The 288358-nt window shown below is 44.3% G+C and overlaps 4 protein-coding genes across 4 annotated transcripts; 2 read left to right on the forward strand and 2 right to left on the reverse strand.

Annotated features, from left to right (window-relative positions):
• Positions 1-9555: 9555 nt before the first annotated feature.
• IK (IK cytokine) lies at positions 9556-83879 on the reverse strand. Its single transcript, XM_082255004.1, has 19 exons — positions 83792-83879; positions 80715-80778; positions 79267-79359; positions 79075-79134; positions 78157-78324; positions 77032-77146; positions 65651-65721; positions 51003-51049; positions 50736-50899; positions 49464-49572; positions 44149-44188; positions 36219-36628; positions 34955-35053; positions 29293-29371; positions 28781-28838; positions 26810-26898; positions 24807-24915; positions 23110-23144; positions 9556-9662 (listed from the first exon to the last, which is right to left on the reverse strand). Exons 1-19 carry the CDS (start codon positions 83805-83807, stop codon positions 9635-9637), a joined length of 1854 nt encoding a protein of 617 aa, XP_082111130.1. The 5' UTR covers positions 83808-83879; the 3' UTR covers positions 9556-9634.
• Positions 83880-83971: 92 nt separating this feature from the next.
• NDUFA2 (NADH:ubiquinone oxidoreductase subunit A2) lies at positions 83972-100061 on the forward strand. The gene is made up of 3 exons (XM_082255003.1): positions 83972-84141; positions 94896-95002; positions 99770-100061. Exons 1-3 carry the CDS (start codon positions 84038-84040, stop codon positions 99859-99861), a joined length of 303 nt encoding a protein of 100 aa, XP_082111129.1. The 5' UTR covers positions 83972-84037; the 3' UTR covers positions 99862-100061.
• Positions 99989-193016, reverse strand: TMCO6 (transmembrane and coiled-coil domains 6). Its single transcript, XM_082255002.1, has 14 exons — positions 192900-193016; positions 188707-188839; positions 173277-173395; positions 170315-170424; positions 138207-138390; positions 126080-126184; positions 125897-125982; positions 124148-124264; positions 120749-120860; positions 119976-120159; positions 109463-109557; positions 106599-106766; positions 104474-104584; positions 99989-100121 (listed from the first exon to the last, which is right to left on the reverse strand). Exons 2-14 carry the CDS (start codon positions 188786-188788, stop codon positions 100080-100082), a joined length of 1515 nt encoding a protein of 504 aa, XP_082111128.1. The 5' UTR covers positions 188789-188839; positions 192900-193016; the 3' UTR covers positions 99989-100079.
• A 30690-nt stretch (positions 193017-223706) lies between these two features.
• On the forward strand, positions 223707-241060 carry CD14 (CD14 molecule). The gene is made up of 2 exons (XM_082255922.1): positions 223707-223922; positions 239579-241060. Exon 2 carries the CDS (start codon positions 239592-239594, stop codon positions 240984-240986), a length of 1395 nt encoding a protein of 464 aa, XP_082112048.1. The 5' UTR covers positions 223707-223922; positions 239579-239591; the 3' UTR covers positions 240987-241060.
• Positions 241061-288358: the final 47298 nt, after the last annotated feature.

Below are 288358 nucleotides of genomic sequence, written 5' to 3' on the forward strand. Positions count from 1 at the left end.
TCCTCCTTATACACTTCATTCATGACTTCGGTTTCCACAGCTATGACCTTTAAGTGTAGAGATGGGTGGATGGAGGATTTAGGCCCTATTACAGCAGAGGAATGGGCGGGTATCCTGGATAATGTCCTGAAGGTATCTTTGTCCGCATCCCAAAAACTCACTCAACTGTTTATCCTTCACCGCACGTATCGTACCCCGCAGAAATTGCATAGCTGGCACAGGAGGGATTCTCATCTGTGTCCTCGATGCAAAGTGCACACAGGAATGTTAATGCACATGCTTTGGAAATACCCCAAACTGACCCGTTACTGGATGGCTATTATGCAGTCTGTGAATACTATTTGGAACCTTGCTCTTCCGCTGGATCCGAAGCTCTGGTCTCTTGGGCTGGTTGGATGAGGAATTATATGCTCCTGGTGTGCACACTGCTATACTCAGTTTTGTTCCTTGCCAGGAAATTACTGGCGAGGAAATGGATATCATCAATGGCCCCTACCCATGCGGAGTGGGCGAATGAGGTGAACCTGATGCTGACTAGAGAAAATCTTACTTATAAACATAGAGGTACGGCCTAAAAATTTGAACGTATTTGGGCTCCGTGGCTGGATGTCCCTGGGTTAGCTCCTCTAACTTTAGTGATGAACAGAATCTTAGGTGGGGTGGTGACCGCCTCTTAGATGCTGAGAGAGTAGACAGGCAGTGCTGATCTATCTATGCTTAGACGGGCAGGTGTGGGGGAAAGGCATTGTGATTCCGTTATTTCTGATACTAGCTACAATACTTTTGCAGCGTTTAGCCTTAGTGCCCATACACACCACCGCGACTTGTCAGGCAACTGGTCAGCCTGACAAGTCATGGTCCATGCAGTGCTACGGGAACCATTCTAATAGGAGCGACTCAAGTCGCTCCGACTTAGAAAGTAGTTCCTGTACTACTTCGGGGCGACATCGGAGTGACTTGCATTGACATTCATTATATGAAGTCCGTGCAAGTCGCGCCGATGTCGCGGTGCACGCGACTTCACAGGTCGCCCCCGAAGTCGTGCCGCGGTAGTGTGAACCGGCACTTAGACAGTACATTTTTGTTTTTGTTCTAGTTTTGTTTTCTCTTTTTGGTGTTGTTTGTTTTTGGTTTGAGCCACAATACCACATGCTGTATGTATTTATTCTTGCTGTGCCCTGACGCTTTTCTGAAGTCCCTACAGATTTTGTGGGTTACCCCCGTGATATTACTCTTTTGTCTTCTCCTGAGGTTGGTCAACATATTACTATTGTGGGGGGACACTGTAGGTGTAAGGTTTCATGTAATTATGATTGCATTGCAAGGCCTTATATGTCATTACAGTGCTCTTGGATACAGCATTTTATGATATTGAAGCTTTAGCTTTTCCTTTCTTTTATTTCTTATTGCGCCTATTTTTCTCCTGCACTATAGCATTGAACTGAAGGATGTTAAACTGCACATTGAATCTGTAGTGTTACCTTGACTATGAATGCTTTGTGCACTGTATCGCTGGGCTTCGTCCAGTAATCTGTAACGGCTCTGTTTTGCTGTGTATACACGTGTTATAGTTTTGTTTTTGTACTTAATAAAAACTATCGGATAAAAAAAAAAAAAATAATAACGGAATTTTTGTAAAATCTTACCTGTAAAATTCCTTTCTCTGAGTCCTCCGACAGTCGCCGCCTCTTCATATTCGTCACATATGGGGTATTAGACTTTGCTCCGAAGGAGTAGCTAGGCAACAGAATATGTTAACATTAAAGCTTTTAACATATCCCACCCTCAAGGGGTGGTCCCCTCAGTCAATACCCTCCTACTTCCTGCAACCATATCTCAGTTTTAGTGGAATAGCAGTAGAGTATACAACCAAACCCCAAAAGAGGGGCGGGGGCGGCGACTGTCGGAGGACTCAGAGAAAGGAATTTTACAGGTAAGATTTTACAAAAATTCCGTTTTCTCTTACGTCCTCCGACAGTCGCCGCCTCTTCATATTCGTCACATATGGGGACGTCCCAAAGCAGTGCAAACATGAGGGGTGGGAAACGCATCTGCGCCGAAAAGGCAACGCAGTCTCCGCATCAAAGAAAGGAACCTTACCAAAGGAAGGAAACCAGCTGGGCAACAGGAAAAACAAGTGCTCAACAGGAGCAACAACCCAGGAAAAGACAAATAACCAGGGGATAAAAAACTTATCCCAACCGCCAGTGGTCCCCACAAGGGACCCTAGGGCAACGCCGCACTAAGAACCTTGCGGCCAAAGGAAGCATCCGCAGATGCCTGAACATCTACTTTGTAGAATTTTGTGAAAGTGTGCACGGTCAACCAAGTCGCCGCCTTACACACCTGGGCTACAGAAGCCCCATGACGACAGGCCCAAGACGTACTCAGAGATCTAGTAGAGTGCGCCTTCACAGGCACAGGGGGAACCTTCCCCTGCAAAGCATAGGCCTGTTCAATGGTCTGCCTGATCCATTTTGCGATGGTAGAGGCCGACGCCGCCATGCCCTTCCGAGGACCCTCTGGAAGAACAAACAAGGAATCCGTCTTTCGAAAAGACTCAGTCGATTTAAGGTAAACCCTTATCGCCCGAACAACATCCAGAGAATGTAATCTCACCTCCTTTGGATGTTTAGGCTTCGCGCACAGCGAAGGCAAGACAATATCCTCATTAAGATGGAATTCCGAAACTCGTTTCGGAAGAAAAGAAGGATTAGGTCGCAAGACCACCTTATCCAAATGAACAACCAGATACGGAGACTTGCAGGACAAAGCTGCCAGCTCCGACACTCTGCGAGCCGAAGTGATCGCCACCAGAAAGGCGACCTTTTTGGACAACATAGACAACGAGATCTCCCTGATCTGTTCAAAAGGAGCACGTTGCAACACAGACAGAACGAGATTCAAGTCCCAAGGGGGCAAAGGATCCCTCCTAGGAGGAACCAGATGCCGCACACCCTGAACAAAAGTGCCAACCAAGGAGTTGGAAGCCACGGGACGTTGAAACAGAACGGCCAGCGCAGACACCTGACCCTTTATCGTAGCCAGCGCCAAACGCTGATCGACACCCGTTTGAAGGAAGGACAGCACTCGGGAAACCGAGTACGTGCGGGGTGAAAACCCCCTGGACTCACACCAGGCAAAATAGGCCTTCCAAGTACGGTAATAAACCTTCCCCGAGGAAGACTTCCTCGCGTTGATCAAAGTATGAACGACCTCTGGGGAGAGACCCTTCTCCTTCAGGACCTCGGTCTCAACAGCGAGGCCGTCAAAGCCAGCGACTGTAAAGCAGGATGGTATATCGGTCCTTGAGACAGGAGATCGTCTCGAAGAGGCAGACGCCACGGGGCGTCGACTGCCAGATTCACGAGGTCTGCGTACCAGGACCGGCGAGGCCAGTCCGGTGCCACAAGAATCACCGTGCTGCGTTCCGAGTGTAACCTGCGAAGGAACCTGGACAGCAACTGAATCGGTGGAAACGCGTACATCAGCCTGTACTGATGCCACGGGGCCACTAACGCGTCCGACGCGTCTGCCCGAGGGTCGCGCGTCCTTGCCACGAACCTTCTCACCTTGTTGTTGAGACGAGACGCGAACAGGTCCACATCTGGAAGACCCCACTTTGCGCACAACATCTGGAAGACAGCCGGGTGGAGAGACCATTCCCCCTGATCCAGGGTCTGGCGACTCAGATAGTCCGCCTGCCAGTTCTCCACCCCCGGAATGTGAACCGCCGTTATCGCCGGGACATGAGTCTCGGCCCAAGACAGAATGTCGGCCACTTCTCGAGCCGCTCGGGCACTCCTGGTGCCCCCTTGGTGGTTGATGTAGGCCACCGCCGTGGCATTGTCCATCTGCACCCGAACCGGGCAGCCCTGCAGCCGGTCCGTCCAGCGATGAAGACAGAGATTTATCGCACGCAATTCCAGAATGTTGATCGGAAGGGAAGACTCCCCCTCCGACCAAGTTCCCTGGGTGGACAGAACGCCCAGAACACCACCCCAGCCCGACAGGCTGGCATCCGTGGTGATCACCGTCCACGAGATAGGACGAAACGACTTGCCCCCGGACACCATCGGGGACTGGAGCCACCACAGAAGATCTCTTCTGGTGCGATGACTCAACGAGATTTGAAGATCCAGAGATTGAGGTCGCCCGTCCCACATGGACAGGATCTCCGCTTGGAGACCCCGCGTGTGAAACTGGGCGAAGGGAATCGCCTCGAAGGCCGAGACCATCAATCCCAGACATCTCATGCACGTCCGCAGAGACGAGTGCGGAACGTCCCTGAGGGACCCGACTTCCTCCTGAAGAGTTCTGAGTTTGTCTTCCGGCAGGAAGACCTTCGCCTGCACCGAGTCCAGAATCATTCCCAGGTAGGGAAGACGAACCGACGGACTCAGTGTCGACTTTGGAAAATTTATCGTCCAACCAAACTCCTGCAGAGTTTGCATCGTGACAGACAGGTCCTTCTCCAGACCCTGGCTGGTCGCAGACCGAACCAGAATGTCGTCCAGATACCCCAGGACAGAAATGCCCTGGGCCCTCAATAATGCCAGAACCGGTGCAAGCACCTTGGTGAAGACCCGCGGAGCCGAGGCGAGACCAAAAGGCAACGCCACGAACTGGTAGTGATCCTCCGCAATGGCAAATCGAAGGAACCTCTGGTGACCCTCGAAAATGGGGATGTGAAGATACGCATCCTTCAAATCGATGGAGGCCATGAATTCCCCCGAAACCAGGGCAGCCACCACCGACCGCAGGGATTCCATGCGGAACTTGCGAACCCGCACAGAGCGGTTCAGAGCCTTCAAGTCCAGAATTGGACGAACCTTGCCCTCCTTTCTGGGCACGGTGAACAGATTGGAATAAAACCCCCGAAATCTGTCCCGATGAGGCACCGGAACTACCACTCCCTGAGCCCTCAGGTCCCGCACCGCCAGGTGCAGGTCCCGTAAACGCTCTGGAGACAGTTGAAGATTTGAGGGAAAAAATCTGCTCTCCGGCCGAGAGAGAAACTCGATCTTGTAACCAGATCGAACGATCTCCTGAACCCATCTGTCCCGCACGCGGGTCAACCAGGGCTGAAGAAAACCGAGCAAGCGTCCCCCCACCCCAAAACTGGGTGAGGGCGCCCCTTCAGGCCGCACTGTTATGGGCTGCGGATCCGGATTGACCGGACTTGTGTTTTCCGGACCAGGGCTTCTTCTGAGAGCCTTGACCTTTGAACGGTTTGCCCTTGTAGTGCGACCGAAAGGCACGAAAGGACCCCTGAGGGGGCCGAAAATTAGCATGCTTCTTCCCAGAAGCCCCCTTAGCCTTGGGGAAATGGGGCAAGAGAGTGCTCTTACCTCCGGTGATCCCCTTAATCAACACATCCAAGGACTCCCCAAAAAGGCGAGACCCATCATAAGGCAGATTGGCTAAGGTCTTACGTGAAGACTGGTCCACCGACCAACATTTCAACCAAACTAGGCGGCGAGACAACACCGCCACGCTGTGCACACGTGCAGCCAACGGGACTAGGTCCAAGTCCGCATCACACAGATACATGACACCCTGGTGGATTTGATCCACCATATCCAGGGTCGCCGGCGAGGCCGAATCGGCCACTAGGACGCGCCTAAGCATCTGCGTCCAACTTGCGACCGCCTGGGCCGCCATGAGAGAGGCAAACAGAGCCTTAAGCATAGAACCCGTAACAGAATAAGTATGACGGGCAAGAGACTCCAATCTCCTATCCGTGGCATCACGGAACACAGGGGAATCCTCTGCAGGAATCGCAGTGGATTTGTTTAAAACCGCAATTGCGTGATCCACTGGGGGTGGCACACACCACCTTTCATCAGTGGAAGGCGAGAAAGGATAACGCAGCTTGAACCTACTTGGTACAGCAAAAGGTTTGCGTAGATTGCGCCATTGTTCCTTAACAGTGCGCTGAAAATCATCATTGCAGGGAAAAACCTGCGGCGTCCTGCGTTTTCTCTGCATCCCATAAGCCGCCAAGGCAGCGGGGGGACACACTTCATCCTGCAAACGCAGCGTTTGTTTTATGGAAGCAATCAATTCATCCATGATTGCAAGCTCTTCAGGCGAGCCAGGGGGAGAATTATCAACCCCTTCAACTTCAGCCTCCACCTCGGACCCCACTAGATCCAGGGAGGAGCGGGACCCCGATAAGGAGGCCCCCGCCATAACAACCCCATCACCTTCACCCTCAGAATCAGAGGAAAGAGCAACTCTGGGTCTTTTAGTAGATTGAGCAGCCACCAGCATCTGCACCTGAGCAGCAAGGCCAGCCACAATAGTGGCTAAATCCCCCCTGGGGGGGAAACAGCGGTCCCCTGGCTTTCCACCAAGGTGGTAGGAAATTTGCCCTCCTGAGAATCCATTGCCCCTATAACAAATGCCGGATAATAAAGGGTTAACTGCCCCTTTAACACGCGCGGCGAGCGCAGCCCACCGCACCACACACAAGCACAATGAGACCCCCACAGGGACAATAAAACTGACACAGGCAATGGATAGGAAGGATATAACCTGAGGAGACCCTCGCCGCTGCTGCTGCCTCGATCGGTGTTCCTGGAGAAGAGGAAGTGATGCTGCCAGGGCGCTCTATGAAAGCCTATGGGAGGCTACAAGAAAATGGCCGCCATGCATGTAGAACATGCGGCCGGAGCGAGTGTAGGCAAAATGGCGCCGTTTGGCGCCGAAACCGCCGCTCCACAGTACAGTAATGCACACATGTCTGTATATAAAAAAACATGTCAGATCGCCGCAGCGATCGCTGTATAATGCCCAAACATGCCACAAAACATGCCCCACAGCACACAGCTTCTCACACTGATAAGGCTGACACACACAGTGTCACACAGCTCCCCCCCCCCCCTTGCAGCCCACAGCATGCAGCCGAGAGATAGGGAGACAAACAGTGTGAATAGAGGCAGGTTACACAGTCCCAGACTGACACCCCCCCAGACAGACAGGTCCCCACATAAATACACTTACCTCACAGTGGCGTGGGGGACCCGCACAGGCGAACAAGCCGCTGCACATGAGGCAGGGAGAGTCGCATACAAGACGCACAGAATGGGGGTTAAGAAACCGCACAGCGTCCAGTGAGGTAGCCACCTCACCAATCATCCCTGCACCGAACAGGGATGGGTCGTTCACTGTGCCAGCAGCGTTACCTGGCTGAACGCTCGATGGCAGGCTGGGAAGCCACTAACCCACGACCTGCGACCAGGGGGATCAGCCCGAGACCCAGCCCGCATGATCCTCTTCATCCGAAGAACTAACTAATGCTGACAAAAAGAACAGCTAAGTAAAGGTAGAGAGAAAACTCAAACAAAAAATCAAAAAAGAAGAAAGAGTCTGGGGCACAAAGCCCCAGCACAGAGAGAGCCAGCCACTCCTGACAAGCTAGACATTAAAACTGAGATATGGTTGCAGGAAGTAGGAGGGTATTGACTGAGGGGACCACCCCTTGAGGGTGGGATATGTTAAAAGCTTTAATGTTAACATATTCTGTTGCCTAGCTACTCCTTCGGAGCAAAGTCTAATACCCCATATGTGACGAATATGAAGAGGCGGCGACTGTCGGAGGACGTAAGAGAAATGTCCTTTTTCTGTTTGTACGGTCATTATTTCAGAAGTTAAGTGTATTTCTTAAGTTCTTGATTCTACCAGAAAAAAGAGACAGCAATGTGTATTGCTATTGACTGCAGCTAAGGTATTTACAATGGGTGGGGTGATCTGACAGGATATCTGGTTGCTTCCTGATTGCTCAAGCTTGACTGTTTTATGAGGACACCTAGACTGAAATGTGGATTCAGGTAACCGGCGTAAGAGGGGTCTGCGTGTGTCCTCTCAAGGAACTGATAAGAATATTCTGGCATGCAGCCTAAAGTTTGTGGCGTGTATCAAATGCCTTCCTGGGAGGATGTACAGGGAATCACTTCTGTTATGTCTCCGTGTTGTTAGAAACTGTCATGGCTATTTAGGACCTCTGAACGACATAGTCGCCCGTTTGGGATGCTCAGTACATTTTACCACTACACACTCTACCTGTGGACTGTTATCAGTTAGCATTATTCCCTGCTATCGTCGGAACTACAAAACACCCCTCCCTGTTTTTCCATCACAGAGTCCACATTAAAATAGATGAACTTATGGTTAAGGAACTCGCTGTTTATTCCCCCCAACACCCACAATAAATTTCCCTGTGCATGAGTATCTCACCAAACCCTTCTAGATTGTAAGCTAACGAGCAGGGCCCTCTGATTTCTGCTGTATTGAATTGTACTGTAACTGTATTGTCTTCCCCCACATTGTAAAGTGCTGCGCAAACTGCTGGCACTATATAAATCCTGTATAATAATAATAATAATAATAAAAAACATGAGATTTGTGTTCCAGGGGATGGCAGAAATCTGACTTGTATCTTAGTGCAGACTTCTGGGAAAATTGGTGAGCCAATCACACAAGCAGGAAATTATGTTACTGGGGTGTGGTCAGTACACATTCTGTGTACAGAACAGCTCCAGGTAGCCATATTGCATTTCATTTTCAGAAAATTACAGTGCTGCAGATTGAAAAGGAAAGGTAATGTTTGATAACATTTATTTAGAGCATGACTTCGGTCCCAATTGTATACACTATAATATTTTTTCTTTACCCCCCCGCCCCCCCCCCCCCCACGAAAGTGGAGTTACCATTTAAATATTTCTAAAGGTAACATTATTGCAAAGATTTAAAAGAAAAACGACACAAGAGACAAACACTGTTGTTTAATATTTAATACAACAGAAAGTTGCTAATAATATAACACTTACAATCAATTTACAGCTCAGGGAATTTTTATGAGTATTTGTGATAATTCTGCAGGGTACGAGGCCACATATAGGATTTTTAGATAACATGTAGCAAGCAGACTTATGAAATCACCCATTAGACAAATATATACAAATTACTTGCTGAAGGTGGCCATTAGGTAGACATACATATATTAAACCAATTATTTTCTAGTCATTCACTAAAAGGTTGCGGTATACACACATGCGACCTTCTGGACCTGCCACCCCAGCTAATCAAAATGGCTAATTAGGCTGTGTATTAGATATTTTGGACTAAATTATTTAGAATTTATTTACATGGTGTTGGATGCAGAAGAGCATCCGAGTGCAGGGATTTTTATGGTCACCATTCTGTCTGCAGCTTTGGTCTGCTAGAAGAAGCTATAAGAACAAAAAAAAGATGTTGTGCTCCAAATGATGCAAACAGTGTTAAGCTTGCAACAACAACCCCATACTGTGATGTGTAAATCAAGTTATTCAGCTTAGTTTTTACTTTTAGGCTTGGAATTTGCAGAGCAGACACTTATCAAATGCCTGTAAACTCGCTTTGAACAAACCCTCATAGTACCTGAAGGGAAAAAACAACCCTGTAGGTTTTCTAAAACAACCATGACGAAGCATTCATTTTCTAAAGAGTTTGTAAAAAGAAAGGCAGAAGCCATCTATTTTGTTTCCTAAGATCAATCAGGTTCAGTTAATGTTTGTCAGCTGTGCACAATGGAGTAATACAAAATAAAGCAAAAACAAAATTATATAAAACAAATGGTACATGTATATTTTCAGTATTTAGGCCTCTTCACTTCAACCCTGTAAATAAAAAGAGAAAATTAGTAAAATTCAAGCAGGTGCATTACCATCTACTCTATATGTGCATGTGGGTGTCCTAAATGAAGGGTAGTGAAATGTAGCACACATATACACTTTGTCAATTTGTGTGTGCTGTGGTAAAAAGCCTGTTACAGCGGGTATAGAAAATAATTTCCCCCTTTAGAATAATCACATTTTGTTGCTTTTCAGCCTGAAATTAAGTTTTTGTTTTTAAAGATGTATTTACTTATCACATCCAAGTGAAAGATATAACCGCAACATGTCAGAAAACCAATTCAAAAACAGAATCACTGATTTTGAAAAAGGACCCGCCCCTCCTAAAAATGACTTGTAAACTCACTCAGGTGTAGCTAATCACCTTCTCAATGACACACAAAGCCATTTGACTTTCAACTGTGATCAGCTGTGGTTATTTTGATTAGCTCAACATGAAAAGAGCTTTCCTGGAGCACTTCATTTCCGGTAGTGCAACTGAAGTAAACAATCAACTATGGGTGGCAAGGCACTATCAAAAGATCTCCAGGATAAAGTTGGACAGGCACAAGTCAGGAAAGAAATCAATACAAAAAAAAAAATCAAAAGGCTTTATCAATGCCTAGAAGCACAGTGAAGTCTATTATTAAGAAGTGAAAGGTATTTGGTACAACACAACCCCTCCCTGGATCAGGACAGCGCTCCAAACTGAAAGAAAGAGCCAGGGGGAAACTGGTCAGAGAGGCTACCAAGAGGCCTACAGCAATTCAGAAGCAGTTGCAGGAATTTATGACAAAGAGTGGTCATTGTGTGCATATGACAGCAATATCACAAATTCTCCACAAATGTGGCTAGTATGGGAGGGCTGCAAGAAAAAAGCCACTCCTCAAGAAAAGTCCACATGCAGTCATGACTGAGCTTTGCCAATATGCTCCTTGAAGACTCTAAGGCCACATGGACAAAGGAGAAATCCAATACAGCTCACCATCCAAATCACACCATTCCTACAGTAAAGCATGGAGCTAGTAAAATCCTGTTATGGGGGTGTTTCTCTGCAGCAGGGACTAGAGCACTTGTCAGGATAGAAGGAAAATGGACATGGGCAAAATACCATCAAATTCTTGAGTAAAATCTTCTGCCCTCTAACCAGAAAGCTTTCAATGGGAAGAATGTTTATCTTCCAACATAACAATGACCCAAAGCGCACAGCAAAAATGACCACACAGTGGTTGAAGGAGAAAAAAGGTGAATGTCCTTGCATGGGCTAATCAGAGCCCAGACTTAAACCACATTGAAATTCTGTGGAACGACTTGAAGACACAAACGGTCACCATCAAATTTAACTGAACTTGAGCAGTTCTGCAAAATAAAGTGGGCAAATATTGCAAAGTCAAGATGTGCAAGGTTAGTAGAGACATATTCCAACAGACTAAAGGCTATAAATAAAGCAAAAGGTGGTTCAACAAAATACTGACACAAGGAGGTGATTCTTTTTTCAACTCAGTGATTCTGTTTTTGATTTCGTTTTTTTTCTGACATATTGGTGTTTCACTTGGAAGTTCTAAGTTGCACTTAGTAAATACATCTGGATAAAAAAAAATGTGTGTCTTTATTTCAGGCTGCTAAAGCAATACAATATGATTGATTCTTTTCTATACCCACTGTATCAAAGAAAAATTGTGAAGCCAGCCTAAATAATGGTTGTTTATGTCAATATTATTTTAGTTTTATAAAGTTGAGTTTTTAAATTACTGTGTAGTGCCTTTCTTCATATACACCCCAAGCTCTGTTAAATAAAACATACTACTTGGCAAGGGGGGTTATTTACTAAGGGCAAATCTACTGTGCACTACAAGTGCACTTTGAAGTGCAGTTGCTGTAGATCTGAGGGGGACATGCAAGGAAAATAAAACAGTTTTGCTTGCACATGATTGGATGATAGAAATCAGCAGAGCTTCCCCTCATTTCAGCTCTTCCACCTCAGATCTACAGCGACTGCACTTCCAAGTGCACCTACAGTGCAAAGTGGATTTGCCTTTAGTAAATCAACCCCAAAGGCTTCCCAAAACACATGCATTATTTAAAAAGATGATCTTATGATAACCGCATACTGAGCTGTCTCATAATGGATAAGTCACTGCTGTGATCACACAAAAAGGATTACATATTTATTAAAGGCATTCACTTTTTTTTAATAAATATTTTTAGATGCATGTTATAGTTATACTTACTTGCCCTGTGCAATAGTTTTGCACAGAGCAACCCCAATTCTCTTCTTCTGGGGTCCTCAGCCAGCGCTCCCCTCCCCTCCCCCCCCAGTAGCTGTCACAATTTGTGGTCAAGTTGGGTTCTGGCCGCGTCACTCATTTACAGTGTCCTGTGAAAAAAACAGCCTTTGCAGCTGTTGGCTTGTAGTTTTCAATAAACTACCACGGTGCTGTGGATTCTATCTTCCTGTCAGATTGTATCTGCTTTTCCATACGGGATGTATGGGCAAGCAGATACACTGATAGATCTGCTGGAGACCTGCATGGCAACATCGATCTACTGATCGCTGGTGCAATGCTTTACAGGTTTAAAAAATAAATAAATAAATCAATAAATGCACATTTTTTTTACCTGCAAAAAAATGTGCATTTATAATTTTTCTCTAAAAAGTTAGCTTATCCTTTAAGTTGGAGGAAGCACAGTTACAGTTTACGGACATAGTAGTAAATAAAATGAAGTTACCTTCACTCTAATCATTCAGCCAATCATATGCTATCCAAAAAAATATGATTGGGTAATTAAAATGAGCACAGTTTCACTTCATTGTACTGAACATTACCTTTGCAATGTGAACTACCTCTACCCCGCTATCAACCTTACTGAGTAAACAGCCTTCTTGGGTTAAATAACCATTGGGTTATACTGCTCCCTTACAGGAGTAGGACACTAGGCAGAAAAATAACTGGACTATGCCTACGGCCAGTCCCAGGATGTATAAACCCCTCTCTGCTATAGATACTCAGTTTTGTTACAAGCAGTGTCAGAAGTATTACAACTCCATAGAGGGGCGGGTGCTGTGTCCGTCAATGAACACAGAGAAATGGATTTTACGGTAAGTCAAAAATCCCATTTTTTTCTTTCAATCATTAACGGACACAGCTCCTTAAGATTATGGACCATTGGGACATCCCAAAGCAGTGTCAAACATAAGGGGTGGGAACAGCAAAAAATTCCCAAGGCTAAACCTTAGCCAACCATGTAACAGGAGCTCAACAAAAAAAACAACTGGAGCCCACCTGAACACTACTCCCCCAAGTAGGGAACCGACCCTCGCAACAGCAACCTGCAAAACCTTGCAGCCAAAGGAAGCACCCACAGATGTCATGACATTCACTTTACAGAATTTTGTGAAAGTGTGCACTGGCGACCAGGTGGCTATCTTGCAAACCTGCGTCACTGATGCCCGATGACGGAAGGCCCAAGAAGCACTAAGCGCCCGAGTAGAGTGCGCCTTTACAGGGAAAAGAGGAACCTGAACCCGAAACTAATAGGCCTAAGTCATCGTCTGTCTGATCCATCTTGAAATGGATCTCAGAAAAAGCGGACAGTCCTTTTCTTGGCCCATCCGGGAGCACAAATAGTGAATCTGACTTTCGAAAAGACTCCATAGCTGCCAGGTACACCCTAATCGCCGAGCCACATCCAGGGTATGCAATGCAATTTTCTTAGGATGTTTAGACCTAGGACACAGGGAAGGCAACACAATGTCTTAATTCAAATCAAAAACAGAGACTACTTTAGGAAGAAACGACAGACAGGCAAAGAACCACCTTATCTTAGTGGACAACCAAGTAAGGGGTGCGACAAGATAACGCCGCCAATTCTGACACTCTGCGAGCAGAGGTGATCGCCACCAAAAAGGCCACCTTCTGGGACAGTGTAAGCAGTGGAATCTCCCAAATATTTTCAAAGGGAGGCCTCTGGAGGACTGAAAGCACCAAGTTCAGATCCCAAGGCGGTAAAGGAGATTGCACCGGTGGAGTCAAATGTCCAACCCCCTGAAAAAAGGTACGCACCAGGAAGTGCGTGGCCAGGAGTTGTTGAAAGAAGACCGCCAAGGCTGACACCTGGCCCTCGATGGTACTCAAGGAATATTTCTGCTGAACCCCCCATTGAAGGAAAGTCAAGACCCGAGCCACCGAGAAAGAGCGAGGGTGACACCAAGCGACTCACACCACGAAACGTACAATTTCAACGTACGATTGTAGACTTCCTAGCTTTCAGCAGTGTTGGAATCACTGACAAAGGCAAACCTCTATCCTTCAGTACCTGGTTTTCAACAGCCAAGCTGTCAAAGCCAGCGACTGTAAAGCAGGATGGAAGATTGGCCCTTGGGACAACAGATCCTCCCTGAGAGGTAGTCTCCAAGGAACGTCGGCGACCAGCCGCTCCAGGTCAGCATACCAAGAACGGCGAGGCCAGTCAGGGGACACTAGAATGACCGGAGTCCCTTCTGCCTCGATCCTGCGCAAGAGCCTCAGCAGAAGCTTGAGAGGAGGGAAAGCGTAGATCAGACTATACTGGCCCCACGGGGCCACCAGCGCGTCAGCCAGAGGATCCCGTGGCTGTGCCACAAACCTCTGAACCTTTCTGTTGAGCCTGGACGTCAACAGATCCTCCTCAGAAGTGCCCCACCGAACAAAATTTAATGAAACACGTCCGGGTGAAGGACCACTCCTCTTGGTCCAACGTCTGGCTGAGATAATCCGCCTGCCAGTTTTCCACCCCTGGAATGTGTATGGCAGAGAGGGCCTGAAACAAATCGCTCTGCCCACCGCTTAATGCCGGCTACCTCCAGAGCTGCCAACGAGCTTCCGGTGCCCCACTGGTGATTGACTTAAGCCACAGCCGTGGCGTTGTCCAAATTAATCCACGCTGGAAACGCCAGGAACCACACTGGTTTGATTCTCTTTTATTGATTGTGTTTTACACATTTTAAACATTTGCCTTTCCAATAAAATATGTTCCATAGCGATGGGCTGTTTTTACAGTACTTTTATAATACCAACACCTGGATAGCGCTAACTCCTTTTCTTTTGGCAATGGTGAAGACCGGCCTAAGCGCCAAACCCGCAACAGTGAATATATTGCGGGACACAGCCTCTGCTTTTCTGTCAGCTGGATCCTTAAAGGCAGGCGATTCCTTAACCGGGATCATGGTCGCTTATTCAACCTGGAAACCAGGGGTCCACCACCGGGACTCTTCAAAGGGGTACCTCATCGCAAAGCGTTTAGGAACCACAAAGGGACATTTTGGAAGTTTATACTCTTTTGCGACAAATCTGTCAAAATAGGAGGGAAAAGGAAACACCTACATCGCTCTAGACGGCCTGTGTCAAAGGGGACCGGCGCCACTGCCGCAGCTTCATCCTCCATTTTTTAAAGTTTCACACAAAGACACAATCAGTGCATCCACCAGTGTGTCTTCGTGCACAGCTACAGGAGTGGAGGAATTATCCTCACTATCTGAAAAGTCAGGGCCGGTGGCCGAGAACCCGTAGGGTGGGCCAAGTCCACAATGACCGAATCAGATTCAGGATCGGAGGGGACAGATGAAGCAGGGGGCGCTTTTTGCTAGTCCACTGCCCAAAAGCCACCTTCACCCAGGACACAAAAGGACTCCAGGTCCGCCATCAGTGCATCAATGGATGGTTGGGACCCCGAGGGCCCCACAGCCTCTAAAGGGGATCAGGTGGGGAAACGTGCTCCAAAGACTCCATTAGTAAATAGGGAGCCCCCCACAAAAAGGGTCAAACACTGCTAAGGGACATCCCAACCGCGCTGGCAACACCACAAGTTTGCCCCACCATCCTGCAGCAGAGAGACAGAGGACCCCACCACACTCACCAAACCACCAGACAGGCACTGGCAGCACAAGGATAAACTTTGCTCCACGTGCGGTGTCCAGGGAAAGGAGAGACCCAGGAGTCCGCACCAGGCGACAAGGAGGGGCTCTCACAGCCGAAGTCGCCGTCCATACGCTCTTCTGCAATAGCCCTGGGTATTAGTATGCCTGACTAACCAAAAATGGCTGTCAGACTACACAAACATGGCCGTCTGCCATAGACGATACAAGCTACAACAAAATGGCCGCCTTGTGCGGGATCCCTGGGGCCCAAGAACAGCACCAGAGGGAAGGGAGGAACATAGGCATAGAGCCCCCACCAGATACAGTCCCCCCCCCTTAGCTGATAGTCTAGTCGCCGGTGGCGTACCCCCCTCCCCCCACCACCACCATTACAGCCTGAACCCATACTACCCCAGATTGGGGGGAATGGATGGGGGGGCTAGACGACCCACAGGGACCACCAGAATACAGGTGGGCATAACGGGAAGAAGGGAAACCCAGGGGTCCGCCTGTCCCAGGGAGGGGCCCGCGTCCACCCCAAAACCCTCCAGGGGAGAGGGGGGACAGCTACTCACCATACCGGGAACCAGGCGGGCACCGCTCCAGACAGAACCCCTCACAATCAAAATGGGGGGCTGTCAGCCAGGAGAAACGCTGCGATTCAGGCTGAGGCCTGGTCGTATGCGACCTCTTGAGGCGTTTAACTCGCAGGCCAGCCCCCGTCCAGTGGGGCTAAGTTGCGGTCGACCTAGTGCAGGGCTGTGGTCTGCATGCATGTGCTGGTCAGACTGGGGTGACCACTGGATCTAGATTATCCAGCCCGTTGCCTAGTCCGGCACTTGATTGCAGATTTTGCAGGAAAAAAACACATGGAGAAAGATATATAATAGATAGATACTCAGCAATATCCCTATATATATATAGTAGCGCAAACTTGTCAAGAAGCAAGTGCCAAAAAAATACTGTGCCCACTGCACAAAAGTCCGAAATGCAATAGATGTCACATAGGCAGCAGGAAAAAGTTCAGAAATGACTCAAACAGTCCATAATCCTTCACTCTATCCCCTGGGATGATAATGTACAAAGACGTGTTTCTCAAAAGGATCACCACCACCACCGTGCTCCAAGGGGGGAGGAGAATTGCCCACTCACCAGATGCTGTGGCCCAACCCACTTTCGTGTTTGAGCATTCAGGCTTATAATGATGGTCACTGGTCCAGAGTATCCACAACAGGAATCGCACCAGCGCAGTCAAAAAAAGCTCAGCAGCATATGGGGAGGAGAGAACATAATCCCAATAGCGTGATACCATTTGAAAGGGTTTTATTAAATAAAATAAAACATAAGGTAACACACTCACATGTCTTGTATGTCATCCAACGCAAAAAAACAGTCACGAATAGGGGAGGGATGCCCTTCGGGAGATGATGTCCAGGCTCCACGCCGTGGACGCCGCGCCTTCTGGGTAATCCGAACTCCTCTTACACAGCCTGGTTACATCGCCTGGTCACGCCCCGACGCGTTTCGTGATTTCCACTTCTTCCCCGGGAGCGTGACCACGGCGGCTTGGCGGTAACCTTAAATACCCATGCCCATCAACCCACAGGGCGGGGCCAGGGTTGACATCATCGGCCATTGGTGGTTGCTCAGGTGTGTCGACCAATCACAGACTAGATTTACAGGATCACTTCCTCTCAATTCACTAATCTCTATGGTACATTACCCTATAACCCGGAAGTAGGGTGGTGCCGAGGTTCACACCATCGGTTATTGGTGGATGCCTGTAGAATACTGGCCAATAGCAGGCTAAGACAGCACAGTAACCCTCCATCTCGCCACTATTCACTACAATGGGCCGTCCTACGACCCGGAAGTATAGCACACAGGAAGTTAATTGCACCCTTATGCTGAAAGCAAAAAGACACCAACCACTCAACCACCAATAGACCGATAGTATCCATACAAAATCGCTAGTGTATATACATACTTAAAACGCTGTAAATTACATCACTTTCCATTGGTAGCGACGATCGTGTTCTGACCAATCATAGTGATTCAGCTTTACGCCCAATCAGCTAAAACTTCCTCCTTAATTAACATATGACCCGGAACAATAATAGCACGGATTCCCGGCCGGATGTAAGGTCTCCATGACCCGGAAGAATAATAACATAGAGTCCCGGCCGGATGTATGGGCTCCACCCACCAGGAAGACCAAGAAGTTATTTATGTGTACTCAGTACACTATGCACAACAGCAGCTCCAGCATTCCAGGTGGCTCAGCAAGCAGAGTCATTGGCAAACACACTGGAGGTCACAGGTTCAAGTCTGGGTCCTGACATTGTGAAAATACACCTGTTAATTATATGCACATTTAAAGAGACTATGCACAACAGTGCCATCTACCAATGGAAGTGTAACAATGTAAGGAAAATTTGTATGGAAGTATAATCCATATACCAAAAATATCATAATAATAAACAAAAACATGTCACACCAGAAAAAAGAACACGAATCTATTGGAAACTAATAGGCAAAACTAAATATAAATAAGTAAAATCATTAAAATATTTAAAATAACCCTAAGCCCATAACCAACGCTAGACAGCATGAGTCACAAGCCTAGGGACATTTGTGTGTGCGGACACTTTGGGGGATCACGGTCCTCCCAACGCACATCATCCAAAGATGAAAGATCAAAAAACAAAAAAGATCAAGTATAAAATAATATAATATAGAGTTGGAAACTAAAATCAATGATCACTAATAAAACAATTTAAATCCAACTCTATATTTAATCCTACAGGGCTCAAAGATTGGGTCTGGAATATCCATTTTGTTTCGCACTTTGATAATTCCCTAACCCAATTGGCACCCCTCCACGGGGGTGTCACCCGCTCGACACCCCAGAATTGTAAACAACTGGGGTCCCGTTGGTGATGTGAACGGAAATGGGCTGGGACACTGTGCTCTGTTTTGCCCTTAATAATATTGCTGATGTGCTCCCCAACTCTAATTGTCAAAGTGCGTTTAGTTCGTCCTATATAAATGATTTTGCAGGGACACATTAAAGCATACACCACATGCGTGGTATCACATGTGATGAAATGCCTAATGTCGAAACTCTTGTCAATTGCTGCAACATAAAAGGACTCACGTCTCCTCTGATTTTGGGGGGTATACGAACATGACTTACATCTCCCACATTTGTGAAACCCTCGTCTACCCGGAAAGAAGGAAGTATCCGGGGGATTAAGGATCTTCTTCACCACCCTGTCCCCAAAGCTCGGGGCCCTACGGTAAATGAAGGATGGAACATCGGGCAACACAGGTCCCAATACTGCATCCATCTGCAAGATGTTCCAATGGGTTTTGAAGATGGCTTCTACTTTTTTGTGGTCCTCACAGTAATCAGACAAAAAACTCCATTGTTTATCGTCAGATCCATTTGTGGGTCTCGTCACGTTCTGCAAGCATGCAGCTCGAGGGATATCCAGAATATTTTCAATCTCTTTCTCAAGACATTGTTCGTCATATCCCTTTTGGATAAACCTCTCCTTAAGAACATTGGTTTGGGCGATATAGTCTTCTTCAAATGTACAGTTCCGTCGTACTCGCATGAACTGGCCACGCGGTATATTACGCAGCCAGTTCGGGTGATGTCCACTTTGAATAGACAGGTAACTGTTTCTATCTGTAGACTTGAAGAAGACAGACGTAGTTAGTCTGCCCGAACCCTTCTTTATATTTACGTCCAAGAAGTGGATATCCGTTAAACTCCAATTGAACTCGAGTTTGATGTTATTTGTATTAGTATTCAAATAACTCATGAAGTTCAATAATGAGGACTCTGTGTCGTTCCATACAAAAATAATATCGTCTATGAATCGACGATAGAAAAGGAGTTCTGGTCTCTCCCTACAAAATACATGTTTGTCCTCCCACTCTGCCATAAAAAGGTTGGCGAGACTGGGAGCGAATTTCGCTCCCATTGCCACACCTTTCTTCTGGCTGTAGAAGGACTGATTATACCAGAAATAGTTATGCCCTAGACAAAAGTCCAGGGCATTCCGGATAAACAACTTCTGGTTATGTGGTAAATCATCCCTCTTACTCAGGGCCCAATTAAGGGCCAATAGAGCATCATCATGTTGGATGATGGTGTAGAGGGATGACACGTCCGCCGTCACTAAGAAAGCGGACGAGTCATCCCCCAAGACCACATCATCCAACGATATAAGCAGGTCCTTAGTGTCTTTAAGGTAAGCCCTTGTAGTTACGACACTGGGTTGGAGGAAGGTGTCCAAATATTGGCCCAACCTAGCACACACCGACCCTATCCCGTTAACTATCGGGCGGGGCGGTGGGCAGTTCGGATCCTTGTGGACCTTAGGTAGCGTGTACACTATCGGTATTCTGCACGCACTCGGGACCAGGTATTGTTTCTCTTTTTTTGTTAGCACATGGTTTTTGTACCCCTGGTCTACCAAAACTCTGAGGTCACTTTCAAAATCACTAGTTGGATCCTTTGACAACAGTACATACGTGGTTTCATCTGCCAACATACCCTGTATTTGTTGGTGATAAAACTCTGGATCCATTATCACCACTCCCCCACCCTTGTCGGCGGGTCGGATGATAATGTCTATCCTTTGTTCAAGGGATTCCAGCCCCTCCTGTATGTGTCTACTTTTGTTCTTAACAGAATGATCAATCGGTAGGTGCTGGAGGTCTTTCAAAACTAAACTTTTGAATATTTCAACTGCCTGGTTGTTTCTAACCGGGGGATTCCATATGGACTTGTTTCTCAAACCACTATTCACCGCCATACCAGAATAAGTATTACTCACGGAATTAATGGGGTTACTAATAAGGTATTTCTTGATGTTAAGTTTGCGTATGTACTTATGTGTGTCAATATAAGTACTAAATTTGTTAAGGGTCCGTTTAGGGGCACACTTCAGGCCCTGGTCCAGTATATGGAGTTCTTTGTCTGTTAGAGTGACAGAGCTAATATTATAAATACCCTGTCCTCTCATTCCCTCCTTCTTTTTCTGGCGTTGTATTCGCCGTCCCGCTCTGACTCCTCGTTGTTGCTTGGATACTGATTTGGGTTGGGGTTTGGGTTTCCCCAATGTTCCCCTTGACGTCCCTGGGGTTGGGGTCGACTCTTCCCCCTCCCCCTGCCCCTGCCTCTCCCTAAAAAAGGTTGTCGGCGTGGGGTCCCATCTCCGGTTGCATCCTGTCCCACTAATGGTTGATAGTAATTGTGTGTATTCACATAATTAGGCTGGGGATAGCCTCTAGTGCCTCCCCTTTGGTTTCCACGGGACCTACCACGTTGTTTATGGTGTCCCTTCCTTGGGGGTCCCGTCCACTGGGGTATTTCAAACGGGGTTTGGGGTCTAGTTGGAAACCTATTCACCACATTCGGTGTCCTGGGTTCATCTCCCTGTTCCATTGTTCCCGATGGAGCTCCGGATGCTCCCACTTCGGGGACTACGGGAACTGGCGGAACTGTTCCATATAAAGAGGGTTCAGCCTGCCAACAATAAACCTGATTTGTTTTGAAATCTTTAAGATCCCTGTTGAATTTTTTAACTTTCTTTAATTGTGTCTCCTTATCAATCTTGTCCAGTTTCGCTTTAGTTTTCTCATTAAAATCCTTAATTGCCGTAGTTTCCTGAATATTTTCTATCTTTTTCTGTAGTTCCTTAATCTTGTCATTAATTAATTCCATCTTGCGTTTTTTTCTTTTGAGTATAAGAGACTGTAATTCTATGCCTGCTCTATGGAAGAATGAATACCACTCATTCGTGGATTCATCATCTGTCAGGCCATCCTGGGGTGCCATATCCCATCTGAGACCCCTACTGATAAGTCCTTCAGATAGGTAGATCTCAATGGTATTGATATCCCACCAGGCTCTCACTTGCTTTTCTAAGGTGAAGGCCAAAATCTTTAAAGTGGCGGTGATATCCTCATCAGGTGTAATAACCTGATTGGAGCTAAAAATATTCTTGAGATCAACCTGTCTCGATCCCAAAAATTTGATAGCATCCATAGCAGCTCGGTAATGTAGAGAAGTATATAATATGACAGCTTAAATGCCCAACGAAAACCAAATAAAGGTATAAGCTATCCCAAGCGCTTCAAATGAGGACCACTCACCAATAAATAAATTGGCTATGCAGCTACTTAACTAAAACATATGGAGAAAGATATATAATAGATAGATACTCAGCAATATCCCTATATATATATAGTAGCGCAAACTTGTCAAGAAGCAAGTGCCAAAAAAATATACTGTGCCCACTGCACAAAAGTCCGAAATGCAATAGATGTCACATAGGCAGCAGGAAAAAGTTCAGAAATGACTCAAACAGTCCATAATCCTTCACTCTATCTCCTGGGATGATAATGTACAAAGACGTGTTTCTCAAAAGGATCACCACCACCACCGTGCTCCAAGGGGGGAGGAGAATTGCCCACTCACCAGATGCTGTGGCCCAACCCACTTTCGTGTTTGAGCATTCAGGCTTATAATGATGGTCACTGGTCCAGAGTATCCACAACAGGAATCGCACCAGCGCAGTCAAAAAAAGCTCAGCAGCATATGGGGAGGAGAGAACATAATCCCAATAGCGTGATACCATTTGAAAGGGTTTTATTAAATAAAATAAAACATAAGGTAACACACTCACATGGGGGGAATGGATGGGGGGGCTAGACGACCCACAGGGACCACCAGAATACAGGTGGGCATAACGGGAAGAAGGGAAACCCAGGGGTCCGCCTGTCCCAGGGAGGGGCCCGCGTCCACCCCAAAACCCTCCAGGGGAGAGGGGGGACAGCTACTCACCATACCGGGAACCAGGCGGGCACCGCTCCAGACAGAACCCCTCACAATCAAAATGGGGGGCTGTCAGCCAGGAGAAACGCTGCGATTCAGGCTGAGGCCTGGTCGTATGCGACCTCTTGAGGCGTTTAACTCGCAGGCCAGCCCCCGTCCAGTGGGGCTAAGTTGCGGTCGACCTAGTGCAGGGCTGTGGTCTGCATGCATGTGCTGGTCAGACTGGGGTGACCACTGGATCTAGATTATCCAGCCCGTTGCCCAGTCCGGCACTTGATTGCAGATTTTGCAGGAAAAAAACACAGTAGAAAAAAGCCATTTAAAAATAAAAAATTGCCAGGACCAGCGATCGCAGCAAGGAACTAAGTCCCTACTCCTGATTAGGTGGAAAAAAAAAACTGAGTACCTGTAGCAGAGAGGGAGAGTATACCTCCTGGGACTGCCCATAGGCATAGTTAAGTTATTTTTCTGCCTAATGTTCTACTCCTGTAGGGAGCAGTATAACCCAATGGTCAAGAATCCTAAAGGAGCTGTGTCCATCAATGAACGAAAGAGAAATATTATTTTAGCTCTGACTATAATAAAATAAATAAATCACCAACTGTTTTTAGTTAAGTTTTCTAGAAAAATTTGGAAAGAAAGGCTTAATTACATAAAGCAGAGGAAAGCCTGTAATATATATTTTGTATACTGGATTAACTTACCCATCAGCCTCCAGCTTCTTCCGTTTTTCAATGATCTAAAGAACATAAAAATGTAAAAAGTGTGTAAATGTTTAAGAATACAGTTAAGTGAAACTCTTAGGCTGGATTCACATTTGTACTTGCAAATAAACACTCATAGCCTGTGTCTTCAGGACTGTGTTCCACTGGTCCCTAATGTCCCCCTCATCATTAGTAAAAGCTGATCAAGGACAGAGAGCCCCAATCTGCTTGTACACCAGGCATCAGAGCTGGAAGTTTAACAGCTTTGAGCCCAGAAGTGCTGAAAGCTCAGCACTTCTGGGTTAATTCCCAGCAGGAATGGACATTTCTGATCTGCTCCCCTTTGGCCATAGTGGATGGTTCCACAGCTGCCCCAAGTTTATTAAGGAACAAGGTGAACCCAAGGACAAGGAAGCCCACACAGCTGCCCTGCCATGATCACTTCTACGTACAGCCACGGCCAAAAGTTTTAAGAATCACACAAATATTAGTTTTCACAAAGTCTTCTGCCTCCGTTTTTATGATGGCAGTTTGCATATACCCCGGAATGTTATGAAAAGTAATCAGATGAATTGCAATTAATCACAAAGTCTCTCTTTGCCATGGAAATGAACCTTATCTCATAAAAAAAAAACATTTCCACTGCATTTGTGAATAAGGCTTCAGGGGGCCCAAGAAAGTCCAGCAAGCGCCAGGACAGTCTCCTATAGTTAATTCAGCTGTGGGATCAGGGTACCACCAGTGCAGAGCTTACTCAAGAATGGCAGCATGCAGGTGTTAGGGATCGACCTATTATCGGGAGGGCCGATATGTACTTTTCTCGACATATCGGAATCGGCCCCAGAGGTTACCGATATTTCGGAAAGTGCTTGTACCGGAGTGATGCCTGCAGCTAGAGGCATCACCCCGGTACCGGCACTCATAGCCGACGGTCGGCTGTCTTGTAATGACAACAGATGCAGCTGAGAAGCCGCTCGGCTGTCATTACAAGGAGCGGGAGGGAACCTTCCCCCCACCCCGCCTCCAACGGCCTTCCGCCGCTCACCCGGGTCTCCCGTCCCGACTCTGGTCAGGTCTCCATGCAAAAGTCCGGAAGTGATGTCATGAGTGACATCACGTCCGGGTACTGTCTGGCGCCAGATTAAAAAAGACAGCATTCAAAACAGCCAAACTTGGCGTTTTGAATGCTTTTAAGTGCAGAGAAGGGGTTTGGGGTTTTTTTTAGACCCCCAGATCCCTCCACAAAAGTACCTGTCAAAAAATAAAATAAAATAAATAAATAAAATTTTTCTATAAAAATAAAATGTCGGCCAATACCGATAAGAATTGGCCAAAATATCGGTACTGGCAACGGTACCGATATTGGTCGCTCACTAGCAGGTGTGAGTGCATCTGCACACACAGTGAGAAGACTTTTGGAGGATAGCCTGGTGTCAAGAAGGGCAGCAAAGAAGCCACTTCTCTCCAGGAAAATCATTAGGAACAGACTGATGCTTTTGATAATTATACAATTCTAATTATACTTCAGCATACCATAGGAACATCTGACAAAGATCTGAAAAAAACAGAAGCAGCAGACTTTGTGAAACTTATTATTTGTGTAATTCTCAAAACTTTTAGCCACGGCTGTAGTATGTCTGTGCTTTTACTGACAAATATTTGCAAGTATTCAGAATAGGAATAAGCATTATTCTTACCGCACTGATCTTTTTCCACTGTCTGTCAAGCTCTGCTTTCTCATTAGTCTCCTTGAATCGTCGTGTTTTACGCCCCTCTGACATTTTAATACCGTACTGAAATGCAGCTCTGTGTAAAACAAGGTGCAAAATGTAAAATCTTTGATAGTAGCAAACTTTAGTACCAAATCCCTCTGCAAATATTCAGTGGTACTCCTCTTCAAGACCATATATTTGAACAGTTGGCTGAATATGCTTTTAAGGGGACAGAAGCTCTAAATTATGAGTTGCCCGCTGTATACATGCTCCAGGTCAAAGATTCAGAAAGTAATAAAGCCAGAGACAGCCAGGCAACCAGCATATTCTAGCAATGCTGCAAACAGGCCAAGCTCTGGCTTTCCTTACCATTCCAATGTTACCTGCTTAGTATACAGTATTTTCCTATTAAGAGTCCACTAGATAGACCAGGGCATTGACCTCTATAGTGCAGGCATGTCAAATGCCTTTTCAGCATTCCGCCTTTAACCACTTAAGGACCAAGCCTTTTTCTGACACATGTTGTTTACAAGTTAAAATCAGTATTTTTTGCTAGAATATTACTTAAAACCCCCAAACATTATATATATATATTTTTTTAGCAAAGACTCTGGAGAAACAAATGGCAGTCGCTTCAATATTTTTTGTCACGTAGTATTTGCGCAGTGGTCTTTCAAACGTAATTTATTTGGAAAAAAATACATTTTACTGCATTTTAAAAAAACTAAACAGTAAAGTTAGCCCAATTTTTTTGTATATTGTGTAAGATGATGTCACGACAAGTAAATACATACCTAACATGTTACGGTTTAAAATTGCGCACACTCGTGGAATGGCGACAAACGCTACTTAAAAATCTCCATAGGCGACGCCAACATTTTTTTTTTTTTTACGGTTACCGGTTTTGAGTTAGAGGACGTATTTTTCTAGAATTATTGCTCTGGCGATCGCTGCAATACCTCACATGTGTGGTTGAAACACCGTTTTCATTTGCAGGCGCGACTTATGTATGCGTTTTCTTTCCTGCGCGAGCTCACGGCAACGGGGGCGCTCTAAAATGTTTTTTTTCCTATTTTTATTTAATTTTTTATTTTTAGCACTCTTTTTTAAAAAAATAAAGATAAATAAAATCTGATCACTTTTATTGCTGTCACAAGGAATGTAAACATCCCTTGTGACAGTAATAGGCAATGACAGATACTCTTTATGGAGGGATCAGGGGTCTAGACCCCAGACCCCTCCACTGCACTTCAAAGTATTCAAAATGCTGAAATCAGCATTTTTGAATACTGAGAGTTTTTAAAATGGGCGCCGCTAGCAGCCAAGTAAACTGGAAGGGACGTTGTGACGTTGCTTCCGGGTTACTACATTGGAGACCCGATCAAAGCCGAAAACGGCTTGTTTGGGACTCCAACCAGCCAGCGGATGTGCCGGCAGGTTGCTCGGGTCTCGGTGGGACGGGAAACCCGGGCAGAGCCGCAGGGGGGGGGGGTCGCTGGGATAATGGCTCAGCGGCTGCTGAGCTGCATTGACGGTTATCTCCTGAAAACTGACCGTTGAATAAAGCCAATTTTTAGGTAGCCATCAAATGATGTACATTTTTGGGTGTAGTGGGTGACGGTTGGAGTTTTGCCAAGAAGATCCTCCACTCCATCTTTCACAGCTCCTACTTCAATATTCTGCTTTACTTCGCTATGAACTAAGAGAATTATACTTTCCTAAAAGAGAATCTACTAAGCATACATAATGAATCTGACTGGGACAGAGCACTGAATGCAATAGCATAACTCTAAGTCACCCCTATATTTTGTTATACTAAATTTCAACAATTTCTGAATGCGATTTTTTATGAAAGATGTTAAAAGCTACACCATTTTGAAATGCATCTTTCATCAGATTCAGCCACACAACTTGTCTACAAAATTGTAGAAAAAAACCTTGAGTGCAGCTATTCAACACATTTACAGTTTTATGACTTCTATACTTACTTGGGAAGAGCTTCTTTGTTGTTCATGTATTCGCTGTATTCTTCTTGTGTATCAAAGTCCCACCGTCCCAAAGGACCCTTCTTATTACCCTGCACAAAGGATATAATGAGAGTTTGAGTACAGTGTCATACCATATGCACCACTGTATCCAACACAATATTAAACAACTGAACAGATGATATACTGTCCAAAAGGTTTAGATATAGTTAACATTCGCTGATCTTTTATATCCTCTGGTTATCAAAACACACAATGACAATTGCATTTATCCATTTCAGAAAATCACTTAGAACCCTCAAACACATTATAATATATATATATATATATATATATATATATATATATATATATATATATATATATATATATATATATATATATAGAGAGAGAGAGAGAGAGAGAGAGAGAGAGAGATAGATATATAGAGAGAGAGAGATTTTAGCAGAGAACTCAGAGACTAGAACAGAGATCTTTGCAATTTTTTGTCACTGTATTTGCGCAGCAGTTTTTCAGACGCAATTGTTTTGGAAAAAATACACTTTAATGAATTTCAAAGCAAAAAAAAAAAAAGGACCAAACACAATACATAACCTAATTTTTTTTGAAAATGTAAAAGCTGAAATGGATACCCAACATGACACGCTTTAAAATTGTGCACGCTCGTGGAATGGCTACAAACTGCAAAACTTAAAAATCTCCATAGGCGAAACTCTCAAATTTTTTACAGGTTACAGGTTTAGAGTTAGAGGAATTTAGCGCTAGAATTATTGCTCTCACTCTAACGTTTGCAGCGATACCACACGTGTGTGATGCGAACACCGTTTATATATGGGTGTGCAACTTATGTATGTGAGCATGGAGGGATAGGGCGCTTACATTTTTTTTTACTTATTTTATTTTTTAATTTTTACACTGTCCCTTTAATTTTTTTTTTCTTTATCGTTCACTTTTATTTCCTATTACAAGGAATGTTTACATTCATTGTAATAGAGATAAGGGATGACAGGTCCTCTTTATGGAGAGATCTGGGGTCTATAAGATCTCGACCCTTCCCTTTGCTTGTACGTGTGATCCAACAGCTGATCAGCCACTAGGATCACTTTTATGAGAAACAGAATCGCGGGTTGAAAATAAATAAAATACTGGGGTTAGGGCTGACAGCTACAGCCATAACCCTGGTAAACCACTTGAAAGCCGCAATGTATATATACGTATTGCGGTCAGCAAGTGGTTAATGGAAGTCCGGACATAATAGCACTCACTGGCTGCTTACTTAATTCCAGGACTCCAGCAACTGGGGTGCATTTGGTAAACTATCATGCTGGTAGCCATCTTCCCCTTTTCCTATGGACAGTCCACTAGCCAGCAAGTGACAGAACATTTCTATTTACTGTGCCTGTTAGTGGTGACACATACACAATCCACTCCTTTGAAAACAAAATTTAGACGGATTGAAAGCTGACTGGTTCAGCAGGAACTGGCAGAATTTGTCCATCTATGGGGAGGCTGGTTGTACTGAAGTTGATCTTTCGATTAACTCTATTACAACAAGCCTGTCTTTTTTTTTTTTTCCGAACACTGCTGGTGGCTATAGCCACCACCAGTGATCATTGCATTCTGATGGCTGGGAAACCTCCCCCTGTCAGAATACAATAGCGCAGCAGGAGGGATTCCTTCATCAACACTGACAATGTTGATGGGGTAATCTAGCAATTTTCTTTCCTTCAACCTGTGGTTGAAGGAAAGAAAACTGCATAATGTATGACCTCCCCTACCCTTTGATTTGATTACAGAATAGGCATAACATAATAAAGTTTATCAATTATACTCTGCAAATCACTCATTTTTAGAACTTTAGTGAAAAATCTTCTGCTCTTACTCTCTAGATTTGTCATTCAGCATACTATCATCATAACATGAAACAATATGTGGCAAATATGCCTAATGTTACACAAAACAGTTAAAGCACACCTGGTCCATTTTACTGTAATCCACTTCTTCATCACTGTCAACTGCCATATCATCCATGCTAAGGAGATACAAAATTAAAGCATGTTGTTAACCATTTTATTTAAAAGAACACAAAACACAGGTGCAAATTACCTTCAGAAGCTTAGCATGCAACAGGTTATTGGGGAAAGAAACATATTGCTGTAGTCTAGGAGAAGACTTCCAATGTAATTCCTAAGCCTAATATTTCCGTTTATTCAGCAGCTTTTATTTTATAGAAAACAATCCCTTGTATTTATGCAGTGTCAGGAACAAAAGATGATGTGGATACAATTGGGATGTGATTCCAACAAGAAAAGATCTCCGTTCTTGGTGAGAGAACATCCCATGTCAGCAGTCCAAATATCTACAGACCTTGTAATCACTAACAAACATTGTATGTGTTGTCTGAGCAGCATTAAAAAAGGCTGTGATGAATTACAGTAACAATGACCAAATCACCAGGATCCTATGATGAAATAAGCAGTACTTACGTTGCAGGATAGCACTCTGCATAGCTGTTCCACATGCCGAAGAAATCTCCAACCTGCTTCTTATCTTCAGGTTTCTTTACTGTTTTCAGCCGTTAAAGTAATTTTTGTAAAATAATCTCTCACTTTCCCCATAGGAAAAACCTTACTGCATCACATAACATCTAATAGCAACTGGCGACTTCTTAAAAAAAATTACAACTATTCAAAAACCTTATGTACTTATCAAGTCAGGCAATAAAAGCATTTTAAATTCAGCTTGTAAATAAAAAGTGCCTAATTATACCTTTGGATTTGTTTTCTGTAATCCCTTGCACACCAGGACTCAGACAGAGAAAATGGAGCAGCACAGGGTGCCAAGCTGTGAGTTTGTTCCAACCGAAAAGCTTGGGACAGGAGGAGCTCCCTCTCATTAACATAAAAAGAAGGAAAGCTTATTTTGCCCTTTGTTAGGACAGACCTGTAAATCTAGTTCACAACTAGAAAACAGATCTGCCAGCACAGCACAGACAGACAGACTCATTAAAATGGTCAAAACCCTAAAAAAGGAGAGATCCTGTTCCTTTCTAGCAGATTAAACGGCACAGTATTTGTGCTGTCTAATCTGCCCCTTTCTAAACTGTAAAAAACCTGGCTGATCCAGCCTTTTCCTGTTTCTCCCTCTGTGTGCTGACCATGGTAATCGTGGCTGCTGATCCCCGATTACCGTGGTCAGGTTACGTGCCTCCGTCATCCCACTGCTCTCCTCTCTCCCTGCCTGTCAGCTCCTGTGTGCATCTCCCCCCCCCCCCCCTCTCCTGACGCTATTAGTAGCTGGCAGCAAAAGTAAAGAACAATTACAGCCAGCTCCTTTCCTACATTGTGTAAATGTTCTTGTAAAACAAATACTGCAAATACCTTATCTTTGATCTCTTCTGGCCGGTCATGTGACCTCCCAGGCTGATGTCAGAGGGGGAACTCGCCCCTCCCTCTGTAGCCCATAGATCAGAGGAATACAGCAGCCGAAGGTCACATGAACGGCCATAAAAGTTCAAAGACAAGGTTTTTACAGGCATTGTTTTAAAAAATAATTACACAGTGTAGGAGAGATTAATAGAACAGAGGAGCTAGCTGTAATTGTTCTTTACCTCATCAATAAAGAGAACTAAACAAGATTTCAGTGCTAGAATTAAAAAAAAAAAAAAAAATATCTTTGCAAGTTGCAATTTTTAAATATTTCAAGTTGTGCTATGTGAATGGGAATACATACCCAAATATAAAAGTAAGATTAATCCCAATTTGGCTGTAAAAGTGGAAAAATACTTTAAAGCAGAATACTTTAAAGCAGGCTGAGTGAAAAAAAAAAAAAACTGGAGCAGCTTGCTGTACTAACTATGCAATGTTAGTACAGCGGTCTACCCACTGAGCTATTATGTCCTAACAGGTGGACTGCCACCCCGCCAGGACACACCAGTCAGCCATTGGCTGCCAGCGCTAATCGGATGCTGGTTTTGCAGCATGCCTGTTTGGAAGCTGGACGTAAGGGTGACTCCCGTCGGACAGGCTGCTGTACACACTGGCGGAATATGGTTTCTGCTGAGCCAGCCAAGAATGGCGAATGTGCCAGCCTTAATATGCAACATGTTGATCATCCCCTCCTCCCCTTCTTCCCAGTGACAGTGGGTGGGGATTCTTCTCCCCACAACCAGCTATCACATTTTAAAATCGGCATGGCTGTGCGGGGCTTGGTTTGCACAGCCGCGTCATTTATGAATAAATTACCTACAAGTCCCTTCTGTCACCACTTGTAGTCCATTTACACTTCCTTCAACTTGTTAACAAAAATGCAATATACAGTATGTCCTTTTACAGGTTTATTTCCTCCTTTATTTTCGCCTGATGAATAACATACTTCCAGCACTATCAGAACAGGACAACTGGAAACTCCCTCTGTCCTCTTGACCATAACATAGATGGGTGGGACCCTGTAGTCCTCAGAACAAAAAAACTTTTTGGACTAATTAAACGGATATACTAAAATGCAGACCAAAAGGAAGCAAATATGAGAAGTTTATTAGGGTTTATAAAACTTTACAGGTTTGCATAAATGTAAGTTCCCTGGCACTTACAGCCTAATAGTTTTTTTTATCAAAACAATGGGAATAGGTACATTTTCTAAATGGTCAGCTGTCCCTGTGACAACTGTCATTGAGGGGGATTTCTAATAGTTACATGGTTTGTTTGACTTGTGTCCTTTTTCAACCAGACAATCTAGTTCAACCAATAAAAGGGGGAGGGGAAAAATTATACAATCCTATATACCAGGGCTCAAAATTTCATGTCCTGAGCTACTAGCCAGGCCTTAAGAGTTACTCGCCACTTGTTGCCCCACCCAAACTCTACCCTGCTCTGCCCCTAAACACGCCCTCATAAAATATCTCATAAAATTACACTGTTACATGTTTTATTCAGAAGTTACAAAAATAAATATTAACAAAAACAACCGAGAGAAAGAGGGTTCGACAGAGAGAGAGGGGGTTTGACAGAGAGAGAGACAAGGGGGGGGGGGGGTTGACAGAGAGAGGAGGTGACAGAGAGAGAGAGGGGGCTGACACGGAGAGAGGGAAAGGGGGTGCCAGGGAAAGAGAGGGGGCTGACATGGAGAGAGGCAAAGGGGCTGATATGGAGAGAGGTAAAGGGGCAGACACAAAGAGAGGGAGAGAGGGGGGTGACACGGAGAGAGAGGGGGGTGACACGGAGGGAGAGAGAGAGAGGGGGGTGACACGGAGGGAGAGAGAGAGAGGGGGGGGGCTGACAGGGAGAGAGAGGAGGGAGCTGACAGGGAGAGAGAGGGGTGACAGGGAGAGAGGGGGGGTGACAAGGAGAGAGAGAGGGGGGGGGGTGACAGGGAGAGGGAGGGTTGACAGGGAGAGAGAGAGGGGGGCTGACAGGGAGAGAGGGGGGGCTGACAGGGAGAGAGGGGGGGGCTGACAGGGAGAGAGAGAGGGGTGACAGGGAGAGAGGGGGGGGGTGACAGGGAGAGAGGGGGTTGACAGGGAGAGACAGAGAGAGAGAGAGAGAGGGTGACAAGGAGGGAGAGAGAGAAGGAAGGGGTGAAACGGAGAGAGAGAGAAGGAAGGGGTGACACAGCGAGAAAGAGAGGGGGGATGAGAGTGAGAGGGGGTGACAGGGAGAGACAGGAAAGGACAGGGACAGATGGGGATGACAGGGACAGAGGGGGGGACGGGGATGATAGGGACAGGGACGGGGGATGATAGGGACAGGGACGGGGGATGACAGGGACAGAGGGGGGAAATGACAGGAACAGAGGGGGGGATGACAGGGAAAGAGGGGGGGGTGACAGGGACAGAGGGGGGGGGGGATGACAGGGACAGAAGGGGGGGGGGATGACAGGGACAGAAGGGGGGGGGGATGACAGGGACAGAAGGGGGGGGGGATGACAGGGACAGAAGGGGGGGGATGACAGGGACAGAGGGGGGGGGATGACAGGGACAGAGGGGGGGGGATGACAGGGACAGAGGGGGGGGGGATGACAGGGACAGGGGGGGGGGATGACAGGGACAGAGGGGGGGGGGATGACAGGGACAGAGGGGGCGGGATGACAGGGACAGAGGGGGGGGATGACAGGGACAGAGGGGGGGGATGACAGGGACAGAGGGGGGGGTGACAGCAGGGACAGAGGGGGGGTGAATGGGACAGGGGAAGGTGAAAGGGATAGACAGGGGGGTGTGACAGGGACAGAGGGGTGGGGAGGGACAGAGGGGTGGGGAGTGACAGAGGGGTGGGGAGTGACAGAGGGGTGGGGAGTGACAGGGACAGAAGGGGGGTTGACAGGGACAGAAGGGGGAGTGACAGGGACAGAAGGGGGGTTGACAGGGACAGAAGGGGGAGTGACAGGGACAGAAGGGGGGGGTGACAGGGACAGAAGGGGGGGTGACAGGGACAGAAGGGGGGGTGACAGGGACAGAAGGGGGGGTGACAGGGACAGAAGGGGGGGTGACAGGGACAGGGGGGGGGGGGGGTGACAGGGACAGAGGGGGGGGGTGACAGGGACAGAGGGGGGGGGTGACAGGGACAGAGGGGGGGGTGATGACAGGGACAGAGGGAGGGTGATGGCAGGGGGGGGTGAAAGGGGCAGGGGGGGGGTGACAGGGTAGGGAGGAGTAAGTCCGGTCACAGTGCTCATCTTACTCAGTTCACCATGTAGCTGCTTCAATGAAACTTTCCCGCCCACACATCTCCTTCACACACAGCACGCACGGCTGTACTGAGTGTGTGGGCGGGCACAGGGGGAGAGAGAGAGAGAGAGAGAGAGGGGGGCGGGAGAAGGCAGAGCAGATGCAGCCTCTCCCATTCCTGGAGGGGGGGGGGATCTGCTCACTGGGCTATGTAACAATGAAACACACACACAGCCTTGTGACAGGGGGGGGGGGGGGGCAGGCTGAACCGAGGAGAAACACACATTCCCCCTACAGTACAGCCCTGTTCTTACTCGCCCTCCTCATCATTCCACTCGCAGAATGCGAGCAGAATTTTTGAGGGCTGCTATATACACAATCCTAAACCTACAGTTGATCCAGAGGAAGACAAACAATACCCCAGCATCCCAAGAGGCAATCAGATATTCCCTGGATCAACTTCACCTATAAATGTTAGTATCCAGTTATATTATGTACATATAGGAAAGAATACAGGCCTTTTTTATTCTACTTCGCTGGACAGAACCAGTTCTTATGCCCCATACACACGTGCAGATTATCTGCAGACTTTTGTCTGCAGACTTACCAAAACCATATAATATGAGGTCAAACCTAAACACTTTCAATTTGTATGCAATCCGGCAGGCCCTTGCACTACATAGAAAAGGTAAGTCTGCAGACAAAAGTCTGCAGATAATCTGCACGTGTGTATGGGGCATTATAAGAAGTCTATTCCACGTTTGCACAGCCCTTACTGTGAAGAAACCTTTCAGTATTTGGAGATTAAATCTCTTTTCCTCCAGACGTAAAGATTGCTCCTTTGTCCTCTGTGATGACTGTGATGACCTTAAAGTCAACGCCAAGTTAACTATATGGAACACTTCTGTATTTATATAAGTTGATCACATTTCCCCCCTTAATCTCCAAGAGAGAATAAATTAATTTCCTCTAATCTTTCCTCATAGCTGAGCTCCTCCATGACTCTTACCAGTTTGGTTGCCCTTCGCTGCACTTTCTCCAGTTCCCCAATATCCTTTTTGTGAACTGGTGCCCAAAACTGAACTGCATATTCAAGATGAGAGCTCACTTATGATTTGTACAGGGGTAAAGTGATCTCTCTCTCTCTCTGCCTCAGCTTTAAGCAGTACTCCCATTATACAGTCATTGATTACATAGTGTAATCAAATACAGAAGTCAAGTTTACTCATTTGTAATTTTTCAGAAAGTCATTAACATATTTTTTTTTTGTATGCAACCAATACCACTAAGTTTCCCCTTTGAATTTCTTTTTGTGGAACCTTTACTGCATTACCTGTCTGTGGACTATCCACTAAAGTCACAGCAAGGCTCCAGAATAAAGAACAGTCTATATACAACATCTCCCCAATCCATTCCCATTCAATTTTTGTTTTAGAAATGTTGCTTTTGTGTGCATCCCTGTACGCCTATGTATTAAGAAAAAGGATATTCCATGCCATCCCATCCTTGTGTTCCAGCAAAGTTATCGTTGATCGATTTCAGCAAGTCCTTGGTGGATCCTGGACCTAGGAAAGAATATACAGAATCTAAATTCACAGAGAATACAAATAAACTGATTTGTAACCATGATCAACAGTATTCAAAGACATATGACAGTGTGAGTGAAAAAGATAATTACATATAAGATCTGCACACGCATGGCAGTACGACCAGATTTCCTAAGTCTGTTATTTTTTCACAGTGCATTTGTTGCGTCCTACTCTAAAATACGCCTAAACCTGTACAGTGCTAAAACGTGGTTGTAGGCCCTCACATATACCCATTGAAGTGAATAGCCTCAGATGATACACAGATGAAACAAATCCTCCACCATAAGTTTTATTTGTTTACCTGCAGTCTTCTGCTCTCTATCTACAACCTTTCAGAAGTGAAGATCATGCTAAAAATCTCTCTTCATCTGTCAGCAGCACAGAGGAGGGGGTGGAGAGACTGCAGTTACTACTTTAATCGTCATCCCCATTTCAATACTGTCCAATATCATACATTCACAGCATTTTATTTTTTCTTTTAACTTTTGTAGCAGAAGTATGAAGACAGAAGGGGGAATTCAGGCCTGAGCACTGCATGCTGAGGAGGTCAGACACAACCTCCATACTGGAAAGCACTATGTGTTTGAGGAGGGCTATAATTTGGTGTAGGATTTCAAGAGGCTTAACATATGCCATGCACAGTGATATTTCAAATGCCATAATGGGGATATCTGCACTTTTCATACTATATATACACACCATCACATATTGGGGTGCACGTGCATAATCTTGTAGTAGGCAGAAAATGAATGTCAGGATGAGGCAAGGACAAGGCAAACCAAACCAGAATAAATAAAATCATTTTGTGATCAGAAAAATAAAAAGATCTTACAACAGTGTGGAGGGTTCAATGACCGAAAAAGAATAAAAAGTGGCAATTACACATGTTTTGAGTTAAAACAGACTACTTTAAGACACTCAAATAAAAAAAAAAAAGGAATTACCTTTTTCGGTATCAGCCTGAAAGAAAATTAAAAAGAATATAAATACTTTTTTTTTTTTAATTTCCAACTTGACAAAATAACCTTCACGTGGAAGGACACATTCAAGGAGCATACAAACTATTTCTCTACCTTTCTTGCAGTACAGAAGTATTTTGTTGTCAATTATAAACCAAGTTTGAAAATGAACAGCATAATACAAAATTTAGAGAATACAGTACTCACCTCATCATCAGCCTTTGGTTTCTCAAAATAGCTGTGCCTCCTCTTCTCCTCCTCCCTGTCCCTTTCTCTATCCCGTTGCCTGTCTCTTTCCCTCTCTCTTTCTCGGTCATGATCTCGGTCATGATCATGGTCATGATCTCGGTCATGATCTCGGTCATGATCTCTGTCATGATCACGATCTCGGTCATGGTCACGGTCACGGTCTCGGTCATGATCTCGGTCATGGTCTCGGTCATGATCTCGGTCATGATCTCGGTCATGATCTCGGTCATGATCTCGGTCCCGCTCTCTCTCCCGCGGACGTTCTCTATCTCTGTCCCGCTCCTTTTCCCTGTGTTTTTCTCTCTCCTTCTCACGAGGTGCTTTAGCGGCGGTTGGAACATAGTCTCCAATATCATCAAAGATGCTGCACGAGAAAAAAAAAAACAAAAAAACAAAAATTCAAATCTGGTAGGCCTCTGCTGAAACCTAAATTACCAACATTACTCTGTATGAAAACACATCTGGAAACAGTTTATTTTTAAACCGTTGTGAACAATAGGGCCTTATTTACAAATATGTCTGTAAAAAAAAAAAAAAAAAAAAAAAAAAAAAATTTGCTCAGAGTAAACTTATATTTCTTTAATTTTGTACACAAATTAGAAGAAATTTTATGATTATTGCAACTATTTTTTTTATCCATTTTCTTACTTTGTACATGACAAATCCAGTTACACATAAGATAACTGGATTTTTGTAAGAACTTACCGCAAAATCCTTTTCTCTGAAATCCATTGACAGACGCAGATCTTATGCTTCTTCACTATTGGGTTATGCGCCATCTACAGGAGTAGACTAGGCAGTGAAAAGCTTTCACTCGACACGCCTATAGGGGTTGTCCCTCACGACATAACCCCAGACACACTGTGCTCCGATATTAGTTTTGTAGCAAGCAGTGAAAAGAAGACACAACCATCCCCATAATAGAGGGGCGGGTACTGCGTTTGGCAATGGCCTTCAGAGAAAAGGATTTTACGGTAGGTTCTTAGAAAAATGCAGTTTTCTCTATTGTCCATTGACAGATGCAGATCTTATGCTTCTTTACTATTGGGACGTCCCAAAGCAGTATAGGCATGAGGGGTGGGAAGAAAGCAACCAAAACCGTTAACGTATTTCCAAGGCTAAAAACGTAGCCAACTGGGTAGCAAAAGGTCAACCCGTACCAACAGGCGCTTACCCCCAAAACAAAAATTCAACCCCGTAAAGAGAAAAAAACCAAGTCTCTTTTAAACAGCAGCCTGCAAAACCTTGCAGCCAAAGGAGGCATCCGAGGATGCCAATAAATTTAATTTGTAGAAATGTGTAAAAGTATGTACGGACGACCAAGTCGCCTCTTGACACACTTGAGTAACAAATGCCTGATGGCGAAAAAGACAAGAGGCACTCAGCGCTCCAGTAGAACGCCTTCACAGGGAAAGGAGGAACCTGACCCTTCAATGAACAACTGTCTGCCTGATCCATTTGGATATGGTTGTAGCAGATGCAGCCGAACCCTTACGAGATCCTTCAGTAAGGACAGAGAACCAGATGTCCTAAAGGGCTCTGTGGCCGACATGTAAACCCTGATCGCCAAAATTACATCCAGAGAATGTAAGGCAAATTCCTTGGAATGCTTAGTCTTAGAACAGAGCGAGGTAAAACAATATTTATGTTGAATTGGAAGAAGACACCACCTTCCCTAATATTTTCAAAAGGAGGCTGTTGAAGAACAGACAAAACCAAATTCAGATCCCACGCCACGGAGTCAAAGGGGATCATTTTGGAGGGACCAGATGACGCACCTCTTGAAAAAAGGTGCGGATCAAGTAATTAGTCGCCAACGGGCATTGGAAGTAAATGGCTAAGGCCGACACTTGTCCTTTAAGCGTGCCTAAAGCCAAAACATTGCTCAACTCCTTTTTGCAAGAAAATCAAGACCCTCGCCACCAAAAACGAGCGAGGAAGCAATCTCTGCGATTCACACCAGGCAATATACATCTTCCAAGTACGATGATAATTCTACCTGTAAGTTGCCCTTCTAGCCCTCAACAGGGTAGGAACCACAGAATCAGGGAGAACTCTGTCTATTAACACCTGGCCTGCAACAGCTATGCCGGTAAATCCAGCGACCATAAAGCAGGATGGAAGATCGGCCCTGAGACAGCAGATCATCTCTCAGAGGCAGCCGCCAAGGAGGCTCGACGACCAACTTTACCAGGTCCGCGTACCAAGACCAGCAAGGCCAGTCTGGGGCTACCAGAATCACCTGCACCTTGTCCACCGCCAATCTGCGGAGGAACCTCGACAAGAGCTGTATTGGAGGAAAGGCATAAAACAGCCGATATCAGCTCCAGGGCACCACCAATGCGTCTGTGGCGTCGGCCAGAGGGTCTCAAGCCCAGGCCACAAACCTCTGTATCTTTTTGTGCAGATGAGACGCAAACAGATCCACCTCCCGAGTTCCCCATCGGGCAAACAGGAGATGAAAAAAACGCCGGATGCAGGGACCATCCCCCCTGATCCGGAACCTGACGACTCAGGTAATCCACCTGCCAATTCTCCTTACCGGGAATGTGAACTGCGGAGAGAGCCGGGACATGTTCCTCGGCCCAAGTCAGAATCTCGGCTACCTCCCTGGCCGCCCCCTTGATTGATGTAAGCCACAGCCGTGGCATTGTCGGAGAGTACCCATCGGTAAAGAGGATTTCTCCGTTGGTCAGCGTCCCTGGGCACAGAGATTTCCAGTACTCCACCCCAGCCCGACAGGCTGGCAGCCGTGGTGACCACTGTCCACAACAGTGGTTGAAAAGACCTGCCCTGGCTCAGAGCGGGCGACTAGAAGCCGACACGAGAGCTCCGGCCTCATGAAAAGGCTGAGACATATCATCCTGTCAAAGGACTGCAGATCCTTGTTCCACTTGACAAGAAGCTCTTGTTGTAGAGGTCTTATGTGAAATTGAGCAAACAGGACCGTCTCGAAGTTTGACATCATCAGCCCCAGAGACCTCATACAAGTCCGCAGAGAGAACAGACCGGTGTCCATCAGCAACCTGATCTCGCTCTGCAAAGTCTGAAGTTTTCTCCCTGAGGAGAAAGCCCCTTGCCAGAGAGAAAAGTCTAAAATCATACCCAGGTAATTCAAGTGCACTGACGGAGTCAGCGCAGACTTCTTGAAGTTGATGGTCCACCCAAACTCCTAAAGGGTCTCGCCCAACAGAGTCAGATGAGAACTTGCATAGCAAAGCCAACACCAAGGCCAAAACCTTGGCGAAGACTCTGTGTTTCTAGGCACTGTGAACAGGTTTGAATAAAAAACCTACAATACAATCAATCAAAAACAATCAATCCCTGTGCAAGAAGATCCTGCACTGACTCCCTGGGATCCTTCAATCGATCCGGAGATGAACGGAGATTTGTGAGACCGAAATTCGATCTTGTACCCTGAACAAATTAGTTTGTGAAACCCATGTGTCCTGAATCAGAGACGTCCAGGGTTCTTGAAGCAACGCAGACGTCCCCCCACCCCCAAATCAGGTGAGGGTGTCCCTTCATGCAGAGGAGGATTTGTTCGCCGAACCGGACTGGCTAGTCTCGGGCTCACCCGACCAAGCCTTTTTACCTCCAGAGGCTCTGAACGGTTTACCTTTTTCTTGCGCCCCTGAGGCACGAAAAAACCTGCCTGTGACCCGTGAAAGAAGGCCCCCACTGACTGCGAGGTGTCTTGCGATTTGAGGATTGGGGGGAGAAGAGTACTCTTACCCCCCGTTAGACCCTTGATTCACTCATCCAAGGAGTCACCAAACACCCAAAAATGGGAGATCAGTTAAGGCCTTCTTAGAGGTCTGGTCCGCCGACCAGCATTTCAGCCACACCATGGGGCGTATGGCAATCCCCACTGCAGACACTCTGGCAACCAGAGGAGCCACGTCCAGGGCCGCATCACACAGGTACCCCATGGCCTGGGCCATCTGGTCTGTGAGCTCAAGCAGAGTCGGGTGAACGATTTCAGAGTCCAAGTTACCCCCCTAAGTACCTTAGCCCATTCAGTAACCGTCTGAGAAACCAGGACGGACGCGAAAAAAGGGTTTAAGTATCGAGCCGGCCAACAAATGTAGGTGGCGGGAAAGGGATTCCACCGGGTCCGTAAACACCGGGAGTCTTCCACAGGAACCACTGTAGATTTGTTCAACCTGGAAACCGGGTGATCCACCTTAGGCGACACTGTCCAAGGATTTAAGACTGAGTCAGTAAATGGATAACGGCATTTAAAGCGCTTTGGCACCAGCACATGCTTAATGCGCTGCCATTGCTCATTCACAATATCGTGAAAGTCTCCGGGACAAGGGAACACCTGACCCGACTTCTGAGCTTTTCGGGAGCCAAAAACAACCCGCTTTCCTGACTGCGTGAGCTCATCATCGATTTGCAATGTTTCCCTTACTAAACAAGTGCTTTCACCATAGCGCGTTCACGCACTGCAACTGAAGAGGACATATCCTCCTCACCATCTGACTGCGAGGACAGAGATCCCCCGTGATGGGATTGTCCGTGGCGACCATATCAGGCTCTGAATCAGAAGACAGAGGGCATAGGCAGTTTTTGGGTAGCAACTTGTTTCATGACAAGGTCCACCTTTGACGCCAGAGTTTCTAAAGCTGCAGACAGAGACATGATAAATTGCGATCCGGATGGTCTGGCATGCCCACAAATAAAGTCTGAGGGGGATATTTTACTTTGGGACTCCATTTTGCAATTGCAGAAAAAAAAGGAGTGAAGTGTGGAAGGTGCGCTGATTATGGACTGTGTGAAGCTGCAACTATAGATCCAAGTGGAATAATATGTGAGAAAAATAAATCAAGTGCGCTAAACACATGAAAAAGTGTTCTACATTTGAGAGACACTGTATAATGCTAAATACACCAGCAAAGAAATGGTGAAATATACAATAAGGTGAAAACCAAACAATAAATCTGCTAACATTATTGGGACAGTGCACAAATTTGGTACAAGTGAGCAATGAATACAAAGTGGAAAAAGATCCACGTGTAATAACCAAAGTCCGTGACAAATGTGGCACAAAGGTGCACAAAAATGCAAAAGTAAGTAACAAAGTTCAAGTGAAAACGGCAAATGTCCGTGAAAAATAAACCAAACGAAGCAGGTGATATTGCCGGTGACAAACAAAAACACTATGATGTGCCTGATGTCCCACCACCAGTGTCGTTTAACTTCTTACCAGAAATCTGTGAAAAAGGGCATATGTGCGACCGGATCCAATACACAAACCACGTGCTGGGGAGAGGGACAGATGAGAATCCTCCCACACCCTCCTATGCACAGGAAGTAAGTGAGCCTCTTACCAGATATTCAAACTGTAAGAACCTTAAGGAATTCATAGACAAAGTATATTCCTTCCTCTTATCCAGATGCCATAATGGACCGGTGTTCCCTGGTAGTCTTGACTACTCTTGATCCCCAGTATGCAGCAAGAGAGACAAAAGTAGCCAATAGTGCATTACCCTTAAACCATTTATTGATCAAAAGATAGGATACACTTACATGGACATCATGAATAAACACCATGAATGACTGCCGAGTGGTTCCTGTGGTCCGCGTCTACCTGCAGTGCAGACCGCGGCGATGTATGTGACGATGGGACGGCGCCTCCTCTCTGACGCGTTTCCTCCCTAATTGGACATCAACTGAGATAGGAGGAAGCACGCATCGTCACTTCCGCCCTTTTATGTGAGGTTGAAAGAGTACTTCCGGTGTCTGCACAGGATGTCCCGGTGTAAGTGCAGCATTCCCTGCCGCAATATTCTTAATATTTGAACAATGATAACTTCATTGGATGCGCAATACTTTTAATATGCATCCTCTGAAATAAAATACAAATTAAAACGAATATAATAAAAAGGAATAAAATCCATATGTGGTCCAATATTACGTGTTATTAAGTGAGTACCCCTCCCACATCTGATATATAATCTTTTTATTTTACATGCTTATTTAAAATGCAGGAATAGAATCAAAAGTTTACATCAATTCTAAAATCAATGCTCAAATATATCTGTTAATGCAAAAAGGAGGGACACCAGAATCCCATTTTATTTTCTTCCCCACCATAGGCCACTATAATGGTTGCCAGTTGGTAAGGGTGCCTTCTACTGATGCAAAACAGAAAATACCTGAACCTGGAGAATATTGGCATTAACACTTTATACAGTCAATAAACTGCATGTGAAATGTGAATATTCCTTTATCCCTTTGCTACTGCATAATAAGGGCCCATGCTTGGGAAATGCAGATCCAAATGGGGCAAATGGCATTTAAAATGGAGGAAAATAAAATTCAAACACTTAAATGAGAGATGAATGGAATTGAATAGTACACATGCACTATGGAGGGTAAATTAGCTGTTATTCACATAGGAATTGATGTTCCATTCAATGTTGTGTCCTGAGGGACGAAAACATTTGAGTTCATATATCCAGAAGGTCTCCCTTCTGGATATAGTTCTCTTCATGTTACTTCCAAACTTATTGTTTGGTTTTCACCTTATTGTATATTGCACATTTGTTTGCTGGTGTGTTCAGCATTCCACAGTGTCTCTCAAATGTAGAACTCTTTTTCATGTGTTTAGCGCACTGGATTTATTTTTCTCAGAAAAAAAAGGAGTGCACTGCACCTGTAAATACCGCGATCGCGGTCCGCACTGCTATACCGTGCTATATCCGGAGTTCCCCCTTAAGGATGGCAGGAGCAAAGTGTGCCAGAGGAATGCCCAAAGGAACAAAACCCCTTAACTTTACCACCGCTGAGAAGCAGCTGCTCTGTAGTCAATCTCCTGCATGAAAAACGTTTGACAGGAAGTGACATATCATCACTAGAGGCCGAACACTGCCTGTGTAGAGTCAGGCTACAATAAAATGGTGCCAAAAGTAAAGTATAGGAAGCTAATGGAAAATGGCCGCCGATCTCACACAGAGAGAGCCTATGCCCACACTTAAAATGACGTCCGAAACCGTTGCCATGCACTCAGGACCCAGGCATGAGGCCACCGCGGGAATCCACCTAAAGGGACCCCCCAGGACAAGGTAACATCTGTAATAACCCCCCCCAGACGTCAGACGCAGACTACAGCACCCCCAGCGGGAGCAGGGAGGGCAGGGCCTGTCCTGATAGGCCTGGGGGATCTTTCAGAGAAAACACAGGCCTGTTATCCCCAGGAGTGGGCCCATATCTCCCCCTCAGAGGTCTGCTTCAGGGACACGGGGGGCGTTGCATCACTCACCATACCATGGACCGAAAAAGCTCGCCTCCCACCCTGAGTGGGGGTGCTGCCAGCCAAAAGAGGTACGCTGCAACTTAGGGCGTTCAAGTCGATACGTCCCAGCGAGGAATCCGCTCGCCGGCTCATCCCCATCCACCGGGGCTCCGTTGTGGCGAGGCCTGGGCGGACCACAACCTGCTCACGCTCATTGGCCAGGCTGGGAGACCGTAAGGATCTACAATATCCAGTGCGAAACCGCAGCCGGCTGTCGCTTGTAGTTCACCAGGAGGATCTACCTGACACTAGCTAGGGATAGTGAGTAAAGATAAATAAACATTCTGAAAATAATATAAAAACTGAGATCGAAGTCCCAGCCGGAAACCTAGGTCCTACTCCTTCACTAGGCAGCAAGAAACTGACATGAGAGCACAGTGTGTCTGGGGTTATGTTGTGAGGGACAGCCCCTATAGACGTGTCGAGTGAAAACTTTTCACTGCCTAGTCTACTCCTGTAGATGGCGCATAAGAAGCATAAGATCTGCATCTGTCAATGGACGATAGAGAAATTAGTCTATTTCAGAAAAGGCAGTCACAATCAACTCATGGATAAATGATACATAAGGCATTTTAACTTACTTCAAATCTGCCTCTGGAGGCTTCTTTTCATCCAGTTTGCCTGCAAAGATTAAAATGCAAATGAGGTTTAGAGCAGAGGAATATGGTCTAACCCAAGGAGGGTGCCAAACAAGAGTTTTTAGAGTCCAAAGCAGTATTATTGCAAATCTGCAAATGACAACAGCAGAAAAAGCAACCAACATGCTTTGGGGGCTCAACACTCCATCCCTGATGATGGTAGTTGGGAGGAGATGGTTGGGGTGCTGGATGGGGAGACGGGGACTCTAAGAACTCTGGTTTGGTTGAAATGCATTATGACCTCTCAAATTATGTGAACTCTGTCTTTTGCGAGGGGGTTCCTGTGTTGATGAGAGCTGCTGAACACAAATTACTTGGCTTTATTAGGAGTTCTCTCATTATATATTGGGGATCCTTATGCTGTCCACAGTCTTTTTCAGATTAATTCTGTTTTTATTACTGGCAAAGGGACATCTCTTGGGGTCACGGTGCGGGAGATTTCAGAAGGGTGTAAATGTTAAAAATGTGGCTGGGGGATGCATTGCTAGCTCTTTATATCTGACAATTTATGGGTCTTTTAACTGTCCATTGAAATATAGTATAATCTTATTCTATTTCACATACCCTTTCGCTACATTTTTTTGTGAAAGGGTATGTGAAATAAACATGTATGTAAAATATGACTCCAATCTTCGCTTTCTTGCAGAGCTTCACCTGCTGCAAGGATGTTTTGTACCTAACACTTTCTGGTTTAACTTGCTGGCTCCTACATCATTGCGTGTGGCCTTGCAGTCTTTTAAGCAAAGAGTTGGTACATATTGCAGTAACTGCAGTTCATCCTTTATACTGTCTGTAGTCATGTGTTGCAGCCATACATACATTTAGGCTGCAACACATAGGACGGCCCATTCAAGTCTGCGTTAAAAAAAAGAAAAACCCGCCAAAGTAGCTCCTGTTCTTTTTTGGAGCCAATTTTGGCGCCTTTTTTTGCTTGCTCCTTTAGCGTGTCTGGGGTGCCATTAAAGTGTTTGGAGCAGCTCCTGCTGTTGTCCACCAAACACTACGAGGGGAGAGCAGGGTAGTGGGGCCGAGGTGTGTGTGTGTATGGATGCAAACAGCCCAACTCCAGAGCAAGGCTGCAGGTGCTCCCCCTAGGAAGTGGCTTCCTATGGTGGCCCACAAAAAAAAAAAAGAGAAGGAGCAGAGAAAGCTAGCGGGGGGGGGGGGGGGGGGGGGTCAAGAAGAGGAGGTTTAGGGCCACTCTGTGCAGTACTATTGGACAGAGCAAGTAAGTATAACATGTTGATTATTAAAAAAACAAATATGGTTTACAACCGCTTTAACAATTAATGGAACCCAATTGTGCGATTCTGATGCGCTCAGGCGTAAACTGTCACAAATTATTTAAATCCATTCAAAATTCAACCAACAATAAAATTTATCTAGGGAACAAAATACGGATTTTTCCTACAGCTTACCTGTAAAATCCATTTCTTGGAGTACATCACGGGACACAGAGCCACATTTATTAACATATGGGTTATACACCACCTATAGGTGAATGGACACTGGCAACCCCCTATATAACCCCTCCCACAAATGAAGTACCTCTGTTTTGTAGCAAGCAATAAGCACCCCATACAATAGGGGAGGGACCTCTGTGTCCTGTGATGTACTCCAAGAAATGGATTTTACAGGTAAGCTGTAGGAAAAATCTTTATTTCTTTATCGTACATCACGGGACACAGAGCCATATTCATTACTATATGGGACGTCCCATAGCAATGCACTGGAGGGGAAGGGGACACCATAAATACCGCCACCAGACTACAAAAAATCTACATAGCTGCCTGCAGAACACTGCGGCCAAATGCAGACTCCTTCTGGGTCCTAACATCCACTTGATAGAATTTAGTGAACGTATGCACCGATGACCAAGTTGCAGCCTTGCAAATCTGACCCATAGAGGCTTGATGGCGAACTGTCCAAGAGGCATCTACTCTTCTGGTAGAGTGTGCCTTTACCGGAAAAGGTGGAACCTTCCCTTTCAAACCATACGCTTGGATAATAACCTGGCGAATCCATTGAGAAATCGTAGACTTAGATGCTGCCTGCCCTTTCCTGGGCCCTTCTGGCAGCATGAACAAAAAGTTTGGTCTTTCGAATCTGAGTTGACATTTTCAAGTAAATCTTAAATGCACGTACTACTTTAAGCAAATGTAATAACTTTTCCTCCGCGGTTTAAAGATTTGGAAAAAAAAGGAAGGCAGTAAAATGTTCTGATTCAAAAGAAAAGCGGATACCACCTTGGTCAAAAAAACCTGGGTGTGGACGTAGAATCCCCCTTGATGCAAAATCAAGAATGGCTCTTTACAAGAAAGAGCTGCTAGTTCTGATACTCTTCTGGCTTAAGTTAGCGCAATCAAAAAGACCAGTTTTCTGGTCAAAAGAACCAGGGGAATATGCCCCATGGGCTGAAAAGGCTGTTTCTGTTAAACTGCCAGCACCAAATTTAGATTGCAAGGATGGAATAGTGGCTTCCTTCGGTGGAAGCATACGTAACACCCCTTAAACGAAGGTTTGAACCAAGGAATGTGAAGCGATCAGTCTCCGGAAAAAAAACGACAAGGCTGAAATTTGACCCTGAATGGTGCCTAAGGCTAATTTCATATCTACCCCTACTTGCAAGGAGGATAGAATTCTCCCGATGAAAGGGCAGAGCAACAAACTGAAAATGACGGTTCTCTACTGCAAAGTGTAAAAACCTTTGATGGGCCTGAAAGATAGGCACCTGAAGGTAATGCATCTTTGATGTCTATGGATGCTAGAAACGATTCTCCCTGCAGGGAGGCAATGACTGAGCGAACTTGACTCCATTTGGAAAAGTATGAATGTTTAGAAACTGGTTCAGAGCTTTGAGATCCAGAATAGGTCTCACATCTCCGTTTGGCTTGGGGACTACGAAAAGGTTTGAGTAAAAACCCCTAAATATTTGGTCCTCCGGAACCTCTGTAATCACTCTTTGGGACCTTAAATGGTCCAGAGCCAGAGAGATCTTCTTTTTAGGGGATCTGCAGGTATGTTTTACTTTACAAACCAAGGATACGGGAACACCAGAAATTCCAGTTTGTATCCCTGCGAGATAGTGGAAATAACAGTTGTCTTGAGTTATATCCACCCAGACCTCCGAGAACCGTAGCAGCCCTCCCCCCACCCAACTGAGTGGGGGCATCCCTTTACAAGGTAGGCTTAGAGCTAGATTTGGTAGGTCTCTGGGCCCAGGGTTTCTTCTGCCCCTGCCCCAAAGGCTTTGTTCTAGATACAGGTGGCTGGGGCCGTCGTAACTGCCTGGGATTAGAAGCACTGGCAGTCTAAGTGCTGGGAATCCTAAAAGGAGGACGTTTGCTTTTCCTCTTAGCGGGTAGCAACGCACTCTTCCCCCCAAAATCTTTTTGATATATTTATCCAGATCATCACCAAATAGGCGTTCTCAATGAAAGGGAAAGACAGCCAGCAAGTTTTTACACGGCAATTCAGCAGACCAGCTTTTTAGCCATAGGATTCTACACATATTATGCACTGCCAAAAGAGCAAACCGTGACATTTTCTGTATGGAGTCTTTAAGAGCATCTACTGCAAAACAAAGTGCGAGGCAGATGTGTCAAATCTTTCACAGACTGTCCTTGGGAAGGAACAGTCCTGGAAACTCGTTTAATATGGTCTTTTAAAGACTGACAAACTCCTATAGCTGCCAGTGCTGGTTGTATCGCAGAGCCTGCAACAGCAAAGGAAGCTTTTAGCAAAGATTCCAACTTTTTATCAGCTGGAGCTTTCTTTAAAAACCCGGGCATTATCCACAGGACAGGTTACACTTATAACAGAAGAAATAGCAGCACCCACAGTAGGTATACTCCATTTTCTTTTGAACTTTTCCCCCATAGAATACAATAGAGAAAACCTTTTGGGAGGAACAAAAATCCTGTCAGGATGATTCCAATCAGCACACATTACCTGCTCCAAGAGCGGATATAAGTTAAAAGCCTGAGGACTATGAGGAGGGCACAATTAGCCTAGAGAGAAAAAAAGAGACTTCAGACATTTCTAAGGGAGGTAGTTTGTATCCAGACTTGACCATTTCAGCGGGAGATTGAACTAAATCTCTGGGAATGAGAGGCCGAGTATGACTCCCCAGAAGTGGAAACCTCAGCTTGACCTTCTATAGGGTCATTTACGGATACTTCTTCCACATCCTCAGCCCAATCCTGAACTAGATCAGGGGATGACTCAGGTAAGGGGGATCTATCACATTTCCTCCATCCTTGTGATGCTGCAATCATGCCAGCAATCTTACCCTCAAGGCCGGCCAATGCCAAATCGTCCTTATAGACGCAGGCTGAGACAAACACTGGATGCACCTACTGTTTTGCACAGGGAGAGCAAATACGTTTAAACAAAAAACAAGGTGTGCTTTGACACAGCTAATACACCTGTCTCCTGTAGAGACCGCCATGGCACTCGGTAGCTGTGATATTTAAAAGGAACAGTGCAAAAAAATATCTTTACAAATATTTTTAAAGTGGACTTAGCAGTCCCGCCGCAGGATTCTGTCTTGTAACAAGAATCCAATCTTCCCCCATCACGGTGAGTTTCTGTCACTTGCAGACCTTCAAGGACTGGGTCCCCTTGTTTTTGAGGGGCCACTCCCTTGGACCTGTATAGCACCCTGCCAAAGCACCTTTGGGGTTTGGTTTTACCAAGGGTTCGGATCCCAGGGTCCAGTGCTTAAAAAGGACAACATTACAGGCAAAACCTTGTATCTCCTTTCCTGCAGCTCAGGTACCATCCTTTTAGTTCTTAAGACTTTTTTGGATGGATCAGATTGCTAATCCCCTTAGATTCAGAGATCTTTGATCGGGCTTTGTAGCATAAACTCCTTTCTTCTTCTTTGAGAAAACAAAAAATGTGGAGAGCCTCTCCACCATGACCATCACCTTTAAGACACTGGTGAAAAAAACGGAGGTACTTCCTGTGTAGGAGGGGTTATTATAGGAGGACTTCCTGTCTGATTGGTTGCCAGTGTCCATTCACCTATAGGTGGCGTATAACCCATATGGTAATGAATATGGCTGTGTCCCGTGATGTACGATAAGGAAAATACTGTAAATGTGTATATTTTAAAGATGTAAAATATGAAAATAGATGTCTGACATAAAGGAAGCAAAATAACGATAAAGGGAGCAAAATAACGAAATCCCCTTGAGAATGATACTATGGAGCATAACTGTAGAGGGGCAGCCAAACCGTAAACAAGTAACTACCTTTGTCCTTCTTCTTAAGTTTCTTGTTACGAGTTCCTTGCCTCAGGTAAGACAAAATCTGAGTCAATTTGCTGATGACAATGTCATTAGTTGTGAGAGTTGTTTGAGCCTGAAAAAAATGAGAATGATTGTAAAAAGTCTTTAACTTATACTGTTAAACAAGTATAATGAAACCACAGAAATCAGTAACAATCCATAACACAACTAGAACACTTACAAGTTCATTTACTGTAGTCCCCTTTGGACATAAAACACTAGTCTCAAAACAGGTGAACCTAGGTCATCCTTTCCATTGCCTATATACTACAGCTAGGAAACTGCCTAGAGTGGGGATTTAATCTGTTACATAGAGATTTAACTACTTGTTGCCCATCTTTTTTAGCAGCAAATTGATTTAAATGTATTCCGACTGGGGATACTACCAATGAATAGTTACATTTTGAACTATAAAAATTCACACCAATATTTCCAATGACATATACAGTACATAGGGGGAGATTCACTAAAACTGCTCCACCCAGAATCTGTCAGCTTAAAGATTTTATTGTCAACGCTTAATTGAACACGCTGAAGTTAAAAGATGTTTGGTTACTATGCACAGCTCCACCAGATTCTGGGTGCACCAGTTTTAGTAAATCTCCCCCTTAGCCTTCCTTCACTTTCCTTCCACTTCATTCAGTGCCAAGGGCAAAAGGCTATCCCCAGTACCTCAAGGTATGAAGGAGGATGTGATTCAGTAAATGGAGCAGCAGGGGAGCAAAAAGGAAGGTTAGTACACTGGCTTGCAATGAAGTGAGCCTGCTGCATTGCCCTGTGTAGTCAAAGCACGGTTTCACTTTAACCTCCCTATGGCTGATTCTGTGTGGAGGCTAGCTGTAAGAAATGCCCTTTGTTCCATTTTCCAGGAAACATTACTATTATTTCCTAGTTGTCAGGTCAGAAGAGATTTTAAAGAATTGCATAGTAGAGTCATTACCTAATTTAATTAGCAATCAAGAGAGAGGATCTAATAAAGGTTCATTCAGCTAAATGGTGTCAACATTCAGCTGGATAGCTGGCCCGCCATTTTAGTGTAAAATGTACAAAAAAGTAATTTTCTTACAATATGTACAAGTGTAAAACTGCTTTATATCTGCCCTAGGCTCAGACAATGTGCAGGCATTTACTTCCATGTCAAACATGCTCATGAATGATTCACACCGAATACATATGGGACATAATACTTTCATAACCCACCCATAGGACTGCCAAATTTTAGCTAAAACATCTTACCTCCATGGTTGGGCAGTCAGCCTTGCTTCGAATGAGTGTGGTTGGAATATCGGTGTCCGCATACTCATCATCTAAATCAACCACATATGCCATTCGACCTGGCAGAAACAGTTCATTGCGCTCATATGCCTTGCTTTTAAATAGGTTACGGTACACATTTCGACCTGTTGGCAGAAAAATATGTTTAGCTCAAATAAATACATTTTATTATTATTTTTTTTTTTTTTAATATAATAAGCCTTAAATAAGGCCTTATAAAAAACTTACCAAGCCGGGTTTTAAATTCAATTTTATGCTCGGGATCCTCATCTTTCCTAGTGGTAAAAAACATAAATGTTAGGATATGAAGATCTTATATACAGCACATTGTAACTATAATGTGTGGAAATGAAAGACCATAGGGGTGGAGTAATTTCCATCTAGTACAACTTTTATTCTTTAACGGAATAATGGAAAGACTGTTTCAGTATTCAGTGTATCACATGACCTAAAGTGCGATCCAATCTGTTTTCAGGATGTTTTGAAATCATAACTCGCTGTGTAAAGTTTTTTTGAACAAATCTTTGAATCCTTTGCAAGTTTCTCACTTGTAGCAGACTGATAACCCTGTCACGATCTTGCAATTAGTAACAGTGTTGTCTTCCTTGCCACCCTTGGACTGCCTAATAAATAATCCAACAGCAAGCTAAAGAAGCACACCGTGGGGGCATGGCATGAAGCTTCATGTGGTAGGACGCGTGTGAGCCGAGCCCTCCCGGGGGCGTTCTTTTTCATTGATCCTGTATCTCCAATATCGTGCCAAATCGCCTTCAATAAGACACAGGTATCCCAGCATGACCTGTCGACATGTCCCCGCCACGCAAAGCTACAGAGACCACCGCAAAACTTGAGAAGTTTCGAGGGCAGGACAGAGACAAGCAGTTCAAAGATGGTGGCTTACCATCTTCTTCCCCAGCTCCAGCTGCTGACCAGTGAAGAATCCTGGAGGCTATCTCACAGTGTCAGACGACGCTCACTACGAAGCTGGAGGAGGTAAAGGTGGATATATCCCTCATGCGCCAGGACCTCCAGAAACTCAGAGGCCCAATTACAGAGGCAGAGGACCACCTGAGCTGCGTGGAGGACGAGATCCCCCCTATTGGGAATGCAGTGGAACAGGCATCCTGCGACATCGTTCAGTTATACCAGAAACAAGATGACCTCGAGAACTGGGTGAGGCGCAACAACTTGCGATTCATTGGACTCCCTGAGGGTGCAGAGGGCACCAATCCGGCTACCTTTCACTACCTATGACCGCGCTGCCTTCTCCCAGGCCTTTGTCGTGGATCGTGCCCAGCGGATGCCAGCAAAAAAAAAAAAAAACACCCCAGGGAGCACTACCGAGAGTCTTCATTGCAAAGTTTCTCAATTATAGAGACTGTGATGCTGTACTTCGTCTGTCTAAAGAGAAAGGCAACATACCCCTGGATAATCATCAAGTTCTGGCTTTTCCCGACTTCTCTGCAGAGGTGCAGAGACAACGCAGCCAGTTTACAGAGATCAAGAGGCGCTTACGCACCCGCAATCTGAAATATTTCATGCTCTTTCCCGCACGCCTGCGGGTAGCGGGAGAGGACCATGTCCATTTTCTTGAGGACCCAGATGCTGCGGTCGCCTGGCTTGACAACTACCCGGATGCCCGAAAACACCACCACCTACTCTGGATCCACCTCGCATCTTTTTATGGAGCTTACTATTAGACATCTATTTCACTTCTTCTTCGTTTTGCAGAATACCACCAATTACAATTATACCCTGAAACTCAGTCGCTGGATGGGATGGACCACTCTTTATTTCCTCAGGTTTCCCCCCCCCCCATTTTATGTTCTTGACTATACCCCCGTTCTGTTGGATGACGGAAAACAAGCCGAGATCGTGTCCCGCATATAATGATGCCATGACTTATATACTCCTCCCGCCGGGAGACAAACTGGCTCATTCTAGGTGGCATGGTACTGTTCCCGCTAGCCGTTGAGTCCTATTACTGGGACTACCCTTCGGTGAACATTCGCCCCCATTTTGCCAATCCTCAGGGTTAACTACTTTTACAAGTACTGTGCCCCAGCTGATGTCTGGGAAGTACTGGGCCTGCAACACCACGCTGGACATCATTTTCTGCGTTTCAGTTATTGTTTGTTCTGGGACACATGGGGTTAGTGTAGAGCTGGGTGGGCTAGGGATTTATTTACTATTGAGTTTTGTGACACACTTCTACTAATTGGGTATACTGAGAAACGAATGAGGTTTATGCTTTACTTCTCAATTTTATGTCTTGCATACAAATGTGCAGATGTGGCGGTGCTGCTTGCTCTGGGGATCTTTGAACTCATCCTAATGTGCCAGATCTATCCATTCACATTATGGCAAAGTTAACCACTTAAGTCCCAGAGGATTTGGCTGCTCAATGACCAGGCCCTATTTTGCGATTCGGCACTGCGTGATTTTAACAGACAATTGCGCGGTCATGCGATGCTGTACCCAAATGAAATTGACGCTCTTTTTTTCCCACAAACAGAGCTTTCTTTTGGCGGTATTTGATCACCTGTGCGATTTTTATTTTTTGCGCTATAACAAAAAAAAAAAAAAAAGCAACAATTTTGAAAAAATAACAATATTTTTCCAATTTTTTATCTGAAATTCTCAAAAAAAAAAAATGTAAAAATCAAAATTTTTTAACATTTTAGGACAATTTGTTTTCTGCTACATATTTTTGGTATAAAAAAAAAAAAAAAAAAAAGGGTATTTTGATTGGTTTCCACAAAAGTTATTGCGTTTACTAACTACGGGAAAGATTTATGCCATTTTTATTGTTTTTTTTTTTTTTTTTAACTACTGTAGTAATGGCGGCGATCTGCGATTTTTTTTTTGCGGGACTGCAACATTTTGGCAGACAGATCGGACCCGACTGACATTTTTGACACTTTTGGGGTTACCAGTGACATTACTACAGTAATCAGTGCTATAAATATGCACTGTTACAGTAAAAATGACACTGGCAGGGAAGGGGTTAACTTTATTGGTGATCAGGGGGTTAAGTGTGTCCCTTGGGGCGTGATTCTGTTAGGGGGCGTGGCTAGTGTAGTAATCACAGAGACATACGATCCTACATAGCAGGATGGCATAGCCTCTGTCATTACTTCAGGGAGAATGACAGGCGGCTGTGTTTACATCAGCCGTCTTGTCTTTCTCCCTCTCCTGAGGGAGATCGCGAGTGGCCGGCGGACATCGGAGCTGCCGGTCACACGCGCTGGCTAGGCCGGGAACGAGCGGGGGAGGGAGCACGCCGCCGGCGCGCGCTCACCCCTTACAGGCTCGTGGGCGAGCGACGTACCCCTACGTCACTTTGCCTGTAGGGGGCTGACTGCCACAGTAAATAGTCGTGCGGCGGTCGGCAAGTGGTTAAAAAAGGTACTTACCTGGAATGTGCGGGGCTTACGTGACAAAATAAAAACGCACAGTTATTTTTTCCTACCTAAAAGGAACAGGGGGTGGATATTGTGGCCCTGGTAGAAACCCATGCAGAAGGCTCCATGCGGGGGGCACCAAGACGACCCTGGTTGGGTGGTCTTTTCATGTGTTACATACTCCGTATTCCAGGAGTGTCTCACTGCTCATTTCTAAGTCGGTACCGTTTGAGACCCAGGAGGTAGTGTTGGATCCCCAGGGCAGTAGGTCTTTGTTTTTGGTAAAATCAGGGGTAATGGTGTGATGATACTGGCTTGGTACATGCCTCCGCCATATAATGCCACTGTCCCTAGCAAGGACTTGGTATTCCATGTCCAGATTTCCTACGGTCCCGGCAAAATTGCTTGGTGACTTCAATATGGTGTCGAACCCACATGTGGATAGAAATTGAATGGGCCTACCCTCGGTGGCGGAGGCTCCTAATCATGAAACTAGATTCAGCAGACTCATGCATAGCTTTGCTCTAATTGATACGTGGAGATACCTGTACCCCACCAAACGGCCTACTCTTGTTTTTCGGCCACTCGCTCCACTATGTCTCGAATCGACTCCATTTGGGTCTCCCAAACCCTGACCCCAATGTTGCAGGTGTCTGGTTTTGACCCCAGGTCACTATCAGACCATGCCACCTACTGGGTTATACTGACCCCTTTTAGTGATCCTCCGGTGGTGCACTGGAGGCTGAATCCAGACATTAACCACCTGGATAGGGAAAGGGAATTCTATTTTGACTCTAATGCACAATCTGCCTCCCCATTGGTCGTTTGGGACGCATTTAAAAAACACACGCATCTACTTTTAACAGAACGTATCTCTAGATTTAAGAGGGCTTCATAAGCCGGGTACCTTCAGGCGGAGACGCAGCTGGCTGCCCTGGAGAGCCAGTATGTGCATTCTCCATCTCCAGACCTACTAGCACAAAAACTAGAGCGGTAGAGCAAATATGTTGAGAAAAAGCTAATCACAAACTGTTCTTTTGCAAACAGAGGGCCTTTGAACACAGCGAAAAAACGGGCAAGATTTTAGCTTACTTAGCACATTTAGATACCAGACCCCTAAAGGTTATTACACTCCATCAAGTGGCGTCGGAAGACCCCACAGATCCAGCGGCTATTGCTAGAGAATTTGATTCCTTCTATAGAGAAGTTTATACCGCTAAGAGCCCCTCAAGACTTATCACAATTATTAGACTCTGCCAATTTCCCCACATTGACATCCGAGCAGGTAGCAATGTTGGAAGCCCTATCTCCATCTACGACATTGTCCTGCGATCTCCCACTTCGCAAAGGCCAAGGCCCCGGTGGGCTTCTGGTTGAATTTTATGCCCCGTTGTCCGGTACTTTGCGGCCAAGACTTTTAGCAGTATACGCTATGTTTGAGGCGGCTGTACTGTCGGATTCCATGAGCGAAGCGCTGATAGGGTTTATCAAAATGGAGGAAAGATCCTCAATACCCTGAATCGTATAGACCCATCTCGTTGCTTCAAAGCTACTTTAAAATATTAGCATAAATCCTAGCTCTAAGACTTAAAGTAATTTTGACAATCATACATTCAGACCAAAGAGGCTTTATGCCAACCAAAAACGCAGCCTTTAAGACGAGATGACTGTTTATGAATATTCAAGCCCCTCATGACCAAGTGGGTTCCAGAGTAATCGTGACTAGACGCTGCCAAAGCCTTCGACTCGGTAGAGTGGCAGTATCTATGGCAGTGGTTCTGGAGGTTTGGCCTTGGACCTAATTTTGTTAAGTGGCTTACGACCCTCTATCACCGGCCTCGGGCTAGAGTGGTAGCCAATGGTTGGACTTCTGAGCCGTTCCCCCTATCAAGGGGGACGCGACAGGGATGCCCAATATCAACCCTACTATAAGCCATAGCTGTAGAACCCCTGGCAATAGCTCCAAGAAACCACCCTGACATACATGGACTGAGATCCGGAAGTCTTGAGGAAAAAATAGGACTTTATGCAGATGACATGATTCTCTATCTAGCAGACTCAGGCCCTTCCCTGTTGACAGCTTTGTTCACTATTGAAAACTTTGGTAAATTCTCAGGTCTAAAAATAACTCCCCAACTTACATCCCCCTACAGGTATTTCAAGATTTTAGACAGACTGCTAAAAACCTTCATGTGGTGTGTGGGCAGGCAAAAATTGGCCTGGCCGCACACACAGCAGCTTATGAATCTAGGCGGGCTGGCCGTACCGGATTTTGGGGCTTATTACATTGTGGCCAATTTGTCACACATTTACCATGTTGGGGGGGGGGGGGGTCGCACCACGGAATGGGTGGCTAATGGACTCTGGGAAAAAAAAAAAAAAAAAATCGGCAAGGCCGAAACCTCACCCTCGATAGTACTCAAGGCCAACTTTTGATCAACTGCCCGTTGAAGGAAAGCCAAAATCTGCGCCACCTAGTATAAACAAGGGTGAACCGCAAGAGACTCACACCCCGCAATGTACGACTTCCACGTACGATAATAGATTTTCCTAGAAGTTAGTTACTTCTCTCGCTTTAAAGCGGTAGTATACTAATTTTTCATTTTTGTGACTTTTACCTACAGGTAAGCCTATAATAAGGCTTACCTGTAGGTACAATTAATATCTCCTAAACCTGCACAGTTTAGGAGATATTTGCCCTGCATGCAGCCGCTGACGCTAGCGGCGCATGCGCTCTGAAGGTCTGGCAGACCTTCAGAGTTCCATGCCGGGCACTTGCCGAAAAATGACTCCCGCATGCATTTTTATTATTTTTTTTAGTATACAACCGCTTTAAGCAGAGTGGGAATCACTGAAGCAGGCAACCCCCTGTCCTTCAGCACCTGGCTTTCAACAGCCAAGCAGTCAAAGCCAGCGACCGTAAAGCAGGATGGAAGATTGGTCCTTGAGACAGTAGATCCTCCCTTAGAAGAAAGGCCCCAAGGAGCGTCTGTGACTAGCCTGACCAGGTAGGCGTACCAAGCTCGGGAGCCACAAGAATGATCGGAATCCCTTCCGACCCGATCCTGCGAAGAGTCTCGGCAGCAACTTGAGAGAAGGAAAGGCGTACATCAGCCGATACTGACCCCACGGGGCCACCAGCGCATCTGCGGCGTCTGCCAGAGGGTCCCGGGAGCGGGCCACAAACCTCTGCACTTTTCTGTTGATCCAAGATGCCAACAGATCTATGTCTGGACTGCCCCAACGAAGACATAACTGCCGGAACACATCCGGATGGAGGCACCATTCCCCTGTATCCAAGGCCTGTCGACTGAGGTAATCCGCCTGCCAATTTTCCACTCCTGGAATGTGAACAGCGGAGAGAGCTGGAACAAAGCGCTCAGCCCAACGAAGAATGCCTGCCACTTCCAAGGCCGCAAAGACACTCTTGGTGCCCCCTTGGTGATTGACATAAGCCATGGGCGGTGGCATTGTCCGATTGAATGCGCACTGGACAACCCCGCAGGTGCTCGGTCCAGTGGACTAGGCAAAGCCGGATCGCTCTCAGCTCCAGGACATTGATCGATAACCTGGATTCCTCCAGGGCCCAGACTCCCTGCGCAGATAACCTGCCGAGAACCCCCACCCAGACTGGCTTGCATACGTGGTGACAATTGTCCAATACATAGGGAGGAAGAATTTCCCTTCCCTGAGCATTGGGGACCCAAGCCACCAGATCAGGGACTCCCTGGTAACCTGGCTCATTTGGATCCGATTGTCCAGGGATTCTTGTTCCATTTGAGAAGGGTTTCCTTCCGGAGGATCTTCGCGTGGAGTTGAGCGAAGGGGACCGCCTTGAAGGAGGACACCACCAGTCCCAGTACTCTCATACAGATCCGAAGGGACGACCATTTGCTGGACAGCAACAACTGAACCGCGATCTGGAGTTTTTCCGGAGGAAGAAACACCCTGGCTGAGGAGGAGTCCAGAGTCAGGCCCAGGTAGTCCAGTCTCATAGCAGGGACCAAGGACAACTTCTGAAGATTTAGAATCCACCCAAACTCCTCCAGAGTTCCCATGGTGATTTTCAAATTTGTTTCCGGCACCGTAGGGGACTCCGTCCGGAGTAGCAGATCATCAAGGTAACCCAGGACCGATATCCCCCGCTGCCGTAGCAGTGCCAGGATCGGAGCCAACACCTTTGTGAAAACCCGAGGAGCAGAGGCGAGACCAAAGGGCAATGCCACAAACTGATAGTGATCCTACCCCACGGCAAAACTGAGAAACCGTTGGTGTCCTGCACAGATTGGGATGTGTAGGTAGGCATCTTGGATGTCTATGGAGGCCAGGAAATCCCCCTGATGTAGGGAAGCCACCACCGCGTGAACAGATTCCATCTTGAATTTTTGAACTCGCACAAAATCATTCAGTGCCCTCAGATCCAGGATTGGACACACCTTGCCTTTCTTCTTGGGAACTGTGAACAGATTTGAATAAAAGCCCTGAAAACGTTCCATACATGGAACCGGAACTATTACTCCGGAGGAACCAGGTGCCTCACCCCCTGGATGAAATTTCGCACCAGGGAATGAGTGGCCAGTGGCCTCTGGAGAAAATCGCCAAGGCCGAAACCTGACCCTTGATAGTACTCAAAGCCAGCTTCTGCTCAACCCCCCGTTGAAGGAAGGCCAAGACCCAAGCCACCGAGTAAGAACGTGGAGGAACCCCGAGGGACTCACTCACACCACGCAATATAAGACTTCCACATATGAGGATAGATCTTTCTAGAAGTCGCTTTCCTCGCTTTAAGCAGGAGTAGTAATTACTGAAGCAGACACTCCCCTGTCCTTCAGCACCTGGCTCTCAACAGCCAAGCCGTCAAAGCCTGCGACTGTAAAGCAGGATGGAAGATCGGCCCCTGAGACAGCAGATCCTCCCTGAGAGGAAGCCTCCATGGAGCGTCTGCGACCAGCCTGACCAAGTCGGTGTACCAGGCGCTACGAGGCCAGTCCGAAACCACAAGAATTACCGGAATCCCTTCTGCCTCTATCCTGCAAAGAAGTCTCAGCAGCAACTTGAGAGGAGGAAAGGCATACAGCAGCTGATACTGCCCCCATGGGGCCACCAGCGCGTCTGTGGCGTCTGCCAGAGGATCTCGGGATCGGGCTACAAACCTCTTTCCTGTTGATCCGGGACGCCAACAGATCCACATCCGGGTTGCCCCAACGAAGGCACAACTGGTGAAACACCTCCGGATGAAGAGACCATACCCCTTGATTTAAGGTGTGTCGGCTGAGAAAATCCCCCTGCCAATTTTCCACGCCAGGAATGTGAACAGCGGAGAGAGCTGGAACAAAGCGTTCCGCCCAACAAAGGATGCCGGCCACTTCCAAGGCCACAAGGACACTCTTGGTGCCCCCTTAGTGATTGACCTAAGCCACGGCCGTGGCGTTGTCTGACTGAATCCGCACTGGACAGCCCGAAGATGCTTGGTCCATTGAACCAGGCAAAGCCTGATCGCTCTCAGTTCCAATACATTTTTCAGCAACCTGGATTCTTCCAGGGACCAGATTCCCCGAGAAGAAAACCTGCCGAGAACCCCTCCCCACCCGGATAGACTGGCATCCGTGGTGACAATCGTCCAATAGATCGGAAGAAAGGATCTTCCTTGACCGAGCATCGGAGACCGAAGCCACCATACCAGGGACTCCGTGGTCCGCTCGCTCAGCCGGATCCGATTGTCCAGAGAATCGGGATTCCTGTTCCATTTGAGATGGATCTCCTTTTGGAGGGTCCTCGTATGAAATTGAGTAAAAGGTACCGCCTCGAAAGACGCCACCATCAGTCCCAGAACTCTCACGCAGGTCCGAAGGGAAGACCATTTGGTGGACAGCAACAGCTGAGTCGCTGTTTGGATTTTCTGAAGTTTGTCCGCAGGGAGAAACACCTTGGCCAAGGACGCATCCAAAGTCAGGTCCAGATAGTCCAGTCTCCTGGAGGGGACCAAGGATGACTTCTGCAGGTTCACAAGCCACTCGAACTCTTCCAGAGAGGTCATGGTGATCTCCAAATTCGCCATCAGAGCCTGCGGAGACTCCGCACGGAGGAGGAGATCGTCCAGGTAGCCCAGGACCGATATCCCCCGTTGCCGCAACAGCGCCTGAACCGGAGCCAAAACCTTTGTGAAGACCCGGGGAGCAGAGGCGAGACCAAAAGGTAACACCACAAACTGATAATGGTCCTCTCCCACTGCAAAGCGCAGAAAACGTTGGTGTCCTGCGTAAATGGGAATGTGAAGGTAGGCATCTTTGATGTCTATGGAGGCCAAGAAGTCCCCCTGATGCAGGGAGGCCACCACCGTGCGAATGGACTCCATCTTGAATTTTTGCACCCGGACAAAACAATTCAGCGCCTTTAAGTCCAGGATTGGACGCACCTTGCCCTCCTTTCTGGGCACTGTGAACAGATTTGAGTAAAAGCCCGAAAACATTCCCCACACGGAACCGGAACTATTAATCTCTGTTGTACCAAGTCCTGTACTGCCCCTAACAGAGCCCTTAAGCGATCTGGGGACAGCCTCACGTTGGAAGGGAAGAACCTTACCGGTGGAACTGATCAGAACTCGATCTTGTACCCCGAACGTATGCCCTCGTGAACCCATTTGTCTTGTCTGCGACGAGGGTCATTACCCTTGGCAGCCTGTGGGAGAAAGGTGCTCTTACCCCCAGTGAGAGCCTTGATAAAATCATCCAAGGTTGCACCAAACCGGTGATCCCCCTGAAAAGGGAGGTCAAGGCTTTTTTAGAAGCCTGATCGGCAGACCAGCACTTCAGCCACAGCATGCGCAGGAGGACCACCAATGAAAACGACAAACGCCTCAGCATTGGAGCAGTATCCAGTGCGGCGTCGCAAACAAATTGCAGCCCCTGCACCATCTGGTCTAGCAACTCCGACACGGCAGGGGGGAGGTTTCTCCCCTCTAGGTCACAGCTTAATACCTTGGTCCATTCCGTTAATGTTTGTGAAACGAGGGCAATGGTAAACACTTGTCTTAAGGCAGACCCCGCCAGGGTGAACATAGTGCGGGACACAGACTCCGCCCTACGATCAACCGGATCCCTAAAGGACGGGGGAATCCTCCACAGGGATCACAGTAGCTTTATTTAGCCTGGAGATCGGCGGATCCACCGTAGGCGGCACCATCCACTTTTTAATGAGGGACTCCTCAAACGGGTAGCACCTAGCAATCCGCTTAGGCATCCCAGGGGAGTTTTTCGTACGGTCCCACTCTTTCTTAATGATATCGTCAAAGCATGTGGGAAAAGAAAATACCTTTGTCACCCTGAAGGGCTTGCGAGTGCCAAAGGCAACCTGCGTATCAGGCACAGCCGCAGCTGCGTCCTCCAGCTTTAATGTATCACGGATAGACACAATCAGTGTGTCCACCAGCGCCTTGTCTTGCACGACAGCGGAGGCAGAAAGGTCATCCTCACTATCAGAGGAGACGGGCGCGAGGCAGCAGCCCCAGAAGGGAGACCTGTGTCAGCAGTGACTGGTTCAGATTCGGAATCTGAGGCATCACACGAGGCAGGGATAGGCGGGGGACGTTTTTTAGCACCTCGCCCCTGAAAGGCCACCTCCACCCGGGACACAAACAACTCCAGGACCGCCAAAAGTGCATCTATAGTGAAATGGGAACTGGAAAGGCCCTGCAGTCACCTCGAGGGGATCAGGTGGGGACACGTGTTCAGCAGGGTCCATGGTACACCAAAGAGACCAGTTAGCAAAGTTTGACAAAACGGAAAAACGTTTTTTTTTTTGTGGAAAATGTCTCCAAGAGCTACAGCGCCCCCCAGTGGTCAGGTAGCGTGCCTAGAAACCCCCGCAGAGAGAGAGAGAGAGAGAGAGAGCGCGAGAGACCCCCCAAGGCTCACCACCCACAGTAAGATGCACCAGAAGTCCCAGGATGTCTGAGATCGTCCTCTCAAAAGGAAGGCCTGCAGAGCGGTGTTCCCGGGTCTAGGGAGGGGCTTCACCCCCTTACACGCCTCCAGGAACTACCACAGTATCCCAGATCTGAGGAAAAACCCGAGCCGGGTGTAGCAAGATGGCCGCCGCCATGCAGAGCACATGGAGGCTTCAAGAAAATGGCTGCCCCGCCTGCGGCGGTAAAGGGGGCCCCCCTCCTGACTGACAGACGAGCGACCAGCAGGTGGGCCCTGGGGAGCCAGGTAGGACCCCACCCCCGCACAACGTCCGTCCGGCACCGGAGGGACCTCCGACCCCTTAGCGGCCTGCAATGCAGATCCAGTCTCCCCACATCCCCATTAGCGACAGAGACCCCCCAGGAGGGGGGGGAAGGGGGGGCATATTAGGTGGGGGTGCACAGTGGAACAGAGGGGAACCTGGGAAACGGGGGTCCGACCATCCCAGGAAGGGGCCCGCATCCACCCCAGAACCCGACATGAGGAAAAGGGGGAAAATAAAACTCACCATACCGGAACAGGCGGGCGCCAACTCCTGACAGAACCCCTCGCTGCCGTAGTGGGGGGGGGGGGGGGTATGTTGGCCAATAGGAACGCAGACCGGTCGTATGCGACCTGGCGAGACGTTTAACTCCAGTGGGACTATGTCGCGGCCGACCCAGCGCAGAGCTAGGGCCTGCACACGCTCGTAGGCCGCCTGGGGTGACCACTGGATCTCAACATCCAGCCCGTCGCCCAGATCCGGCATAATTGCTTGTAGATCTCACAGGAACAATCCGGAGAAAAAAAGCTAGCTAAAAAAAAAAAAAAAAAAAAAAAAGAAGAATAATCTAAAAAGCTTGCCAGGACCAGAGATCCCAGCAAGGAACTTAGGTCCTTACTCCTGACTAGGCAGAAAAAAACTGACATCCTATAGCAGGAAGAGAGAGGGTATACCCCCGGGGGACTGCCCATAGGTGTAGCCAGAACTCTTTTTCTGCCTAGTGTCCTACTCCTGTAGGGGGCAGCAATACCCTACGGATATCAAGATATGAGTCCTTCGCCTTTCAATGAGCGACAGAGAAATGGTAGCCTTATTCAGTCTTGAGACCGGGGGATCCACCTTAGGTGGCACAGTCCACTTCTTTACCAGAGACTCCTCAAATAGGGTTTAGCAATCCCCTTAGGCACCCCAGGGGAACGTTTTGGACGGTCCCATTATTTTGTGAGCATGTTGGCAAAATATGCGGGAAAAGGAAAAATCTTTGCCGCTCTGGATGGCTTGTGAGTGCCAAACGTAACCTGCGACCCAGGCACAGCCGCAGCTGCGTCCTCCAATTTCAGCGTCTCACGCATTGAAACTAGTGCGTCCACCAGCGCCTTATCTTGCGCGGCGGTGAAAGTAGAAACGTTATCCTCACTATCAGAGGAGACAGAGGGCGTGAGGTAGCAGACCCCGCAGGGAGACCCACGTCTGCGGTGGCTGAGCCAGACTCAGAATCTGAGACATTAGATGAGGCAGGGGTATGCAGAGGGCATTTCTTAGCACCTCACCCTTTAAAGACCACCTCCACCCGGGACACAAACGCTTCCAGGACCGCTGAAATTGCATGGGTAGATAGCTGGGATTCGGAGGGCCCTGCGGCCTCCCCGAGGGGGTCAGGTGGGGACACATGACCTGTAGGGTCCATGTTGCACCAGGGGACCCCATCAGCAAAAGCTGAAAAAAAAAAAAGTAGGAAAATTTTTATTTATTTTTTGCCCAAAAAGTCCCACTGCGCTACAGCACCCCCCGAAGGTCAGGCAGCGCACTGGAGACCCCCAGGAGAGAGAGAGAGACCGACCCCCAGACTCACTGTACCAAGATGCAGCAGGAGGCCCAGGACGTCTGCACGTGTCAGCAGTAAGCTCTCCAAAAAGGAAATGTGTTGAGAAATCGCCCAGGGTATAGGGAGGGGCTCCACCCACAGAACAATGCCTCCAGGAACTCCCATACAGATTCCTAGCAGAAGAATCCACCGCAAAATGGCCATGCCGCAGGTGTACCAAGACGGCCGCCGATCTCCTCAGCACATGTGGCTAAAAGGAAATGGAAGCTCCGCGCGGCCTGCAGAGCAACCGAGGACCCTTAGGGACACCCCTCAGACTCCACAGTGGGATCGATCAGCAGGTGGGCCCTGGAGGTACAGACCGAGATCCCCCCACCCCCCCCCCGCACGATCGATCCTTCGTCCACCGCCGGCAGCAGACCCCCCATTCGGCCTGGAAACACGGTCCCAGCCGTCAATGAACGATAGAGAAAATAATATATCTTAACAGGGTTTGCCTGAAAAGGTACAATAAAGTATGGGACAGACAGCTCCAATCTTCCGTGACGTGCACTTAGATGTGGCGTGTGGCTACCGGGCTTGCTTGTTTCGGGCCCTCTGGACTCCATGTGCAACTGGAAGCTGGGCAAGAATGCTAAGCTAATGTTTACTCTATTTCAATCCGATTATAACCTGTTCCTCCTGTACTCGTTGTATACTTGTACTCAGAACTCTTTTATTGCACAATACTCAATAAACGTTTGTTTCTAATTAAAAAAAAAAAAAAAAAAAAGAAGAAGAAGAAGCACACCGTACCGTATTCCTTCTATTTTAGATTTGTTAAATGGCTCCCACAAAAGAGTATGCTATTGAAAAGGAGTTAGTCTCTCAAAATGCAATCAGGGAATAGTCAATTTAGTTAAAGGAACACACTATTAGGCAAGCCTTCTCAATGCTAACTAGGGGAGCAGGATGAGAGGGCTGCATTGAGCAGATTTTTTCAAAATCTTTATTTATAGAGAGCAGTCTCCAACAAACCAAAACAATATAATGAGACATAAATGTACCACCCAGACAACAGTAAAAAAAAAACTCAAGTACTAGCCAGGTATGTCTGTATTGTGTAGATAAACTCAAGGCTTGGTTTAAGAGACATGAAAAAATATGCATAATAGATCAACATATAAAATTACTACTACTCTACTTCCAGTTCTAAAGGCAAAGAACAATGGTTGTGCTTTATTGCTCTATTTCACATTGCAAATCTAAGAGCAGACCAAAAAATCACTGAAGTCAACAAACTGCTCATGTGGCCAATATCCTAACACAGATCTTGCAGCAAAATTGGTCTAGGCCCCCCACCCTCTGTATAAATCACTGCATGATAGTGTAAAAAAATAAAAAAAAATAAAACAAAAAACCCAAACACACACCTTACCCTCATATTTTACATTGCGGGGCATAATATTCTTCTTCAGGGCAAAATCCCTATGGAATGCAAAGCTGCCCAAATATTTTGAGAAACCACTCCAGTTTATTTCAGGAGCATCTTCTAACGAGATTTGAGCTGCTCTGCATTCCCAAGGATTGGTTGCTGCATTGCTGAATCTTTTCTAAAACAGATGACAAGAGTCACCTTTTGCCTAGAAATTACCTTATTTTCACTGACACATAATGAACATTTTGTTATTCCACAAAACCAGGCCATTAAAGTCACTCACTTTGTCTCTTTTTGAGGCTTTTCCATCAAATCTTCCTCCTCTCTTTCCTTGCTGGCAATTTCAGCACGGACCTAAAAAAAAAATAAAAAAATAAAAAAAACATTAAACATTGAAAAACTTATAAAACATAATTGAAAAAAAAAAAAAAGAGAATACCTATGAAAATAGGATTTTTTGCCTTACCATAAAATCCTTTTTGCTGATGTTCATTGACGGACAAAGCTCCAGAATCTTCTTGACCATTGATTATACTGCCTCCTACAGAAGTAGGGCACTAGGCAGGAAAAAGCTTTACCATGCCTATGGGGCAGTCCCAGGGGGTAAACTGCTATAGGCATTCAGTTTTGTTGCAAGCAGTGTCAGAAGAAAATTAACCCAATTCAATAGAGGGGTGGGTGCTGTGTCCGTCAATGAACATCAGAGAAAAGGATTTTACAGGTAAGACAAAAATCCAATTTTCTCTTTCATTCATTGACAGACACAGCTCCAGAATCTTCTTGACCATTGGGACGTCCCAAAGCAAAAAACACAGCAGAAAAAAATCCCAAAGGCTAAAACTAGCCAACCAGGTAACATGGAGCTCAACCAGGAACAACTGGAGCTCACCTGAAAAAAACAATACACCCTCAAAGAGGACCAAGTCCTCTCAAACAGCGGCCTGCAAAACCTTGCAGCCAAAAGCAGCATCTGCAGATGCCAACACATCTACCTTGTAGAATTTTGTGAAAGTGTGTTCAGACGACCAGGTGACCGCCTTGCAAACCTGCATCACTGACGCTTGATGGCGGAAGGCTCAGGAAGCACTAAGCGCCTGTGTAGAATGCGCCTTAACAGGTAAAGGAGGAACCTGACTCTTGACCGAATAGGCCTGCACTACCGTCTGGCTGATCCATCTGGAAATGGTCACAGCAGACCCAACCAACTCTTTGCGAGGTCCATCCATAAAAAAGGACAAAAAGTTGAATCTGATTTCCTAAATGACTCTGTTGCCGCCAGGTACACCCTGATCACCCGAACCACATCCAGAGAATGCAAGGCAAGCTCCTTAGGATGCTTAGGACAGAGGGAAGGCAACACAATGTCTTCATTCAGATCAAAACCAGAAACAACCTTAGGAAGAAACTACTGAAAAGGGCGAAATACTACTTAATCTCTGTTAACCACCAGAAAAGGTGAACGACAAGACAAGGCTGCCAGCTTGGACACCCTGCATGCGGAAGTAATTGTCACTAAGAAGGCTACCCTTCTGGGACAACGTGAGCAAAGGAATATCGCAAATATTTTCAAAAAAGGCGGTTTCTGAGGAACCGACAATACCAAATTGAGATCCCATGGAGGCAACAAAGACCGCACAGGTGGAGCCAACTGGCGAACCCCCTGAACAAAAGGTGCGAACCAAGGAATGCGTAGCCAAAGAACGTTGAACGAAAATCGGCAAGGCTGAAACCTGATGGTACCCAGGGCCAGGCGCTGGTCCACACCTCTTTGGAGGAACGCCAAAATACGAGCCACCGATAAAGAACTGGGAGAAACCCCCAGAGACTCACACCAAGCAATGCATGCTTTCCAAACGTGATGGTAAATCTTCCTAGAGGTAGATTTCTTAGCCTTGAACAGTGTGGGAATCACCGAGTCAGAAAACCCCCTACCCTTCAGCACCTGGCTTTCAACAGCCAAGCCGTGAACCCAGCAACTGAAAAGCAGGATGGAAAAATCGACCCTTGGGCCAACAAGTCTTCTCGGAGAGGGAGAATCGCCAAGGGACATCTGCGACCAGCCGTACTAGATCCGTGTACCAAGACTGGCGAGGTTAGTCTGGGGCCACAAGGATGACCAGAATTCTTTCTGCCTCAATCCTCCGTAGAAGACTCGGCAGAAGTTTGAGAGGGAAAAGGCATATCTCAGACGGTACTGGCCCAAAGGAGCCACAAGTGCGTCCCATGGCGTTGGCTAGAGGAACTCAACCACGAATGTCTGCTCCTTCTGGTTGAGGCGAGAGGCCAACAGGTCCACCTCGGGAGTTCCCCACCAGAGACACAGCTGGTGAAACACCTCCGAATGAAGAGACCACTCCCCGTCGCCCAAGGCCTGTAGACTGAGGTAATCCGCCTACCAATTTTCCACCCCAGGAATATGCACAGCACAGAGAGCTGGAAGAAAACGTTCCATCCAACTTAGAATGCCGGCTACTTTGAGCCTCAAGGACACCTTTTGTGCCCCCTTTGGTGATTGACATATACCACCGCCATGGCATTGTCTGATTGAATCCGTACCGGACACCCCTGAAGACGAACCATCCAATGAACCAAAGTCTGATCGCCCGAAGTTCCAGTACATTGATGGGTAGTCTGGACTCCTCTGAGCACAATCCGTGCTCAAAACACCTCCTCACCCGGACAGGCTGGCATCGGTGGTGACCACCGTCCAGTACAGGGCAAGGAAGGATTTTCCCTGTCGAAGAGCCAGAGAGTGAAGCCACCAGGGACCCTCTCGTACCCTGACTCAGCAGGATCATATCGTCCCAGAGACTGTGGATTCTTGTTCCACTTGGCAAAAAACGGAACTTTTGTAAAATCTTACCTGTAAAATTCCTTTCTCTGAGTCCTCCGACAGTCGCCGCCACTTCATATTCGTCACTATGGGGTTAATGACCTTTGCTCCGTAGGAGTAGCTAGGCAACAGAATATGTCAATATTAAGCTTTTAACATATCCCACCCCCAGGGGGTGGTCCCCTCAGTCAATAACCTCCTACTTCCTGTACCCATACCTCAGTTTCAGTGGAATAGCAGTAGAGTATACAACCAAACCCCAAAAGAGGGGCGGGGGGCGGCGACTGTCGGAGGACTCAGAGAAAGGAATTTTACAGGTAAGGTTTTACAAAAATTCAGTTTTCTCTTACGTCCTCCGACAGTCGCCGCCACTTCATATTCGTCACTATGGGGACGTCCCAAAGCAGTGCAAACATAAGGGGTGGGAAACGCAGCCCCGCCTAAGGCAACGCCGTCTCCACATCAGAGAAAGGAACCTTACCAAAGGAAGGAAACCAGCTGGGTAGCATGAAAAAAAAACTTGCTCAACAGGAGCAACAACCCAAGAAAAAAGCAAATAACCTAGGGATAAAAATATATCCCAAACAGCCAAGGGCCCAAAACAAGGGACCCTAAAGAACTGCCGCACTAAGAACCTTGCGGCCAAAGGAAGCATCTGCCGATGCCTGAACATCCACCTTGTAGAACTTTGAGAAGGTGTGAACGGACGACCAAGTCGCCGCCTTACACACCTGGGCCACAGAAGCCCGATGGTGACAGGCCCAAGACGTACTCAGAGATCTGGTAGAGTGCGCCTTCACAGGCATAGGAGGAACTTTTCCCTTCAAAGCATATGCCTGTTCAATGGTCTGTCTGATCCATTTGGCGATGGTAGAAGCCGACGCCGCCATGCCCTTCCGAGGACCCTCTGGAAGAACAAATAAGGAATCTGACTTGCGAAAAGATTCAGTCGATTTCAGGTAAACCCTGATCGCCCGAACAACATCCAGGGAGTGTAAATCCACCTCCTTCGGATGTTTGGGCTTCGCGCAGAGCGAAGGCAAGACAATGTCCTCATTGAGGTGAAATTCCGAAATCCTCTTTGGAAGAAAAGAAGGGTTAGGTCGCAAGACCACCTTATCCAAGTGAACGACCAGATACGGAGACCTGCAGGACAAAGCTGCCAGCTCCGACACCCTGCGAGCCGAAGTGATCGCCACCAAAAAGGCGACCTTTTTGGACAACATAGCCAACGAGATCCTTCTGATCTGTTCAAAAGGAGCATGTTGTAACACGGACAGAACAAGATTCAAGTCCCAAGGAGGCAGAGGTTCCCTCCTAGGAGGGACCAGATGTCGCACCCCTTGAACAAAAGTGCTAACCAAGGAGTTAGACGCCACAGGACGTTGAAAAAGAACGGCCAATGCAGATACCTGACCCTTGATCGTAGCCAGCGCCAAACGCTGGTCAACACCCGTTTGAAGGAAGGACAACACCCTAGACACCGAGTACGTGCGAGGTGAATACCCCCTGGACTCACACCAGGCAAAATAGGCCTTCCAAGTATGGTAATAGACCTTCCCCGAGGAAGACTTCCTCGCGTTGATCAAGGTGTGAATGACCTCAGGGGAGAGGCCCCTATCCTTCAGGACCTCGGTTTCAACAGCCAGGCCGTCAAAGCCAGCGAATGTAAAGCAGGATGGAATATCGGTCCTTGAGACAGGAGATCCTCTCGAAGAGGCAGACGCCACGGCGCGCCGATCGCTAGATTTACGAGGTCCGCGTACCAGGACCGGCGAAGGCCAGTCCGGTGCCACAAGAATCACCGCGTGCGGTTCCGAGTTTAACCTGCGAAGGAACCTGGACAGCAGTTGAATCGGTGGAAATGCGTACATCAGTCGGTACTGATGCCACGGAGCTACCAACGCGTCTGACGCGTCTGCCCGAGGATCGCGCGTCCTTGCCACGAACCTTCCCACCTTGTTGTTCAGACGAGACGCGAACAGGTCCACCTCCGGAAGACCCCACTTTGCGCACAACATCTGGAAGACATCCGGGTGAAGGGACCATTCCCCCTGGTCCAGGGTCTGGCGACTCAGATAATCCGCCTGCCAGTTCTCCACCCCCGGAATGTGAACCGCTGTTATTGCTGGGACGTGCGTCTCGGCCCAAGACAGAATGTCGGCCACCTCCCGAGCCACTCGGGCACTCCTGGTGCCCCCTTGGTGGTTGATGTAGGCCACCGCTGTGGCATTGTCCGTCTGCACCCGAACCGGACGGCCCCGCAGCCTGTCCGTCCAACGTCGAAGGCAGAGATTTATCGCTCGCAATTCCAGAATGTTGATCGGGAGGGAGGATTCCTCCTCCGACCAAGTTCCCTGGGCGGACAGAACGCCCAGAACACCACCCCAGCCCGACAGGCTGGCATCCGTGGTGATCACCGTCCATGAGAGAGGACGAAAAGACTTGCCCCCCGACACCGTCGGGGACTGGAGCCACCACAGAAGATCCCTTCTGGTGCGATGACTCAATGAAATCTGGAGTTCCAGAGATTGCGGTCGCCCGTCCCACCTGGACAGGATCTCCGCTTGGAGACCCCGCGTGTGAAACTGGGCGAAGGGAATCGCCTCGAAGGCCGAGACCATCAATCCCAGGCTCCGCATGCACGTCCGGAGGGACGAGCACGGAACGTCCCAGAGGGACCTGACTTCCTCCTGAAGAGTCCTGAGTTTGTCGTCCGGTAGGAAGACCTTCGCCTGGACCGAGTCCAGGATCATTCCCAGGTAGGGAAGACGAACCGACGGACACAGCGTCGATTTTGGAAAATTTATCGTCCAACCAAACTCCTGAAGAGTCCGCGTCGTGACGGACAGGTCCTTCACCAGACCCTGGCTGGTCGCAGACCGAACCAGAATGTCGTCCAGATACCCCAGGACAGAGATGCCCTGGGCTCTCAACAAAGCCAGAACCGGTGCAAGCACCTTGGTGAATACCCATGGAGCCGAAGCGAGACCAAAAGGTAACGCCACGAATTGGTAGTGATCCTCCGCAATGGCGAATCGAAGGTACCTCTGGTGACCCTCGAAAATCGGGATGTGAAGGTACGCATCCTTCAAGTCGATGGAGGCCATGAACTCCCCCGGAACCAGGGCAGCCACCACCGACCGCAGGGATTCCATGCGGAACTTGCGAACCCGCACAAAGCGGTTCAGAGCTTTCAAGTCCAGAATTGGACTTACCTTGCCCTCCTTCCTGGGCACGGTGAACAGATTGGAATAGAACCCCCGAAATCTGTCCCGATAAGGCACCGGAACCACAACTCCCTGAGCCCGCAGGTCCCGCACCGCCAGGTGCAGATCCCGCAAACGCTCCGGAGACAGTTGAAGATTTGAGGGAAAAAATCTGCTCTCTGGCCGAGAGAGAAACTCGATCTTGTAGCCAGACCGAACGATTTCCTGAACCCACCTGTCCCGAACACGGGCCAGCCAAGGTTGAAGAAAACCGAGCAAGCGTCCCCCCACCCCAGAACTGGGTGAGGGCGCCCCTTCAGGCCGCATTGTTATGGGCAGCGGATCCGGACTGGCCGGACTTCTGCTTACCTGTCCACGGCTTCTTTTGGGAGCCTTGACCTTTGAATGGCTTGCCCTTATAGTGCGACCGAAAGGCACGAAAGGACCCCTGAGAGAGCCGAAAAGAGGCATGCTTCTTACCTTGAGCGCCCTTAGCCTTGTGGGATTGGGGCAAGAGCGTGCTCTTACCACCCGTGATCCCCTTTATCAGTGTATCCAAGGACTCGCCAAAAAGGCAAGATCCATCATAGGACAGATTGGATAAGGTCTTGCGCGAAGATTGGTCCACAGACCAACACTTCAACCAAACCAGGCGGCGAAACAACACCGCCACACTGTGCACACGTGCAGCCACCGGTACCTATATCCAAGTCCGCATCACACAAATAATTGACACCCTGATGGATTTGATCCACCATGGCCAACGTCGCCGGTGGGGCAGAATCAGCCACCAGGACGCGTCTAAGCACCTGCGTCCAATTCACGACAGCCTGGGCTGCCATAAGTGAAGCAAAAAGAGCTTTTAGCATAGAGCCAGTAATAGAATAAGTATGACGAGCAAGAGACTCCAGTCTCCTGTCCGTGGCATCCCGGAACACCGGGGGTATCCTCTGCAGGAACCGCAGTGGACTTATTCAAAACCGATATCGCGTGATCCACCGGAGGTGGCACACACCAACACTCATCAGTACCGGGCGTGAAAGGATAACGCAGCTTGAACCTACTCGGCACCGCAAAAGGCTTGCGTATATTGCGCCATTGTTCCTTAACAGCGCGCTGAAAATCATCAGTGCAGGGAAAAACCTGCGATGTCTTGCGCCTTTTCTGCGTCCCATAAGCGGCCAGGGCAGCAGGAGGACATGGTTCATCCTGTAAGCGCAGTGTCTGTTTGATAGAAGCAACCAATTCATCCATGAGTGCAAGCTCTTCAGACGAGCCAGGGGGAGAATTATCAACCCCTTCAAACTCTGCCTCCCCTTCAGACCCCACAAGATCCAGGGAGGAACGGGACCCCGATAAGGAGACCCCAGCCATGGCAGCCCCATCACCCTTCACCCTATGAATCAGAGGAAATTGAAACTCTGGGCCTTTTAGTGGATTGAGCAGCCACAAGCATTTGCACCTGAGCAGCAAGGTTAGCCACAACCGTAGCCAAATCACCCCCTGGGGGGGGGGGGGGGGGACACAGCAGTCCCTTGGCCTCCCACCAGGGTGGCAGGGAATTTGCTTTCCTGAGAATCCATGCCCCCAAGTATGTGGAAGAATAAAGGGTTAACTGCCCCTTTAAAAAGCGCGGCGAGCGCAGCCCACCACACACACACACACCAGCACAAGCCGACCCCCACAGGGAAAAAGTACAACTCAGGCAAGGATACAGGGATAGAGAGGTAAAAACCTGAAGAGACCGCTGCTGCTGCTGCCTCGATCGGTGCGCCCAGGGAAGAGGAAGTGATGTCACGTAGGGCGCTCTATTAAAGCCTATGGAAGGCTACAAAAAAATGGCCGCCTGCAGTGCTAACATGCGGCCGGAGCGAGCGCTGCCAAAATGGCGGCGTTTGGCGCCGAAACGCCGCTCCTCCACACACAGTGAAACCGCCAAAAACACATGCAGTAAAGTAAAATAATGGCGGACCGCCGCAGCGATCGCCGCAAATGTGCATAACACGATACAATCATGCCCCGCAGCACACAGCCTGTCACACAGTAAAACACAGCACATAATCTGACACAGAACAGTGCAGCATAGCCCCCCTCCTTGCAGCCCACAGAATGCAGCCAAGCAGACAGGGAGACCAAACAGTGTGAACAGAGGCAGGGTTTCACAGTCCCAGACTGACACCCCCCAAACAGACAGTTCCCCACACAGATACACTTACCTTCTAAATGGCGTGGGGAACCCGCACAAGCGAACAAGCCACTGTACATGGGACAGGGAGAGTCGCAGTCAGGACGCAGGAGAATTGCGTTGCGAAACCGCATGGCGTCCAGTCAGGTAGCCACCTCACCATAGCATCCCTGCATCGAACAGGGATGGGTCGTTCAGAGTGCCAGGAAAAGTACCTGACTGAACGCTCGATGGCAAGCTGGGAAGCCACTAACCCACAACCTGCGAGCAGGGGAATCAGCCCGAGACCCAGCCCGCATGATCCTCTTCATCAGAAGACCTAACTAACGCTGACAAAAGTAACAGCTAAGTAAAGAGAGAGAAAAAAAACTCAAATAAAATCAAAAAAGAAGAGAAAGGCTGAGACAAAATGCCCCAGCATAGAGACATCCAGCTACTCCTGACAAGCTAGACATTGAAACTGAGGTATGGATACAGGAAGTAGGGAGGTTATTGACTGAGGGGACCACCCCCTGGGGGTGGGATATGTTAAAAGCTTTAATATCGACATATCCTGTTGCCTAGCTACTCCTACGGAGCAAAGGTCATTAACCCCATAGTGACGAATATGAAGTGGCGGCGACTGTCGGAGGAGGTAAGAGAAATCTCTTTGCAGAGGTCTAGTGTGGAACTGTGCAAATGGAACCGCTTTGAAGGTAGACACCATCAGGCCCAGCACCAGCATACAAGTCCTGAGAGACAACCGACTGCTGGACAACAGAAGTCAAACAGCAGCCTGCAGCTTCTAGGCCTTTTCAAGTAATAGAAAACACCCTGGCTGAGGCCGAGTCTAGAGTCAGACCCAGTCAGCCAACTTGGTGGACGGAACCAGAGCAAACATCTGGAAGTTTAAAGTCTCCTGAACAGTCCACACAGTCGTGTCCAGGTTGTTCTGTAGAGCAGTCGGAGACTCTGCTCGTAGATCGTCCAGGTACAAAAGCACCGCAATCCCCCCCGCTGTCCCAACAATGCTAGCGCCGGGGCCAACACTTTTGTGAACACCCGAGGAGCTGAAGCGAGACCAAAAGGGTAACACCATGATTTGAGCATGCTCCTCACTCATAGCAAGAGGAGGAAACGCTAATGACCGACATATAATGGAATATGAAGGTAAGCGTCCTTGATGTGGGGATGCCACTACAGTACAAATGGACCCCATTTGGAAATTGTGTACCTGCACAAGCGGTTCAAAGCCTTGAGGTCCAAGATTGGACATACCTTGCCTTCCTTCCTGGGAACTGTATTTCATTAGAAACCTTGAAAACCTTTCCGAACAATCACCCCTTGTCTGGGAACAAACGCAGACTGGAAGGAAAGAACCTCGCTGGAGGATAAGGCCGAACACCTCAGACACGGGTGAGGGTGACCCTTCAGGCAGAAGAGGGCTTTTCTGCAGGTCTGGAAGAACCCGCTCTCTGTGACGAGACTCCTCGCCCCTGGCAGCCTGTGGAAGAAGAGTAAGACTATCCTGGAAGACTGGTCCACAGATCAGCATTTCAGCCATATCAGGCGCCGAAGGACCACTGCTGCCACGAACAGCCTAGAAACCAAGGGACCTGCATCCAAAGAGGCACCACAGACAAAACTGCAACCCCTAGACCAGGCATGTCCAAAGTCTGGCCTGCGGGCCAATTGCGGGCCTGCTTTAATACGGCCCCACGGGTGATTTGGAAAAATCTATTATTGTGGCCCCTGTGAATCCCTGAGCGCAGGACCCCTGGGATCTCTGTATCTTTCAATGCCGCGGGACTGCACATATGCCATATTAGTTCTTTTACCGTTCATTTTATACATCCTCTTATATATGCTACTGTTTTGAATGACTTCTACTCAAAAAGATGATCAATCCCGGCCCACTGCATCCAATCTTAGTTTTTCCTGTTACTTGTGAATACACTATTGTTAACACCCACCGCCCGCCCCCGCCAGCTTTATATCCCTTGCTTAATATGGCCTCGGACTAAGTACGATTAGGGAGCACTAAAAAACACAAATAAATCTGGCGCTAGTATTACAGGACCAGTGCCCTCTCCATGATAATTGGCATAACACCTGGGGGTCAAGTAGCAGCTGTGTGGGAATAAAAACACACCAGGAGGGATGTTCAAAAAGTATCAGTCACACAAGGGTTAACCACATATAAAGCACTATATGAACCCACCGATGAGGATTACTGATGGCAGCAATAATAGTCATGAATGATGCCAATGTAGTAAATAGAACATTGAAAAAAGTTGTCAGGACAACCACACGAGAATTAGGCACTCCTCACGCTCCTTTGCATTGGGTCACCGCACATGCCGCTTACCACCAGCGGCTTTATAGCGGTTCAAGCCTAGTTTTGGTCCTCCTTCCCCCAGGGTCCAACGTTACGTCCGGGTCCCCTTCCCGGTCGGCACTCATTGTGGGTGATCGGAGCGGCCACAGAAGGCGATCCTCCTTGCCTCCTATGCCGGGCATTGTGTGACCGCTTTTCCACCCTTCCCTGTCCAGGATTGAGGCATTCCATTATCTCCTCACAGCCCGAGCAAGGAACAACTGTCCACCCTGCTGCATTGTTCCTGGCTGGTTTTATGTCTTCACACACACTGGATGGTCACCAAGCTGTGAGTTTTTAATCCCTTATTTTGACTTCATCATTGCAGATCCAGCAGGGGTCAATGTACAAGGTGTACTGCTGTTTTATACATGCATGGAACTGATTTTGAATAAAACTTTTCAATGTTCTATTTACTACATTGGCATCATTATGACTATTATTGCTGCAACCATAAATAGAAGTGCAATAAAAAAAACTGTAAACAAGATTTTCAAAGCATGCTGATGAGGAAATTATTCAAAATAGAACCTAGAACTGTTATTGCTGGAAATGAAGTAAGCAGTTTTGTAGTTTTTTTTTTAATTGATCACTTTTTAGTTTATCACTCCAATTAGTCACATAAAAACCTACATACAGTAGAACAGTTTGCTTCCCAATTTTTTTTCTAGAAGAAACCCTCAAAGTGCTTTTTTCCACCAACTTCCAGGTACAGGCATAAACTCTCAATCCTGTTGTCCTCATGTACAGTAGTACAGTATGAAAATTGTAGGTGTTGTGATTACTAGTTTACACAGGCTCTACTATTCTGATACTGTAGAACACCCCATACATGTTTGTACTTCTGCACTGCCTAGGACTTCCACACTGAAGCTACACTTTTCAATATCTAAAAATGTGGTACCTGACACACTGAGCAGCATTACATGAAAGTTTAGAACTCAAACCACTTCTAAACTCCATCCCTTCTTACTGATGTGTACCATTGGTACAATTGGTTCCTACCACCTGTCAGTAAAAAAACACAAATTCATATACGTGTCCTCTAGAGGCAGCTCATTGCAATTAGGATCAGTGTTACCTTTTGCAGCAGGGCAAAATCCAAACCTTTCACCAAGTGAGTGTGCTCCATGTCACCACCCAAGAACTTGGACTCCTGGATCAACTGACGCCTCTTTTCTGCTGCAGATTTGTCACTGAATAGAAGAGAAAGCAGTGTTAACCAACTTATCTTTTAACAATTAGAAACTCTTTCACTTTGTCCATTCAACGCAAAGGGACCGATTCTCTTAAAAGAATAGCCCTTCACCCACTTATATTTGCCTTCCCTGCACTTTTCCATAACTCCATTCTGTCTAAAACTGGAGTTCAAACCTTGTATCAGATTGTCATAGCTTACACAAAGTAAATATCTTGCTACCTTTCCTAATAGGACAGTGCTCAGGCCTCATAATTGGCCACAAAGACTTAAAAACATTGCACCCTGAGAGTTCCAAAGAAGTACAAAGCAGAAGAGGAATGTAGCAATTTTATTTTAATTTCGTTTTTTTCTGGGCTAGCTAGGGAGATTTTTTACCTTACTTTTTGTTCTGGTTCTAAGTGAGGAGGAAATCTTCCCAACTGGTGTACAAAGACCAGAAGATTTAACCTTTTCCTTCTCTATATGAAACCAAAGTAACAGTTCTGGCTGCAGGTTAGATTTTGTAATTTCATTAAAAATATAAACTAAGGCCAACCATACATGGGTTGAACTCCAAACTAATTTTCTTTCGAAAATTGTAACTAAGACTATTCGTTCGAATTTCACACCATTATTTGGCTGCAGCAATGCTTGATCGAAATTGAGTGATAGGCATGTTGGAAATGTTTGGAAAAACAAACTAAATTTGGAATCCATGATGGGTGAATCGTGTGAGAAATATAATCGCATGGGCTGTGACCTGGAAAGAAAAGGACTCCCGGACACTAAATTTATTTTCTGTAGCAACATGAAGTGAAATTAAAAGCGTGGTTGGTCGAATTTTGAAATCAATGCTGGCACCATCGGATTACAAAACACACAACAGTTGTATGGACCGATCATTTCTCTAAAAAATGCTGCTACTTCAGATTAGCAGGCTTCATTTTATGGACTTCAAAGTACTTGTAAAGCAAAGTAACTTTACTTTCATTAAATAAAAACGTCTAACTGTTTCTAGCAACTTACGCTTCTGCTGTTGGGCCTACTGCTCTGTAGTTGGCTGTGGTGCTGATAAGTTCTGTTTCTTCGTAGTCCTTATTGACTCCATCACGTCGTTCCTTGGCTCTGTCTCTGTATTTCTCTGCAAGCTCCCTCTCCCGCTCAATCTCCTGCTGCCGTAATTTTGCATAATAGCTGCACATAAAAGAACAGAGATGTTAGAGCTGCATGAAAGAAAATGACTGCCTCGATCTCTGCCTCCACAAGAGAAATGGAATTATTTCCCAGAAGACTTCACATTAATTCCACATATATTTGTCTCCCCTCTTCATTATAGTTCACAATTTTGCTAGGAGGGATTACCAGTACATTAATATATCTTATAAAAAGGAACAATACAAATGTTGATCCCTATCTGTAAGGAATGGGATAGGGGAACAACATTTATTTTACTGCACTTAGTTTACATTGCACCATGATGAGAGATATATATACATATATTTACACACACACATACACACACTTTGTATACTGGAATGGAATTTATAATAATGTCCTCTTTTCCCTCTAAATATTTTGATGAAAAAAAAAGTCCCATTGTGTATGGCCTGTAATTTTCCTAAATAAAAAAATGTATAATAAAACTAAGAATCTGTCACAGTACAATACCTTTTTTTAAAAAAAAATATGAATTCTTTATTCAGTTTAAACTCTTCCATACAGAATACAAAATGAAGAGGACAAAGCCTGTGAACAGAATTGAACTACATCTTTATTATCAATATAGTTCCAAACAAAATTAGTTAAATTGCTTTCCTCCCTACATCAGCATTGCAGTTATAAGACTTTTTCCATAGACTGTATTACGTTATACTATATAAAGACAATTATATAATGTTGCTGCTACCTAACAAGAATCAACCTACTGTTTTTCATCCGATTTACCTTTTTTTCTTTCTTCTGCGGGCAGCTGGATCTTCATCCTCATTATATTCACGTGGCATTCTAAAAACGATAAAACACACTGATAGGTCAACACTAGTTAAACAGCATACGAAGTCTTAAAATAATCTACTCTTCCAACAAGTTCACATTAAATAGGTAGCTTGTGACATTCACAGCTAAGAAAATGCTTACTCATGATGGCGAGATTTAGTAGGGGGCGCTGAAGATGGAGTAGACCGAGGGGTCATAAGAAGTTTACGGAAGTCTTCATTTGTAAGTTTTGACCTACAAGAAACAAAAGATTATGTAAAAAAAAAGAAAAAAAAAAAAAAAAAAAGGGACACAAAAAGACATAGAAGGAATTATATGTTGGTTAACCTCCCATTTTTTGACAAACCATGTTTTAGAGGGGAAAACCCCAGGGGACCAGTGGGATAAGGCTGCAAAGAGCACTTTAAAGGATTTAGTAAGATGACAGAGTGGTAAAATCAGCCATACCATTCCACATCTTTTACCCAGCATCCCTAACCACAGACAAGCACAGCTCAAAGCGATTGTAAAACGTTCTTTTTCTTCCCCACAGTATCTCTACTTGTGATGCCTGTACAAAGAATTGGGGGATGGGGGTAGGGGGATCAGTCATTACCATTTCATGAAGGAACAGACAACAATACAAACATTGTCCCTAGTTTTAACCTTTCCCCTCTCTACTAAAAAGGTGTTTTTGTCTGTTTACCAACTGGAAGTTATTTTCCATTGTTTTCTGTCTTAACAGGAAGTGGGATGAAATCTTCCCAGTACTGAAATAAGTGGCAAAAAACTGACAGAGGCTTTAAACCCCTTCCTACACTTTCCAAAATAAAATGAAAAGCATTGCCCGGAGTATAGCTTTAGGTAGCATAATGAGGCCATAGGCCAAATTGAGTCTACCACTCTGTCAAGCCTAAATTCCGTGACATTGTAAAATTAGGTTTGAAATTAGTCAATATAACTTAAGACTCTGTTCACATGCCAATGTATAGTTACTTTAGATCAAGGGTCTTCAAACTATGGCCCTCCAGCTGTTCAGGAACTACAATTCCAATCATACCTAGTCATGTCTGTGAATGTCAGAGTTTTACAATGCCTCATGGGATGTGTAGTTCCACAACAGCTGGAGGGCCATAGTTTGAGGATCCCTACTTTAGATTCATTCCTAACAGGAGACACACTGCTGTATTAGGTTAGGTACTATCTCAAGGTTCCTTGGCAAACTTACCATTAGCTTTAGAAGATTTGTCCAGCCCTGGAATAATTATTAGACACCTTTCACACGATCGGACTGATCAGATCCGCCTGCGTTTTTCAGGCAGACCCAATCGCACCACCCATTGTCCTCTAAGGGGAGGCGGATGCCAGCGCTGACATCCAATTTGACAAAATTCACTGAAAACAAACGTATACATTTGCCATCTGTCCAGAAGGTCGGATTGGATAAAAAATAGACAGGCTGAGAGCGAGACGAACCTGTCATCTGCCTGCTCAGCGGGGATCAGATAAGCAATCCCCTCTAAGCAAGCGGAGTCGGTCAAAACTGAGCCGTCCCGTGTAAAAGCGGCCTTAGTGAAGACAAATCACCCTATGCTTGGTGTAGTACTTACTGGAATGAATGCAAATCTTCCACCTCATGGCCATCAGGAGCCAGAGGATTGGAGAACAGCTCACCTGGAATTTTAGGAAAGAAAGGTAGTCATTAAATATACAGTAAAAGAAAAAAAAAAAAAACGACATACATTCATCCTTCTGAAAATAAACTACTCCTACAGAAAGAGACCTTGCCCCTTCAGGGCAATCGCCAGTCCCCACTGCTGTCACATGAAGTGTGGGGTGCATACATTTAAAGTGGTTATAAAGGCTGAAGGTTTTTTTTATCGTCATGCATTGTATGCATGATGGTTAAAAAAAACCTTCAGTTTGCAGCTCCCCCTCAGACCCCTATTACTCACCTAAGCCTGATCTTGATCCAGCGATGTGCATGAGAGTAGCAGCTCTCCCGGGTCTCTAGCTCCTCATTGGCAAAGATGCAGCAGCAGGAGCCATTAGCTCCACTGTAGGACTGTATATACACAGAGAGAAAGGCTCGGGAGCGAGCAGGCACGAGTGCTCCCATAGAAAGCGGCTTGCTATGAGGGCACTCAGGAGAGGGCAGAAGGCCAGAACACAAGCAGGGGACCCAAGAAGAGGAGGATTGGGGCTGCTCTGTGCAAAACCGTTGCACAAAGCAAGTAAGCATAAAGCATGTGTTTTTTTAACCACTTGCCGACCACGTACAGGCAAAGTGACGTAGTACTACGTCGCTCGCCTGAGAGCCTCTAGGGGGCGAGCGCGCCGCCGGAGGCGCTCTCCCACCCCCGCTCATTCCCTAACATGTCCGCACGTGTGACCAGCGGACCCGATGTCCGCCAGTCACTCGCGATGTCCTGCTGGAGAGGGAGAAAGGCAGGCGGCTGATGTAAACAAAGCCGCCTGTCATTCTCCCTGATCTAACTGCAGAGATCATATACGATCCTGCTATGTAGGATTGTATGTCTCTGTGGTTACATCACTAGCCACGCCCCTTTACAGTTAGAAGCACGCCCCTAGGGACACACTTAACCCCTGCATCACCAATAAAGTTAACCCGTTCCCTGCCAGTGTCATTTTTACAGTAACAGTGCATATGTATAGCACTGATTACTGCAGTAATGTCACTGGTACCCCCAAAAGTGTCAAAAATATCAGTCAAGGGTCCGATCTGTCTGCTGCAATGTCGCAGTCCCGAAAAAAAAAAAAATCGTAGATCGCCGCCATTACTCGTTAAAAAAAAAAAAAAAAACAATAAAAATGACAAAAATCTTTCCCTTAGTTAGTAAACGCAATAACTTTTGTGTAAACCAATCAAAATACGCTTATTGCGATTTTTTTTACCAAACATATGAAGCAGAAAACAAATTGGCCAAAAATGTTAAAAAAATTTTGATTTTTACATTTTTTTTTTGAGAATGTTATATAGCAGAATGTGAAAAATATTGTTTTTTTTTTTTTTTTTTCAAAATTGTCGCTCTTTTTTTTTGTTTATAGCGCAAAAAATAAAAATCGTACAGGTGATCAAATACCACCAAAAGAAAGCTATATTTGTGGTTAAAAAAAAGGACAATAATTTTATTCGGGTACAGTGTCGCACGACCGCACAATTGTCAGTTAAAATAACAGTGCCGAATCCCAAAATAGAGCCTGGTCAGGAAGGGGGCAATTCCTTCTGGTCTAAGAGCCGGTTCACATAGGCGCGACCCGACTTGCCGGGGCGACCTGTGAAGTCGCCGTGCGCAGCTCGCACCGCGACCTCGGAGCGGCATGCATGGACTTCATATCATTGAAGTCAATGCAGGTCGCTCCAGGTCTCTCCAAAGTAGTACGGGACCATTTTTCCAAGTCGGAGCGACTTGTGTCGCTCCTATTAGAACGGGTCCTGAGCTAATCTATGGCAGGCGACCCACGGGGACTTGTCAGGCGAAGTCCCCCCAGTGTGAACCGGCTCTTAAAGTGGTTAAACATTCTTTGTAATAGAAATAAGCAGGATAGGTCCTCTTTAATGTGAGATCTGGGGTCAAAAAGACCCTATCTACCCTTAAAAGCAAAAAATAAATAAATAAAAGTCTTTTTCTTTTCAGCGTGAGAAAAAAAAAAAAAAAAAAAAGGGCCCTTTAAGTCCGTTGGGAGGAAGCAACATACGAGGTTGCTGCAGTCCTCCAAGGCCATAAAGTCGAGTGGCGGCCATCTTGCCCTCACTCAACTTCCTGCCTGGGACATGGATGGACTGGATTGTTTTCTCCCGCTACCGACAGCGCCGGTAAGCGGGGAAAACCACCAGGAAGGCACCACTCCTGCCGCCCATAAAAGTGATCCTGCGGCGAATCTGCCGCTGTATCCACTTCTTATGTGAAAGAGGACCTGCCCTGTATGAAAATACCGGGGTTAAGGCTGCTATCTGCTGCCTCAACACCGATATTTAACGTCAAAGTTAAATGCGTCGGGCAGTCCGGAAGCGCTTAAGGTTTGCCAAGTTAGGTATTTATTTACTCACTGCAACCTCCTTATCTTTTATATCATTTTACCAACAACTTGGGTAATTTATTGCATTTGGTTGCACTAAAATTCCCTTTAGTGTTTTGTACTGAAATCTTGCGTTTCCTAGACCTTTGCGGTAATATTGCGTGACATAAACAATTTGAACTACCGCTATTTTATTCTCTACGGCAGGGATCTCCAAACTATACTATTGTAGTTCCAGTTGTTCAGGAACTACAATTCCCATCATGCCTAGTCACGTCTGTGAATGTCATGCCTCATGGGACGTGTAGTTCGGCAACAGCTGGAGGACCATAGTTTGGAGATCCCTGCTCCAGGGTGTCTGCTTTTAGAAAATATTTAATGTTTGGGGGCTTTATGTAATCTTTAGGCCTAAAAGGATTTTTTTAAAACGTGTGCACCAAATGCAAAAACGAAGAAAGGGTTTAGGCAGAGGAATGAGGAAAAGGAAGGTAAAGCTATGTACACGATGTGTGTGTGTGTGATGTATTTCTATGCATACACTCCTATACCGACCTCCCCTGTATGGGGGGCCTCCTCTGTCCTCTACACCCCCAGTCACACTATACCGCCCCGTTAAATAACATTATCTCTTATATTAACTACTTACTGTCCCTCTCAGGCATCTTTGCAGTCGTATCAACAGCAAACCGGAAACAGGAAATACTACAGCGCTCCCACAATTCCCTGCACACCGACACGACCTGCAGGAAGCTTCCTATTGGACCAATGAGTGAAGCAGAGGGGATGTGCCGCGATTGGGAATCGTGGGACAGCGATTGGCTGAGCCGCTGTTGGTCTCGGCTCTGCAAAAAGCTCTGATTGGAGGCGAGCTGGGCATGTGTGTAAAGTGAAAATGGCGGCTACCATAGTGAGAAACATCGGGTCAAAGCTGGGCAGGAACCTGAGGGAGGTCAGGATCCATCTGTGCCAGAGGTCTCCGGGGAGTCAGGGGGTCAGGTGAGCATGGTGGGGGTGCAGGGTTTTAGGACTGGGCTGAGGTAGTGAAAGGACAACGGTGTCACCTTCCTGACAATGTCATATACACTGGCAGAGCTGTCATTGGTAAAGATGTGAGGGGAGAGAAGTTTCTGCCTCACACATGGGATTACAAAAGGTCCAGAAGGATTGTGAAATTAGACGCTTCATTGCATGTGATTCGGAACGCACTGCTCTGCAAATCACATGCGATGTCTGTGCGATGCCAATTCAGCCATACAGATTGTATGGCTAAATTTGCATCGCATTCGGACCAAAGTCGCACAGGACCCTTTTTTTTATCCGCACCAGAATCGGATTGGGTGTTCACGCCTATGCGATCTGATTCATGTCCAAACTGACAGTTCACACTGTGATCTGATCTGGGGGTGTCGTTAACTTTGTATTGACACCCCCAGCGATTTGCATATGGCAGTGTGAACTGCCTGCAAGACGAGTGCAATGCGGAAACACGCAGTGGATTCCCAGGGTTCCAGCATCACATGTGTGAACCGGTGTTCTGTCAGAATACCATACCCTATCAGAATTCCATACCGCTGTCATTTCCGGCTGCGGATCAGCTGTGGCTACATCATGAATCAGCTGTAGCCGCGTCACAAATCCTACTGCGCATGCACAGAATAGGTAGGGCATTTTGATGACATTGTAAGGGTCAGGCAAAACTTCTAGTGTACATGCGCATGTGCACCAACGGGTCGGGCAGCGGGATCTCTGATAACAAACATCCATCCGATCTCCATGGCCCGCACTGCGCAGAGCCGATACTGCGCAGAGCCGACACTGCAGTGACCCGACAATCCGATCTCCATGCCCCACACTGCACCGACCAGACAATTAGACAGTGGGCGTGCTCGTGTGGGTAGGGAATAGGATTGTCCCATTGTCGGCTCGGCGCAGTGTATGTCATGGAGATCGGATGGATGTTTGTTATAAGAGATGCTGCTACCCGATCCCTTGGTGTGCATGCTCCCGCTCATGCGCAGTAGGACTTTTGCCTCACCCCCCCCCCCCCCACCCTTACGATGTTATCAAAATTCCCTACCTATTCCGCGCATGCGCAGTAGGACGTGTGACGCGGCTACAGCTGGTGCATGACAAGCCTGCCCTGGAAATGATGTAGGTAGGGAAATCTGATGGGGTAGGGTTTTCTGATAGAACACCGGCACTGAGGCGAAAAACCAAACCGGACGCAGTACCTTTCTTTTCAATCCAGTTTGGCCCTGGAGCAATTTTTCTTTTCTTTGTCGCATCCATGTAAAAATCCAAATTTTTGGCAATAAAATTACGTAAACTCCCAGAGCGTTATATATTTTCTGGAAACTGAGGCCCTGTAGAATAAAAAGATGATAGTTGCACTTTTTTTTTTTGTGTTCTATGATATTCGTGCAACGGTGTATGCAAATTTTCTAGAAAAAATAAAATGAATTTTAGTGCAAAACCACACCATTTAATACCCAGTTTTGGTTAAAAGATGATGCTGCATTGAGTAAAGAGATACCTAACATTCCATGTTTTAAAATGGATGTGCACCTGCGATATTGCCAAAAACTATAGTGTTCAAAAAATCACCATAGGTGACGTTTAAAAGCTGTTACAGCTCATCAGTTTAGAATTTACTTGGAGCTGTTGTGCTAGAATTATTGTTCTCACTCTGACGCTCGCAGTGATATGTCACATGTGTGGTGTTACTGGTGTACATACACATACGCACCCTGGGCTTGCGTTCGCCGTCTCTACTTCTCTGCATCCAATTCGCATGACAGAGCCGGATAATAGATTAATAGTGCCGGAGAACACAGATCAGGGGTGGCCACGGTCTGCACTGGAAAAGGGTCTGGTGCATCTTTGGCTCCATTTTAGGTCCGAATTCAGGCAAAAATTTAGACCTGTTTCACACCTGAAACGGAGAACAGGGATGCACCGGACCCCCTGCTGCAAGCTGCAGCTAGTGTGATCCCGGTCTTCCATAACCGCTACTTGATAAAAAAAAAAAAAAAAAAAAATGTAGGTAAAACACAATCCAGAATTACAGCAGATTGCCGCCTCACCACGACTTCCAGAAAATGAAACAATACTTGTGTACTTAGCTGCAGTTATAAGTGTAACCGTGCTATACACCCCTAGTCTTTTCTAGCACAAATATCGTTTTTTTTGCAGGATTTTTATACCAGCACAGATGATCGGTACATTTTTTAGTGTTGTGTGCGTGTATGATGTACAATTGTAGCTTAAAATCCTTAAAAGTGGTGGCTGTATTATTTTTCCTTTTTTAGACTTTTGTTCTTTATTTTCACCTGATGATCCAGCCAGGATAACACACTTGCTGTCATAGCATGTCTCCACTCTGGATGGAGGAGTAATGGAGTCACTCTTGGACAGTAGCATTGTCAATTTGGGGAGAGGGTAGAGTTAAGGGCCATACACACTATAAGATTTTCTGAAGACTTTTTCCTTCAGATTTACCTTTTCTATGTAGTACAAGGGCCTGCCAGATTGCATACAAATTGAAAGTGTTTAGGTTTGACCTCATATTATATGGTTTTGGTAAATCTAAAGGAAAAAGTCTTCTGAAAATCTTATAGTGTGTATGGCCCATTAGATGTGCTAGCAGATTTAGATGAGTATGACGTTTTTAAAGTGGATTTCCAGGCTAGAACAAAAGCCCCGTACACACGTACCGATTGTCGGCCGTAAATATTCGGCCAACGACCGATCGGCCGATTGTAGGCTTGTTAGTATGATGCTTCCGACAGCACGCTTTCGGCCAAACAGAATCTGTCGTGCAAGCATTAAAATTTTTGTTGGCCAACACCAGAAAGGCCGATTGTTTGCCAGTCAGTACAGAATTCGGCCGACAAACAGCAGATTTGCAAGACTGGGCATGCTCAGAAAAGAAAAAACACAGGGAAAGTTAACCATCACATGACATCACTTCTGCAGTCGGCTGTTGTTGGCCGACAAAATTCGTGTGCAGTCTTTTGCTGTTTTCAACAGACACGACAGCCCTGGACAAAAGACGGCCGATCGTTCGGCCGACGATCAGTACTTGTGTACGGGGCTTAACTAAGCTCAAAACTGCTCCTTCTAACTATGGCCCTCCAGTTGTTCAGGAACTACAATTCCCATCATGCCTAGTCATGTCTGTGAATGTCAGAGTTTTACAATGCCTCATGGGATGTGTAGTTCTGCAGCAATTGGAGGGCCGTAGTTTGAGGATCCTTGTTCTAACATCTATATTTGCTACCCTGTAGAAGAAAAGTGACATACATACCTATTCTCAGGGTGCTCTGGTCCAGTCACGTGAGTAGCAACCAAGGGCTGGCTTCAGGGGAGAGGAGAGAGCGCTCAATAACAGATGGAATTCCTGGGTAGTGACCTCACCCATAGGCTTACTATGAAGCATCCATTGTCAGCTGTCCCTCCTCTCCCCTGAAGCCGGCAGACTGAAGCTCTTGGAGACTAGGTAAGTATATGCATCTTTCTTCTACAGGGTACTTAGTCTAGATGTTAGAAGGGGGTGGGAGCAGTTTTACGCTTAGTTGTAGCCTGGAATTCCACTGTAAGGCGGAGATCTCCAGCTAATACTTGTTCAACAGTTACAGCAAACAGGATAAAGGTTTACAAAAATCAAACAAATATGACTATTGCACCTCTGTTGGTGTTAAAGAGGAACTAAAGCCTGCAATACTTCTGTTTCAAAGGTCCCTTGATGGCACCGGCATCTTCACCTCAGCTTTTTCCAGGTATTGGTCTTTGGCTGTCTTGGTGGGTCGGTGCAGGATGACCTCACTCCTGCACTAGAGTAGAGTCATCTCGGCACACAGCCACTATGTAGGAATGTAAACTGAGCTGTGCATGCACAGCTCAGTCTCTATTCTACAAATAGCAAGCCAGCAGGCATTTTATTGTGGAAGAGACATTGCACTTGTCTTCTGCAATAAAAAGCTTGGCTGCTCACATTTTTTCTTTTTAATTTGAGAATTTAGTTCCACATTAAATTATTTTTCTTAAAGTGGTTGCACAGTTTAGGAGATACTTGCAGTGCATGCAGCCGATGACGTCATCGGCGCATGCGCTCTGAAAAAACGGCTGCCCATGCTGTTTCTTCAGAGCCCAGTGCCGTGACTGGCGGATCCTGCACGCATGCACGGGAGTGACGTCACGCAGCTCCGGCCAGTAATACTGCCGGTGTCCGCAGACCTGGAAGAAGACGGGTGAACATGGATGCGGCCAGCAGCGTGGACATCGTGGGCTTCGTTGGAGGTAAGTGTCACATAATGTGCTAGTGTGCGATGCATACTAGCACATTATGCATTTACTTTGCATGGAAGGAAAAAAGAAAAAAAAAAATTGAGGAGTTTACTTCGTCTTAACTCTAGAACTGCTACTCTCAAACTGCTACTTTGGATAGCTTGGTCTGTTAAAGGAAGTTGAAAAAAAACAGACTAAGGGTCCATTCACACTAGCGCGACTTGGTCGCCTGACAAGTCGCGGTCGGTCGCTCGCCATTGAATAGTATAGGAGCGACACAAGTCGCTCCGACTTAGAAAAAGGGTCCTGTACTACTTTGGGGCGACCTGGAGGCGACTTGCATTGACTTCAATTATATGAAATCCCTGCAAGTCGCGCCAAGGTCGCCCCAGCAAGTCGTGTCGTGCCAGTCTGAATGGGCGCTTACAGGCCAGACCACTAGGTAAAAATAAAGGAAAAAAGCCAAAAAAAGAAAACAAATTTAGATTTGATGGCTTGACAGTTTGGTCAAGAGTACAGGCAACTGTAACAGCTATCACTCACAGCATGCCCTAAAAATTAACTGTTATGAAACGGTAAAATCAATAGGTTGAGGTCTGCTTTAAAGCAGAACTAAACCCTCCTATCGTTTTCAGCCAAGGAAGCTGCCATCTTGGCCTCTGTTTGACCTTTAACTGCCAAGATGTTGCATATGTGATCAGTTATGACACCAGCCCTTTGATGGTTTGACAGTTTGGTTGAGAGCACAACCAATGTGACAGTTAGATTCCCGGCAGGTGTCAGGAATGTAACTGTTTTTTTTTTTAAACATTTAAATCAATGGGTTTAGTTCTGCTTTAAGTTGGCCAACAAATGGTATTTTTCACTCAAACTCCAAAATGACATGGTACAACACTGTACTATTGTTTACATACATGTTGACTGCTGTTTTTTTGCAGAGGCAAAATAGCAATTGTATTGTGAAAGTTAATTTCTTTTTCATTCAATGAGAGACATTGCTGTTAACTGAAAATAAACCATATACAGTTGGGTTATACTGCCATTTCCAGGAGTATGTGCACAAAAAAATAACCAGGGCAGCTAGGACAACAGCTCACTCAAGTGGCTTAAAGCCCAACTCCAGACAGAGTATAGCATCAAGTTAATTAATCTCCTGGGATATTGATCTGGTCAGTTAAGTAGCAGTGGGGGTTGGTAATCAGTTTCAGCTGGTTTGGTGTTAATGAAATGAACAGCAGGTGCACTAGATGGGCAACAATGAGACAACCCCCCCCCAAAATAGGAATGGTTTTACAGGTGGAGGCCACTGATATATATATTTTTTTTTCACTACTCCTTTATTTTGACTGTTTTTGACTAGTTTTGCATTTGGCTAGGGTCAGTGTCACTACTAATAGCATGAGGCGATACCTGGACCCTATAGAGGTTGCACAGGCAGTACAACCCCTCCAGGATGGCACATCAATACGTGCCATTGCCAGAAGGTTTGCTGTGTCTCCCAAGAGCATGGAGGAGATTTCAGGAGACAGGCAGTTACTCTGGGAGAGCTAGACAGGGCTGTAGAAGGTGCAGGGCTGGTATCTGCTCCTTTGTGCACAGAGGAACAGGATGAGCACTGCCAGAGCCCTACAAAATTACCTCCAGCAGGCCACTGGTGTGAATGTCTCTGACCAAACAATCAGAAACAGACTTTATGAGGGTGGTCTGAGGGCCCAATATCCTCTAGTGGGCCCTGTGCTCACTGCCCGGCACCGTGGAGCTCCCTTGGCATTTGCCATTGAACACCAGAATTTGTAGGTTTGCCACTGGTGCCCTGTGCTTTTCACAGATGAGAGCAGGTTCGCCCTGAGCACATGTGATTGACATGAAAGGGTCTGGAGAAGCCGTGGAGAACAATATGCTGCCTATAACATCGTTCAGCACGGGCAGTTTGGTGGTGGGTCAGTGATGATCTGGGGGGGCATATCCATGGAGGGACACACTACAGGCTAGACAATGGCACCCTGACTGCCATTAAGAAGTGGGATGAAATCCATGAGCCCATTGTCAAACCCTACGCTGGTGCAGTGGGTCCTGGGTTCCTCCTGGTGCACTACAGTGCCCACCCTTATGTGGTGAGAGTATGCAGCCAGTTCCTGGAGGATGAAGGAATTGATACCATTGAATTGCCTGACCTACATCCAATAGAGCGCCTCTGGGACATTATGTTTCGGTCCATCCGATGCCGCCAGGTTGCACCTCAGTCTTTTTAAGAGCTCAGTGATGCCCTGGTCCAGATATGGAAGGAAATACCATCCTTTGTCTCATTAGGAGCATGCCCCGACTTTTCAGGCATGCATACAAGCACATGGTGGCCATACAAACTACTGAGTACCATTTTGAGTAGCTGCAATGAAGTTTCAGCAAAACTAATTAGCCTGCTGCATCATTTTTTTCATTTTGCTTTTTGAGGGTGTCTTTGAATTCAGCCCTCTGTAGGTTGATAATTATCATTTCCATCAAACCATGTGGCATGCTTTCATTCTTAACATTACCCAGTCTATATCAGTATAGATATCCAGCACAATATTTTTCCACCGTTGAAATCTGATGTGTTTTCAAAGTGTTCTTTTAATTTTTTTTGAGCAGTGTATTTACATTTGTTAAACATTTTACTATTTTTTAAAAACCCCAGTTTAACATTATTGAGGGGAGTGTACGCCTCACTGAGTGACCACTGGCCACATCAGCAGTGTCTAATAATAGAAAAAGGTGGTGTGTCTCTGCCATGATATTCATGCAGACTGTGTTTAGCTTGTAAATAGCGTTCGGCCCCTTTCACACTTGTGCGATTTTTACATTGATTTTGCAGCGATTTTGACTGGACTTGAAGCAATGCCTGGGTAATCTTGAGGTCCTCAAAAACGCATCAATACAGACCAAAGTAGTACAGGGACTACTTTGAAGATGTTGCGACTTGAAGTCACACAGATCTGAACGGTACTCATTGGAAATTATGGCGTTCGACTTGTCATTCAACTTTGCAGTCCCAAGTCACATAAGTGTGAAAGGGGCCTTAACGGATACACCCTTTGTTGGGGATCCTCTTTTCGGTGCAAAACTGGATGAAATTTTTAAGAATTACTCCTACTTATGCTTCCAAAAAAGGAAGAACTTTGGCATCATCTAGAAGTGGAAGATCAGTCCCAAATTTAAAGACAAAATTGAGCTCCCTCAATGTGAAAGCTTTAGCATCAAATTTTAAATTGCTCGCTCAGTGGAACTTGGTACCAGCTCAAGTCACTAAAGTTTCCCAAAACTCCTTCCAAACTTTCCAGGAATGTGATTAAATTGGCACATTTCAAAATATTTGGTGGACATGCGTGCATGCGCGTGCTTTGGTTGAACACTTAGAGCAGCCGTTATCAACTAGGGTTTTGTGGAGCCCAAGGGTGACGTGAGCTGTGGTGAATTGATCTCCAATTTCAGTGGTCCTCAACCCTGGCCTACAGGGCCCACTAACAGGCCAGATTTTAGGTATTACCTTGGGGAGATGCAGACTAGAGTACTGCAATCACTGAGCAGCAAATTATATCACCTGTGATGTATTTCAGTTATCTTGCAAATCTGGCCTGATAGTGGGCCCTGTAGGCCAGGGTTGAGGACCACTGCCCTATTTGATGGTGCCTGCATAGTATCTGAATTGATTCCACATGGCAAAGGCAGCAGCATGACTCCAATGATCTTTTTAGCTATGTAAAGGGTAACATTTTAACCAGCACTCTCCCTAATCACCAATCTAAGAGCCATTTTTGCCAATGACCCCTGATTAATTGGTTTTAATAGGGGTTCCCTTTGAAAGGAAATTTTTTTTAGCAGTCCCTCTTGGGGAAAAAAAAGTCTGACCTAGAGTGTGCCAAGTCTGCTTTTCCAACAACATTTTAATGAGTAACCAGAGGGAATCGTGCACTCTCCGTTCAAACTAATGACAGGGCAACCAAACAGTCTATAGCAAAATCATGGAACTCCACTAACTTAGATCCATAAGAGGTTAGATCCAGAGTATTGTAGATTATGTGCAATGACCCTGAATTATAAAATTACCCTCTTTGTGAAGGTGTGGTCCTCATCGATCCGACACTACCTCCCCATATTTTGTCTTCTGCCTCTTGAACCTTTAGATTTCTACTAAAAATCTTCCTAAGCTGGCCCAGAGGAGTTCCTGGACTGCAAACACCCTCAAACCCCCCCACTATTTTCCCTTACTTCTGCACTCTTCTTTTTTCCTTCCTTTGTTGGCGCACTACCTCACAATAATACAATAGAGCTGCTTAAAATTGTGCAAATCTACATTAGATTGGATTGCATAGTAACTGGTGTACTGTAACATTGTCAATGTTCTTTGTGTTTAACGTGTTAAAATCCTTAGTAAAAAAATCATTGAACATAAACTTTTGAGAGGCTTGATGGCAGCAAAAGTACTATTTTGCAGCAAAAGAGGTAGGTTGGAGCCCTCTTACAGCCCACCAATGTTTCCTTCGGTCCTTAAAGAAATTACTTATTGTAAACGATTACCTTGTAAAACAACCCATTCAGTTTAAAATAGAAATGAAGGGTAAAACATTTGTGTACAGATATAAAAAACATAAACATTTTCCCTCTTTTATAAGTAATCCCATACCCTCTGTTCTCAGCTGCATTAGGAGCCCAGAGAGCTAGGGGAGGAGAAACAGCAGCACAGTGATCTTCCCAGTGACAGGCTGTGAGGGGGGGGGGGGTCAGCTCAGATCTGATCATTGTAGGAGAGCAGGCTGAGTTCTCAACACAGCTAGAACACTGACCAGACCGTGCTCTCATGCCTAGTGTGGTAAATTTTTAATAGGAGAGCAGAAGGACTGGCAGGAACACCAGGGAGTTCACACAAAAGAAGCAATACAAAGAGGATACTTTTTCATAAAAGTACATGGTACCAGCAGTCACACATCAGAAATATGAAATGTTGCGTTTACATATGCTTTAAGAACAACCCAATATGACTCTGGCAGATCACTGCTTATAAATTATCTTTAGCATGAAGGTTTCCCTTACCTGTGTCTGGCAAAGTGGGGGGATGGCTTCTGTCTTTTGCAGACTTCTGGGTCAGTTACAGTATAGTTACTTCCCCTGGGTTCAAAATGTTTCTTCAGGCTTTTCAAAAAGAATCTCAGTCCATACCCAGGGAACGGGAATGTCTCTCAATGAAAATAATTTTTCCAAGTACACAAATGCTACTATTAAAGCCTACAACCTTACCCTCCTCACCCACTTTCTATTTTATCCCTACCCACCTCATTTCACACATTTATTTTCAATACCTTATTTTGGTAACCCTCTTTGCACTTTTAAAGAATCTCAACTAGGTGAGATCGCAGCTTCCAGGAATGTTCACACATCCCAGGAGGCCTCGGGGCATGCACTACAGTCATCAGGGGACACGGTTGCAAGAACCAGAAAGAGACAACTGGCCCCTGATGACTGTACAAAATGAAGGCAGTGGTGGTGTGGGATCTGGTGTGAGGTAGAAAGGCAAATCACTAGAGAACCTTGCTGGATTCCCTACGAATGCTATTTATACCTATGTGTTGTAACACATTGTAGCCCTTTACTCCCAACACATGCAACTAGGTGCCATTTATTTTAGGAGGAAACCCACGCACCTAGCGCCCGCACCACAACACACAGATGTGAACCATTTCTGCATTGTGGTGTCTTGCGTTAAAAAAAAAAAAAAATGATGGGTATGCATGCCTTAAGGCCCCATTCACACTAGTGCGACTTGTCCCGCGATTTTGGACCGCAAAATCGCATGACAAGTCATTTTCCATTATTTTCAATGAGCCCCATTTCATATCTGTGCGTTTTTGAAGTCGCACCGACTTCAAAGTAGTTCCTGCACTACTTTGCCACGATTTTAATGCGTTTTGAGGCATATAGCCTTGCCATTGCTTTCAAAATCGCAGCAAAAATCGTGCCGCGAAATCGCGGTAAAATTGCGTCGCAATAGTGTGAAAGGGGCCTAAGACACATGGTATGAAGGGACCCTAAATACCTAAACCATTTTTACTTGTAGATATTGCGGAGTATCCATGGAATTGTGATTGTCTGACCAAAAACTGTGCATTGCTTTTCTCATTAGTAAGATAACTCTGGCTATTGTAAGAATTGTGCAAGTTTCCTCCTTTTCTAGGCATGACTGGCTTGCCTACTGTGTGCATGCATTCAAAGTGTATTCATATTTAAAACTTTTTGTTTTTCCTATTTACATTTGTCTCAGTGAGTACTGCTGGCTGCAGTCAGTACAAGTAAGCATTTGACTTGGAACAGACACAGCAACCTTTGTAATCCTAATAACAGGGACACTAGGGCATTACATTTAAACATGTTCAGTTTATTTTGCTATCAGAGATTTGATATTTTTGAACTGAAATGCTTCTTTCTTTTTTCAGAGACTTTATTGAACAGAACTATGTGGAGCTGAAAAAGGCTAATCCAGAATTTCCTATATTAATCAGAGAATGCTCAGAGGTTCAGCCTAAACTATGGGCAAGATATGGTGAGTATTTGGTAACTTTTAAACACTGAGTAATACTGATAGTTCTGCTTTCCATAGAAAGCCCTTCTGTTTTTCTTTATTCAAAGGACTAAACACTTTTACCATCTAATTACACATTTACAGAATATCAAAATGAGTTTGGTAATAAAGCTTTTCAGTGACTGAGAAATATTGGATAAAGCTGCCCATACATGGCCCAATATCTACAAGTATTCAATTGCGGTGATTTTGGGCCATGTAGGAGTTTTTTGAATTGGAGACTGTCCACATGCAACCAGATTGCAATCATTTCTTCTAGTGTGAGGGAAAACGACTAGAGAGAACAATATAAATAATGCTCTGTTTTATGAATGGTAGTTTATATTAGGGCTGTAACTAACGATTATTTTCATAATTGATTAGTTGGCCGATTTAATATTTAGTTTAATTGGATAAAATAAACTGTGTGGCCAAAAATTTAGTTATGTAAAGTTTAAAAATGTATTCTTGAATATCTCTATGCAGTGTTAAATACAAATAACCAGCCTATATGGTGAGAAAATCTATACCTGTGCTCAAATCCCAATAGCTTGTACATGTATTTTAAACTATCAGGTGCTAAAGAGGTGTGACCACAAATTAACACTACAAATTCTGGATGGACTGTGTGTGAACTAAATAAGGCTCCTTTTACATGGGCGATCCGATCCGCCTGTCAGTTTTTCAGGCGGACCTGGACAGATGCTCCATGCATCCCGTGAAATCCGGACGGATGGAAACCCTCATTTCCATCTGTCTGGGGGATTGGATCAGATGAGAACTGACAGGCGGTTCGTTCTCATCCAATCTCCCCATAGAGGACAGCGGGGATCTGACTGCTCCCTCTCTGCACACAGAGCGGAAATGGAGCAGTCATCCGCCTTGTTAGCGGGGATGGGCGGATCGATACGCCGCTGAGCAGAACAGACTCTGTCCCGTATGAAAGGAATCTATCCCTGTTTTTTATTGTATAGTGTGCTGGAAAGGGTGCTCTGATACTAAAACCAATACCTTTTTTGCAATTCTTTTGACTTGCATTGAGTTCTGTTAAATTAAGTTGTAAGCCGCAATGAATTAAGAGATCCTAATTGCACTGATCTGTGGCTTTAAAATCACGCTGAAGTAGCGCAGTTTCAAAGCCACAGAAGAACTGTTCTTCAATATCCTAAAAAAAGGTGGCAATTTTTCATTAGTCTAAAAAAAAAAAAAATAGGTATCAGTAATTTGATATCGGGGAGTAATTGAGAAAAAGTATCAGTACTTCCTCTTCTGGGGTGCCCTGCCTGCGCTTCTTACTCCTACTGTCCTAAGAGTGCCCCTATAGCAAGCCACAAAGTATAATAGAGAGTTCCCCTATAGCAAGGTAAAATAAAACTGCCTTTAGAATCACTTCAAATCACTTACTTCTCCTTGCAAGGACTACTTGTCCCATGAGGCATTGCTCCTCGCACATTCACAAGCTTACTGACCCGTATGGAGGGTAGGAATGGGCTCGGGCATGTTCAGGATCCTGCCAGGAAGCCAACACTGCACATGGCTTATCACAGGCAGTGAGATATTTCCTGATCCACATCTGCACAGATCGGGAAATGGTCTCACTGCCTGTGATTAGCTGTGTCAGCTTCCTGGCTGGATTGGGCAGGTGGGATCCCGTACATGCTCGAGCCCATCTCTAATGGAGGGTGTACTGAGCTGTAGGTGCATTGCACTGTGTATACTGACATGTATGGATGGTGTACTGAGCTGCACTGTGTATACTGACATGTATGGACAGTGTACTGAGCTGCACTGTGTATACTGACATGTATGGACAGTGTACTGAGCTGTAAGTGTGCTGCACTGTGTCTTCTGACATGTATGGACAGTGTACTGAGCTGTATGTGTGCTGCACTGTGTATACTGACATGTATGGAGAGTGTACTGAGCTGTATGTGTGCTGCACAGTCTTCTGACATGTATGGACAGTGTACTGAGCTGTATGTGTGTTGCACTGTGTATACTGACATGTATGGATGGTGTACTGAGCTGTATGTGTGCTGCACTGTGTCTTCTGACATGTATGGACAGTGTACTGAGCTGTATGTGTGTTGCACTGTGTATACTGACATGTATGGATGGTGTACTGAGCTGTATGTGTGCTGCACTGTGTCTTCTGACATGTATGGACAGTGTACTGAGCTGTATGTGTGTTGCACTGTGTATACTGACATGTATGGATGGTGTACTGAGCTGTATGTGTGCTGCACTGTGTCTTCTGACATGTATGGACAGTGTACTGAGCTGTATGTGTGCTGCACTGTGTATTCTGATATGTAAACAAATAATGCATTCTGTATGCAGGCCAACTAATCGATTATGAAAATAGTTGACAACTATTTTCATTGATTAGTTGTTTTAGCCCTACTTTATATGTTAGCTATACAGGCTTTTTTTTTTTTCTTCCTATGAACGATTATATTTTCTGCTCCTATTTAGCCGGAGTTTCAAAACAGTTGCTGCCAGTCAGAAGGCTGACCTCATAGACTGCAGAAAAAAACAAAATGGAAGACTGTGGGATATGTTTACCAGAGGGTTTGAACATTTTCCCTCAATAAATTGTATCTGTGTTCATTTTGAATACCCAATCGCTTGCACAAAAATAAACAGGAATGTGCTTTTTCAGATTGAAGTAAACACAGTTTAAACCTTTACTCATAATATGGACTTCCTTTCATATGTCTTTCAAATTACCTTTAATTTATGGCATCCCACTACCTCCCGATTGCTCGCCTAGCCGATGGTGGCATAACGATCGCCCCACCCCTTCCTGGACCCAGTGTTTCACTCAAGGTGGAAGTATCGTTCAAATTCAATCCTGCTCGCGCATGGGTAGACACACAGCCGTTCTCTGCCATGTATATAGGGCCTTGTAAGATTTATGGTGTGCCACACATGCAGTGTAGGTCTCTGCCAGGTCCAAAATATCTGGTGGAGATCTGCATTGTGTGAACAGATGTTTCAAGATGGCAGCACAAAGAGACCTTCCTTCATCTGCAGGGAGAACTCCATGGACTAGTACATTTTTAATCAGACAGGGACTATTGTTAGAGATAAAATCCTTATCTTTCCTAAGTGAGCATTGTCTTTATTAAATCAGCCCTATTGTGTAAGGTCAGATTTTATGTGACCTCCAAAAAGGTTTCTCCTGTATTTTAGGTGTATTTGGCTGTTTAAGATGCCACCTAAGCCCTGCCTGCATTGGGCCACACTTGTTAGTGCCAAGCACATTGCAATGAAGGTCACGGTTTTGGTGCAAGGTAGAATGGCAAAGTACACCTTCACTAAGTGGGACCGCTGTATGCAGCTGGGGGGGTGCTCTGACGATTCCAAAAGAAAACCAATGCATGTGGAGCTCAAACAAACTTATGACCAGCTCTCCACCCTTTGCCCTTACGGTGGTCATAAAAATATGATCATTGCGGTCTCCAGCATAACTAGGCAGCAACATCTTGCCTTATGGTACTCAGATGCTGCCAAATTGGAGAAATAATGATCAGACAAGTCGGAAAATATGACAACTCCTGCTGTGTCCCAGGGATTTGCTGGCCTAAGAATTTTCAACATGTCTCCTTCATTACCCCAAAGCATCAACAAACCATTAGGCATGCTGACAGTACAAATTTATGTGCAAATCATGAGGAATCTATATCATGCCTAAATTTCCAGTAGCCGTCTAATGTTTTTAGCCAACGTTAATCCATTTAAGCTAAATGGAGGTGCTACAATTCCACATTTAACCTGTAGGTGGTGGTGCTGCCTATAAAATAAAGCTGGAATCATAGTTTTCTGGCTAGCCTGGACAGAAAAAGCTCAGTATCTAATAAATGATACTAAATAGCATGGTTACTAGAGGTTGGATTTATTTTCATTGTATTAATTTCTGAAGGAGTAAAGCTACTTTATAAATATAACATCCTCTGTGTAATTATATGGTTAGCATTAGACTAACTGCACGCTGAATATGCATTCATTTAGTCAAAAATGCTCGAAGCATCTCTATATTTAATTTAAACACGCTTAGTTTATAAAACATCTGTTTATCAGTCCTAATAATACTGGAAATGCTATTGAATGGTTATTAAATCCAGATATTTTTTTATGGCTATTCAAGGAAAATTGGTTTGCAGTCAGTACTATTTTTTTGGTTCTGCATACATGGGGGTTGATTTATCAAAGGCAAATAGCCTGTGCACTGCAAGCGTACTTGCTCTAGATCTGAGGGGAAGCTCTGAAATAAGGGAATACACTGCGGATTTCTCTCATCCAATCAGGTGCAAGCAAAAATGCAGTTTTATTTTCCTTGCATTTTCCCCTCAAATCTAGGACAACTGCACTTGCAGTGCACAGACTATTTTATTTGTCTTTAGTAAGTCAACCTCATGGTCCTTTTTATAATGTACAGTCTCAACAGTACTCTATTGTGTTCAATGCAGGAGTTAGTGCTGGCAGTTTCATTAAACCCCATACGCACTGTGCTTGTCAGTATAGCATGTACCATCAGTATACAAAGCATTTATCCTTCTGAATGGCACTGAGTGCTATCTATGCGCCCTGGTATATAAAGGCATCATCTAATTGTAATGTCAGTGGGGTTTTTTTTTTTCCCGTTGTGTGGTCCCAGTTCAGACACACTCAAGATAAACTTCTTCACACATGCCTGTATAATTAGAAAATGCTTTTTGATCTAATGCATGCATTTTATATTTGCAGAATTTGGAAAGGAGGTGAGCGTTTCCCTTAATAATCTAAAGGCTGAACAAGTAGCCAAAGCCTTGGAGTCTGTTGCGAACAGCAAGCCGTAAAGCATCCCATTTACCAAACCAATATATACAATTTGCCTTGATGGACTCTGTACAAGATGGCAAAGAAACTGCATTTTGGACTATATTATAGCAATTACATCACAGAAATCAAACTGCATTGACCCATATTTAACTTTATTAGAAAAATATATAAACACTTCTTGAACAAATGACAATAATAAAAAAAAAATCTTAAATTCTCCTTGTGTTGGCTTGGTTTATTCCACAGCTTTATGTCCTTCTGTATTGTGTTCTTTGATCTGCAGATTAGAAAATGTCACAATATTACATCCTCAATTTCTAATTGATTAGTTGCAATTTGTTTTGATTTTGTGTTTCCCTTCCCAGGAAGTAAGTAAAGCATAGCAAATGGAAAGGAGCAAGTAAAAGAGAGCCAAAGGGAAACTATAACCTTTTTACTCAGCGCTTATGGGACAAAGAACGAAAATTAGTGTTGTATACTACCAGAAAAGTGGTACCTCACTAATAAATGTACAGCAGCTGCTAAACAAATAATTAATATTGGAAAAGGTGTATAGATAAAAACTAGAAGGTAATATGTATACACGAGCAGCGCATCAGGACCAAATGTCTAAAGTCCTAGGAATGACCAAAAACTAGCCAATCCACATAATAAAGTGAAATCCTCTTCAGTGTTCAGATATATACAGGATGGTGTACACCTCCACCGCACCCAAGTAGTAAACACGTACCCTTAAATCTTGTATATGGCGCTTTTTGGAACTCCAGCCAGACTCCCCACACCGGTCCGCTCACATATATACCGACCAAGGACCTCTTGTCACGGGCCGCTGGCACTCCTCCAGATGTCTCTCAACATCAATGGCACCATAAAATCATAAGGGGGAACTCAGTGTGAACAGTTTAAAAATAGGCTTTAATGCGCAAAAGTATCCATAAAAAACAAACTCCACCCTCACAAGTTGATTGTACCGTCTGCGACTCGGTACCAGCTCACGAACTTCCGGGTTCCTGGGCGTGACGTCAGATGCTCTGGGTTGTCTTAAGTGACCGTGTGCTCATGACTGACGCGTTCCTCAGTTGAAGTCCTTGATGAAACGCGTCAGGCGTGAGCCTGTGAGGGTGTCTTAACATACAAAAAGCTGTGAATACATGGAAAAAAAATGTTTGTTTTTTACGGATACCTTTGTGCATTAAAACCTATTTTTAAACGGTTCACACTATGAGTTCCCCCTTATTTTATGGTGCCATTGATGTTGAGAGACATCTGGATGAGTGCCGGCGGCCCGTGACAAGAGGTCCTTGGTCGGTGTATACGTGAGTGGACCGGTCTGGGGAGCCTGGCTGGAGTAATTCCAAAAAAGCGCCATATACAAGATTCAAGGGTATGTGTTTACTACCTGGGGGACTCAGAGGTGCGGTGGAGGGGTGTACACCATCCTGTATATATCTGAACACTGAAGAGGATTTCACTGCATTTACGGAGGATTATTGCATTGAACTTTATTATGTGGATTGGCTAGTTTTTGGTCCTGATGCGCTGCTAGTGTATACATATTACATTCTAGTTTTTATCTATACACCTTTTCCAAAGCATAGCAAATATTGCAAAAAACACTTTGTGGAGAATGTTAATAGCTCATACATTTTCAGTAGACTGGTAAACTTGTTGTGGATTACTATACAAAAAAAAAACCTCTCCCATTTTGGATGAGACGCCCTAATGTAGTAAAACATAAGATTCTCACCTACTACAATCTCATCCCCCTACTATTATGCCTGTGATTGGTGGATTGAAATTTGTGACAATGAAAGGGGAGAAAAAAGGTTCTCAAAGAATTGCTATGTGCTGCAATACCAGACTCACCAGCAGGTTGCACTGCAGGTAGAATCTGGAAATAGTATCTCCAAATTATTATAGAACCAAGTATTAAAATAAATCCCATGGTGATAATGCTTGAAGAGGTTACAAACATGTTTGTGTTAAATCCTGTAAGAAAAGAAGTGCAGTATCTACCTTTTCCACTGACTTGGAACAAGCATGCAGCTAAAGATGCAAACTTGCTCCACCCACAGCAGTGACTAACTTTAAAGCGACTGTAAAGGTAAAATTAAAAAAACAAACCTGTCTATGCCTGGCTGCTCTGTGCAATGGAATTGTGCCCCCAAACCTCCTCTTCTTGGGGTTCCCCACTAGTGCTCCCGGCGGCTCCTCCTCTCTGTCCAGTGCCCCCATAGGAAGCCGCTTCACATGGAGCTACTCGTGCATTCTCACTGCTGCATCCATTGACACAGACAGCAGAACTCGGCCCCCCCCCCCCCTCATCACTGGCTTTAATCAACAGCCGATGGCTCCCAGAGCCCTAGAGGGACCTGGAAATGAGGGGACAAGAGAGGAGCTGCAGACGTGCACAGCACTGGATCTAATGAGGGCTCAGGTAAGTAAAGGGGGGCCCTGGTGCCTAAACCATTTTTACCTTAATATGAGGAATGCATTAAGGTAATAAAGGTTTAGGCTTTTGAACTACTTTAAGACTCTGACTTGAAACAAGCATGAAAGCCATAACTCCTAACCTGCACACTTGCTTTGAGTCAACGACTTAGAAAATACTGTAGCCACTGAATGAACAGGACAGCCATGAATATTAGTTTGGGGAAAAATAAATTAGGAATGCTTCCTTTAAAAACAAACAGGGAGGTGCTCTGTTCCCGAGTCCACTGCGCTTTTGATTATTCCTCTAGTGTGCCACCATAGAACGCTGCTTCCTATAGTGGCACATGTGCAGACTCGCTCCAAAGCTGTGTCGTGTGTGTCTATTGACACACAGTGCGGCTCAGCTCTGCCCCCTTATGACTGGATTTGATTGACAGCAGTGGAATCCAATAACTCCTGCTGCTCTGAGTGCAGTGAGGGAGAGTGAGAGCAGCCCCACTGCTCTTGGGTATGCCACTGGATCAAGATCGGGCAAGGATTTGGAGAGGCTACACAAGGTTTTTTTTTTTTTTTTTTAACCTTAAAGAGGAAGTAAACCCTCCTCTGCAACTTGTACCTATAGGTAAGCCTATGATAAGGCTTACCTATAGGTACTGTAAATATCTCCTAAACATGTACCGTTTAGGAGATATTTACATTGCATGCAGCCAGTGACATCACTGGCGCGCCTCCAGCCAATCAAATGTCCGGATGCCGCAAACCCAGAAGAAGGGCAACCGAACATGTCACTCGTTAGAGAGGTGAGCAGTCGGCACTGCAGGGCTTCGTTCTAAGGTAAGTATTCCATAATGAGCTAGTATGCGATGCACTAGCTCATTAGGTGTTTGTCTTTCAGGTGTTTTTTTTTTCTTTTTTTAATTCTGAGGTTTACAACCTCTTTAACCACTTACCGCATACTAGCGTAGGTCTACGTCGGTAAACTTTGCGGTAGTGTACCGGGATGATGCCTCTAGCTAGAGACACCATCCCGGTACCGTGGTTTGAAGCCGACGGTCAGCTTTCCGTCGGTACCGACCGATGCGGCTCAGGAGACGTCCCGCCGCCTTCCGTGGCTTTGCTCGGGGCTCCTGTCCCACCGGGAGCCCCGAGCACCCAGCCAGCACGTCCGCCGGCTGGATGGAGTCCCGATGAATGCCGGAAACGGCATCGATCGGGTCTCCGTTGACGTAACCCGGAGGCAGCGTCCATGACGTCACTTCCGGGTCACTGTGCTGCAAAAGGCGGCAAATTTGAAAATCGGCTGTATGCAAAAACGCCGTTTTTGGCGTTTTGCATACAGGGAAGTGTAGTGGAGGGGTCAAGGGTCTTTTAGACCCTCGATCCCTCCATAAAGTGTACCTGTCACACATATTGCTGTCACAAGGGATGTTTACATTGCTTGTGACAGCAATAAAAGTGATCAGATTTTTTATTTTTTTTTTTAAACTGTAATAAAGTTAAAAAAATAAATAAAATAAATGGGGAAAAAAAAAAAAAAAATTTAGCCGCCCCCGTCACCGTTAGCTCGCGCACAAAAAAAAAAAAACGTATACGCAAGTCGAGCCGCAAATGAAATCGCTGTTCAAACCACACGTGAGGTATCGCCGCGATCGCCAGAGCGTGAGCAATAATTTAAAAAAAAGAGCTACACTCTACCTCTAAACTGGTAGCCGTTAAATAAATTTAAAGCGTCGCAGATTGAGATCTCTATTGACCGTAGTTTGTCGCCATCCCACGGGGGGGCGCAATTTTAAACCGTAACATATTGGGTATCTATTTACTCGGCGTGACATGTTCTTTCACAATATACAAAAAAAATGGGCTAACTTTACTGGTTAGTATTTTTTAAATGCAGTGAAATGTGATTTTTCAAAATTTTTCCAAAAAAATGGTGCTTTAAAGACCGCTGCGCAAATACCGCGTGACAAAAATTATTGCAATGACCGACATTTTATTCTCCAGAGTCTTTGCTAAAATAATATATATAATGTTTGGGGGTTCTAAGTAGTTTTCTAGGAAAAAATACTGGTTTTAACGTGTGAACAAAAAGTGTCCGAAATAGGGCTGGGGCTTAAGTGGTTAATTCAGAGAATGCATTAAGGTAAAAAACATGAAGCCTTTACAACCACTGAAAGTTACTAGAAACTATACACTCACCACTGAACTGCAGTAGTTCCAGACTGCTTGTATATGTTGTTTAGCTTCTGGATGATCTTTATAGGGCTCCAGAATTTGTAATCCAGAAAGAATTTGGGTGTCTTTTGCCACCTAAAAGAAAAAAACATTTTAGACAAAATTCCTAAAATATTGAAATGAAGTAACTTTCATGAGCAAACCAATTGATAAGCAATTTTAGTAAAATAAAGCTACAATGTACAAAAGAATGAAGGAGGACCTCTTCACGTATTCAACACCCTTGTAAAGCCATTCATGCCTGGCTGTGTGAGGACAATACCCGTAAGATCCTATACTGATCATGGACTGCTGTATCATTTGGAAGAGGGTAAACTATTTCAATCATGTCTAAAACTCATAATTATTGAACCATTAGGCCACATGAAGTGTACATTAGCATGTCTAATTTGCTGCAGGAATGCATCTTAAAATGATTGAAAAGCTTTAATTTTAGTTTTTTTTTGTTATTAAAATAATAAACATGTTATACTTACCTGCTCTGTGCAGTGGCCTCACGCTGGCGCTCCTGGCTCCTCCCTCCTGTCAGGTGCCCCCTCAGCAAGTAGCTTGCTATGGGGGCACCCGAGCTGAGCTGCTGCTCTGTGGGTTAATTCACACATGGAGCCTCGGTTCAGCCCCACCTCCTCCTGATTGACAGCAGCGGGAGCCAATGGCTCCATCTGCTGCCAATAGCCTAGCAGAAGTGCAAGTCTCTGGAGAGGCAAGGCTCTCATAGACATCTCTGGATCGAGGGGAGCTGCTGCACACAGAAGGTTTTTTACCTTCATAAATAGAGTGCCTAAAGGTAAAAAAAAAATTGTGCCTTTACAACCACTTTAAAGGTTAGGTTTAAATTTTTTCCTAAAAAAAAATTAAGATGAACTTACAGCCTACACCATCCCCACTGTACTTTCCTCCATGGGTGATAAGCTGTCTGTACTCATGCAGCTGGTGTAGCAGTCCAGGGATTCCGATTGGTCAAACCAATCACATGGTGGTGCTGAGCAATTAGAATTGCTCTGATCTGTCCTGGAAACCCTACAGAAAAAAGGGGTAGAAGAGTGGGGATTTCAAATGCCTGGACCTCAAAAGCACCTTGGTAGTTCATTGAAAATTACAAGCCCACAGCCTCAAAGGCTGCCGGATCTTGTAGTGTTTAACTCATAGAACTCTGTGCATGAGTGACGCGGCCAGGCAGATTCTGACAGAGAGCCGGGGGAGAAGATCACCCACCGCCTGTGACATCAGGGAGCCGGTGGATTTGTAAGTTCAGCAGTCTGGCTTTAGGTCCATGTGTACAGCTGTCTGTTAAACGGATGCCAGTCTAACAATCCGCTTCTATCGAATGGCCATGCTGGAAAACCAGCGTTCGTTCAGCGCTTGCAGCCAATGACTGTGACCACTAATTGCTGTATTCTGATGGTGTTCAATTATTGTATCCACCTCATTCAAAGTACCACAGGGCACCCCCTTTTTCCTAGTTTTATTTAATTTGGGATGGAAGTCGTTACAATTTACAGTGCGAGACTATTTTTATTTATTATTTGTCAGTATTCTGATAGTGGGGTGTAATCTATCAGTCAAAATACAATGTCTAAGGCCTGATTCACACCTATGCATTGTTTTTAGTGCATTTTCAGTTTTGCAGAAACACACTACAGTCCATTTAATATGGTTTTCCTATGGGTCACGTCCACATCTGTGCATTTTATTGAAAGGGCCAAGGCCTTTTTTCTGGTTCCATAGACTTTAATGGATCTAAAACGTGTATTGAAAAAATGCACCTGGAATATGCAACCTGCGTAGGTATGAACTAGGCCTTTATGGTAGAGATCCCTGCATCCCTTGTGTTGATGTGGGGATCAATCTGTTTTTTTGTTCAACCTCCTGGTACACAGACAACTGGTACAAATTGTTGGACAACACTTACAAAGAGATGCACACAGGTTTTTCTTTCTTGCCATTCACAATAGCATTCCTCTCCAACATATGCATACTTTTCAAGAGCTGTTGTGTAGTTACTGTGAAATATGGGCATTATAACGAACAAAGCACAAATACTGAATTTCACACAAAAACATGAGCAAACCATGGAGTATCAGGTTACCTGTGGACAGTAATGCAGAAGGATGATTATAAGATCCAAGCAGCACAGTGTCACCTGATCATCAGATGTCTCAAGTAATGGGATCACCCTGGAGAGAATGGCTTTCTCCTGAAGGCATTGGCAGTAGACAGGTCCAAAGTCAGCTATGTTACACAATACTGTGAGAACCTGCACAGGTACAGTTTTAACTCTTGTTAAGAAGGAAAACAATTACAAACAAATGCAAAAACAACTCCCAATCAACATTTAACAACTGTAATCCTCATGCTGCTTGCATTAGTAAATAGATATACTTTCCTATCATAATTAAGCCCCGTACACACGCAACGATTATCGGTCGACCGATCGTCTGACTTTTGTCCAGAGTGGTGTTTTGTTGGTTGGAATGTGCCTAGACTGCACACAAATTTTCTCGCCCAACAAAATTCTACTTCAGAAGTGATGTCATGTGTTGGTTTGCTTTCTTCCTTCACTGAGCATGCCAAGACTTGCTCATCAGATTTTTCCCTGTCGAAATCTGTACTGACTGCACGAAAATCGGCCGTGTTTTGACGGCCAACAAAAATTTTATAGACTGCACACCATATTTTTTTCGGCCGAAAAGTCGGAGTCAGTTGTCAGAAGCATCATACTAACAAGCCTGAAAATCTGCAGATCGGACGTTGGCCGAAAATTCCCTGCCAATTTTTTACGCGTGCGTACGGGGCTTTACTTGTTTTAAACTTATTTTTACATTTCATTAGTTACTTCCTTGTTTCCATGCCTAGGCAAATGATGTCATACATCCCAGAAGTCTTCAGGAGGGGAGGAGGGGTTTTCTCAGCTCAGCACACTCCCCTGCATGCATACTTGAGCTAAGAGCAGGAAGTCAATGCCATGGCCAGAAATGCTAGGGGGTGTTTTTCAAAGTGATTTCCCACCAAAATAAAGCATGAAAACATGGATGGATGAAGGAGTTTGCTTTAAATATTAAAAATGAATCCAATAGCTTTTTTAGTTTGTTGTGTTCAGACGCAGTGAAGATCCACTTTAAGGTCCGGTTCACACTGATGCGATGCGGGAAGGCTGCAAACTCGCAGCCTGTTCCCGCATCGCACACGCACCCCCGGCAGTTCACACTGCCATATGCGATACGCTGGGGGTGTCAATGTAATCTTAACGACACCCCCAGTTTGATCGCATATCGCAGTGCGATCGTGCAGTTCGCACAGGATCGGATCGCACAAGTGTGAACCGCTGTGCGATCCGATCCTGATGCGGCTGCAAAAATGCCTCCTGTGCGTGTTTGCTGCGGGTGCGATGCGAATTTAGCCATACAGTTTGTATGGCTAAACTCGCACCGCACAGCCGATCGCATGTAATGTCGGAGCAGTGCGCTCCGACATTACATGCGAACCCCGCACACGCACAAGTGTGAACCGGGGCTAAACTACATAAAGCTTTAGAAAACGTGTTAGATATACCAGCATTCCTTATCAAAACAAAGATAAATAACTTTACTTTAGAACACTTCAGCTCTTTTAAATGCAGGGATAGTTCTGTTTTCTTTTCATGGACCATTGTAAGTCCCCATTCACACCTTCAGGTTCTGGGAATGCACATATTCCCGAAAACATGCATTGCACCTGTGGTGCCGTAATGAAAGCCCAAATGTGGTGAACAGATGCTCATTTTGTTGCACGAAAAATGCACAAGGCTCACTGACAAAAAAAAAAAAGGTGCAGATGCAACTTTGGCACATTAGTCGCATGTAAGGTAGCCCATTCAAGTGAATTGGATGCTCTGTGTTGTTGCTCAACAAATGCGCAAAAAAGCGGACATGTGCATCCCACATGTATGAATAGGGCCTTAAATTTACTTGTTTACATTCAGTTTGGCTGCACTGTAACTGGTGACAAGGACTGCGAATAAGAAAGGCATCTGCCTGTTTGATTCATTGCTTTTAGTGCCACGAACCACGGATGATGATTTCTATGTTTCACTACACTCAAGTAATCAATGGAGGCTACAAACTGATAGAAGCAGCAAATCCCTGCATCAGTTTAAATGGCTCACTAGCTGCTGCTAATCCATATCTTCCTATTTCATAGTCAACTATGGAATGCAAAAACACATCTGGAAGGGATTTGTAGTGACGCCCTTGTTCTTTTTTTGACCTGCAGACCTGTACTCTCTAGTCTGCAGCAAAACTTTGTCATACACGGATCAAACCCCCCCCCCCAAAAAAAAAAAACAAACGAATTCCCCCATCCACACATGCGAAGTGGATGGAGGAATCCTCCCCATTGTGCTATTGTATTCCTACAGTGAGGACTTCTCTGCTGTCAGAATACATTGATCAGCGCTGCAGGTACTGACTGAATTAAAATTTCCCAACATTTTCGTTTGAGAAAAGTCAGTCATTAGATTGACTTCTCTCAAGCGGTAATGGCCATAAACGCATAGAAATTCGTCCGGTCCCTGCTTAAGCTGGCCAAATTTTGATCCATCTATGGCCAGTTTTAGTCATGGTCTGTCTGCTTCTGGCAGTTTATCTCCAGTGATCACATGGTTAAAGTGCAGCATTAAATGATCATTTATAGCTCTTGGCATTGAATTAAAAAGGTATGGGGGGGAACACATGCCTTTGTTGATTTCCTTGCCAGTAGCTACAATGCAGATGCAGACAGGCTAAATGTAATAAAACAATCTTATACTAAGAACTGCCATTACTCAAAAAAACCATATGCATATAGAGCTAGAATGACAGAAAGAGAGTGATAGAAAGTATAGTTAACAGTGAAAGTGACAAATTGAAATAGATGTAGACATATCTGTCAGCATACAGTACAAAGTAACATTCTAGTGTTAATAGTAAGATTTACCAGCAGATTGATGTCCTTTGAATGGCCCAATAACTGCATCATAGCTGGTACCAAGTTAAGGTTTAGCACTGCAGAGCTTATGATAGGATCTTTTACTGTAAAAAAAATAAATAAAACATATGTTTTTTTTTTTTAAAGTAGTTATGCTAGATAGATTTTCACTTCTTACACCTCTTGCACATGGGCTCCTAAACCCGTTCAAGAACATTTTTTTCTGTACGCTATACTTGTGTTTAGGACAGAACCATTGTATACCCAGGTTCTAGGTTCTTAGGTGCTAGGTTTTACTGTTCTCTGTGACAAGTAAGGGATTCATTTTAAAACTCTTATTTTATTTAAAAAAACTGTAAACTAATGGTAACTATGTTTTATATTTATATGGGTTAATGTGGATGTGTCGTCATTTAAGTAAAGCACCATATCCGTTAAATACTGGCAGAAACAGAAACAAGGGGCTCCTTGGGACTTTTAAGGTGCAACACAACTATAGAAAATTCATTAAAATTACAATATTTATTGTAAAATTGAGTTAAAAACATTATTTTCATATAAAATCGAGTACAATCATGACCCATTTCCTATATTCCTTTAGTCCACAGTGGTATTACGATGCTGAATCCCAACATGTTTCGATCGCTGGGCCCCTTCAGGGGATGTATCGTCTGCTAAAAGGTCATGGCACTAAATCAAATAAAGACAAAATATGAATATACAGTATCTCACAAAAGGGAGTACATTTTTGTAAATATTTTATTATATCTTTTCATGTGACAACACTGAAGAAATGACACTTTACTACAATGTAAAGTAGTGAGTGTACAGCTTGTATAACAGTGTAAATTTGCTGCCCCCTCAAAATAACTCAACACACAGCCATTAATGTCTAAGCCGCTGGCAACAAAAGTAAGCAGTTTACATCGACTACAAGCAGACAGTGCATTTGTGTGTCTCACACACGGAACAGATATGGAGGCACCCTCTACGAGCCGAACGCTTAGACTATTAAGCAATAATCCGCTGCGGCAAGATGCACAAGCCACCCTCAAAAAGGCTAAAGATGATTCTTCTTCTTCTATTAAAACGATTTTTCACAAACTGGAAAAGCTTATGACCAAAGAAGTCAAAGATTACTGGGAGAAAACCACATTAAGCGAGTATATTGATGTCGCAAGGATCCCAAGAGGTCTCCGTATAAAAAAATTTCCAACCTTTGATTTGCATAATGATGATCTCAAACAACAGTGGACAGATACCTTATCCAAATGCTCTTTTGAGCTCATGAGGCTCATCGTGGATTCCAAAAACTTGGAGCTTGATAAACTACAAGAGGAGATTCTATCATTACAAACAGAACTTTCACCATTCAAGGAGTCCTCACTTTTTGCAGACCTGGATCATGGTTTGAATGATAAAATCGATAAGCTTGAACTGGACATTATAAAGGGAAAACAAGAAAAGCTGCTCAGAGATGAGATTGATTACGATACAAAAAATGTCTACACGTGGAAAAGAACAAACACCTGGTATCGTCAATATCCTACCAAGAAACGGGTTAGCTTTTCAGATCCTGACATGGGGGCCATAGACACATCGATGGCTAATACATCGGACACATCAATGGAATCCAGATCGGGCAATGTGTCATCGGCTTCAAAAAACGGATCAAGCAAACGCAACAGACGGTACACAAAGAAAAAGGGCAAAAACGCACAAGAAGAAGAGGGAGAAGACACCACCGGCAAATCTCGCCTCCGTTCCTCTCGGAAATAGACTCAAACAATTCATCTACCGGTATCATAACAGCAAGTAATAATGTTATTAATTTGTCTAAAAGAACTTTAACTGCTGATGATGTCAGTCTATTATCCAAAGGTCTAAATTTTTGCCCCCATGTTCATTTTGACCCCTTTCAAACCATTCTACAGGTCAACAAATTTGTTCGCAATTTAACGCTTAAAAGGCATTTTTTTGATAATATTGATACCATCTCCAATGATGTTGATCCTGCCACATCCCCCATTTTAGACAGGCCTGTGCTCACCTTCCGTGAGGCATGTGCCGTTGTTGAATTGGAGGATCTGGCAATGGAGAATTTATATCAGTCAGATGAGAGTTCTGAGGAAGGGGTCAAGAGAATCACTTTGTGTAGCTTCTCTAACTTTTACCCGATCCAGTCACGATCACCAAGCATGGACCTCTTCCAAAAGGCAGTGGAGAGAGACATATTTGGCTTAGCCATTGATACACCGTCCTCCATACCTAGGTCCCTTGACAATTTAACCAGCAAAGAGAGAGTCTCTTTAAAATCATTGAAGCAGGACACAACCATCACCATCAGAAATGCTGACAAGGGAGGGGCAATTGATATACTTGACAGTGAGGCTTACAAAAGAGAAGCCTTTAGACAACTAAATGACACCTGCACCTACCAGCCTTTGAAAAGTGACCCCACTGTGAATTATAAATCGGCACTATGCACTTTAGTTGAGAAAGGCTTAACCCTTGGCGTTTTTTCTGCCAATGTAGCAGAGAAACTCATCCCAGACCACCCAGTTACACCTATTTTTCACCATCTCCCCAAAGTCCACAAGGGCTTAGATCCAATTTTGGGGAGACCTATTGTCTCTGGGATTGGATCTCTCTGTGAAAAATTGGGTGAATGGTTGGACGGTCAATTACAGGACCTTGTACTAGAACTCCCTAGCTACTTAAGGGATACCAAACATCTTTTAAACATTATGGATGCATTTTCATGGGCGGAGGACTACATCTGGATTACATGCGATGTATCCAGTTTGTATTCCTCTATACCCCATGATCTTGCCGTTACAGCCATAGATACTGTTCTTAAACAACGTACTCATCTCAGTGCCGAACTACAAGCCTACATTCTTGAGGTATTGTTATTTCTTTTGCAACACAATTTCTTTTCATTTGATGGCAATTTTTACCTCCAAAGGTGTGGGGCAGCGATGGGGGCCAAGTTTTCCCCCTCTCTCGCCAACCTATACATGGGTTGGTGGGAGAGACCCCACATCTTTGGAGGTGACAATCCATTTAGAGACCGAATTGCACTTTACTATCGCTACATAGACGACCTCATCTTTGTCTGTCACAACAGTGTGAACTTGGATGATTTTTTGTTACACTTAAATCACAACTCTTTGAATTTAAAGTTTACAGGCACTTCAAGTGCACAAAAAATAGAATTCTTGGATGTTGTGTTGAGCCATGAGAACAACAGAATTACATCCAATTTATATAGGAAACCTTTGTCTGGTAACAGTTTACTACACGCACACTCTAGTCATCCAATTCACACGATTAAGGGTATCCCTGTAGGACAATTTCTCAGAGTTCGCAGGATTTGCAGTAGTTTACAAGACTTTAAGAAACAAGCGACATTATTATACCATCGTTTTTTGGACAGGGGCTATCCTAAATGGATGTTAAATAGGGCTTATTCCATCGCCCTAAATAAAGATCGTTCAGATCTTCTAACATTAGATAGCTCAAGAGACCCATGTCATACACAACACGATATTGTCCCCCGGAACAACCATAGGAACACAACGTGGAAAAATGCCAGGAAATCTAGGAGCTCTAAAAAAATGATTCCTTCGATCACATTATCTTTGCCCTACAGTTTAGAGTTTAACAAGATAAAAAAGATTATTTTAAAGCAATTGCCCACATTATATACAGATGATATTTGTGCAAATGTCCTTGAAGATGGGGTGAATATAGTAGCGAAGAGGGCAGCCACCTTGGGTAACTCCCTGTCTCCCAGTCTTTATATTTCTGAAAAACCTAATACATCTAGGACATGGCTTTACTGTAAAGGGAATTTTAAATGTGGCATGTCAGATTGTGTTACTTGCCCACACATTATCAGTGGGGACAATTTTGTCTCTACTCATGATGGGAGGGTATACACCATCAAAGATTTTTTCAACTGTAACACAAAATACCTCATTTATTTAATTTCATGTAAATCATGCTCTATGCAATACGTAGGCAGAACCACTCATAGATTAAAAGATCGGTTCAAAAAGCACCTTAGTGACATTCGTACTTTAAAATCCACTAACATAGCTAAACATTTCAACAATATACATCAAGGAGATATGTCTTTAGTACAGGTCCAAATCATTGACCGTGTCACCAGACCTCCTCGAGGTGGTGACATTTTTAAATTGCTTTGCAAAAGGGAGTTTTTTTGGATTTTTAAGTTACACACACGGATACGTCATGGGTTAAACTGGGAATGGGATGTCACTCATTTCTATGAGTGACTTCCTTCCCTTGGCGTCTTTTAACACCCACAACCCATTTCTTTTGGTATTCATTTTTTCTTCTCCCAGTCTGAGCTCAACTTCCTATATAATATTGATGTGTTATTTTCTTGTTTCAACAGGGAACATATACACTAATTTATTCCATTTATTCATAGCGTCTTCGGTCTGTTTCTGATATCAGTGGTTATTGTTATATGTTCACATGTGTGCATTTACAATTTATATGACATCCATCAAATGCGGCCATTGATTATTCTGACCACTTGTTTTCATCACAGTTATGAGGGTCCTCCGTTCATCTTTTTTCCCGTTGGTTTTTGGTCCTATGAACTCGCTGCTTCGTTGGCATTAATTAATTATTTATTAGTCTTATATTTTTTATGTTTGCCTTCGACTGCTATTGTGTGTCTTTTACTATTGTAGCATGTGTTGACATTATTACCCTTGTCTGCAATGGTTCATTGACCTCTTCTTTACTTCCTTTTTTCCAACGGGTATATGTATATAGTGTTTATGGAATATATTCATCTCGACTATGATCTTGCGTCTCTAGACATGCTTCATTATTTTTCATTAAGTTTACAATAAAAAACATCTTTACTGCAACATTTAAGTTTTATCACTTTCATTATTGTCATATACACATCATAGCGCATATCTTCATCAATTAGTACATGCACAATACACAACAGATTGTTTCACCCATTTTATCAGGTTCACTCACCATTTTACATGGTCTACATTATCTTTCTGTTGTTTATCAATTCTCACACTTTTAATTTTAATTTTGTCACTTCACTATCATTTCTCATGATTGGCACAAACATTGTTATTTATTCACAAATTTTATTCAATAGCCTTTTACTGCCAACTATGGTATCTCACACACCCTTTGCATTCACTTTTTATTACCTGTCACTACCCATCCTTTCCTTCCACCCCCCTCTTTTTTCCTTTCTCTCCCCCTTTCCCTTCCCCACCCCTCCTTTTTCCTTCCCTTTCTTCCCTCCTTTTTCACATATTCATTGCATATACTTTACGTTCATGCACTTGGTTTGATTATAACATATAGGATTGACACGATGATCAAGATATACGGTGCTGGGTTTGATTGCCATATTTATTTATGCATACATGCACGATTTTTTTGTAGGATGACTTTTGTCTTATATATGTATCTTTCCTACATGTACATGTATGTTATTATTTTTTATGGCTTTGAGCATTTTACCCATGCATGCTCATGTGCGTGATTGTGTATATTTGTGTTGCATTTGATACATTTGCATACACGCATACACTACGTACACTTTATATTTCACATCATATATATATTTTTATATTTTCATTGGGAAACAGTTATATTATTTTTGTCCAATTGTTCATATTCATACAAAATATTTATATTTGTTTTCCCAATATTATTTTCCATCATTTATTGCTATTTAGATACAGGCATGTCTTGAGACCCAATATCTATGCAAGATAACAGAGGAAAGTTATGCAATATTATGTATTTATATAATACATTTTCGTTTTGATGTTCATGTTTTGTTGTATATATTTTCCTCTGCATTATGCAGATATGGATTTTCCTCTTGCATCACATGATTTTATTATTATAGTTATTATCACTTATGTTGTACACCTTTTTATGTTGTTTACATTTATTGTCATGTTTGTGAAGCACTCCCATATGTATGTCTAAATATCCCAGGTGCTGAATCACGGACTTATCGGTCTCTCAATTGAGAAACATCAAGTTGATGACACAAACCTGCGATCAATCATCAAATTAGAATGTGTATATCAAACCGATTTCCGTGATCCATCACTACGGTTATGAGTAAGCGGCTGTATGTGCCGTGAAACGCGTTAACCTTGGATTGCCTGTTCCCCTGCACTGTCTGTTTATCTATGATTTGAAGAATAAAAAAGTATTCTTTTTACTTTCATCTACCTGAGTGCGGTTCCACTACTTCTTTGCACAACAAAAGTAAGTACACCCCCAGGTGACAATGTCCAAATTGGGCAAAAAGTGTCAATATTTTGTGTGGCCACCATTATTTTCCAGCACTGCCCTAACCCTCTAGGGCAAGGAGTTTACCAAAGCTTTAAAAGTTGCCACTGGAGTCTCTTCCACTCCTCCATGACAACATCACAGAGCTGGTGGATGTTATACCTCGTTTCCATCGGTTCGGTACGGTATGCTATTTTGAGTGTTTCCATTATGAAAGTGGCTCATATAACCAAACCACACCATTCCTGGTCCTCCTTCAGATGTAGGGCCATAGCAAATGGTACAGTTAGGGCAGAGCTACCGGCGTCACACGATATATTCCACTGATTGGTGGACAGAAAAACGTCAATGCTCATGTCAAACGAAAACGCAAAACAAACACCACGTTTGGTGTAAGCATCGCATGGCCCCTGGCAGTCCGACTTGCAGTGGAAACGCTAACCTGAATAGGCCGGACCATTCTAACCCTTCTAATCTGTACCGACCCGAACCGTTCCGCTCAGTGGAAACCAGGCATTAGAGACCTTGCGCTCCTCCACCTTCCGTTCGAGGATGCCCCACAGATGCTTAATAGGGTTTAGGTCTGGAGACATGCTTGGCCAGTCCATCACCTTTACCCACAGATTCTTTAGCAAGGCAGTGGTCGTCTTGGAGGTGTGTTTGGGGTTATCATGTTGGAATACTGCCCTGCGGCCCACTCTCAAAAGGGAGGGGATCATGCTCTGCTTCAGTATGTCGCAGTACATGTTGGCATTCATGTTTCCCTCAATGAACTGTAGCTCCCCAGTACTGGCAGCACTCATGCAGCCCCAGACCATGACACTCCCACCACCATGTTTGACTGTAGGTAAGACGCACTTGTCTTTTTACTCCTCACCTGGTTGCCGCCACACACGCTTGACACCATCTGAACCAAATACGTTTATCTTGGTCTCATCAGACCACAGGACATGGTTCCAGTAATCCATGTCCTTAGTCTACTTGTCTTCAGCAAACTGTTTACGGGCTTCCTTCTGGGACGACAGCCATACAGACCAATTTAATGCAGTGTGCTGTGTATGCTCTGAGCACTGGCAGGCTGACCCCCCACCCCTTCAACCTCTGCAGCAATGCTGGCAGCACTCATACGTCTATTTCCCAAAGACAACCTCTGGATATGATGCTGAGCACGTGCACTCAACTTCTTTGGTCGACCATGGCGAGGCCTGTTCTGAGTGGAACCTGTCCTGTTAAACCGCTGTATGGTCTTGGCCACTGTGCTGCAGCTCAGTTTCAGGGTCTTGGCAATCTTCTTATAGCCTAGGCCATCTTTATGTAGTGCAACAATTTTTTTTTCAGATCCTCAGAGAGTTCTTTGCTATGAGGTGCCATGTTGAACCTCCAGTGACCAGTATGCGAGAGTGAGAGCGATAACACCAAATTTAACACACCTGCTCCCCATTCACACCTGAGGCCTTGTAACACTAACAAGTCACATGACACCGGGGAGGAAAAATGGCTAATTGGGCCCAATTTGGACATTTTCACTTAGGAGTGTACTCACTTTTGGTGCCAGCTGTTTAGACATAAATGGCTGTGTGTTGAGTTATTTTGAGGGGACAGCAAATTTCCACGGTTATACAAGCTGTACACTCACTACTTTACATTGTAGCAAAGTTTCATTTCTTCAGTGTTGTCACATGAAAAGATAAATAAAATATTTGCAAAAATGTGAGGGGTGTACTCACTTTTGTGAGATACTGTACATTGATCTCACAACAGTTGTGTGCATATATTCAGTAATGCTTATTCAACATGCTTACCCCAAAATGACTTCCAAGTAAAATAGAATATCTAATTAAGGTTATCAGATGGTGTTCCCAATGGAGCCAGACAGATTAGGACCATAAATTACCACAGGAGACATGAAAAGGGGTAAGAAAATATATGAAAAAAAAAAAAAAGAAAAAATTATATTTAGTTAACCCCTTTTCATCCCTCCTGTGGTCACTTATGGTACTAATCTGGCTGGCTCCATTGGAAACACCATCTTATAACCTTGGTTATATATTCTATTTTACTTGGAAGAAATTTTGGGGTAAGCATGTTGGATAAGCATACGGAATATATGCACAATATCCATATTTTGCCTTTATTTGATTTAGTGCCATGACCTTTTAGTGGATGGTACATCCCCTGAAAAACATGTTGGGATTCAGCACCATAATACCACTATGCACTAAAGCAGTGGTCCTCAACCCTGGTCCTCAGGGCCCACTAATAGGCCAGGTTTGCAAGATAACTGAAATACATCCCAGGTGATATTTTTTGCTGCTCAGTGATTGCAGTATTCTAGTCTGCATCTCCCCAAGGTAATACATAAAATCTGGCCTGTTAGTGGGCCCTGAGGACCGGAGTTGAGGACCACTGCACTAAAGGATTATAGGAAATGGGTCATGATTGTACTCAAATTTTATATGGGTATATTATTTTAACTAAATTTTTTAACGCATATTGTAATTTTAATGAATTTTCTATAGTTGTTGTGCTGCACCTTAAAATGTCCCAAGGAGCCCCTTGTTTCTATTTCTACATTTTTAAAATTTGTGGGAAAATAATCCATGCAACAATCCATGACCACATTTCTTTGCCTCAACCAACTGCTGGAACCCGTTTTACACCAGAAGTATTTTACCCCTAAATCCCTTAATCCTCTAGAGTTAACCACCTTCCCATCCAGTGTTTTGGCTTTCTAAATTATCTTACACCTCTTGGACTTCCTCCAAGGTACCCTCTTTAGGCTATTTCTTGTTTGAGAACTGCAAAACCAAAGTTATTGCACTCTACATCACAGTCTTCACCCTACACCGAATTTGGATTCTAAAGCTGGGTATACACGTATCAAAATTCAGCCAGTTCGGCAGGAACCCACCAAACTTTGATCTGTGGATACCCCTTTCTGTTTAACAGAAGGCGGTCGTTAGGCTGGCTTCTGTCGAACAGTCCTGCTGGAAAACCTGAATTCTATCAATCACTGAGGCCAAAGGCTGCAGCACTGATCAGTGTAATCTGATGGGGGGGGGGGGGGGGAGGGAGTCCCTGCTGTCAGAATACAGTAGGGCAGTGAGATGTGGGGATTTGTTAATTTTTTTTTGTTCATCGCACTGATTGAAAGAAAAAAAACTCACAGTGTATACCCAACTCAAAGTGGATACACCAAACATTGGTGGTATAAAAAAAAACTGTCTACAATTAGTATTGAAATAATACTGAAACCTATGTAGCACCTCACAATTATTTAAAGTTACTTCAAAAGCGGAGAAGAACTGTGGGGAAGTGTCCTTGATCGTCACTAGTGCAGTACTATGATGTAGAAACTGCTTGTACTCTTCAGTATTGAATTTTAATTGGTCGGTAGGTAGGCACAGATGCTCTCTGCATGATTAATTATAAGCTTACAGAATATGGGTGGTTCATTTTCATATGTGTGCACAAACAGAAGAGGCAACAAACATGGCTATATTCTTTAAATATACTTTGTTAAAGTATATATAAACTCAGTCACTAAAATTTCATATATGCTCTAGCATGTTAATGTCTTTTAAAAAGTTGTTTCTGATATTTCATATGTGCAGCTTTCATGAAAGAATTCTGGTCATCCTGCTGTGAAGGCTATTGTTCAGGTACTTCCTGCTGTGGGGGGGAGACTACTCTTAGTCGTGCCTATGAACTGTTACCCTATTACTCAGGAGATACACTCCCCCAGTTCACCATGAATGCTGCTGCTGGACTCATTTACCTCATCAATCATTTAGTGGCCAACGCTCCTCCACTGACTATTGTTTGGCCAATGTATACAAATTTGAAATACTAATAGCATACAAGGCCATCCACAACTTTGTCCCTAGCTACATCACTAACCTCATCTATTAATGTCACCAACATAGTCCACTTTACTCCCCCCCTAAGACCTTCTGCTCTATAGCTTCCTCATCAACCTATCCAATACTCGCCTCCAGAGCCTTCTAGGCTATCTCCTGTGTCTACCTTGATGGGATCCCTGAAATTCATCTCTTCAGAGAAGCCTATGCCTCCTCAATCTAAAAACTAAAGTTTTACTTTATCAACTCATATCCACAGAGTTATTAATTTTTGTATCGCTTGCCCCCTCCCTTTTATATTGTAAGCATTTACAAGCTTTATCCCTTAAGATTACCTGTCATGTTATTCAAAGTCCAGAGGCATTCCCGAACTAAAAAGAGATGCTCTTTCTGAAACTGCTGAATAAAGACAAACAAAGCCACAAGTAGGCGGCCATCTTCTTGATTCACAACTTTGTTGCCTGCAGCATCAACTTCCGCTAGAAGGTTTCCCAAACAACGCACTAAGGGGCAAACCAACTGTATTGTGCATAAAGAAAAGTTGACATTCAGAATGTGTTTTTACATAATCAAAAACACTGCATATTGTACAATAAAATACAAACACAAACCTGGACTAAAGGCTCATTTACATCAGATGCAGTTTTCACTGCATTTAAAAATACCTTGCACACATATGCAAGCAAAATGAATGTATTGTAATAAACATACATCATTGCAGTGATTTCATGCGCACTAAAAAAAAAATCAGTATGCTTCATTTTTTAGTGTTTAAATGTACCAAACACATGTAAACATACCACAAATGCATTTATAGGCAACTCAGTAAAAAAAATAAAAATAAAGAATAATACCTAAGAAATGTGATGCAAACGTATTACAAGTGCATGTAAAAACACATGCAGAACTGTACACTGAGCAGCACAGTAGGAATATTTAATTTGTTGACTTATGCAAAAAAACACCATCAGCTCTCATCTATAAGTTTTCAATGCCGGAACATCAGCATTTGTGTACGACAGTTATGATTAACAGCCAGCTAACATAGATAACAAATTCAAATCATGAACTGTTCATTTTACAAATTATAATTTTTAGATCAATTTACCAGCTCAGAACCAGGAAAACTGGTGTTTGTAAGAAATCCAGCTAGTTTCGTCAGCAAGTGTACCAGTTTGGACACCACACCTTGTGAAATCAGCAGTGCATTGTTTACCTGGCTGAGAAATGATACAAACATTTTAAAAAGAAACATTACTTATTAATAAAAAGAAAGTTCATTACTGTACCATACAAACATGTATGACTGAAAAATGTACTGTATATTTAGTTCCTAATATGGTAAAAAAACATTGATTGATAAAAGCTTTCCGTCTCACAGAAAAAAAAAAACGGATTTTAAAAAGTATTGTGGTGTATTTCACTTAAAATTTGTTAAAAAGCAAAACACAAATAAAATACAAAAATTCAATTTGGTCAATACATTTAGGCTGCTTTCACATTGAGGCGCTTTCAAGCACTTTTGAGGAGTTAGCGGTGTGCTTTTTTGAAGGCCACATGACTCAAAAGAACCACTTTAAGGTTCTTTTGAAGCACTTTTTGAGAGTTTTTTTAGCGCTTCAAAGATGCAGAAGTTTTTTCACTGCTCTGCCAGCGCATCTCCCCAGTGTGAAAGCGTTAATTGATTTTAATAGAAATTGGTTTTCATGAGCTTTTCAGGCACTTTTTCTTAGCGTGAAAATGCCTGCAAAGCTCCTCAGTGTGAAAGGGGGGGGGGGGGTCTTAGAATTTTTTCACTTTCAATCAACATAGATTTTTCAAGTCTCTTTTCCATGTCATATGAAATGTGTTATTTTTTTTTTTTTTCTGAAAAATTTTTTTTTATTGAAAAATAGAGATGTATAGGTACAAAACAGCCTTTGGGCATTCCCTGGCTAATACATAAAACATAGAACTACTAATAACCCCTCCAATTCTAGAACCCCAAAAAAAAGGGGGGGAAAGAAACAACACACCTTCCATACACCACACTCTGTCATTCTCTTAAAAAATCACTTCATGGGTTGATGAATCATAAGGAGATTCCTGTTCCCTCTCCACACATCAGGGTAATGTATCGGAAGAATATATACTCGTGTTTAGAATCCTACCTGAACAAATGTTATATGAGTCCCCGCAGAGGAATACATTTGTTCATATCATAAACTAAACCTTATCAGGGGGGAATGAATTCAGTCTGTGGACTCCTGATCATCTGTTGTACACTCCGAATCTGTCCACAAGTGTCAGACCTTCTCAAATTTCCTAGGGCAACCCTGGGACAAATAAGTAGCTTTGTATAGGGGTACAACCTTTATTGATTAAACGCTTCTAGAAGGGCAGATTAGGGGCGGTGTCTGATTTCTACTTGAGCACAATCACCTTCCTGGCATAAAATAAAAGGAGACCCAAGAGAGTACACACCGCCCTACTTATGGCCAGAAAGCCAAGTAACCCCAGGTGGAAAACACCAAATTTTACAGGGACCTGTATAGTAGTTAGGGTAGATATAAAACTGGGTCACTTCCCGCCAGTAGCTACTAATCTGAGGGCACTCCCAAAAGATATGGGCTAATCCAGCAAGGTCACTAGAGCCTCTCCAACAGCAAGAATAGGAATTAGGGTATATACCATGTAGTCGTTGTGTTGTAAAATAAATTCTGTGCACTATCTTAAATTGGATCAGCCGGTCTTTAGTCGATATTAGTGCTTGGAATGGACTGTCTCAGAGATCTTTCTAGTCTTCATTGTCCAAGTTCTGCTCCTCCGAATGCCACACAGTTAGCAGGGCATCAAATCCCACATGAACAGAGGTAAGTAGTGAAATGTGTTATTTTTAACTTCAACCCTGAATCTAGGATGTTCACAATATGACCTGCCGAGGCAGCATGGCCTCTGCCCCAAAGCCTTTCAAGTATGCTTGCCATGGCTTCCATTTACTTCAATGGAAAACCAGCATGACAGGCTGACGGTTGGGCCATCTATTGAAGATTTCTGACAGAGGAGGTGTAGTACCAGGCAGGCTGCACAGAGAAGACATGAGGAGTGGGATAAGTGGTAAATATAACCTATGATGGTGTCGCTGACATCAAGGAGAGAAGACACTCTGAATGATTTGACTCAAAGGTACCATCTCACCAATCTATGCACAAATGCTTTTACACCAGAGCATTCAAATTCTGCATATATGGTTAGCTCAGTTTACCAAGCCAAGCAACTACAGTTAGAAATATATGACAATTGTTAACAAAATTATTGGTCTTACAAGGTTGTGCATTTACAAAAGTGTATAGTCCAAACTTTTCCTTTTGGTTTTGCATAGAGTAAGGAAGGATTAGAACCCCTGTCCATTTTTTATTGCTGTCTTACAGTATATGTCCTGCTGACCATCGCTACCAAGACAGAAAGTAAGGGAAAAAACAAACTGTTACAGTTGTAACTGGAACAAGTAATGATACATCTTGGAATGGGGATATCTGTTCCATTGGCAACTGTCTAAGGGAGTTTTTCTCACTTTGCAGAGATTTCTACTGATTTTCTGTTGTAGAGGAAAATTTTACCAACAGGAAGCAGACAGCAAAAAATAAACTAATAGGGTTTTAACCCTTCCATACTGTATCAAACAAAAAAAGTTTTGGCTTTACATACATATTAAATATGTAATGTTATTGATTTTCTTCCAGGCTGTGGAGGCAATTCTGAATGACACGGCTGGGGGGGGGGGGGGGGGGGCAATTCTGAATGCTACCATATTATATATATATATATATATATATTTTTTTTTTTTTTACCAAAACGACATTTTAGTTTTGGTAATATTAATTATTTACTATGTACCATTTTAATATTTAATTTAATATTATATTATTAAATATTATAAGACAGTTGCTAAAAACCGAAAAGGGTATCTACCGCCCGGCATTTTTCTAGATGCTGGACAAACAAGCAGATATAATAGTAGCAATTCAACAATAGTTATATTTGTACATTTTCAGGTGCTGTTTCTATTCTAAGCCAACTTTACAAACTTTGCTTAAGCCCAATACATAACATAAGAAAATCGGATGAATGATCGTCTGTTTTTTCCTTTGATGTTCCACAGCAGGTCGAAATGGAGGATGGTACTACTGTAAATGTATGAAAATTCTCGGACAAAGGCTTTTTTGTTTTTTTGGTTTAACGTTTCTGATTATGTGCAGTCTTTCGGATTAAATATTTCTGATATGAAAACCATAGGAAAACAGTAAACATTAGGTGAAAATTGTTAGTTCTGTTCACGTACAAGAAAAATTTGCCAATATGCCCCTTCGGAAATTTTCATTTGGAAAATCTGAATCGGATGTCGAAAGTTGTGTACACACTATAAGGAAATTGAACAAACGTGCCTCATACGGCATTTTTCTTACGATTTTCTCATAGTGTGTACCCCACTTTAGGTAGCTAGGAGAATGACATTAAATGCACATACCTGCTGACAATGTAATGAAGGCACCAAGCAAATTCAATCATCATCCCAAAACCATCTTCAGAATCAGAAACTAACAGTCTAAGTATGTCCTGTGTTAGTCCAGCCTCTAGAACAGTTCTGAACAAAGGTAACACATTTAAATATTTCACCAACAATCCTGATAGGATACAAAGCTTAAGTAAAGGCACACAATAAAACTAGCAGGACATAATATAAAATGCTAAAAGTTATCAATATGACTTTTCTCTTACTTTTAGAATATTTACATTACTTTGAATGCATTCCTATTATTTGGATGGGCTATTGCTTTCATTATATTTATATGTAATGTACTGTATGTATACTGGGGCATATTTATGCATGTGTAAATATGTATATGCAGGTATTTACCGCTGTTGTCAGATTTCTACTATGTAAAATGTTGTTGTACTTAAAGCGGTAGTATCCCGCTTTTTGACACTTTTACCTACAGGTAAGCCTATAATAAGGCTTACCTGTAGGTACAATTAATATCTCCTAAACCGGCACGGTTTAGGAGATATTTGCAGTGCATGCAGCCGCTCTCACACAAGCGGCGCTTGTGTGAGAGCGGGGGGACCTTCAGTTTTACTTGCCGGGAGCTTGCCGGAAAATCACTCCCGCGCGCATGTTTTTTCAATTTTTGGGTTTACAACCGCTTTAAAGTAGAACTACAGGCAAAACTTTTTTTGTTTTCATTTTGGATATAGTAAGGGAGGGTTATAACCCCCCTAAAGGTTTATTTTTGCCATTTGTGTCCCATTGGGGACATTGGCCTTCCCTTCCTGTCCCATAGCCAAACAGTAAGTGAGAGGAAATCCCTGCAAATTAAGGAAATTCCTTGGGGACCCCCAGGTCACCGGGACTAGTGTCCTATTGGAGCATTTCCCCAATTACTTTTCTGGGGACAACACAAAATTTGGGATTTTCTTTTACTTTAACTTTCAGGCTACATTCACACCTGAGCGTAGCGTTTTCGTGCGTTTTTTTACCGCGATTTTACCGCAATTTTTACCGCGATTTACAGGCGTTTTTTGTGCAGGCGTTTTTAGATTGAATAGAAACCAATGGAAAACGCCTGTAATCTGCCCAAAAAGAAGCTCATGTACTTTTTTGAGCGTTGGGCGTTTTGCTTACAGCGTCAAAACGCTCAGATGTGAACAGGGGCCATTGAAATGAATAGGATTTGTCTTGTTGGGCGTTTTGAGAGCTGATCCTAGAGCAGAAAAACTCCCCAAAAACGTCCCAAAACGCCTAGATGTGAACGGAGCCTCAATGATAACGGTAAACAGGACAAATAGAGAGGGTGAATCTCCTTAACAGGGGCACAGACAGCTATAAAGAATGACAGGTGTTCTAATCCATCTCCATTCTATCCAAAACGAAAAAAAAAGTTTTGCATTTAGTTATAGTTAAACAATGATAGTAACATCTAATCTAATGTGTCAGTGAGTTGCAAGGCTGTTCATTTTTATTGGCAACTAAAGGAACACACGTGCTGCAGTGCAACACAAGGCATGGTAAAGCACTGCCATGCGTTGCGCTAATCTTCTTGGTAAAAAATGATGCATGTCTGATTTTTGGACGCTTTGATGCAACACACGTAAGTCAAGGTGTGAATTGGCCATAGCATGAATGTATTTATCAAGGCCCACTCTGTGTTTTGCATTTCCTTCATTCAGGTCTACATGTTTCTGTTGCTATGTGTATGTGTCAAACATGGCAACTTACGGAACTATATTCTGATGAGCTTCCTTTGCTTGCAATAACTGAGAAAGTGCATATCCAGTGGCTTCTAATACTGTCATATGAGGAGACTGGAATAGAAAATTGATTACGCAATCTGTTTCACTACTTAATCCCATGTATTATACATCATGGAAATAAGTGATAGAATAATACAGTACACCTCACCTGTATGCACACCACAAAGGCCGGAATAATTCCTTGTAAGAGTAACTGGTGCCGTGCTGCCTCACTTTCCACAATAAGGTTACCCAAAGTATATAAACACAGCTCCTAGAAAAGATTAAATAAAGATAATTTTTGCTTTCCATCCAAAACTTGCCACACTGTTTAACATATCAAAGTGCTAGAGCTGATGGGTAGCTATCAGCCTCCAGTAACTAAAGCAAGCCATACATGAATCGAAATGGTTTAGCAAGGTCCGGGCAAGATTCTATTTATGTATGGGCAGGCTGATTGTACCCAAGTCGATCCATCAATCAACTTGAATACAACCAGCCTGTCAATATTTTCACATCCAATTACTGCCGGGGGCTATTGTCGCTAAACAGTATTCATTGTGCTCTGCCGGCTGGGAAGGCTCCCCAAGCCCCCCACCAGCAAAACACAATAGCGCTGTGGGAGGCATTCCTCCATCGACACTACTTGTGTTGTTGGGGGAACAAAGAGATTTTCTTTCCTTCCACCAGAAAATCAAATCATCTATGGGCTGCTTTAGTGTTGTTGATCACATCCCTTCTGCACTGCAGTTAGACAACCCAAACATCCAGGTAGGGAGCAAAAACTCAGCCTATCCCCTGATTTTTTACAATGCAGTGCTCACTGTGAATGCATCCTAATGCATGTGAAATGTCACAAGAACAGTGGGGGTGTGCCTAGCTGCATACAAATACAGACTATTCAGAAATTCTGTGTTTGATTATGATCCTTTGAGAGCTAGAGATACAATGTGATACTGGAGGGTGCCGGCTAGTAATCTACATTTGTAAAAAAAAAAAATAATTAAAAAAACCCACAAAAATTATCTTTTAATATTATGACTGCAATAGAGGTCAGGATGCCTCTGAAGTATCACTCTGGGTGCACCAACATTTTGACATGCAGAACACTGACCAAACTGGCCTGCAAGCCTTTCTAGAGATTACATCTGACCTCTGTAGAAGTATAAGGACATGTGAGAGCCCTGAATCCTCCACAACATCTGAGGAACTCTTTAAAGAACAATGTTTAACAGATCAATCAGTTTGTTACAGAGGGGGGAACATGGCAGAGGGAAATTTGCTCACAAGTTTCAGCTGTGCTAGCCAATAAAGGCATGTAACTAAACAAATGGCGTGGCTAGCAGGGTTAAGGGCTGACAAATTTGTTGGGTGGACTCACAGTGAAATGCCCTTCAACATGCACCTACATCTGTTAAATACAAACTGATGAGCTCTTTACCATTGCCTTGATTTCAGTAGATGATAAATGACTGACTCATCCACTGGGTTCCTGTATCTGTCAGTTATTCCAAGAACCTTGGACATAATGAGGCTAGGCAAGGGCTTTTCACTTTCCCCATTAAAATTAGCTGTAAACGAAAATAAGTGGAGGATCTGGCAGCTGAACTAGAGATCCCTTGCCATAGCAGGTGAGAAGATCTTGCTAATAAGTCCTCAGGTAGTCAGAAAGTACTGCCAGCACCCACTCAGGACTGAATCAATATGTTTCAGGTGGAATTAGACAGTCAATATTACTTTTATTTAAAAGGACCATTTAAACCAATTTTAAAATTTGGGTGGATTACTGTAGACTAGATTACCAGCTTTCATATTTAATCATCTGAAAAGTCCAGTGACACCATCTCCCTGGCAGAGTTTGTTTCAGCCCCGCCCCAGCAACTTAATGATGAAAATAATAACATTTTAAATGCCAATAGCGATTAAAAGCCTACTCTAATTACAGTTGCCGCAAATAATTAGGAATTTAATTGCAAAGATATCAGTCACAAGATCCAATGTCTGCTGCAGCCAGCCTCAAAGAATCCAACCAAATCCAAAATAATAGTTTTAAACAAATAGATCTTTTAATAGTATACGATAATAAGTTAAAACAATGATATTGTTCTTTTTTTTACATGCTGTCTAGGCTTTCCACTGGATCTTCGGAATTCCATATTTCCAGAAACAAAGAATTCTTGTTATGCAATACCAAAGCTATTTCCCATTTATAGAGCAGGTCTAACTAGATACAGTTCAAGTGATGTTTTTGAGGCATGTGCCAAACCACAGAACCAACTTAACACAAATGTTTTTGTCTTACAAGTTGTTTAACACCAGGATGTATCTTTGCATTTTGCCTTGCAAGGTACAAGAGTAATATTACCAAGCAGATGCAAGCAAAGCCAACAGAATACTGGCATGTATAAAAAAAGGGGATTATTCTCCCACTCTACAAGACTCTGGTCCGGGCCAGAGGCGTAACTAGAACCTTCAGGGCCCCGATGCAAGAAACCATGAAGGGTCCCCTGGACCCCTGACCGGGGCCCTTCTCTTCAAACCAGGGGCTCTTCCCACTGATCCTGGGGCCCTTTACTCTTGTTTCAGGGCCCTTTATTATGGTCCCGCAGCGGGACCCTTTCGCAAGTTCTGCAGTGGGCCCCCTTCCTGCCATCTTGGGGCCTCCCCAGGGTGGTGGAATGCCAGGGCCCATGTGCAAGTGTGACCTTTGCCATCCTGGAAGTTCACCCACTGGTGTCAGTAGTTTTTATTTTTTGGTAATTTAACTGTATTATTTTTTTATCATTTTTTTTTTCTTTACAATGTCATTGACTATGACTCTGTCCATTCAGAAAAGGAAGGAGCTGGTAAATTACATATTTACCGACCCCTTCCTGGTTCTCTATTGTGACACATCGCCGGCAGCAGCCGGCAGGAGAGGGGAGGGAGCACGGGGGGGGGGCAGAGGAGCACACAGGGGCCCATAGACAGCAGAACACAAGTGAACTATATAGGAGGAGTGGCAGGGGCAGCCTACAGAGGAACCAATCTCCTCCATTTTCCTCCTGCAGCTAAAGGAGAAAAAATGTATTTTTGACTTACCGTAAAATATTTTTCTCTTGGGTTCATTGACGGACGCAGTCCTCTGATGCAAGAAACCATGAACCGCCCCCTACAGGAGTAGGACACTAGGCAGAAAAAAAATTTCTGGCTACGCCTTAGGCAGTCCCTGGGGGTATACCCTCTCTCTTACTGCATAGGATGTCAGTTTTGTATCAAAGCAGTGTCAGAGAAAAACACACCAACCCACTCAAAAAATAGAGGGGCGGGTACTGCGTCCATCAATGAACCTAAGAGAAAAGGGATTTTACGGTAAGTCAAAAATCCAATTTTCTCTATCGTTCATTGACAGACGCAGTTCTCTGATGTATATTAGTAGGGACGTCCCAAAGCAGTACCAAAATGAGGGGTGGGAACCAGAACACAGAAAAAAACAGTCCCCCAAGGCCAACATAGCCAACCAGGACACCTCAGAACAACCAGATGAGGTCCACCTAAAAAAAAAAAAAACTGAAAAAAAAACACCCTCAAGGAAAGCCAAGAGGCCCCCTAAACTGCAGCTTGCAAAACCTTGCGGCCAAAGGAGGCATCTGCAGATGCCATCACATCCACCTTATAAAATTTGGTAAAGGTGTGAACAGACGACCAAGTTGCTGCCTTGCACACCTGAAGCACAGACGCCTGATGGCGAAAAGCCCACGAAGCACTAAGCGTCCGAGTAGAGTGCACCCTGACAGGGAAGGGGGAACCTGACCCCTAATGGAATAAGCCTGCACCACTGTCTGTCTGATCCATCTGGAAATAGTCGCAGCAGGCGCAGGCAGCCTCTTCTTTGGGCCATCCGTGAGCACAAAGAGCGAGTCAGACTTGTGAAAAGACTCAGATGCCAAATACACCTTAAGCGCCCGAACAACATCCAGTAATTCCTTAGGATGTTTTCGCTTAGGACATAAGGGAGGTAACACTATGTCCTCATTTAAGTGAAAACTGGAAACCACCTTCAGCTGGAAGGATGGATCCAGCCGAAGTACCACCTTGTCCCTGTGAACCACCAGATAGGGAGAATGACAGGACAGCGCTGCCAGTTCCGACACCCTGCGCGCAGAAGTGATAGCCACCAAGAGGGCCACCTTCTGAGACAAGGTAAGCAGGGGACCTCCCGAATATTCTCAAAGGGAGGCCTCTGGAGAACCGACAGCACCAAATTAAGATCCCATGGCGGTAGCGGAGGTCACACCGGAGGCACCAAGTGTCGCACCCCATGGATGAAACTACGCACCAGGGAATGGGCGGCCAATCGCCTCTGGAAGAAAATAGCCACGGATGAGACCTGACCCTTGATAGTACTTAAAGCCAACTTTTGATCAACTCCCCGTTGAAGGAAGGCCAAGATCCGAGCCACAGAATAGGAGCGAGGGTGGATCCCAAGGGACTCACACCACGCAATGTACGACTTCCACGTACCATGATAAATCTTCCTGGAAGTCGTCTTCCTCGCTTTCAGCAAAGTGGGAATCACTGAGGCAGATAAACCCCTGTCCTTAAGCACCTGGCTTTCAACAGCCAAGCCGTCAAAGCCAGCTAATGTAAAGCAGGATGGAAGATAGGCCCTTGAGAGAGCAGATCCACCCTGAGAGGAAGTCTCGACGGGGCGTCTGCGACTAGCCTGACCAGGTCGGCGTACAAGGCGCGACGAGGCCAGTCCGCAGCCACAAGAATGACCGGAATCCCTTCTGCCTCTATCCTGCGAAGAAGTCTCAGCAGCAACTTGAGAGGAGAAAAGGCATATATCAGCTGGTACTGGCCCCAGGGGGCCACCAGCGTATATGCGGCGTCTGACAGAGGGTCCCGGGAGTGGGCCACAAGCCTCTGTACCTTCCTGTTAATTCGAGACGCCAACAGATCCACATCCAGAGTGCCCCAGCGAAGGCACAACTGCTGACACACCTTCGGATGCAGGGACCACTCTCTGGCATCCAAGGCCTGGCGGCTGAGGTAATCTGCCTGCCAATTTTTCACCCCCTGAATGTGGACCGCAGAGAGAGCTGGAACATGGCGCTCTGCCCAACGTAGAATGTCGGCCACTTCCAGGGCCGCAAGGACACTCTTGGTTCCCCCTTGGTGATTGACGTAAGCCACGGCCGTGGCATTGTCCGATTGAATGCGCACGGGACAACCCTTTAGACGGTCGGTCCAGTGCATCAGGCAAAGCCGGATCGCTCTCAGCTCCAGGACATTGATCGGCAATCGAGATTCCTCCAGGGACCAGACTCCCTGAGCCGAGTCCTGATTGAGGACCCCACCCGGACAGACTCGCATCCGTGGTGACAACTGTCCAGTATATAGGGAGAAAGGATTTTCCCGACTGAAGCATCGGGGACCGAAGCCACCAGACCAGGGACTCTCTGGTCCTGTGGCTTAACCGAATCTGAGAATCCAGAGAATTCGGGTGTTTGTTCCACTCGAGAAGAATCTCCCTTTGAAGAAGGAGCAACTGAGCAAAGGGGACCGCCTCGAAGGAGGACACCATCAGTCCCAGGACTCTCATACAGGTCCGAAGGGACGGCCAGTTGTTGGACATTAACATACAACACCGCTGACTGGATCTTCTGGAGTTTTTCCGGAGCAAGAAACACCCTGGCAGAGGACGAGTCCAAGGTCAGACCCAGATAGATCAGTCCCATGGAAGGGGTCAGAGACAACTTTTGAAGGTTCATGATCCAACCGAACTCCTCCAGAGTACGCATGGTGACCCCCAAGTTTTCCGACAGCAATGCAGGAGATCGTCCAGGTAGCTCAGGACCGATATCCCCCGCTGTCACAACAGTGCCAGGACCAGGGCCAACACCTTTGTGAAGACCCGAGGAGCGGAGGCGAAGTCAAAGGGTAACGCCACAAATTGATAATGATCTTCTCCCACGGCGAAACGGAGAAACCGTTGGTGAGCAGCACAGATCGGAATGTGAAGAGGTAGGCATTCTTGATGTCTTATCAAGGCCAGGAAGTCCCCCTGATGCAGGGAAGCCACCACCGTGCGAATGGTTTCCATCTTGAACTTTTGAGCACGCACGAACACATTAAGTGCCTTTAGGTCAAAGATCGGCCGCACCTTGCCCTCCTTCTTGGGAACCGTGAACAGGTTGGAATAAAACCCACAAAAGCGTTCCACGTACGGAACAATCACTATCACTCCTTGCTGTAGCAAGTCCTGCACCACCCCATAGTGCGCTTGCAAGCGACCCGGGGATAGGCGGACATTGGAAGGGAAAAACCTGACCGGAGGAACAGATCGAAACTCGATCTTGTATCCGGACCGCACAACCTCCTGGACCAGCCACACGTCCGAGAACCGGGAAAGGCGTCCCCCACCCCAGGCACGGTTGAGGGCGCACCCATCAGGCCAACGGGGTCTTGTCTGCAGGTCTGGCGGAACCGGAATTCTGTTTCCCAGCCCAGGGACGCTTGGGAGCACCCAAGGGAGCCTTGAAGGACTTTGCCTTATCGGCTGCCCCTGAAGGACGAGAATACTTCCTGTAAGCCAAAAAGGACAGACCCCGCCGATGGCGAGAGTCCCTACCCCTGGAAGCCTGCGGGAGAAAGGTACTCTTACCCCCCGTAACACCTTTAATAATGTCGTCCAGGGTAGCCCCAAACAGACGGCCCCCCTGAAAGGGGAGTTCCGACAAGGCCTTCTTAGAAGCCTGATCCGTAGACCAACACTTCAGCCAGAGCATAAGCCTCATGACCACCTCTGAAAACAACCGACGACCCAAAAAGGGAAGCAATGTCCAGCGCAGCATCGAAAGTATACTGCAGCGCCTGCACAATCTGGTCCAACAGTTCCCAAAATTCAGGAGGGACAGGCTGGCCCTCCACGTCCCGGCGAAGCAGCTTTGCCCATTCAGTCACCATTTCGGTGACAAGGGCTGAAGCAAAGGCAGGCCGTAGCGCAGCAGAAGAGGCAGAAAGCTCATCCTCACTATCAGAGGAGGCACCTAGTGGGGTACCCGACCCGGCCGGGGTAACCTTGTCTGCGGTGGCTGGGTCAGACTCAGAGTCTGAGACATCAGAGGAGACAGGGGTAGGGGGGGTCATTTTTGCGCACCCCGCCCTCTAAAGGCCACCTCCACCCTGGACACAAAAGCTTCTAGGACCGCTGAAATCACATCAGTGGACAGTTGCAACCTGGAGGGCCCTGCGGCCTCCGTGAGGGGATCAGGTGGGTACACATGGTCTGAGGGGTCCATGTTGCACTAATAGGACCCACCAGCAAAATTTGTAAAAAATGACAGAATTTTTTTTTTTTAAAAAAAGGAACGTCCCCACAGCGCTACAGCACCCCCCAGAGGTCAGGCGTGGCTCAGAAAAGGAAACCTGAGCCATAAGCTTCCCGGGCTGAAGAGAGGGGCTCCTCCCCCGAAAAAACACCTCCAGGCACACCCACGGGCCTTCCCAGCAAAAATCCACCGCAAAATGGCCGAAAACCACCCCCCCCCCAAGATGGCTGCCTCCATAACTGCAGACAAAGGCTACAACAAAATGGCGCTGCCAGCGCAGCAATCGGACCCCCCCACAGAGACCCCCAGCCAGCCCTATCACATCATCCAGCCCTGGAGGGCCCGACCGAGGTCCCCCCCGCACCAGCAATTGAGCACTGCGAACGGTGCACCCCCCGCCCCCCCCCCCCATGTGGATTGCACATCAAGCACCAGCCTCAGGTAGGCCCAGAACTCTCCCCCCACGTGGGAGAGGGGGGGTGGGGGGGGCAAGGAGGGGGGGTCACAAAGGAGAGGGAAACCCAGGAGTGTGAGGGTCCGACCATCCCAGAGAGAGGGCCCGCGTCCGCCCCAAAATCCGTCCTGGGAGGGGAAGTGTACTCACCATACAAGAAACACAGGCGGGTGCCATCTCATGACAGGACCCCACGCCACCGGAGTAGGGGGGCTGTCGTCCAAATAGGAACGCTGCGACATAAGCCCAGACCCTGTCGTGTGCATCCTGGCGAGACGTTTAACTCGCTGGGCCAGTTCCTGTCCAGTGTGACTATGTCGTGGCCGACCCAGCGCAGAGCTAAGGCCTGCACGCACTCGATGGCCAGACTGGGGCGACCACTGGATATGGGGGTCCAGTCTTTCGCCCAGCCCGGCATAATTGCTTGAAGATCTCACAGGAAAAAAATTCTGGAGAAAAAAAGACTAGCTAAACAAAATCTACATAAAAAAGTACCAGGACCAAAGATTCCAGCAAGGAACTAGGTCCTCACTCCTGACTAGGCAGATCAAAACTGACATCCTATGCAGGAAGAGAGAGGGTATACCCCAAGGGACTGTGTTCATAGGCGTAGCCAGAAATTTTTTTCTGCCTATTGTCCTACTCCTGTAGGGGGCGGTATTACCCTACTTATACACATCAGAGGACTGTGTCCTTCAATGAACGATAGAGAAAAGGAGGACAGCGATTTCTCTACATGCTGCCCCCACAGCCCCTCCTATCCAGATGTACAGGGGAGCCGCACAGGCCATCTGGAGCATGGGGCCCGGTTGCAATTGCAACTCCTGTAGTTATATCCCTGATCCGGCCACATCTTGAATATGCCGTCCAGTTTTGGGCACCGGTACTAAGAAAGGATGTGCTGGAACTGGAGAAAGTCCAGAGAAGGGCAACAAAGATAATTTGGGGAAGGGAGGACATTAACTATGAGGAAAGACTGCATGCATTGAACTTATTCTCTCTAGAGAAGAGAGGCTTGAGAGGGGATATGATATCAATACAAAAATACCATACTGGTGACTTTAGCATAGGGAACACATTTTACAGAGAAAGGGAATTCAATAAGACATGGGGGCACTCACTAAAACTTGAAGAAAAACGTTTTAACCTTAAACTGCGTAAGGGGTTCTTTACTGTCAGAGCGATAAGGATGTGAAATTCTCTTCCACAAGCAGTGGTATCAGCAGGGAGCATCAATAGTTTCAAAAAAACTTTTAGATGGGCACCTTAAAGACCGCAACATTCAGGGGTATACAATGTACGGTTAACAGCAAACACACAAACACACACATAATAGGTTGAACTGGATGGACTGATGTATTTTCTCAACCTAACTATGTAACCCTTCTTTTTAAAACAAAAATTTTGAAGAGGAGGACCAAACTCACATAATTTGTGAAGTCGCTGTCCTTCAAAATGCCCTTTTCTGGACCCCGAAGAAGCCTCTTCCCCCCCCTTTTTTTTATGGTGTCTCTATTAGCTAGTCAGGTGCTATGGAAACACCAATGCATGCTATTGTATAACAAGGAAATTTGGGGACTGAGTTAATCGGAGCCAGTGGGGAAGGGGGGTCAGCACAAGCCTGATTATTGGAGTAGAGGAGGCTTAGGTCTCAGCAAAGTTAGAGAACTGTGCTCTCCGGTCTAGTGCGGTCAGTTTTTAATAGGAAATCAGAGGGGCTGGCAGGAAAACCAGGGATTTCACACTAAGAAGCAATACGGAGAGAACAAGGTTACTGTTTCATACAAGTACATGGTACAGCTGAGCACATATCGGGAATATGAAATGTTGGGTTTACATATTATTTAATGCTTTGAAATTAAGATGAACTCCAGGTATAAGGTGGGGATAGTTGATGCCACTACCCTGCCTCTCTACCTCGTCCAATCAGAAAATGGCTTGCATTTCCTGGAAAAGGACCTGTAAGACTATGTTGATGACCACAGTGGGCGTGATTACTATAGTGATTCTCTACTTCCACTGTGGACCCATATGTATATCTAAATTTGTACAAGCCGGACCAATGAACCTCTGCAATATAACCATACCTATTCAGCTTTAAGCCTTAAGTGCTACTTCAGGAACTGCAGGTTTATTGTGCTGGCTAGAAAAAGTACGCATAGTATAGGTCAGCTACAAAATCAGTAAAAACTAGTAAGGATACAATATAGACATAATATGTATAATTATAAAATATGGATCACAGTCTCTCATGTCATAAGGAGACCAAAAGCCTTGCAAGTTACTAAATCCAACACAATGCTTTAAAAGGAGACTGGTCTACTTTAATGTTAAATGTGCTTTGTCAGGCCAGTATGGGAACGCCCTATGTTATACATCCCTGCTATGCGGCAAGTCATTGATCAACTTCTGCAATCTTTTCATGTGTAAGAGAGCCTGCATTGTTCACTCCAATAATATGCTTTTGGCTTTCTTTCTGGAACTCCAGCAGGGAAGAATTAATCTACTACCACATTATCCTTAATCAGCAGATTTGCACAAGATCCTAATTATCCCTAAATACCAAGTAATGGTTTATTCACAATGTGTTTCATCCAGTACATTAACAATTTATTGCAGCAAAGAAAAGTCTATTGAAGAATGTGTAAGGCATATTTTGTGTAACCTAATAAAACCACATTTTTATTTATTGGGAGGGGAGGGGGTGCAAGCAAACATGGGAAAAATGGGAAAAATAGGGAATCAATTAGGAAAAATCTGGGTGTTTTGGAGATTGTGAACTCAGCATTAACAGGCAATGCTAGTCTGTAAATTCTAAGCTCTTGCTTTTATTTCTTTTATTATAGGCTGACCAAAAAAAAAAAAAAAAAAAAAAAACTTTGGTTAAATGTTTTTTTATAATGAATCCATAGCGGACATAATGATCACATGATTAGGAAATTTACGAATCACTCTGATTGGTTTCTGATCATCAGAATGGACCTAAGTTGTCAGAGACAGCCAAGATTGAGAGCCCCTAGCTGAGCACAGGGTCAGCTGCTGGCTTTGAAACATGGAGCGTTAATAAATGTACCCTGGCGATGGTAGACAGTAGAGAGACAGCTGTGTAGCACCTTTTTAAACTTTTTTTCTATTACAGCTATTTTGTAACCAATAAAGCATGTTTAATGGTTTCAATCTACAAGGTGATATCGCGCAACAATAATAAAGTGCTAAAGGCAAAAATGCTGTGCTGTGCAAAATAAAACTATTCAAAGTGTTTTCTTAGGGGTAATAATAAATAACTCAAGTAATCAGTGAAATAATTCATCAACATAATACATATGCGTCCATATAACTGCTTCAGATGGAACGTTTAAGTGAGGTATCAAACCAACTTGAACACATCAAATAAATTGCAAATGGAATATATAAATAAAAAGTGCTGAGTGCTAGTCCATTATGAGTAATTTCCAGTGAACAAACAGTCTCTAAAATGCCAATAATTAAGCTGCTCACGATCCCACCACCAGTGCCGGATGGCCTCTCACCTTAAATTTAGACCAGTGTTTTATCACTAGGTCTAAGAGCCGGTTCACACTACTCTGACTTGTCAGGCGACTTGGTCGCCTGACAAGTAGCTCCCAATGCTGTGCAATGGAACCGTTCTAATGAGAGTGACTCAAGTCGCTCCGACTTAGAAAAAGGTTCCTGCACTATTTTTTGGCGAAGTCGGAGCGACTTGCATTGCCTTCTATTATGAGAAGTCGTTTGCAAGCCGCGATGAAGTCACGCTGCATGGGCGACTTCAAAGTCACCCAAAGTCGGGGCGACTTTGAGCCGGATTAGTGTGAACCGCTCTAAAACAGCTTTATGATATCCTCAGATAAGGGGGTATACTCGATCTTCTTGTTTAATCCTGAGTGTTCCCTGATTGCTGCACAGATAATTTGAGCGGCTCGGTCCTCACTGGTTACCTTGGTCTTAGTCATGCAACTCAGAAATAAAAGGAAAAAGGATCTAATGCTCTCTGTATGTAAAGCATTTATTTTAAAATCCAAATAACAAATACACTCACATTCATTAGCATATAAGCCGTGCGGGCTGGAAGAGGCGTTGTATCGGTTAAGGAGACGCAGGAAAAATCATATCCTGCGGCTGAATCTCGCCCGTGGTGTCTCCGCCCCCTAGACGCGTGTCATCAGGCGCTGATGGGCGTGTGACTTCCTCAGTAGTTGTTTTTATCTCTGACATGGGCTTTTAAGCCGTGTAACAGTCTTTACCTCTTTTTAGATTGTTGCAGTAAAAATGCCATTCACTGTTGCTCACTCTAGCCAAAAAGAATTTAGAGAGGCCCTGGTCACTCTGATAACTGTCCAAAGACCAGGGGCCAAGACCTCACATTGTTCTTGAAGTGTTGCAGACTTATCCATCCACATATAATGGTGCATTCGCTTATTCAAGGTTTTATGTAGTAAAGATGGATATCTGAAATAGTAAGCTGTCAACATTTTCATATAACGGTTCATGTAAATGAAAATAAATACCGTGAGCTCTGCACTGCTTCCAGATAAATATGTCAGAAGGTAGGAGGTAGCTGGCAGGCATGCTTTGGACACAGCTGGGTCATCAGAGTGAGACAGTTCATGTAGACACCTGGCAGCCTCCATCTGAATTTTGGCAAACTGACATGTGAACAATCCAATCAAAACTCGCATGCTGCCTTCTATCCTGAGGAAAGAAAAAAACAAGTAGTCAAATAAGGAAGGCTAAATAAACACACATTACCATTTTTTTTTTTTTTTTAAAGATTGAAAATCAGAACTCTGATCTATGGATGGGTTGATCACCCACAACTTCTAATGTGAGTAAGATTCTCATTCTCTCTTATACTGTAGGTACAGCTGGGTAGATACACATTTAGCTCAGTAGGTAGTGACAAACTGGAGAGTGCAGAATCTGATGCAGCTGTGCATGGTAGCCAATCAGCTTCTAAGTTCAGCTTGTTCAATTAAAGCATAAGTTCACTTTTAAAAAAAAATAAAAGCACATTTTTTAATGGGTAAAAAAATTGTGTATTTATTATTTTTTTGTAGTAGGAGCCTGTAAAGAATTGCACCAGCGATCAGCAGATCGCTGATGCCATGCAGGTCTCCTCTACACTGTCAGTGTATCTGTGTGCCCGTACATCCCATACAGGTAAGCCAATACTCCCTGACAGGTGAGTGGATCATTGAGAATTACAAGCAGAGAGCTGCTAAGGATGTCAGGGCTTGTAGTTCATTCAGACGGACAGAGCTGTGTGTCTGAATGATGTGACCGTGTGGGCGGAGCCCGATTTTAGGGTGGATCACGTAACATATTCCCAAGGGTGAACTTATCCTTTAAGCTTTGACAAAAAAAAAAAAACCCGGAAGCTGATTGGTTTCTATGCAGAGTTGCGCCAGATTTTCCATTCTCCAGCTTTAGGGCTCTTTCACACAGATCCGCCTGTCCGTTTTTTTGGCGGATCTGAACGGTACCCCCATGCATCCCTATGGGGCATCAGATGTCAGCGGAGACATGTCCGCTGACATCCAATCCGATAAATCTGAAAAGGATGGAAACCCTATTTTCCATCCGTCCAGCGGATCGGATCGGATGAAAACGGACCGACAGTCCGTTCTCATCCGATTTCCCCATAGAGATGTATGGGGAACTGACAGCTGTGTATGCGGAGAACAGCTGTCATCCTCCTGCTCAGCGGGGGATCAGCGGATTGATCCCCCGCTGAGATAAACGGAGTCTGTCCGACGGACACATAGTGTGAAAGAGCCCTTAGGCTACTTTCACACCGCTCCATTGCAAAAACATAATAAAACACACATATGCGTTTTTACCGCGTTTCTGGTGTGTTCTGCACCTGTAGAAAAAGGACATGACCGCAGGTGCGTTTTTGCCACATGTTCCATTACAATGGGGAGGTGTTTTTTTTTTAGGCACCAAAAATGCAACTGACCAATGTGAAGAGTTCCATAGGAGCAAATAAATAGGGTCCAGGTGTGCAAGTGGAATGTGAAGGGTAAGGGACATGGAATGGAAAGGTGATCAAGCACACCCTAGTATCCCAATAACAACTGAGATATAAGAACGTGAAATGGGTCATTAGTCCAGCCGTTACTGTCTATGCCAGATGTTATATCTCAGTTGTTATCGAGATACTAGGGTAAGACAGCTTGGGTCACGACATTTGATGGACGATGTATTATCTTATTTCCTCGAGTTTTGTTTTTAAACAACGGAGAATGTGATTATACACAACTACTTTTAAAAAAACTACTGTTGGGTCCCGAGGAAGCTGTTTCTGCGAAACGCGTTGCTCCACCAGTAAACCTGACTATAGAATGTTTAAATGTATTTGTATATTTTGTACTATTTTTCGAATATCTTCTGTGTTTGTTTTTTTTTTTTTAAATTAATAATTGAATGCCTATGTACTAATAAAATACTGTGACTTTGTTTTAATATAAAATACTATTCTTGTGTGTTTGAATGAATATATGGTACAATTAAATCTTCTGCTGCCCAGGTGTGCTTGATCACACCTTCCCATTCCATGCCCTTGTTCCCTTACCCTTCACATTCCACTTGCACACCTGGACCCTATTTATTTGCTACTTTACATACTGGGGACGGTGCCGTGCAGTTTTATCAGCCGACCCTTCTCCGCACAAATTCTAAGAGTTCCATAGGATTTAATGGTAATGCATTTTTCTTCCACTTTTCTAACGCAAAAACAGAAGAAAAACTGGTCAGTGTGAAAGCAGCCTTATAAAATCAACCCCTATGTATTAACTTGTAAGTAAAAATGCAATACAGTCTAGTATAGGACCCACACTAATGAAGTCAGCACTGTCCTCCTCAAAGGGTCCTTTCACACGGGGCGGACCGTTTTTTGGTCCGCTCTCGCTCTTTTTCTTTTTTTACGGACACGGGTGACACTTGTGTCATCCGGTCCGTATGTCCATTTATCATCCCATCCGTTTGCGGATGATAAACGGAGATAATGCATGTCAATGTGATTGAGGATGTCAGCGGATGACACTGCTGACATCCGTTTTTGCGTCCGTTCCGTTTTTTTAAACGGAAGAAAAATAGGGTTCTCCTCCGTTCCAAAAAACTGAACTGATAGGAAAGGACGTAAATTGGATGTAAGCGGATGGTCATCAGCTAATATCCGCAATCCCATTGACATGCATTATGTCCGTTTTTCCCCCCGCAAAAAAATGGGATGAAAAAAACGGACATACGTGTGAAAGCACCCTCAGGAGGAATCTAGTGTTAAAGGCCAACTGAACCTTCAGGTTAAATTAGCTAAATGTATTCCAGGTGCATTAAAACAGAGTTGGACAAAGTCTAACATTTTGTTTCCTTGCTGGGTTCACACTGTTGCGAATAGTATGCGGGTTTCCCCACATCCAAATTGTAGGATAGGATACTGTGTTGGGCTCTCAATGGAGCCAGTTCACACAGCTACGTGTCATCTGCGGAGAGGCTTGCAGAAACATCCTGTGCGTCTTCTGGTCTGTTTCAGGTCCAAACTCAGTCAAAAAATTCGGACCTGAACCTGTGCACGGGGATGCACCAGACTCCCTGCTGCGAGCCGCTCCAAATTCAGTGTGAACCCAGCCACAGCCTGCTTATTATAGGCATTTTCTCTGCAAAAATGCAGAAGGACCCTTGTTCTCTTTGTGGAAGCAGCAATGGAGTGGTCCGATACACCCCCTGCAAAGTCACACATGCCTTCTGATCAGGTCTGCCTGAAGGTCAATGCATTCCTATGGTGTAAACGGACTTGTGCACGTTTCCCCACCTCCAGGTCTAATTGGGTCGGCTAAAAAGGTGGAGTGGATTGGATGTAGCCAGGTGTAAATGGCCAGCGGAGTCCATATACTCAAGATCGCCCACAGAGCAGAGAGGGCTCTGTCCGGGTCTGCTCTGCAGAAACTGCTATGTCATCTGCGAGCTGATCCCCTGCCGATAAGAAAGGAATCCACCCAGTGAGGAAGAGGCCTAAAGCCTAGTACACACTACCAGTTTTTTTTTTTCACTCAACCTAGCAGGGCTGAGCGAAAAAAAAAACTGACAGCTCAGTGTACTAACTATGTGATGTTAGAACAGCAATCTTCCCTGCTGGTCTATTGTGTTCTGACAGGGGGACAGCCCCACCACCAGAACACTTCGGTCAGCGCTCTCAGCCAATCGGCAGACCTTTTTTGGTCATTCCCCCCCATCGACAGAAGCTGGCCGAACATCTAGCTTCTGCCGCCCAACATTCGGCCCATGTGTACTAGGCTTTACTCAGTAGGGGCGTGTGGGATCACTACAGAGAGACCACTGCTTCCATATAGAGAGCAAGGATCCCACTATGCAGCTGCTAGCAAAGGACTTACTTTTCTGATCAGGCTATGACTGACATTAAACATCTTTTTGTTTTTTTTATGCACCTGTATTGTATTTAGGTTTGATTTTAAATGAACAGCACTCTGCAAAGTAACAGAGCCTGACTGGTTTACAGTGCTGGCCTCTCACCCAGTCCGAATGCTGCTATAGAAGGGATTGCATATTCTGGTATTTATTGACCTTTCTAATCAATTCAAAAATCTTTTTTTTTTTTTTTTATACATATCAGACCAATATTCAGTTTAGCTTTTTATACTTCCACCCATGAATGTCTTTACAGTCTGTTTTGTTACCACTGATGGCAGGTAAGGTCAAAAGATTTAGGCTCCATTAACAAATATGTGAATTGAATGCATTTTGAACCACATCCGATTTGCATGACATGTGAACCGGCAGCCTTCTCTATGGAGGCTATTTACATATATGCGGCGCAGAGGCAGTGCCCATTCACTGCAAATTGAGAAGGAGTCCTATGTGTTTTCGGAGCACTGCTGTGCAGTCCAGATGCAAATTCCCGGCTTTTGCACTCTATAGGAACGCATCTGAATCGCACGTCATCAGTTTAACACAGGAATTGGATCGAGAGAAAAAAAAAACAGCACGGGGTGCCCCCCAATCCATACTAGGCCCTTCCGAGTTTGGTACGGATTTTAGAGGAACCCCACGCCTAAATTTAAAAAAAAACACCAGTGTGCCCCCCCCCCAATATCCATACCAGACCCTTATCTGAGCATGCAGCCTGGCAGGCCAGCGAGTGAGCACCCCCCCCCCCTTCAAACCATACCAGGCCACATGCCCTCAACATGGGGGGCACCCCAAAGCACCTTGTTCCTATGTTGATGGAGACAAGGGCATCATCCCCACAACCCTGGCTGGAGGTTGTGGGGGTCTGTGAGCACAGGGCTTATCAGAATCTGGAAGCCCCCTAACAAGGAGGCCCCCAGATCCTGGCCCCCTCCCTATGTGAATGAGTATGGGGTACATTTTACCCCTACTCGTTCACCCAAAAAAGTGTTGAAAATAAATAAAAAAAAGACAGTTTTTGACAATTCCTTTATTAAAAAAAAAACAAACAAACAAAAAAAAAAAACCCAATATCCCCTGGTGTAGATCCATCATTAATCATGTTGCCTGCCGCCACTGCTGACCAGAAAAAAGAAAAAAAAAAAAAAAGTAAAAAAAACCCTGCTCGTGCCGAAGGCTCCCATCTCCCACCCTCTGACACTTCCTAAATAATTAGCGGGTGGGGACACCATACCCATTCTCCTGGGGGGGGGGGGGCGGGATCTGGGGGCCCCTATGTTAAAGGAGGCTTACAGTTTCCGATAAGCCCCCATGTGCCCAGACCCCCAAAACCACTGGCCAGGGTTGTGGGGAAGAGCCCCTTGAGGTGCTTTGAGGTGGCCCCCCCCCCCAATGTTGAGGGCATGTGGCCTGGTATGGTTCCGAAAGGGGGACTCGCTTGTCCCCCCCCCCCCCTTTCCTGACCTGTTAGGCTGCATTCTTGGATAAGAGTCTGGTTATGAATTGGGGGGGGGGGGGGGCACGTCATTGCTTTGGGGGGGGGAAATCCATATCAGACCTTAGGGTCTGGTATAGATTGAGGGGGACCCCACGCCGTTTTTTCACAATTTTGTATTGCTAGAAAGGTTTTTTTTTTTTTTTACATTCAGCTGTCAGCGGGGAACCTTGTTGACAGCTATGAGTCAACCGTGAAGGATGCGGTAGCCAGCTTCCCAGCCCGCTCCTTAACAACCAGCTAATGTCAAAGATGCTGGTGGCTGCTGGCTCCAAAAATTTTCATCTGAACCGCATCTATATCGCAGCTAAACCACTGAACAGCTGCTTTAGAAATTCGTACCATAGATTTGTGAACCTAGTCTAAAGTGTAAAGTAGGACATATGCATTACATCTCTGTAGCACATGCCCATTTTCAGTTTTTGTTATTAAAAATGCTGCAAAAACATTAAAAAAGGCTATCCTGCCAAAAATCCAGTGAGCTTTTAACTTTTAACCTGTAGTAAGCTGACAACAGTGCTTCAAATGCACTGAAATTTAAAGCAGTGTTGTTATTTTTGCCAGGATAAGGTTTTTTTCTGTTCTTGTCATGTTTTAAAGATACAAAACATCAAAACATAGGGAAAATGTGCATGAATTGTAGAAATGTATTACAGTATAACTAAAGGCAAAAATGGGATTTTTGACTTACCGTAAAATAAATTTTTCAGATGTTCATTGACAGACACAGCTCCTGATCTTCTTAACCATTGGGTTATACTGCCCCCTACAGGAGTAGTACACTAGGCAAAAAAAAGAGACTGACTATACCTATTAGCAGTCCCGGGAGGTATACGTCCCTCTCTGCTACAGGTACTCAGTTTTGTTACAAGCAGCATCAGAAGAATTACAACACAGAGGGGTGGGTACTGTGTCCGTCAATGAACACCAGAGAAATGGATTTTACGGTAAGTCGAAAATCCAGTTTTCTCTTTCGTTCATTGAAGGACACAGCTCCTGATCTTCTTAACCACTGGGACGTTCCAAAGCAGTGTCGAACTTGAGGGGAGGGAACAGCAAGAAAAAATTCCTACGGCTAAACCGTAACCAACCAGGTATCAGGAACTCAACCAAAAAACAACTGGAGCCCACCTGAAAACTTCACACCCCCAAAGAGGGAACAGGCCCACTAAACAGCAGCCTGCAAAACCTAGCGGCCAAAAGAACCATACGCAGATGCCAACACATCTACTTTATAGAATTTTGTGAAAGTGTTCACAGGCGACCAGGTGGCCGCCTTGCAAGTCCCTGACGCCTGATGACGGAGAGCCCAAGAAGCACTGAGCGCCCGAGTAGAGTGGGCCTTGAATAGGGAAAGGAGGAACGTGACACTTGATGGAATAGGCCCAAGTCACCGTCTGTCTGGAAATGGTCGCAGAAGAAGCGGACAGTCCTTTCCGAGGCCCATCCATGAGCACAAATGGAGAGTCTGACTTCCTAAAAGACTCCGTAGTTGCAAGGTACACCCGGATTGCCCAAACCATATCCAGGGCATGCAACGCCACTTCTCTAGGGTGTTTCGGCCTGGGACACAGGGAAGGCAACACAATGTCCAAATTCCAATGGAAATCAGAGACAACCTTTAGAAGGAACGACGGACAGGGGAGAAGAACCACCTTATCTCTGTTGACCACCAAGTAAGGTGAACGACAAGATAACGCTACCAATTCGGACACTCTGCGCGCAGAGGTGATTGCCACCAAAAAGGCCACCTTCTGGGACAGCGTAAACAGGAGAATTGCCCAAAGATTTTCAAAGGGAGGCTTCTGGAGAACTGAAAGCACCAAGTTGAGATCCCAAGGCGGTAACGGAAACCACACTGGAGGAACCAAGTGTCAAACCCCCTGAAGAAAAGGTACACACCAGGGAGTACGTGGCCAAAGGTGGTTCAAAGAAGACTGCCAAGGCCGACACCTGGCCCTTGATGGTTCTCAAAGCCAATTTCTGCTTAACCCCCCCCTGTCAGGAAGGTCAAGACCCAAGCCACTGAGAAAGAGTGAGGGTGAACCCCAAGAGACTCACATCACTAAATATACATTTTCCACGTACGATGGTAGATCTTCTTGGAGGTAGACTTCCTGGCTTTCAACAGTGTTGGAGTTAAGGATCAACCGATTATTGGCAAGGCCGATATAGCGAGGGCCGATACGCACTTTCCCCGATATATCGGAATCGGCCCCCGGAAGTTACCGATATTTTCAGGACGTCATTCTGCCTTCTTCGGTCGCCTCCCTCGCCTTGGACAGCCTCGCCTGGAGTCGGGACTAGTCTCGCGGGAGTGTATCACAGCCATACACCCACCCACAGCAGCCCGGTGCCAGCCCGCCACCCACAGGCCTTGTACCTGCCAGCCAGCCACCCGCAGGCCCTGTACCAGCCAGCCACCCACAGGCCCTGTACCAGCCAGCCAGCCACAGGCACTGTACCAGCCAGCCACCCACAGCCCCTGTGCCAGCCACCCACTACAGGGTGCCAGCCAGCCACCCACCAGAGGGTGCCAGCCAGCCAGCCACCCACAGGCCCTCTATCAGCCAGCCCTCTCTTCTGCGTCTCCTCCTTCCTCCACCTACCACAGGGTGCCAGACAGCCAGCCATCCACCACAGGGTGCCAGACAGCCAGCCACCCACCACAGGGTTCCAGCCAGCCATCCACCACAGGGTTCCAGCCAGCCAGCCATCCACCACAGGGTTCCAGCAAGCCAGCCACCCACCACAGGGTTCCAGCAAGCCAGCCACCCACCCACCACAGGGTGCCAGACAGCCAGCCACCCACCCACCACAGGGTGCCAGACAGCCAGCCATCCACCACATGGTGCCAGACAGCCAGCCATCCACCACAGGGTGCCAGACAGCCAGCCACCCACCACAGGGTGCCAGAGAGCCAGCCACCCACCACAGGGTGCCAGAGAGCCAGCCACCCACCACAGGGTGCCAGAGAGCCAGCCACCCACCACAGGGTGCCAGAGAGCCAGCCAACCACCCACCCACCCACCACAGGGTGCCAGCCAGCCAGCCACCACAGGGTCCCAGACAGCCAGCCACCCACCACAGGGTGCCAGCCAGCCATCCACCACAGGGTGCCAGCCAGCCAGTGACCCACCACAGGGTGCCAGCCAGCCAGCCATTAAACAAAAATTAGCATGTTCAGTACCAGATTTGTGTCAAAAATTGTCTTTATTTTTCAAAACTTTAAATGTACAAAATATCGGCCGATACCGATATGCGATGGCCAAAATATCGGTATCGGCAACGAAAAAACGATATCGGTCGATCACCAGTTGGAATCACCGACTCAGACAAACCTCTATCCTTCAGCACCTGGGTTTCAACAGCCAAGCCATCAAAACCAGCGACCATAAAGCAGGATGGAAGATCGGCCCTTGGGACAGCAGATCCTCCCTGAGAGGCAGTCTCCAAGGGACGTCAGCAACCAGCCACACCAGATCAGTGTACGAAGACCGACAAGGCCAGTCCAGCCCCACTAAAAATGACCAGAATCCCTTCTGTCTCGATCCTGTGCAAGTCTTGGCAGAAGCTTGAGAGGAGGGGGAGGCGTAAATCAGATGATACTGGCCTAATGGGGCCACCAAAGAATCGGTAGCATCCGCCAGAGGAGCCTGTGACTGTGCCACAAACCTCTGCACCTTTCTGTTGAGCCGAGACACCAACAAATCCACCTGGGGGGGGGTGCCCCCACCAGGGACACAACTGATGAAACCTATCCGGATGAAGGGACCACTCCCCTTAGTCAAACGCCTGCCGACTGAGATAATCCGCCTGCCAAATTTTTACCCCAGGAATGTGTACAGCGGAGAGGGCTTGAACGAAGCGTTCTGCCCATCGTAGAATGCCGGCTACTTCCAGAGCTGCCAATAAACTTCTTGTGCCCCCCTGGTGATTGACATAAGCCACGTCCGTGGCTTTGTCCGATTTAATGCACACTGGACACCCCTGAAGACGACAGTGATCCAAGCACAGCCTGATCGCTCTAAGTTCCAGGAAAATAATCGGTAGTCTGGACTCTTATAGTGTCCAGACACCCTGAGCAGAGCTCAAGCCTAGGACACCTCCCCACCCAGACAGACTGGTATCCATGGTGACCACTGTCCAATACAGGGGGAAAAAGGATTTGGCCTGGCGAAGAGCCAGAGAGCAAAGCCACCAGACCAGGGACCCTTTTGTGTCCCCGCTTAGCCAGGTCTGATTGTCCAGAGACTTTTGACACTTGTCCCATTTGGACAAGATCTCCCTTTGCCGGAACCTCGTATGGAACTGCGCAAATGGGCCCGCCTCGAAGGTAGAAACCATCTGGCTCAGCACCCTCATCCAAGTACGGAGGGATGACCACCTGCAGGACAACAGAAGATGAATTGCAGAATGCAGTTTCTGGAGTTTGTCCAGAGGACGGAACACTCTGGCTAGAGCCGAGCCCAGGGTCAGACCCAGATAGTCCAGCTTTGTGGAATGAACCACAGCAGACTTCTGATAATTCAGAAGCCAGCCAAACTCCCTCAGAGTCCGTATAGTGATGTCCACGTTGTCCACCAGAGCAGATGACTCCGCAAACAGAAGGAGGTCACCCAGGTAGCCCAATACTGCGATCCCCGCTGACGTAACAATGCTAGCACCGGGGCCAAAACTTTTGTGAAGACCTAAGGAGCAGAGGTGAGACCACCAAAGGGTAAACACCACAAACTGATAATGCTCCTCTCCCACGGCAAAGCGGAGGAAGCGCTGGTCACCGACACATATTGGAATGAGTAGGTAAGCATCCTTGATGTCGATAGAGGCAAGGAAATCCCCCTGATACAGGGAGGACACCCCCGTGCAAATGGACTCCATTCTGAACGTCTGTACCCGCATAAAGCAATTCAGTGTCATGAGGTCCAGGATTGGACACACCTTGCTCTCTTTCTTGGGGACTGTAAACAGATTTGAATAAAACCCCTGAAAACGTTCTGAGGTCGGAACTTGGACAATTAACCCTTTGAAGTAGCAGGTCTTGCACTGCCCCAAGGAGAGCCTGTAAGAGGTCCGGGGACAGGTGCACGTTGGAATTAAAGAGCCTTTCTGGAGGGTAAGAATGAAACACGATCTTGTAGCCCAACCGTATGATTTCGTGGACCCACTTGTCCTGCACCAAGGAAGTCCACGGGTCCAGGAACCAGCGTAGATATCCCCCCACCCCAGGTACTGGTGAGGGCGCACCTTCATGCTGAAGGAGTCTTGTCAGCGGGTCTGGAGAATCCCGCTCTCGACTTGCCAGACCAAGGTCGCTTGAATCCTCCAGAGAAGGCTTTAAACGGCTTTGATCCCTTGTCGGCTGACCATGAGGGACGAAAAAAACTTTGTGAGACAGGCCACTTCTACAATGAGGATCCTTACCCTTACTAGAAAAAACCCAAGGGATGCTCACACAGAAACAGATCTTATTGGACTGTACAGCTTACTCCCTAATCACCTCTGCAGTCAGGTAAACCACCTGCTGCTGTGCGTTGATGAGCATACTAATACAACACAAAAGGGGAGGAAGAAAGGTTCTCCTCAAAGGAAGTCAACTAAGGACATCTGGGTGTATTAGTGCAAAAAAAACTTTATTAATTGTGAAGGTATCATTGATTCCAAATGAACAGAACCACACACTCATGAGATAAAAATCATACATGGATAAAATCAAGGTAACAGCAATAGGGACGTCTGCAGTAACCAGTTTCTATAATTGTACTGATAGTGTAGTATTATAGGCTTGAAAACATAGTAACCACCACCGGTGAATGGATAATAGCCTGAATACAGTCAAGACTAGGCAAGAAGAGCAGTCTCTGGGACCGGACTCATCAGGGATGGATCACCTGGAGTGTCCAAAACCGACAGGCATAGCCTGTAATTATATTGTGGAGTCACTTGTCAGAGCAATAGCCACTTGGTGGTGGGTGTTGGGAACCAGCCCAGTGTGTATGGAGGCTCTGTTGATGCTGACAGCACAGTAATAAGATTAGGAAAGTTCCAATAGTGGTATATACCTCCTTAAGAATAGAGCGGACCCGTCCTCCAGTTGCATCTGATCCTATTCCCAGTAGACATCCATGGTCTGCAGCTCCAGCGTGTCTCCTACGATCCAGAGGCTCTCTTCCACCTCCTACACTCATCTGAGTTTGTTTGGGGAGGGGCGAGCCGCAAGCCGTCACCGCTGTGACTTCCACGCTTGCACTCTCCAGACAGGAAGGACTTAGACACAGCTGATTCCTCTGCTTAGTGCGGGATGTGTTGCGATGCTGACGCGTTTCACCAGCAGGTGGCGCTGGTTTCCTCAGAGCTCACTTACCCTTACTAGCCTGCGGAAGAAAGGTACTCTTCCCCCCCTGCGAGACCCTTAATGATGTCACTCAGGGTACCTTAAAAAGGGAGATCAGTTAAGGCCTTTTTAGAAGTCTGGTCCGCAGACAAAGGTTTGAGCCAAAAAACACGTCTAAAGGACCACTGCCGAAACAGAGAGTCTGGCAATCAGGGGAGCCGCATCCAAAGAGGCATCAGATAAATCGCAGCCCCTGAACCAGCTGGTCTGCCAAGTAAGCATAGGCAGGGGGGAGCGTCACAGAGTAAAAGTTTAGCCCACTCGATCAGAGTTTGCGACACCAAGGCAATGGTGAATACAGGCCTAAGTGCCGAACCAGCAACCATGAACATATTGCTGGCCACAGCTTCCGTCTTCCTATCAGGCGGATCCTTGAAGGCCGGGGAGTCTTCAACTGGAATCGTAGTTGCCTTGTTCAATCTGGAAACTGGGGGGGAGGGGGGGGGGGGTTCACCACTGGTGGAACAGTCCACTTTTTAAGAAGGGACTCTTCAAAGGGGTACCGCATTGCAAATTGCTTAGGGACCCCAGGGGGACATTTTGGACGTCCCCACTCATTTGCGACAATCCTGTCAAAATAGGAGGGGAAGGGGGACATCTTCGCTGCTCTAGATGGCTTGTGAGTGCCAAAGGGAACCAGTGCCTCCACCGCAGCTTCAGCTGCGACCTCCTTTGTTAAAGTCTTACGCACGGACACAATCAGTGCGTCCACCAGCGCCTTGTCATGCGTGGCTACAAGAGTGGAGGAATCATTGTCACTATCTGAGAAGTCAGGGCGCGTGGTCGCAAATCCAGCAGGGAAAGCCACCTCGACCCAGGACACAAAGGACTCCAGGACTGCCGTCAGAGCATCAATGGATGGTTGGGACCCGGGGCCCCACAGCCTCTAAGAGGGGGTCAGGTGGGGAAACCTGCTCCAGGGACTCTACAAGCAAATAGGGGGACCCCTACAAAAAGTGCAAAACACTGCTAAGGGAAACCCTCACTGCGCTGGCCGCACCACCCGGTAACCAGCAACAGAGCACCCCTCGATCCTGCAGCAGAGAGAGAGAGAGAGAGGACACTACCAGACTTACCACCCCACAGTATAGACACCAGCAGCACCAGGGTAAATTGCACTCCATGTGTGGCGTCCAGGGAAAGAAGAGACCCAGGAGTCAGCACCAGGGGATAAGGAAGGGCTCCCACAGCTGAAATCGCCGCCCAGAAAGGCCCCATTGTCATAGTTGCTGCTATTTTAAATGCCGGACTAACGCAAAATGGCCACTAAACTGCACAAACATGGCCACTGTGTGTTACAGAATATAGGCCAACAAAATGGCAGCACAACGAGGCTCCCAGGGACCCAGAAGGGATGCCTAGGTCTAAGGCAAGGCACAGAAAAGAAGGGGGCAGTGGCAGGAGCCCCCACCAGGTACAGCCCCCCCCCCCGCAGCTGATCACCTGGTCACCAGCAGCGCACCCCACCGGGCCCCATTGCCAGTACAGCACCCTGCCCCAGCCCCAGGAGGTAGGCCAGACCACCATACTACCCCAAGTATAGGGGGATGGGGGTGGGGGGGGCGGATGGGGAGCTAGATGACCAACAGGGACCCAGAAGAGGGGTGCCTAATGAGAAGGAGGGGAACCCGGAGGTCCGACCATCCCATGGAGGGGTCCACGTCCACCCCAAAATCCTCCAGGGGGAGAGGGGGGACAGCTACTCACCATACCAGGAACTAGGCGGGCACCGCTCCAGGCAGAATCTCCTCTCTATCAAAATGGGGGGCTGTCAGCCAGGAGGAATGCTGCAACACAGGCCGAGACCCGGTCGTATGCGACCTCATGAGGCGTTTAAATCACAGGCCAGCCCCTGTCCGCTGAGTCCATGTCACAGCCGAGCTAGCGCAGAGCTAAGGTCTGCATGCGCTTACTGGCCAGACTGGGGTGACCACTAGATTCAGATTATCCAGCCCATTGCCCAGTCCGGCAGCTGATTGTAGATCTCACAGGGAAAAAAAAAAAAAAACAGGAAAAAATAGAAAAATCTATCTAAAGGGAAGAAAATTGCCAGGACCAAAGATCCCAGCAAGGAACTAGGTCCTTACTCCTGACTAGGCAGAAAGAGCTGATTACCTATAGCAGAGAGGGGGAGTATACCTCCTGGGACTGCCCACAGGCGTAGTCATTCTTTTTTTCTGCCTAGTGTCCTACTCCTCTAGGGGGCAGTATAAGCCAATGGTTAAGAAGATCAGGAGCTGTGTCCGTCAATGAACAAAAGAGAAACTTTTTTTTAGTTTTGGATAGAGTGGAGAGGGATTAAAGGATTAGGGATTAGAGAGGGATTAGTTACATTTTATTGCTGTCTGTGCCCTTGTTTAGGAGATTCAGCCTCTCTATTTGTCCTGTTTACCATTATCATTGAAAGTGAAAGTAAAAGAAAACCCCACATTTTGGGTTGTCCCCAGAAAAGTAACAGGTGGGAAATCTTCCAATAGGGACACTAGTTCTGGTGATCTGGGGGTCCCCAAAATATTCCCTTAATTTGCATGGATTTCCTCTCACTTCCCGTTTGGCTATGGGACAGGAAGTAAGGAGAAATCTCCGCAATGGAACAGAAATGGCGAAACAAAATCTGACAAGGGTTGAAATCTTCCCTTACTCTATCCAAAATGAAAAAAAGGTTTTGCCCTTAGTTCTACTTTAAGTTTAAGGTTTTATTTTGTCCAGACATAAATTTTAAGCAACCTTAATTTATAATCATTCAACTGCCAGCTTAGCCTAAATTGATGGTATCAGTGTCAAATGGTGAGATCACTTCTTGATTAGTAATCTGTGTCTTGATATTTTGTTTTCAATATTCCTTTCTTAAGCCTCTACATTTTTTATAGTGCTGTAATACTTGTCAGATGATGTAAGATATAAAAAAAAAAAAATCACCAGCTGTCCTTTGTGACCCCCATCTTGGAAAGGTTTATAAGTAATTTAAATCCTTTCTACTGATGAACCTGAAATTTAATTTGTCTGGGCGAATCATTACTGTAATACTGCATAATTATGTCAATGGTCATTCCACTCCAAAAAGTGATGTTTTAGTTTTGGGTAGGTGCAGAGTACTTAAATATTGTCGGCTTACAGTATTACAATTTAGGCACACTGGGAGGGAGCTCTCTCTGCAACTAAGTACCCAAGACTGCCCCCCTTCTTAATGATCCCATGAAAGAGAAGTTTATTGTTGATGAAAAATGCACCCCTTGTTATAAAGATCCCAGATACAGAAGTAACCCACTGCTGAATCCTGTGCACTGGTTGTTGCACAGTGAAACTCTTATTATACTATGTAGCTGGATTTTGGCATATGGGTATTGCTGCCACCCCCACGAAGGCCTGAACATAGAGAGGCCGTGGTATTGCAAAAAAAAAAAAAAAAAAATCGCAATAAGCGTATTTTGATTGGTTTGCGCAAAAGTTATTGCGTTTACTAACTAAGGGAAAGATTTCTGTCATTTTTGGTGTTTTTTTTTTTTTAACGAGTAATGGCGGCGATCTGCGATTTTTTTTGCGGGGCTGCGACATTGCGGCGGACAGATCGGACCCCTGACACTTCTTACTTTTTTGGGGGTACCAGTGACATTACTACAGTAATCAGTGCTATACATATGCACTGTTACTGCAAAAATGACACTGGCAGGGAAGGGGTTAATTTTTATTGGAGAGGGAGGGGTTAATGTATGCCATGTGCTTACTAACGTGTGTGGGGGGAGGTGACTGAGTGGCACAGGGACAGATCGCAGGTTCAGCTATGCTGAACCCTGCAATCTGACCCTGCCTGTCACTTAGGAGATCCGCCCGCTTTGTTTACACAAGCGGGTGGATTTCCACACTAGATCCCCGACGATCGGGGAAGAGCAGCGGTGATCACCGCCGCTCCTCCCCTGGCCCGACTCCCGCTGTAACTGAATACAGCGGGAGCGAGGGGAATGTCTGGTGACGTAGGTCTACGTCGCCAGACGATAACGAGCCACTTTGCCGCAGTACAGTGTGCATTGTAGTGTGCATAACCATCCTAATGGGAGTTTGACCTGCATTGCAGTGATTCTTTTTTTTTTTTTTTTTTTTTTTTTTTTTAACATAAAAAAGGTCCTATTAAGAGCTGTTTGCATTGCAGGCAAAGCAGGTCAAAAACAACCTTTGCTGGATTTGACGTTCTGAATTTTTGAATAGTGCTGCATTTAAATGCAAAGGGCAGCATTTCCCAACAATGCCTGTCTGCCCTTTATCATGTAATTTAAACAGACCTTAAAACAGAACTAAATGTAAAAACTTAAAATTGCGAACAGGCAGGTTTTTTTATTGCGGAAGGGACAAGCAAAGACACAACAAGAATCAATAATAAAACTAGCAACAGAGTAAATAATAATAATTAAGACCTGAAAAAACATATTAGAGAGTCAATTATATTTTCCTTTCGTGCGTAATTTACAATACTATTAATTTATAGAGGTAATGCACTTAAACGACTGCATATCTCACACACTAGGACCTAAAATCTCACTTTTAGGCTACTTACACACTGCTTCGTGAAAATTTTTTCAGGCATACAGGTGTTTTTTTTTACTGATCTAAATACAGCCTATTGTTTTCAAGGTGTCTGGCAACTAAATATGCACTGCGTAGTGATCAGTAAAAAAAATAAATAATACATAATACAGAAATGTAAGTTTCCGATCAGTATTTTTGCTTGTATACTCGCAAATAAGCGAAAATATGCACAAAAACTCGCAAATGCCATGCTTCCTGCTTGTGTGTGCATAAACGGAAAAACGTGCAAATACTCTGAAGTGATACAGCCCATGCTCGTGGTTTTTCTGCCAGAAATGTCTGATGCTCAAACATTAGTACAGTGTGCAAGTGGCCTTTTTTTCTTCCTTTAAAAAGTCTCCAACCTATATCCTGCAGGGAGTGTATAGGAAAGATAGTACAAGCATTCTATACTGGTTGTGAATAAATTCGGTCTCCAAATCACTTATTGCTTCCAAAGCCTTTTGAGTATCAGCCTAGTATATAATAAATTTCTGACCTTCCTATACATCCATAAATTGACTAAGTACACCTGATAAGAAATAAGGTATCAAGACCGAGGGACGTAAGTAGGAAACAACTGATCTGATCTGCTGGTAGGGGGGTGGGCTGGTGGGGGACTACAAGTACAAACTACATACAAGCACAAAAACTACAAGCAATACAGGTTACTAAGGGGCTACTATAGACTGAGAGGTGCTCTGAGACTGACCAACGGTGCCGAGTATCTTGCGACTGGTGGGTATCTTGCGACTGGTGAGTATCTGCGACTGGTGAGTATCTTTGCGACTGGTGAGGATCTTTGCGACTGGTGAGGATCTTTACGACTGGTGAGTATCTTGTGACTGGTGAGTATCTTGCGACTGGTGGGTGAGTATCTTTGCGACTGGTGAGCATCTTTGCGACTGGTGAGTATCTTGTGACTGGTGAGTATCTTGTGACTGGTGAGTATCTTGTGACTGGTGAGTATCTTTGCGACTGGTGGGTGAGTATCTTTGCAACTGGTGAGCATCTTGCGACTGGTAAGTATCTTTGCGACTGGTGAGTATCTTTGCAACTGGTGAGCATCTTTGCGACTGGTAAGTATCTTTGTGACTGGTGAGTATCCTAGCGACTGGTGAGTATCCTAGCGACTGGTGAGTATCCATGCGACTGGTGAGTATCCATGCGACTGGTGAGTATCCTTGCGACTGGTGAGTATATTAGCGACTGGCGAGTACCCCAGGTTTAGTACCAGGGGAGACAGAGGTAGTGTAGGTAAGGAAGAGCAGGTCGTTAATATTATCCCCATAGAGTAGAGGGTAATAATGTCCGACAGGATTGGGGATGCCACTCAGTGCACTTCTTGCTGCATGTATGCGTTCCTTGATGAACCAATCAAGGACAAATACTGCTGTGCAAGATGTGAGCGACTTGTTGCTCTGGAAGCCCACATCGTGGATCTAGAGAACACAGTGGCAACACTGCGTAGCATCAACAACCTGGAAAGGAGCTTGGACATTACCCATCAGGCGCTGGCAGGGGCCAGCATAGAGGAGGGAGGAATAGAGGAGACGCAAGCAGCAGAGGTACGCAGTTGGGTGACTTTTAGGAAGGGTAGAGGGGTGAGTGTCAGGGAGGCCAGTCCTGAGTTGGTACACCCTACAAATTTGCAGAGTTGCAGGTTGAGGGGGATATCAACTCAGGGGTGGCAGTGCTGGAGCATGCGCCCTCCCCCAGCTGCCAGGGGAGGGACGGCTCCAGGAAGAAGGGGGGTCATGACTCAGGAAAGGTTAGACAGGTTGTGGGGGACTCAATTATCAAGAGGACAGAGAGGGCAATCTGTAAAAAAGATTTCGGTAACCGAATAGTATGTTGTTCGGCACATCGCAGATCTGGCAGACAGATTATTGTGCGGGGCTGGGGATGACCCAGCGATCATGGTGCATGTGGGCACTAATGACAAAGTAAAAGGTAGGTGGAGGATCCTAAAGAACGATTTCAGGGACTTGGGTAATAGATTGAGGAAAAGGACCTCCAAGGTGGTTTTCTCTGAAATACTGCCTGTACCTCGAGCCCCACAAGAGAGGCAGAAGGAGATTAGGGAACTTAACAAGTGGCTGAGGTATTGGTGTAGGAAGGAGGGGTTTGGGTTCCTGGAGAACTGGGCTGACTTCTCAGCCGGCTACCGGCTCTTTAGTAAGGATGGGCTGCACCTTAACGGGGATGGTACAGGTCTTTTGGGGAGAAAGATGGCCACCAAGTTGGAGGGGCTTTTAAACTAGGAGACGGGGGGGGGAGGGCTCAGAAGTAGAATCAGTCAGGAGGGAGCAGAGGACTGAAGGCAGTTGTAGGGTCAGCAGCGACAGTAGGTCCACAACGTCAATTGGTAGGTCTGTGCGGAAAAACCTCAGACCAAACAGGACTAAACATAACCGCCAATCGCGTTTAACTTCTGTAAAACTAAGAGGGGTATATGCTAATGCCAGGAGCCTAGCTAATAAAATGGATGAATTGGAAATGTTAGTACCTGAGGATGACATAGACCTTGTGGGAATAATAGAGACTTGGTTCGACCCCTCACATGACTGGCTGGCCAATATCCAAGGGTATTCGGTGTACCGGAAGGACAGGGTAGGAAAAAGAGGGGGAGGGGTATGTCTCTATGTCAAGAACAATATAAAGGTGATAGAAAGGAGTGACATTACGGATGGGATGAGCATGGATTTAGAATCTGTGTGGGTTGAACTCCATAGGGAAGGAGAAAAGGGGAAAGTAATTGTGGGGGCTTGCTATAGGCCACCTAACCAAGGGGAGGAGGTAGAGCTGGAATTTTTAGCACTAATGGGTAGAGTGGCAAAATTGGGATCAGTCATCATATTGGGGGACTTCAATTATCCCGACATTGACTGGGACGAGGGGATTACACACTCACAGAAGGCCCGTCTATTCACGGAAACCTTACTGGATAATTACATGTCACAGTTGATGGATTCCCCTACCAGAGAAAACTCAGTCCTGGATCTATTGATCACTAATGACCCAGACCTAATCTCGCAGGTAGGAGTCCAGGACAACCTGGGCTCTAGCGATCACAGGATGATCACATTTAGTATAAATAACAATATAACAAGGCACGTGGGGAACATAAGAACCCTAAATTTCTGAAGGGCAAACTTTCCAAAATTGTACTCATTGATGGAAAGGGTAAACTGGGACCAAACCCTGGGATCACTGACCACTGAGGATAAATGGGAATGCTTTAGGAACATATTAAGCAAATGCATCTTGCAGTGCATTCCTATGGGAAATAAATTTAGAAGAGACAAAGCCAAACCTGGCTGGCTAAACCGTAGCGTCAAAAAACTTATTAGGGGAAAAAAATTGGCCTTCAAGAAATATAAATCAGAGGGCACAGTATCGGCTTTCGAGCAATACAAGGAGGCAAATAAGAAAAGTAAACAAGAAATCAAGATGGCTAAAATCAACTTTGAGAGACAAATAGCAGAGGATAGTAAAAAAAAACCCAAATAAATTCTTTAAATATATCAACAGCAAAAAAACTAAGGCAGAGCATATTGCACACATAATTAACAATGATGGGAGGATGGTTTCAGAGGACATTGAAAAAGCAACCGTGCTGAATGCTTTTTTCTCATCAGTCTTTACACAGGAAACGGAGGGGTACACTGACCATGACTGTATGGTTAGTAGTAATACACAGGACTTGCCACTATGGCTAACAGAGGGGGAAATCAGGGAAAGGCTGGATAAACTTAACACAAACAAATCACGAGGCCCGGGTGGCGTACATCCGAGAGTACTCAAGGAACTCAGTAAGGTTATATCTAGACCACTGTTCCTGATCTTTGCTGACAGTATTAGGACAGGAGATGTACCAGGGGATTGGAGGAAAGCCAACGTGATTCCGATATTCAAAAAGGGGCAGAGGCATATCTCGGGAAATTATAGGCATGTCAGTTTGACATCAGTAGTATGTAAACTTCTGGAGGGGATGATAAGGGACTATATCGTAGAGTTTGCTAAAGAAAACAACATCGTCAGCGGTAATCAGCACGGGTTTACAAATGGACGTTCTTGTCAAACCAATCTCTTAGCATTCTACGAGGAGGTGAGCTGTGAGCTAGATAGGGGCAGACCAGTGGATGTGGTGTACTTGGATTTCGCTAAGGCATTTGATACAGTTCCCCACAAGCGCTTAATTTATAAAATAAGGTCTGCAGGTATTGACAGCAGGGTTTGCTCTTGGATACGAAACTGGCTAAAAGGCCGTGTCCAAAGGGTGGTAATAAACAACGCATACTCAGACTGGTCTGAGGTAGTAAGCGGGGTGCCCCAGGGCTCAGTCCTGGGACTAACCTTGTTCAATTTATTCATAAACAACATTGAGGACGGGATCAGTAGTTCGTTATCCGTTTTTGCAGATGACACAAAATTGGCCAGGGCAATAACTGCACAGCATGAAGCAGATATCCTACAGAATGACCTGGACAAAATAACGGAGTGGGCAACGACATGGCAAATGAGGTTTAACGTGGAGAAGTGTAAGGTTTTGCACTTGGGGACTAAAAATATAAAAACACAATATACGTTAGGAGGGGAACCCTTGGGGGAATCAAAAATGGAGAAGGATCTGGGAGTCTTGGTTGATGATAGATTAGGCAACAGCATGCAATGTCAAGCGGCAGCTACCAAAGCCGGCAGAATATTAGCATGCATAAAAAAAGGGATGTATTCCAGAGATAAGACTATAATCCTTCCACTTTTATAAAACTCTGGTCCGACCGCATCTGGAGTATTCTGTCCAGTTCTGGTCGCCAGTCCTCAGGAGGGATGTGTTGGAGCTGGAGAGAGTCCAGAGAAGGGCAACTAAACTGATTAGGGGATTGGAGGACCTTAACTATGAAGAGCGTCTGCAATCGCTCGATTTATTCTCCCTGGAGAAGAGACGCCTGAGGGGGGACATGATAGCAATTTATAAATATCTCAATGGGGATCTCAGCTTAGAAAAAAAGCTGTTCATTCGAAGGGATTACATGAGGACTCGAGGACATACAATGCGATTAGAGGAGAAGCGTTTTAACCTCAGGCAACGAGAGGGGTTCTTTACTGTTAGGGCTACAAGATTGTGGAATTCTCTACCACAAGAGGTGGTTTCTGCGGGAAGTATGGTGGCTTTCAAAAGACTCTTAGACTTACATCTCAAGGATCAGGACATTAAGGGCTATGTGAGATGATTACAGCCACACACACCTACACAGGTTGAACTGGATGGACTATTGTCTTTATTCAACCTCACCTACTATGTAACTATGTAAGTGCTATTAAAGCCCTGATGAGGACGACGAGCATGCTGGTGAGCTTCCCTGAGTCGGTTTCTGACAGTTTGTGCAGAAATTCTCTGGTTATGCAATCTGTGTAATGTTCTGGTACCTCTAGTACCCCTATTCCACTTTCCACTTCAGTGTATGCGTCCCACCATTCTCTTCTGGTAGGTGCGCATACACCTTTAAGACCGATGCGGTCATCACTGAGCGCCGCAGAGCGGCTATTTCAACCGCCGGCGTTCTCACTCACATGTTCGTTCAATGTGCCTTGTTGCTGACCTGCCTTGAAGCTCATATGCTTGCAAGCGTACCTCGCTGTCGGAACCTCGCTACTGATCCCTGTATCCCGCTACCGGATCACTCGCTCATACCGAACCTCTCTACTACTGCTTGCTATTAGTGATAAGTACCCCGCAGGGGAATCCTCCATAACCTTCCTACTAAGCTTACACTATCTAGCTCTGCATATTAAGGACTGTTACTATCATCTGCACTAATTAGATTGCTAGCTCTTGAGCCTACTAACATCTATCCTTGCACTGGGTTAGTCTCTCCTGTATGTCATCTGCTATCCTACCACCTACTACCATACATGATTGCTAACCTATCTGCATCCTACCTGTTACCATCTATGCTCTCATGAACATTTCTCTCAACTGCTGTTCACCTATTGTCACTGTTCATACCTGTCTCTTCAGCTCATCACCACTATACTGCTATATACATCTATCACTCCAGGAACATCTTATTGAGTGTGTATATTTGTATGCTGAATCAGACAGACCACAGTGATGAGTCTTGGGAGTTGGAATTGGTATTTCAACGTATCTCTACATGACTGCTGAGTGGAGTTTCTCTGCAGCTGCAAATCCATCTTGTTTCAGAAAACGCAGGAGCGTTACAGATTGAACGAACCTAAAATGGATTCAGCAGATTTACCCACTCAAGTGACACAATTAAAACAACAAGTGACTGCGTTAATACACGCTCTTACTGAATTAAAAGAAGACAATCAGGCTCTGAAGCAGCAGGTAACCCGTCTATCACAACTTGCCGCTGCTCAGCCCCCTGAACCCAAAATAAATCCTCCTCTAGTGTTTACAGGTGATCGCAAAAAATTTTGTGAATTCAAAAACGCCTGTCAGTTACTTTTCTTGCTAAAACCTCGTACCTACCTTACTGATCATATCAAAGTCTGTACTATTATTTCATACCTAACGGGTGATCCACGGGCCTGGGCAGTGTCTCACTTGGAGAAAAATGATCAGCTTCTCAACTCCTATGCTTTATTCATAGCGGAACTCGCTAGTCTATATGATGACCCCAATAGGCAGAGTACTGCCGATATTCAATTGAGGTCCTTGAAACAAGGTAGGAGACCTGTAGAAGACTTTGTAGCAGAGTTCAAAAGATGGACCCTTGACTCAGGGTGGAATGATACATCTCTGAGAACTCAATTTAGACTCGGCCAATCAGAAGCCGTTAAAGACGAGCTCGCCCGAGCGGATTTACCGGACACCCTGGATGCTTTGATACAACTCAGTATCAACATAGACAGGAGGCTGCGAGAAAGAAAGGCTGAAAAAATGGGAATGCCATTGTCCAGTCCTTCTCGGATTACGGCCGTTGACCCTACTCCTATGGAGGTAGGAACCATACGCCCACCTTTATCAACTACTGAAAGAGCCAGGAGACGATCCAGTAATCTTTGCTTGTACTGCGCATCCCCGGATCACATGATAAGCGTCTGTCCCCTTGTCCGCAAAAAAGAGGGTGAGTGTTCACATGTCCTCCTAGGGGGATTGACAACTTCATTTACTAACCCTTATCTTTTTGTTCGGTTGACATTGCAGTGGGACCAGACTAGGATTACCACTAAAGCCATGATCGACACAGGATCTTGCGGAAATTATATCGATATACGTTTTGCTACTTTAAATAAAGTACCTATTATTTCAAAACCTAAGCCTGTCTCTGTGAGTCTTATTAACGGTATTCCGTTATCTTCTGGCCCAATCACTAATCAGACACAAGCACTCCTAGTCACCACTAACGAGTCTCATACGGAGACCACTACCTTCGACCTATTATCTTCGCCCCATTTTCCCATTGTTTTGGGACTTCCCTGGTTACACACACATCAACCAACCATAGATTGGAAGAAACGGACCCTAACCTTCCTCTCTTACTATTGCGAGAGTACGTGTAACCTCCCGTCTTATGGAAAGATCCTGTCTGTGGTGTCAGATGAGATTGCACCACTATGCTATCAGGATCTGTCCGAAGTTTTTCTTGAGAAAAATGCTCAAGTACTGCCTCCCCATAGGGATTATGATTGCACTATTGATCTACTCCCAAATAGTAAATTGCCTTTTGGTCATGTTTATCCTCTTTCACAGGATGAACTTTCCCATCTCAAGGAATACTTGGATGAGAATTTGACAAAAGGTTTTATTAGACCTTCCACTTCTTACACACCTGCAGACAAGAATAAAAAAGCGGATGCGCTATCACGATTAACTGAAGATAATTGCTCCGAAATCCCTTCCGTTCCTATAATACCCTACAAGCGTATTATTGGGGTTGTCCGTTCCTTGAAGGAAGAGATTCTACACAGTATAGGTTTGGATTCACCTCCACCACAACTAAGTGCTGATGCAGAAGGCTTCCTCTACTACAACGACAAACTCTACATACCCCCTACTATGCGCACCAAGATCTTGGAATTGTCACATGATGTGCCTATGGCAGGACATATGGGTATGACAAAGACCCTTAATTTGCTTACCAGGCAGTTTTGGTGGCCTGATATGAAGACATCTATACAAAAATTTGTCTCTTCATGCAACGTCTGTGCCAGGTCCAAAATTGACACTACAAAACCATCCGGTCTACTATGCAGTCTACCAATACCCCAGACTCCATGGGAAGTCGTGTCCTTGGACTTTATAGTAGAACTACCACCTTCCAAAGGATTTAATACCATTTTAGTGTCAGTGGACCATCTGACAAAGATGGCACATTTCGTTGCTATTCGCAGACTACCTTCCTCCAAACAGCGGAACTACTGATGAAACATGTCTTTAAGTTACATGGAATTCCAAAAACTCTTTTGTCTGACCGTGGATCACAATTCATCTCCAAGTTTTGGCAAGAACTATGTCACATACTACGAATTGAGCGAAAGCTCACTTCTCCCTACCATCCTCAGACCAACGGACAGACAAAGAGTCAACCAGTGCATCGAGCAATATTTACGTTGCTACACATCAACCTACAGGATGATTGGGTGGATCTCCTCCCTCTGGCAGAATTTGCCTACAACAACGCAACCCACAGTACGACCAAACAGAGTCCGTTCTATTTGAACTATGGGTTTCATCCCACTATTCTTCCACCACGCATCCTTCCATCAAGTAACCCAGTAGCCTCAGACTATCTTACCCAAATAAAAGACTCTCTGGGTTTACTTAATACTACCATCTCACACGCTCATAGTCAACAAAAAAAGTACTATGACCTTCGTAGAAGACCTTCTCCTCAGTATGCTATTGGGGACCTCGTTTGGCTATCAACAAAAAACTTAAGATTAAAGATCCCTAGCAAAAAGCTTGGGCCTCTGTTCTTGGGACCCTTCCCAATCAGGAAACTTATTGGAAAGGCTGCAGTACAGCTCACATTACCAACAGACCTCAAGATACATCCCATCTTCCATGTGTCGCTACTGAAGCCCCATGTTCCTGACCAAGGAATAAGGCCTACCATCCCACCTCCACCTCCTATACAAGTTGAAGGCGGAGAAGAATATGAGATAAAGGAGATTCTGGATTCTCGTATCCACAGAAGAAGACTCCAATATCTAGTACGATGGGCCCCAAGACGACACCTGGCTGGATACCTCTGATATACATGCCCCTAGGCTGATTCGCAATTTTCACGCGAAATACCCGGAAAAACCAGTTCTAGAGGCCTTCCGGAGCCGGCCTTAAGGAGGGGGTACTGTAATGTTCTGGTACCTCTGGTACCCCTATTCCACTTTCCACTTCAGTGTATGCGTCCCACCATTCTCTTCTGGTAGGTGCGCATACACCTTTAAGACCGATGCTGTCATCACTGAGCGCCGCAGAGCGGCTATTTCAACCGCCGGCGTTCTCACTCACATGTTCGTTCAATGTGCCTTGTTGCTGACCTGCCTTGAAGCTCATATGCTTGCAAGCGTACCTCGCTGTCGGAACCTCGCTACTGATCCCTGTATCCCGCTACCGGATCACTCGCTCATACCAAACCTCTCTACTACTGCTTGCTATTAGTGATAAGTACCCCGCAGGGGAATCCTCCATAACCTTCCTACTAAGCTTACACTATCTAGCTCTGCATATTAAGGACTGTTACTATCATCTGCACTAATTAGATTGCTAGCTCTTGAGCCTACTAACATCTATCCTTGCACTGGGTTAGTCTCTCCTGTATGTCATCTGCTATCCTACCACCTACTACCATACATGATTGCTAACCTATCTGCATCCTACCTGTTACCATCTATGCTCTCATGAACATTTCTCTCAACTGCTGTTCACCTATTGTCACTGTTCATACCTGTCTCTTCAGCTCATCACCACTATACTGCTATATACAACTATCACTCCAGGAACATCTTATTGAGTGTGTATATTTGTATGCTGAATCAGACAGACCACAGTGATGAGTCTTGGGAGTTGGAATTGGTATTTCAACGTATCTCTACATGACTGCTGAGTGGAGTTTTTCTGCAGCTGCAAATCCATCTTGTTTCAGAAAACGCAGGAGCGTTACAATCTGATTGTTGCAGCAGCTGTCAGGTGGATGGTCTCAGATGATCTTGGAGGTGAAAATGCTGGATGTGGAAGTCCTGGGCTGGTGTGGTTACACGTGGTGGGATGTTGGATGTACTGCCAAATTCTCTGAAACACCTTTGGAGATGGCTTATGGTAGAGAAATGAACATTCAATTCACGGGCAATTCATTCAGCTCTGGTGGACATTCCTGCAGTCAGCATGCCAATTGCACACTCCCTCAAAACTTGCGACATCTGTGGCATTGTGCTGTGTGATAAAACTGCACATTTTAGAGTGGCCTTTTATTGTGGCCAGCCTAAGGCACATCTGTGCAATAATTATGCTGTCTAATCAGCATCTTGATATGCCACACCTGTGAGGTGGATGGATTATCTCGGCAAAGGAGAAGTGCTCACTAACACAGATTTAGACAAAATTTGTGAACAATATTTGAGAGAAATAGGCCTTTTGTGTACATAGAAAAAGTCTTTGATCTTTGAGTTCAGCTCATGAAAAATGGGCGCAAAAACAAGTGTGTTGGGTTTTATAATTTTGTTCGGTGTATATGTGAATAAATACATACACCACAATATGAAGTGAAAAAATCATAAATGTACCTTGTGACAAAAAACAGTGCATATCTCTTTTTTTTTTTTTAAGAAACAAAATTTCAGAAGCAGGCGGTGCGCCAACCTGTGTAATAGTGCATATCTCTTTAAATGTGAAATTATATAATCAGTTCTTTGTGAATGCACACAATTCCAATTCACAGAATGTGAAACGCTATGCAATCCAGTGCATCACACCACCAAGTGCTCCAGCTCTTTACCATGTGCCATTGACCTCTATATTATAAGAGATCTGCAGTGCTCGAGATAATAATGGATATCACAACCAACACAGATCAACCCTCGCCATCATTAGTCATTAGGAATCACATGTAACCTCAGAGAGTACAGTGGAGAACAAGGACAAACCACACCATGTGATAACACTTGAAAATACATACAATAATTTAAAAGACAGGTATTCACAATGTGTAGATAAGAGATAGAACATATAAAGCCCTGTCGCTATCCAACCGTACAATACATCAGATGCATATAGGACTCATCAACCCAATTATAGCTACAGATAAAGAATCTCCTCAGTCTGGATTGAACAAGGTAATGAATGTACTGTAGATGTTAATTATGCCTCTGAGAAAGGGTTAAAGTTGTTCTAGACAAATGCTACATTGAAAAATATCACGTGATTTAAAAAAAAATTGCTGTGCCATAAAAAAGCAGCAACTACAGTTCTATTTCAAATAAGCTTGCAGTCTCTTCTAGCCTTAGGGCTCTTTCACACGGTCCGCCTCCATAGGCGGATCCGTGCTGCTCAGCGGGGATCGATCCGCCGATCCCTGCTGAGCCGGCGGATGACAGCTCCGTCTCCGCTTGCAGTGCGGAGAGGGAGGTGTCACAGCTCCCGCTGCTCTCTATGGGGGATCGGATGAGAGCGGACCGCCTGTTCGCTCTCATCCGATCCGATCCCTGAATGGATGGAAAAATAGGGTTTCCATCCGTACGGATTTCACAGACAGGATCGGATACGGATGGCAGCGGGTGTCAGCGGAGGTGTCTCCGCTGACATCCGCTGCCCCATAGAGCTGCATGGAGGATCCGATCAGATCCGCCTAAAAAACTGACAGGTGGATCTGATCGGACCGCCCGTGTGAAAGAGCCCTTAGTGTATTAATAAAGTATGGATATTAGATATAGGATCATAGTTTTTGTTTCCTCACCATCTGTTGTGGAATTTTTTTGTCTGTCTATGTGTTTCTGTGACTACACAGGCCCTATCAATTAACACAAACAGTTGACTATCTCCTCCTCCTCAAAAAACTCAATTAGCTTGGTCTCCGTTACTGCGCTCTCCATTGGTTCGAATCTTACCTATCTCGCGGCACCTTCAATGTCACTTACAATTCCCCTTACCCCTCTGCAACTCCTCTTACCATTGGGGTCCCAAGGTTCTGTCCTTGGACCTCTTCTATTCTCGATCTACACCTCCTCCCTGGGTCAGCTAATAGCCTCCAATGGCTTCCACTACAATTTCTATGCTGATGACACCCAAATCTACCTCTCTACCCATCAGCTCACCCCATCAGTCTCCTCCCGCATCAATAGTTTACTAACAGACATATCAGCCTGGATGTCACACCACTTCCTCAAACTGAATCTATCTAAAACCGAGCTCATATTATTTCCTCCCCCACGTGCCCCTTTCCCTGAATTCTCTGTCAAGATCAATGGAACAACTATCAGTCCTTCCACACATGCCAGGGTGCTAGGGGCAACCCTGGACTCTGCACTGTCCTTTCAGGCTCACATCCAATCCCTGTCTAAATCATGCCGTCTTAACCTCCGCAACAACTCTAGAATACGCCCCTTTTTAACAAACAACAGCACCAAACTTAATTCACTCCCTGGTTATCTCTCGCCTCGGCTACTGCAACTCACTCCTCATTGGATTACCTTTACAGACTATCCCCCCTCAGTCAATAATGAATTCTGCTGCAAGACTCATCCACCTTACCAGCCGTTCAGTGTCCTCCACCCCTCTCTGCCAATTCCTTCACTGACTTCCACTCACCCAACGAAAAAAATTGTAAGTACTAACAATAGTTTACAATGCCATCCACAACTCTGCCCCCAGTTACATCACTAACCTGATCTCAGAATATCAACCAAGCTGCTTTCTTCGGTCCTCACAAGACCTCATGGTCTCTAGCTCCCTTGTCACCTCCTCCCATGCTCGCCTCCAGGATTTCCTCAGAGCTTCTCCCTTCCTTTGGAACTCTCTACGCTAATCTGTCTGACTGTCCCCTAATCTATACATCTTTAGACGATCCCTGAAAACTCTTCTCTTTAAAGAAGCCTATCCGGCTACTAATATACAGTTTCACTTTCTCCATCAGCTCATCCCCCACAGCTATTACATTTTGAATCAATTGACCCTCCTTTTTAGATTGGATGCTCTAACGAGCAGGGCCCTATGATTCCTTTTCTACCAAAGTGTTTTGTAACTGTAATGTCTGCTTTCATTTTGTCAAACTGTTGGCGCCATATAAATCCTGCATAATATAATAATTGGAACATACAGTGGGGAAAATAATTATTTGATCGCCTGCATATTTTGTAAGTTTGCCCACTTACAAAGAAATGAGAGAGTCTAGAATGGTTACCATAAGTATATTTTAAATGATAAAGACAGAATATCGAAAATCCAGGAAAAAACACGACACAAATGTTATAAATTGAGTTGCAGTTCAGTGGGAAAAATAAGTATTTGATTCCCTACCAACCAACAATAATTCTGGCTCCCACAGACTGGCTACAGTATGTGCTCATGTGGTACACAAATTAGTCCTGTCAATTTAAGAAGGTGGACAACTCGTTAGGTGTATAAAAAGACACCTGTCCACAGAATCTCTTTCTTCTATTCAGACTGCACCATAATGGGCAAGACCAAAGAGCAGTCAAAGGATTTTAGGGACAAGATTGTAGACCTGCACAAAGCTGTAATGGGTACAAGACCATCAGCAAGAAGCTTGGTGAGAAGGAGACAACTGTTGGAGCGATTATTCGCAAATGGAAGAAATACAAAATAACCATCATTTAACCTTGGTCTGGAGTACCATGCAAGATTTTGCCTCATGGTGTAAGGATGATCATGAGAAAAGTGTGGGATTAGCCCAGAACTACATGAAAGGAGCTTGTAAATGATCACAAGGCAGTTGGGACCACAGTCACCAAACAAACCATTGGTAACACAATACGCCACGATGGACTGAAATCTTGCAGCACTCGCAAGGTCTCCCTCCTCAAGAAGGCACAAGTAAAGGAAGTTTGCCAATGAACATCTAAATGATTCAGAGAAGGATTGAGAGAAAGTGCTGCGGTCAGATAAGACCAAAATTGAGCGCTTTGGCAATAACTCATCTCGCTGTGTTTGGAGGAAGGAAAATGCTGACTATGACCCTAAGAAGACTATCTCTACAGTAAAGCACAGAGGTGGAAACATTATGTTTTGGGGCTGTTTCTCTGCTGAAGGTACAGGCCGACTTTGCCGCATTGAAGGGCCAATGAATGGGGCCATGTATTGTAAAATCTTGGATGAGATTATCCTTATCCTCTTATATTTCAAATAATCTTCTTTCCTGTAGATCTCTATTCAAAATGAAGATTGCTAGCTGGAAAATTTACCCTTAACCCTGTTAGGAAGGATAAATCTCTGCTATCGAAATTCTTAAACATTTTGTCGATTAATCCAGTATACATACCCAATAAGATTTTTAAGAACATGAACTCTCTCTTCTCTTCATTCCTTTGGTACCCTAAGGCACTCAAAATTTCTTTTAACTATGCTCCAGCAGCAAACGTCCCGAGGAGAATTAGCTCTACCGAATTTGCGCCTATATTATTATGCCTCCCAGTTGGTGTATGCTCACGAGTCCACTTTGCTTATTCATGCAAATCAGTTTGTCCATTTGTATCGTTCAGCATTAGTTGAGTTATAAGTGTCTATCTTTTCACTTTATTGCATTTATCCTCATTGGTAAAATACATGACACATTGTCCTTTAAGGATTATCTGGCATTACTCTTTTGCCAGCTTCAGTCACTGTTACTGTAAACCCATCTGCAATTCTGTGTCTGTCTTCTGTCTGTCTGCACTAATATCAATCACTCAGCCCATGATTGCCAGATAGAATGTCAATGTCAGTCACTTTGTCAATAAAATAAGATGTCGGAATGCTGGACTCAGGGCTAGGTGGAGATTAAGGCCTAATGAGGCAATCTTGAACTAAGACAGCTCTCTTAACCCCGAGGGGATCCAACTTGACTTTCAGAATAATAGTTTTAGACAGAATGAAAATAAGACAGTTCTAAACTGTAGAGGAGAGTCCAGATAAAGTTCTTTATTCACCATGTGAAACAAAATGTAAAATTCTGTATAAAACTGTACTACATTTGTATATTTTGCTCATATAATGCACACTGCACTTATATTCTGCACAAAAAACTAAATGTTTTGATTACGTATTCACATCCTTTTGACTGATAAGAAGCTACCCTGCCCATGTACTGCCTACAATTGTGATATGAATGTGATATTTAAGTGAGCATGGTTGTAAAAAAAAAACTTTAAAACGTGCCAAACACACATAACAGTTATTTGGAAAGACGCCAAGTTTATTATTTAGTGTCTGTTCCCTCCTAAAGTAGTTATTATTTGGAATCACTGATCAATATTAGGATAGGAGTTGCATATCTATAAAATTTCTAAGACAACCACAATAAACATTTTCATAAAAGATCAGATCTAACAAGTTTTCGGGGGTTTTTTTTGTGAAAAATCCTTCTTCATCAGGGCTTGAATAATGTTGAACGGAGCAGAATATGAGCTTAAAGTGGAACAACTGGCGCTGACTTTAATTAGGAGGATGGAAGCTCACTGGTCTAGCAGCTGTTTGGCTAATCAACCAGGAAATGTCAAATAAGTGCCTTTATGTACACATACAGTAAAAACAACTAAAAAAAAATTTGAGGTACCTGATAAAGGAGAGCTGTGTGTCCTTCTTTCGGAGTCCACGACGAAGATCAGTTAGAGACTTTAATTTGTCCGCAGACCCATGCTGGATAGCTCTAATAAGGTGTAAAACCTTGGAAAACACAATCACAGGATAACCTTCAAACAATTGGCAAAATTATATGCAGGCTTATACAATGTGTAGAGTAAAAAAAGAAATCTTTCAAAAATTTTCAGGAAATGTTAATAAATAACCATCACAAAAACCTATTATAGGATAATCAATGGCAGCCAAATCCAACAGGTTTCTCTCAATGTTTTGGACTCAGTTGCTTTAGCACAATTTTATTCCTTAAAGATAGCCAAAATTACATTCATGGTCTTACTAATCCTGGCTATATTTAGGTCATTGCCTATGGCAGCCATAAGGGATGGGAATGCTACATTTTCAGATTTCGCTGGCTGCTTGTCTGTTCCAGGCCAGTAATGCTCTAAATAGTGAAGATCAGAATAACAGTCTGCAACTTCTTAAAGTGGAGATCCGGCCTATTTTGCAACTTTAGTGATTCCTGGAGTGCTCACTATGCTGATCAACAATTGGGCATTTTCAATTTTTTTTCGGGGATCCCTTACCTAATTTTCAGGGCATTTTTGATTGTACTTCCTCCTTCTCCCCCCTCTGTGGCCACGGGCACCAACATCAGTTCCGCCTTTGCATTGCATCCTGGGAGCTGTTTGTCATCACTCCCAGGAGGCTGGAATCAGGAAGAACTCCCAGAACACTCCCTGGAATCAGGAGGAAGGACACAGCAGATTACACTGCGGCTTCAGATGCCCACATCCAAGATGGCCATGCCCAGACAGCGTTTTTAAAAGTAAAATTTTGACTAAAATCCAATACTGTACACCTTGTAAGTATGAGAATAGCGGTTCATTAAAGGGCGATGGATTAGTATTACAGGGGTATTTTTAGTTAAAAAAAGGTATTTGAGGCCGGAACTCCGCTTTAAGCAAGTCCACAATGCCAGCTCTCATATCTCTATCCTCGGTTTCTACTGAAGAACTACACAAGGTGGCGCATTTCTTGCAGATTCAAATCCAAAGCGATTTAAGGCAAAGCAAATTAGGCAAGCTGCTGCACAAGATGAATGCCAGTTTGAAAATAGAGCCACTTATCACTGCTTGGAGTGTGTGCAAATGTAAAGGTTTTATAAAGTGTACCTTTAGGAGTGAATAAATCAGCGAGAACTGCTATAAAATGGAATGTGGCATTTCAGATAAAAGAATCAAACTCCTCAAAACCTGACAGCACCTTTAGGTACTGAACAGGTAGCTACTGGTAATTTTACTGGTACTGGCACCTTTATATGACCCCTCCAGAGGTGTCAAACTATTGTAAGATGCAAGGTTTGACACTTTTTAATGCTAAAATTTCCTCCTCCCTCGTCTTCCTGAGTGCCCATTACTAGAATGAGCAGCCTTACCGGTCAACAAAAACATGATGGAGGATAGAGGAGATGAGCCAACTGTAAAAAAGAGCGGCGCAGGCTTAAGGACCCCACTGGCACTGGAGTGGTCAGGGGTCTTTACCCCTGACAGCTCCATGTGTGCAGGGTCTTCTACCTGTCTACACCGGACTCTTGTAGTCTACTGAACAACTTCAGGGCAACTACTGGTTTTCTTTATAAAAAAAAAAAAAAACTGAGAAATGTAATATTGTTTCTGGAGATTTAGGACAGTAGTCTCCAAATGAGGCCCTTTGCTTGCCTTTATCCGGCCCTTTTATCCATACACTGACACCACTAATGGGGCATAATTCCTGCCACTGACACCAAAAGGGATACTATTCCTTCCATTGGCACCAAGGGCGGGGCATTTTTTAACCTCTAGCTGACCGCCCGACATATTATTATTACTGCGGCAGGGCGGCTAGGCTGCACAAAATCAGGTAGTACTACATGACTTCGTGCACGAGGTTTCGGTGGCGTGCGCGTTTAGACACATCGGGAGGCGGGCTGCAGGAGGAGCAGCGGCGATCGCCGCCTTCCGCCCGTGATCGTCAGATGAACTGACAAAAGACCCGCCTGCTTATGTAAACAAAGCAGGCGGGTCTTCTGTCAGACAGGCAGGGAGAGATCAGGAGTTTCAGCTAAGCTGAAACTTCGATCTCTCGATGCCTGTCACAGAACCCTTCCCATACACAGTTAGTAATCACATTTAGGTACACATTAACCCCTTTGATCACCCCCAGTGTTAACCCCTTCCCAGCCAGTGTCATTTATACAGTAGCAGTGCATAATATTTAGCATTGATTACTGTATTAATGTAACTGGTCCCCAAAAAGTGTCAAAAATGTCAGTTAGGGGCCCGATCTGTTCACCGCAATGTTGCAGTCCCGCCAAAAAACGCTGATCGCCGCCATTACTAATAAAAACAAAAAAATAATACAAATTCCAAAAATCTATCCCGTAGTTTGTAAACGCTATAACATTTGCGCAAACCAATTGAATACGCTTTTTGGGATTTTTCTTACCAAAAATATGTAGCAGAATACAAATTGGCCTAAACTGATAAAAAAATTTGTTTAACATTTTTTTATTTGGAATGTTTTATAGCAGAAAGTAAAAAAATATGGCGTTTTTTTAATTTGTCGCCATTTTTTTTGTTTATAGCACAAAATCTAAAATACCACCAAAAGAAAGTTCTATTTGTGGGAAAAAAAGGACATCAATTGTATTTGGGTACATCCTCGCACGACCGTGCAATTTTTCGTTAAAGTAATGCAGTGCCGAATCGTGAAAAATGGCCTGGTCATTTTGGGGGTAAAACCTTCCGGAGCTGAAGTGGTTAATCCTACTTAAACCAGGACGTTTTCAACTCCCACAGGCAACAGTCCAGCCCCCCTAAAGTCTGAAGGAAATTAAACTGGCCCTTTGTTTAGAAAGCTGGGAGACCCCATATTTAGAACATCAATGGCTAACAAACCTGCTGCTCAGAGAGGAAGTGGTGCTGCAGATTTTCTTCCAGAGTTTCCTCATCATCAGTGTGATCCCGCAGTAACCTTTTGCTTATCAGCTGCTGTTCTCTTCGTGCTTTCCTTAGGGCTATTTAAACAAAAATACTACTATTGTTGCCAAGCACAGAAAAGTCATAATTACAGATTAGAACAATATAGTCTAATTTCCTTAATTACACATTTTTAGAAGTAACCTGACAGATGTTCTAACCCTTGCCTATTCAAAAATCAAACAAAGAGGGTTTTAGATGAAGTTCCACTTAAATGTCACACAACTGAGTAGACTTTCTGTCCTCCTCGTCTCAGGCAAACTATTCATATTATCAACTTTCACAGTCCTTATCACATGGTAGTAAAGACTGGTTAGAGAATTGGTTTAAAGGTAAATTGCAGGCAGACATAAAGGACACAAATGATGCAGCTCTGTGTTCATTAATACATACTGAAACGTGTTTTCTAAATGCAGGCTGACCAGCAGAAATAGGAGCCAGTCTGTTATGCTGAAAAGCAAAGAACATGCTGATAGGTGGGGAGAGCAGAGTGTTGAGAGATGAGCTCATCAGTCTGCTGCTTCTCCTATCACTGTCCAGTCACATTTTGGGGGAGGGGCAAGACCTTAAAGTGTTTTCAACTGCAGCAGAAAAGAAATCAGGTCTTCTTCCCTGGAACTGTTATAGAATTTACACTTGCAGTGCTTAGTTTGAAGAGGCAGAACACTAATGTGAGCAGTTGACTGCCTCTTGAGTGAAACAATGCAAATATGAAAATGCCTTGATGAGTGTCTGTCAGTCTGGAGGAGTTGGGGCACCTAGGCAGGCAGAATTTGAATGCAGACCGCCCTAGGTAATGCCCAAAATTTGATGCTGAGCATCGATGACAGGAAGGACTGAAATTCAAAGAATAAGGCTGGATTCAAACTGATGTGAATTGGATGCAAGTTTCTCCCCATCCAATTTGCATGATAGGAGACTGTGACCAGCTCTCAATGAAGCTGGTTCACACATCTCCGGGGAGTCCGGGGTCGGAATTGCAGAAGGGTCCTGTGCGTCTTCTGGTCCGTTTCAGGTGCGAATTCAGCCAAACCCATGGACCTTATTTGCACCTGAAACAGTGAACAGACACCAGATCCCCTGCTGTGAGCCGTGGCCACAGCTAGTGTGAACCCTGCCTGAAAGGGGTGGACCAGAGACAGCAAGGCTGGGCAGAAAATGGTTAGATGATGCTGGACATGATGCAAATACAATCTGACTTGCTGCAGCTTCTAGCACACACTGGGGGGGGGGGGGGGGGGCAGGGGGTGGAGATTTAGTAAAACTGGAGAGTGGAAAATCTGGTGCAGCTCTGCATAAAACCTAATCAGCATCCAGGTTTTATTGTCAAAGCTTATTTAAACAAGCTGAAGCTTAAAAATTATTGGCTACCATGCACAGCTGTACCAGATTCCTAGTGCTCCAGTTTTAGTAAATCCCCCCCACTGTAAGAACCTCACGGTGTGCAGGGAACTTGCAGTAAGCAATTACAGAGATGAGCAGCCTAATGAAGAGATCTAAGGTATCCTGAATGCTTACACCTTTAATACCCTAACCACTTGAAGACCAAGCCTTTTCTGGCACTTTTTGTTTAAATCAGTATTTTTGCTAGAAAATTACTTCTAACCTCCAAACATGATATACATTTTTAAGCAGAGACCCTAGGGAAAAAAATGGCAAATAGTTGCCATTTTTTTTGTCACACGGTATTTGCGCAGTGGTTTTTCAAAGGCAATTTTTGGGGAAAAAATACATTTTAATGAATAAAACCCCAATTGTTCTGTATAATATGAAAGATGATGTTACGCCAAATAAATAGATACTGAACATGTAACGCTTTAAAATTGCGCACGCTTGTGGAATGGCGACAAACTATGGTACTTAAAAATCTCCATAGGAGCGATTAAAACGCCTTTACAGGTTACGTGTGTACCACCCTCCCAGGTAGGTGCTAATGAGAGAGAGTATAGTTTTTGGCTCTGTCTACTTACTAGAGGGGCTGCAGCCATATATATATTGCCCTTTGATTACCAGAGAGCAGGATCTGTTAGAGAGGTCTGCTCATTGTGCTCAGTATGCAATTCATTGTGTCTAGAGAGTGTTTCACACTGGTCCAATAGGGAGGCATGTTGGACAGTGGGAGGAAACCTGACAATTGGATGCATAGGCTTTGATACAGTCCTGGTGATTGGCAGAGGCGGGTCGCCTCAGTGCATTCTGGGATACTGTATAAAAGCCAGGAGCACATGTGCTGGGGGTCTTTGGCTGCAGAGCAGAGTCCCGGAGGGAAGGGGGCGGCTGCCTCCTCCTCTGTAGCAGTGGCACGTGGTCGCAGGAGGTCATCCTGAGGGCCAGAAGAACGGAGCTGAATCCAGAGGTCCAGGAGAGCTGACTGGAAAGGAGACACTGGAGACCCTGGAAAAACAGTATCGTGAGTACAGGGGTGTAACGGAACCGCAACCCACTCTGTACTTGTGGACTTTCATCAGTATACGGCTTCCCCCTAGTCGTGAACATAGATATTAGATTTTCCAGCCGCCCCCATACAAAGCTAGCCGACAACTTAGCTTGTACTGGAATCTTCACATTTATTGAACAGTTTGACACTCAAGTTATACACACATGAGCACATCCCCCTCCTGATCAAATTACCCCATCAGGTCAGGTGCCTGATTACATTATCATATGCAGATGAAATTGTACACAGAAATATAATTAACATATCTAAAGCACAACCAACACAAACAGTATACTATTTCCACTCAGCAACTAACAGATGACAATGATTCAATCAACTTGAGCCAATTAACTAGCAGACGGCCGTCCTTGAGCTCCTGAAATACAATACACATTATCATATTCTCAGCATCCATTAAGTACCTGTCTTTCACTCCCCGTCACCAGGGGCTTGTGTCAAGGGGCCTGCCCTGAGGGGGGCCACCCCAGGAGTAGGATAGTCAGTGGACGGGTGTCAGCAGTCAGGAGAGAGAGGATTCTGAGGAGAGTGTCCTGAAGATAACACATAGTTCTCATCAAGTCGTCTTAAGAAAGAGACTCAAAACTAAATTCACCTCAGTGACAGGGTGAATCAACAGCCTGGCTGCATCTAAAGATAGAGGTCCTCAAACATTGTGAATACTTAATTCGGAGTATCCCACTATTCCCTTCTCCCATCCCTAATTCATAATAAAACACAAAAACAACCACAAACCCCTGGACTGGTTACTGGAGCAAGCCAAGGAGGAGTAGAGACTGTGCATATCAAGGTTGCTAATGGTAACTCAGGGGGCCCGAAAATTTGAAATCTGGCAGTCCTCAAGGGGGCAGTGCTACACATGTTTTACAGAGTTACAGAAGAGCTTCAGCTCTAGAATTATTGCTCTAATGTTCATGGTGATACCTCAGTGTGCGAACACCATTTAAATATGTGTGCGCAACTTATGTATGCGTTCACTTTTGCGCATGAGCACCTAGGGATGGGGGTGCTTTAAAACATTTTTTTTTCTTATTTATTTTATTTTTACACTGTTCCTCTAATTTTTTTTGATCACTTTTATTTCTACTACAAGAATGTAACCATCCCTTGTAATAGAAATAGGAATGACAGGTCCTCTTTATGGCAAGATCTGGGGTCAAAAAGATCACAAATCTCCCCTTCACCTTTAAAAGCAAAATATCAAAAAAAATGTTCCCATAAAGGAAGTACCTCCGTTTTGTTGCAAGCAATAAACTTCCCAGACAAGAGGGGAGGGACCTCTGTGTCCTGTGATGTACTCCAGGAAAAAGATTTTACAGGTAAGCTTTAGGAAAAATCTAATTTTCTTTATCGCACATCACGGGACACAGAGCAGCCATAATAATTACTATCTGGGTTTGTCCCAAAGCAATGCACTTGAGAGGAGGGGACACTGAATATGAAAACCGCTATTAGACTGAAAAGATCTACATAGCTGCCTGCAGCACACTGCTTCCAAATGCAGAATCCTCATGGGCCCCAACATCCTCCTGATAAAATCTAGTGAATGTATGTTCTGAAGACCAAGTAGCGGCCCCTCAAATCTGAGCCGTAGAAGCTTGATGGCGAACTGCCCATGAAGCACCTACTCTTCTGGTAGAGTGTGCCTTTACCCGAAAAGATGGAATCTTCCCCTTTAAACCATACACCTGGATAATAACCTGGCGAATCCACTGAGGAATCATAGACCTAGATGCTGCCTGCCCTTTCCTGGGTACTTCTGGCAGCATGAACAAAAAATCGGTTTTCCAAATCTGAGCCAACATCTTCAAATAGACCTTAAATGCACGGACTACATTGAGAGAATGTAACAACTTTTCCTCTGCTAATTGAGGATCTGGATAGAAGGAAGGCAGTGTAATATCTTGATTCAAATGAAAAGCGGACACCACCTTGGGCAAAAACCCTGGGTGTGGACGTAGAATCACCCTCTCTTGGTGCAAGATCAAAAATGGCTCCTTACAAGAAAGCCGCTAATTCTGACACCTTTCTAGCCGAAGTTACTGCAACCAAAAAGACTAACTTTCTTGTCAGAAGCTCAAGAGGAATATATTGAATGGGCTCAAAGGGTTGTTTCTGTAGAACCGCAAGGACTACATTTAAATCCCAAGGACACAACAGTGGCCTAACTGGAGGAAGCATACCCAGCATCCCTTGTATAAAGGCTTGAACCAGGGAATGTGAAGCAAATCGGTCTTTGAAAGAAGACTGATAAGGCTGAAATCTTAACTTTAATTGTGCTTAAAGCTAGCTTCATATCTACCCCAAATTGCAAAAAGATAGAATTCTCCTGATATATTTACGGGGATGCCACTTCCTTGCCTCACACCAGGAAACGGAAGACTTCCAGACTCTATAATAAATGTTCCTAGAGACTGGTTTCCTAGCGTTTCTCATGATAGAGAATGCAAGACCAGATATACCCTGCTCCTTCAATAGCCAAACCATCAAACTTAGCGATTGTAAAGTAGGGTTGAAAATCGGACCCTGAGAGAGCAGATTCAGATGTAGTAGGAGGACCCATGGCCTTTGCCAGGACAACCTCAGAATTTACGCGTACTTAATCCTCCTGGGCCAAGCTGGAGCCACCAGAATTACTGGTTTCCCTTCTTTCTGAATCCTGCACAGAAGTTGTGGCAGCAGCTGGACCAGGGGAAAGGCATAGATCAGGGAGAACTGCTCCCAGGGAGTCACCAAGGCATCCACTCCAACTGCGAACCTGGACGTCAACAGATCGATGTCCAGAACCCCTCAACGTTGACAAATCAATGCAAAAATTTCAGGATGTAAGGACCATTCCCCTGAAAACTGCTAAAAACGTCTGCTGGCCACTCAGAAAGTTTGCCTGCCAGGTCTCTATTCCCAGTATAAAAACTGCCGACAGGCGTGGAACAAATTTCTCCGCCCATGATAGGATGTGACCCACCTCCTTCTGGGCTGACTGACTCTTGGTGCCCCCCTGATGGTTGATATGGGCCACAGCTGTGGCATTGTCGGATTGGACCCTGATGGGGCAACCCCATAGTCTGGTAGTCCAGAACGTTAAAGCCAGACAAACTGCTCAAATTTGCAGAAAGTCAATGGGGAAGCTCCTTTCTAACCAGGGCCATTTTCCTTGGACAGTGGCTTCCTCCAGAACTGCTCCCCACTTGGAGAGACATGCATCTGTAGTAACCACCTTCCAGACTACTGGAAGAAAGGATTTCCCCCTCTCCATATTCCTGGCTACCAACCACCAACCTAGACTCTGACGTACCCTTGGTGATAGAGACATGCGACAATCTAGTGCCTGGATCTTTTTGCTCCAGGCTGACAGAATGTTGTTCTGTAATGGTCTGGCATGGAATTGGGCATAAGGAACTGCTTCCAATGAGGACCCCATCTTCCCTAGCAACCTCATGCAAAGAGGCACAGGAGGATACTTCTTCCCTCTTATGATCTGGACCAGATCTATCAGGCCTCGACCCTTCTTGGTGGCAAAAACACCTTTACCTGTACTGTGTCCACAAGGAGACCCAGATCCTCTAGACTCTGAACCGGCTGCAACTCTGACTTTGCTAAATTCAGAATCCAACCCAGACGTTCTAAGAACTGAACTGCCCAGGACACATACTGGCTTTAAGTAGAAGCTGACTAATCTATCAGTAATAGATTGTCCAGGTATCCTACAACTGCTATCCCTTGAGATCCTAGAATAGCCAATACTGGAGCTAGAGTTTTTGTGAACGCTCGTGGGGCCGTGGCTAGCCCGAAGGGCAAAGCCACAAACTGAAAATGACGGTCTTCCAATGCAAACCTCAGAAACCTTTGTTGGGCCTGAAAAATTGACATGTGAAGGTATGGATCTTTGATGTCTATGGATGCTAAACATTCTTCTCCCTGCAGAGAAGCCATGACTGAGCAAATTGACTCCATTCGAAATGTGCAAATGTTTAAAACCTGGTTAAACGGTTTTGAGATCCAGAATAGGTCTCACCTCTCTGTTTGGTTTGGGGACTACAAAAAGGTTTGAGTAGAAGCCCCTGAAATTCTCGTCTTCCAGAGCCTCTGTAATCACTGCTTGTGACCTCAGATGGTCCAGAGCAAGAAAAACTGGATTTTTGACTTACCATAAAATCCTTTTCTCTGAAGTCCATTGACAGATGCAGCTCCATATTCTTCTTAACCATTGGGTTATGCTGCCCCCTACAGGAGTAGGACACTAGGCAGGTAAAAGCTTTACCACGTCTATGGGCCAGTCCCTGCAGGCATACACTCACACACTCTGCTATTGCCTTAAGTTTTGTTGCAAGCAGTGTTTAGAAGAAAAAAAACCCAACCCACTCATAATTAGAGAGGCGGGTGCTGCGTCTGTCAATGAACTTCAATGAAAAGGATTTTTAAGTAAAAATTCCAGTTTTCTCTATAGTTCATTGACAGACGCAGCTCCATATTCTTCTTGACCATCGGGAGATCCCAAAGCAGTATTTGCATGAGGGGTGGGAAAAACAAATGCAGAGAAAGAACGTAATTCCCCAAAGGCTAAAATTAGCCAACCAGGTAACATGTAGCTCAACCAGGAACTGGAGCTCACCCAGAAACAACCTACACCCTCAAAGAGAATATTTTCTGTTTTAAACAGCAGCCTGCAAAACCTTGCGGCCAAAAGAGGCATCTGAGGATGCCAACACATCTACCTTGTAGAATTTTGAGAACGTGTGCACAGACGACCAAGTTGCCGCCTTGCAAACTTGCATAACTGATGCCTGATGGCAAAAAGCCCAAGAGGCACTCAGCGTCCTAGTAGAATGTGCCTTCACAGGGAAAGGTGGAACCTGACCCTTCAGTGAATAAGCCTGTACCACCGGCTGCCTGATCCATCTGGATATGGTCGCAGCAGATGCAGCCAATCCCTTACGAAGTCCTTCGGTGAGGACAAAGAGAGAGTCTGATTTCCTGAAAGATTCAGTAGCCACCAGGAGCTCTAATCGCCCAAACCACATCCAAAGACTGCAAAGCAATTTCCTTGGGATGCTTGGGCTTAGGACAGAGCGAAGGCAACACAATGTCTTCATTCAGATGAAAATCAGAAACCACCTTAGGAAGAAATGACTGATTAGGTCAAAGTACCACTTTATCTCTGTGGACCACCACCAGATAAGGTGAACGGCAGGACAGCGCCGCAGCCCGCCAACTCAGATATCTTGCAAAAAGGTTCCCAAAAAAAAAAAAAAACAGCTAAGACCGAAGTCCCAGCAGGGAACTAGGTCCTACTCCTAAACTAGGCAGAAACAAACTGAAGGCTATAGCAGAGTGTGTGGGTGTATTCCTGCAGGGACGGCCCCATAGGCGTGGTAAAGCTTTTTCCTGCCTAGTGTCCTACTCCTGTAGAGGGAAGCATAACCCAATGGTCAAGAAGAATATGGAGCTGCGTCTGTCAATGAACGATAGAGAAAAAGGATCATATTTTTAGAGGATCTGCAGGTATGTTTGACCTGACAAACCGAGGATGAGGAAACAAACACCCAGAATTCTAGTTTGTACCCCTGCAAGACCGTGGAAACAACCCAGCAGTCCTGAATCACTTCTACCCAGGCATCCGAGAACTGTAGTAGCCTTCCCCCACCCAACTGAGTGAGGGCGTCCCTTCATAAGGTAGAGGCCTCTAGACCCAGGGTTTCTTCTGCCCTTGCCCTGGAGGTTTGGCTCTAGATCCAGACGGCTGAGGCCATCGAAACTGCCTAGGATTAGAAGTACTGGGAACCTGAGCGTTAGACACCCTAAAATAAGCACGTTTACTTCTCCTCTTAACCACTTAAGCCCCGGAAGATTTTACCCCCTTCCTGACCAGGGGGTATTTTGCGATTCGGCACTGCGTGACTTTAACGGACAATTGCGTGGTCGTTCGACACTGTACCCAAACGAATTTGACGTCCTTTTTTTCCCACAAACAGAGCTTTCTTTTGGTGGTATTTGATCACCTGTGCGATTTTTTGATCATGCGCTATAAACAAAAAAAGAGCGACAATTTTGCAAAAATAATAATATTTTTCACATTTTTTTATAAGAAATTCCCCCCAAAAAAATGTAAAAATCAAAATTTTTTTGAATTTTTGGCCAATTTGTTTTCTGCTACCTATGTTTGGTAAAAAAAAAAAAATCACAATAAGCGTAAAAGGTTTGCGCAAAAGTTATTAAGGATTAAAGGCTAGCGCTGAGGATTATAATTATACTTATAATTATACTGATACCACTGTATAGTGGGCTGCTGCTGGTATAAAAGGTGATGTACCTTCATAAAGTGTATAGTGCAAAATTATACCTGCGCTGCTACCAAAACAAACTAATAAATAAATCTCAATAATTATTGTGTATAAATAGTCTGTGTAAAGTGCTAGTGCTCAACTTGAAATACACAATCCTATATCTTAAATACCAATCAATATAAAAATATACATAAATACAAATTTTTTTACGTGAAATAAATAAATGTGAATAAAAATCCTTCAATTAACGACGTGCTGAAATAGTGACAGTCTTTGTGCAAAGTATAAGTCCAAAGTGCTGCGTGCTCATAAAACAAGTGCCGGTGCTCTCTCTACATGGGTAGGTGCTCCCCTCCTGGACCCCTACTCACCAGAAGCCAAATAATACACCGCCTTCAAAAAATATCCTTAGGTGGGACGAGCCTTATTGGACCATCAACTCAATGGCTTTACTGTAGATCACATCATCCAGGTATTTGCTCAAAAAAAGGAAAGAGATGCTGGCATCGTGAAGTATGTAACTACTTTATTCGATGCACACAATACAAGATACACTTACAATATGGCAAAGGTTCAAACGCCTAAAAGTCATCCCACGGGTTGCCAATCCCAACGACTGTACTTACTCCCCGTGTCCCCGTAACTCGGAAGGTGGATGTATTCCGGCGTAGTGCGTACTCGGACGGACAGCTTGACGCGTTTCGCTCCTCACACAGAGCGTTATCAAAAGCTTTTGATAACGCTCTGTGTGAGGAGCGAAACGCGTCAAGCTGTCCGTCCGAGTACGCACTACGCCGGAATACATCCACCTTCCGAGTTACGGGGACACGGGGAGTAAGTACAGTCGTTTGGATTGGCAACCCGTGGGATGACTTTTAGGCGTTTGAACCTTTGCCATATTGTAAGTGTATCTTGTATTGTGTGCATCGAATAAAGTAGTTACATACTTCACGATGCCAGCATCTCTTTCCTTTTTTTGAGCAAATACCTGGATGATGTGATCTACAGTAAAGCCATTGAGTTGATGGTCCAATAAGGCTCGTCCCACCTAAGGATATTTTTTGAAGGCGGTGTATTATTTGGCTTCTGGTGAGTAGGGGTCCAGGAGGGGAGCACCTACCCATGTAGAGAGAGCACCGGCACTTGTTTTATGAGCACGCAGCACTTTGGACTTATACTTTGCACAAAGACTGTCACTATTTCAGCACGTCGTTAATTGAAGGATTTTTATTCACATTTATTTATTTCACGTAAAAAAATTTGTATTTATGTATATTTTTATATTGATTGGTATTTAAGATATAGGATTGTGTATTTCAAGTTGAGCACTAGCACTTTACACAGACTATTTATACACAATAATTATTGAGATTTATTTATTAGTTTGTTTTGGTAGCAGCGCAGGTATACTTTTGCACTATACGCAAAAGTTATTGCGTTTACTAACTAAGGGAAAGATTTTTGTCATTTTTGTTGGTTTTTTTTTTTAATGCGTAATGGCGGCGATCTGCGATTTTTTTTTGCGGTACTGCAACATTGTGGCGGACAGATCGGACCCTTGACTGACATTTTTCACACTTTTGGGGGTACCAGTGACATTACTACAGTAATCAGTGCTATACATATGCACGGTTACTGTAAAAATGACACTGGGAGGGAAGGGGGTTAACTTTATTGGAGAGGGAGGGGTTAAGTGTGTCCCTAGGGGCGTGTTTCTAACTGTCATTGGATGTGGCTAGTGGTGTAATAGCACAGATCAACGGTCCTACATAGCAGGACCGAGTGATCTGTGTTTTTACACAGGGGAGAATGACAGGCGGCTTTGTTTACACTAGCCGCCTGCCTTTCTCCCTCTCTCCCCGACGATCGCGAGTGACCGGCGGACATTGCGCGCTCGCCCCCTATTCGCTCCCAGGCTAGTGACGTACCGGTATGTCACTTTGACTGGGAGGGGCTGACCGCCGCCGTATATAGTCGGGCGGCGGTCGGCAAGTGGATAACTGGTAGAAGCACACTCTCCCCCCCAGATATCTTTTGAATATATTTATCCAGATCATCACCAAATACGCATTCCCCATGAAAGGGAAAGCCAGCTAGTAACTTTTTCACAGCAATTCCACAGATCAATTCTTTAGCTACAGGATTCTGCGCACTGACAGAAGAGCAAACCCTGACAACTGCTGTATGGGGTCCCAAGAGTATCTACTGCAAAACACAAAGCACAAGGTAAATCTGCTAAATCTTCAGCAGACTCCCCCTGAGTAGGAGCCTCCCGCTTAACACGGTCTTTCAAAGACTGACAAAGACTGACAAACTCCTATAGTTTGTATTGCAGACCCAGCAATAGCAAAAGAAGCTTTTAGTATAGATTTCAATTTCTTATCCGCTGGATCCTTAAAAACCTGGGTATTATCTACAGGACAGTTTCATTTCTGTTTACAGAAGAAATAGCAGCATCAACTGTAGGCATATTGCATTTCTTTGTGAATTTTTTTAGAACCTTTTGGGAGGAATAAAAACCCTATCAGGGTGATCCCAATCAGCATACACTATCTACTCTAAAAGTGATGTAAGGGAAAGCCTGAGAATTTTGCAGAGGGCGTAATGAGCCTAATGAATAAAAAGAGACTTCAGAAATATCTAGCGGAGGGGAGGTCATTTAAATCCAGACTGGACCATTTTAGTGATAGACTGAATTAACAATCTCTGGGATTGAGAGACTGAGAATGGCTCCGCAGACCCTGACTCCCCAGAAGTGGAATTCTCAGCTTGACTTTCTACTAGCTACAGTACTTCTTCCACATCCTCTGCCCAATCCTGAACCAAAACAGGCATAGATGTAGCTGCTATGCCTGACAACCGTAATGGCTCAGATTGGCCAGTCGCCTCTGGCCTCTTAGGGAAGGTTAACACAGAGGATGCACAGCTAGGACCTTCTAGTCCTGATGGTGGCACACTTATGCCCCCTTACCGCTGTGCCTCCCCCCTGTGTACTCAAAGCTTGTGTCAAGCTGTAACAGCTTATCGCATACACAGCACAGTTCCCCCACAGTAACAGAACCTGTCAGTGCCTGCATTCATCCACCAAGAGTGACTCACACACCCAGCTGCAGCTGCTCTGTGCCTATCCAGCTTCAGTCAGAAGCTCATACCGCCGGAACACTCCTCAAATGCTACGCCATCTCCGCCCCTTACTGCATCGGTGCGGTGTGCACGTCCGCTCACCAGGTGCACGCTCAATGCATCACGGACACCCCCCCCCCCTTGCTCCACGTGCAAATAGTGCTGCGCCCCTGCAGTCCTATAGAAAGGCAGGGAATGGCCACCGAAGGTGCTCCCTGCAATCTAAGCCACAGAGTAAGTGGATGCGGGAGCGGGATATATTAACTCCGCTGCGCGCCAGGCTTCAGGGGGGTTGGCTTGAGCAGAAAAATGTGAGGCATCCAAGGTATGCATACCACAGCTGAATACACATCACTGCCCTCTAGTGGAGACATAAAAACATGGTGTAATGGTATCCTGCACTGGATATTCCATTTTGTCAAGCAACCATTTTGTCTCCAGCCGCCATGACAGTTTAAAAAACAAAATACCACTCTCACAGCCCCTCACCCCAGCCCCCTCCTCAGTGTTAATTACCTCCTGGAATGCAGGGCTCGAGCTTCAAAAGAGCGGTTACTTCAAAGAACCTTATCTAAGAACCTTATCTCAAGCACAGACAGAAATACTAGCAGATGTTGTGTCTTCCAAAACAGCATGAGGTCGTAACTCTGAGCAAAGCCATAAGGCTAATGGGTCGTAAAACATAGCCATTCGAAGAGCTCCGTTACTGGAACACGTTGACCCACAAATTCCTAACTGTAAACACAAACAAGATATGTCTCTGGAAAATGTATAGTTAAAAGCAAAATAAACTACCGATCGAATTAAGATCATACATGATCACGTTCGCTCCTAGGGAAGACAAGCTAGCGGTCAGATGCCTTACGGGTCAGAGGTTATTACGAGATAACCTGTGTTTGGCGTCTATGGATATAAAATTCAATGCCGCACAATAAAATATCAGTTTCAAGAATGTAACCATTACATATTTCTGTTATAAATCTGTCTAAACAGGAGGTTCCTTGCCATTGTCTGAGCCCAGGGCCACTGTGTTTATTGGTCAAGGACCTCTGGTGACACCCCCTGGGGTCTCAGAGAAAAGGAAAGCAGCAGATGTTTTTTTCTGTTCTCATGTAACATCAAGGAAGAAACATCAAGAGAAGAACCGATCACATATGCTCAGCTTCTGAAACTCTGATACTACTCAGGACATTGACTGCAAGTATCTTCATTTCTAATTCTTTATCTTATTTTTCTAAATTGCTGAATTGTGTCTCTATTTCTTTGTAACCCATTTTTCTGTAAATATTTTTATTTGTACCAATTTTAACCTTTTTTTATAATTAAACCTTATTTTCAAAAGTGTTTATTTTGTCTCTAATCTCTTAACACAAACTAACCAAAGAACCTGTCTCTTGAAGAGCGCTACTGTCTAGAATAAATCCTCTGGACACTCCTGTCTGCGGTGACAGCGCGTGTTACAGATGATTATTCTAAATTCAAAATTGGTATTTTAAAAAATACGAGCGTCCGCTGGGCTCAAACGTATCGGTGGTGGCAGAGAAAGGGTTAATTGTTTAATTGGCCTGGTGACAATCGCTCTCAGCCTACTGGCATCTAGATTGTGGTCCCGCAAGCTGAAATAATCTTTGTGACAAGTACAGCTGAGAGTGGCATTGTTACGCAAGTGACGTCAGGGTGTGAGATTGCCTGGTCCTTGGTCACGAGTTGGATGAGAAGGCCAGGGGTCTGATACCCGCCACCGTCACACATGGTACCCGATATCTGTTAAAATTCATAGGCAGCAGTGCATCATATTTACAGTAAACTTACCAATCCTGCCGCAGGATTCTGCATATAGCTAGAATCCAATCTTCACCCATAACAACGGGTCCTGTCGCTTGTGGACATTTAAGGACTGAGTCCCCCCTATAATCTTGGGGCCACTCCCTTTGACCTAAAGGGCAGGCTGCCAGGTCACCTTTGGAGTTAGTCTTACCAAGGGTCCGGATCCCAGGGTCCAGCGCCTAAGAGGTTTGCATTACAGCAATACCTCGCAGTCTCTCTCTACCAAGGCTCAGGTACCATCCTTTTAGCCTTCAACTTTCGGATGGATTCGATTGCCAATCCCCTTGGATCCTGCAAGATCTTATCCGGGACTGTAGCATAAGAGTTTAAATATGGAGAGCTTCTCCAACCATCACCTCTAAGACACTGGCAAAAAAACTGAGGTACTTCCTGTATGGGAGGGGTTATATAGAGGGGGCTGTCTTTTTAGTTGCCAATGTCCATTCACCTATAGGTGGCGTATAACCAGATAGTAATTATTATGGCTGCTCTATGTCCTGTGATGTACGATACAGAAAAAAATATAACGAGCTTATGGCTACTAGTTTCAGCCATAACCCCGGTAAAGCATTGCAAACCGCAACGTATAAATAGGTATTGCAGTCGGCAAGTGGTTAAAGTGGAGCTCCAGTCATATTTATGAAAATTAAAAATCAGCAGCTACAAAAACTGTAGCTGCTGACTTTTTTTAAACATACACTCACCTGTCGAAGCATCTCAACTGTGGGCACCTGGCTGTGACAGCTTCCGGCTTCACAGCTGGCTGCCCACTGCACATGCGCAAGTCGCGCTTCGCATCGTGAATGGTCCCGCAGTCTTCTGGGACCTGTGACATGTCCCAGAAGACTGTGGGGAGGGAGGCAATCCGAGTGGAAGTGGGAGTGGGTATCTGTCAAAACCAGGTGCCTGCTCCCCCTCCCCCCAAAAAATGTGCCAGATGTTAAAGTGCTTGTTACCCCAACATTTGATATTCCTGATATGGGCCTGCTGTACCATGCACTTGTATGAAAAAAGTATCCTGTCCTCTTTGTATTCCTTCCTTTGTGTAAAATTCCTGGTGTTCCTGCCAGTCCCTCTGCTTTCCTGTTAAAAACTGACCACACTAAGCAGGAAAACCCACATGGTCAGTTTTCTAACTGTGCTGGGAACTAAGCCTGCTCTCCTCCAATGATCAGACTTGTCCTGACATGCCCCCGCAGCAAAGCCATTCGCTGTAAAGCTCAGTGTGCTACTGACTCTCCTCCCCCAGCTCTTATGCAGCTGAGAACAGAGGGAATGTGATTACTTATAAAAAAAAGGTATATATATATATATATATATATATATATATATATATATATATATATATATATATATATATATATATATATATATATATATATATATAATAAATACACACACACAAACCTATACACAAATGTTTGCCTTTCATTTCCATCTTACACTGAATGAGTTGTTTTACAAGGTGATCGTTTTCAATCACTTTAAAAAGAGGAGTGGGGGAGGAGGCCTTAAAGCGGAACTTCCCCTTTTGGCTAGAGTTCTGCTTTAAATTATAATAAAATGTATCACCTAAACTCCTAACTTTCTGCATTGGTCTTTGGCAATACTCTGTTCCTGCACAAACCTCATGAAATGCACAAAATGCTATGTCCATTACCTGTTTCTCGTTCCCTTCGTTGTACCCTTAACTCTTCCAATCCTAGGTGCGATTTCTTGCCAAGCTTTCTTCTACGCCACATCTTTTATGGTAAGAGTCTGACTCACAGAGATATTCCCGCAAACATTCTTTCCTGTACTGTACAAAAAATAAAAACAATCATAGTTACATAGTTAGTCAGGTTGAAAAAAGACACAAGTCCATCTGGCTCAACCAATAAAAAACAAAAAACAGTAAAGAAAACCCAACCATACAATCCCATATACACAATCCTATACCCGCAGTTGATCCAGAGGAAGATGAAAAAACCCCAGCAAAGCATGATCCAATTTGCTACAGCAGGGGAAAAAAATTCCTTCCTGATCCCCCGAGAGGCAATCGGATATTCCCTGGATCAACTTTGCCTATAAATATTAGTAGGCATTTATATTACGTACACCCAGGAAACAATCCAGGTATTTTTTAAAGCAATCTAGTGAGCTAGCCAGAACCACCTCTGGAGGGAATCTATTCCACATTTTCACAGCTCTTACAGTGAAGAAACCTTTCTGTATTTGGAGATCAAATCAGTTTTCCTCTAGATGTAAAGAGTGCCCCCTTGTCTCCTGTGTTGACCTTAAAGTGAACAACTCAACACCAAGTTCATTATATGGACCCCTTATGTATTTATACATGTTGATCATATCCCCCCTTAATCTCCTCTTCTCAAGAGAGAATAAAATTCAGTTCCTCTAATCTTTTCTCATAGCTGAGCTCCTCCATGCCTCTTATCAGTTTGGTTGCCCTTCTCTGCACTTTCTCCAGTTCCCCGATATCCTTTTTTTTTTAACTGGTGCCCAAAACGGAACTGCATATTCCAGATGAGGTCTTACTAATGATTTGTACAGGGGCAAAATGATCTCTGTCTCTCTGGGGTCCATGCCTCTGTTAATACAAGAAAGGTTTACGATCTACCGGAACACCCAGATCCTTCTCCGCTATGGATTCCCCCAGTTCTACTCCCCCTAGTACAGGAGTCTTCAAACTACGGCCTTCCAGTTGTTCAGGAACTACAATTCCCATCATGCCTAGTCATGTCTGTGCATGTCAGAGTTTTACAATGCCTCATGGGATGTGTAGTTCCGCAACAGCTGGAGGGCCGAAGTTTGAGGATCCCTGCCCTAGTATGTATGATGCATGCCTATTTTTAGCCCCCAAGTGCATAACTTTACATTTATCAACATTAAACCTCATTTGCCACATAGGTGCCCAATGAAACAGTGCATTGAGGTTGGCTTGTAAGTTGGAGACATCCTGTAAGGCAGTTCTTCCACTGCAAAGCTTGGTGTCATCTGTAAAGACTGAAATTGGGTGGTACGTGATTGGGTGGACGTGATTGGGTGGTACATGTGTGATCGAACCGCTAATTAATAATCGTACCTCATAATAATAAAGCTGGGCACCCTGTTGACAGTTTAATTTATACAATAGCAATAGGGGGGAAAACCTACAACTCTGCCAATATACTCCCCTTCCCCCTCTCCAAAATCTTTTAGCCAGGGGTATCACCACATTTGAAGATGTCCATAGACATTGCTGAAATAAGCCAGCGTGAGTGATTTTTTTCCTGTCTCCCCCCCCCCCCCCCCCCAAAAAAAAAAAAAAGAAATTGCATGCCTAATGTGGCATATTTGGGGAGAGGAGTGCTTAAAACGGAACTTCCCCTTTTGGGTGGAGCTCTGCTTTAAGTGGTAAACTGACTGACCATTTACAGACTGAAATTCATTCCTCTGATCTAAAAGAGCGAAATGATACAATGTTTCTCCTTATCTCTAAGGCTCCGTTCACATCTAGGCGTTTTGGGGCGTTTTTCTGCTCTAGGATCAGCTCTCAAAACGCCCAACAAGACAAATCCTATTCATTTCAATGGCCCCTGTTCACATCTGAGCGTTTTGACGCTGTATACAAAACGCCCAACGCTCAAAAAAGTACATGAGCTTCTTTTTGGGCAGATTACAGGCGTTTTCCATTGATCTCTATTCAATCTAAAAACGCCTGCACAAAAATCGCGGTAAAAATCGCGGTAAAATCGCGGTAAAAAACGCCGCAAAAATCGCGGTAAAATCGCGGTAAAAAACGCGCGAAAAACGCTACGCTCAGGTGTGAATGTAGCCTAAACGCTTAGCAATTTTCTGATAAACTTTGCCGGTGTCCTGATGAATAATGCTTCTTGTGGGATAATGCATCCAATGAACTGTGCATGGGCAGTACGTAATGTCACTCCAGCTGTTGTCCTGATCAGCTAGTGTGGTGTTAACACTGCGCATGCGAATTTGGTCAGAGGAGTTTTTCCACGAGAGGCAAACTGCAAAGAGCGCAGAGTATGTGAGAATCTAAATGTCAGATTCTGCCTCGCTCTCGCAACGTCATAGGCGGAAAACTATGGTTATTGAGCGAATCCGCCCAAAAACAACCACCGTCCTCGACCAAAAACAACCACCAAAATTTGCGCTGCAAGATCACACCCACAAGCCGCCCAATAACAATAGCTTTCTGCCTGGGATATCAGCTGGAGTGACGTTATGTACTGCGCATGCGCAGTTCGCCAGATGCATTATTCGACAGAGTACCGGCTGTTTTTTTTTTTTTACATCTGTCATCTGTGAGCAGAGAACGGCGCTGCACTGAATCGTGGAAATACCGGATTAGGATCGTGAGGGGGGGGGGGTTGAATCAAGATTGCAATTTTTTAAATGATTAATCATGCAGCTCTACAGCAAACATTTGGAAGAAGGTGCTCTGGTCAGATGAGACCAAAATTGAACTTTTTGGCATAAAAAGAAAATGTTATGTGTGGCAGAAAACTAACACAGCACATCACCCTGAACATACCATCCCCACTGTGAAACATGGTGGTGGCAGCATCATGTGGGGAATCTTTTCTTTCAGCAGGGACAAGCAAGCTGGTCAGAGTTGATGAGAAAATGGATGGAGCCAAATACAGTCTGCAAAAGACTCGAGACTGGGGCGGAGGTTCACCTTCCAGCAAGACAACGACCCTAAACACACAGCAAGAGCTACAATGGAATGGTTTAGATCAAAGCATACTTGAAAATTGCTGTTCACAGACGCTCTTCATCCAATCTGACAGAGCTTGAGCTAATTTACAAAGAAGAATGGGCAAAAAGGTCTCTAGATGTGTAAAGTTGCTAGAGATATACCCTATTTTCGGATCGGATAGGATCAGATGAAAACGACAGACAGTCCATTTTCATCTGATCTCCCATAGAGGAGAGCAGATATCTGACAGGTCTGTCTCTGCAAAGTAAGCAGAGACGGACCTGTCATCCACCTACTCAGCACCGCTGAGCAAAGCAGAGTCCGCCGGGCGGAAAGCCCGTGTGAAGGAACCCTTACTTGTCCAGGGATCCAGCATGGTCCTCACTGGGGCTTGTTCTTCACTAGCCATCGGCTTCCTGGCACCACCATCTTACCTGTGGGCAGCTGGCGGTGCTGCTTGCGGCTTCACAGCCAGCTGCCCACTGCGCACACATGAATAGCGTTGCACTTTGGGAATGGTCTTGTATGCCAGATAACTGCGGGGAGGGAGGGGGAGACGAGAACTTGTGGAAACTAGGTACCCACTCCCTCCTCCCCGAACAAAAATTACATAGCAAGGGGGAGGGGAGGGGAGGGGAAGGCGGGGGGGGGGGAGTAGGCCTTAAAGCGGAACTTAAACCCATTTAAGTGAACCTCCGCTTTAACCTGTCAGTGGTCATCAAATTATGACTGATCGGTGTACATCTACACATTGTGGTACCACTCATTTTGAAAGGCACCCCCAAAAGGCAACATCCACACATTGCACTGCATGGCAACACACCATAGCACATTGCGGCAAACATTTGGTGATGTCTGATTTTTGGGATGTTTCGGTGCATTGGAAACCCTTAGATTTTAATATGATGCCCTAATGCAGCATGCATTACCACTCCATATATATGTAATTGGGCCATTAGTATATAAAATACCTCTCCAAATCACTATGCAGCATTATTACAACAACCAATCTGTACATAACAACAGAAAAGCATTTGACAATTGCTATGTAACTCCTCAGCTACTATCTGCTAAATAATCGTCTTCTCCCCCACCAGCACTGCTAGATCTGTTTTTCTTTATTCATGAAGCCATTAAAGGATATTCAGACATACCTTCACACATATCCTTCCCAGGTTTATGGCTTAGCACGGCAAGATCTGTAACAAGAAACTAAAACTGTCCAGAAAAGGGTAAGGGTGGCGGCCATGTTTTTGTAGACTGTAAGTCATTGTAGCCTACGAGACTGGCTACCGTAAAATGGCATCTCAAGAGCAGACAAATTGCTAACTAGATCGGAGCTCTAGTGTTCAGAATGTGAAATGCCTGCCCATTCCTACATGTTATTAGAAGGGGGAAGATGTTTTGGGGCGTTTGAATGTTTTTATATAAAAACTTGTAATATTTGCACTGAAAAACAGATACTGAGATACATATTGCAGACAGAGGTTGAGAAGATAAACCCTTTATCTACAATCCTTAATTAGCCTCATTAAGGCTCCGTTCACATGTAGGCGTTTTGGGGCGTTTTTGGGGAGTTTTTCTGCTCTAGGATCAGCTCTTAAAACGCCCAACAAGACAAATCCTATTCATTTCAATGGCCCCTGTTCACATCTGAGCGTTTTGACGCTGTAAGCAAAACGCCCAACGCTCAAAAAAGTACATGAGCTTCTTTTTGGGCAGATTACAGGCGTTTTTCATTGGTTTCTATTCAATCTAAAAACGCCTGTAAAATCGCGGTAAAAATCGCGGTAAAATCGCGGTAAAAAACGCGCGAAAACGCTACGCTCAGGTGTGAATGTAGCCTTAGGCTTCATGCACACTGGGGCTCTTTTAAACGCTTTTCTCCTGCAGGGAAAAAAACAGCTGAAAAAAGCTCGTAAGCTGCATTTTTACAAGCGAGTTTAGGTGTGTGAAGTGCTTGGATTCATTTGATTGGCCAGAATATAAAAGTGATTGTAAACGTTCGTTTTTTTGTTTTTTAATAACAAACATGTTATACTTACCTGCTCTGTGCAAGGGTTTTGCACAGAGCAGCCCCGATCCTCCTTTTCTGGGGTGCCCCGTCGGTGCTCCTGGCTCCTCCTCTTCATCGGGTGCCGCCACGGAGAGCCGCTTTCTATGGGGGCACCCGTGTGGGCACGCGCACGCAGGGCCGGGACAAGGGGTGGGCAGGAGGGACGGTAGCCCTGGGTGCAATGGTTGAGTGCAGGGATGGGGGGGCTCCTTGACCCTAAACCTAAGGGAAGGGGGGGCGCAGTTTGGCATCCTTGCCCTGGGCACTGGATGACCTTGTCCCGACACTACGCACACGAGTCCCGCTGCTGTGTCCATTGACACAGACATTAGGACATGATCCTACCCCCTGCTCCAGTGTAACTGGATTGACGTCAGCGGGAGCCACTGGGCTCGTGCTTGTCGCTGGAACGATCAGGTTCAGGTAAGAAAAAGGGGAGTCTGGGTGACAGCTGCAGAACCGAAGGTTTTTCACCTTAATGCATTAAAGCGGAGTTCCGCCCTCCCCCTAAAAATAAAAGAAATAAAAGTCAGCAGCTACACGTACTGTAGCTGCTGACTTTTAATATTAGGACACTTACCTGTCCTGGAGTCCAGCGAAGTCGGCACCGCAGCCGATGTTTCCATCGGCTGTCGGGAGCTGCTGCCGCCATCACACGCTTCACAGGCGGGTCCCTACTGCGCATGCGCGAAGCATGCTGCGCATTCGGATTGGCTCGGCTGCGGGGGAAGGAGAAGGGGGCCAAACTTCCGAGGGAAGGCGCAGTCTCCCCAAAGTGGGGAAGGGTACCTGTCCAAGACAGGTACCCGTTCCCCCCTCCCCCCCTGAAAGATGCCAAATGTGGCACCAGAGAGGGTTAGGAAGCAAATGAGTGGACGTTCCACTTTTGGGTGGAACTCCGCTTTAAGGTGAAAAACCATGAGACTTTACGACTCCTTTAATTTAGTCTGGCCATTGAAATAAAAAACAAAAGTAAGCGCTAAAAGCGCCTAGCGTTAATACGCATTTAGACACGCTTACTTGCATTTAGGCACGTTAGGCTTTTTATTCTGCCACAACACTTCTCTCTTGAACGCACAAGTGATGGGGTGTTTTTTTCTGCCTTATACCTGAGCAATTTGTAGCTCCAAAACGTTCAGCAAGCCAATTGCCGTACTTTTCAATTGCCCCCTGTTTACATTTAAGCATTCAGGTGCCTGTAGTTAAAGCTGGAAAAGGTACATGAGCTAGATGGGGCATTTTTTTTTTTTTGCCCCATTGACTTTAAAAAGAACTTGCATAAATGCAAGATAGGTGTGTTTTTTTGGCGCTCTGGCAATAAAAAAAAAATCTTTAGACCAAAAACACGGGACCCTGTCTCAAAGAAACTCCTGTATGATACTTTATATGCAAAAAGGCACCTGTAGCCAAGTTGTAGGCAGATGCAGTCTACTTTCTCCATTGAAGGTGGCGCTCATCAGCATCGGCAGTACAGTTTGAGAGGAAGTCAAGGGGAACATGGTTCTTCTATGGCTTTCTGGGTCACTGGGGAAGCTATCCAGTTGAACTCTCGCAGCCATCTTTGGTCAGGCAGAGTCTATTTAAGGCCCTGACTCCCAGGCTTGGGGCACTTTTGGTAAGAAGGTAGATTAGGGACATGTACCATGCCTGGTATGGACAGAACTAGTGACAGGGAAAGGTTCCTGACGAAGAGGGAAAGTGTAGGGCTCACAACTTCTTTGAACATCTTCCCGTTTGGACACGAGACGGCCAGGTCACATTTAAGCATTGAGGTGCCTGTAGTTCACGCTTAAAAAGGTACAAAACCTACCTTTGAAGCTGGATGGGGAATATTTTTTTGCCCCATTGACTTCAAAAACTACGTGCAAAAATGATATGTGTGTTTTTTGATGCTCCGGCAATGAGAAAAAAATCTACAGACCAAAAACACGGGACCCTGTCTAAAAAAGAAACTCCTGTATGATACTTTTTATGCAAAAAAGCACCTGTAGTCAAGTTGTAGGCAGGTGCAGTCTACTTTCTCCATTGAAGGTGGCGTTCATCCGCAGCGGCAGTACAGTTTGAGAAGAAGTCAAGGGGAACATGGTTCTTCTATGGCTTCCTGGGTCACTGGAGAAGCTATCCAGTTGGACTCTTGCAGCCAACTTTGGTCAGGCAGAGTCTATTTAAGGCCCTGGCTCCCAGGCTTGGTGCACTTTTGGCAAGTAGGTCGATTAGGGACATGTACCCTGCCTGGTAGGGACAGAACCAGTGACAGGGAAAGGTTCCTGATGAAGAGGGAAAGTGTAGGGCTCGCAACTTCTTTGAGCATCTTCCTGTTTGGGCTCGAGGTGGCCAGGCCACATTCTACCTCTCCTAACAGGCACTGTCAGTTCAGCTGAAACCTGCTCTCTACATGCTGTTGGAACTGTGAGTGTGCCCAGTTGGGTTGTCTTCCCACCGGTTTATTGTCTCTACATTACTTCAATACTTCAACTTGCATGGGGACTGTGTGTGTTATTGCCATCACACCACGCTACACCCCACCTACAAGGTCCTTGGCTAAAAACAAAGAGTGATTTAGGACTCTGTGCTGCAGTTCTCTCTGTGCTCCCAATGGTCTTCAGCTGAATTGGTTTACATTACCTCATCTCCATCCTCCAGGGGGAGCTGACAAGCAGAAGGAGCTCTAGAGACTTGATGGTGGGTAGCATTCAATCATGGGAGATGTAGTGCAAGAGAAGGATCATGCTATGATAGTCAATATACAATTGCCAATGCGAGCCAGGAGACCTAGAGAGAGCTATTTTTTCTCAGGCTGAATAGCGAGGAGTTTCCTCTTTAATGCGAGGAGACCAAGTTGTGCACACCTCTTCTCCTGTGTGTTCATCATCCTTCTTCAAGCCTGTAGCTGTGTGCTGAAGACCAGAGTCACTTCAGACAGATCAATATGTGAGCTGTCATCTGAACAGTGAGACCACTGTTGCTGTATTGCTGGGAATAGTGGGAGGACTCTGTTGACATTAACCTGTTGCTGCTAGCAGAGACTGAGCACGTAGGGACTGGCCATCAAACTAGCAGCACTATTTACTGCATGCAGAGTTTACTGATATTGTACTCATGTGTACCACCATAAAGACTGGGCCCCAATGCTAGCCGACTGAATTTTTAGGGATAAAGACTGCTCACTCAGATAGTTGCTTCATAGAGTACACTGTAAAGTGGATATAGCCTACTACTTACAGAGGAGTTATCATAGTATTGATTATGATTACTGTTACTGTTTTCTAATGCCATTACTTTATGCTGATGTTGATTACCAGGTTTGCCCTAATTTAGCTGCATAGAACGACATTCTATGCTGCTATAGCCTAATGAACATAATGTCACCTGAACTGTAAATGACTTAGTCCTTTACTTACTCATTTATGTGCATACTGCTATTTACTGCAACCTGTGACAATATATTGGGGTAATTTACCACTGATGTTTGCTTTTTGATACTGAGCCTTAGCTGTGTGCAGGATATCTATATTGGTGCTCCCAGTAGCAGTGCAGTATCTATTTGCCTAACCTGGTATTTCAGTGGGGCTGAGGTTGTTCTCATTGTTGAGGCAGAAGAACATAGTACTCAATCTACCAAGCAGCATCTGCAGGGGTAGTGCTACAGACACAAAAAAAAGCCTCAGAATCACCTACCTATGCTATGCTCAAGCGTGAGTGGGGGGCTCAATACTAACTATGCGTTTCAAAGTATTCTTGCACACAAAGTAGAAAATATTATATATATATATATATATATATATATATATATATATATTGTGAGGGGTTAGCTCGGTAGCGGCTGTGGGTGACCCCCTTGGGGGGGTTCCTTACACAGAGAGACAGCCGAGGAGTGGTTGAAAACAACGGTCTATGGTTTATTCTTCCATTTTGCTGGAAACAAGTGCAAGCATCCAAACAGCATAAATCAAACAAACATAAAATAAATCCTGGCCACTTAGGGCGTCTACCTTCACACACAGGAACCTACCTATGGTGTCTGTCCCAACCTACTGCTGGGCAGACACTGCTGGTCATACAGCAGAAAACCAATAGTCCATTTGTTTTCTTTTCACACAGAAAAAGTCCATCACCTCACCTTCAGAAGTCTTTCAGCTCACTGCTCTCCTTAACGCACACAGCTTCAGGAGGCAGCAATCAGTAGTCATCCTCTGGATAACTTATAGAGGACTTAATTGCCTCATCCTGAATAGCTGAAGCATTTTCAACGTCCTAACACCTTTCTGGCTACCTCTCGCAGCCGACACCCTAAAGTAATTGGTGAATTGTCTAAACAAGGCGGAAATGTATCTCTCGTCTGTGACAACACCCACAGATTTACCTGACTTCCTGTCACAATATACACACAGTATATATACAGTATACACTGTATATTCTATTATAATAACCAACACTATCTAAAAATTCTAACTCAGTAGTGTACCCAAAAATAAACAAGCACATAAAAAACAAGCCAAGCGTGAAAATGCACCCCTTTCCCTAGCTCATCTCTGCGCCTCCCATCCACAACTCACTTTTGCACCCCTGCCTGCAGCTCACCTCTGCACCTCCTGATCACCTACGCACACCTTCCACAACTCATCTCTGCACCACCTAGCCATAGCTAAACACTGTCCACAGCTCAGCTCTGCACCCTTCTTCCACAGCTTATCTCTGCAATCTTATAAAATACAGGTGAAAGGGGTCATAGAAGACCTCTTAGAACGGCTGCAAAAAAGGGATGCTCAAACCAACTCAGTGAAATTAATAGAAAAAACTTTATTATGGATCAGGATTGACACATGGTTATAAAATTACCCCAGCTTGGGGACACATTGCAAAAATTCAACAGGTATGTCAAGAAAAATAATTACAGAAAACATACATGACATAAAAACAATGACACACACTCACAAGGCCGGCCTCACACACACTCCAGAAAATCAAGCCAGTGGGAACCTTGGCTAACCGCGTACATTCCAATCGGAATTTGTGAACGCGGTGGACTCAAGGATCCACTGGTTGGCATGCCACAGTGTAAAAGTCAAAAAATATAATGATGGACCGATGTGATAACATCAAATAACAAGGGAACATGACCATCTAATATGTTACCGTTGGTACTACTTGATGCTACACGGTTGATATACTAATATCAAAGGAGTCCCAAGCCGGACTATACAATACATAGAAGATTCCAAATATTCGACTCAGTAGCAGGCTAGACCATGACACTATGGTGATGAATACCAATGACTCGGAATTTTCAAAGTAATTTCCACCATAGAGGAAAGGGTGTCTAAAGGAGTGTCTGCATACCGGATATATTGGATTTGATATAGAGGATCAGTCCTGTGATGATCAAGAGCAAATATACTTTGGGGGGGGGGGGATGGTACAGTTCCTCATGTATGTGGGGCAGCAATGTCAGGCCGACAATAGTTCCTCTGGGGCAGAGCGTCACTTACAATGTATAAGGAATGGAGGTGCGGTAGCAGGGGAGAGACGCAGTGCAATCTGCATCCTGCGCAGGCTCACACCAGGGTTAGGCTGAATCTTTGTAGGGAATGGTATTTGACCATGGGCCAAGTAATGGCCTTCCGCTGGTTGATATATTTTGGTAGGTATCCACAAACAGCCTGGTGGTCACGGCCTTTTCTCTATCCCCTATCGGTATAAAGTTAATGCTCACCATGCACTTGGATCTTAAATCGGTGGGCTTCTGCTTGTTTTCCCAGGTAACATTAAGATGAGGGCCCGGCATGCAGGTATGGCTCCGGCCAGCCACGAGGAGACGGCGTGTTCCAATTTGGAGACAGGATTTCCGCACCTTGGATGGACGCTGGAGCGCATCAGTGGCTCTTCCGGGTTGTGCGGGGCCGGCGTGTGACGTCACACGCCGGCCCCGCACAACCCGGAAGAGCCACTGATGCGCTCCAGCGTCCATCCAAGGTGCGGAAATCCTGTCTCCAAATTGGAACACGCCGTCTCCTCGTGGCTGGCCGGAGCCATACCTGCATGCCGGGCCCTCATCTTAATGTTACCTGGGAAAACAAGCAGAAGCCCACCGATTTAAGATCCAAGTGCATGGTGAGCATTAACTTTATACCGATAGGGGATAGAGAAAAGGCCGTGACCACCAGGCTGTTTGTGGATACCTACCAAAATATATCAACCAGCGGAAGGCCATTACTTGGCCCATGGTCAAATACCATTCCCTACAAAGATTCAGCCTAACCCTGGTGTGAGCCTGCGCAGGATGCAGATTGCACTGCGTCTCTCCCCTGCTACCGCACCTCCATTCCTTATACATTGTAAGTGACGCTCTGCCCCAGAGGAACTATTGTCGGCCTGACATTGCTGCCCCACATACAAGAGGAACTGTACCATCCCCCCCCCCAAAGTATATTTGCTCTTGATCATCACAGGACTGATCCTCTATATCAAATCCAATATATCCGGTATGCAGACACTCCTTTAGACACCCTTTCCTCTATGGTGGAAATTACTTTGAAAATTCCGAGTCATTGGTATTCATCACCATAGTGTCATGGTCTAGCCTGCTACTGAGTCGAATATTTGGAATCTTCTATGTATTGTATAGTCCGGCTTGGGACTCCTTTGATATTAGTATATCAACCGTGTAGCATCAAGTAGTACCAACGGTAACATATTAGATGGTCATGTTCCCTTGTTATTTGATGTTATCACATCGGTCCATCATTATATTTTTTGACTTTTACACTGTGGCATGCCAACCAGTGGATCCTTGAGTCCACCGCGTTCACAAATTCCGATTGGAATGTACGCGGTTAGCCAAGGTTCCCACTGGCTTGATTTTCTGGAGTGTGTGTGAGGCCGGCCTTGTGAGTGTGTGTCATTGTTTTTATGTCATGTATGTTTTCTGTAATTATTTTTCTTGACATACCTGTTGAATTTTTGCAATGTGTCCCCAAGCTGGGGTAATTTTATAACCATGTGTCAATCCTGATCCATAATAAAGTTTTTTCTATTAATTTCACTGAGTTGGTTTGAGCATCCCTTTTTTGCAGCCGTTCTAAGAGGTCTTCTATGACCCCTTTCACCTGTATTTTATAGCATTGTTTCTTTGGCTGTGGTGGCTCCCTTCATACCATTTGAGACCAATTGGATTTCCAACGAGTCTCTTAACGGTTCTGTGTCCCGCCTACATAGGACACAGCAGTCTCACATCTTGGGTGCCTCCTTTATCTCTGCAATCTCCCCCAACAGATGGGCTCCGGAACCCCCTTTCCACAGCTAAATACCTCTGCATTTCTGCATCAAAACAACCATATCTCACTTCTGTGCCCCTCCTCAGCCATCACCTCTGCACACACCTTTCCTCCACTGCCCTCCTCTCCCCCTGCTCCCCATGCTCCACCATATTTCATATGCTTACCTCTGCAAAAAGCACCTTTCAGCAGCCGGCCCAATTCTAGTACCTCCCAGAGCTGAGGCTTGTTTTTCCCACACAGTGCACACTCATCTGTGGTACTGATTCTTTCACTTGGCCAGCAGCTGCAAAAGTGCAGGGGCAGGGAAGATTCTATGGGAGATGCCAAGAGAGGTGCACTGTCACTTGTAAACACAGAGGCTGGGCTTTTGTGTTTACAAGTGACAGTAGCGAGAGGAGAACACAGGGGCAGTGCCGGAGGTGGCTGAACAGAGTTCTGCCATGTTTCAGCTATAAAAGTTCATGTACTTTTTTGAGAGTAGGGTGTAGAATATTGGGCCACTGAGTGTACAAGTGTGTACAGAGACAATCGGAAGGAATGGGATTCTGCGTGTTGAGCGTAGTCAGGCATAGTCAGTTGAAGTCTGATGTAGGGAAACAAGCAGAAAAAAGCTTAAGTTTGAATAGGGGCTAAAGCTGAATTTCATGTTTGCTTTTTTTGCATAATTACAATGGACCAGCTTGAACCAATAGGTTTCAATGTATATTCCATACATGGCCGATCCCTGTGAAAGATGAAAATCACTGTAGTAGGCACTGATACTCCATATTAACAGAGATCAGCCATGTATCTGTAGCGCACCCCCTAAGGAGCCGTAAGTAGAATGGTAGTAGAATGGGATCTCCCACCCTGCTCAGCCAGGTACACCGAATTTTCACAGTCACTTCAGAGTCAGAAAACAGTCCAATACAGTACTTTGTTTTTTTTCGTTTTATTTTAGGGATTAGAACAGGGGTCTTCAAACTATGCCCCCCCAGTTGTTCAGGAACTGCAATTCCCATCATGCCTAGTCATGTCTGTGAATGTCAGAGTTTTACAATGCCTCATGGGATGTGTAGTTCAACAACAGCTGGAAGGCCGTAGTTTGAGGATCCCTGGATTAGAACTTGGATGAGTATTAGGAATAACTTGACTTCAGAACAATTCCAGGGACAACTTTTCATATATACAGTCTATATACACTCCTTTGCTTCCTCCAGCACTCGCTTGCTCACAGGACTCTGCTGGCATACTGAGAGTGGATTTGACACAGCACTCATATTTTAGGTAACAGCCGGTTATAGGCAGGAACTCAAGGCCACTTGGTGTGTAGAGAAAGGTCAGTGTGCAGCATACATCCCTGTGGCTACTGCTTCAGGCACTGCCAACCCACCTGTTTGCAGCTGCCCCTTTCACTAGCCCTCCTGGCTAACTTCTCCACAGTCCTCCTAGACTGATCACTCACCAGCCCACGCCGCTGACTTCTCAGGAGATCTCTCGGGCGTGCTGACCTGCTCCTGCTGTCCTCTCACTTGCTCCTGTGCCTCCAGGACAGAATTCCTCTCTGTGTTGTAGAGGGTCCCTCCAGCACCCCAGTCCCAAAGCCACCCCCCCCCCAGACTGGGGGGCACCCTCAAGGGCCACCGACAACCTCCATAGCACTCCACACTCCATCTTACACCCGACTGCCCCTGCTGGCATGACTCATGGCTATTTATGAAGTGGCCTGACCCCTGCCAGCCCATTTGCTGGGGATTGGCTGGGGCACTCATAAATATTACAAACAGCCCCTCCTAGCCTCCACCCACTATATCTGGAAGCTTCTCCAAGGTTCCAGAAAACAGGGTGAGGCACCAGAAGAGCTGTCTGAATGGGTCATTCAGCCTCCCTGAGTCACTCAACCCTGATCCAGGATCAACCCAGGCCTGGCTCTCGGCCAAACCAATTTATGTACACTAACAGCTAACTACTGTATATACACTAGCAGACTGGCTAGAGGGTGCTACATATTGTACATATTTATACTCTAATTAAGACAAAGCTTGTCTAAACACTTTTTGATTCCTCCAGAGAGGTGACCGGGGAGTTCCAATCATTTGTAGCTAGCCTCCTACTTTAGTAGGCCATCAAGGATTCTGAAACAAAGACTAGAGGAAGTTTATAATATGGAAGGAATTTTTGGGTATAGAAAAAGTGCAGAGAGATTGGAGGGAATGAATATGAAATGTAATGTATCTTTTACAGAAACTCACTGGGGAGAATTAACAAAGCTTCTAGCACCATTAAAATGGCACAGAAAACTGGCACAAGTGGCATGTGCCAAGTCAACAAAGCAGATAGACCTGTTTCAGGTCTATCTGTGCAACCCCAACCCATCCTGATTTCTATTCCAGATATAGAAATTGGCTTGGGTTTCAGTACTTAATCAACAAAGGGATCTTGACACACCCACAAAATCATGCCTCCATTTATAATGCACCTTCAAAATATTAGTCACAAACATTTGAAACAGGAGGCAGACATTCAAAGTATAAGGACTTAATTAACGGATTTAAAAAAAATAAAAGACATCAAGATATACTGTACATACAAAGTTAGGAGGGTCACCCTCAAGGCATCAAGAATTGAAATGCAATATGCCTACCGAACACTTGAAGGTGTATCCAAAAATTAGGTGTAGGGCTTGTATTGTGGGATTATTATACACTGTATAAATATAAGTCCTTAACACTCCTTTTGGTTATCCAGAAATTAATATATTATACTCCACCAGTGCATTCTGTACAGATTTCAGAAATATTCTATTTGACATGTACGGCATAGTATAAGCTACTCCCTTGAACAATGGAATTACTAGTTACTACCAGTTTTCATACTGTATATATTCATAAGTGAAAGTTCTTCACTGTTTACTGGAGTGTTCCATATAAGTATTATTCCTGAAGTTTTTGTTGCTGCATGTTGAAGGTGCAACAAATTTGGAGGGACACATTTTAGGCTTTACAGACACTGAGCAGCTGAGGCATACTGTAATGGATCAACCTGCACCCCGACTGGGTACCTCCGTTGACGGATGCTCCTAGTGCTTCCCGAGGGTTCCAAGCACTCCACCAGACACCGTAACCACTTCAGACCCCACGAACCATTGCAGATTGGTTAGGGTCTCACCGCCTCTTACCCACCGTGAACCTACGACAAGGCTCCAGGTTCCCGTGGGTGAACCTCTCTTTCCCCAGAGAGGGCAGCAGGAACAGGAACAAGCTCTTACACAAGCTCTTTCAAGAGCTTAGTGATTATCTAAGGGAGTATGGAAGAGCATAGCAATCCCTTGTAGCATATTCCCCCAATAAGAGACAGGACTCTAGATTGAGGGTGAAGTATATCTCTTTATTGATCAAGAAACATACTTTTATACAGTTTTCCCCCACAAGGTTACCGACCAGGTGGACCTTGTGGAGAACTGGACGTGACATTCACAATCCAATAGAAACAGGGTTTTACACTCAGTCATTCCCACACAGTGTACACAATCCCTCCCCCCAACCTAAGCTAATCATCTAGCCACCTGGACAGAACAATGTGAGATCATTAACATTAGACAATAGGACGGCACCATCCACATTCCCTCCCAATACACAAACAATAGGACAAGGCTGCCAGTGACAATCTGTGTGTCTCTCTCACATTGAAGCTGGAATACACATTATCCCAATCCACAAACAATAGGGAAAACCTGTCTGACATTGGGGGATATGTAATACACACATTATTTAGGAATTACAGATTTCATGGCAATGGGAATAAATCTTCATAGTTCTATATGGAGATATTGCTGACAAATATGACTGTCTCATCTAAAGCAATTAAAAACCATTAATTATCTGTTTTTCACTTCCAGTGACAGAGAATACCGTCACACATACAATCTCCAGCGTCTTCTGGTGCCCAGAGAGCTGCACATGCCACGTACAGCCGCCATTACAAGAAAATGGCTGTAAGCAGTCATCCTTGAATACTACACCCAGCATCAGTGTTTACCCGCGCATGCATTTATGGCATTGCTCTTATATTCTGGGAGAAGCACTGCACGCACATGTGTCTGTAAAGACTGATTCCAAAAATTATCAGCATTTACCCATATACATCTGACTGAAAACAACGGGGGTATTTGGTAATCTGTGGTGCTATGAAAACATCCAGACCGCAAGCAGTGTGGCACCCATTCTCTTTGTTTTACTTGAAGCTGTGTGAGCTCCTAAGTATCTTAAATGCCCAGCAGCAGGGACATGGGATTGTAAAAAAGACCACATGACATATCTGAGGTAACCGCTCACACCACCCAGTGAAAGGGGTAAAAGGTTGCACTCGTTGGTCAATTGTTTTATCGATAAAAGATCTGTCATCCATCCAGTGCTCAGCTGACTCAAGACCTGCCGAACAACCACAGTAAATCTTCCTAGTAACAGTAGGCAACCTGTAACCTGAAACACAAAACAGAAACCAGCAAAGCAACCCCAGAGCGACATATACTTAACAGTCACCATAGCCTTTTTAAAAGTGTCAATAAACCCACATCATAAAGAATTACCAATAAATGGTGTATTATATGCTGTTCATACTCACTCAGTCACTATGGGATTACTTTTATAGATTCTGCAAAAAAACATGGTTAATCCTGCTGCTCTCTATTGCCACCTTCTGTTCATGTCCCCCCAATTCAGATAGGGATTTTGCAGCTGTGGTGGCAACTCTGCACATGCTCAGTTTTTAGTGAGTTTCTATGCTGAGCATTTCCTCCCTATCACATCTGAGCAGCCCATGACTATAGAGTCACACATGTGGGTGTTTACACAGTGGTAACTGACAGGCCACCTCCTCCATTTCCACTAACCAGCTAAACACAATATTACATGTAGATCAATGGTGACTTCACCTCCCTCTTATTCTAAGACACAGGCTGGAGAGGCATGACAAACCCTGTGACTGGCAGAAATCCACCAACACCTTGTTATTTACACAAAAGAATAGAGATAAGATTTCAAATATATATTTGTATGCCAAACAATTTAAAACAGTTTATTGATATTATTTATTTATTTTTGCTCTGTATTATAAAGTCTTTTTTTTTTAAACACATGACCAACAGCAGAGGACTAGAAACTCCTTCTGGTTATGTTTCCCCGCAGACAGGCTGGGAAAGAGCTGGGTCATGTGACAGCTGTATATCAATTAGGAAAAGGTACTAAGATATTTTTTTATATTTCAATGCTTTTATTGGTTTCAAAAAGGTAGACAAATGTACAAAACATTCAATGACTGTTAATATAGTAGATGTCTTTTAGAACATCTGGCATAGTACATACTGTCAAAACATAGCAACATTTTTGTCTTTCGTTGGTAAGACCATTCAAGATAGTCAGTAGCAGTACTGGTTAGACCAGGTCGTATCGCATCCCCCCGACACCCCACTGGGAACAAACTGTGTCTCCGAAGTAGAAGGCGACCCGCCCAGCCCCCCAGCCTTTATTTCCATGGTAATCATTTAAGGTTTCCAACAATCTCAGTTTTAAATGGTTTATCTTCATAGTTTCCTACTGAAAACAATATATCAAAATCTATTAACTTAGGACAAACAGATGACCATTGTAAAAACATTTGGTAGCAAAAGAGAAAGGAGAAGATAGAAAGAGATAGAAATGAAGTAAAGAGAAAGGAAAAGATACGAAGATGTCGGTGTCCAAATGTTTTGACGACAGCTCCGTTATAGAAGAAGTTGAAATGAATCAGATTCAAGAGTCAGGAGCTCTCGCTCCGATCAAGAAAGCCCACACAGGTACCTCATCGAAGGTTCCTATATTTTCTCGAAAAGTGTTAACTTATCCTTAAGTATGGCCACCACTCTTTCATTAATTATGATCCAGGTCAGCTTAGCCTTCAGCAATTCAAACGAGACCACCGGCGATCACCAGGAGCGAGCTATAGATATTGGTTGCCGTGAAAATGAAAGCTATTAAGCGTTTCGTATGTCTCGGGATCCCCTCGACTGGCCTCCCAATAGAGCCTGTTGTGGAGACTTCACCAAGTTAATCTGGGTGAGAGAATAAATAAAATTATATGTGCGGTTCCAAAACCGCCTCACTTTTTTTGCATGTCCACCAAGTATGTAGGACTGTTCCTTCCTGTCCGCATCCCCTGAAACATCTGGAGGAAGCCCCCTGAACAGCGGCCACTAATCTGACCGGGACCATATAACATCTTAGAAATACTTTATAATTAGCTTCTATTAGAGACGTGTTGATGTAGGATCTGAAGTTGAGTTTGGCTAGCTTGCCCCATTCCCCCATGTCCAACTCCTCTCCCAAATCCTCCTCCCATTGTATCATATATGGTAATTTAATTTTCTCTTCACATAAAATATTATAAATTGTAGATATATGACCATTGTGTTTATCCACCGATCTGCATTAATATTCCATAGGTGTCGATGAGGTTATGTTACTAGTACGCTTAAGGGTATTCATAAGATGTAATATCTGGGAATATCTGTACATTTCCCCTGAGGGGAGCAAATATTTTTCTTGTAGCGTGTCCCTGGAAATCATTCCCCTATGATTGCATAGATCTGCCCACCTGAAGGAACCCTTTGTTTGTCCACCATTCAAACGTGGAGGGACTGAGACCCAGAGAGAACAATGGATTACCCAAGAGAGGTGCCATGGGGGAATGAGGAGACCTGAATTTGTGTCTTTTTGATAGTCTCTCCCTATGTCTATCAATGAAAGGGACAGGGTAGGGCATAATGCACCCGGTCTTTCTTTAACTTTTAGCCACATAATATTACTAATTTGGATATTGGGTAGGTGAGAGGGCTCCAACTGCATCCAGATCGGGCATGGTCTTTTCGAGTGGAATCGAATTAAGTGTGTCAGTTGAGCAGCATAGTAGTATTTTACTAGGTCTGGTACTCCCATACCCCCCTCCCCTCAATTTTGGTGTAAACAAGGTGTGTTTGTTCACTCTAGGCCTCTTATCTCCCCATATAAATTGTAATATCTTCTGCTGGAAAGCTCAAAAGTCGGTCATATTAACCATTATCGGCAAGGTACGGAACAGGTATAATATCCTTAAGAATTTTTTTTAATAACCACTTCCCTCAAACCGAAGAAGAAGTTGTATGGGGGCATGGACTAGACATGGCTGAGTAGAGACGAGTGTCCTAAGAGCTCCTGACCATCTCCTATCCACCCCGGCCTATTGTGCTTGATCCTGGATGTTATGCTCTCGCAAAAAAAGCGGAAAGAAAAGAGCTCCACAAGGGCTACCTGTGCGACCAAACCAAGCAGGAAAATATACAATTTTCCCGAGTTCCCAGACAGCCACCCCCCAATCTCAAGATGGCGGAGCCACGCGGCTCACTACACGAGGCCTTGGACTTATGGGATCCTCCCGCTTCACCTGCTATCTCTCTGGCATCAGAGACATACTCTGACACTCTGGCAGTTTTCCGCTCAGGTACACAGGGCACCTCTCAACATCCTCTGACCCTATGAGCAGATGCTGAACTACGTTCAGTCCTCCCGACTAAGGCTGATATAGAAGCTCTCATGTGCCGCTTGGAGGAAACTCATCATCAGAAGGTACAAGAAATAAAAAAGGATGTACAGTCCCTCTCTGATCTACTAACATAAGGAGAATCCTCTTTAGTGACTCTACAAAGACGGATGTCAGCCCTGGAGTTCCTCCAGGACTCTCATGTTGACACTGCAGTTGCTTTGCAGCTACACATGGAGGATATGGAGGACTGGAGCCGGCGTAACAACTTGCGGCTCCGTGGACCGCTAGAAGCAACTGGAGCGGAAAACCTATCAGAGACAGTGGCTGCAATCTTCCACAAAATCACAGGTGATGCCATCCCAGCACGCCTGGAATTTGACCAGACCAACAGGGCCCTGGATCCCCGATCTGCTGACCCTAGTGGACCAAGAGACACTGTCTGCCGGTGTCAGGGTGCCAGGAAACCAGACCACACTGGGATGCAGGTAAAATAAAGCAGTTTATTGGAGCAAACAACAATAAAAAGCACAGCAGAGTGAGGGAGTAAGAGCAGGAACAAGCCGGGGTCAAGTTCAGAAGCGGGTAGTCACCCAAGCCGGGTCAAATCCAGAAGCAGGTAGTCTACCAATGCCAGGTCATCTGCCGATGCGTGGTCGAGAGCCTGGAGAGTCATCAGCCAAGCCAGGTCACACACGTAGGAACATGGAGAACAGAAGATTGCTAGCAGAGATGCACCTTGGAGCAGAAACGCAAGGGCAACCCATCAGGTGATAGATATATATTGTAAAAGGTAACTGATGCTAAAAAACGTCAACCACCCGCCCGGCGCTAAAATATATATATAAATCAGTGTAAGGTATAAAGAAATAAATATATCTACTCAAATCATGAATAAATAGTAAATAAAATCATGTAGATAAAATCATGTAAAACATGTCACTCTGTGCATCCTTTTTATGCACTAGCTGCCACTGTAAATGTAAAACTTGCAAAATCAAATGTATAATAATAGCCCAATCTGTGCGTCTCAGTTCGTTATATCATACATTCAGCGGCGCTTCAGCACACACAATGTATGTGTGCAAGTATATTAGTCAGTTCCTGCAGTGCTTCAGAGCCTGCAATTGCAAACTAGTCCCAACTCCACAGGATGTGCAGTCACAGCCAGCAAAAAGATTTCTCCTCTGATGTTCAGCACCAGTGATTGTACACACAGTATCACTAATCCTTCACCACACCGACTGTGCACCCCTATGAAGTGGCCACTCACCGAATTGCCCTTGAAATATCGCCTTTATGCATAAGCTGCATGAGCCCTTGCTTCTAGTCGGTCTGTCGTCTCTTAGGCACGTCCAGATCCTATCCGTCCACCAGGGGTCACTATCAGGCTGTATATCTCCTCAGTGCAATTTGTAAGCAAACGACATGAAGCAAGAGAGTAGTGTAATACTGTTTCGACTTTATTAATTAAATAAAACTTCCCTCCCCTTCAGCGTATATGCTTACATTTCAATCACCCTTTGCACGCATATCATAAACACAGAGGCTTTGAAAGGTACCGCCGCTCGCCGACCGCGAGCTAGTCCCTGCTGTGGATTACAGCGCTCCTGCGGCTAACAGGCGAGATCCAGAACAACAGCGGTATCCTCCCTTCGTCTCCTCAGCAGCAGCGTACGTGCATCCTGACCGGTTTCGTCTGGTAGACTTCAACAGAGGACTAACGTGCGCTGCTGCAATCAAGATTAATGTATGCAGCCGGAGGACCTCCCTCCCATCATGATTGGTTTACACCACTGATGGGTTCAAACACCTCTTCATTGCCATTACCTGGCCTGAAGGAAATTCAATATGGACATACCATAGAACAGGGGCGTAACTACAGGGGTTGCAGGGGTTGCAATTGCTACCGGGCCCCATGCTCCAGGGGGCCCGGTAGCAAACCAGTGGGTGAACTTCTAGGATCTCAAAGGTCACACTTGCGACCGGGCCCTGGCATTTCACCACTGTGGGGAGGCCCCAAGATTGCAGGAAGGGGGCCCACTGCAGAACTTGTGAAAGGATCCTGATGCGGGACCATAATAAAAGGCCATGCAATGAGATTAAAGAGCCCCAGGATTAGTGGGAAGAGACCCGGGCTTGAAGGGAAGGGCCCCGGCCAGGGGTCTGGGGGGCCCTTCATGGTTTCTTGCATCGGGGCCCTGAAGGTTCTAGTTACGCCTCTGCCATAGAATCATTTTCTAAATACCGGAAAAACAAGATTAATCGATACAAAACAAAGTTTAATACCGCTATTAACTCTCTTATTACTGCAACCAGTATCTGAATGTGTATTCCCCGGGTTTGAATCACACAGAACCCCAGTTTTTTTCAGATTGGCCATCTTTGCCCGATCTGAGCATGTATGTTCAAAATTTCCAAACCTATTGATTTGTAAAAATTGGTCATGGAGTTCTTTCTACCCCTAATTCTACATGCCATCTTGCCCTATCCGGATGCATACATCTTAAGTACTACTAATATTTAAAACGGTTATGCTAAAATCGATATAACCAAAATTTGACACAAAAATAAACCTACAGCACCTGGTATTCCCAGGTGGTCTCCCATACAGGTACTAACCAGGCCCCACCCTGCTTAGCTTCTGAGATCAGATGAGATCGGGCATGTTCAGGGTGATGTGGCCATAGGTAAAATGTAAAGTGCATTCTAATGGTGAAACCATCATGTATGACCACTGTCCTCAAGATGTCATACTTATCACATAATTAGCACATGTCATGTAATTTCTGATATGTTTTAAAACCAGTAAATGTCAAATCTTAAATAAATCATTTCATAAATAGTAGATACATAATAAATAAATAAATTAACTTCATAAATAATAGGTACAATTCATATGTTGAGATTACAAGAAAATGTTGTTCATAGAGGCCAAATCGCAAATATAATATATAAAATTCGCTCTAAAATATCTTAGTCCATAACCAATGGTACTAAAGGTTAAAATATATAAAAAATAAAGGCGTGTTGCCATAAGGAATCAATGGTCGAGGCATAATTGTAAATTCGAGTAAAATTGGAGAAGGATAAAAGTATATATAAAATTTTGTATATAAAAATCTATATATAAAATGGAATCCATAAAACGTCCTGTCTAAAAAATAAACTTAATAGTTGCTTAAAAAACAGTTCAGGTCAAGTTCTATATTTAACCCGTTGGGCGCCAAGGAGTTTGTCTTGTAAATCCATTCAGTTTCCTTTTTGGACAGTTCTCTTACTCTATTGCACCCTCTCCAGTTGCTTGGCATCTTTTCTATACCCCAAAATTTCAGTGCTGAGGCGTCTTTATCATGCTTTTCCCTGAAATGTAGTGGGACACTGTGTTCCTTGAAGCCTGTTGTTATTTTATAAATGTGCTCAGAAATCCTGATGCCCAATTTTCTCTTTGTTCTTCCTATATACAACATACCGCAAGGGCACTCCATTCCGTATACCACGTGGGTCGTGATACACGTGATACACTCCTTTATTTCAAAGGTCTTCCCATTTGCTCCTGAAGTGAACTCCGTTAGACCCCGAAAGTGTGTATTCACTTGTCTGCAAGCCTTACACCTTCTGCATGCGTGAAATCCAGACAAGTCCCAGAACATCTTTGGTGGTCTGGGAGGGTCCAAAACTTTCCTCACCACTCTGTCTCCAATAGTGGGAGCCTTTTTGTATATAAATATTGGGTTATCCGGAATCACGGGGCCCAGAACCTTATCAAGCTTCAATATTCCCCAGTGCTTTTTCATGATAGATTCAAATTCCCTGAACTGGACATTATAATTTGTTATGAAGCCCCATTGGTGCGATTCATTTGGAATCTTATTAGTTGGAGCCAGGCAGGACTCATGTGAAACCGCCAGTACTTCTTTCACTGTCTCCTCCAGTACCTCCGGTCTGTATCCCTTATCGGTAAATTTGTCTGTTATCACGCGTGATTGTTCCAAAAAATCCTCCTCCAAGGTGCAATTCCTCCGTATCCTCAGCAATTGCCCCTTGGGGATGTTCCTTAGCCAGCACGGGTGATAGCCACTGTATACTGGAAGATAGCCGTTTCTATCTGTAGGCTTAAAATACGCCTTAGTGATGATCCGTCTGTTTTCGATCCGCACAGATACATCTAGATAGTTAATTTCTTTTTTGTCCCATGTACATTCTAATTTGATGTTGTGTTTATTTATATTTAAATGCTCAGTGAACTCTGCTAGCGATGTCTCTGTACCAGCCCAAATAAAAAATAGGTCGTCGATGTATCTTTTGTAGAAGACCAGCTGCTCTTTTCTGTGGGCATATATACTCCTATCTTCCCACTCGCCCATAAATAGGTTGGCGAGGCTGGGTGCATATTTTGCACCCATCGCCACACCTTTCTGCTGCGTGAAGAATTGTCCCCCATACCAGAAATAGTTGTGGGTTAAGCAAAAGTCCATAACTATCCCCAAGAATTTTTTCTGGGTATGTGGTATGTCCTCTCTCTTACTCATTGCCCAATTGAGGGCTAGTAATGCATCCTCGTGCTGGATAATCGTGTAGAGAGATGCTACATCAGCTGTTACAAGATATATCTCAGGGGCATCAGGCAGAGTTAGATTGTCCAACAAGGTTAAAAATTCCTTCGTATCTTTCAAATACGCTTTTAATTCAACCACACTTTTTTGAAGGAATACATCCAAGTATTCCCCAATTCTTGAGGTCACTGATCCGATACTGTTTACTATCGGTCTTGCTGGAGGGCAAGACTGATTTTTGTGGATCTTCGGGAGCGTATATATGGTAGGTACGCAATTAAAACTAGGGAATAAATATTTTTTCTCCTTCATAGTTAAAATGCGTTCATTAAAACCAAATTCAACCAAATTGCACAAATCCCTTCTATACATCAATGTGGGGTCCTTAGGTAAAATCCTGTACGTGGTGACATCATTAAGCATGCCTATCAGTTGCTCGTGATAGAATTCTCTCTTTAAAATAACCACTCCCCCTCCTTTATCTGCTGGTCTGATCACGACCTCTTTTCTGTTTTCTAGGGCCTCAATGCCCTCTTGTATGTATTTAGGATTGGCATTCCTTATTGGTTTTATTTTCTCCAAGTCTGTCGTTATTAATTGTTTAAAAACCTCGATGTTGTGGTTGGACGTCTGTGGAGGATTAAAAAGCGAATTATTTTTGAGTCCACTATTAACACTTGTTGTTGCCGATGGGACAATATTCTCCCGATTTTTACCTGGGTTTATATTCAAGAAATACTTCTTCATATTCATATTCAATTTTCGTGTGTATTTTTGAATATCCATGTAGACATCAAATTTGTTTAGCGACTTTTTAATACCGCATTTGAGTCCCGCATTTAATACGTTGATTTCTTTTTGGTTCAGCTCTATTTCAGCCAAATTATAAATCCCTTTTAATCCTGTCCCAGCCTTCTTTTTTTGGATTTTTCGTCCAGCTCGGCAGCCCCTACTTATTTTTTATATATTTTAACCTTTAGTACCATTGGTTATGGACTAAGATATTTTAGAGCGAATTTTATATATTATATTTGCGATTTGGCCTCTATGAACAACATTTTCTTGTAATCTCAACATATGAATTGTACCTATTATTTATGAAGTTAATTTATTTATTTATTATGTATCTACTATTTATGAAATGATTTATTTAAGATTTGACATTTACTGGTTTTAAAACATATCAGAAATTACATGACATGTGCTAATTATGTAATAAGTATGACATCTTGAGGACAGTGGTCATACATGATGGTTTCACCATTAGAATGCACTTTACATTTTACCTTTTACCTTTTACCTTTTACCTTTTACCTTTTACCTTTTACCTTTTACCTTTTACCTTTTACCTTTTACCTTTTACCTTTTACCTTTTACCTTTTACCTTTTACCTTTTACCTTTTACCTTTTACCTTTTACCTTTTACCTATGGCCACATCACCCTGAACATGCCCGATCTCATCTGATCTCAGAAGCTAAGCAGGGTGGGGCCTGGTTAGTACCTGTATGGGAGACCACCTGGGAATACCAGGTGCTGTAGGTTTATTTTTGTGTCAAATTTTGGTTATATCGATTTTAGCATAACCGTTTTAAATATTAGTAGTACTTAAGATGTATGCATCCGGATAGGGCAAGATGGCATGTAGAATTAGGGGTAGAAAGAACTCCATGACCAATTTTTACAAATCAATAGGTTTGGAAATTTTGAACATACATGCTCAGATCGGGCAAAGATGGCCAATCTGAAAAAAACTGGGGTTCTGTGTGATTCAAACCCGGGGAATACCCATTCAGATACTGGTTGCAGTAATAAGAGAGTTAATAGCGGTATTAAACTTTGTTTTGTATCGATTAATCTTGTTTTTCCGGTATTTAGAAAATGATTCTATGGTATGTCCATATTGAATTTCCTTCAGGCCAGGTAATGGCAATGAAGAGGTGTTTGAACCCATCAGTGGTGTAAACCAATCATGATGGGAGGGAGGTCCTCCGGCTGCATACATTAATCTTGATTGCAGCAGCGCACGTTAGTCCTCTGTTGAAGTCTACCAGACGAAACCGGTCAGGATGCACGTACGCTGCTGCTGAGGAGACGAAGGGAGGATACCGCTGTTGTCCTGGATCTCGCCTGTTAGCCGCAGGAGCGCTGTAATCCACAGCAGGGACTAGCTCGCGGTCGGCGAGCGGCGGTACCTTTCAAAGCCTCTGTGTTTATGATATGCGTGCAAAGGGTGATTGAAATGTAAGCATATACGCTGAAGGGGAGGGAAGTTTTATTTAATTAATAAAGTCGAAACAGTATTACACTACTCTCTTGCTTCATGTCGTTTGCTTACAAATTGCACTGAGGAGATATACAGCCTGATAGTGACCCCTGGTGGACGGATAGGATCTGGACGTGCCTAAGAGACGACAGACCGACTAGAAGCAAGGGCTCATGCAGCTTATGCATAAAGGCGATATTTCAAGGGCAATTCGGTGAGTGGCCACTTCATAGGGGTGCACAGTCGGTGTGGTGAAGGATTAGTGATACTGTGTGTACAATCACTGGTGCTGAACATCAGAGGAGAAATCTTTTTGCTGGCTGTGACTGCACATCCTGTGGAGTTGGGACTAGTTTGCAATTGCAGGCTCTGAAGCACTGCAGGAACTGACTAATATACTTGCACACATACATTGTGTGTGCTGAAGCGCCGCTGAATGTATGATATAACGAACTGAGACGCACAGATTGGGCTATTATTATACATTTGATTTTGCAGGTGATAGATATAGTCAGGTGTGCAGCATCATCACTGTGCGACAACCAGGCAGCAGGCAAGTGATGATGCAATCAGAGTTTATAAGAGGCAGCACTCTGCACATGTCCAAGATGGCTGACAACAGGAGGGCAAGGTAAGACATTGACAGCCGGTTACACCACTACACCCACAAGGAGACTATTTTGCGAAGCTGGGAAGCTGGGAAGCTGGGAAGCTGGAGAAACTTACTTTGATGGAGCATTTGTCAAGACTCTCCCTGACCTCTCTTAAGTGACCCTGAAGCGCCATGTCCTCTCTTGGATCTAGCCCGTCAGCTGGGGTTTACCTACAGATGGGATTACCCACTCTCCGTCACTTTCCGTAAAGACCAAAGGTTATTTACCCTCCCCACACCTGGAGATCTTCCAGCACTCTTCGTTTTCATGGAGACTTAGCCCATCCAAGTCCTCGTTGTTGTTTCTCCCGAGATCAGCTGGTCATGTGAATTCATCGACACCTTGGAGGAATCCCCCACCTTGACCACAGAGGAGCAGACGATGATCTCGGGTGTCGAGAGTACATGTGAGTCCTGAATGGCTCTTGCTGGCTTCCACCTACTTGCAATTGCCTTGATTTACTCTCCTGCATATCTCTTCACTCCCTCGCAATTGAGAGGCAGTTTATTCCACTGACTGTCTAAGTCCTTCACTTGTTTGCCTCATCGATCGGCTTTGGAATCGCTAAACATTCACATACTCCTACATTGCAGGGCTTTCTTCCCTAGTATTTGACCTTTCTTGGGTACAGGGACTACCTGTCTGTTTTTTCTTTTGTGCTGAAGAAATGAGGATCGTGATCAAATTCCCACACATCGTTTACTTATGGTTTAATGCCATTATCCTGCTTCATCACAAAAAAGGACTGAAGGTCTTAGTGCCTTAATGTTTTATGTGTTTCTTATCTGAGACACTTAAATATACCTGAACCTATTGTCCTTTAGCTTATTATGCTCCAGTAGGAGTATATACAATATATCTTTACCACTCTCTGTTACTAATGTGTAATTTGAAGTTATACTAGACTTGTACCCGTGCAGTGCTCCGACCTCAATTTGTTAACCTTGAGAGCCTTGTGGTGAGGGGGATGTTCCTCTGCTTCCTCCTTTCCCCTGGGTATGCGGGGGAAGGGGAGGCAGTGCTCTTGCCGGGTCCTTATATATAATGTTTTAGTTAATGAACTCAACTCGAGAATGTGATGCCTTCTTTTTGTAATGAGTAACTCAAATTCTGGGATCCTCTGTGCACGGTGCTCTTGAATCCTTCTCTATCTCTTTGCTTTCCGTTCTAGTAATGACTGCCAGGAGGTTGCTTGTAGGAGATGGGGTCGGTGAGTGGATAGTATCTTCAGAACACTCTCATGGTTTGACTTGTGCTGGGTTCAGTGATTGTCACGCCTGCAGTACTACACTTGTTTCATGTTTATAGGAATGTTTCTATATTTGGTACTCTTTAACAGACACCTCTGTGTGAGATAGCTAACGGGGATTGTTTATCCGCTTCGTTCTGCAACGTTATGTGCCATGCGATGTCCACTTTGCATTGTTGGGCAGTTCTTCCCCTTTTTTCTCACTCTGAGAGGAGAGGCTCCCCATGATGAGACGTGGACATCAATTACTCTTGTTTCAGTAGGATACTGCAATATATTCTCTATATTATTTCCTCTCTTGACATTTCTTATCTCTGCTGGGGTGGTTGGGACGGTTAGGACTGCTCCCTCTAGGCTTTTTCTAACCGCTTCCCCATATAGGCTGGCACATGAGTTGCCGACGATAATCGGCGCTTGTTTTTGCAAATTTTATTTGCTACATTTAGATTTACAGAGAGTGCTTGATTGTCCACCGACGGTCTCCCACTCTCATCTTCTTTCTTCCATCTCCATCTATCTTCTTGATTCTTTCCTACTTTGCCATCCCCGCCTAGGAAAGAATCCAGGCCTTTTTTAAAGCAATCTAGTGAGCTAGTCAGAACAACCTCTGTAGGGAATCTATTCCACATTTTCACAGCTCTTACAGGGAAGAAACCTTTCAGTATTTGGAGACGAAATCTGTTTTCCTCTAGACGTAAAGAGTGCCCCCTTGTCCTCTGTGTTGACCTTAAAGTGAATAACTCAACACCAAGTTCATTATATGGACCCCTTATGTATTTATACATGTTGATCATATCTCACCTTAATCTCCTCTTCTCAAGAGAGAATAAATTCAGTTCCTCTAATCTTCCCTCATAGCTGAGCTCCTCCATACACCTTATCAGTTTGGTTGCCCTTCTCTGCACTCCATACACCTTATCAGTTTGGTCGCCCTTCTCTGCACTTTCTCCAGTTCCCCGATATCCTTTTTAAGAACTGGTGCCCAAAACTGAACTGTATATTCCAGATGAGGTCTTACTAATGATTTGTACAGGGGCAAAATTATATCTCTCTCTCTCTCTGGAGTCCATGCCTCTGTTAACACAAGAAAGGACTTTGCTTGCTTTGGAAACCGCAGCTTGGCATTGCATGCTATTATTTAGCTTAGGATCTACCAGAACACCCAGATCCTTCTCTGCTATTGATTCCCCCAGTTCTACTCCCCCTAGTATGTATGATGCATGCATATTCTTAGCCCCCACTTTACATTAATCATAATTAAACCTAATTTGCCACATAGTTGCCCAATGAAACAGTTCATTGAGGTCAGCTTGTAAGTTGGAGACATCCTGTAAGGAAGTTATTTCACTGCAAAGCTTGGTGTCATCTGCAAAGACTGAAATGGTACTTTTAATTCCAGACCCTATATCATTTATAAAGATATTAAAAAGTAAGGGTACCAACACTGAACCTTGGGGTACACCACTGATAACCTTAGACCATTCAGGGTAACAATCATTAACCACTACTCTCTCAATTCTATCCTGTGTGTGGGGAACTGTGTCAAACGCTTTTGCAAAATTCAAGTATACTACATCTACAGCCACCCCTCTAAATCAATGGATTATCTGTTGAAGGCATCCAATATAAAATATCAGTGTATGCTGATCACTTACATTTTTCTTTAACAAACCTTACAGTGTTGCTCCCAAACCTCCTCCGAGAATTCGAAAAATTTATGAGGTATTTTCTAATCTGAAAATAAATTCTAGTAAATCAGAAGCTATGGGAGTTGGAATACCTCTGACCCTCCTACCGACTTTGAAATCAAGCTTTAAATTAAAATGAACGGATTCAGCATTAAAATACTTGGGTACAAATATCCCCTCCAATTTATCCCCCATTTATGAACTCAACTTTCCATCTCTGCTGACTAAAACCCGCACACTGCTGGAGAATTGGCATAAAGGATTACACTCTTGGTTTGGTAGATGTAATCTACTAAAAATGTGTATCCTACCAAAGTACCTATACCTTTTTCAAGCCCTACCAATAAAGATTCCTTCTCATTACTTTAAACAAGTACACTCCCTCTTTACTAGGTTTATTTGGGCACACAAGAAACCTCGCCTCCCCTGTCATCATCTCACCCTATTCAAAAAATATGGAGGACTGGCACTTCCTGATGTACAGAAATATTATCACGAAACACACCTTAGTAGATTTATCGATTGGTGCTGTCACTACAGCTCCAAAACTCTGGACACAACTAAAGCAGGCCCAAACAGACATCCCGTTAAAATATGCTCTATGGTGCTATGATAACTTGCCATCAGGGTTAAAATCACACCTGCTACTAGGCACCACATTACCTATATGTTCACAGGTCTGTATACAGGCTTCCCTCTCTACCCGAGACTCTCCCTTATTCCCTATTTTAGGGAACCCGCAATTTGCCCCAGGCCTTAGATCTCATGAGTTCAGGACCCTACACCAATTGGGTTGCAATCAAGTGTCCCATTTTTTAGTGGCCAAAAAATGGCCTTCTATAACAACATTAGTAAGCGACACGGGCCCTTTTAAGCTTCCCTTTTGGAACACACTTCAATTGCTCCATTTTCTAAACTCCAATCCAAATTCTCAGTGTTTTGGTCGCCATTTGACAACTTTTGAGTAACACTGTTCAGAGCTGTAATAGGGAGCAAGAGCCGCATAAGCCGATATTTCCTCTGTAGTGCTGGATCCTGTCCCATGCAAATTGATACCAACTGCACTCCACCTCTTATCCTGGCTAGCGGTCTCCAGAGTTGTGCCAGCAGAAGGAAAGAGAAGATTCTCAGGTCAGTGTAAAGTAATACATTGGACATAATGGTATAGGGCTGCTTTCACACTGATGTGCTGCGGTTTACCCACGCAGCGGGTGCAGCGCAGTGTACCTGCAGTTTTCCTGTGGGTTTGCTGGGCTTAGCCAAAGACATTTTATTATATCCTGCAAGTTTGGTGCACTTTCTGAATGCAGGAGTTTTGGTGTGCTTTCAGAAAGTGCACCACACCGCCAGGATATAAGAAGTTTGGTGAAGAGCAGCTAACTCAGGAAAGTTGCAGATGCACTGCACTAAACCCGTGATGCAGATAAACCTCAGCACATCACTGTGAAAGCAGCTTTATAGGGAGCTCAGAACAGTAAGGGTCCTTTACATTTGCAGTTTGGGGGTTGGTAAAACCCCATAGCTAAGATGTGTTTTTTATCACCCTTGCCCCAACCGCACCCCGTTTAGCTGAAGTGGACAGAGGTGTGCATATGTTGCAGCTGTGGGAGTTATACACCCTGTCATGGTTGGTGGGTGTAGCACCTGTCAAGCCTGACCCATTCAGGTGAATGAGGCCACTCCACAAGTGCCCTGCAACCTTGTGCAGTACAGCAAACAAGGGGTTAAAGAGACAGCCTGGACCCTGCAGATGCATGCAGTTTATGGGCACTTGCAGAATGGCCAAATTTATTTGGCAGGTGGTAGCACCCACCAAAAGCAACAGGGGTTTAATTCCTACCACAGCACCTGTACACTTTTGGCTGCTGCCTCAGCAGCTAAAGGGGGTAGGGATTGAGGGTGGTAAAACTTTGACTCAACCACAGGTTTTACCACACCTCAACTGTACGCGTGAAGGAGCCCTAAGGGTGCCGCTGCTGAATGCAACTAAAGGCTCATTCACAAGTGCAGCAAGCAGTGCTGCTCCTCTGAAAAGCGATCCGAGTGTGTTTGACAGGTGGTGAAGAGGCGATATGTTGCCTCCTCACCACCTGATTTAAACACATGATTCCCGTGCAATGCACACAATTGCGACACCGTACTACGGACCTTTATAGGTTTAAATCATTTTTTATAAGGCAACAATGTGCCCGGTGATCTTTGGCTTCTCCCATGTTGTTCAGGTAGATCTCCACCTCTTTAAGTGTAGCACACTCCTAGGTAGGTGCTAGGTAGGTAAAGCCTAGTGTCTCTGTTTACTTATCAGGGGAGCCTGATTTGTATTTTTGCCTGTTGCATGTGTCCATGTGTGATTCATCTGGCCTGAGGGAGTGTCCCCACTGTATCCAATAGGGGAGCCTGTTGGACAGTGGAGGAAACCCAGCCAATGACACACAGTCTTTTGTAACTATCCCAGTGGGTTGGCACAAACAGTGGTGCATCCTGGGATATGTTATAAAAGCCAAGGGCACATGTGACAGGGTGTCTTTGGGCGGGAAGCCAGGTCCCAGAAGGAGGGTGACAGTTGTCTCTCCTTCTGATGCAGTGGATGGTGGTCACAGGCCGTCAGCCTTGTGGACCAGGAGTGTGAAGCTAAGCCAGGAGGTCCAGGAGAACTGACTAGTGGAGTTGGAGGCAGAGCAACCTTGGGAAAAACAGTGTCCGTCAGCACCGGGAAGCTTGCCGGGGGTCTGCCCAGGAAGGGGACCACTCCAGTGGAGAGTCAGTGGACAGGTGTCAGCGCACTCAGCAAGTGAGAAAGGGGGTGCCAAGTTAGAACCCTGAAGAGTGATTCAAACGGGAACATATTATTTATCTTCACTTCAGTGGCAAGGTGAAGTAGCGGCCTTGCCGCACACTACAGCTGGTTGTCCTCAAGATAGTTCATAATTGGAGTATCCCACTCATCCCTTCTCCTATCCCAGTTGCAAATAAAAGCACAAAAAACAACATCCCCTGGATTGATTATTGACTGAGTCAATGACTTTCAATGCTAATTATCTGCTATCCATTGCTAAGGGTAACCCAGGGGATTCCAGAAAGGGTAATACTCAGCAGTCCTCTAGGGGGCAGTGCTACATAAGGATGCCTACACCTGCTCTAGGGGCATGAGTATACGCTTCCCCCTGTCCCCATATAAACCTGCTGACAAGGTTGGTAGCCAGGGGCAGGGATGTGGATGGCTTAGGCCCCTTTCACACGAGCGGTAAGATTTCAGCTTTTAGCTGCGGATAGAGGAACCTATTTACCGCAGTTAAATGCAGACAATGGTTCCCTATGGCCTCGTTCACACACTGCATTTAGCAACGTTTTCATAACATACGGTTTTGTGCATTTAAGAAAAAAAAAGTTGACAGCGTCCAAAAGCGATGTACCACTGCTATCTGTATATAAATGCAGTTAATCGCAGTACAAAGAAAAATAAGTAAACAGTTATACAAAAGGCAAGAATTTACTAAAGCTAAACGCAGCAGCATGTAAACGCAGTGTACAAATGTGAGTAATCTTTGTGCCAGGAGCGTTGGAATTTCAAAATAACAAAACATGCTTTTACCAACGGCAGAACAACCGTGTGAAAGGAGCCTTAGCCCCCGTTCACACTGGGGCGACCTGTGAGGCGACCTGGTCGCCTCACAGGTCGCCGTAGGTCGCCTCACAGGTCGCCGTAGGTCGCCTGCCATACAGAAGCTATGGACCCGTTCTAATAGGAGCGACACAAGTCGCTTCGACTTAGAAAAAGGGTCCGGAGCTTCTTTGGGGCGACCCGGAGCGACCTGCATAGACTTCAATGTTATTGAAGCAGCGCGCCGCGACCTGTGAGGTCGCCCGGCAAAGTCGGGTCGCTGCAATGTGAACGGGGCCCGAGTATGTTGTTGTTATTGTTTTTGTAATTTTTTAATTGGCTGATCAAAAGCCAGTGAAGGGATTGGCAGAGAAGGGTGGTGGACACTGAGCTGTTAGGAAGTCCGTTCAATACTTGCTTACTTTTATTTAAAACATATTCAGCTTGAAAAAGCTTGTGAAAATAGACATAATGTGTCTCTTTATAAACAAAATTAAAAATGTTTTCGATGTGCCTAAAATAGAAGATATACAATTAAAAGCATAGCTTTAGTGCCTTATGCACACTGGACGTTTTTACAGCTGCTGTTTTTGGCATCAGACATTTTTTTCTACAATCCGTAAATTCCCCAGCATGTTATCCTATGTGTCCATGCACACATAGGCTGTTATCAGCAGTTTTTGGCAGGGGCGTTTTCTGGCTGTAAAAAAAAAAACAAGAACTAGTGGGTTTTAGGAGGCATTTTTTAGCTGTAAAAATCCTCTAACTCTGATAAAAGGTGAAAGAAGCAGAAAAACGCCAAAAAAACGCTGAAAAACATGGATATTCTGCATTTATTAACGTTTTTGAGCCATAAGCTTTTGTAGGAGTATAGTTTTGTTATAAAAAAAAGCTAAAAAACGCTACAGCTGAAAAAAAGCTAAAAACTGCTGAAAAACGCAAACCTTCTTCTACTTCTACGGCCTCCTACTGACGTTTTGATAACGTTCAGTGTGCATGAGCCCTAAAAGTAACATCTAGAGTATATAACTTTAAGTTCTGTCTCCGCCCCTCGCAAAAAAAAAAAAAGTCTTCAACGTAACACCTCTCGGCAGACTCAGATTCTTTCCTGCAGCTCGGTTACGAAATGGGAATTTCTGAAAAGGAAGTCTGTCCTTGCAGTTGTTTTTGCCAGTACTTTTCTTTTTTTCTACTCCCCAACTGAAAAACTGCAGAGAAAATGAGCTGGCTGCTGTCAGAAATGCAGCGCAGAAACTGAAAGGAAGCACACAACTTTGACAGCACAGCTACACAAGTCTGAGAAGTAAGTTATTTTGGCGATGTTGTCTCTTTTTCCTTGTTTTTTTTCTTCTCTATACCGTATATATAAAGATGATGTGTGAAAAAAGTATATTCAAAAACCAACTGATTCATTTTCTGAAAATAATCCAAAAACCCTGGGATGATAAACAATTTTTTTACACTTCAGAATTCTGATTGCAGTGATGTCATAGCTGAATTCTTTTTCTGATTTAAGCAAATAACTTTTATCTGGGATAAAGATACAAACAGCATGCTAGGCAATTTATTTTACAGATTTCTTACAAGTCATCATTTTTAACTCATCAGTTATCCAGAGCAGAGTTCGAATCTTTGGCAACTCATGGAAAACTGTTGGTTTGTACCTTTAAAGCTGATCACACATGTTACAATCTGACTGTGCAATCTTCTTTAGATCTAAAAATGCATGTTTATAGGACAAGGGCCTGTTCAATTGGATGCAAATTAATTGTATTGTTTAGGTAGGTCATTTAATCACATAGTTTTGATAACTCTAAAGATGATTGTATAGTCAGATTGTTTGGTTAGACAGCAGATACCTGCCAAAGCCAGTCTCCATCCATTGCTGGGGAGCTTAAACTCCCCAACTCCTACAAGCATGCTTGCATCCAAGCAGACAATGCACTGTGATAATACAAAGGGGTCCTCTGCTCTAGACATCTAGGTACTTAAGGCTGGATTCACACCTATGCAAATTGGATGCGGGTTTCACCGATAGAAGACTGTGACTGGCTCTCAATGGAGCTGGTTCACACACCTCCGGGGCGGCTGTAGTCTAAACTGGAAAAGGGTCCTGTGCGTCTTCTGGTCCGTTTCAGGCAAAAATTTGGATCTGATTTGCACCTGAAACGGAGAACGGGCACCGGACCCCCTGCTGCGAGCCACAGCTAATGTGAACCCAGCCTTAAGTCCACACTGGAAAAGGGTCCTGTGCTTCTTCTGGTCCATTTCAGGCAAAAATTCAGATCTGATTCGAATCTGAAACGGAGAACATGCACCGGACCCCCTGCTGCGAGCTGCAGCCACAGCTAGTGTGAACCCAGCCTTAAGGCTCCTTACAGATGGGGCTGTCTAGCTGCAGTGCTTACCTCCTGGCACCTTAGTGTGCACTCACACTGGCAGTTTTAACCATGCCTAGGCATGGTTCATTTCATTGGTCCTGTTAGTTGTGTGGTGTTAGTGCTTCAAACCTTGCTGTGGAATGGTTAAGTGTTTTGTGCCTGAAGACACTTGGAAGAGGTGGTCCTGGGCACGGTTCACTTGTGGTTTGTTATGATTCTCTTCAGTGTGAGTGTAAACCATGTCTGAGCATGGAACTCATAGATCAGTGGGAACAGAATTAGGGATCACTGTGTTTGGTTGGCAGAAGTGATGAAATAAATGTGCTTAGGAACACTTGATCCTAGCCAAGTATGAGCACGGAACTCATAGATCAGTGAGAACAGAATTAGGGATCACTGTGTCTGGTTGGCAGAAGTGATGAAATAAATGTGCTTAGGAACACTTGATCCTAGCCGAGTATGAGCACAAACCAGCAGGGGAGTGGGGACAATTGAACGCAAGAAAGGTTCAGTTCAACCATGCCCAGTGTTAGTACACAATCACTGACAGTTGTCATTGGAACAAGGGTCCCTCTTAAACAATATCCCCTCTGCCAGTGACAACAGAGACATTTTGGATCTCCTCCTTCTTTCACTTCCAATGACAATGGTCAACAGAAAAAGCAAAAAAAAAAAAAAAAAAAAAGGAAAGCAAAAAATCCTTCTCAACATAAAGAAGAGTTTGTCTGTAGTTCTACCTTAATCTAAAAATGTATGTAAAGGCATTTTTTTCCCTACATTTTAGAAAGAGCAGGAAAGGGTTATATTTTCTGTCAAGTTTCTATCGCTGTCTGTCCCTTGCTGGGAATTTTCACCCCTTTGACAATGGTCACCAAGTCAAAAAGTAAGGGGAAAGCCACAAATTTTGAGCTGTCATCAGAACCAGAGGTAAGAGAAAATCCTTCATTGGGAATGGTTGTCACTGTGAGAACTGTCTAAAATGAGAAGTCTATTCACTTTGAAGACATTTCCTAATGTCCTGTTGTCTGATTTGTGTGTGATAGCGATGAACTGACAGAAAATTGGTTCCCATTAATATACCGTAAATTGATTTTCCATTTCAAGAAGCAAATCTGTGAGTAAAATATAGTATGAGTAGACCCTGTTTTGGTTCTAAGATGCTACTTCACTGATAGAGACAAGGGAGCGCTCGCGAGACGGTAAATGTTTGGATGAGTACGGAGGAGCGCCTGGTACAATAATTCATCTTACCTAAATGACTTTTTGAAAAACAAAGTGAAGGAAATCTCCTCAACTAAACACAGATCACAAAAAATAACTTGATTGGGTTTTTGTTTCTTTTGGATATTTTATCACGAACTGTCGTGATCGGCTCTTGAAAGCTGTGTGCTAATGAATAGATTTGCTTCATCCAATCTTCTCATAGTTTGTACTAGGCATTAGGGATGATTGAACGGTTCAGGTCAACCATCGGTTCGACCCGAACATTGGCTGTTCAAAATTCGGCCGAATTACGAACTTTTTGCAGTAAAAGTTCGGATCTCGGCCACCAGAACCACCCACAATGCAATGGGACAGGAACTGGGCTTTAAATTTAAAAGCCCATGATTGGCCCAAAAACATCAGTAAAAGCCGATTGGAGTGACTAGGGGGTCCAGAGGCCAATCAGGAGTGAATATGCCCCCCCATACGCCCCCCAGTATATAACATAGCCCCGCCAAATTTCTAGCACTGTAATAGAGAGGCTGTGGAATAGAGTGGAAGCATTTCTGTTACTCCTGCTGCTCCAGTGTCATTTTGCAATTATTAGTGTGAGGAAAGGGATATGCAGTGTAGTTAGGGTACTATATACCACTATAGTTAGATTCAATAATCTAGTTTTTGTAGGGAAAGTTTTACGTGTCAGGGTGACCGTAGTGTAGTTTAGGGTGAACTGACTCTGCTATGCCAGGGTGACCGAACTCTTCCATGTCAGGGTGACCGTAATGTAGTTTAGGGTGAACTGACTCTGCTATGCCAGGGTGACCGAACTCTTCCATGTCAGGGTGACCGTAATGTAGTTTTGGGTGAACTGACTCTGCTATGCCAGGGTGACCAAACTCTTCCATGTCAGGGTGACCGTAATGTAGTTTTGGGTGAACTGACTCTGCTATGCCAGGGTGACCAAACTCTTCCATGTCAGGGTGACCGTAATGTAGATATATATATATATATATATATATATGGAATAAAAAAACACAATTTTGAAGCCCTAAAACCCAATAAATGCCCCTAAAAAGTGCCTAGGGATCTGGGTCATGCCCCAGGGACTATTAATCACACAAAAAAAGTTCTTAAAAATTGTAGTTTTTGATAGAGAGCCAATTATTGAAAAAATTATTGGAAAAAAAAAATGAGATTTCTTTGGATTTAGTGTCTGGGGGGTCTAAAAAGTGTACCTGTGAAGTTTCAGCTCTGTAGCATGTCCAGAACCAGAAAAAAAAGATAATTTTTCTTAGAATTTCAGTAGCGCAGGGATGGTGTTACCCTCCTTTCACACCTGGGCGTTTTTGTTTTAGGTGTTTATTGGGCGTTTTTTCGGCGTCTTTGGAGGCAAGTGTGACATCTGAACTTCTGTATAGGGGTATATATATATATATATATATATATAAAGACACTAAATCCAAAGAAATATCTTTTTTTTTTTCAATAATTGTCTCTCTATCAAAAACTACAATTTTTAAGAACTTTTTTGTGTGATTAATAGTCCCTGGGGCATGACCCAGAACCCTAGGCACTTTTTAGGGGCATTTATTGGGTTTTAGGGCTTCAAAATGGTGTTTTTTGATTCTATATATATATATATATATATATATATATATATATATACATACAGTGCCTTGCAAAAGTATTCAGCCCCCTTGAACTTTGCGACCTTTTGCCACATTTCAGGCTTCAAACATAAAGATATAAAAACTGTAATTTTTTGTGAAGAATCAACAAAAAGTGGGACACAATCATGAAGTGGAACAAAATTTATTGGATATTTCAAACTTTGTTAACAAATAAAAAACTGAAAAATTGGGCGTGCAAAATTATTCAACCCCTTTGCTTTCAGTGCAGCAAACTCTCTCCAGAAGTTCAGTGAAGATCTCTAAATGATCTAATGCTGACCTAAATGACTAATGATGATAAATAGAATCCACCTGTGTGTAAACAAGTCTCCGTATAAATGCACCTGCACTGTGATAGTCTCAGAGGTCCGTTTAATGCGCAGAGAGCATCATGAAGAACAAGGAACACACCAGGCAGGTCCGAGATACTGTTGTGGAGAAGTTTAAAGCTTAATTTGGATACAAAAAGATTTCCCAAGCTTTAAACATCCCAAGGAGCACTGTGCAAGCGATAATATTGAAATAGAAGGAGTATCAGACCACTGCAAATCTACGAAGACCTGGCCGTCCCTCTAAACTTTCAGCTCATACAAGGAGAAGACTGATCAGAGATGCAGCCAAGAGGCCCATGATCACTCTGGATGAACTGCAGAGATCTACAGCTGAGGTGGGAGACTCTGTCCATAGGACAACAATCAGTCGTATACTGCACAAATCTGGCCTTTATGGAAGAGCAGGGCCGGATTAACATAGGGGCTATTGGAGCTGCAGCTCCAGGCCCCTCCCTGAATATAGGCCTATGCCAGTGGCTTATCGATATCTACGTGTGCTGTCTTGAAGAAGAAGTCCCCTCTGCACTGCACACGTGAAGGAGAGAAGTCTCAGCTGCTGCAGCTGAGTCCTGTTCCTGCCGATGCCTGGCTCCTATCACAGGATCTGTTACACTCACACAGATCCTCAGTGTAAAGGAGATGCAGGCAGCCGTCAGGGGGAGGGGTGCTGATGTCATCCTAACCATCAGAAGCCCGGGAGAAAGGAAATATTTCATGCTGCTCAAATGAGGTTAGTAAATAGGGAGAGAGGATTGTGCAAAAACTCTCCTGGGGGCTGTGATGATTGTGGGAGAGGCTGCTGCTTCCCCCCATGTAATGTGTTCCCTTTTGCCCACAATGTAATGTGTTATGCCATACAGTGCCCACCATGTCATATGCTGTGCCATGCAGTGCTTGCAGTGTAATATGCAGTGCCCACCATGTAATGTACTGTGCCATGCAGTGTCCACTATGTTATGAGCAGTGCCCACTATGCCATATGATGTACCATGCAGTGCCCACCATGTAATGTACTGTGCCATGCAGTGCAATATGCAGTGCCCACCATGTAATGTACTGTGCCATGCAGTGCAATATGCAGTGCCCACCATGTAATGTACTGTGCCATGCAGTGTCCACTATGTTATGAGCAGTGCCCACTATGCCATATGATGTACCATGCAGTGTCCACCATGTAATGTGCTGTGCCATGCAGGGCCTACCATTTAATGTGCAGTGCCTATCATGCCATGTGCTGTGCCATGCAGTGCCCACCATGTCATGTGCAGTGCCCACCATGTCATGTGCTGTGCCATGCAGTGCCCACCATGTCACATGCAGTGCCCACCATGTCATGTGCAGTGCCCACCATGTCATGTGCTGTGCCATGCAGTGTCCACCATGTCACGTGCAGTGTCCACCATGTCATATGCTGTGCCCAGCATGCAATGTGTTTTGCCCGCTGTGTAATGTGCTATGCAGCAGTGCCCACCATGTCGTGTGCTGTGCAGTGCCCACCATGTCACATGCAGTGCCCACCATGTAATGTGCTGTGCCCAGCATGTAATACGTTGTGCCCACTGTGTAATGTGCTATGCAGCAGTGCCCACCATGTCGTGTGCCATGCAGTGGCCACCATGTCACGTGCAGTGTCCACCATGTCATATGCTGTGCCCAGCATGCAATGTGTTTTGCCCACTGTGTAATGTGCTATGCAGCAGTGCCCACCATGTCGTGTGCTGTGCAGTGCCCACCATGTCACATGCAGTGCCCACCATGTCACATGCAGTGCCCACCATGTAATGTGCTGTGCCCAGCATGTAATGCGTTGTGCCCACTGTGTAATGTGCTATGCAGCAGTGCCCACCATGTCACATGCAGTGCCCACCATGTAATGTGCTGTGCCCACCATGTAATGTGCTGTGCCCAGCATGTAATGCGTTGTGCCCACTGTGTAATGTGCTATGCAGCAGTGCCCACCATGTCACATGCAGTGCCCACCATGTAATGTGCTGTGCCCACCATGTAATGTGCTGTGCCCACTATGTAATGTGCTGTGCCCAAAATGTAATGTGTTGTGCCCAAAATGTAATGTGCTGTGCATTGCCCACCATGTCATGTGTATTGCCCACCATGTAATGTGCTATGCCATGAAGGCCTCCCATGTCAATTGCTGTTCAGTGCCCACCATGTTATGTGCTGTGTTGTGCCTATCTTGTCATGTGCTGCACCATGCAATGCCTACCATGTAATGTGCTGTGTATTGCCCACCATGTCGTGTGCCGTGCAGTACCCACTATAAAATGTGCTGTGCCGTGCAGTGCTCACCATGTCATGTACTTTGCCCACCATGTAATGTGCTGTGTTGTGCAGTGCCCACCATGTCATGTGCAGTGCTCACCATGAAATGTTCTGCACCCACAATGTAATGTGGTGCCGTGGAGTGCCCCAGGTAATGTGATGTCCAGTGCCCACCATGCCATGTGCAGTACCCACCATATATTGTGCTGTGCCCACCATATGATGTGCAGTGCCCAACATGTAATGTGCTGTGCCAGCCATGTCATGTGCTGTGCCCACCATATAAGGTGATTTGCCCACCATGTGCTGTGTTGTGTCCACCATCTAATGTGCTGTGCAGTGCCCACTATGTCATGTGTTGTGCCCACCATGTAATGTGCTGTATCCATGTATCCACCATTTAGTGTGCTGTGCCCACCATGTAATGTACTTTGCTATTACCCCCATGTATTGTACTATACTGTGCCCCCCCACAGACTCACCTCCCCTCTACCCTTTCTCTCTCTCGCCCCCTTAACCCCCTCTCTCCTACCACTCTCTCTCACTTTCACCCCCCTCTCTCTCTCATCCCCTCGCTTTCAGCCCCCTCTCTCTCTCTTTCGACCCCCCTTCTCTCTCTCTCAGCCCATCTCTCACTCTCTTTAATTTATTTTAACAAAAAAATGTTTGCGTTTTCATTTTATTTTATTTTTCATTTTATTTTTTTTCATAAAAAGGCCCACCAAAATCCTCAACACCAGGCCCATGATGCTCTTAATCCGGCCCTGTGGAAGAGTGGCAAGAAGAAAGCCATTTCTTAAAGATATCCATAAAAAGCGTTGTTTAAAGTTTGCCACACGCCACCTGGGAGACACACCAAACATGTGGAAGAAGGTGCTCTGGTCATCAGATGAAACCAAAATCAAACTTTTTGGCAACAATGCAAAACGTTATGTCTGGTGTAAAAGCAACACAGCTCATCACCCTGAACGCACCATCCCCATTATCAAACATGGTGGTGGCAGCATCATGGTTTGGGCCTGCTTTTCTTCAGCAGGGACAGGAAAGATGGTTAAAATTGATGGGAAGATGGATGAAGCCAAATACAGGACCATTCTGGAAGAAAACCTGATGGAGTCTGCAAAAGACCTGAGACTGGGATGGAGATTTGTCTTCCAACAAGACAATGATCCAAAACATAGAGCAAAATCTACAATGGAATGGTTCACAAATAAACATATCCAGGTGTTAGAATGGCCAAGTCAAAGTCCAGACCTGAATCCAATCGAGAATCTGTGGAAAGAACTGAAAACTGCTGTTCACAAACGTTCTACATCCAACCTCACTGAGCTCCAGCGGTTTGGCAATGAGGAATGGGCAAAAATTTCAGTCTCTCAATGTGCAAAACTGATAGAGACATACCCCAAGCGACTTACAGCTGTAATCGCAGCAAAAGGTGGCACTACAAAGTATTAACTTAAGGGGGCTGAATAATTTTGCACGCCCAATTTTTCAGTTTTTTATTTGTTAAAAAAGTTTGAAATATCCAATAAATTTTGTTCCACTTCATGATTGTGTCCCACTTGTTGTTGATTCTTCACAAAAAATTACAGGTTTATATCTTTATGTTTGAAGCCTGAAATGTGGCAAAAGGCCGAAAAGTTCAAGGGGGCCGAATACTTTCGCAAGGAACTTTCAAAAGTTCGATCATCCCTACTAGGCATTAGTAAATCTCCTCATTGCATGAATTAAAATCTATGCATCTTGCGCATCTGTAAGAAATGGGGGAAAAAATCCCTGACCCTTTTGTAAAATTGCTCCGCACTGAACTACATGGTGCTGCAGCACCATGCGGTTTGGTGCGCACAAAAAATGTGTGCAGTTGCTGATGCATGGGGTGCCATTAAGAATGAATAGCACCCCCCACATCTGCTAAAGTGCAGCATGTTTGTGTGCGTGCTGAGAAAGCGTGCAATAGATGTCAGCCAAGCCTAAGCCTTAGATGTTATAACAAGCACGTCCTGGTGCTTCCACTCATCTTCACTTATTTTCTAGAGTGTTCCAGGACCTCAAAAACCCAAAGCATTTTATTATAGGTTAGGACACTGCCATCCATGTCTGGTGCTCCACGGGTTGGTCAGCAGGGCCACCTATCTCATTTACTTAACAGCAGTGAGGTGGGCCAAAATGGAAGTCTGTGTTTGCATACCAGAATGATCTGTTTTTTGTTACTCTTGAGATTCTTTAGTCCAGTGTTTCTCAGCCTTTTTTTTAGTTAAGGCACCCTTTAAAATTATGGACAGTCTCAAGCCACCCCTAAAATGTAAAAAATATTTTAATTGCTTTACATAATGCAGCAAGAATATACACAAGAATTTGCTGATTTAAACAGTATCATTAGTAGTATTCAGCATAGGTTTACGAAGGGACGTTCTTGCCAGACCAATCTGTTAACATTCTAAGAGGAAGGGAGCTGCGATTTAGATAGGGGGAGACCTGTTGACATGGTATATCTGGATTTCGCAAAGGCATTCGATACAGTTCTCCATAAACGCTTAATCTACAAGCTGAGGTCTGCAGGCATCTACCATAAGGTTTGTTCTTGGATAGAAAACTGGTTACAAGGGCACGTCCAAAGGGTGGTGATACATAACAAGTACTCTAAATGGTCTGGAGTGGTAGGTGGGGTATCCCAAGGTTCTGTCCTTGGACCAATTCTGTTTAATTTATGCATAAATGATATAGAAGATGGGATAAATAACTTAATCTCAGTTTTTGCAGATGCCACAAAAAAAAAGCAGGGCAATACTTCACATTAGGATATAGAAATCTTACAGAAAGACCTAAACCAAATAATAGAGTGGGTAACTACATAGCAAATGAGGAGAAATGTAAAGTAATGCGCTCGGGGGCTAAAAAAACATAAAAAGCAAACTACTCACGAAGGGGAAAACTCTGGGGGAATCAAGCATGGAGAAAGATCTAGGGGTTCTAGTGGAAGACAGACTGAGCAATAGCATGCAATGTCAAGCTGCCGCTACCAAAGCTGGCAGAATACTAGCATGTATAAAACAGGGGATATACTGTACATCTGGAGTATTCTGTCCAGTTCTGGTCACCAATCCTCAGAAGGGATGTGCTGGAGAGAGTCCAAAGAAGGGCAATGAAATGAATTAGGGTATTGGAGGACCTCAATTACGAGGAGCGACTACAAGCACTACATTTATTTTCGCTGGAGAAGAGATGCATGAGAGGGGACATGATTGCGATTTACAAGTACCTCAATGGTGATCCCAGCATTGGAAAAAAGCTATTCAGTCCCAGGGAGTGTAAGAGGACACTAGGCCACACAATCAGATTTGAGCGAAAGTGGTTTAACCTTAAACTGCATAAGGGGTTTTTCACTGTAAAGGTGGTAAGAATGTGTAACTCTCTTCCACAATTGGTAGTGTCAGCGGGGAGTATTGATACTTTTAAAAGACTCTTGGATGTGCTTTTTAAAGAACACATTATACAGGGATATGGGAAATGATTATTATCACTAACACACACACACCTACACAGGTAGAACTGGATGGACTATTGTCTTTATTCAACCTTAACTACTATGTTACTATGTAACATCCATACATAGGACACCCAACATTAGAGGTGATTTATTCTTCCAAAGCATATACAATTTTGCATACTGGTACTCACTAGTATGCCAATGTTTCTCTTCTCCCTTAAAGGGATTGTAAAGTCTCAAAGTTTTTCCCCTTAATGCATTCTGTGCATTAAGGTGAAAAACCTTCTTTGCCGCAGCCCCCCCCAGACCCCCCTTTTTTCTTACCTGAGCCCACTCGTTCCAGCGCCGTGCTCCAGCCGCTGGCTCTCATCTCAATGGACAGATTGATAGCAGCGGGAACCATTGGCTCCCGCTGCTTTCAATCAATTCCAGTGACAAGGGAGTGGGGGCGGGGCCGATTTACACTGTTAATGGATGCAGCAGCAAGACCCGGGAGCGTCCCGCACGGGTGCCCCCATGGAAAGGCACCTGATGAAGAGGAGGAGCTCCGCCGGGGCACACCAGAAGAGGAGGATCAGGGCTGCTCTGTGAAAAACCCTTGCACAGAGCAGGTAAGTATAACATGTTTGTTACTTTAATTTTTAAAAAAATCTGAACCTTTACAACCCTTTTAATTTCTCTCCATCAGTCAGCTAATGTCACCCCAGTGCTGAGGGTTAGGAGCAAAGGAGGGTCAAACAAGAATGCTGTGGAGGCAACATACATCCTCCTTTTTAAGTGATGACATCATTGGTTGTTAGGATGCCAGTGTATAGAAGGTCATAATGGTGCATAATGAAAACCTGTGGCTTTGTGTAACTTAAAGGTAGGCTTGATCCACCTGCTGACTTGTATACAGTTTTTGATAAATTTTTAGGTATTTTGCCAGGCACCCCTGTAGAAATCTCAGGGCACCCAGGTTGGAAAAGGCTGCTCTAGTCTAGATGATCACGAAAGTGCAGGCACCCTTACTAACTTGGTAATCAATGCTGTCTCACTTTAGTCCAAACAAACTTTCATTTTATATCAGCTAAATACAATTCAGGTGCATCAAAACAAAAGGGGTGTGTAGCACCCTCCTAGGTAGGTGCTAGGTAAGTATAGTTTGCTCTGCCTGCTGCACAGGGGAGCCTGATCAGTAGTTAGGCCTGTTACATGTGTCCACGTGTGATTCACTTGCTTTGAGGGAGTGTCCCAACTGTGTCCAATAGGGGAGCCTTTTGGACAGTGGAGGAAACCCAGCCAGTGACACACAGGCTTTGCAACTGTCCCAGAGGGTTGGCACATGTAGCAGTGCATCCTGGGATACGTTATATAAGCCACAGGCACACGTGACAGGGTGTCTTTGGGCGGGAAGCCAGGTCCCAGGAAGAGGGTGACGGCTGTCTCTCCTCCTGCTGCTGAGGAAGGTGGTCACAGGCGGTCGGCCTAGTGGACCAGAAGTGTGGTGCTGAGCCAAGAGGTCCAGTGGATACTGACAGTGGAGAAAGTGGCAAAGCGACCTGAGGAAAAACAGTGTCCATGAGTACCAGGGAGCTTGCCAGGGGTCTGCCCAGGACAGGGACCACTTCAGGAGGGTGTCAGTGGACAGAAGGTCAGCGCACACAGTCAGTGAGAAAGGGGGTGCCAAGTTAGACCCTGAAGAGTAATCCAAGTGAGAGCACATATTCTTTATCTTCACTTCAGTGGCAAGGTGAAGCAGTTGTCCTCAGGAATTGTGCATAGTTCAAAACTATTGACAGAAAAAAGTGGGGTTTTGAGGGCCCAAATGAGATGGTCAAAATATATAATGCAACACGGTAAAAGAGTTAAAATACATGTTTATTAATAATTTCTCTTCACATAAAAAGCATGTATGAACATGCTCTGAAGACACACATACATGTAACAAATATATATATTATATAATAAAATTGAGAACACAAAGTGGGTAACCGAATGGTGGGGTCTCAATCAAAAAAGATGGACATGGTCCCTGTGCAGCCAACGCGTTTCGCTTGACTTCGCTTCTTCAGGGCTTAAGAGACCAGAGAACCAGCTAGTGTTCCCAAAAAAGGTGCAGACTCACAGGGCAAACAGGAATTCAAGGATTCCAATTACATGGTAGGCGTAGACCATGCATCCATATTTCAGTGATAATAATTTTATAGAGCATATACGTGCATATAGAGTGGGGGTACCTATACGTTACTATATGGTATATGTACTATCCTTTTATGTCGTATAGACCCCAATGCACTATTATATTAATTATTAATATACTGCCATGGAGAGAGGATATGTAGCATCCTTCTACTAGGGTATATGCGATGGATAGGCAGGTAATTATTTATATAGTATTCCCAAACAGACAAGTACTTTCCTGATCATGTTGAGAAGGAGATACCAGAGTGTGTTTTACTCAGTAGTAACAGACTTCCTCTTGTGGGGGAACCATCCTAGATGTCTCTCTCCAGTCGCATGTCCTGCCTAAATAGTTCAATTTGGAGTATCCCACTGTTTCCCTTTCCACTCTTTCCCCTCTCCCATCCAAGTTCTAAAATAAAAACACAAAAACCAAATCCCCTGGACTGTTCATTTTCTGAGCCAAGAACTTTTAATGCTGTGTGTTCGCTTCCAGTTACTAATGGTAACCCAGGGGAACCCAAGAAGTGTAATTCTCAGCGGCTCCCTAGAGGGCAGTGCTACAGGTGTAAAGCCTTACGGTTTGTTTCCTTGAGAAGACAACCACAATCTGAGTAGAAAATCCTGTCTACTGTCAGCATGCTGCAGAGTAGGACCCTTGCTCTCTTTTTATGGAAGAAGTGGTCTCTTTGCAGAGGTCTTACACATCCCCTGCTCAGTCAGAGATATGAACTTTGCTGGCTGGAGAGCACTGGGTCAGACTAAGCAGTGGGTATGTCAGATCTCTGCAGAGAGACCACTGATTTCACACAGAAAGCATGGACCCTTCTCTGCGACCCTTCTCTGCAGCATGTTGTCAGGAGACAGGCTCTTCTGCTCATATTATGCCTGCTTTCACAAAAAGAAATAACTAAGATTTTGAGCAACTGTGGTTTTGATATACCTGATTTAAACTACAAGCTAAGCTAGAGTGGCACTAAACTCTGGTTTAAAAAAAAATATATTCAAGTATTCTTAACTCAAAAATTGAAATACCTTGTTTTTTTTTTTTTTTTTGCTGCTGTGATTAATGTTAGAGGGTGGCTATGTTTGTTTCCATGGTTCCTTTGTATGTTGAAACAAAGCCAACCTCTCTGACTCGCTTCCGAGATGGACTAGTTACTTGGGAGTTTGTAGTGTGGATAGAGCAGTACACATGACAAAACTAATGTGCACTTTTCATTCGAAAGACAAGCAGAAGAAACAATTTAATAAAAAAAAGATTATATGACCATTAGGTAATGGATGTGTATGGATTATTTTTTGAGAATGGATCATTTAGTGTCACTTTAAGCTTTATTGCTAAAGTTTAGGTATGGCAACTTTTCCAGATTGGATGTAAGTATGTATGTGCCATATCTAAGGGATCTCCTTGGAAACTGGAAATCATTGTAGTAGGCACCACTACTACAGTGATCTCTTCTAGCTTCGTGGTGCCATTCAAAAAAACACTTTGCATTATTTCAATAAATGCAAAGCATTCTCTGAGTGGACGAGGTAGAGGAAAATTAGTGACACAATCTCCACCTCTTCCAATCAGAGGAGACTTTGCATTCATAGAGAAAATGCAAAGCGTTCTGTGAATAGCACCCATGCCAAGCATGCAACCTTCTCTGTCCATTAGGCAGCAGAGCAGCCCCTCGGCATGGGACCTGGAAGCTAGCGGAGATCCCTGTTGTATCAGTGCCTACTACAGTGATTTTCAGCTTCAACAGGGATCCCACGGGCATGGCATATACATACTTACATTGGTCCAAGCTGGACCAATATAACTAGATAAAAATTGCAATACCTAAACTTCAGCTTTAAGCTACTGATGGTTTACATTTGGAAAACAATAATATGTATGTTGGATAGTATGTCAATTAATGTGAAATTGTGCATTGATGGGATTTATAACTTACTTTACTTTCATTTAGTAGTCTGACTAAAGTCTGCTCTTTTTAGGCATTGGTACCAGGGCCGTATGTACCGCAAGGCAAACAAGGCGTTTGCCTTAGGTAGCATTTTTCAGACAGAAGGGACACTACAATGACGGCAGAGAAGCAGTGCCGTCGCTACAGGGTTGCGGACCGCACCCGAGTGACACCCGCCTGAGGGGGAAATCGGAGGCAGCTGCGGACTACCCATTCGGTGCTAGGAGAGTGAACGTCCAGCCTCCAATCCTGGAAGTAGCTCAATTGGTAGACCAAGGTGGAGTCCCGGGCTGTGATCGGCCTAGGCTGTGGGAAGATGAGAGTCCAGTGTAGTTTTTTTCTTGGGGGGGGAGGGGAGATGGGAGAGTCTCCTGGTGTAGTATGGGGGAATAGGGGAGCCCCCTCTCTCTCACCCCATCTCTCTCTTTCAACTCCTTCTCCTCTCTCCCACCCCTCTCTCTCCTTCACCTCTTTCCCCCTCCCTCTTTTACTCACCCCCCTCTAATGGGGGGCAGAGGGGGGGGGGGGCTCAGCGCTATGGCAGACTTTGAGCTGCCTGACTAACGCATAACAATAATACCAGAGACTGCATGTGACTACCCAACAGTCCACCAGAGACCCTGCATAGCCATCAGAGACTCCACATAGCAACCAGAGACCCCGCATTGCAACCAGAGACCCCACATAGCCACCAGAGACCCCTCATAGCAACTAGAGGCCCCTCATAGCAACAAGAGGCCCCACATAGCCACCAGAGACCCAGAATAGTCATTTGAGAGGGAAGGGGTAAGACAAATTTAGATGGGGGGGGTTCCCAATTTTAGTCTTGCCTAGGGTAGAACAAAACTAAAATACACCACTGATTGGTGCCTATGTAGTGTCAGTGTATCTGAATGAATTAGCTGTATTCTTAGATTCACCTGCAGTTACTGTAGGCCAGCCATAGATGGAGTGATTATCTTTCCTGCAACCACAGGTTGCAGGAAAGAAAATTGCTTTATTCCCTCATCAACACAGACAGTGTTGACACCACTGATTGGTACCTATGTAGTGTCAATGTATCTGAATGAATTAGCTGTATTCTTAGATTCACCTGCAGTTACTGTAGGCCAGCCATAGATGGAGTGATTATCTTTCCTGCAACCACAGGCTGCAGGAAAGAAAATCGCTCGATTCCCTCATCAACACAGACAGTGTTGACAGGGGAATCCCTCCCACTGAGCTATTGTAAATATATAATAATAATACTTGCATGTAAACTCCGGCAGGCTGGTTGTACGCAAGTTGACCAATTGATAAACTTGGGTACATTTGATCTGCGCATATATGGTTTGAATCACTGCAGTTTCCTGCTGAATAGGCCAAGATTCCAGTTTTTGAGAAGCCAGAATGTCATCAGAGCTTTCTAGCTTTAACAGAAAACTCCTTTAATACTATGGGCAAATATTTTATTAACTTGTTTGTTTTTTCCTTGTGGTATTTTTCTAGAAAACATTGCACAATGAAGATCGCCCATTCCTTTATCGTCATCTTTTTATTTGCTCAGAAGATCCCGGCTTCAGAGGCAGATTGCACCTACGATTCCTCCCTTAGACATTGTTCTTGTTTGCATCTTGACATAAACAACATCCTGTCTATCATTTCATGCATTACGGCTTCCAGCTTTGAATTTATTGGAGGAAGCTATGTGAATGCAGAATATTTTGTTCTGTTCAACTTTGAGCTGGTGCAGGCTCAGAATGAAGTTCAAAGTCAGTTAACCAAGATCAGCTTTGTAAACGTCATTTTGTCTGAGGAATTTTTGTTTAAGTTTATAAAATGGTTGCAGAAGATTCCAGTCACTTTGCTTTCATTTGAAAACACAACTTTTGTTGGACAATATAACCGGACAACGGAAGAGCAACAGCCTCATATATCGTCTCTGCAATTCATCAATGCGTCTTCACATCCATTAATACAGAGAGATACTGTGTTCTATGGTCTTGGAAACTGGATGTTTACACTGGGAAAGTTAACAGTGTCCAAGTCCAACTTGAAGGCTTTTTCATGTAATATCAGTTTGAATTTTAAGTACATGTCAGATCTAGACCTATCGGAAAATCTTATTCAAGAGGAAGGTCTCTCTTCTTCTTTTTGTAGTGGCGCATTTCCCACTCTCAAGATATTAAAGCTTCAGCGTAATAATTTAGTTCATTTGGAATCTGTGTGCCAAACACTAAGGAATTACAACCTATTGGCGCACTTAGACCTAAGTCAAAACAATTTCGCAAACATGTCCAATTCTATTTGTGAATGGCAGCCTTCATTAGTTCGCTTAAATTTGTCTTCTACTGGCCTGAAGCATGTGGATATTGATTTGCCTAAAAACTGTGAAGTTCTTGATTTAAGCCACAACAAAATTGAAAATCTAAATATCTCACTGCCAAGGCTAAGGGAGCTTTATCTGTCCTACAATGCATTTACAACTATTTCCCCCATGGGTAATCTCCCTTTTCTTCAGGTCCTAGCCGTTGATGGAAATCTTATTGAAACCATAAACAGAGGGCAGCTTCAAAACTTTGAACATCTAAGAAGTTTTAAAGGAGACAATAATCTCTATAGCTGTTCATGTTCTTTTGTGACTGAAATGAGAGAAATTGCAGAAACTGATTGGATAGTTCAGAAATGGCCCGAAGGATACATATGTAATTCCCCCTCTTCAGTTAAGGATATGTTGGTTGATGACGTCAATCGTTCATTCTTTGAGTGTCATACGCATCTCCTAATAGTTTTGATATGCATCATCATATTATTGTTAACTATAGCTATAATAATTTGCTTTGTTAAGATTCATCGGAGTAACAAGACAAGATCTCCACGGACAGATAGCAGAAATTCAAACAGTGTGCAGCTTTAATAAGAATGATTTTTCTTTGAGTCTGCTGGATCAGCAACGGGTGATGCTGGTTTATAAATTGTGTTTGCAGAAGACATTTTTTCTCAAAAACATGCCAGGCTGGTTTAATCAGTGACCATTTTCAATCAAAGGTGCTTAAAAGCTAAACCCAAAATAAAAAATAAATAAATATTGAAGCTTGTCAGTTCTTAGGAGAGGTGGCTGCATTAGTTTTCTGCAAATCCTGCAAATAACACAGATGCTGTCCCTGGTTGGCTATGCTCACTCCTTCACTGTATCTATGGAGGCAGCCAGTGCGGGATTTAGAAGAGGGCAAACCCCCCTACCTAAGGGAGCCCCAGACCTCCTTTATAAAAAAAAAAATGTAATAATTATTATTAAACAATTAACGAAGTGTGTTTGGATGTCAGGATATGGAACAGTTAAACCTGACTTTAGAGGCAAAAAAGGGATGAGGGCTTCTGGCAGATGTTTTACAGTTTAACCGGTTGCCGACCGCCGCATGACTACATACGGCGGCCAGCCCCGGCCAGGCAAAGTGACGTATATATGCGTCACTAGCCTGTCACTTCCTTGTGAGCCAATAGCGGACGAGCGCGCCCTGCCCCGGCTCGTTCCCTGGGAAGTCAGTGCGTGTGACCGGCGGACCCGATGTCCGCCGGTCACTCGTGATCGTCCTCCGTGAAGGGAGAAAGGCAGGCGGCTGATGTAAACAAGCCGCCTGTCATTCTCCCCTGTGTAGGAATGGTGATCATACGATTCTACTATGTAGGACCGTTGATCACTGTTCCTACACTAGTAGCCATGTCCAATCACAGTAAAAAGCACGCCCCTAGGGACACACTTAACCCCTCCTTCCCCAATAAAGTTAACCCCTTCCCTGCCAGTGTCATTTTGCAGTAACAGTGCATATGTATAGCAGTGATTACTGCAGTAATGTCACTGGTAACCCCAAAAGTGTAAAAAATGTCAGTCAAGGGTCCAATCTGTCCACCGCAATGTCGCAGTACCACAAAAAAATCGCAGATCGCCGCCATTACGCGTTAAAAAAAAAAACACCAAAAATGACAGAAATCTTTCCCTTAGTTAGTAAACGCAATAACTTTTGCGCAAACCAATCAAAATACGCTTTTTGCGTTTTTGTTTATCAAACATATGTAGCAGAAAACAAATTGGCCAAAAATGTTAAAAAAATTTGATTTTTACATTTTTTTGGGGGGGAATTTCATATAAAAAATGTGAAAAATATTGTTATTTTTGCAAAATTTACGCTCTTTTTTTGTTTATAGCGCAAAAAGTAAAAATTGCACAGGTGATCAAATACCACCAAAAGAAAGCTCTGTTTGTGGGAAAAAAAGGACATCAAATTCGTTTAGGCACAGCGTCGCACGACCGTGCAATTGTCCGTTAAAGTCACGCAGTAAAAAATCGCAAAAAAACCCCTGGTCAGGAAGGGGGTAAAATCTCCCGGGGCTTAAGTGGTTAACTTCTCATATTATTTTACTATTCAAGATGTTTATTTTTACATGATTGCGTTGCAGAATTGATTGCCTTGTTTACCAAAGACAAGTGGGTGGGACAAGAGAAATGTTTGAAAAATGTTGGAAAGTGCCAGACAACAGCCCCTACCCCATCGCATGGAGGTGAAGTTAATGATCAGCATCAATTTATTGCAGTGAGAATCACAAGTGAAGCTCACTCCCCCCACTCTTGACCCTGATTGGGACGAGGGGCGAATCCGAAACTACCCAATTGCGAATAGGGTCAAACTTTGTTTGCAAGTTTTACCTAAAATTACAACATTTATTAAATTCCTGATAGGCGTAGTCCTGGATCAAAATTTACCAAGAATAAAATAGCAAAGTGTTAGACAAAATCGGCTGAGGGGTGAGGGTCCCCCGAACTTTAAGTACCCCGGACCCTCAAGGTCTAAATCCAACACTGGAGGCAGCCATACAGGCAGCACCTTAAATAAGTCAGCATTTTTTAAATTTCCGTTACATGTGGGCTGATGGGGGTTAGCAGTTTACACAAGAAAGATAACATCATTCTTGCTTTAAGTTTATCTCACAGGAACTGATAAGGACACTGTATTTCTGGTAGGATCAACCAGTATTTTCTGTGTTTGGTAAAAATGTTCTTAACCACAAAATGAAAGCTACTGCAACCACCAAATCTAAAGACTGGTTAATCACAATAAAATATGATTAAGCGCTCATTGTCATGAAATGCGTCAACACTTGCTCCTACGGTGTGTTATGCTATTTTGACATTTTTTATTTTTTCAATAAACATATGGATCTTAGCAAAAACAGTGTGCAGTCATTCACCTGTTAATTGTCCAAATAACGTTTTGTTGTTGGGTTTAGGTAATCCTTGAGAACTTGTTCCCACCATAATTTCAGTGTTCCAGATGCGTTTTTTGCATACGCATTTACACACATGTGTAATGCCTTTTTAATGCAGTTCAGTGTGTTTTTTTTCCTTCTTTTTATTTTGTTTCCTTTGTTTTCATTAGGACAATTGCATTCCAGTGCGGTTACACAGGTTTTGATGCGTTTTGGATGAAAAAAGTGCAGCAGGTTGTACTTTTGTTGAAAGCACCAGAACTGACCGCATTGGTGTGAACTAGGGCCAGTGGAATACATGGCAAACCACTGTGCATGGGGTCTGGATGCAGTTTAAAAATGCACTGGAAGCACCTGGTGTGAACCAGCCCTCAAAATATACGAAAGATAAAAAAAAGAAAACATGGATGCTTCTTTTGCTGATTTCTCCTTATGAACAAGCTATTTGCCGGGTTTTTCTGGCTTCAAAACAATGAGTTGTGGACATAGAATAAGTATGCAGATAAGGCTTTCTGACTTTACTGATTTGCATACTTGTTCTAGATCAGTGACTCAGAGACAGTCAAAATATGGAAGCCAGGGGGTCAGCATAACACCCAGGTAATTAGCATTTTCAAGAAAAGGGTTACAATGACAATTCATATTATCCCCTTAGAACAGGACAACTGCAATGGTACTGAGTCAATTTTCTATACATATTTACTGTATATAATTGTTTTATTGAGGTTTATATGATTATAAACTGTTATTTTATATCCTTTTTTGCTATAAATTTAGTGTTTGTTCACAAATCAAGAGTTAATATATACCAAAGAATTCCCAGAGCACTATGGGTTAATACAAAGTGGTCTGAAATGTACTTCAAAGCAGAGCTTACCCTGCAATCTTCAGTTCAGCAGGGCCCAGGTATGGCCTCCAAAACTGTGGCTAAGTGAATGATGATCCAGAAAGCTGCCAGGTAGAGATGAGCCCAAGCAGCATCCCTTGAAGTCTTGATTGAAATAAGTCATGAAAAAAAGAAATATTTACAGAGTAACTTAAAGGGTAACTCCACTTTTGTGGGGAGATAAAATAGCAAATAAAGAAAAAACAATATAGCATATACAATTGCGACACATATTGTAATTGAATATTATTAAAAATGACCTTTCCTTTTCAATCTGCAGCTGTTGTCATTTTCTGAAAAGGCAATGCAATATGGCTACCTGGAGCTGTTCTGTACACAGAATGTGTGACCACACTCCAGAAACATAATTTCCTCCTTGTGTGATTGGCCCACCAATTTTCCCATTAGTCTGCCTAAGATACAAGTCCGATATCAGGAATCCCCTGCAGCAAAAATGTATTTTTTGGTGAGATACTGCCAATAAGAACACGTCTAAAGGGATGCAGGCCAAGCAGCTTCCCTCATTCGTGCTCTGCAGCTGCCACAGCTTATAGATAATTATGAGACCATACATATATATATATATGTATTTTTGATTTTGTGGTTCATATCTAATTTTGCACTTTATTGCCTAATTATGAGATCTCTCCCATTAGACCCACTCAGCACAGAGGCACAGAGGAACAAACAATGATTTCTTCAGAATAACAAAAGGTAGGAATCTGCAACAAAGTGTGTTAAAATCCTATTAATGTGCTTCGATCACCCAGAGGGAAATGTTTTTTTTCCAACAAAAGTGGAGTAACGCTTTGAACAAAGTGAAAGAAAAAAAAAAAAAAGGTCAAAATGATAGTTTTTCTCAGAAATGATAAAGAAAAGGCAACTATCCTCCTCAGGTACTAGCAAAAAACTGAGTCCTAAAGGTTGGAGACAAGGCTATACAGGTTTGGCTTTTTTTTCTAGTGTCCATATCTCCTAAAGGTAACAGTATTGCCAATTCTCTAAGGGCTCTTTCACACGGTCCGCCTCCGTAGGCGGATCCGTGCTGCTCAGCGGGGATCGATTCGCGATCCCCGCTGAGCCGGCGGATGACAGCTCCGTCTCCGCTTGCAGTGTGGAGAGGGAGGTGTCACAGCCCCCGCTGCTCTCTATGGGGAATCGGATGCGAGCGGACCGCCTGTCCGCACTCATCCAATCCCACTCCGATCCGATCCCCAGGACGGATGGAAAATAGGGTTTCCATCCGTCCGGATTTCACGGACAGGATCGGATGCGGATGGCAGCGGGTGTCAGCGGACATGTCACCGCGGACATCCTCTGCTCCATAGGGCTGAATGGGGCATCCGATCAGATCCGCCTAAAAAACTGACAGGCGGATCTGATCGGACCGCCCGTGTGAAAGAGCCCTAAGAAATACTACATCCCTTTGTACCTCCATGAATGATGAAAAGAAATTTAATTATAGCATTACATTAGCTAGTTCGGCACATAGTAGCTGGATCTGAGACTTATTTAGGCCTTCATACAGGAGTCTTTTGTTGAAATGTAACATTTTATTCAAGCTGAAGTTTGGGCTAAACAAATATTGTCTCAATACAAAAGACATGCATATTCTTATTGATGAGAAAAAATGGATGTCAGATTTTTGTTATTCCATATGTAATCCCAAGTGTTCAGTTCCCAGACTCATTCCCCATAGGGTCCCCTTGCATAGGCCACCACCTAGGATGTATGTCTCTTAGATTTGTACAATAATTCGGTGTGAAACTTTTTCTCTGTGTAGACGTTTCTTGTAATAATTCAACCACTACTGTTCTCTCCCCTTGTGCAGGGTGACTGGTCTCGTATCAGCCTGTAGTGGTAGGACCTGTTGGGTCACTCCCAAAGCTCTGCCCTCTGCAATGGCTATGTACAGCACTGTGATGATGTCACCACTATTGGTACACGGTAATAACGGAGTATTTGGTGCACACAGAGGATTATATCCTTTGTGGCCATCGAGGAATATAATACTTAACCAGTTTCCAGTGCCAACAGGGCGTCAATAGATGTCCTCCTGTGATCGTGCTGTTCGCGTGCCCTGTGATCATCGAGTCCTTCAGACTCGGCTGATCACAGAACAAGGTAATCACAGCGGCCCTTTTATTACGTGAACAGCTGTCAGCCAATGACAGCTGATCACAGAAGTAAAACAAGCCAGTTATCGGCTTTTTTTCTCCTCACAGTCAGCGTGAGGAGAATAGAAGAAAGCTAGTAACTTCTGTTACAGGGACATCTGTCTCAATCTGTGCCCGTCAGTGCTCTCAATCACTGCCCATCAGTGTCTCATCATCAGTGTCACCTATCAGTGCTGCCTATCAGTGCCACCTATCAGTGCCCCTTAGTGCTGCCTATCAGTGTTCATTAGTACCACCTCTCAGTGCCCTTCAGTGCCGCCTATCAGAGCCCATCAGTACCACCTATAAGTGTCCATCGGTGCAACCTCATCAGTGCCTCCTCATAAGTACCCACCAGTGCCACCTCACCAGTGCCCATCAGTGCAACTTCATCAGTGCTGCCTCATCAATACCTATCAGTGCCCATCAGTGCAACCTCATTAGGGCACATCAATGAAGGAGAAAATCTACCTGTTTACAAAAAATGATAACAAAGTATGAAAAATGTTTTGTTTTTTCAAAATTTTTGGTCTTTTTATTTTATTTTTATTTTTTTTAAGCAAAAAATAAAAAAAACTAGTGGTGATTAAATACCACCAAAAGAAAGCTCTTATTGTGTGAAAAAAATATAAAATGTTGTTTGGGTACAGTGTTGCATGGCCTCGCAATTGTTATTCAAAGTGCTTCAGGGCTGAAAATTGGCCTGAGCAGGAAGGGGGTATAAATGCCCTGTAAGCAAGTGGTTAAAGTGGTTGTAAAACGTACATATACCCAGTTAAATGAACAGCCTAAGGTGATACCCAGAGATGAAACAAATCCTCCTATATAGGTTTTACTTGTTTATCTGCAGTCTTCTCCTCTCTACACCCCTCCAAAAGGGCAGATAGTGTTAAAAAGAATCTTTCTTCATCTGTCAGGAGCACAGAGACTGCAAATACAGTGTGTGAGAGCTGATTGGAGGAAAAGAACACACCCGCTTCACACACAGAAGAAGTGTTCTGAATAGACAAACTGCGTTCTCATGCCCCCCCCCCCCCGACACAAATTTATCTCATGTGTTGAGAAAAATCATCAGAAATCACTCATGCTGATAACAGATGAACGAAACACCAGAGAGAAACAACACTTAGAGCTTTGGAGAGAGATAAGTAAACACTGCAGAAATACAATATGTGCTTTGCTCAGATTCTATGACTGAGGTTTACAACCACTTTAATCAGTCCTAACCTGTATATCTCTCTGTCTCACTCTCTCTCTCTCATATACAGTGCCTTGCGAAAGTATTCGGCCCCCTTGAACTTTGCGACCTTTTGCCACATTTCAGGCTTCAAACATAAAGATATAAAACTGTAATTTTTTGTGAAGAATCAACAACAAGTGGGACACAATCATGAAGTGGAACGAAATTTATTGGATATTTCAAACTTTGTTAACAAATAAAAAACTGAAAAATTGAGCGTGCAAAATTATTCAGCCCCTTTACTTTCAGTGCAGCAAACTCTCTCCAGAAGTTCAGTGAGGATCTCTGAATGATCCAATGTTGACCTAAATGACTAATGATGATAAATAGAATCCACCTGTGTGTAATCAAGTTTCCGTATAAATGCACCTGCACTGTGATAGTCTCAGAGGTCAGTTTAAAGCGCAGAGAGGATCATGAAGAACAAGGAACACACCAGGCAGGTCCGAGATACTGTTATGGAGAAGTTTAAAGCCGGATTTGGATACAAAAAGATTTCCCAAGCTTTAAACATCCCAAGGAGCACTGTGCAAGCGATAATATTGAAATGGAAGGAGTTTTAGACCACTGCAAATCTACGAAGACCTGGCCGTCCCTCTAAACTTTCAGCTCATACAAGGAGAAGACTGATCAGAGATGCAGCCAAGAGGCCCATGATCACTCTGGATGAACTGCAGAGATCTGCAGCTGAGGTGGGAGACTCTGTCCATAGGTCAACAATCAGTCGTATACTGCACAAATCTGGCCTTTATGAAAGAGTGGCAAGAAGAAAGCCATTTCTTAAAGATATCCATAAAAAGTGTCGTTTAAAGTTTGCCACAAGCCACCTGGGAGACACACCAAACATGTGGAAGAAGGTGCTCTGGTCAGATGAAACCAAAATCTAACTTTTTGGCAACAATGCAAAGCGTTATGTTTGGTGTAAAAGCAACACAGCTCATCACCCTGAACACACCATCCCCACTGTCAAACATGGTGGTGGCAGCATCATGGTTTGGGCCTGCTTTTCTTCAGCAGGGACAGGGAAGATGGTTAAAATTGATGGGAAGATGGATGGAGCCAAATACAGGACCATTCTGGAAGAAAACCTGATGGAGTCTGCAAATGACCTGAGACTGGGACAGAGATTTGTCTTCCAACAAGACAATGATCCCAAACATAAAGCAAAATCTACAATGGAATGGTTCACAGATAAACATATCCAGGTGTTAGAATTGGCCAAGTCAAAGTCCAGACCTGAATCCAATCGAGAATCTGTGGAAAGAACTGAAAACTGCTGTTCACAAACGCTCTCCATCCAACCTCACTGAGCTCGAGCTGTTTGCAAGGAGGAATGGGCAAAAATTTCAGTCTCTCAATGTGCAAAACTGATAGAGACATACCCCAAGCGACTTACAGCTGTAATCGCAGCAAAAAGTGGCGCAACAAAGTATTAACTTAAGGGGGCTGAATAATTTTGCACGCCCAACTTTTCAGTTTTTTATTTGTTAAAAAAGTTTGAAATGTCCAATAAATTTCGTTCCACTTCATGATTGTGTCCCACTTGTTGTTGATTCTTCACAAAAAATTACAGTTTTATATCTTTATGTTTGATGCCTGAGATGTGGCAAAAGGTCGCAAATTTCAAGGGGGCCGAATACTTTCGCAAGGCACTGTATATAAATATGCACAGTATACACACACACAAAGTTTAAGAGAGTGGACAGCACAGCAGGTAAAAATAATTAACCATGCTAGTTAACCACTTTACCACCGGAGGATTTTGCTGTCTTCCGTCCAGGCCACTTTTTGCGATTCGGCACTGTGCGACTTTAACTGACAATTGCGCGGTCGTGCGACGCCGTACCCAAACGAAATTTACGTCCTTTTTTTCCCACACACAGAGCTTTCTTTTGGTGGTATTTGATCACCTGTGCAATTTTTACTTTTTGCGCTATAAACAAAAAAAGAGCGTTTATTTTGAAAAAATAACAATATTTTTCACATTTTTTTATATGAAATTCCCCCCCAAAAAAATGTAAAAATCTAATTTTTTTAAAATTTTTGGCCAATTTGTTTTCTGCTACCTATGTTTAGTAAAAAAAAATCGCAATAAGCGTATTTTGATTGGTTTGCGAAAAAGTTATTGCGTTTACTAACTAAGGGAAAGATTTCTGTCATTTTTGGTGTTTTTTTTTTAACGCGAAAAGGCGGTGATCTCCGATTTTTTTTGCGGGACTGCGACATTGCGGCGGACAGATCGGACCCTTGACTGACATTTTTGACACTTTTGGGGGTACCAGTGACATTTCTACAGTAATCAGTGCTATATATATGCACTGTTACTGTAAAAATGACACTGGCAGGGAAGGGGTTAATTTTATTGGAGAGGGAGGGGTTAATGTATGCCTGGTGCTTACTGACGTGTGGGGGGGGATGTGACTGTGTGACAGAAGGACAGATCGGATGTCCAGCTATGCTGAACACTCCGATCTGTCAGTCCCTGTCACTATGGAGATCCGCCCGCTGTGTTTACACACAGCGGGCGGATCCCCAGACTCGATCCCCGACGATCGGGGCAGAGCAGCGGCGATTGCCGCTGCTCCTCCGCTGGCCCCACTCCCGCTGTGAATGAACACAGCGGGAGCGAGCCTCCGGCGACGCGCGAGCGCCGCCCACAAGGGGCGGAGTCCAGTGACGTAGGTCTACGTCGCTGGACGGGATCGCGGCACTTTGCCGCAGTAGCCTCCATGTGAGAAGAGGTAAAGTGGTTAATAATGCTGGACAAATGTAACGAATGTTTGAAATATATGTACCTTAAGTTCTTCTTTAAAGTCTTTAAGGGCATAGAGGAGGATAAAGAAGAAGGAAGAGTTTACAATCAGGCTGTAAGTGGAAATACAAAAGGTGAAGGTACTTACAATATATTGGGGTCCACAAAAATATATATAAATTGTGAGAGCTAACAGTCGATTAAGGTATAAGGGAGGATACAGAATGCTAAAGATTTTACAATCTATCAGGGTTTAAGGGAGAATCAAGAAGATGTAAAAAAAATGAAAACATGGCTTTTCAGGAGGATGATCCTCCCTGTAAGGGGCGTGGCTGAGGATATGGCGCCGTGAGACAACTCGTGGCGGGGCTCCGTGTGCGCTGGTGAGCGGCCGCTCTGGGGAAAGAAGCCGGCGTTCCCTACAGGACACAGCAGTTGCTCAATCCAGAGGAGTGAGGGGAGAGAACGGGAGTCAGACAGCCTGGTGAGCCAAAGGAGCAACCCGGGATCCGTATCGCCCTGCTGTTAAACACAGAGCCGAATCGATCCCTGGAGGTCCGCAGCGAGCCGTACCTAGTTAGAGGAGAGTCTGATGCCAAGGTGATCAGAAGCAGCCCCAGACATCACTTCGGAACTGTAAGTGAATTTCCTTAAAATAATATTTCTCTAAAAGGGGAAACTGACTCCTGAGAAAACAGCCGAAGCAATACACTGGGTGGACAAAAGCTGTATTCTGGTCTATGAGTGGGGAAGGGGAGAGAGCGGCTGTTAACACGCCGGTGAGACATACAGACATTTCTCAGTACTTTATTCGAACCCCCCCCACACAAGAAGAAAGTGTTTCTTATTCCAAAATGGCACAGACACGCTCGGGGTCGGCTAATATAAATGCCTCAAAAAAAACTGGCAGTAATCAACGGGAACCTGCTGAAATCCCATTAGGGAATCTCAATCAGCAAGGGACGGACAAAAACACGCAGAGAACTGACTCCCCTACCCCCCAAAACTCCCGAACACAGGACAGTTTAAACGTGGAGTTGAAAGACTTATTGGCAGCTATACCCACAAAACAGGACATGTCGGAAATGGCATCCTCAATTGTCCTGGCATTGACACAAGAAATCAATTCTCTTAAAGGACAGATGGATGCAATGTCTAAAAAAATAGAAACGGTGGAAGTGGAGACAAACGCTTTAAATGCTAGAGTGGTTCATATGGAAGACACACATAAAAATTTTGCTAGGCAATTACTGATCTTGAAACTCCAACAAGACGATGGGGAGAACAGAAACAGAAGGAACAATATACGCCTTCGGGGGTTAACGGACGCAGTGCAAGGCCCAGATTTAAAAACTAAAGTAATGGCTATATTAAATATATTCTTAGAAACCACTCAAAATGAGGAGATAGAAATAGACCGAGTTCATCGGGTTAAAGCCCCCAGAAGCATGGGAACAGACTTTCCCCAGGACGTCCTTATAAGGATCCATTACTTTTCAATTAAGGAAAGAATTATGAAAAACGCATGGAGAAAAGGCCCACTTGATTATGAAGGTTCAACAATACGGCTGTTACCGGACCTATCAAGACAGACACTTAGGATGAGAGCAACCTTAAAACCAGTTTTGGAAACCATACAGAACGCTGGGGCCAAATACTATTGGGGCCACCCTTTCCATTTAATTGTGGTTAAAAAAGATAGTTCTTACATTCTACGGTGGCCGGATCAACTACCGGGTCTTTTTACATTTCTCGGAACCCCCCCTGTAGTGGTGCCGGACTGGCTGGAGTTGCAGGGATACAAAGACTCCCTGGGGCTCCATATGCCCGGGAAGGGCCTATAAGAAGGGGCTAACACCCCGAAAGGGGTGAGACCCCACATTGGGCCGTGGAAATGAAGTACACACCGAGGGGGATTCACCCCCGAATAGAGGGACCTAAAATGTTGTGTTTTCTGTTTTTGATTTCCCTTTTTAGCCTAGAGGGAACAGGTAATATGGCTTGGGGAGCAGGAATAGCACGAAACAGACTAGAATTGGGTATTTTGTACCGACCATAAGGGGGGGATAGACCTTTAATTGGCCAGATAAACAATTGGATAATTCCCCCTCAATGAGGGACCATACGTATTGGGCTTAAATCAATCTTTTTAGACATCTTTCGTGCTGTCCTGCTCTTCATAAATAAGTAAAGTCGGAGCGGCTGCTCGCCGGTCCTCAGGGAGCAACGCTTATAGTTTGAAGTGGGAAGACTATTGTATTGGGTTGTTTTTTCCTGTGATTTCTTTTTTATTTTTTTCTTTTGTCTTCTCGCTTCCTATAAATAGTATAGGTCCCACGGAACGACCTTCTCACTCGCCCCGAGAGTAGATAAGTGCATAGTTGCGCTTCGGTCAAGGTTTGACAATTAGGGAAAACAGGAGATTAACAGTGAGGATCGAGCATTGATATATCCCATCCCTCCATTTTTTTTTTTTTTTTTTTTTTTTTTTTTTTTTTTTTTTTTTTCTCTCTCTCTCCCTCCCCTCTTTCCCCCCCCCCCCCCGCCCCCTTATATTGAAAAGGTGGAATAAGTTAAAGTTACTGGGGATTGAGGAGGGGGAGGTAAAATGGCCAGGGCGGGCAGAGCAGGTTTAAAGATGACCTCATTAAATGTAAGGGGTCTATCTACCCCCGAAAAACGCATGCGGGTATTGAATGACATAAGAAAGGGCCATACGCAGGTAGCCTTCTTCCAGGAGACATACTTTAAAACTGATAATATACCTAAACTGTGCAATAGATTTTATCCATGGGCATACCACGCCCCCTCACCAATATCAAAATCAAAAGGGGTCAGTATGGTTATAGCGAAGGAAGTAGACTGGATACACCGGGAATCAAAGATAGATCCACAGGGAAGATACCTTATGATAAAGGGTACAGTGGGACAAAAGGTAATAACACTGATCAATGTATACTTCCCAAATGTGAATCAATTAACATTTTTACAGCAGCTATTACCGATGATCCTTGATTTTCGGGAAGGAATACTGATAATGGGCGGAGACTGGAATTATGTGGCAGAACCCCTACTAGACACTTCACGAGGCTCCTCCCACCTGTCTTATGCAAAACTCAATGGTCTGAGAAAAGAACTTTCTCTTCTCGATTTGATTGATCCGTGGAGGATTATGCATGCAGGTGAAAAGGACTTCTCGTATTTCTCCGCATCGCATAACATGTATTCAAGGTTAGATAGATTCATGATCCCTCAGAGTGAACTGGGAAGGGTTAAAGCTACTGCAATTGGAACGCCTATTATGTCGGACCATGCTCCAGTACACATAGTACTGGATTTGGACTCTGTACCATCAAAACCCCCCACATGGAGATTAAATGAATCCCTCTTACAATCCACGGAAATAAGAACAGAAGTAGAACTTGCTTTGACAAATTACTTCAAAGAAAATAATGGAACGCAGATGTCACCGTCTATGACGTGGGAAGCACATAAATGTGTTATTAGGGGGACGTTAATGATGTTAGGATCACGGCGTAAAAAAGAATATGAAAAGAGAATATCGGAATTGTTGACACAGCTAGGAAAACTTAGTTCAATGCATAAAAAATCATTAGCGCAGGTACATTTGCATGATCTTACTAAAACTAGAGAAGAACTAAATACCCTTCTATATCAAAAAACAATCAGAAGTTTAACACTCATGAGGAGGCAAATATATGAATTCTCCAATAAACCGGGGGCCATGTTGGCAAGGGCGCTACGTGGACCTCAAAAAAAAACAACAATTGCTCAGATACAAACAAAAAAGGGTGAGAAAGTTGTAAGGATAGAAGAAATTGTGAAGGAGTTTGGTAATTTTTACCAATCTCTTTACAATATAAACACAGGGAGAGAAGTAGATAAAGGAGACAGAGATCAAGTTATAAGAGCAAGGGAATATGTGGAATCTTCTGGGATGCCCTCACTAAAGAAAGAACAAATAGAGGCAATGGAAGGAGACATTTCAGAGGAAGAATTAGATTATGCTATAAATCAAAATAAACCCCACAAAGCTCCGGGCCCGGACGGTTTAACCTTACCATACTATAAACAGTTCTGGTCCCAGTTAAAACCCCCCTTATTAGCTCACTTCAATAACATTTCTAAAGGAAATCAGGTCCCTAGAGACAGCCTTCGAGCATACATTTCCTTAATACATAAAGAGGGTAAAGATCCCTCCTTATGTGGAAATTACCGCCCTATTGCGTTATTAAATCTGGACACAAAACTTTTTGCTAAGATCATTGCAAATAGAATTATAACATATATCCCACAGCTAGTACAATTCGACCAAGTGGGATTTATCCCCTCAAGAGAAGCAAGGGACAACACAACCAGAGTAATCGATCTCATATCTTACGCCCAGCGCACACATAGGCCCCTAATGCTCCTATCGGTGGATGCCGAGAAGGCCTTTGACAGGGTGGCCTGGGATTTTATCGAGGCCACCCTGTCACATATTGGGCTGGGAGAGGGAATGAGAACAAATATCATGGCATTGTATTCTGGACCTACAGCTGCAGTGAATGTAAACGGATGGAGATCAGATTTTTTCGAAATCAAAAACGGAACAAGGCAAGGCTGCCCGCTGTCGCCGTTAATCTTCATCCTGACGCTAGAGCCTCTTTTGTGCTTAATCCGCAAAAACACAGAGATCAAGGGGTTACACATGGGGGGAGGGTACCATAAATTAGCGGCCTATGCGGATGACCTAATTTTCTTTACAACAAACCCAGTACAGGAGCTGCCTTTAATTTTAGAAACAATGCAGAAATATGGGAAATTTTCACAATTTAAAGTAAACCTAGCAAAATCAGTGGCAATGAATATTACAATTCCAACGGAGATCTGGAGGGAACTGCAGCCCTCTCTTTCCCTTCAATGGACAACAAAGTCATTTATATATCTAGGAGTGCATATCACACCCCGAACAGAAGATCTATTTGAGGCTAACTTTCCCCCTTTCTTGAGAACACTTAAAAAAGATATTTTGAAATGGCAGACCCTGGCTTTGACGTGGTTTGGTAGAAGCAGCTCTTGGAAGATGAATATACTCCCAAGAGTGCTCTATTTATTACAAGCTCTGCCAATAGAAATTCCAGAATATTTTTTTATGCAAATGAATACCTTGATGAGAACTTTTGTCTGGGCTAATAAAACTCCAAGAATAGGAATAAACATTCTTACCCGGCCTAAAATCCAAGGGGGGATAGGTCTGCCGGATTTGAAACGCTATCACAGGGCAATACATCTTACAAGGGTGCTTGACTGGCATTGCAATGAGAAAGCTAAACAATGGGTAAGCTTGGAAAATGCGTTGACAGAAAACCCAGTTCCCTGGGGCCCTTGGGTACCGATATCTTCTGGCGACCCTATCTTCTCGCACCCGACGATAGGGACTACAATGAAGGTATGCAGAAGTATACAAAAAAAAGTACAGATTGCACCTCCAATATCCCCTATGTTACCATTAGTAGGAAATAGAGAGTTCCTGCCGGGTCATAATAAGGGCATGATCAGAATCCTATCACAGAGAGGGAAAACACGACTGGTAGATATATGGACGCAAGAGAATCCCCCTACGGTGAGAGAGATTATGACCGGGTCAGAGGAAACGATGGATATATTTTCTGCGTTCCAAATTAGACATTATTTGGTGAAATTACAGAAACAGGGATATTCCCCTCGGCCCCTGACATCTTTCGAAACTCTATGTAAAGGAGGTAATACAATTCCACATGCTCTTTCGTTCTTTTACTCCCTTCTGACCAAGGAACAGGACGAACAAGCATTACCCTTTATGGTCAAATGGGAAAGAGAACTAGGAACTAATTTTAACCCGCAACAAATAAAAAAAATATTAGCACTCGCACATAAGGCCTCTATAGCTAATAGATACCAGGAGATTAGTTATAAAATTATGGCGAGATGGTACAGAGTCCCAGTAGTATTGCATAAGATGGACAAAAAAAAAAACCCTGACAATTGTTGGAGATGCGGAGAAACGGGGGGATCAATGCTTCATATCTTCTGGTCTTGTCCCCGGATCAGAGGCTATTGGTCAGAGATAGCGAGAGTGATTAAGGATCTCACTACAATCGAGGTGGGAGAAGATCCGGCTTTATGCCTATTGCACTTGACAAAGTTATCAACTAGGAAATATAGAAATTCCCTGTTGATCCATTTGCTTAATGCGGCCAAGGCGTGCATCCCTGGGGTATGGAGACAAATTACACCTCCATTATTACAAACTTGGTTCGCTAAGGTAAACGAAATATACCGGATGGAGACATTAATAGCAGCACGTAACAGTAGGGAGGAAAAAGCCCGCATCTGCTGGCAGCCCTGGACCATTTATACAGCCTCGGAAGAGTACCTGAGACTGCGAGAAGAGGAGATGGGAAACGGAGGGTAGGGGGGAATGTCGTTTTTCTTCTTTTTTTTTTTTTTTTTTTTTTTTTTTTTTTCTCTCTTTTTGCAGGATGGGATATATCAAGTGTATCAATTATTTTAATTAGGAGAATAGTTATGGAGGATAGGAGATTCAAAGTGTCTGGGGGAATATGAAGGTGGAGTTTTTTTTTTTTTTTTTTTTTTTTTTTTTTTTTTTCCTAAACACTTGGGGTAACTGAATAGTAATATACTGAAGGGGAAGAGATAGTATATTTGATTTATGGTTTTAATATGTAATCACGTTTACGTTCTGTTAGATTTGTATTTTCCACTGGGTGGAATGTGGTAAGGATGAAGTGTATCACTAATAATTGATGTGCAGGGAGGGGGGGTGGAACAAATGGGTAGGTGCTTGTTTGACCTACCCCCCCCCCCCCCCCTTTTTTTTTTTTTTTTTTTTTTTTTTTTTTTTTGCTCACTTTTTGAGCACTAGGGGTAATTAAATAACAAACATATGGAAGAGAAAGAGAGAGCACATTTTGACTTATGGTTTAACATGTAACCACATCTATGTTTTGTTAAGACTTGTAATCTTCACCGGGTGGATTGCGTTTTGAAAGTAGAGTATCACTACTCACTGAAGTGAAGGGGAGAAAGAACAAAGGGGTAGGATTTTGTTCAATCCTACCCCTTTTTTTTTTTTTTTTTTTTTTTTTTTTTTTTTTCTTTTTTTTTCTCTTCTCTCTCCCCCTCTCTCTCTCCCCCACTTCTGTAGAAACTTGGGAGAATCTCCTTTAGGGATTTATATGTTGATCAGAATGGACATTTATGCAGTAAGCTTTCTGAATATTATGAACATCAGATATTGTTTGTATGTGAACGTGTTGTGTGGAAAAATTAATAAAATATTGGAATTAAAAAAAAAAAATGAAAACATGTTAATATCACCAATATGAATAAAAAAACACTGTGAATAACTGAGAATAATGAAAACAAAAACTACAGTAAATGAATGTGTTCAAAGTCCACAAAAAGTCCATAACCAGTGTTCATTCTGCAGATAGGAGACATAAATCCTCCACTGGATCCCCCAGGGTGCTCTCACCTGGCAGGTTTATTCTCACTACAAAGGTCAAAACTCGCATGACGGGTAAAATTCACCATTCAGCCGGATGGATTCAATCAATGTGCAGCGACTCAGTCAGGTTGTTAGTCCCCAACAGCTTCTCTTACTGCTCAGTGGCTCATATAAACTCTAGATTTCAAGCTCAATAAAGCAGAAAAACTCCCATAGTGCTCACTGATAAAATCTATTTTATTAAGTATAAAACTATATACACTCACATAAATGGTTAAAATACGTGCCTATTTTAACCATTTATGTGAGTGCATTTATTTATTTTTACTTAATAAAATAGGTTTTAGGGACTCTGCATGACATTCATTTACTGTGTGGCGGGGGGATGTAATGTGGAGATTAAGGAGAGCTTTGCCCAATTTACTTGGGAAAGAAGTAGCACAAATACTGACCCCCAGACATGGGGACATAAGCTGAACATAACCCAAACTCTCCACATGTTTGCCTAAGTACTGGAGGTGTGGAACAGTCTGGTGACCTTAACCACTTGCCAACCGCCGCAAGTACATACACTGCGGCGGTCAGCCCCGGCCAGGCAAAGTGACGTATGGGTACGTCACTAGCCTGTGAGCCAATAGCGGGTAAGCACGCGCCCCCCGAGGCGCGCTCCCGCACCGGCTCGTTCCCTAACAAGTCCGCGCGTGTGACCGGCGGACCCGATGTCCGCCGGTCACTCGCAATCGTCCGCCGTGAAGGGAGAAAGGCAGGCGGCTAATGTAAACAAAGCCGCCTGTCATTCTTCCCTGTGTAACAGCAGTGATCTAACGGTCCTGCTATGTACGATTGTAGATCTCTGCTGTTACATGAAAAGCTACATCCCTGCACAGTAAGAATCACGCCCCTAGGGACACACTTAACCCCTCCTTCCCCAATAAAGTTAACCCCTTCCCTGCCAGTGTCATTTTTACAGTAACAGTGCATATGTATAGCACTGATTACTGTAGTAATGTCACTGGTACCCCCAAAAGTGTCAAAAATGTCAGTCAAGGGTTCGATCTGTCCGCCGCAATGTCGCAGTCCCGCAAAAAAAATTTCAGATCGCCGCCATTACTCGTTAAAAAAAAACAACAAAAATTACAAAAATCTTTTCCTTAGTTAGTAAACGCAATAACTTTTGCGCAAACCAATCAAAATACGCTTTTTGCGATTTTTTTTACCAAACATATGTAGCAGAAAACATATTGGCCAAAAATGTTAAAAAATTTATATTTTTACATTTTTTGGGGGGAATTTCATATAAAAAATGTGAAAAATATTGTTATTTTTGCAAAATTTACGCTCTTTTTTGTTTATAGCGCATGATCAAAAAATCGCACAGGTGATCAAATACCACCAAAAGAAAGCTCTGTTTGGGGGAAAAAAATGACGTCAAATTCGTTTAGGTACAGCGTTGCACGACCGCGCAATTGTCCGTTAAAATCACGCAGTGCCGAATCGCGAAATAGGGCCTGGTCAGGAAGGGGGTAAAATCTTCCGGGGCTTAAGTGGTTAAAGTGATTGTAAAGCTTTCATTTTTTTTTTTTTTTCATGAAAACAATAAACATGTTATACTTACCTGCTCTGCACAGTGGTTTTGCACAGAGTAGCCCTGATTCCTCCTTTTCTCGGGTACCACGCCGACACTCCTGGCCACTCCCCCCTGTCGGTTGCCCCCACAGCAAGCAGCTTGCTATGGGGGCATCCCAAACTGCTGCCCTGTGTGTCCATTCACACACGGAGCCGCAGTTTAGCCCCGTCCCTTCCATCTCCTGATTGGTTTACTGGCTGTGATTGCCAACAGCCAATCAGGAATGCAAGTCCCCGAGAGGCAAGGCTCTCGTTGACATCGCTGGACCAAGAGGGGGCTCGGGTGAGTATTAGGGGGGGCTGGGGGGCTGCTGCACACAGAAGGTTTTTTACCTTCATGCATTCATTCTGTAGTTAGAAAACATATTGTGTAACATTTTGTATCATTCTGTTATCTTTGTGTTAGGATGCGGCAGAAATGTCTCTTCTGCAATAAACATCCTGTCTGCTTGTAAATTTTATAATGTTGCCTTTAGTTCCACTTTAATTACTCCCATGTAAACAAAATCAGAGCCCGGGTAATATCGCAACTCAGGGTATATTTATTCATGCTGAAATTATTAAATTGTGTGCTGCTAATCTTCATTTAAATAAAATTGTATCAAAAACATGATTCTAGTGCCTTTAGAAAAGGGACAAATTGCATGATAACATTTACGGTAGTTTAATCCTTCAATTCTAACTATAAAACTTGAGGGGCGTGGCTTGGCGCGCAGATGGCATGGACGCTTAGAGAAGGAGCTCCGGGAGATCACCCGCTTCACGGCCGCATTTGAAGCTATCAGTGAACCTAAAATGGGAAGACCCTCTAAGCCTTCTACCAGCACAAAGCCACAGCGCCCTTCTGGCTCTTCCTCTCAGCGGAATATACTGGATATCTTCCAAACTAAGTAGACCCGCAGAAACACCATATCTGCAGGCAAGATGGCGACGGCGCGCCATGAGGAGGACTCGGGAGATGAATCACTAGCTCCGTCGGAGGAACTGGTAAGAGACATTGACCGCTCCGAGACTCCACTTACCCTTACCGAGATGACACACATCGCTGCAGATCTTAAGAGATCGTTTACCTCAGCTATCACCGATCTGCGATCAGACCTCCTAGCCCTGTCTGAGCAAATGGCGGCTCATAAGAAGATAGGAGTGCAAAGGGACAGAGCCATATCCAGATTAGAGCAGGTCACTGATTCGCACTCTACCCACCTAATTACTCTTAACAGACACCTTGAGGACCTCGATAACAGAGGTAGAAGACATAACATACGGGTCCGGGGATTACCCGAAAGTGTCAATGCTGAGCAAATAAGACCGGCCCTACAGTCTATCTTCAATAACTTGCTAGAAAGGCCAGAGGACGCAGCCATTGAGCTAGACAGAGCTCACAGAGCCCTTAAACCTAGATCTGCTGACAATGCCCCACCAAGGGATGTTATTTGTTGTGTTACCAGTTACACCCTAAAAGAAGAGATCCTCAGGAAGGCGAGACAAAATTAACTTATCACGTTTAATGAGGAGACCATCTTCCTCTACCAAGATCTGTCACCGATCACTCTTAATAATAGGAGAGCCCTGCGCCCGCTCCTGAGTGCTCTTAAGGAAAAGGATATAATTTATCGTTGGCGCTTTCCATTTGCCTTACAAGCCACCTTTAAAGGTAGACAATATACCTTAAAGATGCCTAATGAGCTTGCGGAGTTCTGCCACAATTTACAGATTCAGACTGTCGAGGTACCGGAATGGTACGCAGAATTCAAATTACCTGCACCAGCTCTAAGAGATGCACTATCACCTGAGAAGATGACCACCCCTAAATCCACTCGTAAAAAGGACAGACAAAATAGACAGCATGGCAACAACCCGAGCTTTTCTTCTCCTAAATCCAAACAACCCAGATACAGGGATGATCAGGAGGACTTTTGATGTGGCTCTGGAGACCTTTTCACCGTGATGATACTCCTCCAGAGCACTCCTTTCACCTCATTTTACATTTACATGTTTTTTTGATGCCAAAGATGACCCAGCCAGAGGTCTCACTCTGTTTTCTTCCTACAGTGCCTATTTTACGTTGCAGGGAACTTAGACGCTACGTTCTCTGCCTAAGGAGATATGCGAGACCAACCCGCCCCTTGCGCGGTCTCCTAAAGAGCAGACTTGGCACTTTAGGGTGACTAAGACGCTAATTGATCCAAGGGTCACCAAGCAATCACCCAAAGGTTCGCCCTCAGAATGTCACGGACCACCAGAGTCTAACCAAGCCTCTTAGTTGTTTGTACTCTCTCATAGTTTTTCCACATGTTACCGACAGAACTTAGCAGTTCGTTTGGATCTGTTCCACATGAGAAGAGTACTCGCATAAGAACTCATGCAATCTAATATAGAATTTAGCTGGTTCACCATGCTTTTGTCAGAACTTACTTCTTTACTACAAAGTTCACTTTTTATTGTTATGGGCATGTGCAAGGTTCATGAAAAGTTTTAATATTGTTCTCATCATACAGGCATGTTGAACTGCTCATTGCCTTTCTCAACATTTGCGGCCGTGAGCGGGATAACATCCGTGCCTTATGTTGGTGTACTTACAGTGGTTCCCCTAAATAATCGTTGATCGGTTACCTGGTATATGTTCATATCCATAGGTGTGACGTATGCCATACTTGGGACCTACTGAGGTTTGTATAGTACACCCTCCTTGTTATTGCCACCTCCCACTAACCCCCCCCCCCCTTTTTTGTGGTTTTGAACTACTTAACCATTGACACAGTTGATCAAAGGTTGTGTTAATATAACTACCTGACTTTTACAAACCTCCCCCTACCCCCTTTTCCTTAATCTCCTACACCTCCTTTTTTTTTTTTTTTTTTTTTTACTTATCTGCTTACCAAGCTTGGTCATATCCCTATTTACGTCATGGCCTACTCCACCTCTTTGGGCAAAGACCCCCTGCTGATCTCGCATAACATTAGAGGTCTAAATATCCCAGAAAAGAGGGCACAAGTCGTGAGAGAGCTCAGGAAAATTCGTCCTAAAATTGTGTTCTTACAAGAGACACATTTTAAATCCAACAACATTCCTACCATCACAAATAACTACTTCACCAAAGCCTTCCACGCCACTAATCCCTTGGCTAAAACCAAAGGAGTTTCGATCCTGCTGAGTAAAGATGCAAATTTCTTGATAACGGATCACCTGGCAGATCCAGATGGTCGCTACTTGTTCCTGATGGGGTCATGGGCAGGCAAGCCTATACATTTGCTAATGTATATTTTCCTAACAAGTCTCATGTTTCCTTTTGTAACAGGCTGACTGATGAGCTGAAGGGGTTTGCCTCGGGGTGTGTGATCTTGGGCGGGGATTTTAATGTTCCATTGAATCCCCTCCAGGACACATCAGATGGCAAAACGGCAATTGCTTACAAGGTCCTTAAAAGAATCAAGCAGGCATTGAGATCCCTTTTGATGGTGGACGCTTGGAGAATTCTCAACCCCTCAGGTAAGGATTTCACTTGCTTCTCCCCCCCCACACAACAAATACTCGCGTATTGACTATATCTTTATCACCCAAAAAGATCTACCGGTCCTGCAAGACGCTCACATAGGCACCCAGACCTTATCTGACCATGCGCCTACCTCACTACACATGAATCTAGTTGAAAAACAGGATAAAACTTACAACTGGAGACTCAATCCCGCACTACTATTAGACCCAGAGATCTTTACTGACATTTCAAATACAATCAAAACATTTTTTGAAACAAACCCACCTGAGTTAACCTCACATATCCTTACATGGGAAACACATAAATGTGTGGTTAGGGGAGAACTAATCAAATGGGGAGCCAGAAAAAAAAGGGAAAAGCTTAAAAGAATTGCCGATCTGTCCTCCACTATTGATGGTCTCGAAGCCTCTCATAAACAATCCCTGGCCTCAATTAGCCTGTCGAAACTTAACGATGCAAGAAGGGAATTACGCAACCTTCTTGACGCAGATTACAAAAGGGCCCTCTTTTTCAGGAAAAGAGTTTACTATGAGAAGGGAGACAAGAGTGGCAAGTTGCTTGCCAGAGCTCTGAAAGAGGCCAAACTGGTGGAGAACATTTTCGGCATTAAAAATGAGAAAGGTGAAGTAGAACACGATACTCGCTCCATAGCGGACATTTTCCACAAATTCTACTCCAAACTCTACAACCTACCAGCACAGCACAGACCTGCCCACATTCCTCATGATAAACCGACTACCATTTTGGAATTCCTATCAAATAGCAAGCTGCCACATATCTCCGAATCGGAAGCTCAATCACTTGATAGATCCATAGAAACACAAGAATTATTATGTGCCATCAAAAGTTTAATACCAGGGAAGAGCCCGGGCCCTGATGGTCTAACGTCCCAGTACTTTAAATCCTTCAAAGACCTACTTCTGGTACCCTTGTGTAACACCTTTAACTCCCTTTCCGTACAACAGGACATACCTCCCTCCTTTCTCGGGGCTCATATAGCTGTGATCCCCAAGAGGGACAAGGACCCATTTGACTGCTCTAATTACAGGCCAATTTCGCTGTTGAACAGCGACGTGAAACTGTTTGCAAAGATCATAGCGAACAGGCTCCGCCCCTTGTTGACAAAAATTATTGGCCCAGAACATGTGGGATTTATGCCGGGCAGGGAGGCGAGGGACAATATTTCCAAAGCTCTCAACCTCATTTTCAAAGCACAACAGGGACACGTCAAGGGCCTTCTCCTCTCGACAGACGCGGAGAAGGCCTTTGACCGGGTATCTTGGGACTATATGCTTTCGGTATGTTCCCATATAGGACTTGGACCAAACATGCTCAACAGAATTACCTCGTTATACCACCACCCCACTGCCAAAATTAAAGTAAATGGTTCGCTATCGGAAGACATCCACATTAAAAATGGCACACGCCAGGGCTGCCCCCTTTCCCCTCTCCTTTTTATAATTTCCTTGGAACCCTTAATCAGAACAGTCAACTCCAATAGTTCTATACATGGCTTCAAATTATATGATAAGGAATACAAAATTGCCGCTTATGCTGATGACCTACTACTCTTTTTGTCCAACCCACACATATCCATTCCAAATTTGCTATTAGACTTTAAGACATTTGCGTTTATATCCAATTTCAAGATAAATTATACTAAATCTGAAGCCATGAATATTTCTCTGCCAACTAAGGACAAAGACAGAGCACAAAAAAATTGCAAGTTCCGCTGGGTCCACGATTCGCTTAAATATTTGGGCATATCAAGGGCGTAACTACAGGGGTTGCAGGGGTTGCAATCGCTACCGGGCCCCATGCTCCAGGGGGCCCGGTAGAAAACCAGTGGGTGAACTTCCAGGATCGCAAAGGTCACACTTGCAACCGAACCCTGGCATTGCACCACTGTGGGGAGGCCCCAAGATTGCAGGAAGGGGGCCCACAAGATTGCAGGAAGGGGGCCCACTGCAGAACTTGTGAAAGAATCCTGCTGCGGGACCGTAATAAAAGGCCATGCAACGAGTGTAAAGAGCCCCAGGATTAGTGGGAAGAGCCCTGGGCTTGAAGGTAAGGGCCCCAGCCAGGGGTCTGGGGGGCCCTTCATGGTTTCTTGCATCAGGGCCCTGAAGGTTCTAGTTACGCCTCTGGGGCATATGGTTGACCCCACAGTGGAAAGACTTATACAAACAAAATTATGTCCCGTTACTAAACAAAATTAACTTGGATCTCAAGAGATGGAATGTGAAAAATTTCTCCTGGTTTGGAAGGGCGGCCATTATAAAAATGGTTATCCTTCCCAGACTCCTATACTGCATGAGTGCTCTCCCAATTAAACTTCCTCTCCTTTTCTTCAAAAAGCTTCAGCAACTTCAAAGGTCCTTCATCTGGTCACACCAAAAACCTAGGATAAAATTTCAACTTATCACCCGCTCAAAAAACTCTGGTGGCATGGGCCTACCAGACTTCAAGCGATACTACTACGCAATCATACTCAGCAGGGTCATAGATTGCAACTGTCATGCTGATGATAAGGACTGGGTCAATTTAGAGCACTCACACGCAGACCTACCCCTTTCCCTTTCACCTTGGATTACCAAATCCTTCTACTCGGACACAATGACTGGTCATCCACTCATCTCCAACACCCTGGAAATTTTTCATAAATTGGCAAAACAATTTGACTTAGCTAATGTCCCTGGCCCACTATCCCCCATTTTCAAAAACCCTGAATTCCAACCAGGCCTATCCTCATCCCACCCGTTAAAGACGACGAATAACAAACCCTTACGGATAAAACACTGTCTGACAAATTCCAAAATTATCACTAAATCCGACTTACAACTTGTCTGTAATAACACCAATATCCCATTCTGGACCTACTTACAGATACACAATTTCCTTACCACACATAAAAAAAAAAAAAACAACTTTCACAAGAACTCACTGCCCTCGAAAAGATTTGCTTAGCAGGTAATCCTATTAGAAAGACCACATCTCTTGCATACTCCTGGCTGCAAGCTAAACATGATGAATCTCCGGATAATTTCAAGAAGCGCTGGGAATCCGAGCTAAGCTTGACAATTTCTGATGAACAATGGAACACAGCCTGTGTCCTAGCACACAAATGTTCCATTAGTACAAAAATGCAGGAATCCTCCTATAAATTACTCACGCACTGGTATGCTACGCCAGACAAACTACAAAAATGGTTCCCTCAGACAAGTGACATATGTTGGAGATGTGGTCAAGAAAAGGGAACATTACTACACATCTGGTGGGCCTGCCCATTAATAGCTGACTACTGGTCACAAGTTTGCAATCTAATACAAGAAATCTCAGGTGCTCAGACTCAAAACGACCCCGCTCGCTGTCTCCTCAATGTCCATTCACACACTGTCTCACAATATAGGAACACCCTGACAAGACACCTTCTGAATGCGGCGAAAATCCTAATTCCTAGGAAATGGAAGTCACAAGTTGTTCCTACCATAAAAGAATGGTTAGTGGAAATCGGGAGAGTCCATGAAATGGAAAAAACCCTTACCATGTCAGACGATAGCCTTGCCAAATTCAGAAACGTCTGGGCCAATTGGCAGATGTTTACTCTATCCAACCATTACTCGGAGTTAATGCCTGCTTGATTCTTGACTCATGTGTCACTCTTTACCTGAGTAGCCTATTATGACTATATTGATGTTATCTATGGTATGTAGAATTTTATCTTTGAATCTTTGACAAGTATGCACAAAGAGCAATATCCTATTGGGAGTTATTTTACCGTTCAGTATTTATTTATTTATTTATTTTTTCCTTCTCTCCTCGCCCTCCTCCCCCTCCCCCTTCACCCATTCACACTATCCACTAGCATCTTCTATTGCTCACTTTATTCTACTCAAGTCAACTTATTGGAAACAGTTTTAACATTATGACTTCATTGGTCACGAGGTTCCGGTCGAGGTCTTCTCTATTCCTTATATTCAAGACCGAGGTCTCATAGAATTTTTTTTTTTTTTCTCGCTTACATTTTATTATCTTCAACGTTAAATGTAATGTATCTGAATTGGCTATTTTTATTGCCTTGTTCTTGAATGATTAACACCTCAAAACTGTATTTCATTGTACCATTTGACAATGTGCTTGTTCACCATTTATTCGTCCCTCTCTCCTAGCGGGACTGAAATGCTTTTGTTTTATACTATGTTTGTTTTACCTCAATAAAACCGAATTGTTTAAAAAAAAAAAAAAAAAACTTGAACGTAAAATTTTAGTTAACCCTTGTTATTTTTTTAAATTATTTAATTTACTCCTTTAGTTTTTTTTACATTTTGAAATGCTTTTTAGTTTTTGTACCATTAAAATAAAGAGCTTTGGTGGGAGGAGGGACACACTTGGCCTTGGGTGCCAGAGAACCTTCTCTCATAACAGATTATATGCCTAAAGAATAGCAAAACAACAAAAACACATTAGCTTCATTTACGGGTGTCTTCCCTCCCACAGACTTTCCGTATGTTTCTAAGATCCACAGCTTTACAGGAAATTGTTTGCACACCTTAACAATACAGATAGATTCAATTACCACTCTACCTGTAAAGGTAATTACATCTTTTGAAAGGTTGAACTTTTCAGTAAAACAAAATAGAAACTAGAGTGTCCATGTTACATTTGTATTGCAGTGAAGAAAGTATGCTAGACTTGGACGGCATGTTTGCCAAGTGATTCCTTTAGATACAGGCACATATGATCTATGGCTGATTCAGTCACGGCGCACACTGGTGCGATGCGTGAAATCCTGCTGGTTCCCGCATTGCACCAGAATCGCACAGTGGTTCAGACTGAGGTCTGCGAATCGCTGGGGGTGTGAATTTACAGTTAATGACATCCCCAGATTGGTTCGCAGATCGCAGTGTGAACTGTGAAATGGTGCAGGAATCAGATCACATAGGTGTGAACACCCATGTGATTCGATTCCAGTGCGAACCAAAAAAGGGCCCTGCACCATTTTAGTGCGAATCCAATGCGATTTCAGCCATACAGTTTGTATGGCTGAAATCGCATCGCACAGACATGACATGTGATCTGCACAGCAATGCGATGCAAATCACAGGCGATGTTACATAGTAGTTAAAGTTGAATAAAGACAATAGTCCATCCAGTTCAACCTGTGTAGATGTGTGTGGCCATAATCATTTCACATACCCCTGAATGTTTTGATCCTTGAGATGTACGTCCAAGAGTCTTTTAAAAGTAGTCATACTCCCCGCAGTTACTACCATTTGTGGTAGAGAATTCCAGTGTCTTGTAGCCCTTACTGTAAAGAACCCCCTGCATAGCCTTTGGTTAAAACGCTTCTCCTCTAATTGCATTGTATGGCCTTGTGTCCTCATGCATTCCTTGCGACTGAATAGTTTTTTTTCTATGTTGAGATCACCGTTGAGGTATTTGTAAATCACTATCATGTCCCCTCTCAGGCGTCTCCTCTCCAAGGAGAATAAATCAAGTGCTTGTAAGCGCTCTTCATAATTAAGGTCCTCCAATCCCCTAATTAGTTTAGTTGCCCTTCTCTGGACTCTCTCCAGCTCCAACACATCCCTCCTGAGGACTGGCAACCAGAACTGGATAGAATACTCCACATGCGGTTGGACCAGTGTTTTATAAAGTGGTAGGATTATACTTTTATCCTGGAATACATCCCCTTCCTTATGCATGCTAATATTCTGCCGCTTTGGCAGCTGCAGCTTGACATTACATGCTATTGCTTAATCTATCTTCTACTAAGACTCCCAGATCTTTCTCCATTCTTGATTCCCCCAAGGTTCCCCCCCTAAAGTGTATTGTGCTTTTTATGTTTTTAGTCCCCAAGTGCAATACCTTACACTTCTCCACATTAAACCTCATTTGCCATGTAGTTGCCTGACTCTGTTATTTTGTTTAGTATCAAAGAAAAGAAATCCCCTCAGGGGTGGGACTTTAACGGCAAGAACCAGGACTTGAGTATGTTACGTATAAATTTATTAAACAATTGTGAAACACAAAAAAGACAGTGACATAGAACAATAGTGTGTCATAAAAACATGGCCATAGATACGTCTCTGATGCAGAGGATGTCTGAGATGTCTGGACAGGACCAGACGCGTTTCGGTCAGTTTGCCTTTCTCAATGGTCCGACAATTGAGAAAGGCAAACTGACCGAAACGCGTCTGGTCCTGTCCAGACATCTCAGACATCCTCTGCATCAGAGACGTATCTATGGCCATGTTTTTATGACACACTATTGTTCTATGTCACTGTCTTTTTTGTGTTTCAGAATTGTTTAATAAATTTATACGCAACATACTCAAGTCCTGGTTCTTGCCGTTAAAGTCCCACCCCTGAGGGGATTTCTTTTCTTTGATACTATTCAACAGGGATGTTGGCAATATCCAGGTCAAACACAGATTCCGAATAACTTTTTTTGTTATTTTGTTTAGGTCATCCTGTAAGATTTCTTCCTCATGATGTGAAGTTATTGCCCTGCTTAATTTTGTGTCATCTGCAAAAACTGAGATCGAGCTAGCAGAGGTGGGGGACTCGAGTCACATGACTTGACTTAAGTTAGACTTACCGTAAGTCACCAGTTTCAGGACTGGAGACTTGCTTGACTAAAATTAATAAAAGACTCGACCTGACTTTGACTTGGTATTTATGATTTGAGACGTGACTTTGACTTGAGACATATGACTCGAAATTACTTTACTTTTTTAAGTTATTAAATATTTGCATTTTCTCAAGATGTGTTAAAGCAAAATGAATGTGCCTGTTATGTTTCTGACACCACAGTCACTTAAAACACCTCAGTGTGTTCTGATTTTTAGGACACTGGCTGTTTAACAATGGAAATACTTAACATGTTTTTAGTGACTGTGGTGTTGAAACATGAGCGGACGAAGGATTTTGAGCTGTTTGGGCATTCAAAGTGTTTCTTTAATATGCCAAGAAAAAAAGCACTAAGCAGTTTTGTTAATGTTGAAAATAAAACAAAACCTTTCCTGACCACTGACTTTTAACTGATTTAAAGGTGAAAGGGTAGATCAGTATTTTGACTTGATTTGTGACTTGACCAAAATAAATGACTTGACTTGACTTGCTTGACTTCTAGCAGGGACTCGACTTGACTTGCTTGCTTTTCACCACAGTAACTTGGGACTTGCTTGAGACTTGAAGGGTAAGACTTGAGACTTGCTTGTGACTTGCACATGTGTGACTTACTCCCATGTCTGCGAGCTAGCGATCCCGTCCTCAATGCTATTTATGAATAAATTGAACAAAATTGGTCCCAGGACTGATGTCTGGCATCGCACTAGTGTGAACCGGCATAAAAGGTAGGCAAGCACTGATTCATAGTAGTAAAGAGGAACACAAGCTTTAACACCTCTGGTCCCACTTGTTGCCATAATGACAAGGATACATAAAGGTGCTCCTTGAAAAAGGGTTGTTTGAACAATCCAAAGTGGGACCTCATTTCCCACACGACTGTAATGCTATTGGTAAAGGTTATGTACTTTTTCACATTGTTTTTGTCCAATTCTATGTTGAAGCCCAGATGTATATTGGGCCACATTGTTGCATACTGCATCTATTATGTAATATGAATATACTAGTGATTTCCTTCAGGAATACTTTTTTGACTTTGATGTAGATTGTGCATTACTTCATTACTAAGTTTGGATGCATAAAGTAACGAGGTGCAAATATTGCAGTGCCTCATAATATATAATATACAGCAGTCCAGAGTAAGCAATATACAGCACAGCATACATAGTGCTAAAGAAGAGTATGTAACATACACCACAGCATAAAGAAGAGATCAGGACCCCTTATATTAGTGGCCAGTGGTGAAGTACATTACCCAAAACATCAGAGTAAAGGCCCATACACAGGATAAGAAAATCTGAAGTAAAATTTCGTCCAACATACGATCTGCCAAATTTCTGATCGTTAGAATGGTGCTTTCGACAGCCGATTACGAATTTTCGTACGACAAACACTGGATGTGCAGGCTATAAAATTTATATCATATGTTAAAACAACATCCGATTTTTGTTTAATTAGTACAGTTTTTGTACAAAAAAAATCGTAAGAGCAAGACTACGCATGCCCGGAAACGAAAGAATACATACAAAACAATTCCACACATGACGTCACTTCTGAAGTGGAATTCTGTCATACGAGAATTTTCCTATGAAAGTAACCTCTTCACTTTCCATATGAGACTAGCATGCAACAAAAAACGGATGAAAATTTGTTCGATAACCTGATCGTGTGTACAAAACACTTGCTCTCACGTCTGATAGATTTCACTGGTAATCTGAATTGCCCAGGTTTGTGAACAGTGCACTTAGCTCATCTTACTTTTTTTGGAATCTTTTTTTCATTTTGGTTTTTATCACTATTAATTATTGATTTTGTGTCTGTAAACAGGTTTCTGGTTGTCAATTAATTCTTGTGCTTATCTTGTTGCAATTGCAATATGCAAATCTGATTTTCAGTACAACTAATTTATTTCTTTATGAAAACATGGAACAGTTTATATGTTCAAATGTGAAGGAATCTGTTTATATAGGATTACCTATAGCGCTTGCTTGAATAAATGATAATAACACAGTCCTACCACTGTTAAAGTTGAAACTTAATAAAGTGCATATAAAACCCTGTGATCTATTGCAAGTGGTATATTAAATTGGTACACTTCACATATAAATATGAAAAATTGAAATAAGTTAATAAAACATAAAAATGGAAAAGACTTTTACAAGTTCATATATATAGTGCATGGGGCATATAATTACTCTCATAAAAATCATGTGCAGAAAGTTCAGGTGTATAAAATTATTAATAATGTGACTTCTAAGGCTCCGTTCACATGTAGGCGTTTTGGGGCATTTTGGTGGAGTTTTTCTGCTCTAGGATCAGCTCTCAAAACGCCCAACAAGACAAATCCTATTCATTTCAATGGCCCCTGTTCACATCTGAGCGTCTTGACGCTGTGAGCAAATGCCCAACGCTCAAAAAAGTACTTGAGCTTCTTTTTGGGCAGATTACAGGCGTTTTCCATTGGTCTCTATTCAATCTAAAAACGCCTGCACAAAAAACGCCTGTAAAATCGAGGTAAAATCGCGGTAAAAATCGCGGTAAAAACGCATGAAACCGCTACGCTCAGGTGTGAATGTAGCCTTAGTGATGAAAGTTCAAAAGTAAAGTGCACAGTGAATAATGCTTGGTGCTGCTGTAATAGGTTTTCCACTCTGTCCCTGGTGTCACTCCTTGTGCTCCACCGTGACAAGATAGAAGAAATTCACACTCACCGGATCATAAGGGTCCTATGTGCCTTACGGCACTAAGACCACTCAAGCTTTTGTGACCCCCAGGGCCAAGGTACGTTCCCTCCAGATAGGCACCTTTCTCCTACAGCAACGCTCCTCCTGTCATAAACCTAGAGTCAGGGATGTATGAAAGAAAAGGAAGGTCCAGATAGTGCAGTACCGTTTTTCAACAAATATGTTTATTGCACAATATCCAGATAAGCCATTACAGGGTCCAAATGTAGAAAAAACCAATTAAAACGAGAAAAAATGAATAAAAACACCGTCACTAGTGTGAGCTGCGGTGTGGAAAGCGGTACTTTCGGTTTGCGTTCCACCGCGCTCATGTGATGTCACGACGTGGAATGCGATTTTTATTTTTTGTGCTTTAAACAAAAAAAGAATGACAATTTTGAAAAAATAACAATATTTAATAACATTATGAAATTCTCAAAAAAAAAATGTAAAAATCAAAATTTTTTAACATTTTAGGTCAATTTGTTTTCTGCTACATATTTTTGGTAAAAAAATTGCAATAAGCGTATTTTGATTGGTTTGCGCAAAAGTTATTGCGTTTACTAACTACGGGATAGATTTATGTCATTTTTATTGTTTTTTTTTTAACTAGTTATGGCGGAGATCTGCAATTTTTTTTGCGGGACTGTGACATTGTGGCGGACAGATCAGACCCCTAACTGACATTTTTGACACTTTTGGGGGTACCAGTGACATTACTACAGTAATCAGTGCTATAAATATGCACTGTTACTATAAAAATGACACTGGCAGGGAAGGGGTTAACTTTATTGGTGATTAAGGGGTTAAGTGTGTCCCTAGGGGCGTAATTCTAACTGTTAGGGGGCGTGGCTAGTGAAGTAATCACAGAGACATACGATCCTACACAGCAGGATGGCATAGCCTCTGTCATTACTTCAGGGAGAATGACAGATGGCTATGTTTACATCAGCCGTCTGTCTTTCTCCCACTCCTGAGGGAGATCGCGAGTGGCCGGCGGACATTGGAGCCACCGGTCACACGCGCAGGCTAGGCAGGGAACGAGTGTGGGGGGGCTGACTGCCACAGTATACAGTCGCGCGGCGGTTGGCAAGTGCAAACCAACGTAGGTAAATGTCAGTCGTGCGCCTGCAGCTAGGGGGCAAGCGCCCACCCCCACTCGGCAGCGGGGACTCCGAGGCACGGGGCTGGTGGCTCCGATTGCCACCAGCCATCCGCGATCGCTCCCTGCTGAGAGAGAAGAATGGTCAGCTATTGTAAACACAGCTGACCATTCTTCTCTCTGGAATGATGACAGAGTGCCTGTGATCCTATATAGGTACACAGGTCTCTGTGATCATTTCACAAGCCCAACCCCCATACAGTTAGAAACACTCCCCTAGGCTTACATTTAACCCCTTATCACCCACTGTGTTAACCCCTTCCCTGCCAATGTCATTATTACAGTGCATATTGTTAGCACTGATTACTGTAGTAATGTCACTGGTCCCCCCAAAAGTGTCAGAAAGGGGTCCGATCTGTCCGCTGCAATGTCGCAGTTCCACTAAAAAACGCAGATCGCCGCCATTACTGGTAAAAAAAAAAAACAATAAAAATGACATAAATCTTTCCTGTAGTTAGTAGACGTGATAACTTTTGCGCAAACCAATCAAAATACGCTTATTGCAGAGAACAAATTGGACTAAAATGTTAAAACATTTTGATTTTTAAAATTTTTTTGGGGAATATTATATAGCAGAATGTAAAAAATGTTACTCTTTTTTTTGTTTATAGCGCAAAAAATAAAAATTGCAGAGGTGATCAAATACCATCAAAAGAAAGCTCTATTTGTGGGAAAAAAAGGACATCAATTTTATTTAGGTACAACATTGCAGGACCGCGCAATTGTCCGTTAAAGTAACGCAGTGCCAAATCGCAAAAAAGTGGTCTGGTCATTAACCACTTGCCGACCTCTCACATTGAGCGTACTGCGGCAAAGTGGCTCGTTATCGTCCAGCGACGTCGCTGGATCCCTCTCCTTGTGGGCGGCGCGCGTGCACCGCTGGAGGCTCACTCTTGCTCTATTCAGACACAGCGGGAGTCGGGCCATGGGAGGAGAGGCGGTGATCACCGCCGCTCTTCCCCGATCGTCGGGGATCGAGTGAGGTGATCCGCCCGCTTGTGTAAAAAAAGCGGCCGGATCTCCTATGTGATAGGTAGGGTCAGATTACAGGATTCAGCATAGATGAACCATGCGATCTGTGCCTGTGTGCCACAGTCCTCTCCCCCCACACACGTCAGTAAGCACCAGGCATATATTTAACCCCTTGATCACCAATAAAGTTAACCCCTTCCCTGCCAATGTCATTATTACAGTAACAGTGCATATTTATAGCACTGATTACTGTAGTAATGTCAATGGTACCCCCAAAAGTGTCAAAAATGTCAGTTAGGGGGTCCGATCTGTCCGCCGCAATGTCGCAGTTCCGCAATAAAAATGACATAAATTTCCTGTAGTTAGTAGCTGCGATAACTTTTGCGCAAACCAATCAAAATACACTTATTGCGTTTTTTTTTTTACCAAACATATGTAGCAGAAAACAAATTGGCCTAAAATGTTAAAAAATTTTGATTTTTAATTTTTTTTGGGGGGGGGGGATTTCCTATAAAAAAATGTGAAAAATATTGTTATTTTTTCAAAATTGTTGCTCTTTTTTTGTTTATAGCGCAAAAAGTAAAAATCACACAGGTGATCAAATACCACCAAAAGAAAGCTCTATGTATGGGAAAAAAAAGGACATAAATTTAATTTGGGTACAGCATCGCATGACCGCGCAATTGTCCATTAAAATAAAGCAGTGCCGAATTGCAAAATATGGCCTGGTCAGGAATAGGGTAAAATCTTCCGGTCTTAATGCAGTTAAAAATACGCTCATTGAGAATTTTTTTGTCAAAGACATGTAGCTAAATACATTTTGGCCTAAATATATGACAAAAATTGAATATAATGGATATTTTTTTTAACTGTCAAAGTAGAATAATATTGTTATTTTTTCAAAATTGTTGCTCTTTTTTTATTAATATCGAATATCGCAAAAAATGAAAAGAGCAGAGGTGATCAAATACCACCAAAACAAATCTCTGTTTGTGGGAAAAAAAGGACGAAAATTTCGTTTGGGTACGGCGTTGCATGACCGCGCAATTGTCAGTTAAAGTCGCACAGTGCCGAATCGCAAAAAGTGGCCTGGACATAAAGCAGGAAAATCCTCCGGTCCTAAAGTGGTTAAGGGGGCAAATCGTTCTGGTTAAGAACTGTCACCATGGTCCATCTGGCATTTACTACATAGGAGATCCTTTGTAATGCTCATTTTAAAAAGGTTTTGGGTGGTGTAGTGAACCCTCAGAAGAATATATGTGTGCAAGCTTCTAGGTAACAATGATCGAGCACAGTTGGACTGCTCAGTGAGCTTCCTCCTATTAATCCACCTACAAAGGCCCAATATATGACTCCCAGTGGCTCACTATTCTAAAGCTGGGTACACAGGTAAAGTTTTTTTTAGTTCAACTCAGTGGACTTGCAATTCACATGTAAGTGTAGACGAGTTCTGGGAGCCAGCATCTGGAGTGGAGTGGGCGTAACACAAGTTGTCTTGAGTGTGGTCATGTTTATGAGAGTGCTATTATAGGATATGTAAACCGAAGATCATTAAGTAAATATATTTTATCTTACTGGTCTTAATATTTTTTGGCTGCATTTGCTTTCTTTTTGAGGCTAAATTTTTTTTCGCAAGTACAGAAAATACCTGTTGCCAGAAATGCAATGTCCTTGTCAGTTCCTGTTAGCTAAACTCAAAGGGCAAATAATCGTATCTTTCTTTTAAGCTATCCTGTGCAAACTACAAATCTCTCTCCCCTTCTAATGGAGATGACTAGAAAAAGACTTGTAAGCAGGTGGCCAGCTGGATGTTTGGTTAACTTTGACTGCCCGGGTTAGGGGGAAGGGGTTAACATTTTTCCGCCTTCCCTGAGTGTGTTTGCAGGCTTTTTCTGGGTCCAGCCTCCCTCCCGTGTGTTATAAAAGGAAAGAGGTCAAGGTCCTAAAGGTTCAGGACTTAAGAGATGTAAATGTAAGGAAGAACATCTACAGCAACGTTAATGTGCTACCTGGTTAGGTAACAGGTCCCCCCCTAGCTGTCCATCTCTTCTGGTCACCGGGAGCAGGCTCGCGTTATGGATTGAAAGTGTTTCCAAACCCAAGACCCTGCATTCACTATATCTGGTCTTCCACAGTACACAGAACATGGAAATAAAATAATTTTAGTAAATATAAAATGCTGAATACCTTTTCCTATCAGCAGTACATAGCGGTCTTGTGACTTCAGTGTCTGGTTAAAGCTTGTAGGAGGCATTTTCATTCTCCCCTGAATGACCTATGAGGTTGCAGGACCCCTGACCCTCTGTCTGGACAGTGCTGATTGGCCCTGTGTTGATCCCATGCACTCTCCCAAGAAAAAAAAACTCTCTAGCAATACACACGAAACTGAGCATGCACAGCTTGTCCCGAGCAGGAAATGATTAGGGGACATGAAAGAAAGGTAGGGTCAGAGGAGACAGGATCAAACAGCCTTTTTGACACAATGCAGAGGATTAATTCCTTAGGTTCCATAGTAAGTATAACAAGCATGCTTTACTGCATATATAGACTGCTTTTACTGTTGTGGGTTTAGTAGCACTTGAAATCCTGATCACTAGGTATGGGAAGGAGAGTTAAAGAGCACACATGGGACCTGCTATGTGCTCGTAGGGACTCCATTCTGTTACAGGGAGCGAGGTAACAGAGGTAAGCTGAACTGGTGGAGTGGGCAAAGGCTTGTCACGTCTCTCTGAATGCAAAATAAACATCAGTTACAAGTGTGTAGTGTCATGGGACAAAACATCTCAGAGGAACTCTTAATGTTTGATTCTTTACTTACCTGGTCCCAGGCATTGGTAAGCACACCTTCGGGCGAAGTGTTACCCCTCGTGCATGGGCAAAGTTAGAACCCAGCCCACAAACTTGTCTGTAGTCCAAAGTGAGTGACCTTTGTCACCCTGGGACAAAAAGTGTGCTAGGATCAATAGATGAAATTAAAGAAAAAAAGTCTGGGGAAAAAAAAAAACTCATGCAACCACCACATTCAAGGACCAGTAAGCTGCAAAATACTACAGAAATATACAGAGGGTCTTTGAGGAAGTAGGGTGTCTTCCACATATATTTGCACATATTTTTTTTTTTTGTTAGACAGTGTAATTTGTTTTTTTGCTGGCTAGCTAATGAGTGTGTCAGGTGTTAGGCTGGAGGCTGAGGTGATGCGAGTGCTCCCCTTGCGGCTGATTGTAGAGTACCCCTTGAGATGGTGACAGAGGGTGCTATGCTCAAAGATGCATGGGTTGCCTGCAGGTGAAGCTGCTTGAAGAATCAGATCTGTGGTGGAGAAGGTGGTAACAACCAATGGGTCTCTGGAAATGGAGGCAGGTTAAAGCAAAGCAAGGTCAGTAGCCAGGCCAAGGGTCAAACACTGGAGGTCCATCAGGAACAGAGGCAGGCAGAGTAGTCGGGATCAAGCCAGGGTCAAACATGGGAAGGCAATCAGAAATAGGCAGGAGCAAGTTCGTAAAGCAAGCCAGGTTCAGAGCCAGGAGAGAAGCCAGAGCAGGTCAGGGATAAGCCGGGTCGGTAACAGGTAATCAAGCTGAATTCAAGGCACAGGGAACACAGGATACTAGCTGAAGATAATCCAGCCATGAGTGATAGTCAATGCTGACTTTATATAGGCCAGTGGATGCTGGTAATTAGGACGTACGCGGCGTACGCCAATGTGCCGTTGCGTACGCCAATCCGCCATCGCGTACCTTTCGCGAATGTGCATTAGAGTGGCCATCTGCCAGTTCTCCTCGAACCTCTTTCCTGACAGAGTGTGTTGGGACATTTGTTTTGTTTTGCTCTGTGCAAAGCCCTTCCATGTGCACCTTACGCTTAAAGGAGCAGTACAGCTAAAGCTCGTTTGGCTGTACTTCTCCTGTGGATCACAGGAGTGCAGTTCGTTCTGCACTCCTGTGACCTGTTTTTAGCTGACAGTGGGCTGAACTGACATGACAGAGCCAGTCCAGGCTAGGGCAAGATCACGACAATGGAGTTGGGATCCATCCACATGCCTGGACCGACACCCGTCGAAGCCGCTGAGAGCCTGAGCCGGCTGTTCTTGCTCCCTCCACAGCTCAGTACTCCAGTAAGAGCGGGGGGGGGGGGGGCAGAGCAGAGAGTCGGTGACTGACAGTCACCAGATCTCTGCTCACCAAGCCCTGAGAACTGAGTTAGATCGCTTGGTTCTCAGTCTTAGAGCCGGCGAGGGGCAGATGCAGCGGGTTGATCATTCAACCCAGCGGGTGGTGTGTACTAGGCTTTAGATCCAGAGCTGTTTTCATGAAGCTTAAAAAAAAAAATCAGCTCTAGGCAAGTCATATTAAATATAGAACCTAATGAAAGTGATAGCTGTAGCTTTAAAATAGCTTCAGATACATAGCAAGGCTGTTCCTCTTTAGACCCTTGTTGACCAGCATTGTACAAACTGAGGGAGGTCTTCTACTCTTGTTTTCCCCTTTGATTCTGCAGAAATCCCCTGCTCCGCTGCTGACCACCTGGTGCTGCTCTGCCATCTTCTCTTCTTACCTCATTGAGAGATGACTGCCTCTTCCTGGTTCTTGCAGTCAGCTGCCATCAGAAATGCCAAGACACATACGCATTTTGGGATAATTGAGGCAAAGCCTCCTGGGATGCGTGGTGCAAGTATCCCAAGAGGCTGCAGGCAGCTTGGGGGCTACATCCTTCTCACCTAGGTAAGAAATCTAAAAGTGGGGAAAGTTTAGTTAAAAAAAAAAAAAATCAATCAATAACATTATTTTGTGATTGTGTGAAAAAGAGTGGGTGGGAAATTCATAATACGGAAAATTATTTCACGTAGTTACGGAAATTAATTCCAGCAGTATTTATTTAGATGAACTTGGGGGCACCTCATCTTCAGTCTCCTCTCCAGTGGTATGGCTAAGGGAATTCAAAACCAATAAGGTAGCACACAGGAATAGCACCTTAAAATGCGGCAGTAGGTGCTTTCAATTTATTAATTTTTTTATTTATCAGGAATATATTTGTTTTCATTAACTTACAATCAGTAACAGGATTTCTTTGAATAGTGACCTTTCTCATCAATAATTAAAAAAAAAAAACTGCTGGTAACACTGGGAGGATAATTTCCTGTTACAGAAAAAAAGGCAATTTATTTTGCATGCCACCTGCTGAAGCAACTTGTGTGCTAACCCCTGTTTGATGGAACATTCACCTGGATATTGGGGACCTGATTACCAAAGGGGAGAGGAGATATTCTCCATAAGAGTAACATTTCAGAAAATCATAACTGTTCTGATACTGACCTGAGCAATATGCAGTGGGCTGCTTTCAAAAAAATGTTTTTTAGAGCTTTGCAAGGTTCTCTTAATTATTTGTATATATTATTTTGGTAGTTTTCATTTTAAGATGAAAGGTACAAGGCAGGCATGATATTAAATATCATGATATTAATGAACTGATGACAGTTCATTATTAAAAGAAGAAATATTGTTGTGCAGTCCTGTTCCGCTCTAGCCACAGGAAACAAGCAGCATAAACATGATACCTCTACACGTAGAAAAGCCTTATTAAATATTAAGAGGAACTTCAGACTGGCCTACAGGTGACTTTCTCTCACAGCAAAATGGACACGGGAAAGGTAGGTACTTTCAATTGATGTTCAGTTTAAAAATGTAATTTAGCCTTTTGAGACAAGAAGGATTTAGATTCAATATACATTATATATATATATATATATATATAGACATTTGAGCCTGTTTAATTGCCTATTTAGAGCCCAACCAAAATCTGCCTGTGCTTATATTACTTCAGACTATATTTGAGGAAAATGTGCATTCTCCTAATGTATGTATAATAAGTAGTCCTAGAGACTTTTTTTTTCACTGTTGTGATCCAGTTGGGCCAGGTTATGGGGTTATTATTGCTGTCCCTTCACAGATTGTGCACTATTGTTGGGGGAATAATATACTGTGTATTTAGAATTCATCCGATCTGGGTCTGTACACCTATAACCAAATAGCAACATTTTGCCCTGCTCTTCTAGATGTTATTTCTAGATATACAGAAAATGTGCAAACTTTTTCAGCCTTACTGCCCACAGGCTAGCTACACAGTGCCGTGTGTAGCTTTAACATCTAATCCTGTTAGTCTGATTCCAAGGAATAGGAATAAGCAAACTCAGCAAAATTCAATTCTCTGGACATCTGCCGAACCCAGCGGAAAATTTATGAAAATCTATAAACACCAAACATAGTGCAGGAACCCCTTTGATATCTATGGGAGCTGAATTATATGATTTTTTGGCCTTTTTTAATTTGCCAGATTTTATTTTAGGTAAAATCTGGGAACTGCCATAGTGGGAATGTACCAATTGTTTTTATTAATAAAATCTATTTATTAATAAAATACACAATTTTTATTAATAAAATACACAATTTCATTAAATAACATGCTTGGGGATGATTTAAATCTGCAAGTAGTTACATAACTGTACAATGTACTCAAGCATTTAGAAAAAAAAAATTGTCGCTGAATGACATTTCCTAGCAGTCTTTGTTCTGTTTGTAAAAAAACACGCACCCCTCAAAATCCATACCAGTCCCTTATCCAGTGGATAAGGTCCCTTTTAAACTCTATACCATACTTTTTCCCAGCCATCTTCATTCTGTTTGTAAAAAAAAAAAATAGCATTGGGCTCCCTAAAAACGCATACCAATCTCAGTGCAGTGGATAAGGTCCCCCTAAAAATCCATTATAAGGGTCTGGTATCGATTTTAAGGGGACTCAAAAGAAAAAAAATTGTGTGAAGTCCCAAAAAATTCATACCTGAACCTTATCTAGGCATGCACCCTGGCTGGCCAGGAAATGGAGTGGCAGTGAGAGTGCGACCCTCCCCTCTTAAACCATACCAGGCCACATGCCCTTAACATTGGGAGGGTACTTTGCCGCAATGGGGGGAACAAGCCCCCCCCCACAACAATGAGTAAGTGATACTTAGTACCCCATTTGCAAAAAAGTTAATAGTAAAAAAAAAAACACATACAGTACACTGTAAAAAAAAAGTCATTTATTAAAACAATCATAATAAACACTATCACTTGATGTAAATCTAAAGTAAAAAATGTCGGCCAGCGATGCAGATCCAATGTCAATCACAATAAATAATGCCGTGACAACCCACAGACAGGACAACCCATGAAACGATGATCCTCTTCCACCGATACTCCTGTTGCAAATGACAGTTTCCCAGACCTGCTGGACGCTGGTGTCCTGTCAGAATACCGCTACTAATCAGAAACTGTAACGGGAGTGACGTTCTGAGCGCCAAAATGATTATTTCGTGAAATAGACTATTTCACTGGGTCACGGTGAAATAGTCTATTTTAGTATATAAGGTGAGTTAACTGCTAAAATAAGTGTGAAATTTAAGACTTGCTTGGGTGTAAGAAAGTGTCCGCTGACGCCTTCGTATTCTGTCAGATTAGGAAACCTACTGAAACGCATAGCGGCCATGTTGGAACGCATAGCGCATGCGTAGTAAGCAATTTTGTTCGCAACTTCACTTCTGTTGCATTTTCAGATGGGTGCCGATATTTTGATAGAACACCGACTTGTTTACGATTTGAAACAAGTCAGTGGGCAGGAAGCTCTCAAAAATGTATAAATTAAGTTCATGTCTTCTGGCTGTAGCAGCTGGAGGTTCAGGCAGTTAGACAAGCTGTGACAGTACTCACCATCACTGGGAGTGAAAGACAGCTACTTAATGGTTTGGATTGCTTCAAGTGGGACAGTAATATTTGTCAACCATGTATCTCAAGAAATATGTGAGGACTATTCCTGTTTGATTCTGAACATGTTCATTGAAAGAGCTAATCACATTTTCTTCTGTTCCATGTCCTTCAATATCAGAAACAGGCTTTCCCTATTGTTTGTGTATTGAGATAATGTGTATTGTATTGTAGGAGCTCGAGGATGGAAAGTCTGCTAGTTAATTGGCTCAGGTTGATTGAATCACTGTCATCTGTTAGTTGCTGAGTGGAAATAGTATACTGTTTGTGTTGGTTGTTCTTTAGATATGTTAATTCTATGTCTGTATACAATTTCATCTGCATGTGATAATGTAATCAGGCAACCCCTGACCTGTGTGTGGTAATCTGATCAGGAGGGGGAGGTCCATGTTGTATATAAATTCTGTGTGACTGTTCAATAAAGAGTGATTCCAGTACAAGCTACGTTGTCGGCTAGCTTTGCATGGGGGCGGCTAGGATTTGATATCTATGTCCACGACTGGGAGGAAGCCGTATACTGACGGAAGTCCACAAGTACAGTGTTGGTTGGGATTCCGTTACACAAGCTAACAAAATCTGCCTATTTTATTTCCCTGTTTGATAAACTGTGAATAAGCTCGGTACAGGTCGAACTTATGGTTGATCCGAGCCCTAAACTTATCCCTACTAAGAAACCTATTTATAATGGGAAGTGGATATTGCATTCTCTGTTATACACCATTAGATTACGTCACATCATGGCCTGCATTTCCCACCCATTATTAAAATGAAGAACACTATGTAAAGTCCCAAGAGAAGATCAAACCTGTTAGTTATGGGATTAAAGCGTAACTAAAGTCCAGCTGTAACAAACAGCGAGCAGGTAGGTGTTTATTGCAGAAGAACCATGCAAAGTCTTCTAGAATAAAATGCCCCTACCTGCCTGCTTATTATCTTCTCTGGCACTGTAAACTCAGCTTCGCATGCGCAGCTCAGCTTACAGCACTGAGCCAGTCTCTGTGTGATAGAATGACAGATGCGCAGGAGTGACATCATCCTGCGCTAGTCATTGAAGACGGCCAAAGACCAACATAGGAGAAGATGCTGGTGCCAGGTGGGGGAACATTGGAAAGGTGAGTATGAACCCCTTTAGTTGCACTATAACTATGAACAACAGCAGGATAAATTTTGCTTACTACACAAATAGGTTAATTCACAAAACTTGAAAACAAGGATAAGGCCATTTGAGCCAAAAGGCTGCGTTCACACCTGGGCACTCTTTGAATGCACGCATTTACAGAACATGTGGAAAATGCACGTCATGTGTGTGGTGCCATTCATTGGTAATGGCACTCCAAACGTGGCAAGCAGATGTTAATTTTTCAGATGAATGAAAACACACACCAAATGATTAATATAAAAAAAAAAAAAAAAAAAAACACACACACACAAAGCTCAATGCACCTCTTGCCATGTTTCTCACACATAGGGCAGCTCATTTAACCACTTAAGGAACGTCCACCGTACATATACGGCGACCCTTAATCGCAAAATCACCTACATATACATGATTTTGCTTTAAGGTTCTGGGGGGCGTGTGCGCGCCGCCAGAGCCGCGTTTCTGCTATGATTAGACACAGTAGGAGCCAGTCCACAGGACCGGCGGCCGCGATCGCCTCCGGCCTCCCACAATTGTCCAGGGGACTGACAAAATGGCCGTCTGCCTATGTAGTCAAGGCAGACGGCTGTTCTGTCAGAAAGGAAGGGAGAGATTGTGTGCTCCTAGTAATCAGGAACACCGATTTCTCTCTTACTGCAGCATGTCAAGTACCAGTACAGTTATAAAACTCCTTAGAAACACACTTAACCCCTTGATCGTTAATCCCTTCCCTGCCAGTGTCATTTTTACAGTAACAGTGCATATTATTTACCACTGATCATTGTATTGGTGTCACTGGTCCGCAAATAGTGTCACCCAGTGTCAGATCTGTCTGCCGCAGTGGGATTTTTTTTACAAAAAATATGTAGCAGAATGCAAATTGACCTAAACTGATAAAGAAATTATATTTTTTAAACTTTTTATTGGTAATGTTTTATAGCATTGTTTTTTTTTTTTTTTTTCAAAATCAAAGGAAAGCTCTATTTGTAGGAAAAAAACGACATCAATTTTATTTGGGTACAGCGTCGCACGACAACGCAATTGTCAGTTAACGAAACACAGTGCTGTATTGCAAAAAATGGCCTGGTCATTAAGGGAGTAAAAATAAATAAATGGGCTGCCCTATGTGCGTAGTATGAAAATGCATGAAAAAGTGTGAAAAATCGCACGCTTAAAGGACGCTATGTGTGAACCTAGCCTATGACTGTAGTTTTCAACTCTAATATAATTGGACTTTGAGCTGGAAATAACTGTCACTTTTATCAAAAATAAGTACACGTATCCTGGTGTGTTAGCTTTGTGAATTGAGCCTGATGTCTTGCTACCACAGGTACAGTTACAGTTTCAAAAACCTACCCATAATTTATAAACACTAAATCAAAAAATGACAGGTCCACTTGTTAGGGCCACATGTGAAAATGTTTCTGTATATATTTAACTATTTCCAATAGTGCAAAGTAGGCCTTTTTAATTTGGTAAATAATTAATGTGTTGTTTAAGTGCTTTTTAATATTCCTCATATCAGAAGCGCTGACATTAGAGAAACACATCTAAAAGCCTCAATAATTCAATGACTTGACAAAATAAAACCACAAATATATGTTTTCAGTCAGCAGTTAGTGATAAGAATATTACATTAATGGAGACATGCTGGGGACTTAAGGAGAGTTATTAAACTTACATGATAACAGGAAATCTATAAATTAAATATTCGATAAAAATAAGAAGCGGCGCTAAATCCTAATAGTGCAATCGTGAATAATCATATGGTAAATAATGTGGCATGAAAACAATTAAACATGCATGGAATAAATTATGAGCAAAATATATAATTAAAAAAAAAATAATGAATCATATGAAAGTGATATAATGAAATAGATGCAAAATCCAATGTTAGGTGAACAAAAAAAAGTCCTTTCAATTATAAAAGTCCTTTTCAATATTAAACAAAAGTGTCCATAAAGTGCAAAAAGGTGTACAAGTAATGTTTATTGATGATATCCACCACCAAGCACCAACACTTAGCATTCGCTTCTTTCCAGATAGCATAGTCCAATAAATTATAATGGTCATAAAAGCACAAAATAACCCGGCCTCCGAGATAGGCAGTGGCTGCTCAGCAGCAGCTCCAAAAGGATCGGGAATAAAAAAAAAATGAACAAGCATAGTGAAGCCTGCTAACATTTAAGTCATTTTATTTAAAATATGTAGAAAAAACCTTCAATGAGTTGTAAAAAGGCACAAACAAGTAAAAAGAACGTCAGACTGCCAGCTCACGAGAAAGCAACACCGTGACTGATGGCTAAGCAATCTTGATGTCTTTAGTAACAGCCAATCCCAATGCGTTTCGTCATCAGTGACATCTTCCCAGGGGCAGGCCGTACGTTAGATACCATGCTCCATTGAAATAAATAGTAACACACAGTCTACGGTAATTGGTTAAGATAGTTAAACAAAGGATCGTATGCAAATGGATCTAGCGTAGCTACACACATGGTACAATTAGGTGTGCAAAAGACATTGCTCCATCTAGTGGTAAGAATCCATATGAATAATTTAAAAACATATGCAAGAAAAAATCATATGCAAATAATCATATGCAAATTAATCTAGTGCAGCTACACACATATGGTACATGGGTGAGTGTACAAAAGGTGGTTCTCTATCTAGTGGTTAGAACCAATGTGACTAATTAAAGAATCAAATTAAAAAGCTCAGAGCCAACAGTCTGTTGTTTACAAATAATCCATAACTGGTATTTGTATATAATGTAACATAAATAATCATTAAAATAAAAATTGCTTATGTACACCACATACAGAAAAGAATTGTAATGTGTGATTAATATTATTACAGTGACATGTGATAACCAACCTATTATGAACTAGATAAAAGTGGCATTGATTCTGTCTCTTCCCGAGTGGTTAAATATGTAGACGAATTTTTACAACCCTTAGTGATTGAGACTCCCTCATATCACTCATGTTATTAACACATTAAAAGTAGAATGGAGAGATGGATATATTATGGATATATTATGGTCACAGCAGATTTCCCATATTCCCATTGTCTGGAAGCGGTGAGGTACTAATTATCTAATAAAAGTTTTCTTCCCTCTAGACAAATAGATTTTATTTTGGAAGTATTAAAATATGCCATGACTCATAATTATTTTTGGTTTGAGAAGCAGTATTATATGCAGAATCGCAGAGTTTCTATGAGTGCTAAATTCGCGCCCAGCATGGCCAATCTATTCATGGCCAAATGAGAGGAGGATGTTGTCTATACTAACAGGCACTCTAATTTGGTGTTTTGGGGTACGTACATCGACGACATCCTACTCCTATGGAAGGGTGACGCTGCATCACTGACCAGTTTCATAGATTAATTAAACAGTATCATGGGATTGTTTTACAATGTGAATGGAGCAATGAAAGTGTTAACTTTCTTGATCTCACTATTAAAGCTGCCAACAATTCACTTGAGACAATTACTTATTTTAAAACCACTGATCGTAATTCACATCTGTAAGTGGACAGCTGTCATCAATCCTTGATCAAATCCGTTCCTAAAAGCCAATTTTTGCCTTTGAGACGTAACTGTACTTTTGCCGAACTTTTCCCGGACACCGAACCCCATTGAAGTCAATGGGGACCCGAACTTTCAGGCACTAAAATGGCTCTAAAACACCAATGGAAAGGGCTAGAGTGCTGCAAATGGCAGCAAAACGTAGTTAAGAGAATGGCAAGTGCTCTGCAAACAAATGTGGATAGGGAAATAACTTAAAACAACAAAAAAAAAAACAGAAAAATAAAACAATGTTCTTCATCTCTGAAGGACGAGGCCCATATGGAGTAGGAGGGAGGTTGAGGTGGTGGTGGATGTGGCGGTGTCATAGGCGTGCGCACAGGGTGTACCTGGGCACACCCTAATCACCTAGGGCACATAGCATTATCGCTCTGTTTGCCAGTGAGGAGATGGGAAAGATCTCCCTCGGACCTGCTCTGCTCTATTTCTCTTTGCCAGCAGGGAGAGTAATGTATCGGGCCATGTACATGTAGCAAAACACATGCATGTGTATTTAAACTTTGGGGTGCACACCCTAATGCAATAGGCTGCGCACACCTATGGGCGGTGTAGGTGGAAGCGGCGGTGGAGGAGGACCAGGGCCGAATTAAGAGCATCATGGGCTTGGTGCTGAGGATTTTGAAGGGCCTTAAGGGCCGTGCCTTGGCATGCACCCAGAGGAGGAAGGGTGCAGTCATGCATGCCTAATTCAACATGGGATGCTGTCTCTGAAGCCCATAAACACATCCATGCATCGGCAACTGTCCCTCCTTGTCCGGCCTTCGTGCTGTGTGGGGAGGTTCTGAGGGAGCTGCCTGGGGAAGCGAGCATAGAAGCCAGACTTCTGTGTTTACAAGTGACAGAAGAGCGGTAACAGTGAATATGGCCAACCCGGGGCCTATATTAAGGTAGGGGCCTGGAGCTGCAGCTCCAATAGCCCCTATGTTAATCTGGCCCTGAGGAGGATGAGGTAGCCAACACTGCTTTTTTTCAGAAATTTTAAATGAGGGTACACCCCAAAAGAGTGAGAAAGAGCAAAAATAGAACAATGGCTGGGTAAGGTCGGTATCCATCGCTATTCTGCACAAGGTACGGAAAAGTCCCGTGGGATCCATGCCTGGTTCATTTTAATGAACGTGAGCTTGTCCACATTGTCTCTGGACAGGCGGCTGCGCTTGTCTGTGATAACGCCCCCAGCCGTGCTAAATACCCGTTCAGATAATACACTGGCTGCAGGGCACGCCAGCACCTCCAAGGTGTAAAGGGCAAGCTCAGGCCATGTGCCCAACTTGGAGACCCAGAAGTTGAAGGGGGCAGACCCGTCATTCAGTACGTCTAGGCGTGTGCACACATACTGCTCCACCATG

The sequence above is a fragment of the Pelophylax lessonae genome (genome assembly GCF_965119305.1).
Source record: "Pelophylax lessonae genome assembly, chromosome: 4".
Classification (NCBI taxonomy): Eukaryota; Metazoa; Chordata; class Amphibia; order Anura; family Ranidae; genus Pelophylax; species Pelophylax lessonae.

What these genes read in the sequence shown, in the direction of transcription:
- IK (XM_082255004.1), bottom strand. An exon ending in CTGACTGCCCAACCATGGAG is followed by an intron (nt 49,573 to 50,735) that starts GTAAGATGTTTT and finishes CATTTTTTTCAG; the next exon opens with GCTCAAACAACTCTCACAAC. An exon ending in AGGATGGGATGGCATGGAAT is followed by an intron (nt 29,372 to 34,954) that starts ATCCTTTTTCTT and finishes GGCTGAAAACAG; the next exon opens with TAAAGAAACCTGAAGATAAG.
- NDUFA2 (XM_082255003.1), top strand. Translation starts at nt 84,038, where the DNA reads ATGGCGGCTACCATAGTGAGAAACATCGGGTCAAAGCTGGGCAGGAAC. An exon ending in CCGGGGAGTCAGGGGGTCAG is followed by an intron (nt 84,142 to 94,895) that starts GTGAGCATGGTG and finishes TTCTTTTTTCAG; the next exon opens with AGACTTTATTGAACAGAACT. An exon ending in TAAACTATGGGCAAGATATG is followed by an intron (nt 95,003 to 99,769) that starts GTGAGTATTTGG and finishes TTATATTTGCAG; the next exon opens with AATTTGGAAAGGAGGTGAGC.
- TMCO6 (XM_082255002.1), bottom strand. Translation starts at nt 188,788, where the DNA reads ATGTGGCGTAGAAGAAAGCTTGGCAAGAAATCGCACCTAGGATTGGAA. An exon ending in GAAGCAGTGCAGAGCTCACG is followed by an intron (nt 126,185 to 138,206) that starts GTATTTATTTTC and finishes AATCTTTTCTAG; the next exon opens with GAGCTGTGTTTATATACTTT. An exon ending in CCTTTGTGGTGTGCATACAG is followed by an intron (nt 125,983 to 126,079) that starts GTGAGGTGTACT and finishes TTTCTATTCCAG; the next exon opens with TCTCCTCATATGACAGTATT.
- CD14 (XM_082255922.1), top strand. Translation starts at nt 239,592, where the DNA reads ATGAAGATCGCCCATTCCTTTATCGTCATCTTTTTATTTGCTCAGAAG.